This window comes from Oryctolagus cuniculus, chromosome 1 (assembly GCF_051225735.1).
Source record: "Oryctolagus cuniculus isolate XC-2025 breed Fujian yellow rabbit chromosome 1, ASM5122573v1, whole genome shotgun sequence".
NCBI classification, from domain to species: domain Eukaryota; kingdom Metazoa; phylum Chordata; class Mammalia; order Lagomorpha; family Leporidae; genus Oryctolagus; species Oryctolagus cuniculus.
In genome coordinates, this window is record NC_142867.1 from 28816534 (window position 1) to 29104891 (window position 288358).

The window sequence follows — 288358 nt, forward strand, 5'->3', positions numbered from 1 at the left end:
AGGCTAAATGCCTGTCCCAGTTGGGCCTTTTATTCTAATGAAAAGGCTGTCTCCTTGGCAGCTGAATTTATAGGCAACTCCTTTATACAAGGTTAATGGCACCTGTATTTTCAGGAGACTGATATAGTCGAAAGAAGGAAAGTTCATAAGATTTCTTTCTATGTTTTCCATTGTTCAAATGTTGTCTTTCACTTTAAAATAAATTTTATAGCAACTCTGGGGGTCTAAGTTCATCCCCACAACTCTTTTTCTGCAGATACACAGAACTAAATCTTGTCTTTGTTTTTTTTTTTTTTTTTCAGAAGGACATTTGACCATAAACATGGTCTACTGCTAGAAGGAAGATTTTTCACAAAAAGTCTTTTGCTTGGACGTTCATTTGCATTTAAAAGAGAGACCAGCTAGGCTGAGTTTGTGATCTAAAGATAATTACACAGCATGTGGCCACATTAAGTTTGCAGAATGTTTTTCTTTAAAGTCACTTTCAGAGAAAGAGGTAGAGACCTAAGGTTTTTTTTTTATTAGAATTTTTATAATCTGTATATAATTATTTGTCTAGGACAATTTGAATATATATAAATTAAATAATTGAGTATTATGCTTCCTGAAGGTCCTTCTTCTCTGAAAAAAATTCAATATTTTGGATTTCATCCATATATCTTCAAGATTGGTGATTTTGGGAGCCAGCATTGTGGTGACACTGGCATCTCATATGGGCATTGGTTCATGTCCAGCTGCTCCACTTCCAATCCAGGTCCTACTAATAGCCAGGGAAAAGCAGCAGAAGATGGGCCAAGTATTTGGGCCTCTGCCATCAGTGTTGGAGACCTGGATAAAGCCCCTGGCTCCTGGCTTCGGATGGGCACAATCCTGCTCATTGCAGCCATCTGGGAAGTGAAACAGCAGATGGAAAATTGATCTCTCCTCTCTCTCCATCTCTCCATCTCTCCATCTCTCTCTGCCTCTCCCTCTCTCTATATAGCCCTGACTTCAAATAAATGTCTTTTTTAAAAAATGAATATCAAAGAGTTTATTTTCCATTCCATTTTTCTTATTTCTAGGCTATAAATTAAGATGTTATAACATTTAATAAATATCTTATTTGTCCTTTCACTGACCACTTTACTACTGTCATGCTAATCAAATAATTAATACATGAACTCACGTCTAATCTTGTGGAATGAAGCAAGACTTGGAGAACCTATTAAATTTTCTCTCTAACTACAAGACACAACACAGAAAGCAAACTATAATGGTGAGATTATTAAATTTTAGGGTTGCAGATCTTAAACTGGCACTGTTACTTAAATTTTCTCAGACATTGAGTTAAAAGACTGATTTAAATCTCTATTTAGCTGATATCCTATACATAATCATTGAGAAGGTTTTTTTTCTTTAAAAAGATGTATTTATTATTTGAAAAAGTAGAGTGACAGAGAGAAAAGAGGAGAGTGGAGGGAGGGAGGGAGGGAGGGAGGGGGAAGGAGAGGGAGAGGGAGAGAGGGAGAGAGGGAGAGAGAGAGAGAGAGAATCTTCTATCCACTGATTCACTTCCCAAAAGGTCACAACAGCTAGGTTGGGGCTAGCCTGAAGATAGGAAATATAAACTCCATGATATTCTCCCACATGGGTGGCAGGAGCCAAAGTACTTGGATCATTCTCTGCCGCCTTTCCAAGTACATCAACAGGAAGCTGGGTGGGAAGCAGAGCAGCACCCTGACATGTAATGCCAGCACTGCAAGCAGCAGATTAATCCACTGTGTCTCATGCTGTCCTCTTTTGGGAAGTTTTGATCCTAAAGATCCCAAGGAATGTGGAATATACCAGTACTTCAAATAGTTTCTGGAACATGGAGTTAATGGAACAAAATATTTGAAATGCATGCATAGTTTTTCATGATACGTATTTTCCATAAACTTTTTCAAAGACCCACTCATACATTATTTCAAACAATGGACCATTTTCCAAGGAAATAGCAGCTTTCAACCGAGAGCAGTTTTGGGTTCCAAGGACAACTGACAGTATCTGGAGTTTTTTGGTGTATAACAAGTTGGGAAGTGAATCTGGGATATGAGTAGAGTTCAAGGATGCTTTTAATCACTGTGGGAGAACAAAATATGCTGTTCAAAACAAGAAGCACTGTTGAGCTGAAGGCAATGAAGAAGCAGCAGGTATAGTAATGCTCCTTGTCATCCCTCTTTATCCCTGAAACTGACATACATTTACAAAGGTAAAAGGTGTCCATCCTGTCCCTCTTCTACCAGAACAACAGCTGACAACTGAAGATGTCTGCAAATGTTTATCATTTGCAGATGATACCGGAGGAATAGACATTAACAACATTTATTAAGTAGCCTTCATCTGTCACTTATTTACTTTCCTATAAGTTGCCTGCCCTAGGAAATCAAAGTTCTGTGTTTTTGTCTGGTCACTTCTCCAAACACTATTTGTTGAAGATGCTATAAAAATGACTACTTTCAGCACTACTCATTCTCCAAGAGTTTAAAATATACATGATAAAAAATTTCTATTTTTTTCATTCATTGGTCTGTCTTTTGTTACTGGGATATTTTCCAAGAAAAACTCATGGGATTGAAGAAGAAATTACTTTTCTTCCCCTACAACACCCTACAATGCATAAGATAGCCCTTACAACAAAGAATTATATGGTTCAAAATAGCCTATCACAGGTTGAGAAACACTATTGTACTTTGAAGATATGTTCCTGCATCTACACATCCACCCATATTGGTACATTATTTTTATCTTTACCTGACAATAAATTCTGATAGATTACAAAGAGATTTGGTATTTCAAAAAGTAGCTTGTTTTTTAATTGAAAAATAAAAATAGAGAAACTTCTTTTGGGAGACTAGCCTTATGGCTTCTACTTATATGAGCTCACCTACACACTGGGACAAATGGCCTACTACTACTACTACTACTACTCAGAAATTTCAGTCCCGGGTTTCCTATTCATAGTAAAAAGTAACCAAACTTGAAGACTTAATCCTGAGAGGTACATTACCAGTACTATCCAACAATGAGTATGAAGCAAAAATGATTCTCCAAAAAGGAAACATAATTAACAGGACACAATTTCCATCTAAGATGCATATAAGCAATATTGGTTATGCACCTGAAGATTGTAGTTCCTTTTCTAAAATTATGTCTTGGGGAAAATAAACAAGTCATGGAAACCTCTGCCCTACCTGGCCAAAACTGTAAGTGATTCATTCATTTCACAACGAAAAGTACAAAGCATTATCTTTCTACAAGAAAAATCTAAAAACATTGCCTCTCTACTAGAAAAATCTACAACTTTGCCTCCTCAAAATATCCTTTACAAAGTAATTCCAAGTGTCTTCTCCAGACTTCTGTATTTTCCCATTATCCAATCTTTCCATGTTACAATTGGTGTATTTTTTTGCTATTCAGATCTTCACCATGCTGTATATCTTTTCAAGCTATCCTACTTTATAAATTTTTATCTGAATATCATCTTGTCTTAAGCATCTTGGACCACATGTTTTTGCTCACACATCCTTAGTTTCAGTAAGTCTTCCAAATCCCATACTTGTATTTCTCTTCAAATGCAAAGGTAAGGTTTCCTTTGAATATTTTCAATCTGCCTCACTTCATCATCATCACAAACTGGAATCTAACTATTTACAAGGGTCCTTTTGACTGATCTTATCCTTGTATCCCTAACATGGATACCATGTATATATGAAGAAACTGATTTTGTAACAAGAGGTTTTTTTTTTTTTTTTTTTTTTTTAACAGGCAGAGTGGACAGTGAGAGAGAGAGACAGAGAGAAACGTCTCCCTTTACCATTGTTTCACCCTCCAATGGCCGCTACGAAGCCAGGAGCCAGGTGCTTCCTCCTGGTTTTCCATGCGGGTGTAGAACCCAAGGAACTGGGCCATCCTCCACTGCACTCCCTGGCCACAGCAGAGAGCTGAACTGGAAGAGGGGCAACCGGGACAGAATCCGGCACCCCAACTGGGACTAGAACTCGGTGTGCCAGCACCGCAGGTGGAGGATTAGCCTATTGAGCCGCAGCACCAGCCACAAGGCTTTCAATTACCACAATTCGGTTTTCTGTAATGCATTAATATAAGCTCACTACACATAAATAAGGTTATTATTTTTGTGGTAGGAGTCATAAATATTTCAGAACAAACACCCATTACGTAAATATGCATAGGTGATCACTAAAAGCAAAAGTGATAATCAACATCCTCAGACATGATACTGTTGTCTGAATGTTTACATCTCTCCCAAAATTCATATATTGGCACCTAATTACCCAGGTGATGTTATTAGGAGGTGGGGCTTTGTGAGATTGGTCCGTGAGGACAGAGCCCTCATGATTGGGATAAGTGACCTTCTGGAAAAGTCCACAGAGAGCTCCTTTTCCCTTCTACAAAGTGAGATTATAGCAAAAAGACAGTCATCCATGAACAGAGAAATGGTCCCTCACAAAATACCAACTATTCTGACGCTTTGATTTTTGGACTTCCTAATCTCCAGAAATTGTGAGAGAATTTTTTTTTTGTTATTTATAAGGTATCTAGCTTACAATATTTTGTTCTAGCAGCCCAAACAGACTAACAGAAAATTGGTACCAGGATGTGAAGATGCTGCACTAACAAATACCTAAAAAGTAGAAGCAGCTTGGGAAAAGGATAGAGTACAGGACGAGTTTTGAGATGAATACTAGAAAAACTCTACATTGGTGTGGATGGACCATAAAGAGTGATTCTGGTGAGGACTCAGGAGAAGAGCTAAAGAGAAATTTCTAAATATTCTCTTAGTGGTTATAATCAGAATGCTGGTAGAAATGTAGACAGTAGAGTTCCTTTTAATGAAGTCTTAGATGGAAAGGAAGGACATATTACTGAATAATGGGGAAAAGTTATCCTTATTATAAAATGGCAAAGAACTTGACTGAATTGTGCTATGTTCTACTGTTTTGTGTAATGTAGTACTTGGGAACTATTAGATATTGCAAAATGAATACTTTGAGGAAATTTCTAAGTAAAACATTGGTGATATGGCTTGGTTTCTCTTGCATGCTTATAGTAAAATATGAGCAGAGAGTAATGATTTAAAATGAAATTATTAATCACAAAAGGAGAAGAAATTAAAATGTTGGAAATTCTCAGCATATCCATATTAAAAGGAACAGCAAAATGTGTTCAGGAGAGAAGCATGTGGTTGACTAATACCATTTGATAAAGATATGAAACTTTCATGTCAAGAAAATCCAAGCATTATTTATCAGGACAATGGAAGAATGATCCAGAGGGACATCGGATATTATTAGAGCTTCTCCTTCTATCACAGATGTGGAGTCCCAGAAACTGGAGGGAAGAACAATTTCCAAAGACCGTAGTGCTCACACCTTGGCATCACACCTAGACTCTGCTCCCCACAGTCCTGTTCTAGGCTCCTCAGCTGCCATAAGTATAGCACAGCCTGAGTTGTTACAGGTCAAAATACTTTGATGGAATCAACACAGTGATATACCAGTTGGCAAACAATCTATAGGGTCATGTAGATTTTGATGGATGCTCTGGAAGCCCACAGAATCCAGGCAGAGAAACACCATGGAAGTAGAGCCACCACAGAGTGTTCCTAGAAAGGCAAATTGGGACAAGATTGGCCCTAGGACAACAGATAAGTAGAGCTGTCAGAGAACAATCTTGTCCTGGGTAAACGTGAGTACACAATCCAGGTACAAATGGAATAGTAGACTAATTGGTACTCATTGTATAATTACCTACTGAATTCTAACATTGCTTTAACATGTCCAGATATTAATTTGTTTAATGACTATAACAATCATACAAAATGGGTGTTATTTCTGACCTACAGACATAGAAACACAGGGTTGTAAAATATAAAGGAAAAAACAGAGATATTCATCTAATATTTTGGAACTCCTACTATACACCATAAAGTACTAGAGTAATTGATAACTTATTTTAATTCAAACCCATTTTATTCTGCAGACCCTATACTCTTATTACCCTATATTGCCACTGCCTCTTTGGCAATCTGAAGACCACCTACGAGTAGCATAAGCATGTAGCAGAGGAAACCATGGTTGAAATTTAAAATTCACACCAAGCAGCATGTAGAGTTATTTAAAAAATGTTTTCCAGCTCTTTTTAACAAAGTCATCTCTTTTATTGCAACCTCTTAAAACAGTATTTCTGATGGGGTGAGGATTTGACCTAATGGTTAAGCTACAAGTTGGGATACTGGTATCCCACGCCCAAATGCCTGAGTTTTAGTCCCACCTGCTCTTCTGACTCCAGCTTCTTGCTAATGCACACCCTGAGAGGCAGCCGGTGAGAGCTCTACTAGTTGTCCTTGCTGCTCACATGGGGGACTTGAAGCGAATCTGTCCCACAGGTTTGGCCTGGCCATTGCAGCCAGTTACACAGTGACCAAGTGGATTGGAGTTTCCTCTCTCTCTCTACGTATACGTATCAAACCTTAAAAAGTCTTTCTCAGTCACAAAAAGTAGGTTTTAAAACTAGTTATAAATGGGGCCATGAGCTAGTGCTTTGCAATTCAAATGAAATCATTAGAAGGCAGCTCTGACATTCTATCTTAGACTGCTCATGTGGAGGGTGACTCAGACTACACAGGGTACAAATCTGAACTGAGACACATCAGAAAGAGCAACTTAGTGGTGCTATTGCAGTGACTTCAGAGGAAAAATCCACATAACATTATCTCAGAGCTATCTGTAGAAAACTGTAATGGGCTTAAGTGAGATTTAAATTAGCCAGACACATGCTTGTGGTAACAATTATAAAGATCTTCAAGTTAACAAGAAAATTAGGCCAGAGAGTAGGCTATATCTAAAGCTTCCCACCAAAACTGGTCTATCTCTCTCTCTCTCAAATTTTATATATATATAATATATAAATTATATAAATGCACATATATAAATTATACAATTCTCTATAAAATTATACATGTCATTATCTATATTTATTATAAGGTATATATTTATAAATATATTATAAGATATATTTATATATAACTTAGTATATAAATATATATGTAAATTAATATATAACTTAAATATATAAATTTTGCAAAATATACTTATACTTAAATTCCATTTTTTCCACAAGCTCTTTGAGGCACATATACATATATGTGTTGGTATACACAAACACACATAAACATATAATATACATGTACACATTAACATAGACACATGCACAGATTAAAGCCTTATAGGAAGATGATTTTTAAATGAGCACATTACCTATCTTTAGCCAAGCCAAATGCAACATAAACTCTTACTAATAAATAATAAATTATCTACACAGTTAATCAAATTTTCATGACATATTTACCTTAAAACACAGGTAAGCAACTGAATGTTGGAGAAACAGACTATAGACTGGAGTCTAAATGGGGTTGCAGAAACCACACTAGTAAGAGTGACTTTAGCAGGTTATTTACTCTCTCCCCCTAAGTTTTATCAGCTCCAAATTAAGGGAATGATCAACCATCACATGATTTTGTGAACGATTACCAAGATCAAGTAAAGTTCAGCAATCCAGTGACTCTGTAGAAGGCATTCAATAAATATTCTTCATTACCCTTACCGCTGGTTGCCTTATTTGGAATTCTGAGACCCACTCTCTGAGACAAGGATGCAAGCATAGTAGTAGCTTGGGAGGTAACTGTAGAAAAAGGGAGAAGGAAGTGAATGAGTCCAATAAAAATGTGTTATCCAGTCATAAGGCTTTGCGTAACTGGACCTAAATACTGCTGTGGGAAATCTGGCAAAAAGAGTAGACATACAATTATCCCAAATAAGAGCCAAGGAAGCAGATATTTTTCCACCTATTCCCCCCATCAGTCCTATACTAAAGGATTATTATGGAGCATTGATTCTCCAGCATTTCTAGCTTGTCATATATGCCAGCCTAGACTGTTTTCCTTCATCCCAAAATAAAAAGGTATTTTCAGGCACAGAGAGTTATATTCAGGGGGTCCAGCACAGTGGCACAGTAGGTTAAGGCTCTGCCTACGGGCGCATCCCATATGGGCGCCAGTTCCAGTTCCAGCTTCTCCACTTCTGATCCAAAAGATGGCCCAAGTGCTTGGGCTCCTGCACCTGTGTGGGAGACCTGGAAGAAGCTCCTGGTTCCTGTCTTGGGATAGGCCCAGCTATGGCCATTGCAGCCATTTGGAGAGTGAACCAGCGAATGGAAGACCTCTCTTTCTCTCCTTCTCTTTGTCTGTAACTTTGCCATTAAAATTTTAAAAAAAGCTTAAAAAATTATATTCAGAGTTAAGTCAGGTGAGGGTCAAGAGCATGTACAAGATATCAACAACAACTACTAAAGGACTATATAGAAATATAGTTTAAATGACCTCTTTTCCAAGAATTTACCAAGATTCAGTCATCACCCCTTCAGTGTGACTTTTCTAAACTTCATGTGAACGGCAAAGGTAAAGGTAGGTCTTGTTTATTGGTTTATCCCAAATTCCCATTACAAAGTAGCCCTTTTACATGTATTTTTGTGCATTTCAAAATCCATAGTATTTATAGCATTGTGGTAAATAATGTAGATACACTATAACATATTATTTCATCTGATATTTTATCTTCACTATTTTCCAGTTATTCACACATAATTGAGGAGTAAAAAGGATGAGAGAAATTACAAAGCCATAAATACCATAGATATAACTGTAAAAATCTATTCACTTTATGACTACCATACCACCTTTCATCCAACTCTTAACATTTACAGAACTTGTTCACTTCTGCTCTTTTTTGGGAGAGGGGAAGTGACATCAAAATGAAAATCTGAACCATTCTCTTTAGATATCACACCATGCTTTTCAATTATCTTCTCTAAAGTAAGGCCCTTCTCCTCCACAAATTCCTGCTGTGTCAACTGAATCAGGATCAAAATTCTCTAATGCCACGTAACACCCCAGCTCAATTTCACAAGTCTGCTACAATTTCACAAACATACACAGTATACTGTATATACCTATATTCTTTTCTTTAAAAAAGTTTTATTTATTTATTTGAAAGAGTTTTACAGGAGGGATAAACAGAAAGTGAGAGGAAGAGGTGTCTTCCATCCAATGGTTCACTCCCCAAGTGGCTGCAGCATCCAGGATTGAGCCAGGCTAAAGCCAGGAGCTTCATCTGGATCTCCCTTGTGGATAGAAGGGGCTGAAACACTTGGGATATCTTTTACTGCTTTTCCCAGTCCTCCAGCAAGGAAGTGGGTTAGAAGTGGAGTATCTGGTCGGTACCGCGGCTCAATAGGCTAATCCTCTACCTGTGGCACCAGCACCCCGGGTTCTAGTCCCGGTCGGGGCACCGGATTCTGTCCCGGTTGCCCCTCTTCCAGGCCAGCTCTCTGCTGTGGCCAAGGAGTGCAGTGGAGGATGGCCCAAGTGCTTGGGCCCTGCACTCGCATGGGAGACCAGGAGAAGCACCTGGTTCCTGGCTTCGGATCAGCGCGGTGCGCCAGCCGCAGCACGCCGGCTGCAGCGGCCAATGGAGGGTGAACCAACGGTAAAAGGGTACCTTTCTCTCTCTCTCTCACTGTCCACTCTGCCTGTAAAAAAAAAAAAAAAAAAAAAAAAAAAAAAAAAAAAATGGAGTGTCCAGGAAATGAACCTGCACCCATGTGTGATGTCTAAGTCAAACGCAGTGGTTTTATCTGATACGCCACAATGCCACCCCCACCTATCTTCTTACTATGTTACTATGGGAATCAGTAACTATGTGTTAATAAGATGAATGACTTGGATTTTATAAAGAAACCTATTACAGATATTTAAATATTTACTATGTGGGAGACAAAGAGTTAAAAGCCACAAATAGGGGGCTGCTACTGTGGCGCAGAGGGTTAAAGCTCTGGCCTAAAGCGCCAGCATCCCATATGGGCACCGGTTCTAGTCCTGGCTGCTCCACTTCCAATCCAGCTCTCTGCTGTGGCCTGGAAAAGCTGTGGAGGATGGCCCAAGTCTTTGGGCCCCTGCACCCACATCAGAGACCTGGAAGAAGCTCCTGGCTCCTGGCTCCTGGCTCCTGGCTCCTGGCTTTGGATTGACGCAGCTCCGGGTTTTGCGGCTATCTGGGGAGTGAACCAGAGGATGGAAGACCTCTTTCTCTGTCTCTACCTCCCTCTGTAACTCTGTCTTTCAAATAAATAAAATAAATCTTTTTTAAAAAGCTGTGTTCAAAAGTGAGTTGACAAGATTATAAAATTCTGAGTTATTTCTGAGAGTATCTGAGTCTCCATCAGGGAGCTAAGAAGAAACATAAGGTTTTTTTTTTTTTTCTGTAGTCTAGGAGTATTGGTACAGTAAATCATTGAGAAAGGATTGATATGATTTGTTGAACTTATACTAGATTCAAAAAGAAAAGCCTACAAAGAAAAGTTTTTTAAGCAAGATTCATTCACTGCAAAATAAAAGGGAAGGATCGGGACTGATTAGATTTTGAATTGCTTTAAATAATTAATACAATATGTACCTTTAACATTTCTTTTTCTAACCTAGATTCCCCTTTTCTTTAGAAATGTTTTATTCATTTCTGAATTGATATGTCACATTGTAAGTAATCAAGGATCTACATTAATGCCATGAGAAAAAATAGCTTTGGTTGAGGGAGGAAGCTCTGCCACTGAGAAAAGAAATGAAAACCTTTGAAATGATCAAAATTAATAGAGATAATAGAAAATAATGAGTTGTTTAATAAAGATTCAAGCATGTATAATGCAGGAAATTAACATCTACAATTTTACAGGGTGAGTTCAAACCCTAGTTTCTACTTCATGAGCATATGTGTCACCAGAGAATATGCTCAAATCTATGAGTCAACTTACTCCTCTTCAGCGACTTACGGAAAACATGCAGCCAAGAGACTGGCACATAGTATGAGAACAATACTTTTTCCTTTGTTCCTAATTCCCAAAAACTCTGGTAGTGTTAAGCTCATTTGTGAGATGGGATGTTTAAAAACATACTCAAGGTGTTTGCTATACATCCTCTCAATGGTGTTCATACCAAATCATATCAATTTGCACTAAATACAAGGTAATTTTTCAAACCCCTGCCGAGATGAATATAAAATTACACTCTTCTCATTTCTTTAGCAGTAAGTAGCATTTACAATATTACCACTTTTCTGAAAATAGCTGCTCTTCAGAGAAAACCAAAATATATCATTTAAAAATAAACAGGGACAGAAGAAGAGAAGTTAAGAGGAAAATAAGAAACTCACTAATAATATGATATCAGGTTATTATAGGAAACTTTATCAGCTTGAATTCATATCCCTAATGGGAAAAATTGAGAATAAATTAGAAGTTAAATCTTATCTCCCTCCCCTCCAAACTGCCAAGAACTTGCACAAAACTTCTCAATCAACATACAACAGCAAGGAAAAAAAAAAAAAAGTATCTTCTTCCATCCAGGGATTTAGAGTGGCTCATTACTGGGCTTCCAGTGGTCACATGCCAAGATGGTTTTCTTTTTGAGTAGCTCAACTCATTAGCCATACTAGTAGTCCTCTTTTGTTTCCAATATACTTGATATTTTCTTTATATTTGATAGTGGATATTTAGGTGAATAGGAGAAAAAATGAGAAAGTTTCATCTTTCGTATTGTCTATATCAGTCATTTTACTTATGATCTAGATTATTTCTCTAATAATATCTCTTAATGCAATCCTGGATGGCCAGCCACTCATTTTAATGAACTTCAGCCAAAACTGAAAAACAAAATGTCTTTCATGATTGATGTAATTACCAGAGATAACACTGTCTGGATTTCTCTCCTAAACTGCCTGGTATGATAACTATCATCAGTTTCAAACCTCCTCATAATATGAGAAAAAATTGCAGAGAGCCTTGAGCTATTATAATGGTTAAATTGTATTTCTCTCCTTTCAAGCCATGCATCTATATTTCTGTTATATAATAGCAAGGGAATTTGGGAAAAGGATGGCTAATAAATGAAAGAATATTATAAGATAATGAGAACAATTCTCTTTAAAGGTCATCTGTAGATGAGAAAGTATAATGCTCTATTAATACTGCTTGTCATTTTATGATGTGGCATCATCTCCTTAAAGAAATGTATCACCAGATGTCACTTTTTTCTCTCACACACACAAAAAAATCAGATTAACATCTGAGAAAGTCTTAGTTTTGAGAAATGCCTTGCCTAGTAATGGAGTTTTAAAAAGGAAAACAATATATTCTGAGTGAGGAAAATATGTTATTACACATCACCAACATTTATGCCATTTCTCTTTGATTTTTTCTCATCACCAATTTCTGAAGAATCTTTATCAGATCATTTCATCATAGAACATAACATAACATATCCTTGCCTTTAGTAATAAATGAGTCAGAGATGTAATATTTAGAATTTAATGAAATCAAGAAAAATCCATAAATTCTAACGTATTTTCATCTACCAATCAGAAAAGTGATCCCTGTTAAATATAAGAGTGGGAATAAGAGGGGGAAGAGATGTACAGTTCGGCACATGCTCTCTCAGACTTACCCCTAACGGTAGAGTTAGAAACGTGCCAGGGAATTCCAATTCAATCCCATCAAGGTGACATGTACCAATGCCATCTCAGTCAAAGTGATCAGTTTCAATTCATAATTGATCATAATGATAGGATTAAGAGTCAAAGGGATCACATAAACAAGACTAGTGTCTGCAAATACTAACTGATAGAATTAAAAAGGAGAGAGCAATACAACCTGGGAAGCAGGATACACAGCAGACTCATAGAATGGCAGATGTCCTAAACAGCACTCTGGCCTCAGAATCAGCCCTTATGGAAAGCCAAGACACTCTGGCAAAAAAAATATATATGACCTAAATGAAAGATCTCTATGAGTCAGATTCCAACTAAAAGAACGGGCCATCAAAGAAGGTGGTACCTTTCTCTGAAAGGAAGAGAGAACTTCCACTTTGACTATGGCCTTGTCTAAATAAGATTGGAGTTGGTGAACTCAAGAGGCTTCCATAGCCTTGGCAGCTCATGACAAGAGCCTGGAGTGATTACTGACATCATAAATAAGAGTGTCAATTGTTAAATCAACAACAGGAGTCACTGTGCACCCACTCCCCATGTAGGATCTCTGTTCTTAATGTGTTATACTATGTGAATTAATGATATAACTAGTACTCAAACAGTACTTTACACTTTGTGTTTCTGTGTGGGTGCAACCTGTTGAAATCTTTACTTAGTATATACTAAATTGATCTTCTGTATATAAAGATAATTGAAAAAGAATCTTGATGAAGAATGGGATGGGAGAGGGAGTGGGAGATAGGATGGTTGCAGGTGGGAGGGAGGTTATGGGGGGGGAAAAGCCACTATAATCCAAAAGTTGTACTTTGGAAATTTATATTTATTAAATAAAAGTTAAAAAATGTTTTACCTCATATAAAGTTGATACTTAATAAATATTTGAAAGGAAAAAAATAATGTTTGAGTATGTTTGGATATTTACAATAAAAGTAAAAAGAAAAAAAATGAAAAGTAAAATGTTAAAATTTTTTATGCAGCTGTTGAGTTCTTCAGCTTTGTTAAGATTTATTTATTTATTTGAAAGTCAGAGTTACATAGAAGAGAAGGAAAGGTGTGTGTGTGTGGGGAGAGAGAGAGAGAGAGAGAGAGAGAGAGAGAGAAGCCTTCCATCTGCTGGTTCACTCCCCAGTGGGCTCAATGGTCCGACCTATGCTGATCTGAAGCCAGGAGCAAGGAGCTTTTTCCAGGTCTTCCATATGGGTGTTGGGGCCCAAGGACTTGAGACATCTTTCACTGCTTTTCCAGGGCGTAGCAGAAAGTTGGATGAGAAATAGAGCAGCTGGAATTGAACTAGTGGCCATATGGGATGCCGGCACTGCAGGCAGCGGCTTTACTGGCTACGCCACAGCGCCGGCCCCAAAAGTTGAATATTTTTAATCCCATCTATTTACTGATAGTGTGGTGACTTAAGGTTTAAATAATTATAACCCAAAGTTCTCTCATTTCTAAGTCAGCATGATGCTTTACACAGCAATGCTTTAACAGACTTATCCAAACCTTTTTACTTGAAGACTACTGATAGTATTCAGAATGCCTGGCACATATTAACTAATTTGTGCATCATCTTATTTATTATACACAAGTGCAGTATCAAGTAAAATATGCTATCGTTGCTTTTTCTAGAGCAAAACCTTGAAACTCATGGAAGTTGGATATCATATTTCTCCAAGGGCACAGAGGTCATGTTTGAGTTGAACTGTAAGCTCAGACAGACCAGACACTCAAGTCTGTGTTATTAATTAGTGTTCTCCTGCTGGTCCCTACGTCTGTTGGGGTAACAACACTGGTTTAAAGATATGTGAAGTTACCTGAATAAGCAAGGAAGACAGACTGCTTTTAAGATTGATCAGAATGTGCTGAGATTGAATTTTAATCCTCATTTTAGATAACATTAAACTGATGTCAGTGTTTTTATTTTGTTTGTTGAGGTAATCTTCACTCAGTTCCAAAAATATAGGAAGGGACTTTGTTCACCGGGTAGATGACTCTGCTGGGATTTTACTTTTAAACAAATTGTACATGTGAATACTCTCAAGGCAAAAAACTATCTTTTGATCATTTAATCATAGTATATCATACCTCAGAGTGTAAATTAATGTCATCCTCCACATTGATGTAATAACTCCCTGCTGACTTACCTATATCTGGGGAAAGTCTATCTTATGAACAACAAATAGAGAAACTTTCACAAACATAACCCTCAACCAGCCCATATAAGTGGCTATATCACAAAGAGAATATCTGTATTGTTAACTGGATGTGATCATGAATAATAAAATGTACTGTTAACTTCAAATGTTATACTTCACATATTAAAAACATACAAGGGTAGACATTGTGGAAAAAGCGTTAAACTGTTGCTGGGGATGTCCATATCCCATACTGCATTTGGGTTTGAGTCCTGGCAGCTCTGCTTCTCATCTAGGTTCCTATTAACATACTCTGGGAGGCAGTAGTGATGACACATTTACTTGAGCTCTTGCCACCCATGTGGGACACTATGACAGAGTTCCAGACTTCCAGTTTTCTAAAGGCCTAGTCCTGGATGTTGCAGGCTTTTGGGAAGTACATCATTGTATGGAAGATATTTTTCTCTCTCTCTTTCTGTGCTGCTCTGCCTTTCAAGTGGATGAAAATAAACAAATAAACATTAAAAAACTAACAATATACATTTTGCGTTGTGTGATCTTTACATTCTGGTTACAAGAAGCCAGGAGTCTGTAATTCCATACGGGTCTCCCACATAGGTAGCAGAGACCCACTTGGATCCTCTTCAACTGCTTTACCAGGTACATTAGGAGGGAGCTGGAACAGAAGTGGAGCAGCAGGGAATCAAACAGGCACTCATAGTTGACATTTCAGGTAGTGACTCAACCCACTGTGCTACAACAGCCTTAGAAATTTAAGTCATTTATTTTTATTTTATTTCAAAGTCAGAGAAAGAGACAGAGTTATAAGACAGACAGAGAAATCTTTTACCTGAGAGTTCTCTTCCAAAATGATTACAACAGCTAAGCCTAGGACAGCCTAAATAGAAGATCCTGGTACTCTATCCAAATCTCTATCTAGGGACCCAATTACTTGAGCCACCATTTGCTGTCTTCCAGGGCATATATTAGCAAGAATCTGTGGGAAGAGGAGGAGCCACAACTTGAACTGGGTACTCCAACATGGGATGCAGGTTTCCCAAGCAATAACTAACTTGGTGGACCAAAGGCCTGCCCCCATGAGTGAAAATTGAAACCAAGATTGGGAGAGCTGTGTCAGACCAAAGCAAGAATATAAAGAAAGGAATAGAAGGAACAGAAAAATATCATATTTATAGATTCAAGATATTCTTTCAGGGAGTAGTAAGAGAGTATTACCTACTAAAATTAAAGTCAAAGCCTAGAGAATCATTCAAGAGCCAAAGTTTGAGACACAGGAAGGCATCAGATGATGACGTATATTCCAATGACTCTATTATTCCAATGTAATGTTTCCATATAGTTTCATTTTATGAAACATAGAAAATTAGATTTGTGCAGCACTGTGGATAAAGAGATAAGGATATATATATATATGGTTGGAAATTATTGTTTTGGCATCTCAGCTGCTCAAATCCAGCCTGAGCCATAAAAAAAGAGAATGAATAATCTCAATAAATCTGAATCCCTAGGTCAAGGGGACCCTGTGTGGAAGCTCTTGGACTACAACATGCTAAACAATTTGTGGTTGCTACTGACTTTGTGTGTTCATCTTCTCAAGGGACACATTTTAATAAAACAGAGAATCCAGGAAAAAAAAATTACAAACCTAAAAGATTTCTCTATTAGATAGGGAAAGGAGGTGAATTTTGTTTTTTTTGGTTGATATTTTAGTTATAATCAATAAAAGTCTGGTATTGCTATTTTAGTATAAAACAATAGCTTGTAAGCAACTTTTCAGATACATGGTTTGTGTGGAAGTAACCAAAAATATAAGTACGAATTGAGTGATTGGTTAAATGATCAAAAATGAGGAAGGAAACATGTGTTAATATCAGAATGATAAGATCATTAAAACTTATTTATAGAAAAAATCTATTCACCCCGTGTATCAAATTCTTGAGTTGCTAATCAGCACCATGGAGAGTTCCATAAGCACTTTAAATGGGCATTTTCTGAATTGTATCCTATTTTAAAATATTTAAATATTTCAAATTGTATCTCATTTTAAATATGTAGGAAAAGAGAATTAGTTAAGTGACATGATCTATTCAACGTGCCTTGGTGAAATTAAAATCCAAGACAGGGCTAGAACACAATCTGTACTCCAGTCACTTGACAAGATACTACATTGATTCATTGGCAATTTTATTCATTGTTTATCTGAGAGCAGAGAATAAAAGAGGGAGGGGGAAGAATAAGGAAAAGAGAGACAGATTAACAGGTAGACAGATAAATGTACAGGGCCCTCATCCACTATTTCACTCTCCAAATGTCTGCAACAGCCTGGCCTAGGCTAGGTTGTAGCTTGGAGTCAGCAATTCAATCCAAGTTTCCCTTATGGATGACAGGAAATCAACTACTTGAGCTATCACCTGCTGCTGGTCTGGGTCCACATTAGCAGAACAGAAACAGGAGTGGATCCAGAACTTAACTCTGAGATGCAGATATCTTAATTGATTTCTTTACAACTAGGACATATGCTTGCCCTCTGGAGAAATTTTATGTGTAGAATATGATTTAGTCAGATCCCAAGAATTTTGGCAGTTCATCCTATTTTAAAGGTTTAGATTATTCCACTCCCCCATCATTATCAGTCTCAATAAGAATTAAAGATGGGGCCAGCCTTATGGTGCAGCTGGTTAAGCCACCACATGCAAGGCCAGCATCCAATATCAGAATGCCAGTTCATGTCCCTGCTGCTATGCCTCTAATTCAGCTCCCTACTAATGTGCCTAGGAAAGGCAACAGAAAGTGGCCAAGTACTGGAGACCTGCTACCCATGTGGGAGATCCAGTTGGAGTTCCTGGCACCTGGCTTCAGCAATTGCAGCCATTTGTGGAGTGAACCAGTAAATAGAAGCTTTCTTTATCTCTCTGTTGTTCTCTCTGTCACTCTATTTTTAAAAGAATTTTAAAAAAAGAATGAAAGCAAAATATATGAATTAGCTATGTATTTTTAAATAAAACATCAACCTATCAATCTCTGAAGACAACAGTGTTGTCTTTAGCTCATGATCTTTTGTGCTAGTAACTTAGAAGGAACTCAGATGGTAGTTCTTCAGAGTCTCTTAGGTTTCTGTGGTCAGGTACTGCGTTGGCTGAAGGCTGCTTGGTATAAGATGGATTCAGTGGAGAAGGCTCACATGCTCTTTTTTGCTTTATCATGTTATTTTATTTTATTTTATTTTATTTTATTTTATTTTGACAGGCAGAGTTAGACAGTGAAAGAGAGACACAGACAGACAGACAGAGAGAAAGGTCTTCCTTTTTCCATTGGTTCACCCTCTAAGTGGCCGCTACGGCCGGTACGTTGCGCCGATCTGAAGCCAGGAGCCAGGTGCTTCCTCCTGGTCTCCCATGCCAGTGCAGGGCCCAAGGACCTGAGCCATCCTCCACTGCACTCCCTGGCCACAGCAGAGAGCTGAACTGGAAGAGGAGCAACCGGGACAGAATCCAGCACCCCAACCGGGACTAGAACCCGGGGTGCTGGTGCCGCAGGTGGAGGATTAGCCTGGTGAGCCGCAGCACCCGTCCAGCTTTATTAAAACTTATTTATAGAAAAAATCTATTCACCCCATGTATCAAATTCTTGAGTTGCTAATCAGCAACTCATGATTGCAAATCATGATTTGCAAGCCTTATTGTGGCCTAGGTACATAACTGGTAAAAAATTACTTTTATCTTTTCTTCAAGAGAACAAAGAGTGAGTCAAGATTCAAATGATAAATTATATATATATATATATATACACACACATATCTTGATAGGATGAGATACAAGCCAGATATTAAGAGCAAGAATTCAGGGAGGGAGGAGGACACTAGGACTCTTAGAAAGAAATCTACCACAGAGAGGAGGGAATTTCATAAATATCCTTGTTACATTTACAATATTGGAAATAACTGGATTGGAAAGTTGAGGTCAGTGTTTCCCTGTCTATAACAATCGAAGTCTTGCAATAGTGGGCTTAATCATGTTAAATGTAAACTTGAGGCAAAAAATAGACAGGAGAACTTGATGTTTCAATAAAAATAGAAATAGAAGTGACTGTGAACAGAAATTGAAGCTAACAAACTAAGTAATGGAAGTAAAAATATCTGAGATATTTTCACTCAATACTTTGCACAGCCCTTCTCAGTCAGCTTTGCTGATTTCTCTTCTTCCAGCAGCCTTACAAATAGTGAGCTGCCATTGGAGACAGTCATTGGAATTTTTCTCTTTTCTTTCAGTACTCTCAAACTAGATGTCATCAGTCCTGACATTCTAAGTGTCATTAATATGTTGATGTTTGTCAAATTTAATTTACCACCTCCGAGCTTTCATCTAAACATCACATTTCAAAATAACTGTCTATGGTCCATTACTTACACCGACTTATCTTGTCATAAAACAATTTTCACCAAAATAAAATAAAAGCTTTTCTAATATTTTTTAATAAAGATTAACAATAACACTATTCATCCAATGTTCAGGTAAAAGCTATTTTCTAAATTATTCACAGTCATCTGTTAATTTATTTAGTGTTTGCTTCTAAAATAAATTTCAAATATGACCACAGTTTACTAGTGTGCTACTTAGTACAACGAATGTTTTCTTATTATCAGTAATAGTCTTCTGCTATTTGCTCTGGTTCTTATAGCCTACCATTTATAGGGATGCCAGAATAATCTTTCAAGAAAAGAGAATACCATGTCATTCTCCTGCTCAAACCTCAGTAATAGCACCACATTGTATTTAGACTAAAAATTATATTCCTCACTGTAAACTAAATGGACATAACCTGGATCTTCCCCTCATCTTCATTTCAGCTCCGCTCTCCTTTTTGATGCTCCATCTGAGCCTTTATATCTGATCCTTCCACTTAAAATGTTCTGTGTCCAAAATTCTGCAAGGCTGTCTCCCTTATATTTGGGTTCCAATTTCAATGGGATAGTTTCAGATAGGTCAACCCTGTCCATGTTAAGAATACCTCCATCCCAGTTACTCTGCAATATTACATTTTTTGAAAGATTTTTTTTTATTTGATTAGAAAAGTAAAATGACTGAGACCACAAAAGACAGAGATCTTCCATCAGGTGGTTCACTTTGCCAAATACTTATCACAGCTGGAGACAGGCCATGTCAAAGCAAGGAGCCAGGAACTCTGTCAGGGTCTCCCAACTGGTTAGAGGGAATCAAGTATTTGGACTATCATCCACTGCTTCCTAGGAACAGTGGCTGAAAGCTGGATGGGAAGTGCAGAGTAGCTGGGACAAAAACTAGCACTCCAAGATGACATATGAGAATTGCAAATGTTGGCTTAACACACTGTGCCATAATACCAACCTTTACCATATTACATTTTAATACTTTCCTTTAGCAGTACAAAATTATGGAGATTAAATTTTAAGTTTTTATTGTCTATCTTCCTCTCCTAGATTATGATTTCTTGATGACAGGTATCCTAAATTCTACATCACTGTTCTCATAGGAGATGGTTGATAAATATTCATAAACCTCCCATCTCTTGCAATAATCTACTTACACAAATATTGAAGACAAGCTCTCTTGATTCCCTCACCCTACCTTTGCCTCAGTAGACTAAGAATGTATCCAAGGTTAACATGTTCATTTTGTTTGATTTTATAGAACAACTTAAAGCTATAGTTCCTTGGACTCTAAGTAACTTAGGGAAAAACTGGAAGAATTTATACTTAATCTGAGTAATTAGTACTTAATTCAACAAGACTTCCTGAAATACCTGTTAAACTACTTTAGAAACCATCACATCTCAAAGGATAAGAAGTAAACACTATGAGAAACGGTGACTTGATCAGCCCTCACCCTGACTGTTGATGAGCAACTTGATATGTTATCCCTCTTAGTATTTTTTTTTGTTTGTTCTACTTAATACTTTTGGTTGAATACTGTAATCAATACACAATTCTTCTTAAGTGCTGAAACTTAACTGAAAAGTGATCTCTGTTAAACATAAGAGTGGGAATAAGAGAGGGAAGAGATGTGCAATTCGGGACATGCTCAAGCTGACTTACCTCAAACGGTAGAGTTAGAAACATACCAGGGGATTCCAATTCAATCCCATCAAGGGGGCATGTACCAATGCCATCTCACTAGTCCCAGTGATCAATTTCTGTTCACAATTGATCATAATGATAGGAGTAAGAACCAAAGGGATCACATAAACAAGAATAGTGGCTGCAAATACTAGCTGATAGAATAAAAAAGGGAGAGAATGATCCAACATGGGAAGTGAGATACACAGCAGACCCATAGAATGGCAGATGTCCTAAACAGCACTCTGGCCTCTGAATCAGCCCTTAAGGCATGCGGATCCGGCTGAAATGCCCATGAGAGTATTTCAGGCATGGAAAACCAAGACACTCTGGGGAAAAAAAAAACAAACCTAAATGAAAGATCTCCACGAGTGAGATCCCAGTGGAAAGAATGGGTCATCAAAGAAGGAGGTACCTTTCTCTGAAGGGAGGAGAGAACTTCCACTTTGACCATGGCCTTGTCTAAATATGATCTGAGTCGGTGAACTCAGGGGGCTTCCATAGCCTTGGCAGCTCATGACAAGAGCCTAGGGTGATTACTGAGGCCATAAACAAGAGTGTCAATTTGTTAAGTCAACAACAGGAGTCACTGTGCACTTACTCCTCATGTAGGATCTTTGTCCTTAGTGTGTTGTACATTGAGATTTAATGCTATAACTAGTACTCAAACAGTATTTTTCACTTTATGTTTCTGTGTGGGAGCAAACTGTTGAAATCTTTACTTAATGTATGCTAAACTGATCTTCTGATTATAAAGAGAATCGAAAATGAATCTTGATGTGAATGGAAGGGGAGAGGGAGTGGGAAAGGGGAGGGTTGCGGGTGGGAGGGATGTTATGGGGGGGAAGCCATTGTAATCCATAAGCTGTATTTTGGAAATTTATATTCATTAAAAAAATAAAAGTTAAAAAAAAGAAGTAAACCTAGATGTTGAGAAAATATAGAATAAAGGTAATTCACTGAAATTGTCAAAATTATCTGCTGTGAAGTTTGTTTTTTCAAACCAGGAAAAAATCAGATCTTCAATATCTTTTGGGATCACCATTTTATGTCTTACTTCTTACTCCTTTTAAAATGATCATAAAGATACAAATTATCTTTTGAAAGGTCTTTTCAAGATGTTTACTTATTTATACACATTTGAAAGGTAGGCAAAGTGGGTGGGGGGTCAGAGAGAGAGAGATCTGCTGGTTCACTCTCCATGTCTTACATCAGCCAGGACTGGGTCAGGAGCTCCATCCCCGTCTCCTGTGTGGATAGCGGGGGCTCAAGCACCTTAACCATCACCTTCTGCCTGCATTAGCAGGAAGTTAGATCAAAAGAGGAGGAACTGTGGCTGGCATTGTGGTGTAGCAGGTAAAGCTGCTGCCTACAAGACAGGCATCCATCATACGGGTACTGGCTTGTGTCCAGGCTATTCTACTTTCAATCCAGCTCCCTGCTAAATGCCTGGGAAAGCAGCATAAGATGGTCCAAGTACTTGGGTCTCTGCCACCCACATGGAGGAGTGGGATGAAGCTCTTGGCTCCTGGCTTTGGCCCAGCCATTTGGCAAGTGAATCAGTTGATGGTCTTTGTCTCTCTCTCTCTCTCTCTCTCTCTCCCCTTCTCTCTGGCTTTCAAGTAAATAAATACTTTTTTTTAAAAAAGTGGAGAAGCTGGAACTTCAACTGGCACTCTAATGGGATGCAGACAGCCCAAGGGGCAGCTTAACTTGCTATGATACAACACCCACCCCAAAAGTCAATTTATGTGAACAAAAATGCAAATCTGGAAGAATGACAAGACAAATTTATATATACAACTAAGATAAATTCATGTGTTATATAGTTATTACAAATACCTTGCCCAAAGCAATATTATTTAATTTTTCCAGGACCCTGGGAAGCAAGCATAAATACCTAGGAAACCAAAAGGAAGGGAAAAAATAAATAATCCAATATGGTATTTTTTTCATTTGAAAATTGCCAAAAATATACAGCAGTCTGGTTTTGAGCTCAATTTTATAGTTAATAAAATTTTTAGGTGGCAATTAACTTTAGCAAAATTTTTCTGTGTACCTTAAAAGTCTTGGGCACTTGTTCTGAATATAAACTAAACTGCTATAGGTATTAACTAACTGCCTCCTGTACAGTGTAGCATAAAAAATTTAATACCACAAATATTTTCTTCCCTATAAATTACTGAATGAAATAGTTATGACTGTACTGTTTCGTTCATTTAAAAATTTACACTATACAGATAGAGACTGAGGACTGTCTCCTTTTCAAAGCAGCTAAAGAAAATGGCATGTTTATAGTTGACAGTGTCCAAATATGATTAAGTTTAAGTGCTTGTCATACTTATAAAAAAAAGACACAGGGGAATGCATTCTACCTTGTGACTTCTAGCCTGTGAGATTTACTGCAAAATCTATAAAACACCTTGTATCTCCTCAAGCAATGCTTTGTGGTCATTTCATTACCTCTGTGGTATCTTCCATTTTTTTATTTCCTTTTAGATATGAAACAAAGCTACACTATTCTGACATAATGGAAAAAAGAAATCTAGAAATAGTGAATTTAGCTTCTGGGTTCCTAAGATTAGCATGTTACATGCCCTTATCATGGTGAGCATGTTTAGAAAAAAAAAAAAAAAGGTGACTGATTCTGGAAAAAATGTGTCTATCAACATTTGGTAAGCCTTAAAATGTAATACAAAGCTAGAGCTGAAGGAAAAACCAGAAAAGAAACTACCTCTCCAAAAAAGAAGGCAATAGATATTTTCTCTATAAAAGGGAAGGAAGGGATTCAATTTAATGCCATGATGTAGTTACAAGGAATATTATTTACCTTACTGCTTTAAACAACTAAGAAACTGGACAAATAAGAAGATATTAAATCAACTGTTCTCAGACACTAGACATTGGGCATACACAACTATGATACTTAAGAGGAAGGAAATAAAATGAGGTCTACAAAAGTTTTAGATTACTCTGTGATTAAATGAATTTTCTAGAGTGTCAGGCAAGCAAAGAACCCAAATACAGCCTAGGAGTCTCTGTGTAGAAACTTAAAATTGTTGCTCATGGAAAGTGATGGAACTAAATAAAATTTGTGGGTCAGAATACTGAAGAGAGAACTCCCCAGAGAAGTCTGTAATCACACAAAGGATCTAAGCAAGTCTTCAGCTAAATAGTTATCTACACGTTACATGAGAGGAAATCAGCTGAGGCTGGGAAGGGTCACTGGAAAGGAATAGGCAGACAATTTCCAGAGCTCACAATTCCTAGAAATAACTTGTACTTCCATAGGCCAGGTGAAAAGGTTTCCTACTATATGGGACATCAGATAGAGTCCTCAGAAGACCATACCTTATTTTGGACACTTAATTTGATACAGACTAAAACACAGTCTAGAAACATCTTAAAAGAAATTTAAAAGCAAGTCTATAAAAATCAAACTAAATACAATTGAAAGCTAAAAATATAATCCCACATTCCACAGTGTAAAATACATAGCATCTAGTGTGCAATGAAAAAAAAAAAAAAAAACCCAGACATGGAAAAAAAGCAGGATAGTATGACCCATGATAGCAAAATGTACATCAACAGACACAGAAATGGCAGAATAGCATTAAACTACTATTATAAATATAACCCATGAGTTTTAGAAGGTAAAAGAAAATATAAGCATGATGAGAGAAACGGAAAACCTCAAAAATAGACCAACATCCTATATCTACAGATTAAAAATTATAACATGTGAAATGAAAAATACTCTGAGTGGGATTAACAACAGGTTAGAAACTGCAAAAGACAAAAAAAAAAATCATTGAACTCAAAGACAAAGCAATGAAAACTATCCAAAATTAAACATGGAGAGAAGGTTCATTAATTTGGAAGATTATCAGTAGCCTAAGGGGACAAAATCAATTATTTTAACAAACCTGAAATTGAAATCTCAAAAAAGAAGATCAAGAGAGCAGAGAGAGAAAAAAAATGTTTAAAGAAATAATAATCAAAATTTTCTCAAGAGCATCAGCAAAATTAACCATAAATAGAATAAATATAAAGAAGATTACCCCAAAGAACAGAATAATCAAGTTGCTGGAAATCAGTGATAAGAGAAAACCTTAAAAGCAGCTAGAAATGAGGGCCAGAGACTATGAAATGATTTTAAAAAACTGACCTGAAAGTTTCAGCTGTATCAGAATGCTGAGAATAGTAATCATCCTCATTGTTTGATTTTCAAATAAATAAATAAAAATTCTTGAAGCATATTTGGCAAAGTAGGAAAGATTATAGAGAAGAAATAGAAAATATATGTGGGAAGTGATGGGAGAGATTAGAAGGAGATAAATATTACAACAGATAATTTTATTATCTAGTTCTCAACACTATAGCATAACTATAGGGCTTTGGAGCACTAAAAGTCCTATCTAGCCCCACTAAAAGACTATCTAGCCCCACTCCCTGAATAAAAGACATGAGATAACAGAGAAGAGAAGTAACCAAAACCAAATAGCAACATAATGACAATAAAAACAGAATTCAGTTCTTTCTGAAAGACAGCAATTATTTTTAAATGTATTTATTTATTTATTTATTTGAAAACACACATACACACAGAGAGAAAAAGAGAGGTCATTCATCAGCTGGTTTATTTCCCAAATGCCCATAATAGTTGGGGCCGTGCTAGGTCAAAATTAGGAGCCCGGAACTTCATTCTGGCTTCCCACATGGGTGGCAGGAACGCAAGTACTCTATCATCTGCCGCCTTCCCAAGCACATTGGCAGGAGACTGGATCAGAAGCAAAGAAGTTGTGAGAGCATTGTGACCATGGAATTGGCAAGATTTACTGGAACAGGACACACGAAAGACTATTTATTAAATGTTGATAAATGTGTTTTAATGGAATTAAATAATTTCTGTTTACCAAAAAACACTATTAACAGCATGAAAGGGGAGTGGCATTGTGGTATAGCAGGTAAAGCTGTTGTCTGCAATCCCAGCATCCCATATGGGAGCCAGTTTGTGCACTGGCTACTCCACTTCTGATCCAGCTTCCTTCTAATGTCCTAAGAAAAGCAGCAGAAATTGGCCCAAATACTTGGACCCTTGCCACCCACACAGGAGATCTGGAAGAAGCTCTGGGTTGCTGGCTTCAGCCTGACCATTGCAGTCATCAGAGGAGTAAACAATTGACTCTCTCTCTCTCTCTCTCTCTCTCTCTCTCTCTCTCTAACTCTTTCAAATAAATACATCCTTTTTTGAAAAAAAAAAAGTATGAAAAATGAAAGCCATATACTTTTTTTTTAACTTTTATTTAATGAATATAAATTTCCAAAGTACGGCTTATGGATTACAATGGCTTCCCCCCCATAACGTCCCTCCCACCCGCAACCCTCCCCTTTCCCACTCCCTCTCCCCTTCCATTCACATCAAGATTCATTTTCGATTCTCTTTATATACAGAAGATCAGTTTAGCATGCATTAAGTAAAGATTTCAACAGTTTGTTCCCACACAGAAACATAAAGTGAAAAATAATAGATGATTTTTTAAATGATGATGAAATCAGATCAGACCTATTGTCATGTTTAATCCCAGTGAGAGTCTAGTTGGGAGTTGATAATTTCTTCTTTTTTTTTTTTAACAGAAGATCAGTTTAGTATACATTAAGTAAAGATTTCAACAGTTTGCACCCCCATAGAAACACAAAGTGAAATATACTGTTTGAGTACTCGTTATAGCATTAAGCCTCAATGTACAGCACATTAAGGACAGAGATCCTACATGAGGAGTAAGTGCACAGTGACTCCTGTTGTTGACTTTACAAATTGACACTCCTGTTTATGGCATCAGTAATCTCCCTATGCTCCAGTCATGAGTTTCCAAGGCTATGGAAGCCCTCTGAGTTCTCCGACTCATATCTTGTTTAGACAAGGTCATATTCAAAGTGGAGGTTCTCTCCTCCCTTCAGAGAAAGGTACCTCCTTCTTTGAAGACCTGTTCTTTCCACTGGGATCTCACTCACAGAGATCTTTCATTTAGGGTTTTTTTTTTTTTTTTTTTTTTTTTTTTTTTTTTTTTTTGCCAGAGTGTCTTGGCTTTCCATGCCTGAAATACTCTCATGGAATGCCTTTAGGGCTGATTCTGAGGCCAGAGTGCTGTTTAGGACATCCGACATTCTATGAGTCTGCTGAGTATCTCTCTTCCCATGTTGGATCACTCTCCCCTCTATTTATTCTATTGGTTAGTATTAGCAGGTACTAGACTTGTTTATGTGCTCTCTGACTCTTAGTCCTTTCATTATGATCAATTGTGAACAGAAATTGATCACTGGGGCTAGTGAGATGGCATTGGTACATGCCCCCTTGATGGGATTAAATTGGAGTCCCCTGGTATGTTTCTAACTCTACCATTTGGGGCAAGTCAGCTTGAGCATGTCCCAAATTGTACATCTCTTCCCTCTCTTATCCCCACTCTTATGTTTAACAGGAATCACATTTCAGTTAATTTTCAACACTTAAGAATAACTGTGTATAAATTATAGAATTAAACCAGTCATATTAAGTAGAACAGACAAAAAAAACTACTAAGAGGGATAATGTATTAAGTTGTTCATTAACAGTCAGGGCTATGCTGATCAAGTCACCGTTTCTCATAGTGTCGATTTCACTTCAACAGGTTTCCTTTTCGGTGTTCAGTCAGTTGTCACCGATCAGGGAGAACATATGGTATTTGTCCCTTTGGGACTGGAAAGCCATATACTTAAAGGCTATTTTTGGAACAATTTTCCTGATAAAGAATCTATACACAGCACAAATAAAATATCTTTAAAAATTTATTAAAAAAAAAAAACAACTAGGAGAAACATCAGAGTAGCCACTTCACAAAAAAGCATGCATTCAGCGCCTGGCATTGTGGCATAGCAGATTAAACCATAGCCTGCAACACCATCATCCTATATGGGCATCAGTTGATGTGCTGGCTGCCCCACTTCTGATCCAGCTCCCCACTAATGCACCTTGGAAAGCTGTGAAAGATGGCTCAAGGACTTATGCTCCTGTACCCATGTGGGAGACTTGGAGGAACCTCATGGCTCCTGGCTTCAGTCTACCTAGTCCTGGCAACTGTAGCCATTTGAGAAGTGAACCATCAAATGGAAAATCAATCAATCAATCTCTCCGCCACCCCCCTTTCTCTTTCTCCCTGTAACTCTGCTTTTCAAATAAATAAATCCTTTTTAAAAAGGCACTCCATTGAGGAACATACATATGAAAAGCTGCTTGATCCTCTTACTCATTTAAAAAAAGAAAACAAAGACACAATAAGAAACATCCACATACCCTGTAGAATGTCTAAAATTAAAAGAACTCACAAGGATCTAGAACAACTAGCATTCATATATTTCTTGTGAAAGTGAAAAATTGGTAAAAACTTGGGAGAATGTTTACAGTAGCCATTAAAGCTAATTGTATATTCACCTTAAGATGCAAAAATTCTATTCTTGGTTATAAAAATCAGAAGAAAGTAAAATGTATTTTTAAGAATTTTATAGCAGCGTTAACCCAAATAACACTAGTCTGCTAACAATCTAAGTATAGTCAACTTTAGAAATGATAAATGAAGTACATTTTCAAAAATAAGAATGTTATACATCAGTGAAAAGGAAAATATACTGCTGCACACAACAAAGAATAAATCTCACAGGCATAATATGGAACAACAAAAATCCAGAATTATTGAAGTGTTATCCCGAATGATTTAGACAAATTAAGTATATACATTTATTCATCCCTGCAATTCGGCCCTTGATGATTTTCATCACCCAATTTCTCGCATACCCATAAGTGATTACGTATGAGGATATTCACTGCAACATCACAAGGGATGGCAAGGAGTGCAAGGCAGATTGGGATTCCTCTGTGAGTGGCAGGTAAGATATGGTGGAGGCACTGTGCAACCACAGCATTTCATATATTACAGTACACGTAGCAAAATGAACAAATGTTAAAAACATCATGCTTCATTTAAAAAATAGGCAGCAGAATGAGACCAACACAATTTCTTTTCTGTGAATTAAATGCAATAAAACAATAATGCATTTTCCCTGGTACATACAATAAAATATGTGCTAAACATTTAAAAATGTTTGAGGGTGGGGGAAACAGAAATGATCTTGGTGTTAAATGTGAGTAATTAGAGGAAGAGGCAAGTAAGGGGCTTTGCAAGGATGAATGATAATAATGGTCCTTAAACTGAAGGTTGTGATTAATTCAATGCTCTCCACCTAATGTTCAAAAAGAAAGCAGGGTTGGGGCTGGGACTAACAAGGAGGCTGAGATCACAAAGGTGAAAAGTGTAGCAGTTATAGGAACATCAAAAGGACAAGGGAGTGGGCTTTGTTTCATTTTTTTAGCTTCCCTTTGCAAATAGGCTCAGAAATCCAGCAGTGAAAAATGAATGAGGCTCTGTGAATAAAATACCATGCTATAAAAATAAAGCTCTGTTTTACTTCTACTTTGATTTCTGGGGCAGGGTCACAATGTGAAGGGAAACATGATTCTGTCATTTGTCCAGAACAAGCCTACATAAAATCCCCCTATTTAGAACTGGAAAGAAACTCAGGGGTCATTTACCACAATCATCTCAGTTTAAAAACATGAAAACAGTGGGCCATAGTTCATAAGTGACTTGCCTAAAATATACAGTAGGGGAGTACAATAATAGAGCTTAAAACTGTATCTCCTGCCCTGCTCCATGAAGTCCCTTCTGTCTTGACCCACTGAGATCCTCAAGATGTAGAAAAGGCTGCATGGCAAAGATTCATATGAAATTACATATCTTCATCTGTAGGCTTTGGAATGAGTTTTTACAGGTAATTGGGGATTTTTTCAATACACTTTTCCTGGAGCAGGCACTTATTTTAGCACTTAAGACTCTGGTGTCTCACAGGACAGTGCCTGAGATTGATTCCTGGATCTAGCTCCTGACTCCAGCTTCCTGACAATGCAGACCTGGGGAGCTGACAGTTTAAGTAATTGGGTTTTTGCTACCCATGTGACTGGTCTGACTTGATTTACCAGTCCTGGCTTTGATCCTGGCCTAGTACCAAACAATATGGGCATTACGGGGATGAAGTAGTAGATGTGGGTTCTCACTCATCTCTCAAATAAATACAAAATAATACAAAATAAAAGCATAACTCTTCTTTCAGTATTTACTAATGATATCATGCCTTTTGTTTTTGTTTTGAGTAAATAATTTGAATAAAATCAATTACAATAGTCTCATCTTATCCATGAAGGATATGTTTCTAGATTCCCAGTAGAGACCTGAAACTGCAGAGAATAAAAACAGCTACATGGAAAAGAGCAGGGCAAAACATTTGTGGAAAAATGGAATTAAAAGTTAAGCTTATTTTGGTGTAATCCATGTAAATAAAGGATCTTCAAAAGCTCATAGAAGATGAATGCTATAAAAAAGATAGACATGGATTTCAAAATTTTCAGACCATAATATACTTATCTTTTAATGCTATTTCCCCCAGAAACTTGTTGATGTATCCTTGTATTAAGTTTTTCCTGTAAATACATAAACTGATAAGTTTCTCATTTCTAGAACTTCCCATTTAATACTATCAGACTGTAGTTGACCATGAGTAACTAAAACTTCAGAATGCAAAATCTCAAATAAAGGTGTGAAACAACAACAAAAAACTATTTTTAAACCTTTAATTTTTATTTATTTGAAGGGTAATGTGACAGAGGAAGAGACACAAATAGAAAGAAGTCTTCCATGCAACTAGTACTCAAATAGTACTTTACACTTTGCGTTTCTGTGTGGGTGCTACCTGTTGAAATCTTTACTTACTATATACTAAATTGATCTTCTGTACATCAAGATAATTGAAAATGAATCTTGATGTGAATGGGATGTGAGAGGGAGTGGGAGATGGTATGGATGCATGTAGGAGGGAGGTTATTGTGGGAAAAAATCCCTATAATCCAAAAGTTGTACTTTGGAAATTTATATTTGTTAAATAAAAGTTAAGAAAATATTTTCATGTGGGCACAGGTTCATGTCCCAGCTGCTCCTCTTCTGATCCAGCTCTCTGCTTTTAGCCAGGGAAAGCAGTAGAAGATGGCTCAAGTGGTTGAGCCCCTGCATTCGCATGGAAGACCTGGAAGAAGCTCCTGATTCCTGGCTTCAGTTGGCCCAGCTCTGGCCATTGCAACCACTTGGGGAGTGAATCAAAGGATAGAAGACCTTTCTCTCTGTCTCTCCTTCTCTCTGTCTGCAACTCTACCTCTCAAATAAATAAATAAAAATCTCAAAAACCTCAAACGGTAGAGTTAGAAACATACTAGGGGATTCCAATTCAATCCCATCAAGGGGGCATGTACCAATGCCATCTCACTAGTCCCAGTGATCAATTTCTGTTCATAATTGATCATAATGATAGGAGTAAGAACCAAAGGGATCACAGAAACAAGAATAGTGTCTGCAAATACTAGCTGATAGAATCAAAAAGGGAGAGAACAATCCAACATGGGAAGTGAGATACACAGCAGACCCATAGAATGGCAGATGTCCTAAACAGCAATCTGGGCTCAGAATCAGCCCTTAAGGCATGCAGATCTGGCTGAAAAGCCCATGAGAGTATTTCAGGCATGAAAAGCCAAAGCACTCTGGGAAAAAAAAAAAACCTAAATGAAAGATCTCTGCGAGTGAGATCCCAGTGGAAACAGAAGAAGGTACCTTTCTCTGAAGGGAGGAGAGAACTTCCACTTTGACCATGGCCTTGTCTAAAAATTATCAGAGTCGGTGAACTCAGGGGGCTTCCATAGCCTTGGCAGCTCATGACAAGAGACTACGGTGATTACTGATGCCATAAACAAGAGTGTCAATTTGTTAAGTCAACAACAGGAGTCACTGTGCACTTACTCCTCATGTAGGATCTCTGTCCTTAGTGTGTTGCACATTGAGATTTAATGCTATAACTATTACTCAAACAGTATTTTTTCTCTTTATGTTTCTGTGTGGGAGCAAACTGTTGAAATCTTTACTTAATGTATGATAAACTGATCTTCTGTATATAAAGAGAATCGAAAATGAATCTTGATGTGAATGGAAGGGGAGAGGGAATGGGAAAGGGGAGGGTTGTGGGTGGGAGGGACGTTATGGGGGGGAAGCCATTGTAATCCATAAGCTGTACTTTGGAAATTTATATTCATTAAATAAAAGTTTAAAAAAAATATCAAAAAATATATAGGTTAGGAATCAATACTACATCAGTTTTACAGGTTGTTATCTTAATAAAGATGTCATGAATATATTTGCATATTATTAAATCTCAATCAAATGATGTACAACAGCTTTTATAATTGCATTATATGTTTGGACCAAATTTTTTTTTTAAATCTAGCCTTTATATTTGAACATTCACTTTATTTCCAATTTATTATTGTCTCAACAGCAGTATAATGAACAATTATGTAGTTATACTTTCTGACATATCCATGTTTCTTACACTTGAATATCTATCAAAAATATGACAACAAAAGAGTCAAATACCATACATAAGTCTAAGGAATTTGATGTGCATCCCTAAATCTGCCTTCCAAAAAAGGCAATTCCATTCTCAAAGCATGATAGTCATACTTGAATGTATTCTCCATTATAAACTTTATATACATTATATACTTCCTTGGTAGTAAAATATTGATACACATTTTACAAGGTTATTAAAAATTTCTCACATTATGGTATATTATATGCAATATTGCTTCATTAAAATAATCAACAATGAAAATTTCTACTGTAACTTAAGCAATTTATTTTATACAAGACACTTTTAATTTTTAACTAATGTATTCCTCACAATGTTTCTAAGGGTTGGGTATTTTTAACTTTACTTTGTAAATGAAAAAAACTGATTTAGATTACAAATGAGTTTCCTGGTTTAGTATAGCTAATAAATTGCCAAACAATTCAATTTTGCTGCTGTCTAACCCAAAAGTTTCTGGAGAATAACTGAAGTCCAAAGATACTCCGTAAAAGTACAACCAGGGTAAGCAATAATGCACCAATCACATGTACAGTGAACATTTTCTCACTTTAATGTGTGGTTGAGTCTGCAAAGAGACCACAGATGAAACTTCCTTTGGTCACTAGATTTTTTCCTAAACTTAATGAGCTCATCCTTTTCTAGGAAAGCTCATGGAGCACTCACTAACAAAACAGAGCATGCTCGGGTATCAGTAGTGAGGGTCAGCTTACTCTTCATCTAAGTTGGTGGTGGGAAATGTCCCTGCCAGGGATTTGGTGAACCAGATAGCTGTTCTGCACCATTTGCTTGTGGATTCTAAGGTGCAACTCACTTCAGAGCCACATAACAGAGGGCCAAAGAGAAACAGGAGAAGTTATGGTGTAGGTGTACAGGAAACATGAGCAGGAAATACAGGCTGAGCAATCCAGCTGCAGATTGTTTTCTACACACTCTCACTACAATTGTGTCCTAGATTCAATGTTGCACATTAGCAATTTTTATTATTTGACAAGTTTTTTTTTGAATTTGTAGTAAGCTCATTCAGAAGCAATGAGCTACAAAATAAAAAATTTCTTTTTAAATGAAAATATTAAAGGCTAAGCTTTCTTTTCTCAAAATAGTTGATGCACAAAGGTTTATCAACATTTACTTTCCATCATAGGGAGAACAGTGATATCATTGATGCCATAAAACACAAAGATACAGACTGGAGAAATAACACTGGCATCTAACTAAAAAGTTAATGGAAAATTTAAGAAATATTTCTCAATCCAGAAATTTAAAATATGCAGCTACAAAAGTGCTTAATATTACGAGGGAAATTATGGGGGGGAGGAAGCCATCGTAATCCGTAAACTGTATTTTGGAAATTTATATTTACTAAATAAAAAAAACGTGAAATCAAAAAAAAATAAAAATAAAAAAATATTACTCCCTAATGCATGGCTTTTCATTTAAATTAAATAACTCTTTCAACACATTTCACTAATTTTCAATTTCAAGATTTCTTAAATGCAAATGAAAAGTGAATCAATTGTTGTTAAATACTCTGTAAACAGAGAATGTACTTTGTGAATAGTTAAATGATGTAAGTTCTATCTTGAGGTTTCAAATGCTTCAAATGAAAATCAGTCAATTCCAATAATTGTCTGACTTTTTCAAATCCATTTATGAAATCACCATAAAATGTTAGAAGCAATTCTATTGAAGGTGTAAGAGCCAAAATTATTATATATGTTTTTAATAACAGTTTAAAATTTAGCAATAAAGGTAAAACAATTTTTTATAAAATAAACACAAGTTTTTTGGAGAATTTATGACAAAAATAGCATTTTCCTAATTTAAGAGTGGAAGATTGTATTTTCTCTGGAAAACAATATCCACAACAATTCTCTCTTCCAACATGCTCTTCATGTAAGACGACCTTAGCACTCACCCTACGAAGTGGTTGGGGTCTAGCCCTGTGAATTAAATATGGCGAATATGTGGCTGTGCTCTACTATAGTAAATATATTGTAGTGCTCTACTACGGTAAATATTGTGTGTAAGATTTCCAAGTCTAGATGATCAAAATGCCATGCATTTCCGCCCCTTTCATTTGAGAAAGCTGCTCTTGTTATCTCTCATGCTGTTAAGAAATCCAAACAAGCCAGTTCAAGGAGTTTACTTGATGAAGTGAGATGGAGATGTTCTAAGCTATAGCTTAGCCAAGATCCTATTTGACAATCAGCTTCACTGGCTAGGTATGCAAGTCTCCCTAATGAAGGACTTAGACACTATGGGGCAGAGACAATCATGGTGCTGGATCCTGTGCAAATTCTTGACACTGGGAATCTTTAAGCATAAGAAAATTGTTTTAATGTCATAAGCTGTGAGGATAATCCATTCCTCAATAATAACTAATGAATACATTAAGAAACCAATGAAACTGAAATGTATTTTAAATGTATTCATAATGATTAATTTATAATTAAAAATATTCTGAGTAAGCTATGATATTGTACAGGTTAAGATAGAGGCTATCAGTGAGAAAAATGTGTGTGTGTGTGTGCGTGTGTGTATAATTTAAATGCAAATCTTTTGAGGAAGTTAAAATTTAATAAAAAAAACTGTTTAGTATGATTGTACGTACTTTCTGTCTTGACTGCTCAGCATGATTATTTTTAATTGACCCTTTGAAGAAGTACTTTTGAAATTGACCTAAATATCCTAAATAGGGCAAATATTTTATAAAAGAGTTCTCTAAATTTAGATAGTCTTTTGTCCAAAACAGTTGTAAATTTTTAATCAAAGCATTTAACAAGTAGAATACACAGGCACATTTGCACACACACACACATGAGTTTTTAAGGTTACAGTAATTTCTAAGTATTGAAAAATGAAGATTCTCAAGGAAGATATTTAAATTTATCTCAAAGTAACTACATTTGTTTTTCTTTACTATAGTAAAAATACTAGAGGAAACTAAATTGATAAATAGAATAAGATATTTAACTCACAGTTTTGGAGATTCAAGATGAACTGGTCCCATTTGTCTGACCTTTGGGTGGTGTTCAGTGGCAAGCAAACATGCTGTGCAGAGGAAAGATCACCAAAATAAGTGAAGAAGCAGAAAGAGGTTGGGTTCATCTCAGGCTTTGATAACAACCCTCTTCTGAGAAATATTTTCCCGGAAAATGTCACCCTCTGGGGTTCTAGCCCCAGTCGGGGCACTGGATTCTGTCCCGGTCATTCCTCTTCCAATCCAGCTCTCTGCTGTACCCGGGAAGGCAGTGGAAGAGGGCCCAAGTGCTTGGCCCCTGCACCCGCATGGGAGACCAGGAGGAAGCACCTGGCTCCTGGCTTTGGATCAGCGCGGTGCGCAGGGGTGAACCAACAGAAAAGGAAGACCTTTCTCTCTGTCTGTCTCTCTCACTGTCCACTCTGCCTGTCAAAAAAACAAAAACAAAAACAAAAAAACAAAAAACAAAAAACAAAAAAAAAAAAACAGCAACAACAACAAAAAGATACCAGACTAAAAATGATCTGGAGTAGGCATTGTGGCACAGTGGGTTAAGGTGCCACTTGGGATGCCCACATACTATATGGAAGAACCAGGTTCAAGTTTCAGCTACATCATTTCAGATCCTGTTTCCTGATAAAGCACCTGGAATTCAGCAGATAACGGCTCAAGTACCTGAGTCCTTTTTATTTATTTATTTATTTATTTATTTTGACAGGCAGAGTGGACAGTGAGAGAGAGAGACAGAGAGAAAGGTCTTCCTTTGCCGTTGGTTCACCCTCCAGTGGCCGCTGCGGCCAGCGCGCTGCGGCCGGTGCACCACGCTGGTCTCCCATGGGGTGCAGGGCCCAAGCACTTGGGCCATCCTCCACTGCACTCCCGGGCCACAGCAGAGAGCTGGTCTGGAAGAGGGGCAACCGGGACAGAATCCGGCGCCCCGACCGGGACTAGAACCCGGTGTGCCGGCGCCGCAAGGCAGAGGATTAGCCTGCTGAGCCGAGGCGCTGGCCAACCTGAGTCCTTGACACTCACTTGGGAAACCCAGAGGAGTTCCTAGCTCCTGGCTTTAGCTGCATCTAGCCCTGGCTGTTCCAGGTATCTGGGGAGTGAACCAGTAGATGGAGGGTCCCTCTCTGCCTCTCCATCTCTCCCTGTCACTTTGCCTTTCAAATAAATAAGTAAATAAAAATATTTTTAAAAACTGATTAAAATACATGAACACACACCAAGAATAACTACTGTATTTGCTATTTATTATTCAAGTCATTAAGAACGTTCTATTTCATTCTACTGTACTCTGACATGTTACTGTAATTTTTATAATTTTGTTTTACAAAATAATCTTACGTAAGATCTTTTATGCCCACTTATACTATAATATCAATTTCAATTAATAAATATTCACAAATATTTAAATTACAATTATTTCTAGTGGTTCCATTTAGTCAACCTTGGACCATAAGTAACATGATCACCTTAATATAAAGAGAATGTGTTAATCATTCTTCGAAACTAAGCAGTCTTCCTTTCACAGCAGATACTGGCAATAGTTAAGCTGGTAGGTGGAGACTGCTCATTCACCACACTCCTACTCTTACCCTAATGACTCATCCATCTGCTTCTTAACCATGGGCTTCCAGACAGCACTGCAAGTGTTCTAGAAACTCAATTATGCGAGTGGAATCAGATGGCAGGACCAGGCTCTCTTTGAAGTAGGCCAAACACTTTAAGTGGTGGTCAGCCCTACAAAATTGAGACAGGACTTTCATTTCTCTTCCACATACAGCACCAAATTAAAGGGGCCTCGTAATTGAAATTGTGTTCCTTACAAACTTCCTTATTTAAAACTTCAAAAGTCAGATTGCCCGTGGAGCAGTGAGACTGTAATGAGCTGGTGTCTGCCAAAGTTAGGGCAATAATGAGTTCAAGGTCATAGGCTGGCAGAATGCTGAAGGAGAAATGACTGGCAAATATCAAAGACATAGAAGCAAAAAAGTGTATTCCAAGGATTTGTTGAAACTGTGCCACTGTTAGAATTTGCTTAAGTAGGTTGGAGACAGTAACAAGAGCAGGGTTGTGAATAAATGCTGCTTTGTGGATGATTATCACGTCTAAATAAACCAGAATAATTTTGCAGCTAATCTGAAATAGGGAAGAGGGAGAAAGGGGGATGGAGGTGGGAAAGTTGGAGGAAGATAAAAGTGAAAATATTGGTCTTTCCTTGCTTCTACCTCAGTTAATCACAAAAAAAAAAAAAAAGAAAAAGAAAAAGAAAGAAAGAAAGAAAGAAAAAAAAAACCACAGTTCTAAGGAGAACATCTTGTCTTTAATTCACGGCCCAAAGGAGAATCACTTAATATTAACGTCACAATTTTAATGCCTTCATATTAGAAGATACTTCAAATGTTCACAGAAAGTGAAGTAAAAGATGAATTGATTTTAGTGCAAAAACTGTGAGATCTGTGCAGAGAGGTCTTCAAATTTTGGGTTGCATTTCAGGGCCTTTTGTCTTACTGATTTAATTTTGGATTCATCCTTCTTACTAAGTGTGCTGTCTAAAATGTATTTATTTTTTAAATTATTGTGAATTTATTTTAAAATGTCCATTTATGCTTCAATCTATACATTTGTTATTAAAATTTTTATGAATTTTCATTTGAAAGGCAGAGAAACACAAATGGAGGGAGATTTTCCACCTAGTATTGTACTCCTCAAATTCATGAAACAGCCAGGGCTGGGCCAAGCCAAACGCAGAAGCCAGGAACTCCATCCATGTGTTTCCCACATGGGTAGCAGAAACCCAAGTACTTGAGCCATCACCTGATGCCTTCCAGGATCTATATTAGCAGAAAGCTGGAAACAGAAACAGAGTTGGGACTTAAATCTAAGCACCTCAATATGGGATGTGGGCAGCCCAACCATGTCTTAACAACTGCTCCAAACACACACTCCAATTTATCCCACATCTTGAGAGGCAATGTCTTACCTAAGAACATTTCTCCTTGCTAAAACTTTCTCTTACATTGAACAGTGCCCTCCTGTGATTGTATTCAGGAGTCTGGGATAGTTTTTTAATTGATCCTAACCACTTCATTTATGATTTCAATTCAAAAATTTTTAAAAGCTCAAATAAAAAATACTACTCATGGAATTAAAAAATAATAATTTTTAATCACGTATTTGAAAGGCAAGAGAGATAGAGACAGAGAGAACTTTGTTCATTCATTCTCCCGATGCCTCCAGCAGTTGGGGCTGGGCCACGCTGAAGCCAAGGACTCAATCTGGTCTCAGACAAGCATGAGAGAGACTCATGCGCTTAAGTCATCATGTGCTGCCTCCCAGAATAGTAGGAAGCTAGAGCTGAAACTGGTGCTGGAACTTGAACCCTGGCACCATGATACAGAATGCAGGCACCCCAATGGATGTCCTAACTGCCGTGTCAAACACTTCCCCTTCAATAATTTCTTTGAATCAAAGTAAACATGTCTTTTAATTCCATTTTTCATGATCTTTGAAGTACCCTTATATTTCTGAGTGCCTACAATGAATGTGATATTTTCTGGGGTACTGGGGATTCAGTAGGAAATAAATCAAAGAATTCATCTTACAGTAGACACGAGACAAATTCTTAATGTAATAAAGGAGAAATGCTATTTTGAAGGGATGATCTGAGAAAATACTTACACAAGAGGCTCTGATGAAGTGAAGAGGCTTGTTGGGTGAATATCTGGGGAAGAAGAGCCTCAGGACAAAGAGTAGGCACTGCAGGACTCTGCTAGCACCCCACTGAGGAGCACTGAAAGTCAAGATTGCATTTTGCTTAACAGAGGCCTGGAGGATAGCAAGAGACCAAAGGAACAGAGTAGAAATTAAACAGGCAACAGACCCTAATACCTGTATTCTGGATGCTGTATTCTAGCTGTGCATACACAAAAATATGTTCACTTTGTTTTCACTCCATCCACCTCCCTCTCATCTCAGTCTTGAAAAGTTCCTTGCTTCCTCTTCTGTGTCTCCACCTATTTTCCCCTTGCCCCACACATACATACAATGATATAGACAGACATTGCATCTACTTTATCAGCATCAAGTTGCTTCAATGAAACAATGGCCGCGATTGGTTATTTAAAGTACTCCCTCACTGATGAGTCTTGGGGGCAGTCTTGTAGACAGGAACCCCAAGGACTTAAACTCTGCCTGTCAAAAAATAAAATAAAATAAAATAAAATAAAATTACTAATTGATCTTTTCTAATAACCAAGACCAACACTGGAAAACCTCTGTGAAATCAAACATTATCCGGGCACACATATCGTGTGGGTGTTTGCATTTGGAAGCTCATAATTGAAAGCGTTTTCACATGGAAACCTCATTTGTATGTTCGTTACATAAACCTAACTTCCATAACAACTAAAGCCTATTAATGAACAGTGTGTGTGTGCATGCACACACATGCAAAGATGACTGTGTGTGTTTGATTGGTGCAAAGAAATATTACAGCTCATCACTGCTCATCTCACTCAGCCCCAAAATAGAATCTGTTTACAGAGCTCATTCCAAAACCTTATCACAGGTAAGCGGTTACTAGGGAACATGTACCTGGAAGCAGACATGACATTTTTATCTGACACATGAGTCTCATTTGTGTCCAAAAGAAATGGATAGCAATCCTCTAAAATTAAATCCTCTAAAATTAAAATTCAGGCAAATAGATATAACTTAGGAACTTCTGTTTGCATGCAGAGGAAAATATGGATGAGCTGAGAAGTTTGCACAAGTAATCGTGGATTGAATGTTCAAGATCCTAGGACTTAATTCTTTGCAGGGACTTTTAGAGTCCAGCATCATCCTCTTTCACGTTAATAATACATACATCAAGCAGCCCTGCTTCCCTATCTCAACTCAAGGACATCGTCCCATTGACCTTCCCGCATTCAAGCAGAAGGCATTCCTTTCTGGAGACTTAACTGGTTTTTAATCTACAACAAGATGTTGCTCCCTTACCCACAGTTATTTATCTCATAATAACTCATTTATGGGAGACTTTATCAAAAGTTTAACACAAAAATAAGTGAGGAAGAAAATACTAAGAACAAAAGAAAAGTATGTTAAAAAATTCCCTGCCATTTCAGTAACCTTTTTTTCTACTTCCAAGTTTCCACAAGTTAGAAAAATCACAAGCTTCAGAAACAGTCACATTGTTGGGCCTTATCAGACGATGCTCACTTAGAGGATTATAATATTGGATTTTCAAATAATGCTGATCATGTTTTCTAATTAAACTTCTTAATCATCTTTTATTTAAAAGGTTTTTTTTTTTTTTTTTTTTTTTTTGAGAGGGAAAGAGAAGCTGAAGCCAGGAGTAGGTAACTCAATCCAAGTCATATATGGGTGGCAGGGATGCTATTACTTGAGCCACCACGTGCTGTTTCCCTGGATATGCATTAGCCGGAAGCTGGAATCAGGAGTGCAAGTGAAATGGAGATTCCAACACAGGCATTTTGATAGGGGATGCAGGCATCCCAACCAGCAGCTTAGCTGCCTTTGTTATTTTTAAAAGCTAAATGAAAAGCCTTGGTCAGCAAATGGATGAGAAGAAGTGACTTTATGGATAAGGCAAAATTTAATGAACAGCTAAGAAGCTATTCATATATCAACACAGTTTCTTCCCCAATTCTAAAGATTTGTAACACAGAAGAAAAAGATCTCTGAATTATATCATGTTGAAATGACTATCTTAACATTTTCTTATGTAGCTCTTATAAATTGTATTTCCTAAGAAGTACCACTGGACATATTTCCATTCAAGATTCGTTTGTTTATTTTAAGAAACTTTCCAGGGATAGTGCTGTGGTTCACCAGGGTAAGGCTCCCTTTGGGAGGCTGGCACCCCTTATCAGAGTGCCAACTCAAGTATCAGCTATTCTGCTCTCCATCCAGCTTCCTCCTAATGCAAGTGGGAAGGCAGTGGAAGAAGACTCAAATACTTGGGCCCCTGCCATCCATGTGGGAAACCCAAGTAAATTCCTGGCTTCTATTTTTGGCCTGGCCCAGACCTGGCTGTTGTGTCCATTTGGACAATGACCCAGAGAATGGAAGATCTCTTTCTGTCTCTCCTTTTCTGTCAGTCACTTTGACTTTCAAATAATTAAATCTTTACTTAATATATACTAAATTGATCTTCTGTATATAAAGATAATTGAAAATGAATCTTGATGTGAATGGAATGGGAGAGGGAGTGGGAGATGGGAGGGGTGCGAGTGGGAGAAAAGTTATGGGGTGGGAAAAGCCATTGTAATCCATAAACTGTACTTTGGAAATTTATATTTACTAAATAAAAGTTAAAAAATAAATAAATAAATTTCTTAAAAGTAAAATAAAGGGGAAGGTACTGTGGCATAGCTGGTAAAGTCGCCACCAACTGTGCCAGCATCCCATAAGGGCACCAGTGCAAATCCAGGCTGCTCCATTTCCAATCCAGTTCCCTGCCAGTGCACCAGAGAAAGCAGTAAAAAATGGCCCAAGTCTTTAGGACCCTACATCCACGTGGGACACATGGAAGAAGCTCCTGGCCCCAGGGTTCATATGGGGTCAGCTCTGACCTTTGTGATAATTTAGGTAGTGAACCAGTAGACCTCTCTCTCTCTCTGTTTCTACCTTTGCCTCTCTGTAACTCTGCCTTTCAAATAAACAAATAAATCTTTAAAAATAAAATAAACTTCCCTAAATGACATGAACTTAGATTATCAATGTCAATTAAAAAAAGAATGCCATGTCATTGGTATATTGAATGCGGTCACATTCAATCGTTAAATTGCTTTCGGTAGTATGAACATTTTGATGATATTAATTCTTCCAGTCCATTAACATGTAAGAATTGTCCATTTTTTGTGTCTTCTTCTGTTTCTTTTTTTAAAGTTCTGTAATTTTCATCATAGAGATCTTTGACATCCTTTATTCCAAAGTATTTAAATTTTTGTAATTATTATGAATGGGATTGATTTTATAAGTTCTTTCTCAGCCATGACATTATCTGTGTATACAAAAGCTATTGAGTTTTTGTGTGTTAATTTTATATTCTGCAACTTTACCAAGCTCTTCTTTGAGTTCCAATAGTCTCTCAGAGGAGTCTTTAGGATCCCCTATATATAGACTCATGCCATCTGCAAATAGAGATAGTTTGACTTCCTCTTTCCAATTTATATCCCTTTGATTTCTTTTTCTTGCCTAATGGCTCTAGCTAAAACTTCCAGGACCATACTGAGTAGTCATGGTGAGAGTGGGCATCCTTTTCTGGTTCCAGATCTTAGTGAGAATGCTTCCAACTTTTCTCATTCAATGAGATGTTGGCTATGAAGAAAAAATGCCATCAAAATGTCCATACTATTCCAAGGAATATACAGGATCAACATGATCCCAATCAAAATATGAATGACAATCTCCACAGATCTAGAAAAAAATTATGCTAAAATTCACATGGAAACACAAAAGAATTTGAATAGCTAGAACAATCCTAAACAACATAAAGAATGCTGAAGGCATCACAATATCAAAATTAATACTTACTATATGGCATTTATAATCAAAAGAGTCTGATACTGCATAAAAGCAGATATGTAGACCAATGGAATAAAATAGAAACTCCAAGAGTGAAATGGACATTTTGAGATTTGATGATTGTTTATAGCCTTCGTCTCTAATGTTGAAGAACATTGTTTTTTTTCTTCTTGATACTTGAACTCTTTACTTAGTGAGGGGTTAACCTTATAAGTATAAAGTAAACTGAAAATAGATCTTTGTAAACATTAAGAGTGGGAATAGACGAGGGAGGAGGAAGAAGTGTTGGAGCTTGGGCAGGAGGAAGGGCAGGGTGGGCAGTATCACCATATTCTTAAATCTGTATGCATGAAATACATGAAATATATATATATATATATATATATATATATATATATATATATCATCAGTTAAGACATCATTTAGGGCCTGCATCCCATGGTGGAGTAACTGGCTCTGCTCCTGATTACAGTTCTGTTGATGCACACACAACTTGGGAGGCAGCAGGCAATGGATTAAGTAATTGGGTATCTGCCACTCATATGGGACCTAGATTGGGTTCCTGGACCCCCACTTCAATCTGCCCTCACCTTTGAATCTGTGGGCATTTGGGGAATAAACCACCAGATGGTAGTGCCTCTCTCTTTCTCTCTCTCTCTCTCTCTCTCTCTCACCAGATTGGAGTCTCCCACCTTCTCATCCTTCTATTCCTCCCTGCCTCTCTCTCACAATAAAAAAATATATACTTTTTAAAAGAATATAACAAAGGAAGCTACTAGTCCCCTGCTTTCCCAAATCCTTTAAAAACTCATCCTTTCATAAATGTAATTTATTATTTTATCATCTACTGTTTTCCATTATTGCTGTATTTCTAATTAATTTTCTTCAATTTCAGCAACAAATTGTTTACTTTTGATGGTAAGAGAACATATGTGGGGCTGGTACAGTGGCACAGCAAGTTAAAGCCCCAGCCTGCAGCACTGACATCCCATATGGGCACTGGTTCAAATCCTGGCTGCTCCATTTCTAATCCAGCTCCCTACTAAAGTGCCTGGGAAAAGCACTGGAAGATGACTGAAGTCCTTGGGCCCCAGCACCCATGTGGGAGAACTGGAACAAGCTCCTGCTTCTGGCTGGAGATCAGCTCAGCTCTGACTGTCGCAGCCATTTGGGAAGTGAATTAGCATATAGAAGATCTGTCTTTCTCTCTGTCTCTACCTCTCTCTGTAACTGCATTTCTCAAATAAATAAAAAATAAAAAAGAGTACATATGTTGATGTTTGACACGCTGTATTAGTGAGGCACTATAATATTCTTGAGAAAAATAGCAGTGCATTCAAATTTAAATATCAGGATAGTATATGATAATATAATATCAATGGTCCCTTGAAATGTGATTCTTAAAATAATTTCCATAATAAAATATTTATTTATATTTACAAATCTGGGGTCTGTCCTAAACACTTAATCATTCCCAAATGTCTTCTGAATATATTGTCACATAAAAGTTCAGAGTAAAATAAATGTTTGGGGATGGGTGTTTGAAGTAGCATCCCATATTAGTGTGCCTGAATTTCAAGTCCTATATATATGTCTATGGTACATGTGTGTGTGTCCTGCACATGTATGCATACTCATGGGTAGTTCCCTTTCTTTTTTTTTTCCTTTTTATTTTTAAAGATTTTATTTAGTTATTTGAGAGGTAGAGTTACAGACAATGAGAGGGAAGACAGAGATAAAAGTCTTCCATCTGCTGTTCATTCCCCAAATGGCTTCACCAGTGCGAGCTGGGCCAATCCAAAGCCAGGAGCCAGTATTTTCTGAATCTCCCACATGGGTGCAGGGGCCCAAGGACTTGGGCTATCTTCTGCTGCTTTGCCAGGCCATAGCAGAGAGGTGGATCAAAAAAGGAGCAGCCAGAACTAGAACCAGCATGCATATGGGATGCTGGCACTGCAGGCAGAGGATTAATCCACTGGCACCACAGTGCCAGCCCCCAGATTCCTGCCAGTGTGCATCCATGGAGACAGCAAGTGATGGCTCAGGTATTTGGTTTCCTGTCACCTGTGTGAGCACAGATTGAGTTCTGGTTTTCCAGCTTCAGTTTGGCCCAGCAATGATTTTTATGGACACTTTCAGAGTGAACAAATAGATGGGAGGTGTGTGTGTGTGTGTGTGTGTGTGTGTGTGTCCCTCTTTTGCCTTCTCTATGTCTCTCTGCCTTTCAAATAAATTGACAAATTTTAAAATAAGAAGTTTCCAAAAAACCTCAGAAAATATTTCTGAAAGTGAGGGTTCAGCTAGTGACATTGCTCTTCAACACCCACCAACCAAGACAAACTAAGGAGGCAATCTGTAACCCATATTTTCATCTTATTTCATCGGATTCTCTTAAAGATAGGTATTTCAACTAAGGTAAAATTATACCTGAAGGAAAATAGAGTTATTGTCAGGACAGAATGACTATTTGTGAGATGCATTAGTTGTCCTGAAATTCACTGTGCATATAGGAATGTGGAAAAAAGAAGTTGTAAAAACATTAAACATTAATGTAAAATTACAGATACTACCATACAGCAGCCATGAAAGGCAAAAAATACAAATTATAGAGAGCATTAGCAATATAGCAGAATCTCAAAAATCTAAACACAGCTGATAAGTCAGTACTATTCAGTAGTTAATTGCTCAGAAGAATGAACACATGGAGATGTTCGTATGAGAAATTTAGGTGGTAGCCAAGTTCTCGTTTAGAAGTGAGATGAAGACATGTGAAGTCTCCTCTAAGGTATAAAACGATGAGACTGGATAACCAAATTCAATTGCATTCACCATTTCTCTCTCTCTCCCTCTTTTTTATCTTCCTGTTCTCATTTGCTCAAACACTCTCACCTCCAACTCCCTGTTCTGTGCTCCATTTCCAGCTCTCGTGCTTACAGTGATCATGACTTCTCTGGATTCCAAATGATGGTACTGCGCCTCGATCTGAGTGTTCCGTAAAATGTGTCTTAAACTCAGTACTCCTGAACTGGAACTCCTCCCCACGGCCTTCTCCTCCATCTGGGTTCTTCATTTGTTTTGGTGGAGATGAAATGTTCTTTAACACCAGAATTCAAACCTTGACTTTATATTTAACTGATTATGTTCGCACCTTGCCTCACCTGTAATCAACTGTCAAATTATTTTCAATTCTATCTTTTAGATGACTGCTTTAACTTCATCTTACCTCCCATATTGCTCATGCCTTTTTTTTTAATTCTCTTAATTGTTAAAATGACCTCTCTGAGTATCTTCTTTTCTTTCCTCATTTTGTATATGTATTATACACCAGAGCATCACTAATTATTCTTGGTATTTTAATAGACTTCCCATTTTCCTAAAGACAGAGTCCTAACTTTGATCAACATGTCCCCTATTCTATGAAGTAGGCTGAGGGAGTTATCATCATAAAATTTGCTGGAACATAGGAGAGGAAAGAAAAAGCGACATGGGTCTGCTGCATATGGGCACAATTCATGCCCGCATCTAATTCATGAGGGTAAGGATGCACAATCCAGTCATGTACCTGGAAGGAAAAGAACCAGAGTTGGAGGACCATACTTATACAGCTATCACAGACAGGGGTAATCAGGAACCTTCTCAAGAGCCACCACAGGTTAAATTGGTTTAGCGCCTTCCTTGATGGGAGAGGATTTTCCTCCTAGTGCAAAGAAGATGTCTTTTACTGTGGTGACATGGCTGTATTATAACAAACTGTGAGTGACCTTCATAAATAAGAAAATTTCCAGTAGATCTGTTATCAGAAAGAACAGCAACAGCATGCTCAGTATTTAATAGTTCATAGTTACGGGAGACAGTATGTGCAAGATATATGACTTTGCATATAATTTTTTAATGACCACCATAGGCCCTGACAAAAGTACTGCTCTTATTGATAGTTTATAGAGAAGAAAATAAAGGCAGAAAGAAAACAAATGACTTGCCTAGGCTCACACAAGTCTGTGAGAGTGAGAATCAAATCGAGGAAGGTTGGATCCAGAGATAGCCCTTTTGACCATGACGTTGTACTGCTTCAGTGGAAAAGAGACTTGACAAATACTTGAATGATTTACTGAACTAATTATATGTCCTGCTTGCAAGAAAGAAAAAAGAATAAATGACATACTGAATTAATTACATATCCTGCTTCCAAAAAAGAAAAATATGTATGCATGGTTCTATATTTGTGAATCCACACAACTGAAAAAAAATATATTTTAAAAAATACTTTAAATTTTCATCTGTACTGAGCATCTAGTCTTTATTTCTAGTTATTATTCCCTAGAGTAGAGGCTAACAACTATTGACGTGGTAACTACATTGTATTAGGTATTATAAGTAATCGAGATCATTTAATGCTTGTGGGAGGACACACAAAGGTTGTGTACAAATACTTCCCCATTTTATATAAGGGACTTGAACATCTGCAGATTTCAGCGTCTGTTGGGGGTCCTGGAACACATCTCCTGCAAATATCCAGGGACAACTGTATATAAAAAATCTAATGCTAAAGACAGTTCAGCAGTTCCTTCAAGTGCAGAAACACCAAGTCATAAAGCTAAGTTAAAAAATTGCTTCATTTATTTTATTTCTTTGAAAGGCAGAGACTGGGAGATACAGAGAAAGAAACGGACAGAGATGTGCTATGCACTGACATATTCCCCAAATATCTACAATAGCTAGGGCTAGGCAAGCTCAAAGCTAGCATCCAGGAATTCAATCAGTGTCTCCCAAGCAGGCACCAAGCAGGGGGATCCAACCCCATGAGCCATTAACTGGGTGCATGTCAGCACAAACACTGGCAGACCTCAAACCTAAGCAGTAGGATATGGGATGTGAATGTTACAAATGGCATCTTCACTGCTGAGCTAAACACCAGACCCAACACTGAGTTCTAAATATAATACCTTTTTTGCAACAAATTAATCATCCAATTTCTTAAGGCTACAATTTATAGCTAATGCATCCTGGCATAGGCACCAGGTTGAAGTCCTCATCAAAAATAGTTGTCATGTCCAGAAGCAATTAAGGTCCTTTCAGAGTCTTGGGAATAAATTTGCTAATGGTTATCTTTAATATTTTATTCGGGTTAAAACTTCTTTTTAAGCAAATGACATAGATATCTAGGATCGCAGAGTACTTAGCCAAATACTTGAGCAAATTCGAATTTTCTATTTTGAATAGCAGTTCTACCCATAGATAGATACCCTGGCAGCCCTTCCTCCAAATGGGGATTGAATGGCCCTCTGTCAAGATCAGAGCATCAGCCAGATTTCTGAGTTTCCAAATGAGAACGCCAGTCTTTCTGCCTGCATGCCGCACATAAAGCATATGGATGGCACCTTAATTGGCAACACTGAATATCTGCACTGCAGCACTCCTGAGAGGATTCAGCCAAGAATTTACAACAGTGAAGCATTTGCAAAGAGCTCATTTAATCTATCTGGTGTTTCAGAGAGCCAACCTAAAGGGCATAATAGCTGCTAATTCCTGTTGGTTTTTCAAGTTCCATCACTTTATCATATCGGCTTCTGAGAAAATCACCTTCATTGCTTTCACGATCTTGAATTTTTACTCCACTCCCGCAATTTTTAAAGACTTTGTTGAGTTAGTCTTGTTTTATGAACTTAGTTTTTACAGAAGTCTAACAGAAAATATCCACCAAATTACGTCTCTTGAGTAAGGTGTTGTGGCACAATAGGTGAAGTTACCGCTTGGGATACCTACATCCTCTATCAGAATTCCTGGTTTGAGTGCCAACTGTCTCACTTCCAATCTGGCTTCCACCTAATGCATATCCTGGGAGGCAGCAGCAGATGATGACTCAAGCATTTGAGTCCCTGACACATACGTGGCTGACCTGGATCAAGTTCTGAGCTCCTGGCTTCAGCCTAGCCCAGCCCTGGCTGTGTGTGCACTTGGGGAGTAACCAGCAGGTAGATCTCTCCCTCTACCCCTTTCAAATAAGTCAAATAAACAAACTTAAAATGATCACATATTTCTAACTTCTAATATATTGGAAAAGAGTTCATGCTGTACAGGAATCCATGAAAATTAGTATGTAAGAAGTGCTATTTCAGAAACGTGTTTAACATATATTTGTTATGTGATGCTATATAACGAATTATCCCTGTCAGTCAATTAAAATAACATACATTAGTTATGTCTTAGTATCTATAATCATCTACATCATGCTACAGCATTATTTCATGGTCCCCTTTGCTTCATTATCTCCCATGAAATGCAATCCAGATGTTGGTAAGGCTATTATAGTCTTCTCTGAAGGTTCAGCTGAGGAAGTATTCTCTTGAATACCATATGTTCCCCCAATGTGTGGTAACTAATAGAGCACCTAAAAGGTAATCTAAAGAAGTGAAATTGACACTTTGCAATGAGATGACTTTCAACAGCCCTTGTTTCGACTGTTGAGGAAGAGTTTTTTGTTGTTGTTGTTCTTTTTTTCATACTATTTGTTGAACTCTTTACTTAGAATAATTATATGCATAGAGAGTTAATTAAAAATAAATCTCAGTAAAAAATAAGAACGGGAATGGGGAGGGAGAAGAAAAAAGGATGGGAGGGTGGTTAGGGTGGGAAGAATCACTGTGTTCCTAAAGTTGTATTTATGAAATGCATGAAGATTGTATACTTTGAATAAAAGGTTTCTGGAGAAAAATGAAAGAGAAGAAAGTTTGTTTATGTCATCTTTTGGCAGGATTCACTTCCTTAATAGTTCTTAGAGGGTCTCAATTCTTTGTTGGGTATGGGCTGCCATTCACCTTAAGGAATCTGCCATGTGAACCTCTCCAAGATGACAACTTATTTCATTAAAGTCAGCAACAGAGAGAAAGCCTGCCAGTCCAGACAGTAGTCACAATTTTTTTGTAGTCTATTGAAGTGACATCCCTTCATTTGTTGTATTTTATTGGCTGGAAGCAAGTTACTAGTTCAGGCCATTCACAGTGGGAGGAAATCTTGAAATTTGTCACATTTGCTACATGAATTTTAATGTATCTTATCATTAGATCTTCCTTTTAATGCTGATAAATAAGCCTTTAGGATTGTTACTGTAATCAATTCATCCAAGTTTTTCTAATACATTTTTCTATTAACACTAAATATTTTCCATTTACTTTTCTTGTTTTTAATAGTTCATTTCTGAGAAAAGCCAAATATGTTTTGGAGCAAGGTATATAATATGTTAAGAAGATAATAATAATAGATGGCTACTTGAATACTTACATCAAAGCAGTAATTCATAAATATGCTAATACATCAAATCAGCAATGCTTTCAAGAAAATATAAACAAAAACTAAGAAGAATGAGTCCCTTTCTTACCCTCTGTCTTCAGTTGGTGATGAACAAAAAAATCTCTGAAGGCTTAATGTGGAAGAAAAAAGTACAAATTTTGAGTGCTGAATATCATGGAAAGGAAATTATGGTAATGACATTCAGGAGAAAAGGGTAACCTATTCAATGATATGTAATCATGCTACAGTACAAATCTTTCCCTAATGTCATGGCACATATTTTGAAATCATATGTGAATTTAACTTAATGATTTTATTATTTCATTGTGATTTTATTTACCACCTAATTGTAGTTGAAAAGTAATTCCACATTTACATCCTTATGCCCTATATTCATTGCTTAATTTTTTGCAATAGTGAGAGAACTCCATTTAGTAATCAAGACATTTAATTTAAAGCTTGCCTCCCTTTTGATGCTGGGTAACAATCACAGGTAATTCTAATGACATTGTCACGAATGTTTGAAATGAATTTGAAGGATCATTTGTCTTGCTTGAGCAATATCCAGAATTGAAAGAAAGAAATGTTTTACATTTTGGTAATTAGGCTTCTCTAATCCCTTTCATTCTGTAGTCAAGCTATAGGCTGATGAACTGAAAATATAAGATGTCAGTTCCTTTCAACACAATAACAAATATTTTCTGACATTTCCGTGGATTGAACAAAATGTGGTTTCCATGGATGCCAGTTATAAAGCTTCCAGTTGTTCTGCACCACAGCAACAACACAAAGGAAAAACTATTTTTATTTTATTTATTTATTTTTGTTTTGCTGCTGGCCTTTAAATATGGAACAGAAAAGGACAGCAATAAATGCACTATTGGCACATGATTGCTCTCAACAGGAACCTGATACACCCTGACTAATCACTCCAGTGTTAAGAAACATTCTTAGGTGATGATGCTACTAGGCAGAATCACACGGGAAGGACAAGAAGGTTCAAAAGGAACAAATACATTAGTGGATTTTTTAAAACAGGTTACAGCATCACCTTTGAGTGAGTAGATTCTGGTTAATTGCTGGATATCTGTTTGAAATACTCAACAGATTCACTAATGGTCATTTCAATGGAAATTTGAAGATTTTCTTGGCTGGCCTAGAATTGGCCATAAGCTGAGGAAAAAATAATTAAGTTATTTTTAATAGATCTCACAAAATACTTGTAGGCTGATCCTGATGGAACAGTACAGAACTAATTAGCTTCCTAAAGGTAACAACCAAGCATCTCACCTTTATTTTTTATCTACAACATTTGCAATATATCTGGTGTATTTTAGGTAAGTTTCAGAAAGTTTTTTAGAAGGCAATTAAATTTATTTATCTCTACAGAATATACAAAAACTTCTATTTGTTGCTGTTAAGTATGCTGGTTTTGGTATTTAAAAGATTGGTAATTAACAATGTACAAAATGGTCAGAGAAACTAAACGAAAGTAAACCGTAAAATGTATAGGGCTTCAGAGAATGACCAGAAGTCAACAAACACTTGGCATGAGCCCATTGTATTTCAGAAATGCATAGAATTCTGTGTAGAAAACTGGAGAAGGAGGCCAGCACTATGGCACAGAAGGTTAAGCTTCCGCCTACAGTGCCAGCATCCCGTCTGGGTGCTGGTTCCAGTCCCAGCTGCTCTATTTCCCATCCAGCTCCCTGCTAATGTGACTAGGAAAGCAACAGAAGATGATCCAAGTCCTTGCACCCACACTGGAGACTCAGAGAAGCTCCTGGCTGTTGGCTTCAGCCTGGCTCAGCCCAGCCCTGGCTGTTGCTACAAAGTTTACAATTTTATCTTATTAACTTTATACTCAATAGTAAAAATCTCTTCAGAGTCACGTTACAATATAGATTATATTAATTTGAATGTATCTCTAATTATGTCTATTTATCATATGGGGCAATTTTTCTCACTTTATGTACTGTATTGCACACAGTATTTTTGTTTTTGATTGATGTGTGTGTGTGTGTGTGTGTGTGTGTGTGTATTAGGATTCTCCAGAGAGTTAAAGCCAATAGGTTAGACATGGAGATGAAGACAGAGAGAGATAGAAGAGAGAGAGAGAGACACAGATATGAATGAGAGGGGATTTATTAGCAAAACTCTCATATAATTATGGAGGCTGAAAAATTTCATAATAGCACAATTAGCAGTCTGCAAGCTGGAGACCTTCAGAAGCTAGAAACAGCTCAGTATAAATACAAAAGCCTCAGAGCCAAATTAACCATGATATTCACGATCTCTTACTAGCAGGAGTGAGGAACCTTTTTTCTGCTGAGGGTCTTTTGGAAATTTATGATACCATTCGTAGGCCATACAAAATTATCAACTTAAAAATTAGCCTGGGCGCCAGTGTCTTGAGGCAGCAAGTTAAACCACTGGCTACAGTGCAGGCAACACACATGGGTGTCAGTTTGTGTCCCAGTTGCTCCATTTCTGATCCAGCTCCTTGCTAACGAGCCTGGGAAAGCAGTGGGGGATGACCCAAGTGGTTAGGCCCTAGCACCCACATGGGAGACCTGGAAAAAGCTCCTGACTCCAGACCTCAGCCTGGCCCAGCACCAGCTGATGTGGTCATCTGGGGAGTGAATCAACAGATGGAAGATCTTCCTTTCTCTAGCCCTCCATCTTGCTCTCACTGTCTCTGCCTCTCTTTCTGTAACTCGACTTTCAAATAATAAATAAATTTTAAAAAATAGTGAAATAAGCCAGTCCCAAAAAACAAATATCATGTTTTCCCTGATCTGTGGTAACTAATCGAGTACAAAAAATGTAATTATATGAGTGAAATTGACATTTTGAGATCTGATTTTTGTTTATAGCCCTTTTATCTACTGTTGAGGAACCGTGTTTTTTGTGTTTTTTTTTCTTACTATTTGTTGAATTCTTTACTTAGTGGAAAATTACGCTTATGATTATAAAATAAATTGAAAGTATGTCATTAAATCAAAAATTAAATTAAAAATTAAAAGAAAGGGTAAGAAAGGAAGGAGGAGGGAGGGTATGATTGTGGGTAGGGTGGGAAGTATCAGTATGCTCCTAAATCTGTATATATAAAATACATAAAATTTGTTTGCCTGATATCAACAAAAATCATTTAAAAATAAAATAAAAATAAGTCAGCCATAGATTTATTGAATTTTGAGTTCTGTCTTTGGTTGCCCCACCCCTGTAAGGTAAGTTTAAACCAAGGCTATTTCACAGGAAACCTAATTCACAGGAAATATATGTAGAATACAGATCAGATCCATTTTTTCCTACCTACTGTGAGTTTACTTTCAAACCTAAAGGGTACTGTTAGGCAGACATTGATATGTGTTTTAATAATGTGTTTAGGAATACAGACAGCTGGGAATTCAAAGTGATTGAGATATTTCAGGGTTCCATGTATTTCACTACCTGAAAAAGACAAAAATGGATATGTCCACCTGGGTTTCAATGAGAATAAAACAGCTAGCTCATTTGAAAAACAGATATACTATGGATTGAAATAGCATTAACAGTTAATCACAATTCATGCACAGAACCACATTTTAAAAACTCAACAAAAAAGAAGTGAGGACTCATATTCTTCAAGAAGAAAATTTCACAAAAACCTGTTTTTCAGTCACTAAATCAGCAGCATTCTCTACTCAGCATCCCGACTTAACACTGATGTAACATGCCTCTCTTTCTTGTCCATAGGCACAAAATTTTTTGACCAGTGTATAGGAGAATACAGTTGTTCCCTTCAATTTCCATTTTCCAATTTCCATTTAAAGTTTAACTAACCATTATAGAAACCTTCATTACTCTGACATGACCTCAACATCTTTTCTAGCAAATAAGTATTCTATTCTTTTCACTTTAATTCAAGTGTTATCAAATGCTAAATCTGTTAAAAATGCTATTCTCATGTCAAAAGAATGTCTATTACCATTGAATTTAAAATCAAATAAGGGGACACAGACAGAAAACTCAAGAATTATAAGAAAGGAACCAGGACAATGCCTTGGGAGTTCGGAGAAAATTTCAACATAGAGGACTCTAAAAATGATTCACAGAGAACTTAAGAGTTGTGGTTCACCTTGAAAAAATACAAGATATATTCTGACCATAAGCAGACATGGTGAATGATTTTTAAAATGTACATTTAAGGCCGGCACCGCGGCTCACTAGGCTAATCCTCCGCCTACAGCGCCAGCACACAGAGTTCTAGTCCCGGTCGGGGCTCCAGATTCTGTCCCAGTTGCTCCTCTTCCAGTCCAGCTCTCTGCTGTGGCCAGGGAGTGCAGTGGAGGATGGCCCAAGTGCTTGGGCCCTGCACCCACATGGGAGACCAGGAAAAGCACCTGGCTCCTGGCTTCGGAACTGCATGGTGTGCCGGCCGCAGGGCGCTGGCCGCAGCGGCCATTGGGGGGTGAACCAACAGAAAAAAAGGAAGACCTTCTCTCTGTCTCTCTCTCTCACTGTCCACTCTGCCTGTCAAAAAAAGAGTACATTTAAAAATGATACTTCTTATGTTCAAATATGTTGGCAAGTGTCAATATTCCTTTAAATGAGCTTTAATGACTTCCTCCAAACCTAGATTGGACAATGCAATTGGTATCTTTGGTTTACAAACCCTTGTTGACCAATGGAGAGGATGCAAAATTTCACTTATATTTTTTCCCATAGACTTGTAATTTATTGTCTATTTTCCTAACCAGAATTTCAGATGCAAGAAAATAAGGATTTGGGGCTATTCTATTTCATCACGAAAATCAACAGCCTAAAAGAATGTCTTACAAAGAATGTCTAAGGCTATTCAAGTTTTTTATATATTTGCAAATTAATTTGGTAAGAATACTTAACATGAGTTCTACCCACTTAAATTTTTAAGTGTACAATATAGTATTTTTAACCATAAGCATGTTTTACAGCAGATCTCTAGAACTATTTATACTTTATACATGAAATTATACACCTATTGAAAAGCAATTCCCCCTTTTGCCTTGTCACAATCCCAGGCAACCACCATTGTACTCTCCACTACTCTAAATTTACTTGTTTAGATACCTCATGTGAGCAGAATTATCAGTATTCATCCTTCTGTTACTGGTTTATTTCACACTTAGTACCATATTGCTACATATGGCAAGATTTCCTTTGAAAAGGCATTTAATATTCTATAGTATGCTATGCAATTCATGTTTTTATTTTCCTGAGAGGCAGAGAGACAGAAAAAGAGACACAGAAAGAATGAAAGTGAGAGCAACAGAGAGAGATCAGATCTGCTGGTTCACTCCTCAAATGCCTACAATGGCTGGAGTTGGGACAGTGCCAAAGCTGGGACTCAGGAACTCGATTCTGGGCTCCAACATATGTATAGTAGGAACTGAGTTACTTGACTGATCTTAAATGCCTCCTGGAGTCTGCATTAGCAGGAAGCTAGAGCATTGTATTTAATCAAAGGACTCCAATATGGGACAGGCAATTGCTAGCCCTGTTCTGTAGTTTTTAATAAATAGAAAGCAGTTGAATACCTCTTGAGGGAAGTCATAAAAGGTGGCTTTCTCTCTTTCTTTCAGGAAAACGACCTTGGCAGCCCTAAGCCTAACCACTCTGAAATCATCATGCTGAAGATACTACACAGACCTTGCAGTCAGAAATAACTTAGAAGGCCCAGATTATTCCATCCTTGGCCTTTGAGTTGCCACAACTGATGCCAAATGGAACAGAAAGGAGTTCACCCTGCTAAATCCTACCTAAATTTTAGAGTCCTGAGTCAAATCAGTATTGTTGGACTGAGAGACAGAGACAGAGACACAGAGAGAGAGAGAGAGAGAGAGAGAGAGAGATAGTGATTCTTAGTAGACACACAACCACAATCACGGTACAATTCTATAACAGCTCCAAAACGGTGTATCATCTTCATTTGTAGTCAGTTTCCATTCTCCTTGCCATCCAGCCGACCTCTGATCTACTTTCCATCTTTATAGACTGGTATTTTATGAACATTTCAAAGACAATATGCTGTCTTTTGCATGTGGTTTCTTTCATTGAGCAGGATGCTTTTGTGATTCAGCCATATTGTAAGATGTATCAATATTCCATCATCTGTATTGCCAAGTAGTATTTAATCATATGAACATATCATATCTTGCTTATCTATTCTCCAGTTAGTGGGGGATTTGGAAAACTTCTCATCTTTGGTACAAATAAAACATTTTTGAGCTTTCATATATATGTCATCTTATAGACATGCATTTTCACCTATCTTGGGTTGATACCTAGGAATGTCATTTCTGCATTGTTTGGTAATTGATGTTTACCATTTTAAGAAATTTCTAAACTATTTTCCAAGGTAACTGTATCACCTACTGTATCACCTATCATTCCTATTATCAATATATCAGTGTCCAAGTTTCTTTTCATCCTTACCATCACTTATTTTTTGGAACCTTTTTAAATATTTATTTATTTATTTATTGGAAACTCGGGGAGAATGGGGGAAGAGACAGAGAGAGAGAGAAAGAGAGATATTTTATCCTGTGGTTCACTCCCCAGATGACTGCAACAGCCAGTGCTTGGCCACATTTAAGCCACGAGCCAAGAGTTTCATCTGAGTCTCCCATGTGGGTGGCAGGGACCCAAACACTTCGACCATCTTCCAGTTGCTTTTCCCAGGACACTGGCATGGAATTTGATCAGAAGTTGAACAGCCAGGACATGAACTAGTGCCTTTATAGGATGCTGGCATTGCAGGCTGTGGCTTTATCCACTATACCATATTACCAGCTCAGAGATTGTCTTTTTGAATGCAATTATTTTAAGCCACAGTATTTTTTGAGGTAGCTTGGAAAATAATTTTATTGTTGTTCTGTCCCTTTTTCATGGAGTAAGTTTCAAAAGACCATGCACTTTTTTTAAAAAAAAAGATTTTATGCAGTTATTTGAGAAGTAGAGTTATAGACAGTGAGAGGAAGAGTCAGAGAGAAAGATCTTCCACCCAGTGGTTCACTCCCCAAATGGCTGCAATGGCAGGGAGCTGTGTCCATCTGAAGCCAGGAGCCAGGAGCGTCTTCAGGGTCTCCTACATAAGTGCAGGAGCCTAAGCATTTGGGATATCCTCCACTGCTTTCCCAGGCCATAGCAGAGAGCTGGGTCAGAAGAGGAACACCTAAGACTAGAACCAGTGCCCATATGGGATGCCAGTGCCACAGGCAGAGGATAAACCTACTATGCCACAGCACTGGCCCCAAAGCATGCTTCTTAATATACACTGTTTACCAATCTAACCCAAACACCTAGAAATTTTCACATTAAAATGCCCCCAAATCCTAAGATTTGAATATTCAGAACAGCTGCATGAATTAGCCACTGTTTACTCACATTGAAACTGAGGTACAAATAACTTAAACAAAATTTTATAAAAACCTGAAGTATAAGTGTCATAGTATATTGTCGCTCCCCCTCTTCGTGGAGGAACGACACAGGACCCTGCGCTGTTCTTTCGTCTGCTCGGCCCTTCCCGGGTTTGCTGCTGGTTCTTCCCGGGTTGGCTACTATCCCTTCCACGGAGGTGGAAGGGATGTTCCCCCTGGCCACATTCCCCACTTCCGCAGGGGAGCGGCACACCGCCGGCCGGCTTTCTCGGGGGCTGCACGGGTTCCCTTAGATGTTCCCCATAGATGTTCCTGGTGCATGCCGTCTCTCTCCTCCTTTATAGTCCTCCTCCACCAATCCTAACTCGGCTGCCCACACGCCGAGTGCGCTGCTCTCCTCCAATCAGGAGCAAGTCCTACAGTTTATTAGTTGAACTGGAGGCAGCTGTGCGGAAGCTGTTTACTTCTCTCCCAGCGCCATATTGTGGGAGAGCAGATGCATAGAATAAGTCCTAATTCGAGTAACTTAGTCTAGTCCGGATTGCTCCCCACAGTATATGATAAGCCCCAGCTCCATCCACCAGCAAACAGGTTGAAAAAAAAAATATTCAGGCAAAGGAGCTGGCCCAAAGTGGTGAGACCCAGTGTGGTGTCCAGATTAAGCACTACCAAACCTCAGGACTCATTATGCCCACATTACAATTTATTAGCATAGCAAAAATCAGTCCCCTCAGGCCATGACTGATTACAGTTGCCATGGCCACCTATGGGCATGACCATACAAAGAGAGGGGAGATGGATGTCCAATTCTTGAAAGTCACCATCACTTTCCAGAAATAAGATGAACATTCCACCCAGACATTAACATAGATTCTTTTGGACTGTGTAAATGTGGAGCTCTCCCCACTATGATGTTGCCCTGTCTATGAACTAGCCTGCTTTTTGATGTTTTCTTTAATAAAACTCTCTTGCTTTTACTTTTTTGGGTCACAATTTATCTCTATCTCTTGATAGATCTCAAGGACCCTCTTGAAGCTGTGGGAAGCCCAGACAAAGGTCCCCAACTGTCTTGCATCATAAGTAATTTGCCCAACTGATACTAAATAATCTCCAATTCGACTAATTTTTTTCCTTTCTCCTTCTAAAATTCAAAGTAATAATGCTTTCAGTGGTTGTATTATAACCAAGTTATGAAGCTAATCATAGGCAAATATGACTGTCTATAGGTGCATATACTATATGCACATATATACATTCAAATATACATATATTTGCAGATGCATGTGCCTGGATCTACATATATACGAAAGCAATCTATGTTTCTGGGGATCCTCAACATAAAGTACACATAACGGTAAGTGCCAGAAAGGAAGGCACAGTCAAATGTCAGCTGAAAAAACAAGTTCTCAATAGCAAACAACTACCTTTCTCTGATCTGTTAGTGCCCTGTGGAGGAAATCTGCAAGGAAAAATTGCTGTAGAGAAGCCTCCAGAAATCTTAGCCAAACAAGTGTCTGCTGATAACTCAGTGGGTACACTCAAACAGGGTGTAGGGGGGACAGGATGCATTTAAAAACATTTTAACCTGAGCCCCTGTGATACCCAAAAGGAATCTGACCTAACAGAACTCATAACAGAAGGGAAAAAGGTAAAGTCTAGAAGTACAGAGGCAAAGAAAAATAAATTATATAAAATATTTTCACAAGGAAATGTATAATCTTTGCTTGAATTACAAGTTTATATTTTAGATAAATTTATCCCATCTTTTAAAATGGAGAGGTAGAAAGGTAATTAGAAGCCATAATAAAAATATCAAAATATAAAGGGGAATTTGAAATGCCCCTATGTCAAATTACTGAAAAGGTCACTATGATAAATTTAGAATAACAGAACATGAATAAGACATAAAAATTAGTTTAGGTTAATCCTTTCCCTTTAAGTAGAACTTAATCTAGGACATTTTATAAAAAGAAGTATCTAACATGGTCTTAACATTCTCAAGAGAATATTACAATGTTTATTAGCTGTATCAACTATAATTTTACAATTTTAGTCCTTATCTGCAAAACATCAATGAAGAAAAATATCCTAGAAAACTTTTAATAAAAAATACTGAGGCACACTTTGCAAATTCTTCTTTAACTAAATTACCATTGTAATGAATTACCTACCACAGGTGAATTATTTTTCTTAATGTGTCCCTTAAGACAATCAGTTCACTAAACAAGAAGTCAAGGACTAGGAAAAGTGTTTAGGAGCCTTCCAAGCCTTCTTTTAGTGGAAGGTCACTATGCATACTGGTCAGAGAATGAATTTCCATAACAGAATAGCAACATATGTGGAAGAATGTCACAAAAATGGGAATGTAAGAACCTATTCTTGGATTGGAACTAGAAGACAACAAAAGTAAAAATAACATAAAGCTATCATTTGGGGCCAATGCTGTGGGTTAACGTCTCAACCTGCAGTGCCAACGTTCCCTGTGACTACTGATTGGAGTCCCGGCTGCTCCACTGAAGGAGCCAGCAACCCTGCTAATGCGTATGGGAAAACAGTAGAAGATGAGCCAAGTCCTTATAGTCCCACACCCACCTGTGATACCTGGAAGACCCTCCTGGCTCCAGGCTTCAGATCAGCTCAACTCTGACCATTGTGGCCAGTTGGGAAGTGAACCAGCAGATGGTACACCTGTCTCTCTAAGTCTCTACCTTTCTCTGTAATTCTCATTCAAATAAAATAAATCTTTAAAAAAAAGCTATCATTTGATCAGTATTTACTGTTTTCAGTCCCTGACTCACATCCTCACTTGACTAAAATACTATAACTGTAAACTGCATCCTCATTTTATTAGGGACTCTAAGTGTATTAATTTGTATCCAGCTCTATCTAATTTTAACAGCTATGTTCTTCACCACTGGCCACCATGAGACATGAACACTAAGCTAAGGCAGTAATTTAACATCTAGAACAGGGCTGATCTTTATTTACAATATGTTGACCAATGTGTGGCCTCAGATTACCAAATAGTCATCAACATACTCACCTCTGCTTTGTTACTGAAATCAATCTTCTAGCCTAATATATACTAGTGGGGATTTTAGAATTTGAATATCTAAAAACTGAATAGCTATAAAGATGGGCAGAATAAAAATGAAGCAGAAACAAAAATCAATCAGATTAAATAAGACAAAATAACCATTGCTATTTACTTTACCTTTTATATTTAGGCAAGTGTCTTACACACAATAGCTATAATCCTCACCACAAACTTAACTTTCAAGGTAGACATCAGATTCCCATGAGGCAGCCCTTGAGAAAAGAAATTGACTATTAATGATTTGATAAAGTATTGCTCTCAGAATCCATTGAGAGATATGAAGAAGACATGGACTTGGAAAAAAGTCAACTATGGGCAGAATCGTAGGCAAAGTTTCTCAGAGGGTTCCCTCAGCCTGACCCACAGAGGAACACACCAGTGTGTCCCCATCTGAAATAAGGGAGCTGGACTCATATTCCTGCAGCCATCAGTCATGGGTACATTGAAGCAGAGCACCTGGAAGAGAACTTGGTAGTATCTTTAGGGTCTAACCATCCTACTCTTGTTTCATAAAGGAAAGAGGAATTGGAAATCTAGGTTATTTTGTAACTCTGGCCAAAGCCCAGGAGTCTAATCCAAAGGCCACACTCTTTCCAACACTCTAACCACTCTTTCAATTATTCTTTGACCTTGATTGTCATTTCAGTTTTCTGTTACCCAAGCATTCTCTGCTAATCATGTAAATGGTTACAATGCAGACCAGATTCTGCAAATCCTCCCATCATATCCTAGCTTTTCTGTGCTCCCCTTCACCCAGATCAGCAGTTCTTGCTAACTAGGACCTTCACCAAACGATCCAAGATGCTCCAGTTAGTTCCACAAAGTGTTATATAATAGAATAGTCCCTTACCCAAAATTCCAGGGTTACAGAAGCCTGGAAGGAGTGGAGATTTAGCTAGAGGTAGAGAGGATCACATTCCACATCAGAGTGCCACGTTTTGATTTCCGGTTCAGGCTCGACTACAGCTTCCTGCCAGCACAGACATTTGGAGAGGGGGCGATGGATCAAATAACTGGGTTCCTGCCACCAACATGGTAGACCTGGAATGTGAGCCAGGATCCTAGTTTCAGCCCTAGCCCAGCTCTAGCCATTGCTATGTCTGTCTACCTCACAAATAGTTATAAAAAAAAATAAAGATCTTCAAAAGATTGCATGGGAGCAGACATTTGGTTTAGCATTTAAGATTCTTGTGTCCCATATTGGAGTATATAAGTTCAAGTCCCTCCCTGGTGTGCTCTAATTCCAGTTTCCTACTAATGTGGAACCTGAGAGGCAACAGGTGATTGCTGTAGTTAATTGGGTACTACATTCACACAAGAAACCTGTGTTGAGTTCCTGTTTCCCAGCATTGGCCCAGTTCAGCTCCAGCAACTGTGGGCAACTGAGGAGTGAACTGGAGAATGGGAATGCATTCTCTCAGACTTTTCTGCTTCTACAATAAAAACATTTTTTAAAAAGGATTATACATACAAGAGTATGCTAGAGATTGGATGTCTAAACTGCAGACACGAAAACTAACACAAAGCATTTGGGAATCTTATAGGAAAATACCCAGATAGAATTTTTTTCACTTTTAATCTTGGATTTTGGTCCCATTAAAACCAAACCAATAGCTGAGACTTGATCAAAGTTGATTGATTCTTCTACCATAACGGCTCACAGGTGTGGTCATGCTGCTCTGCTTCAATACTTCATGTGATTATATCTCCATTTACATCCTTCATCTCTAGGTGATTGGGGCACATCTCTGCTCATTTATTTATATCTTCATAAATGTAAAACCAAGGGCCCTATTTGTCTAGTTGTTGAAAGTCTATAAAATAGTAATGTGGAATGTGAAATATTCAGTGATTCTAAAGAAAAGAAAATTCTACATTTGACCTTCTTTCCATTGGTCTATTCATCAATAATGCTAAATTATTAGTTTGACAATCATACATAACCTGGGATTGAATCTCTAATGAGGAATTAAACAGAAATTACTTCAACAGCAAGCAATCCAAGTCAATGGTTTATAAAACTTTGACTTGGCTCATAATTTTACTTGTCATTTATTCATAGAAGAAGATTTACACATCCTATGATAGTACTAACCTTTTCAAAGAATGGCAAGTACACTTCATATTTTTAAGTAATTATAAATTATGACTCTTAAATTATGATAGCTAAAATCATCAGAAAAGTGTGGGGAAACAGGATAATTCAAATGAGAATAGAAAGTGACTTTATTGTATTTCAACCCTTCTTCTGCTTAACTCAGTAATATTATCTTACTTAGTATTTTAGGTTAAGAAGTCCTAATTCCATTTTACTCACTGATCATAAGTTGAATATCAAAAATTAGTTAATGCAAAATTGTTTACTGAATACCTACTGGATGTCTAGTATAGGGTGCTTTAAAGTGCTAATGTTAAGGAGGGAAGGCACACTGTTCCATACTGACTCTCATTTCCTCAGAAAGAGGAAGAGAATTAAACATAGATAATTATGATAAAGTCCAGAAAACATCATGATAGAGGTAGATATAGGTACAGTTGTGACACTGGAGAATAATGGATGATGCTCAGAGAGCCAACAGCTGGGTCTTCAAGGACAGATTGTGGCAACTGTGAGGGGTAGAGGTAGAACAGTTTCTTACACATTCAAGACAGCAGGAAAAGCATGTACAAAGATACAGAAGTGCAGAAATGTAACTGTAAGAGTTTTAATCTTGGCTACAGCTTTGTGTTAGACAGGAAGGTCAAGGAAGCACAGTCAGGTGTGCGAAGAGTTTGGATTCCATTCCACAGGGAATCAGGAGCCATTTTGCAGCTTCAAACAGGCAACATTCTATATAATTTGGTCCCCAATTTTAAAGATAATTTTGAAAGTATTATAAAGAATGGATTTGGAGAGGAGGGAAAAGATTTTGAGTTAGGAGAAATGAGTAAAGACTCTATACTAACAATAAAAATAGTGAAGAACAACAATTTCTGGTGTTCTCCCTTTCTGCCAAACTCCACACTGAGCATTTGAATGAAATATCTCAATTAACTGTTTAAAATAAGCACACAACACTCCTGCTGTTAAGGAATTTGACCAAAGTTGCACAGCTAGTGATAGAACCAATATAATTTATAGAGATTTATCAGATTCTCTGGTCTTATCTTCTAGGTACCCCATAACTGATCTCTCTTCTTTTTCCTGTTGTACCAAGAATATTGAAAGATGTAATTGAAAATGAAACTCGATGAAGGGCGGGATGGGAGAGGGAGTGGGAGAGGGGAGGGCCACGGGAGGGAGGGAGGTTTGGGGGGAGGGAAGCCACAACAATACACAAGTTGCACTTTGTAAACTCACATTTATTAAATTAAAAAAAACTATATAACGAACAAAAAAAAGAAAAAAAAAAAGAACTTAATACTTTACCCTTTTAGTATTTTTTATGCTCTACTTAAAACTATTGGTTGAACTCTGTAATTAATACACAATTACTCTTAGGTGTTTAATTAATGCTATAACTAGTACTCAAATAGTATTTTACACTTTGTGTTTCTGTGTGGGTGTAAACTGTGGAAATCTTTACTTAATATATGCTAAATTGATCTTCTGTATATAAAGATAATTGAAAATTAATCTTGATGTGAATGGAAGGGGAAAGGGAGTGGGAGAGGGGAGTGTTGTGGGTGGGAGGGAAGTTATGGGGGGGGGGAAGCTATTGTAATCCATAAGGTGTACTTTGGAAATTTATGTTCATTAAATAAAATAAAATATATATATATATATAAAGAGCCTATCTAAAAATAGGATGGGCCTTGGAATTCAATCACTGGGAAAAAAAAAAAAAGACAAAGAGAGATTTGCAATGCATTTGTTCTACATGAATCTTGAGTTTAGCTGTGTGAAACCTCTTGATATCTGGAACAGACTCTTCATGTAAAATAACACATGCACTGTAAAATGTTTTGTTTTCAATAATTACATACAATTATGTTTGTTTAACAAAAGAAAAAAGAAAAAAAAAGAAAGATGTGAAGGAGGAAAGCTATAATTATATATATAAAATGAATGATTGACCAAGAGGAACAAAACCTGTGGGAGACTTGAACCTCTCTTGGCAGTTACAGCTCCTATCCTCATTCTCCTAAATGTGTTTTCTTTTTACAACTGCTAGGAGAACACAAAACATTTTTTCCACACACACTAGAGCCATAAGCCCAAGTAAAGATCTCTATCGTTATTTTTAAAAATACCAGATGAAATTTATTCTAGTGAATATCAAAGTAAGGAAGTCAAACACTGTTGATTATATTCCACATCCTTCATATGATTTATATCCCCATACTCTACAGAATTAAAAGCTAAAGAAGGACCTCCTTCTGTAAATTAGAAAACTCCAGTGGTGTCATCACAGTGAATAAATTTAAATCCCTTAGCTAAATGTTTATATTCATATGTTTTATGTACATATATACTATATTATGTGGGGGCTTTTGTGTATTTTTTTAGAAATAATTTCTATAAGAGTTGAGAATGTACAGTAAATTGGCAAATGTTATTGAGGTAAATTTAAATCAGTCTGAAGGAAAACATGGATCATTAGAACACATTCTTAGAACACATTCTTCTATAAATCCATATCATCTACATTAAATATAATTTTACTCATAAACCTACCCTTAATTCACAAATGTTCCTGTAATGATCCCACAATAAGGAATTGCTTATTTTTCCAAATAAAATAATTTTAGACAGTCTATTTCTAAATTATCACCTAACATGTTCCTTCAGGGCAATTACTTATTTACAGAGTTACAACAATTAGTATTAAAAAGGTCCATAGGAAACATACTCCACGAATATAGAAAAGGGCTCTAAATAATAATCTAATTTCAAGATTTCAATTGTGCTCATTTATGTTAATTTTTTTTACTCTATATATTAGCTATCAGAAATCAGAAAAAAATGTGATATTTGTCTTTTTGGGACTGGCTTATTTCAATAAGAATAGTAGTCTCCAGTTGCATCCATTTTGCAAAAGACGGGACTTCATTTTTTTATGGCTGAATTGCATTCCATTGTGTAAACAAACCACATATTCTTTATCCAGTCATTAGCTGATGGCCAACTGGGTTCATTCCATATCTTACTATTGTGAATTGAGTTGCTATAAACATGGGAGTACAAGTAACTGTTTCACATGATAATTTTATTTCCTTTGGGTATATTCCCAGTTACCTGTTGAACTTTTTATTTAGTGGAGCATTAAGTCTGTGATTATAAAGTAAATTAAAAATAGGGTATCATAAAAATTTAAAAAGAAAGGAAAGAGAGGGAGGTGAAGGAGGGAACCATCACTATATTCTTAGACTTGTATCTAGAAACTACTTGGAATTTGTTCTCTTTATATTAGCAAAAAAATTAATAAACAAAAAAAAAAGAAACATACAGCATTTCCAAATTGAGTCACATGAAAGTGTTCAGTGACATAGGTTTTTCCATGGATAAAGAATATTCTTGTCAAATATTTGGGAAATTGGGTTATACCAAGTTCAATATCTTTCTTTACCAAAGCTATAGCAAGCCATATCCTTTAATATGCTAATTCACAAGTTAATTTTCCAAGAGGGGCCTAATATTTCTAACGATTTTTCCAAATTTATTTTAATATGAAGTTATTTTATTCTAGGAATGAAAAATATTCTTCATCAGTGTACAATATCAGTGTTCTCTAGAAGATGGTTCAGAGAACTAATCTCATTGCATTCTCACCATTTTACCCACAACTGTGGATAAGTGAGTTTCTTAGAGTCGTAAAAACTAATAGTGTCAGATCCAGGCAGAGAAACCTGTTTCTAAATACCCCACCCAACTTTTTTTTTTTTTTTTTGGTAATTTGGTTCTTTCCTTTCATTTGTTTAAAAATTTCCTTATTTTTTTCTAGGGGACATCATTTAAACATTCAAATGAGAGATGAGTCAGCCTCCAGTACAATGAAGGAACACTAACCATGGTTATCAGTATTGAGCACCCATTCTATGCCATATAAAATACAAAGAATCTGGCAATTTGGCTTTCCTTATCACAATGAAATTGCAACGTGTTTAAATATATATTATTCAGCTCATTTCCATATTGAGGAAAGTAACTCAGAGACAGACATCTGTCACAAAGCTTGAAGAAATGAAGAAGGTCTGGGAGACTCAAATCCTCGGCTTTTTGCACCTGATCTTCCTACCCTTCATGTCAGCAAAGTTATGCTTCTCAAAATGCTCACTGTGATTCTATTTTTTGTAGACAAAATTCAGAAGTAGAAGTTGGATGTACTTTCTGAAACAACCCTCTCTTTCACAACAGATATTTACAATCCATAAAATATTGACTTTCCTACATTATAATAGACACACCACTCCTGACCACTTTTGTCCTCTGTTAGATTTCTGGCTGTGAAAAGCAATGGTATAAGATATTTTCCTGCTTTAAAGTGTTAAAAATGATCACCAATGTATATTTAAATCATTAAATTCAATACAAAATATCCAGGAAACTCTAGATATAATTTCAGCCCCAACTACTGAAAATGATTTACTTTCTTTACGATGAAGATTAGAGGAATGAGAAAGTCTAGAAGCTTTCATTAAACATTAAAGAGAAACCATTTGCTGACTCGTCCTGTTTTGTTTCCACGTTGTAGAGCTTTATTAACAGTAAGTCTGAACCCAGCAGCAAGGGCATTGACGTGACTGACACCGGTAGTAATAAAAACATTACCCTTTGAGACTTGTCAGCTCCTCTTACCAAAGGCAGCTTGAGGAGATCCCTTGACAATGATTCATGGCTTGAAATGCAGAACCATCTGCTCTCTTGGAGAGTTCCTCAGCCAAGGTGAAGAGGGGAGCTTTTGCAGCTGTATTCTTTTTCCTCCTAAAGTCTATCGAGAAGCATCCAACAAAACACAAAAATCTGGCACTAATTTGAAGATGTAGACATTATCTGCCATATGTTCTTGTTTCAATGGACCTTTTTTACAGTAACTATCTCATTTGATGCCATTGGTTTCCACTTTCCATGATATAAAGCATCAATTTTTCTTGCTCTATAAACTTCCTAATATCCTTCCTATACAACATGCAGTTCACAGTTATTTGTCCATCTTTATTTAATGAAAAGTGTTCTTTAATATTGGTAAAATTTCAAATCATAACAGAATTTCATCAATTTTTTTTAAGATTTATTTATTTGAAAGGTAGAGTTACAGAGAGAGAGAGAGAGAGAGAGAGAGAGGTCTTCCATTCACCAGTTCACTCCCTAACTGGCTGCAATGAACAGGGCTGAGCCAGGTCGAAGCCTAGAGCCAGGAGCTTCTTCCGGGTCTCCCATGTGGATACAGGGGCCCAAAGACTTGGGCCATCCTCCACTGCTTTCCCAGGCACATTAGCAGGGAGCTGAATCGGAAGCAGGGCAGCCAGAACTCGAAAGGGTATCCACATGGGATGTTGGTGGTGCAGGCCAGGGCTTTAACTTGCTGCACCACAGCACCAACCCCTGAATTTCATCAACTTAAATTATGTATTTAATACTCAAAGGAAACAAGGCAAGATAATAGATCATCCTAAAATCACCTGGCTAATCAGTAAAATAATTAGGATGTGATTCAGCCTAGTATGCACAACCCTGAAGAGAGCTTTCAGTGTCTCTGCTTTCCTTAGGTAGTTTCATGCAGAATAGTTTTTATTTCATTTATCACTTAACAAACCTCAAAGAATATTAGGGGTCTTCAACAAGTTCATGGAAAGTAGTAGTAAAGAAAAGCTATACATAGCTTTCAAAAATTTTTACACCAAAACTTATTTTTTATTTCCACTTTCCATGAACTCTCTTAAGTTCCTTATCTATCAAATGAAGCAAATATTCTGCATTTTTATCGAACTCATTGAGAAGAAATACATGCAATTCCAAAAGACCACTTTTCTTTACTATATGAAAAACAAATGTTTAAAGCTAAAGGTAAAAATTCATTTTACATGTTTTCACATCATATTCTGAAATGTTATTTCAAATAAGTTCTAAGGAAATCCAGCATATGTAAATTATAAAATTATATTCTAAAGGCAAGACTATTGTGATCTACACAAAAATAATGAACCATTACAGTGTTCAAATACCTAGAACTAAACAGTGAGTTTTGAGATGCTATTATTAGAAATTGAGAAAATGAAGCAAATAAAATATTATTGAGTAAACCACATCTGAGTGCTAGTTCAAATTTCTCCACGTGTTTTCACCCTGGGAAAAGACTGAAGGAGCTAAAGGAGATAGGGCTACCAAAGGTATGACATCATATCTCAGGAGGGATAGTAGAAATATACTATGGCTCAAAAGTGGCACATGATCTTTTCTTCTACATGCCATTAACCAAAGTAAGTCACTTTGCCAAGACCAATTTATCAATGGGGTAGACAGAACAAAAGAGAAAGAGAATGGAAATAAGAAAGATTCATAAGCAAACTATTCTCCCTGTCATTGGCCTGGGCACAACAGCAGATTTATGGAATGATAGAGGTAAAAACCAGATTTAATGGTGTTCTGAAAAGAATAAGAAGATAACTTTTTCAAGGATTTTGTTCTAAAAGGTAGCAAAGAATGAGGGCAGTAGCAGAAAGGAGAAGGTCTTTTTGTTTTATGAAGTGGAAAATATTAGCTACTTTTGTAATGATGGAAATGACCCTAAAGAGAGTAAAAGTTAAACTTTCAGGACAGAAGATATGTAATAGGAGCTGGGATGTACTTGAGTAGGCAAGAAGAGAAAATGTCCTATATGAAAAAGAATGTGTCAGCCATGGACAATGGGATGGGAAGATAGAAATTTGCAACAAGTACTTGGTTTAATTTAAATTATTTACTTGAAAAGCAGACAAAGACAGAGATAGACAGAGATCTTTCATCTACTGGTTCACTCCCCAAATGCCTACAACAAATAGAACTGGGCCAGATTGAAGCCAAGAGTGTGGAACTCAGTCTGAGTCTTCTGCGTTTCAGAGACCTCAGTACCCGAGCCATCATCTGCTGCCTCCTGAGATAGGCAGTAGCAGAAAACTAGAATTGGAACTGGAGCTGAGCCTCAAATCCAGGTACTGCAATATGGGATGTAGGTATCTCAGGCAGTATCTCACCAATTCCTCCAAACACCCAGTTCAAGTGGTTGATTTAATGTGGTAATAAAATCTACCAAAAGCTATTTTCCAGTTGTTTCACTTTTCTCAATACAACAGAAGCAAATTTCATTCATTGAGTATAAGGATGGGGTATGAAATGCTGAAGGTCCCAGGAAAGCAGAGTCAAAATTGCCACCATAGAAAATGAGTGAATGAAAGACCAGAGAAATAGAACAGGATAGTCAATATCTTTCAAAAGTGAAAAAGTATAAACAACCTAAAGATACAACTAAGAACTATTGGTTAAGTAAAAATTCCAAGTGATTTTCAGTTTTAGTTCTAACATGTAAGCAACTTAGAAGTCATCACACCCACTTTGAGACAATTAAAAACTGAACAAACTAAAAATCCATGACTTTTCTAAGACCCATCAAAGAGTTAAAGTTCCAGGACAAACTTTCACCCTATAATCCAAAGAGAAAGGTAAACACAGAGAATCACAGCCAAAATGAGCTCACCCGGAACAGAAGCCACTAGAATGATAAACTGATAGGAACATTGTCTTTGTCCATTTTCTGCTGTTATCACAGAACACCATAGATTGAGTAATTTATTGCAGAACAGAGATTTATTTGACTCAATACTTTGGCAGCTGAGAAATCCAAGATCATGACATTGGTATCTGGCAAGGGAATTCATGCTGTGCTATAATGTGGCAGAAGGACAAGATAGGAAGCATAAGACAGAGAAAGAGAGGGCAGGAGGGTGCCAAACTGTAACTAACCCACCTTGAGATGATGACATCAATCCATTCATGACCTAAATACCTCGTATGTGTCCTCCTTCCAAAACTATTACAATAACAGAACATTTAAACATGAATTTTTGAGAGAGCATTTAATGTATATCAAATGCTTAAAAGGTATCTAGTTGCTCAAGCCTGAGCAAAGACCACCTCGAAAATGAGAACTCCTAGCGCCTACTGTTACATCAGTCTCCATGCATTCAGTTATTTTAGCCCCAGGAACCCCACAGATTCTCACAGTAAGATTGGAGAAAAGCTACCTTGACTTTTGACATAGGATGGAGAAAAGTAAGCCTTTTGAAATATGTCCAGAGCATTTACACTAGCAAAGATTGACTCTCCAAGGGAAAAAACTTAACAAAATTCTTCCATGATTTGGGGAAAGGGCAATTTTCGAACTTCAGCTCCCTCTAGCTTTGCCACCTCACCTAAGTGGAGAAAATACAAGTCAAGAAAGAACTGTGAAGAATATAGTCGTGTATAGACTGAATATGATTTGACCCCACACTTATGCAGACATTTATAACCCAAAGTCCTTTGTTAATGGCTGATGGAGTAGGGTAGAGATTTATCTAATTGTGTCATCTTGAGCTGAGCCTGATGGGTAGCTTTTAAGTCACTGGGAGCTTGAAATGTGGTTTATTATAAAAACACTAAGCATGGGGGAGGAGCCAAGGTGGTGGTATAGCAAAAAGACATTCTGAGTCTTGGGAGGACAGATAGTTAAAAAGGAAAGGGCATATGGGCTTACATCAGAGCTGTGAGAGTTTCCAATGGAGAAGCCCGGGAGTCCAGTACAAACTGAGCAGGACCACACAGAGGGAGCAAAGAGTCACTGAGACACAGCAGAGGTGCAGTGGAGAAGCCAAATGGGGCGACTGATGCCTGACCCTCCCCCTTCCCTGGGCAGACATGAACTGTACAATGGGGAAAAGTTCTAAATATCAAATCCCTAGATTATTTCCCACACTAAAGCCCAGCCCAAGTAGACAGGACTTAGCGCACCATAGCTCTCCTATCTGCCCCATCACCATCCAGAAGCAAACAGGACTTTCAGAGTCAGGGCTTTGCACAGACATATAGCAGCTCATAGCAGAAGAAAATATCACCACAAGCACCAAGACACATACTAAAGATAAAAGGATTCGGAAATGCCGAAAACAAAGGGAAACATTTTAATAAGACTAAGGAAGATAGTATTAGCCCCAGAATGGAACATTACATCAGCTCTTCAATAATAGAAGCAGAAGAAGGGATTGAAGATATGCCAGAAACAGAATTCAGAAAATTAATTATCAGATTACTTAGAAGCAATCAGAAACACATTCATGACATAAGTGAAAAGTGTTCCCAAGAAATTAATATTGAAGAAAAATCAAACGAAATTCTAGATTTGAAGAATAGAGCAAATAAAAATACAGTAGATAGTCTCAAAAATAGAATAAATGAGACATTTGAATGAATATCAGAACTAGAAGACAAATTTCTGGAACTAAAACAGACTAAACACAAGAAGAAGAAATCAGGAAATTGGAGAAATCAAGAAGTTGGAGATCTGCAAGATTCTATCAAACCATCCAATATACGGATCCTAGGAATTCCAGAAGACATCAAAACAGAGAAAGGATTACAAGGCCTTATAATGAAATAATAGCAGAGAACTTTCCCCTTCTGGAGAAAGAAAGAGACATCCAAGTTCAGGAAGTACGCAGAATTCCCAATAGACACGACCAGAAAAGATCCTCACCTGGCACATAGTGGCAAAGTTCTCCTCAGTAACGCATAAAGAAAAGATCCTAAAATGTACCCAAGAGAAATGCCAAATCACATTCAGAGGAAACCTGATTAAACTCACCCCAGACTTCTCATCACAAACCCTACAGGCAAGGAGAGAAAGGCAAGACATACACCAAGTCCTAAGAGAAAAAAACTGTAACTGTCAACCCAGATTACTGTACCCTGTAGACTCTCATTTATGAATGGAGAAATAAGAGCCTCGGGTGATCACTGACGTCATAAATAAGAGTGTCAGTTGTTAAATCAACAACAGAAGTCACTGTGCACTTGCTCCCCATGTTGGACTTCTGTCCTTAATGAGTTGTACTATGAGAATTAATGGTAAAACTTTCTCTGCTTCCTGGCTCAGCCTGTGATCATTCCTCTGCACACAACACTACCACCACTAACCTTCATCAGATGTAAGAATAACGGGGCCACCAGATCTTGAACTGTGAACCACCAAACTGTCAGCCAAAATAAACCTTTTCCTTCTTAAGGTCCTTCTTTGAAGTATTTTTGTTAAAGAATGAAAACCTGACTAACACATCCAGTAACACAGGTCAATTAAAAAGCTGAAGTTTCAGTTTATATAAAGTATATACTCCGGTACACTATTTCACCACACCAATAGACTTACATAAGGATGCTGGATTACAGATGAACTAACTACAATATGTAGACTAAATTTAAGAAGAAAAGACTTGTTTTTGCACCAAGACACTGAGGAAATCAAAAGATTTGATCTCTACAGTTATAGAAAGCATCAAATATAGCATAATTCTCTGACATATTGACATAAAACCTCACATTAAAGGCTTATTTGCCACACTTTCTACTTTTCAATACATCATGTTCAGTTTTTAATAACAAAAAATAAAACCAAGGCATGCTAAAAGTCAAGGGAAAACACATAGGAAACAAAGCAAGCATCAGAGCCAGTCTAAAATGTAACAGATTGGAATTATCAGGAATTTTTAAATCACAATGATTTAATCATTTTAGTGAGAAAATTATAATCACATTGACTAAAAGAAAATGTGGAGATATACAAGACAGATAGTTAATATATGAAAAGACTTGGAAAGTAACTAAAGGGAAGTGTTTGAAAAAAAAATAAGTAGCACAAGGGAAGCATGCCCTTGATGGGCCCCTTCATAGGCTGGACATGGCTGATGAAAGAATCAGTGAGTTTGAAAAGATGTCGATAGATATTTCCTGAACTAAAATGCAAAAAGAAAAAAAAATGAAACAGAACATCCAATAACCGAGGTTAATTAAACAATACAGTAATATGTGTTAATTCAAAGATTGGAGGCAAATAAACAGAGAATGGAGGAGAAAGGTTAGCTGAAGCAATCTAAGAATATTCCAACAGACACCAAAGACAGGGCAGGAAACTGAGAAAGCAATAAAAGAGAATTTTTTTAAATCACACTTAGGCTTATCATTATCATGAAAAATCAAATACTAAGAAAGTTTTCTTGAAGCTAGAAGAAAAAGATAATTTACCTATAGAGGAACAAACAGAAGAATTACGTTGTACCTTTTATCAGAAACCACACAAGCAAAAAGAGAGCAGAGTGAAATATTTAACACATCAAAAGAGAACAAAAACTATCAAGATATGAATCTATATCCAGCAGGATTATCCTTCAAAATGAAGGCTAAATAGACTTATTCTACAAAAATTAAGTAAACTTATTACCAGCAGACATGCCGTGCAAGAAATGTTAAAAGATGTTCTTTAGAGAAAAGGGAAATAATACAGTTTGGATGTATAAATAAAGGAATAAGTTAAAATGCTATATTTTTTATAGTCTTAGGAGACCTAATAGATACCTTTTATCAAATTAATAACAATGCTTTGTGATATTAGAACATATTTAAAAGTTAAGTGAATGACATGTTTTAGTACTTCATTTTTAATTCAATTGTTTTAATGTAATTGAAAAATAAAATTGTGATATCTGTGGTATATAACATGATGTCTTAGCTTCCTTTTCATTGACTAATATTCCATTTTGTGTATATACAAAGATTTGTTTAGCCAATCATTAATGGACATTTGATTTGTGCTGAATGGTTACTGGTACCCTTGACTGATCATTTCTGTTCCTAGCCTTTTAGCATGCAATGCTCAGAATAACTGTAGCAGGTGCTAGGGAAGCAATCTCCTGAAATAGGGAGGAACTGCTCAAAACATCCTCAGCCTTCTTCTTGCTTCTCCCTAGGGAATGCAACATCTTGAGTTAGGAAAGACGACCTGGGAAAGCCCAGGCATTCTTACATCTCCCTGGAAGCAGAATGTCCTTCCATATTGGGCATGCTGGGTCATTACATATGAGTGCTGGTTCAAGTTCAAGTTCCAACTGCTCCACTTCTGATCTAGCTCCCTACTAATTCACCTGGGGAGGCAATAGAAGGTAGCTTCAGTATTTATATTTAAAATGGCCTTCTTATACGTGACTTAGAGTTGGGTATTCTTGCATGTACTCATTCTTACTACGGTCTCTGCATTTGATAGGTGTATTTAGAGTGTTCACCTTTCAAGTGATTGTTGTATTAATATTGCTGTATTCATATCTACCATGTTTGTAACTGTTTCCTATTTGTGCATCTGTTCTCTACCTCCACCGCCACCACTTCTTCTTCCTCCTCCTGTTCTTGTTCCTACTGCATGTCTTATTTCTTTTTCCTTCCTTTATATTTCCCTGTTTTTCTGCTGTCTCTTGTTTGTACTAAACATTTTATATGATTCCATTTTCTCTCTTCTCTTACTATGTCAATCATGCCACTTTAAAAAAATTGTTTTAGTGGTTTTAGTAGTTCACTGCATATATATACAATGAATTTAAGTCCACTTAAAGTAATACCTCATTGTTTGAGTGTGGTACAGCTACATTATACCAAGTATTCTCAACTTCTCCCTTAAGTGTATGTATCCTCCCAGCTAGACTCTAAGTCAGTGGGGAACATGGATTTTTTTCCTTTTCTAGAATCTCTAGATCACCTGCATGCATGAGAGCTGTGAGCCATATGTTGCCTTCTCACTGGTTGCCAGGTGCATACACCCAAACTGCCAGTATTGCTGGCTCTCTCTGGCTATATCACCAGTGGCACGAACTGCTGCAGTCTGATCTCATCTCATCCTCCAAAGCCAAAGCTGGGGCCTTTTCTGGCTTTTGGCTGCTGGGGTCGTGTGTTGTGTCTGTGTTCAGGTTGCACATCTGCACTTTCCACACTGATCCATGGCATTCCTCTTCCTTCCACAGAAATTCCACTGTGGTTTTCTCTTTAAAACTCCCCTAAGAATGTACTTCTTATAATTTTCTTTTTTTACCATTTACCCCTAGCCAAGAGCAGTGTTATCATACCCTCACTTCTGCTAAAAAGAGGAGAACTGCCATGCCCAAATTGGGTATGACCCTGGATTTTCATATCACCCTGGAGCTGCAGGACTGACCAGAGCTCCCTGGCCACACCCATCACATACCTCTGGGTATTCAGTGAAAGAACACAAACCTTACTAAGCCAGAGAGGCATACTTCAAAGATAAAAGCCATCAGAGGAAAAAAAAAAAACAAAAGTATTACCATAAATGCCTAAAAATAAATGCAGAAATTCAAGAAACAAAAATAAGAAAAGCAACCACCCCACAAAGAAACACAACAACACTTCAATATTAAAATGTGAAGATGAAGAAATGGATGAAATGTTTGAAACAGAATTTGAAAGATTTATCAAAGGATTACTCAAAAGCATTGAGAAGCAAATTCACAAATTATAGAAATCCATACATGACATAAATGAAAAACTGCCTGTCAAATTGAGATTTTTGAAGAGAAATCAAAAGAAATACTAGAAATGAGAATTAAATAGGTCAAATAAAAAATGCAGTGGAAAGCATTAACAACAGACTTGGTGAGGCAGAAGAAAGAATATCTGAGCTAGAAGACAAATCTTTGGAAATGGTTCAGTCACACCAAAAAAGGAATAAACTAGAAAAATTCAAAGCACTGTTGGAGATTTATTGGATACTATCAAATGACCCGACATATTGGTGTCAGGAGTTTCTGAAGGTGGGGGAAGAGAGAACAGATTAGAAGGCCTATTCATTGAAATAATTACAGAAAACTTCCCTAATTTAGAGAAAGAAAAAGACATCCAAGTACACAAGGTACACAGAACTCCTAATAGACATGACCAGAAAAGACATGTCACCATGACACTTTGTAGTCAAATGTTTAACACAAAAAAATAAAGAAAAAATTCTAAGATGTGAGCAAAAGAAATGTCAGATTACTTTAGAGGATCTCCAATTATACTCACAGCTGACTTCTCTTCAGAAACCCTACGGGTTAGGAGAGAATGGAGAGACATTATCCAAGACTTAAGAGGAAAACTGTCAGCCTGAATACTGTACCATGCAAAGCTGTCATTTATGAATGAAGGTGAAATAAAGATCTTCCATAACAGACATAAATTGAAAGAATTTATCATCACTGGTCCATCCTTACAAAAGATGTTTCTTCTACACACAGAAAGACAGTCATCATTAAAGAATGTAAAATATGGAATTTCTCCAGTAATAGTACAAAGCACACAGCAGGATATTTACAGAAAAATGGCAGGCCCAAGTAGTTACTTATCAATAAAAACCTTGAATGCACATGGCCTAAACTCTCCAGTTAAATAATACTGGCTGAATGGATTAAAAAACAAGACCCATCAATTTGCTGCCTACAAAAAACACACTTTACCAACAAAGATAGAGGCAGACTGAAAGTGAAAGGATGTAAAAAAATATTCCATGCTAACAGAAAACAAAAAACAGCATGTGTTGCCATTCTAATATCAGACAAAATAGAATTTAACACACAAACTGTTAAAAGAGATGAAGAAAGCCTCTATGTAGTGATTAAGGGATCAATTCAACAGGAAGATGTGACTATAATAAATGTATATGTAACCAATTCCAGGGCCCCTGGCTATTTAAACAAATGATAACAGGTCTGAAGTGAGACATCAACTCTAATATAGTAGTAATGAAGGACTTCAACACACCACTTTCATCAATGGACAGATCAACTAGAAATAAAATCAATAAATAAAATATAAAGCTAATCTACACTATGAACCAAATGGACCTAATTGATATCTACAGAACCTTTCATCCAACAGTTGCAAAATACACATTCTTTTCATCAGTGTACAGAACTTTCTCTGTGACATATCATATGCCAGGCCTTAAAGCAAGTCTTGACAAACTCAAAAAAATCAAAATCATACCATGCATCTTATGAAGCTGGTAATTAACAACTCAAGAATCTCTAGAACATATGAAAACACATGAAGACTGAACATGACCCTGAGTGGACAGTGGTTCATAGAAGAAATCAAAGAGATCAAAAAATTTCTAGAAACGAATAAAGATGACAATATAATGTGTCAAAACTTATGAGAGGCTGGTGCCAAGGAGAACTAGGCTAATCCTCCACCTTGTGGCCCCTTCACACGGGGTTCTAGCCCCGGTCAGGGCACCAGATTCTGTCCCGGTTGCCCCTCTTCCAGGCCAGCTCTCTGCTGTGGCCAGGGAGTGCAGTAGAGGATGGCCCAAGTATTTGGGCCCTGCACCCCATGGGAGACCAGGATAAGTACCTGGCTCCTGCCATCGGATCAGCGCGGTGCGCCAGCTGCAGTGCGCCGGCCACGGCGGCCATTGGAGGGTGAACCAATGGGAGGAGGAAGACCTTTCTCTCTGTCTCTCTCACTGTCCACTCTGCCTGTCAAAAAATAAAAATAAAAAACTTATAGGATATAGCAAAAGCAGTGTTAAGAGGGAAGTTTATAGCAATTAGTGTATACATCAAGAAATTGGAAAGACATCAAATCAACGAGCTATCAATAAATCTCAAGGACCTAGAATTCTAAAACAACAATAAACCAAACCCAAAGTTAGTAGGAGGAAAAAAATAATTAAAATTAGAGAAAAAAAACTGAAATTAACATTTGGGATTGCATCAAATTGAGAAGTTAGTTGTCACCTATCAGGGAGAACACAGAAGAAACAGTCAGGAAAGTGAAGAGGCAACTGACAGAATGGGAAAATATATTTGCAAACTATGCAACTGATAAAGGATTGATAACCAGAATCTACAAAGAAATCAAGAAACTCCACAACATCAAAACAAACAACCCACTTAAGAGTTGGGCCAAGGACCTCAATAGATATTTTTTCAAAAGTGGAAATCCAAATGGCCAACAGACACATGAAAAAATGTTCAAGATCACTAGCAAACAGGGAAATGCAAATCAAAACCACAATGAGGTTTCACCTCACCCCAGTTAGAATGGTTCACATTCAGAAATCTACCAACAACAGATGCTGGTGAGGATATGGGGAAAAAGGGACACTAACCTACTGTTGGTGGGAATGCAAATTAGTTAAGCCACTATGGAAGTCAGTCTGGAGATTCCTCAGAAACCTGAATATAACCCTACCATTCAACCCAGCCATCCCACTCCTTGGAATTTACCCAAAGGAAATTAAATTGGCAAACAAACAAGCTGTCTGCACCTTAATGTTTATTGCAGCTCAATTCACAATAGCTAAGACCTGGAACCAACCCAAATGCCAATCAACAGTAGACTGGATAAAGAAATTATGGAATATGTACTCTATAGAATACTATACAGCAGTCAAAAACAACGAAACCCGGTCATTTGCAACAAGATGGAGGAATTTGGAAAACATCATGCTGAGTGAATTAAGCCAGTCCCAAAGGGACAAATATCATATGTTCTCCTGGATCGGCAACAACTAACTGAGCACCAAAGGGGAAACCTGTTGAAGTGCAATGGACACTATGAGAAACAGTGACTTGATCAGCTCTTGTCCTGACAGTTGATGAACAACTTAATACTTTATCCATTTTAGTATTTTTCTTTGTTCTAGTACCGTTGGTTGAACTCTGTAATTAACACACAATTATTCTTAGGTATTTAAATTTTAAATGAAAAGTGATCCCTGTTAGGAATTTGGAAAACATTATGCTGAGTGAAATAAGCCAATCCCAAAGGGACAAATACCATATGTTCTCCCTGATAGGTGACAACTAACTGAGCACCAAAAAGGAAACCTGTTAAAGTGAAATGAACACTATGAGAAACGGTGACTTGATCAGCCCTCACCCTGACTGTTGATGAGCAGCTTAATATGTTATTCCTCTAGTATTTTTTTTGTTTGTTCTACTTAATACTTTTGGTTGAATATTGTAATCAAAACACAATTCTTCTTAAGTGCTGAAACTTAACTGAAAAGTGATTGCTGTTAAATATAAGAGTGGGAATAAGAGAGGGAAGAGATGTGCAATTCGGGACATGCTCAAGCTGACTTACCTCAAACGGTAGAGTTAGAAACATACAAGGGGATTCGAATTCAATCCCATCGAGGTGGCATGTACCAATGCCATCTCACTAGTCCCAGTGATCAAATTCTGTTCACAATTGATCATAATGATAGGACTAAGAACCAAAGGGATCACATAAACAAGAATAGTGTCTGCAATTACTAGCTGATAGAATAAAAAAGGGAGAGAATGATCCAACATGGGAAGTGGGATATACAGCAGACCCATAGAATGGCAGATGTCCTAAACAGCACTCTGGACTCAGAATCAGCCCTTAAGGCATGCGGATCCGGCTGAAAAGCCCATGAGAGTATTTCAGGCATGGAAAGCCAAGACACTCTGGCAAAAAAAAAAAAAAAAAAAAAAAAAAAAAAAAAAAACACCACACACCTAAATGAAAGATCTCCGTGAGTGAGATCCCAGTGGAAAGAACGGGTCATCAAAGAAGGAGGTACCTTTCTCTGAAGGGAGGAGAGAACTTCCACTTTGACCATGGCCTTGTCTAAATATGATCAGAGTCGGTGAACTCAGGGGGCTTCCATAGCCTTGGCAGCTCATGACAAGAGCCTAGGGTGATTACTGAGGCCATAAACAAGAGTGTCAATTTGTTAAGTCAACAACAGGAATCACTGTGCACTTACTCCTCATGTAGGATCCTTGTCCTTAGTGTGCTGTACATTGAGATTTAATGCTATACCTAGTTCTCAAACAGTATTTTTCACTTTATGTTTCTGTGTGGGAGCAAACTGTTGAAATCTTTACTTAATGTATGCTAAACTGATCTTCTGATTATAAAGAGAATCGAAAATGAATTTTGATGTGAATGGAAGGGGAGAGGGTTGCGGGTGGGAGGGAAGTTATGGGGGGGAAGCCATTGTAATCCATAAGCTGTACTTTGGAAATTTATATTCATTAAATAAAAGTTAAAAATAAAAAAATAAAAATTAATAAAAAAACTGAAACAAAAAAATAAAAAGATTAATGAAATGAACAGCTGATTTTTGAAAAAATAAACAAAATTGATACACCATTGGCTCAACTAATAAAAAAAGAGGAAAAAGAACCAAATCAATCAAATCAGAGATGAAAAAGATAATGTAACATCAGAAACCACAGAAATAAAAAGAATTATTGGGAACTACTTCAAGGAACTGTATGCCAACCAATTGAGAGAGCTAGAAGATATGGATAGATTTCTGGACTCATACGATATACCAAAACTGAGTCATGAAGAGACAGAAAACATAAACAGACCAATAACCAAGATAGAGATTGAATCAATAACATAGACCCTCCTACCAAAGAGCATCCCGGGACCAGGACTTCACTGATGAACTCTACAAGACATTTGAAGAAGAATTAACTGCAATTCTTCTCAGTTATTCAAAACTAAATGGGAGGGAATCCACCCAAACTCTTTCCATGAGACCAACATCACCTTAATTCCTAAACCAGAAAAAGACACAACAGAGAAAGAGAACTATAGACCAATTTCTCTGATGACCATAGACACAAAAATCCTCAAGAAAATACTAGGCAATCGAATCCAACAACATATCAGAAAGATCAATCATTTGGACCACATGGGATTTATCCCTGGTATGCAGGAATGGTTCAACCTCACAAATCAATAAATGCAATACATCACATTAACAAGTTGAAGAACAAAAAACTATATGCTTGTCTTCATAGATGCAGAGAAGACACCTGATAAAATACACCATTCTTTCTTGATGAAAAACTTAAGCAAACTGGGTATAGAAGGAACACTCCTCAACACTATCAAGGCAGTTTATAACAAACCCATGACCAGTATCTTATTGAAGGGGGAAAAGTTGGAAGCATTCCCTCTAAAACAGAACCAGACAAGGATGCCCACTCTCACCATGACTATTCAATATAATCCTGGAAGTTTAGTGAGGGCCATTATGCAAGAAAAAGTAATGAAAGGGATACAAACTGTGAAGGAGGAAGTCCAGGTATACATATTTGCAAATGACATGATTCTGTGTATAGGTGGATCCAAAAGACTCCACCAAGAGACTATGGGAACTCATAAAATACTTTGGTAAAGTGGCATGATATAAAATTTACATAAAAATCAATAGCTTTTTTATACACAGGTTAGTGCCATGGTTGAGAAAGAGCTCTAAGAACAACAGAATTCACAAGAGCTACAAAAATAATAAATACCTTGCAAAATTTTAGCCAAGGATGTCAAAGATCTCTATAATGAAAACTACAAAGCATTAAATAAAGAAATACAATAAGACACAAAAAATGGAAAAGTCCTCCATGTCCAGGGATTGGAAGAAGCAATATCATCAAAATGTCCATACTGCCAAAAACAATTTACAGATTTAATGCTATTCCAATCAAAATACCAGAAACATTCTTCTCAGATCTAGAAAAAATGATGCTGAAATTTATATGTGAACACAAGAGACCCCAAATAGCTAAAGCAATCCTATGCAACAAAAAGAAAGTCTGAGGCACCTCAATACCAGATTTCAAGACATATTAAAGGGCAGTTATACTCAAAACAGCCTGGTACTGGCAACAAAATAGATGGGTAGACCAATGAACAGAATAAAAACTCCAGAATCAATCCACACATCTACACCAACCTATCTTTGCAAAGGAGCTAAAATCAATCCCTGAAGCAAGGATAGTCTCTTTGAAAAAATGTACTGGAAAAACTGTATCTCTATGTGCAAAAGAATTAAACTAGATCACTGTCTTACACTTGGGTCCCTGGCACCCACATGGGAGATCTAGATTGAGTTCCAGGCTCCTGGCTTCTGCCTGGCCCAGCCCTCTTTTTTTTAGGGAGTATTTAGGGAACGAATCAGCAGATGAAAGATATCACTTTGCCTGTTTCTGTTCCCAAATAAGTTAAATAATTTTAAAAACATGTTTAACTCATATTTGAAAAAAATTAAAAGATAATGAAATACGCACACAAGGCTAACATGAAACAAAGACTAGTATACTATATTAACTTCAAAATAATCCAAACTTCAGTGAGAGTCAAGTTGGGAATTGATAATTTCTTTTTCTTTTTTTTTTTTTTTACAGAAGATCAGTTTAGTGTACATTAAGTAAAGATTTCAATCGTTTGCACCCCCATAGAAACACAAAGTGAAATATACTGTTTGAGTACTCGTTATAGCATTAAGCCTCAGTGTACAGCACATTAAGGACAGAGATCCTACATGAGGAGTAAGTGCACAGTGACTCCTGTTGTTGACTTTACAAATTGACACTCCTGTTTATGGCATCAGTAATCTCCCTATGCACCAGTCATGAGTTTCCAAGGCTATGGAAGCCCCTTGAGTTCTCTGACTCTTATCTTGTTTAGACACGGTCATAGTCAAAGTGGAGGTTCTCTCCTCCCTTCAGAGAAAGGCACCTCCAGGTCTGATCTGATCTCATCATCATTTAAAAAAAATCATCTATTATTCCTCACTTTATGTTTCTGTGTGGGAGCAAACTGTTGAAATCCTTACTTAAGGTATACTAAGCTGATCTTCTGTATATTAAGATAATCGAAAATGAATCTTGATGTGAATGGAAGGGGAGAGGGAGTGGGAAAGGGGAGGGTTGTGGGTGGGAGGGACGGTATGGGGGGGGAAGCCATTGTAACCCATGAGTCGTACTTTGGAAATTTATATTCATTAAATAAAAGATAAAAAAAAAAAAGGTTGCTTCAGAATTTGGCATGAACCATACCACTGTATTCATGAGCACGAGTTACCTTTTCCAGAGTACTTTGCTTTTGTTAGGTTTGTCACCAGGAATCTGTGTGTTATTCTTTGCTTTGTACACTTAAGAACATCTCTTGCCCAGGTAGAATTTATTTTTGTCTCAAGAATAAACATTCTCAATTTAAAAAAAAACATAATCCAAACTTCAGAACATGGAAATGTTCCAGGGATAAAGAGGGTAATTACATAGTGATAAAGGCGTCAGTTCTCCCAAAAGACATAATAATCCTTAATGTATATACAGTGACAAAATGCATGAGACAGAACTGATAGAACTTCAAGGAGAAATAGATGAATCCATTCTTATACTTGGAGACCTCAATATTATTTTTTTCAGTAATTGATAGATTCAGTAGGCAGAAAATCAGTGAGGATATAGTTGAACTGAACAGCAACATCAATCAACTTGATCTAACAGGCATTTATAGAATACTTCATCCAACATCAGCAAATTACACATTCTTTAGAGGTTCATTTGGAACATTCACCGAGATACACCCCATTCACGTCATAAAACCTATCTTTACAAGCTTAAAAGAAATCATATAAAATTATGAAATGGCCATCACAAAGATTATGTCCAAAATCACCAACATGAAAAGTTCTTCATTATATGGGTTAAATAAATATATAGTAATGTCTATATTAACTTTTTGATAATAGAAAGCATGGAATATAATATATATTTATTATAATTAACTCTGGAATTATGATGATTTTAAGATTCATTTACATAGAACTTAAGTTTCTTATAATTTACATGTAATAATCATATGCTCTTCTAAAAGTTGTTATTAAAAATAGCATATCTTCATTTAGCAATTTCCCTTCAGAAAATGCATCAAAATATAAGTAGGAAGCTGAGGAAACAAATTTATTTTACAGTATAATTAAAAGGGAAAAGTGTGAAATAATTTGAATATAATAATGAAAAAGTTATATTTTATATATTTAGGAAAAGACAAGTAATCATAAAGTAACATTTTGGGGAAACTATGACATGAGAAAGCAATCACAATATGATTTTTTTAATTCTATTTAAGTTATACAAGTTTCATGTATTTCATATATACAGATTTAGGCACCATATGATTTAAAATAGCAGCAAAAGTTAATACAAAATATACCTTCATATACGAGGAGGTAAATTTTTCATAACAAGCTTTAATAAAGATCATTTCAAGTAGAATAAGAAGAAATGATTTGTTGCTTCTTTACTCTTCAGTGTTTTCTAGATTTGTTCTATAAGGTATGATTATACAAAAAAATTCAAAGGAAATACTCAATAAAGTTGTAAATTCAATGTCATCGAGGAATTAAATAGACAATCCATCTACTGACTACCATACAACCTTAGGAAAAAACAATGTCAGATTTATTGCAGGGTGATGAGAAAGACCGTATCACTATAATTTGCATTAAGGGCCCATATTCATCAGGTTCTGAATGTTCTGTTATCCAAGAAGATTAAGTTGTAGAGAATTTTGTTGATCATATATATTGCATTTAAAGCAAATTAAAATATGAGCATTTAAATTATCACTTTTTAAAATTAATGTAACATCAATTAATATTTCACACACAGTTTCAGAGTCACCAACGATGTTCATGTAACTGGTTAACCTTTTGTTTAGTACAGCTATACTGATTAATATGGTCCTAGTGGTTGAAATGCTCAGTAAAAATTTTTTTTTACCTTAACCAAGTTTGAATTAATACGAATAACAAATTACCAAGAAAATATGAGTTAATGAAATCCATATTTTTAGTACTTAAAGAAATAATAAAAATTCTTTATCCAGTCTACTGTTGATGGGCATTTGGGTTGGTTCCAGGTCTTAGCTATTGTGTATTGAGCTGCAATAAACATTAAGGTGCACACAGCTGTTTTGTTTGCCAATTTCATTTCCTTTGGGTAAATTCCAAGGAGTGGGATGGCTGGGTTGAATGGTAGGGTTATATTCAGGTTTCTGAGGAATCTCCAGACTGACTTCCATAGTGGCTTGACCAGTTTACATTCCCACCAACAGTGGGTTAGTGTCCCTTTTTCCCCACATCCTCGCCAGCATCTGTTGTTGGTAGATTTCTGAATGTGAGCCACTCAAACCAGGGTGAGGTGAAACCTCATTGTGATTTTGATTTGCATTTCCCTGATTGCCAGTGATGCTGAAGAAAGAAATCCGGTCATTTGCAACAAAATGGAGGAATCTGGAAAACATCATGCTGAGTGAATTAAGCCAGTCCCAAAGGGACAAATATCATATGTTCTCCCTGATCAGCGACAACCAACCACAAAAAAGGAAACCTGTTGAAGTGCAATGGACACTATGAGAAACAGTGACTTGATCAGCCCTTGTCCCGACTGTTGATGTACAATTTAATACTTTATCCCTTTTAGTATTTTTTTTGTTCTACTTAATACTATTGGTTGAACTCTGTAATTAACACACAATTATTCTTAGGTGCTTAAATTTAACTGAAAAGTGATCCCTGTTAAATATAAGAGTGGGAATAAGAGAGGGAGGAGATGTACAATTTGGGACATGTTCAATCGGACTTGCCCCAAATAGTGGAGTTAGAAATGTGCCAGGGGATTCCAATACAATCCCATCAAGGTGGCATGTACCAATGCCATCTCACTAGTCCAAGTGATCAATTTCAGGTCACAATTGATCACACTGATAGGTCTAAGAGTCAAAGGGATAACATAAACAAGACTAGAGTCTGCAAATACTAACTGATAGAATTAAGAAGGAGAAAAGGATCTAACATGGGAAGTGGGATACACAGCAGACCCATAGAATGGCAGATGTCCTAAACAGCACTCTGGACTCAGAATCAGCCCTTAAGGCATGCGGATCCGGCTGAAAAGCCCATGAGAGTATTTCAGGCATGGAAAGCCAAGACACTCTGGCAAAAAAAAAAAAAAAAAAAAAAAAAAAAAAAAAAAAAACCTAAATGAAAGATCTCTGTGAGTGAGATCCCAGTAGAAAGAACGGGTCATCAAAGAAGGAGGTACCTTTCTCTGAAGGGAGGAGAGAACTTCCACTTTGACTATGGCCTTATCAGAATAAGATCGAAGTCGGCGAACTCAAAAGGCTTCCATAGCCTTGGCAACTCATGACAAGAGCCTAGGGAGATTACTGATGCCATAAACAAGAGTGTCAATTTGTTAAGTCATCAACAGGAGTCACTGTGCACTTACTCCTCATGTAGGATCTCTATCCTTAATGTGTTGTTAAATGTGAATTAATGCTATACCTAGTTCTCAAACAGTATTTTACACTTTATGTTCTGTGTGAGTACAAACTGATGAAATCTTTACTTAATATATACTAAATTGATCTTCTGTATATAAAGATAATTGAAAATGAATCTTGATGTGCATGGAATGGGAGAGGGAGTGGGAGATGGGAGGGTTGCAAGTGGGAGGGGAGTTATTGGGGGGGGGAGCCATTGTAATCCATAAACTGTACTTTGGAAATTTATATCTACTAAATAAAAGTTTAAAAAAAAAGAAATAATAAAAATGGCAGAAAGATAAAATCTTTCCCAGTTCCTCAATTTCCACTTTTTTTAATTTTTAAAAATAAATTATTTATTTTTATTTTACTTGTGAGAGAGATGGGGGAAGAAAGAGAGAAAAAGAGAGAGAAACAGAGAGAGAGAGAGATTCCATCAGTTGCTTCATCACCCAAATCCCAACAACAGCCACTAAGCCTGGCTGAAACTAGAAGCTCAGAACTTAAGCCAGTTCTCCTGTATGAATGCCATCACCTGCTGCCTCCCAGGATATACATTAGCTGTATGCTGGATCAGAAGCAGAAACTCAAGCCAGATTCTCCGACATGGATTTCAGCCATCACACTTGATGACTTAATCCTCTGGGCCAAAAATCAGCTCCTTTGCTTACTCAAAAGTTTAAGATGCTGCCTAACTAGAAAACACAGAGATGGAGGAAGGGAGAAAAGGAGGGAGGGACTAAGGGGGAAAGAAAAACAAAGAGAGAAAGAAAACATTCCCTTTCTTTTTTTTTTTTTTAAGATTTATTTATTTATTTGAAAGACAGAGTTACAAAGAGGCAGAGGGAGAGAGAAAGAGACAGAGAGAGACACACAGGGAGAGAGAGTCTTCCATCCACTGGTTCACTCCCTAGATGGCTGCAATGGCCAGAGCTGTGCCAATCTGAATCCAGGAATCAGGAACTTCTTCTGGGTCTCCCACATGGGTGCAGGGTCCCAAGGACTTGGGCCATCTTCTACTGCTTTCCAGGACATAGTAGAGAGCTAGATTGAAAGTGGAGCAGCTGGGACTCCAACCATTGCCCATATGGGTTGCTGGCAGTGCAGGTGGCTGCTTTACCAGCTACCCACAGTGATGGCCATAACATTTTCTTTCACCAGATCGTTGTCCAAATGTCTGAACACCCAGGGCTGAGTCCAATGCCACAGCCAGAAGACCAAAACTCAATTCAAGTCTTTTACATGCATGGCAAGGACTCGTCTATTTGAATCATCACCTGTTGCCTTCCAGTCTATACATCAGCAGGAAGCTGTAATCAGAAGCAGAGCCAGGACTTGAACCCCAGCTGCTCCCTAAAGGGAATGCTGGTGTCCCAAGCAGTGGGGCTTAACTGCTGGGCAAAATGCCAGCCTCAGAAGATATTTGACAAAGATATTGGAACAAAGATATTTAACAAAGATATTGGAACAAAGACTGTAATACCTCTGTTCCAGAGCTCCCTCCACCCCGATTTTATTAATTTTAGAAGTTTATTTTCAGAAGGAAACAGTGTAACACCTGAAGACCCTTTATACTTCCTCTCCCCACCAGAGTGACTTATTGATTCCCAAACTTTGGAAAAACTTGGTTCAAAACAGTTCGTAGTCTCAGCAGTCACCTCCCTACCTTTACGATGGATGCCTTCTCCTTACACATGTACGAGTACTTATTGACCTCTTTTCTGTGCCTGGTTTGATAAATTCATTCATCGAAAGTATTTGGAAACTCAGTTGAGAAAGAGTCTCAAAATGAAGAAGCAAAGAAATACTATTTGCAAGGTTTCAGCCCACTACCAATAACAGGTGAGTTGCAAATATGAAGACTCCCTTTACCAACTCAAGCCCCATCTCAGGCTCTTTCTCTCTCAGCCTGCCTCATCTCTCTTCCTTTTTTATTTTCTTTATTCAAACCAAAGGCGTTAGAAGAGAAATGCAGACAAATATTTTAGAAGTCCAACAAGCCTCAGGATTTATTAAAACCAAAGAATTCAACTGACTTGACTTTCTCAAACCCAAGATACTGACTTGTGAACAGGAGCAGCCAACAGTGCTAGCATCAGAGAATCTGGCCTCATATCTCTGGGACAGCAGAAGGAAGCTAACCTACAAGGCTAACTGTCTGGGGCTAGTTACAAACTTAAGTGACTAAATGAGACATCTACTTACCTAATATATATTATGCAGGAATTCAAATTTTAATGACCAAGAAGATATGGGGATTTCTCCCAAATTTAAGCCCTATTGTGCCTTATTTTTACTGCTTTTTTACTGACCCTGAAAACAACCTATTTCCCCATAGGGGTCCACTTCAAAGAAAATGAAGAAATTAAAGGCAAAATAACTCTCCCTTGCATTAAAAAATTAAGATTCCTCCCCAAATTACCTACTTTTGAAAATCAATTCACTTTAAAATATAATAAAGGCATTTTATGTCCCTTGTATTATGCCAACAACTGATTTCAGTGGTGTGTTGGTAAAACAGTTGTCTGGGAAAAAAAGCAGGAGCAGAAGGGAGCTGTCTGATTTGTAGCAATCGCCAATCCATAGAAATGAAAATACTTCTCTCACGGCAATTTTGTGTGACCAATAGTTTAACATCCAACTCATGAAATTCCTAAATATTTATCAATTTGCCCTTATGAGACAGCCACTTCTAGTACATCACTGCTAACTGCCAAACTATATGTAATTAATTGGGCTAAAATGGGCCTCTCTTAATTTCTTTTAAGATATTACAAGACAAAGAATAAAGAAAAATGCTGAACTATCGAAATGCATCTTCATTTAATCTTTGGCTCAAGTTTTGCAATATAGCCAGAAAGAGAAAGAGACAAGGCATGAGAATCAGTCCCTAAATAAAACTTGAAGGTGAAAGAACAACTTTAATTATCCTAATTGGAGTAACCACTATCCAAGAACTAAATGCATCAACTATCCTAAAAAGAAATTAAATTACTAGAAGATGAAATATAAATAATTAAAAGGATGAAGTTGAGTCCAAATTCATCACAAAGACAAAAGAACACTCTTAGTGCATATGGAGAAAGAATTCAGATGTGCTATCTTGTTTAATATTTTTCACTTTTAGTACTGAGGGTTTCCAGATCATTTATTACGCAAAACCTAAAGCTACCTTGAACAGAGCAAAATGCTCATCCTCCCAGGATAGCAAATTGGGAAGAAATCTTCAGACAACAAGAGGCATCTAGAGCGTATGACCTCTATCTTTGGTGAAATCTTTACTTAGTATATACTAAGTTGATCTTCTGTATATAAAGATAATTAAAAATGAATCTTAATAAAGAATGGGATGAGAGAGGCAGTAGGAGATGGGATGGTTTGCAGGCGGGAGGGTGGTTATGGGGGGAAAAACTGCTATAATCCAAAAGTTCTACTTCAAAAATTTATATTTATTAAATAAAAGTTTAAAAACAATAAAAAATTAAAAAAACAATAACCTGAGGCCAGTGATGTGGCGTATCATATCCTTGTGCCCCCCCACACATGTGGGAGACCCAGAAGATCCTGGCTCCTGGCATCAGATAGGCCCAGCTCCAGCTGTTGCAGCCATTTGGAAAGTGAACCAGTGGATGAAGATCTTTCTTTCTCTCTCCATCTCTGTGTGTACTTCTGCCTCTCAAATAAAAAAATAAAATATTTTAAAAAAATAACCTTGTGCCTAGGACCTTTCCACATATTAACTGGTCCTTTACTTAAATACCAGTAGTGGGGCTAGAACTGTGGCATAGCAGAATTAGCCACCACCTGCAGTACTGTCATCCAATGTAGATGCTGAGTTCAAGTCCTAGCTACATCACTTCCAATCTAGCTCCCTGCTAATGTGCTTGAGAAAGCAGTGGAAGATGGCCCAAATGCTTCCGCCCCTGCATCCATGGGGAGACCTTGAAGAAGCTCCTGGCTCCTGGCTTCTGCCTGGCCCAGCCCCAGCTGTTGTAGCCATTTGGGGAGAGAACCAATTGATAGAAGATTCTATCTCTGTCTCTCCCTCTCTCTCCATAATTCTGCCTTTCAAATAAATAAATATTTTTTGAAAAAAAAATCTCTTTGTCTTTAAAAAGAAAAAAAGAAACTAAAAAGCTCAAGAACTCCAGTAGCAAACTGACAGAGAAAATATGACTATTCCAATACAGGCATCATTTTTTATGTTTTCCTGGAGGAACAGCTCACCTCATTCATATGAAACCCCCAAGAATCTCAGGAGCCATTTACAACAGTAATATGTTTACAGAATATAAAGAAAAACCTGTTTATAATATCAAAGCTACAAATATACATAGCATCACCAATTGCCAATTCATATGGAAATCCAGTCTCCACTATTGTAAAAGAAGCCCCAACTATTCATTTTTTTATCTGTGCCTGGTTGTCTCCTTGCAATATCTCAGTCAATCAAATTAAAATTAGGATGCCACCCACAGCCCAAAGTAGAACGTACAACTTTTAAATGAGTTTGGCACGGCCGGCGCCGCGGCTCACTAGGCTAATCCTCCGCCTAGCGGCGCCGGCACACCGGGTTCTAGTCCCGGTCGGGGCGCCGGATTCTGTCCCGGTTGCCCCTCTTCCAGGCCAGCCCTCTGCTGTGGCCCGGGAGTGCAGTGGAGGATGGCCCAGGTGCTTGGGCCCTGCACCCCATGGGAGACCAGGAAAAGCACCTGACTCCTGGCTCCTGCCATCGGATCAGCGCGGTGCGCCGGCCGCAGCGCGCCGGCCGCGGCGGCCATTGGAGGGTGAACCAACGGCAAAGGAAGACCTTTCTCTCTGTCTCTCTCTCTCACTGTCCACTCTGCCTGTCAAAAAAAAAAAAAAAAAAAATGAGTTTGGCACATTGCATATGGTGACATGCAATAGTTAGTAAGTTCTTTTATTTTTTTAAGGATTTATTTATGTATTTAAAAGGCAGAGTTACAGAGAGTCAGAGGCAGACAGAGAGAGGTCTTCCATCCGCTGGTTCACTCTCCAAATGGTCACAACAGCCAGAGCTGTGCCGATCCGAAGCCAGGAGGCAGGAGCTTCTTCCAGGTCTCCCACTCAAGTACAGGGGTCCAAGGACTTGGGCCATCTTCACTGCTTTCCCAGGCCATAGCAGAGAGCTGGATCAGAAATGGAGCAGCCAGGACTCAAACCTGCACCCACATGGGATGCCATCCCTGCAAGCGGTAGCTTTACCCACTATGCCACAGTGCCAGCTCTGCAAGTTCTTAGTAAGAGCTTTTCCAAGGAACTTTGTGAGAAGATCTATTTAGTTGCAATATTATTTAAAACCAACATTTTGCAGATACATAAATGCAGTGTTTTTTTTTTTTAATCATGGAAAACTCCTATCCTACTTTAAATGCATCGATCTGATATTGTGCTGACACCACCAGCATCTCTTATGCAAACTTTGGGAACGGAGGTTGAGGCTGTCTTGGAAAAATGATATGTTAAGGAAGAAATACTGAACTTAAAATAAAGTTCATTTTTAGCTAAGTTTCCTGCATGGTTATAAGGGAAAGTATCTCAGCAGAGTTGAGCAGTGATATACTTGCATTTTCTAATGGTAGTTCTAGAACATTAGGTACGTAGTCTCATCCTCATTATGAGCACAACCTTCTATAATCTTTCATCTGCTTAAGAAACCCGCATTAGCATGATGGCTCAGTACTATAACACTAAATTCTTTTGGCCAGTGAAAATCAATTCTCCCTGCTCTTAAATACTTGTTTCACACTCTATAGCTTAAAAGCCGAGTTAAGGTTTTATTTGAATGTTTTTTAACAGAAAACTCTATGGGTGTATGTGCAAGTATTTTAATGAACATATATTCAAAGAGAATATAATGTATATAGAGAAAATATATATGTATATCTATACATACAGAGAAATGTTAGATTTCAGGTACACGACAATAATTATTTATGAGAGCTGGAAGGGAGCAACCTTACAAGTTTACCCAGTAAACAGCCTCATGTTTTTGAGTTGGTTAGATATTATTAACATGATTGTTCAGAGTTGGACAACTAAAGTCTATAGAGTGTAACTATTTTCCCAAGGTAAAAAATGCTAGTAAAAATAGCAGACTAGCAACAGGAACTCACACATCTTTCATTTAAGGTCATATGGTTTAATTATGAATGTATTTCATTTTCAGTTTTTAATTTTTAAATTTTTAAATGTTAGAGAAAAGTTGCAAAAATAGTATAGAATCTTACCACAGATCCTTCACCTAACTTCCCCCACATTAACATTTGCTTACTATCATACAATTACCAAAATTAAGAAACTAACATTGGGAATAAAACTATGAAATAAACCTATGTCATCATTTTTTCCACTAGTGTCTTTTTCTTCTCCTGGCTCCATTTAATACTCTACATTGTGTTTTCACGTCTCCTGGATTTGTGTATTGCAATAACTATTAATGATTTTTAAAGAATTTTTTTCATTTGAATAGCAGAGCTACAGATAGGGAGAGAGAGAAAGAGAGAGGGAGACAGAATGAGAGATCTTCCACCCACTTGTTTATTCCCCAGACAGCTGCAATGGCTCAGGCTGTGCCAGGCTGAAGCAAAGGAGGCAGGAGCTTCAACCAGCTCTCTCAGGTGTGTACAGGGGCTCAGGAATATGGACCATCTCCTGCTGCTTTTCCAGGCACATTAGCAGGGAGCTGGGTCAGAAATTGATCAGCCAGGATTTGAACCAGCACTCATTTTGGGATGCTGGTGTCATAGGCAGTAGCTTAACCGCTAGCCACAAAGGTGTCCCAGGAAATTTGATGTCTTAAAAGGTATGATTATCAAATACAGAACCTAGAAAGGAGTTAACTATTAATTAGTAATAATTAATCTTTCAGCTTTCATATCCATTCTCATTTTATACTTCATAATCCTTTGAAGTGTGTATGTATATATGTATATATATTTATATGTACACATGTGTATATATTTTTTCTTCCTATACTCTAAGCTGGAATTACCTGAAATTTATTTATACCTCTTCTTTTTCTATAATTTTCCATTTTTATAGTATATCTGTATCAGAAGAAGTGTCAGACAACAGTAAAGAAGAAAATATTGATTATTTACCATCAATATAAAATTAGGAAAATTATTTAACTTCTCTGGATTTCCATTTCTTTTTTCTGTAAAACTAAAAGTAATAATATATACTTTTGAGGCTTGCTGTAAAGATTGAAAGTAACGCTCCAAGACCACCATTTGGAAAGGACTTGCTCCTACTAAATACAGGTTCATCAATAATTGTTCTCAATCAGTAGTTCTCAACCAGGGATGAGTTTGCTCTCCATGGGACATCTGATAATGTTTGGAGACACATTTTGGCTGTCATAACTTCAGGGAGCTACTACCAGAATCCAGGGAATTGAGGCCAGGGATGATGCTGAACATCCTACAAGGCAAAGGTCAGCTGCCCAGAACACAGAATCATCTGGCTTAAAATGTCAGCAGTGCCTAGGCTGAAAACTTTGTGTAAATCATGGGATCAGTCTATTTCTGCATTCTGGCCTTTAAACATGGGTAGACCAGTCTTCTAAGGAAGGAAAACATATTTTACGAAATCCAACCCATTCACTACTGATCAACCAAAGGTTTCCCTTTACATTTTAAAATAAGGTAAAGAACGGAAGTCAAAAGATGAAACTGTGTATGCTGTCTCATGAAACTTAGATCTTAACAGTTAATATTGCACTGCCATGCATGTCTTCCTTCCCTGAGGCCACCTGTTCTCAGACCACAACCCAAGGACAGGGAGTAAAAATGCACTGATCCACCTTTCTCTCAGTAGGTTTCGAACTGTAAGATATTTGCCTTCAGTATCACTTAACTGAGACAGGGAGTTGAGCATAAAAGTGGGAAACCCTTTTATATCTCCACCAAACTGTTCATTTAAGAAATCTTCAATATATTTCTTACTTTTTCCAGGAACATGACCTGTTTGGAGCCCAATTCCGTTTACACTGTTAGAAAGTAACATCCTTTTCAACTCCCTGAAAAGAAGTGAACAAACAGAAGATTTGCTAATCAGAACAAAAAAGCAGCTTTCTCAGATTTAACAAAAGTGAAAGATGAAATATTTTATACTATTATTTTTCAGTATAAAAGAACATCGTGGGGAATAGGATCATAAAAAGGCCTATTTACCTTATTCTCACTGTAGAATCATGTGGCAGCCCAAACACTGCACTGAATATTAAACCTGACAAACTGGGTTATAACCAGGATGCTGGGTGCCTCAAAATATCTTAAATATATAAAGATATATCTACTGAGAAGGGAAGCTTGTGGCTTTGTACATGATAAACAAATACAGAGTATAGCTTCAAAGAACTTGTAGTGCAATGATAGATAGTTTAAAAGAGAAGAGAGAATGAAAATTTCCCAGGAAATCCAAGGAAGATGTTGCCTCTTTATCCATAGTGCCTAAAACTGTGCATGATTCAAAACAAGCAAGGGGGCCGGCGCCGTGGCTCAATAGGCTAATCCTCCGCCTTGCGGCGCCAGCACACTGGGTTCTAGTCCCAGTCGGGGCGCCTGATTCTGTCTCGGTTGCCCCTCTTGCAGGCCAGCTGTCTTCTGTGGCCCGGGAGTGCAGTGGAGGATGGCCCAAGTACTTGGGCCCTGCACCCACATGGGAGACCAGGAAAAGCACCTGGCTCCTGGCTTCAGATCAGCGCGATGCGCCGGCCGCAGCGTGCCGGCCGTGGCGGCTATTGGAGGGTGAACCAAGAGCAAAGGAAAACCTTTCTCTCTGTCTTTCTCTCTCACTGTCCACTCTGCCTGTCAAAAAAAAAAATTAAATAAAAAAACAGAACAAGCAAGGAATGAGTAAGTTCATGCATAAATGAAAGTATGAACAATCAAAGGTAGCATATGAACTGGGCTTCAATACCTGGTTAGGATGCACATGCAAAAACAGAAACATGAATGCATTTTGACAGAGCTAATGAAGAAAACAAACACATTAAAAAGATGGAGTTTTTGTCTATCGTGTAACAATGAAAGAAAACACGTTTCCTTTATACAAAGATAATAGAAATTATTTGAAGATTTCAAATACTACAGTAAGACATAAAAATGAAGATTAAAAAAAAACCACAGATGGCCATCTATATGTAACAAGTAAACCAGCAATTCTGAGCTAATCAATTTTATTAATTTCATGCCCATTTATTAAAAATTATGTACTGTTCCATTACTCTGTTGTCACCATATATTTTCAAGATGACACTCATGTTTATTATACAGATGAAAATAAATATATTTGTTTTATCTTAGACAATATAATAAACTACTTATACAAATAAAAATTTAAAAAATGATCTGTGGGATCTTGGATAAAAATTAATTTGAAATTTCTTTGCTTAGGAATACAGATGTAGCCTCAGGAACAAGATGTCTAACTGCAGTTGGCCAACACTCTGCAATTTCTTTTTCTTTTTTTAAGATTTTATTTATTCATTTGAGAGGTAGAGTTACAGACAGAGAGAGGGAGAGACAGAGAAAGGTCTTCCATCCTCTGGTTTATTCCCCAAATGGCTGCAATGGTCAGAGCTGGGCCAATCAGAAGCCAGGAGCTTCATCCAGTTCTGCAGTGCAGAGGCCCAAGCACTTGGGTCTTCTACTGCTTTCCGAGGCCATAGCAGAGAGCTGGTTTGGAAGAGGAGAAGCCGGGACTAGAACCAGCACACACAGGGGATGCCAGCATGGCAGGTGGAGGCTTAGCCCACTAATCCACAGTATAGGCCCCTGCCATTTCATTTAAAAGTAAGGATTAACTAAGAAAAAAATCCCCCATCTCTTCTAGAATAGGAATGCTGAACAAAGATCACATACCTTAAGCTCTTCTTAATATATAATCTCTTCCAATTAAATATGTATGTATTTTTTATCCTGCTCATTTATAGCCAATTTCAACTTTGACAATATTTAATAAAGATTTTAGTGCTTTCACAATTTTATCACACTTTTTCAGAATCTCATCACCATGATAATTAAACTCTCATTGTTGTCTATATTTTTAAACTAAAAAAGTATAGCATAAAATATTTTTTTAAAAAATTTAAGGGAAAGTGAGACAGGTAGAAACTATGATTCCCAATTCATCAGCAGACTGACCCACTGGCAAGTGGCACTTTTTTTTGTATTATTATTTATTTATTTCAGTGAGGAGCAGATAGATACACAGGATCCCATCTGCTGATTCATTTCCCTAATGCCCATAACAGTTGAGGCTGTACAAATCTGGGAGATGGTAAATCCATCCCAGTGATGTGAAAAGGCATACAGGTTAAAATTGATTAGGTTTGTGAGTTGGAAGACCATGCCTTCACTACGGCCCTGTGTGAACTGATGCCCCTACCTGGCCACATCTGTACATCCACTGGCCAATAAGGTTAATTAACCACTCCCCTTTGAAAGTGGATTAAAAGCCTGGGGACAGGATGTGCCCACCCCTTCCTTCCTTTGGCCTTTTGCCAGTTTGGGGCTTGCTGCAGCCCTGCGCCTCCAGGGCATGTGGCCTTTGGGCCACCTGCCCCATGCTTCCTGGCCTAGATGTTCCTCCACGTGGCTGGTTCCTGGTATTCAGTATGAACCCAGATTTACCTCTCTCCTATAGATAGGGCGCACACTCTCCTATCCATCTTTCTCAGTGAATAAAAGCTTAAAAATGTACTATGCTGCCTTGTTTATCTCTGCCAGTATTCAGAATTCTACTCTGAATATTAGTCAAGAATTCACACGGGCTTATTAATATTGGGAATTTATTAATAAGCACATGGTGAAATCGTATGGCACCCAAATTCCAGTTTCACCAGGTCTCCTTCATGGGTGGCAGGAACACGACTGCTTGATCCATTTCTGCAGCCTCCCAGGATCTGCACTGGCAGGAAGTTGAAATCAGAGACTTGATATGAACCCAGGATTTCCAATGTAAGGTTTTGAACATCTTAACTGGTGTCTTAACCATTAGTCCAAACACAGGCCTTTTCTCAGGAGACATTTTGAATGTCCTGACCACAACTGTATAATTTGTTGGAGGAATTGGTTCCAGGATAAATGCTCACTATGTGCCAAATCAATAAAGTCTGCTTAGCACTGTACATTTTTTTTAGCAAGTATATGAAAGAAAATATCATTTCTTTTCTTCCTGGGGGATTCAAAGGGATTGACAATCACTCATACCATCTACAGTGTCATCACAGTCAAGTAAACAGTATTACACATGAATCTTAAATAAAGTGAAAATGCCATTAAACTCAGATTGCCCACAATTCTCACACTGAATTGGATAAAACACACTGACAATAAGATCGAGACCAGAGTGGCATGACTACTTTTACAGCCGTGCACCTAAGCCTACATGCAACAAAAACATTCACTTGCAGCATTACTTGAACTCTAAACCCTCATTGTCTGTATTTTCCTAAAGCCCTAAGGCCCTAAAAATAATTAGTGGAGTTATATATAAGCTAATCGGTAGCTACTATATAACTTTGTATTAAAATAAATAGAGTTCATTGCTAAAATTAAACAGCCCATGGCAAGGTTCTTGTGTAAATAAAAGCCTTATTCCTTTGTACATTAAAATTGTATTTGTCAAATACAAAAGCAGAATGGACACAAATTGCATGCAAAAGGCAACTCATTTAGGACAAAATGATAGTGTGTAATAAAAAAATTTGTGTGACCAAAATGAAAATTAAATTCCTGTTAAAATATTTATGTAGATGTGGCTGAAACATTCTGCTGCGAGATAAATCAGAGTGGCCTTTGGCATTTCCCAGGCATAATTCCTCTACTCTTTGGCTGCAAATTTAGAGCTTACAAGATGCTAATGGCACCGTGGATTCCAGGACAGTCTCTGCAGACTACTTTCACTCAGCAGGTGGTAAGAATTTGCATCCATATTTCAAATATACTTCTATCTCATTACTGGCTTCTTATTTCTTTGTGATTTATATCTCTATAAAATTCCAGCTAGTGCAATGGGGAATGGGATTTCAAAAAGGCAAATTCTGCATAATGTGGACATTTATCACTTTCTTCCATCATTATTTCTTTTCTTCATTTCCAGAGAGATGAGGAGAATGACAGGTAGCACTTAAATTTGGGGCTGTACTTTTCTTAAAATAATGCCATTTTAAGCTTTTAAAATTAGGAATATTACTCTAAGTGACACTTCCTAGTAAGTGGCAGTATTATTTGCGTCGTTACCTTCATTTAACTAAACTGTGATCTTTAAATAATATATGTACATTAGAAAGTAACTCACTGGATAACTATTAATTTGTAAGAGTCTTAATCATTTAAAATTCAGAAAGTGCTTTTTGTAATAAGTCTGAACATAATGAATCTATTTGGTATTCATGCAGATGTCACAAGCAATTTCAGAGTTGTTACACTATAATTCTGTGCTCCTCAATAGATATTAGGGTGGTAGCAGTTGTGTCACTGTAGATAAGACTTTTTCACAGTTCCTATGTCAAATTCACCTCTTAGTGGTGTTTAGAATTTAGCTAGGGTAAAATTACACGCTTGTGAAACCCGACAGTTTCAGGGATTTATAAGCATTTTCCAGGGGTAAGAAAAAGCAAGCTATAGTGAAACAAAAGGCAGTAGGGAGGTATGTAGGCAAGGTAGTTGAATATTACTAAGATTAAACTTAGATATGTAAAATTTTAATTTGTATGGTAAATTAAAAACTTTAAATACATGGGTTTCCTTCCTGGTCTTCTCTTTTTGAATTTTCCATTCCAGGAGAGAAATTAAAGCATTAAGTGAAATTTCACAGGCCATATGCTAGAATATCAAATACCAGGATGTCTATCATATTTTTAAAAATCATGGATCTGTTAAGCAATTCTGTAGATTAAATTGAAAACATTCTGCCATTTGTCTCAAAAATAATTGTGCTATTTAATGAACAGCTATTATGTGTTGATGTCCTGAGAGTGTTTCTATTGGAAATAACAAATAGCTGAAATCAACAGGACTAAACAACAAAGAGAATATTTTGGTTTATACAGCTGACATATTCACAGAAGACATTTACTCAGCATCCCAACACCATCACCAAAGACCAAACTGTATTCTTTCCCTCTCTGTTTCTCAGGACACCACTTTCCTTGCATAAGGACTGCCAAGCAGTACTTTCCTTCCTCATTGGCCTCCAGCGGAATAAGAAGTACCTGTTTGGGCAGTTCCTGAAGAAGAGTAAGAAAATTGCATCCAGGTTGGTGCTGTGGCTTAGTAGGCTAAGCCTCTGCATGTGGCACCAACATTCCAAATGGGTGCTAGTTCGTGTCCCTGCTGCTCCTATTCTGATCCAGCTTTCTGCTTGTGGCCTGGGAAAGCAGTGGAAGATGGTCTAAGCGCTTGGGCCCTTGCACCCATGTGGAAGACCCAGAATAAACTCCTGGCTCTTATTTCAGATCGTCCCAGTTCCCACCATTGCAGACAGTTGGGGAGTGAACTAGCAGATGGAAGACCTTTCTCTGTCTCTCCCTCTCTCTGTAACTCTACCTCTCAAATAAATAAATAAAATCATTAAAAAAAATCTTCGTCTTCAAAGCCCACCCATGGAGAATATTGCCTTGAGGGATAGGCATTTAGCTTTATGGTTAGGTCATGAGTTATGACACCCACATCCCACATCCACCACATCCAAATACCTGGGTTCCATTTCCATCTCCAGCTTCCTGCTAACAAGTACCTTGGGAAGCAGCATCGATGGCTCAGGTAATTGGGTTCCAGCCAGGCATGTAGGAGACCTGAATGAGTTCTGGCTTTGGCCAGCCCTGCTCTGGCCCTTTCAGGCATTTGGATAGTAACCCAGGGAATAGGAAGGAATGGGAGTTTCTCTCCCCCACCCACTTCCCTCTCAAATAAAAAATACAGAAAATATTCCCCTTGAATCCTACTAAACTGTGTCATATGCCATCTTCAAATCTATCTCGATGTCTACAAAACCAGGATGCACTGAGTAGCTTGAGCTTACGGGGCCAAACTTTGCCCCTGGGGGTAGATGTCAAACCTATTAAACAGAGTGACTGGGCGATCCATGGGGACTTTGTTGTGAATGGAAATCTAAGAAATGAATGCCACTGAGAATACAAATAACTTGCACCCAGGGTACCACATACTTTAAATCTATGATTTCATTTACTCAGAGCAATCTTATATGAGACATTGAATACTCCAAGTTTCTAAGAAATAAAAAGTAAAAGATGTTTTGAAACACATGAATATAAAGTAAGGAGGATGCCTGGATACAAGTTATTTGGAATCCAGATAAATAAGATTTATTCGGATTCTATGATTTTAACATCTTGTTAATTGTGAGCTTCCATGATTTGATCTGTTCCCTTCATCAAACTTCTGATTGAAATTAGAAACAATATAAAGACATGGAAATCATGTATTTATTCATTTATAACTAATTATAGTTTTAGGAGGTTAAGAGCAGGTTGTTTTTTTTTTTTCCTTCCTTGATTTCTAAACGAGAGAGGCTTTCACATAAACCTACAAGGCAAGCTTTAATGATAATTCTTTCCACCTCAGATGCAATGGAGAATAGTGTGCAATATCCCTAATTAGGGTGTAAGCTCCATTAAGGCAAGAATTTTTTACTTTCTTTTTATCTATGCATTCCAACTTTTAAGATAACACCCAGGGGCCAGCACTGCAGCTCACTTGGCTAGTCCTCTGCCTGCGGTGCCGGTACCCTGGATTCTAGTCCCAGTTGGGGCGCCGGGTTCTATCCCCAGTTGCTCCTCTTCCAGTCCAGCTCTTTGCTGTGGCCCGGGAGGGAAGTGAAGGATGGCCCAAGTGCTTGGGCCCTGCACCAGCATGGGAGACTGGGAGGTGGGGGTGGGGGGGAACACCTGACTCCTGGCTTCGGATGCGCACCAGCCGGCTGTGGCAGCCATTTGAGGGGTGAACCAATGGAAGGAAGACCTTTCTCTCTGTCTCTCTCTCTCACTGTCCACTGTGCCTGTCAAAGAAAAAAAAAAGGAAAAAAAAATTGCACCCAGGGCACCCAGGGCACCCAGGATACCGGATACACTTGTTTGGAATGGATAATTGAATGAGGGAATGAATGGATCAATTGAGAGTAGTTAAAAGTCATAATCTCTCATAAGTAGGTGGTTTTTCATGGTGGAGAAAGAAGATCATGTGACCTCAATTTTTCAATAGCCTTCAAGGTCTTCTGCTGTCCAGCTGGGGAAGAACAAGGCTCTCGTCAGTGAATCTCAGCAGGTACAACCAAAGTAAATAAACCAAATATGTGTTCTGGAGCCTTTAGCTGTTCAAGAGAGTCGACCATCTGTCCGCCAACCAGAGGCCAGCAAGAGAAGAGTCTTAGCTCCTTTTAGGGAGAGCCATAATTTACAAAATAGATTTCCTGGGCACATTAAGGAGAGTCACACAATAAGGGACAGCGCACTAAAGCGTAAGTAATACATAATTAGTTAATATGTTTTTAGTTCATAGTCAATGAAACCATTACTTTAGACAAGACCTTACTAAATAAAAATGACTGCATGAATCAACTATTAAGACATGAGATTTTATCTTCTTTAAGAAATGCTCTTTGATGATTTTGAACAGCCCTAGCCTCTATTGGTCAGGAACAGTTTTATTTTTTTTTTTTTCAAAATATTTTGTTAAACTCTTTACTTGGTGTAAAGTTAATCTTATGTGTATACAGTTAACTGAAAATAGATCTTTGTAAAAAATAAGAATGGGATTAAGAGAGGGCGGAGGAAGAATGGTGGGAGTGCGGGCAGGAGGGAGGGCAGGGTGGAAAGAATCACTATGTTCCTAAATTTGTAAATATGAAATTTGTATACCTTAAATAAAAGGTTTCTAGGTAAAAAAAAAATAGACTTATGAATAAAGAAAACTTTCTTTCAGGGTGGTTTACGCTTGAACATGGACACTCTCACCAAGGTGGATGCATTCCAGTTATCTCCTAATGGCATACAACCCAGTTGATCTAGGTTGCTAAGTACTTCTTAACAGAGTCATGTTTTTCAAGTGCATTTTGATAGTCAAGTAGGCAGAAGCAAACGTCTGTTTAAATTCACTCAATATAGAAATTAAATGGAAAAATTCCACTTCTCGGAAGTCCCATGTGTATTCTTAATTTTACATAACCCTCTTCTCTAAAAATAATCACTATCTAAATTTTTATACTAACCAATTATTTTCCTTATTGCTTTAAAAATATGTGCACATGTCTAAAACAGTATGGTTTATGTTTGACCTATGGTGAACAGAATACATATATACTACTATATATGTGGTATATTTTTTTACATTTGTATGTTTATACATATATTTATATATTTAAATATAAGCAGGGGCGGGTGCTGTGGCCCATATGGGCGCCAGTTTGAAAACCCGGACGCTCCACTTACAATCCAGCTCTCTGCTATGGCCTAGGAAAGTAGTGGAGGATGGCCCAAGTCCTTGGGCCCCTGCACCCGCATGAGAGACCCAGAAGAAGCTCCTGGCCCCTGGCTCCTGGCTTTGGATTGGTGTAGCTCCTGTTGTTGTGGCCAATTGGAGAGTGAACCAGTGGATGGAAGACCTTTCTCTCTCTCTCTGCCTCTCCTCTCTCTGTGTAACTCTGACTTTCAAATAAATAAATAAAATTTTTAAAGATTTTATTTCTTTATTTGAGAGGTAGAGTTACAGACAGCGAGAGAGAGAGAGAATGTCTTCCTTCCATTAGTTCACTCCCCAGATGGCCACAAAGCCAGAGCTACGCCAATCTGAAACCAGGAACCAGGTGCTTCTTCCTGGTCTGTCACGTGGGTGCAGGGGCCCAAGGACTTGGGCCATCTTCTACTGCTTTCCAAGGCCATAGCAGAGAGCTGGATCGGAAGAGGGGCAGCTGGGACTAGAACCGGCACCCATATGGGATGCTAGAGCTGCAGGCAGAGTATTAACCTACTGTGCCATGGAGCTGGCCCAAAAAGAAATCTTTAAAAAAAATATATATAAGCAAATATATGCAATTATAAGCACATATGAGCCAGCACCGCAGCTCAACAGGCTAATCCTCCACCTAGCAGCACCAGCACACCGGGTTCTAGTCCTGGTCAGGGGGCCAGATTCTGTCCCGGTTGCCCCTCTTCCAGGCCAGCTCTCTGCTGTGGCCAGGGAGTGCAGTGGAGGATGGCCCAAGTGCTTGGGTCCTGCACCCCATGGGAGACCAGGAGAAGCACCTGGCTCCTGCCTTCGGATCAGGGTAGTGCGCCAGCGGCAGCGCGCCAGCTGTGGCGGCCATTGGAGGGTGAACCAACGGCAAAAGGAAGACCTTTCTCTCTTTCTCTCTCTCTCACTATCCACTCTGCCTGTCAAAAAAAAAAAAATAAGCACATATAAATATAACCATATAAACATGTATTGCAGATATTAACATATAAATGTAAGCATGCATGTATATGTATATATACATACATATGTATATATAAAAACAAATATCATAAATATATAATGTATAAAATCATACATTATATAAATATATTACCTATATTATAATATATACATATGTTATATTATATGTAAGTAGAATATATAAAATAAATATAAGTGTATATAATATATATCATATATATTAGCTAATATATATTACATATAAGTATATATTATATATTATAAACATAAGCATGCATATATACATATATACATATACATATATACATATATACATGCTTATATTAAATATGTGCAGGACTTATATACAACATATGTAATCTACATGTTTATATATATCTCATCATATATATTCTTCAGTGCCTTGCTTCTTTATATGTATAAATATTAATATATTATACATTAATATGTATATGCTATTATTCATTATATAATTATGTATGCGTATGGTAATGTATTGTATGTGTGTATTAATATTTATGCATGTATTGATATACATGCTTTTTCATTTTCATTATTTGTATGGTATGTATTTGATTATCTGATTTACCATGATTTATTCATCTACTAGTGATACATGTTTAGATTTATTCATATTTTTCCTGTTCGAAAATCTTACATATTACACTTCTGTGTGCATTTTTATATTAAGGAACTTCAAAAAGTTCACAGAAAAATAGAATTAAAGACTACATTCATTTTGGTGCAAATTTTGAGATTCATGTATTTTTCCCATAATATACATTTCATGTACGTTTTGAAGACCTCTTATATATATTGATACAAAGATACATTATTTTACCTGAGGAAGTATTTGGATTGGAATTACCAGATTATAAAAATATCTCTTTCCAGGGGCTGGTGCTTTGGCGCAGCGTGTTAAAGCCCTGGCCTGAAGCGCCGGCAACCCATATAGGCACCGGTTCTAGTCCTGGCTACTCCACTTCTGATCCAGCTCTCTGCTATGGCCTGGGAAAGCAGTAGAAGATGGCCCAAGTCCTTGGGCCCCTGCACCCATGTGGGAGACCCGGAAGAAGCTCCTGGCTCCTGGCTTCGGATTGGTTCACTTCTGGCCATTGCGGCCATCTGGGGAGTGAACCAGCAGATGAAAGACCTCTCTCTCTGTCTCTACCTCTTTCTGTAACTCTTTCAAATAAATAAAAATAAATCTTAAAAAAAATTAAAAAAAAAAAAAACCTCTTTCCAACTTTAGTGTTGCCCATCAGTTTCTCCAGAAAGCAGATTCTGCAACAGAGATATCCATGTAGGAAGTTAACTAGGGAGCACCTGCAGGATCAACACCCATGGGAGAAGAGAGCAAGATTGGCAATCTAAAGCAACCACCAGCCCTATAGAACTCCCTGACATTGGGACAATGTTTTAGGGGCAAAGGGGCTAGGTCACTGCACGCACCCACTCACCAATCATTTTACACAATCCCACTTGCCCATTATTAGACAGACTTCTCTCAAGGAGAAGAAATGACCTTGTGTGAAGGACTGCTCCACACCTGTGGCAACTCCTAGAGAGAGCTGACAGCTAATGACTATGCCTCCAAGACCTCTTCCAGAAGCTTAGGAAATAAGTCCTTCATACCAGAATAGAGATCTGAGCCATATAACAGAGTGTTCATTACAGGAGGAAATACCAACAAGCTTTCCAAAGTGGCTATTCCCTCAAACCTTGACAGTGCCTCTTGAAAAACATCGAAGGGATGGAAACATCTTCAAATTTCTTCCTCCCTTGCCATTGTCACCAAAGCCATATGGAGAGGACATACTCCCCCTCCCAACCTCTTTCTTCTCCATTCTTCAATCAAAATGGGGTATTTTGTGAAACAAAAAGAGGAGTAAAGAATTTGGGAAAAGCCAAGAAGTGTTTCTGATGTGTGGAGAAATGAGTTTTCCACTAACGGAGAGCTTTGGGGAATGTTCAGGCATTTACCAGCAGAGGGGCCCAGGGGATAGAAGACTTAATATCCACTGTGAGGAACATTATTTTTGTATTTTTAATCTACCTAAACTCAGTCAGGACTTACCATATGACCCTCCCCCCACCAAACCTTTACTCAAGTGCAAACTTCCAGTCACGTAGGTCTCGAGCCCTGTTACAAACACCTCTTCGTCAGGTTTTGGCCTCTCATCTGTTGATATCCCAGCAGCAGCGTGGTCTGTTAGTACCATATTTTGTCTGATTTCCCCTTCACACCTGTCATCCCAAGAAAATTATTTGGGACCTGTACACCTTGTAGAGTAATAGCAGGAAAGTCCTGTCATTTGAGAAAAAGAACTGATTTTGACAAGTTAAAAATGACCCTTGAACCTTGAAAATAATGAATGATACTCCCCCTCTACACCATTATTTTATGTTTTGGTACCTTCTAAATTTTGTTTTCATGTCTTCCCTTAAACATTACTTTGATGTCAAAAGTAAAACTTACCACTGAAAAGGACAGAGAGAGTTACACAATTGAGTTAATGTCATGATGAAACTCAGGCATCTCTGATTTGCAGGGATTTTCAAGTTTGGCATTTTTTAAACTATGTATGGAAGTGTTTCTTGCCAAGGAATCTGTTAACTAAGGGATTACTGTACCTCTGTCACTCCCACAATTTATCCATGAAGCATGGAAGAAACTGATATTAATTTCTCCCATTTTCTTCCTGATTAGGAAAGAGCAAGGGAGCTCAGATGGCTTGTCCAGGGTCACAGAGCAGGTCAGTGGTGGGTCCTCAAGTCTATGACACCGATTTAGATAGAGTGCATTGAGCACTGCTAAGAAGCTCTGCTCACTCAGTGACCACAGAGAGGAAAGAAGTCAGATATCTGCTGCTGAGACTTTTTCACGATGAGACCCACTGACCTGCAGAGGACTGACAGAGCCTTCAACATTACCAATCCCATTGAGTACAGTTCACCAGAAAATTAAATCTTGTTTTTGTTTTCTTTCAGTTCTAAATGATGCTTTGGGATGAATCAGGGTGATACCACATTTTCATGTATAGTAAAAATGATTAGGGAACATATTTTTCTGCATATTTTGTTCAATTTCCATAACCAAGAAGTAAACTGGAAATCATGGCCATCATGTACTTCTTGACTGTTCATATGTCTATTTTCTACATTCACATAACCCTGAATGCTTTAAAAACCCATTTTAAATTGAACCACTCAAGAACTTAAGTGGAGCTGGCACTGTGGCACAGCAGGTTAAAACCCGGGCTGCAGCGCCAGTATCCCATATGGTGCCTGTTCAAGTCCCAGCTGCTCCACTTCTGACCCAGCTCATTGCTACTATAGCTGAAGCCTTTGGGCCCCAGCACCCACATGGGAGATCCAGAAAAAGCTCCTGGCTCCTGGCTTCAGATAGGCTCAGCTCCGGCTGCTATGGCCATTTGGGGAGTGAACCCGTGGATGAAAGACTCTCTCTCTGTCTCTACCTCTCTACATAATTCCTTCAAATAAATAAATCTTAGAAAAAATAAAGAACATCAGAAGTAAGTAGACTGTCCTACCAATGTAGACAAACATAAGTGTATTGTAAACATCTCTACCAAAAGGGAAGGATACAGGGTAAAAGCTCATCCTCATTTCTTTGTGACTACACCCTATAAAGCAACTACATCAATTAAGGCAATGTGCATCATTTCAGACATTTTACTATGAACTGTCACACTTACATGTGTGTGTACATTATATAAAAATAAAGCTACCCTGCAGTACTTCTTATCAGCTTCTTGCTGCAGACATTCTCAGTTCTCATTTAATGGAACTCAATCCATCCTATGCTCAGATTATATATGAATTAAGTGATTCTCTATTTCTCCCACATCTAAACTGGCTCATCAGTAAATTCACTGATCCAATCTTAAATATGAGGGGATTTCAAAAATTTCATAGAAAAATGAATAAAAAGATGCTTATTTTAGTGCAACAAAATTTGAAATCCATGCATAGATTTTTCTTGTTGTATATTTCCCAGGAATTTTTGGAGGCTCCACCAACATGCCTCCAGAAATCACTCCCATTCTATCACATGCGTGTAAGTAACCAGGGTATCTTCTCTGAATAATTATAACAGCCCTCCCCCCAAATGCTGCTTAGCAACTTCCCTATCCCCCTTCACTCAGTTCTCAAAACAGCAACCCAAAAGGTCCTGTTCTGAAATAAAACCTGCCATTCATTTCTTTTTCCAAGTTAAGTAGTTTCGCATCTCAGTTAACACAAAAGCCAAGAAGGCCTAATCAAGGCCAGCGCCGTGGCTCACTAGGCTAATCCTCCGCTGTGGCCCTGGCACACCAGTTTCTGGTCCCGGTTGGGGCACCGGATTCTGTCCCGGTTGCTCCTCTTCTAGTCCAGCTCTCTGCTGTGGCCTGGGAAGGCAGTGGAGGATGGCCCAAGTGCTTGGGCCCTGCACCCACATGGGAGACCAGGAGGAAGCACCTGGCTCCTGGCTTCAGATCGCCGCAGCGCGCCGGCCGTAGCAGCCATTTGTGGGGTGAACCAACAGAAGGAAGACCTTTCTCTCTGTCTCTCTCTCTCTCTCTCTCACTGTCTAACTCTGCCTGTCAAAAAAAAAAAAAAAGTAAGTCCTAATCAAGAGCTACAAGTTCCTCCTTACAAGACATGACCTCTGGCCCAGAGGCCCTGTGCCTCCTTCTGCTCTTCCCTCACTGACTCCATTGCAGTCTCATCAGCCTCCTTTATGTTCCTTAACCCACCAGGCACAATCCCACCTTAGAGACTTTGTCTTTGATGTTCTTTCCCCCCAAACACCTTCTGACAGTTTATCAACATGGTTAACCATACTCCAGGTCTGAATTCATCTTTCATTGAAGATTTATTTTATTTATTTGAAAGGCAGAGTTACAATGAAAAAAGAGGGAGAGATATCTTCCATTTGCTGGGTTGCTCCCCAAAAGGCCAAAATGGCCAGGGCTGGGCAAGACTGTAGCCAAGAGACAGGAGATTCTACCAGGTTTCCCATATAGGTTCAGGGGCCTAGGCACTTGGGCCATATTCTGCTGCTTCTGCAGGTGTATTCATAAGGAGCCAAATAAGAAATGGAGAACAGGGACTCAAACTGGCATCCATATGTGATTCTGGCATCACAGGCGATGGCCTAACCCGCTATACCACAACACCAGACCCCATATTTGAATTCATGACACCATCACAAAGAAGCCTTCCTTGGTATCTTGGGCCATGATATCTAAAATTTCAGTGTCCACTGTTGTGTCACAGCCAATTCCATACTGTATTTTATGTCTCCTTAGCATGCTTCATTACCTAATATATTAGAGTTTTCTTTTCAATTATTTGCTTTGTTATGTTTGCTCCAGGAGAATTAGAGTTATCTAAATCTAATAACTGAGGTTTATATTCAATTTTTGAATGAATAACTAAAATCAATAAACCAGGTTTTTTTTTTCATTTAACAAGTACTTCACATGTATCTTTCCATGATATTTTATATATAGAACTTTTTATGGCTACATAATATCTGATTTTTTTATTTAACCATTTCTCTCTTTATGAATGTATATTTGCAATTTTTTTTACTAGAAGAATCATAGACATATTTACCTATATTATTATATTGTGTAAAATTGTATATCCTTTCCCTTGTATTTCAGAGAAATAGTTAAATATCAAATCTTCTGTTTTTTGTTTGTTTTTTGCTTTTCGTTTTTTCAATTAAAATAGGTAATGGCAGAGTTTACATCCTGTTTTGAGACTCAGGCCTCCCATTTTTTTCCAATTTGGTGACCTTCCAACATCACTCATTTGTCAATTTCATTTTAAAAAAGTGAGACACTGTAGTCTTTATTGATTAGTATTGGCAAAGAATAGTATGAGAGTAGCTGGGAAAGAAAGAAGACTGACAATCAAACCAACAATGACAATCAGAAAGAAGGGAGAGTGATAAGAAATAAATCTTCTGATTCACTCCTGAAAATGTGAAAATTCATAGATAATTTATAAAAATATGCAAAATCAATGGATGTGTAAAGGGAAGAATGGAGTGAACATGATCATAAAACATTACAATATAAAGCAAGCAGCTGAAAACATAATTGTTATTCTGAGAAAAGGAAAGTAGCTGGACAGTATGATAGCTTGAATTATGAGTTTATGTGCCTGATAAGAATATCTTCATGAAAATGCAAGTATTTCCATACTTAACTGTTGCCTAATGATATTGTTGGTTGTACCTGAAAATATACATTATGGTTCACAGAACAGCAAAAAAGATTTTAATGCCCTGAATTTTCACTCTCATTTGCCATAAATATGAAATATATAAAGAGTACAGCTCCTCCCTCATGTCATTTGCAATTGGGAAATACTGCCTGTGGTAGATAAGATCATGATTTTCAATTATTCATGTCCTTTCGGTTTTAGCATTGAAAAGCCATAATTTTTTACCACTCATCTTTTCAGTTTCTCCCACTAAAAGCATGACTTTGATGCCCTATGCTGTGTCCCAATATTGGGGCTTGGCTACATAAGTCTTATTTGTCACTGTAAAGCGTATGAGGATGTGGCAGTGTTCCAGTTCTGGGTCTAGGCTTTAGGAGAATTTATGTTCATGTCTTTACATTCCTATGAGCATCATGAGAAAAGCAGACCCCACAAAGTTGCTAACCTTTCAATGTGGGGCCCAGAAAGATGTATGTGGAATATACCCAAAGTTGACTGAAGCCTAGAGCCAACCCTCACCCACCTGCTGCACTGCAGACCAATTAACAAGAAAACTAAAGGTGAAGTGTTGTGAACTACCAGTTTGGGGATGGTTGTTATATACTATTATTTCTGCAATAGCTGACTAACAGTATCCAAAGGATTTTCTAGCTCTCACTGCCTGTATCTATATATAATTATAGCCAGGTGCTATCTCACAGATGACTTCAAGTCTCAGTTTCATCACTCTTGGTCTGTATGACTGTAGGAAAATAACCTAACCTATCTGAGATTCAGCCTCTTCATTTGTTAACTTGAAGTCAAAAAGGCAATGAAGGGGTAGAGATTAAAGGAGATAATGTATGAAAATCTCTTGTCACATAGTATGCTTCAACAAATATCAACATTTTTGTTGCTGGTAAGGTTACTGTTATTACTATTTCTGCCACTATCAGACTTCCACCAAGCAAAAAAGGCTTCCCCCTGAGTCATGCTCCTGTTGTAGTACAGGACTTTTGGGAAGCCTCTCTCACACCAAGTCCCTCTTCCCTGATCTGCCTGTATCTCAAAAGTATCAAAAGAGAGAAAGACTAGCTCTAACTCAGCTTTGATATACAAATACTATGCCTTTTCAGATAAACAACTTGCCTGTACTCAGATCTCATGTTGTCATCGGCCATTGAAACCCTGGCACATGCAATTACTTTGGGAGTAATTATTTTGGGAGTCTCCAGGATGTCCATGGAATCATTTATCAGTCAATGTAAATTGGTTCACATTAACAAGTAGGTGAAATTTTTTTAAAAGATTTATTTATGTATTTGAAAAACAGTTACATAGAGAGGGGATGAGAGGCAGAGAGAGAGAGGTCTTCCATCCGCTGGTTCACTCCCCAGATGGCCGCAATGGCCAGAGCTGTGTCTATCCAAAACCAGGAACTTCTTCCAGGTATCTCATGCGGGCGTAGGGGCCCAAGGACTTGGGCCATCTTCTACTGCTTTTCCAAGCCATAGCAGAGAGCTGGGTCAGAAGTGGAGCAGCCAGGTTTCGAACTGGCACCTATATGGGATGCCGGCACTTTAGGCAGCGGCTTTACCCCGCTACTCAACACTGCTGGCCCCACAAGTAGGTGAAATTTAATCCAAGATGAAGACCTTTCATTGAGTAAAAGTAATTTCTGAGGGAATTTCTTTATTTAAAATAGTAGACTTTTAAATGAAGGCATGGTCATACACAACATTGAGGGAAAGCCCCACATGATGCAGTAAAATCCAGGGTCTTGGGAGGCCAGATTACTAAACAGTGTTGCATGTTGCACTAACTCTGATTCAGAGTAATTTTTCCTACCAAAGTGTCTTGCTCATAGGGAGTCATTTGTAGCACTCCTTTTTCTCAGACTGGAGGTCAAGCTCCGTGGGAGAAAGGAGAAAATCCACTGGAAGATGTTTGGAGGGACCCTGAAACCCAGGATCAGATAGCTCCACGAATTCCCAGGCACACACATAGAGAGAAGCCTCTTACATGTTTGACTTCTCCAACTATAAAGAAAATGTCAAGGAAAACCTAATTCACATAACTGCTTTAAGGTACACAGATTGCCTATATAGAAACGTCAAGCCCACAGAGACTCCTTGAACACAATAATGAAGAGCACAGCATTGGGGCTTTGGCTGCATTATTTTGCACTTTGAGTTCTGACACTGCTTGCAGTCATTTTTTGATGATTTGCCCCTTAAGGGGCATTTGTTTAATTTTAAAAAATTTTCCCTAACTGCCTTGCCTCCCGTGAAATGATAACATCACAGATGTATTGCTGATGTCCTAGCTATATGGGCTTTACTTACAGAAATATGGTGAGTTGTTTCTCCTCTTCTCCTAAGAAAACATCTTTGTCTCCTGGGTGATATGGCCCCCATTGCAACTGCATGCTCTAAACAAAGCATAATGTGTAATGCACATACTTAAATCAACTTGGGTAGCACACGTGATCCAGTCTGGAATATACTCCTGTCTCAGAAGCCCACTGTGGAACTTGAGACAAATATCAGGAGCTAGAAACAGGTAATAAGATCATGCCTGATGGTCTGATGGTATACTGAGAAAAGCAAGGGCAAGACTGACTGGACTGACAGTCACCACCTTTGGCCCCAACAAAACGAGGAGAGGGGGCAACAGGCATTACAGCCACCTTGTATTATTCTGGAGTTCAGTGAGGAAAATTTTTGAGTTTTAATGTTCATTTATTTATGGAGTAACTATCTGTAACATTTTCCTAACTTACCAATCACTTATTTGGAAGACTCCAAATATAAGGACTAAAATCTCATTTCTCAAATAAGGTCAACATCCTAAAATCATAGGTGTTGATTTTTGTCAATTTACCATAATTCGGTAATGCACATGTGAAGGAATATTAAATGGCTGCGTCATGCTATTATTCATAGTAACTCACAGGGTCCAGAGGCATTTGTTGGGTTTAGAGTTTCCCGTATTTATACATCTAACATCATCATTTCCCTGTGAGAAACTGTCCTTGCGTCATTGCAAACAGGCTAGGTAGAATGGTGAATGCAGATGCCTGATGCAGGTGCCATGTTCTCAACACAGAAGCAAGAAAAGCTGGAATCTTATCATTCCACCAAAGGAAGGGCACACGACAGCACTTCACCAATTCAAGCCCTCTCTTCTGGGACTTTCAAACTCAAGCAAATGAAACCAAGACAAAAAAGAACATATGGTGATTTTCACTCCAGAGAGGCGTCCAGAGCAGAGGATTACAGCTATGAGACTGCTGCTAAAGGAACTACTTTCTAGCATTCAGATTTATCCCCATCTTTCTGCATTTCACAAGCCTCTTTAATTCCATTATCCCACTCTTTCTTTCCAATACCTTTTTAAAACTTAAATCATCAACAATTAGTTTCTCCTTCTTAAAAGTGATAAATTCAAAAAGTATCAGAAATTTGATCAAATGTAAGTACCTTGGTTACCTGGTCATCTCCAAAGGTTCAAATGCTAAACTGTAAACCATAAACTTCTAATCACATATGGCTATTTAAATTTATTTTAATTCAAGTTAAATAAAAACAAAAATTTCTTCAGTCACATTGGCTACAACTCATGCACATACTACCCCCTTGAACAGCACAGGCACAGGACATTTCCATCATTGCATAACATTCCATGGGTCCACAGTATCATAAAGCATCCAGAGTGCATGATGCAAATGAATCTTCAGAGAACATTAAAAGTTGGCTGATGAGAATGTCTATCATCTTTCAGGATTTGCTAACCATGATGAAATCTGTGGCAAATGTGGATATGAATGTCACACAGTACCCGGTATATGGTAATAATCAATATGCATTGAATTAATGGTTGTTGTGTCAGAGGCTTCCCAAGCTGTGAAGATTAATAAACCCTCCATCTGTGCTGTGTCTGGACTGTTTCGTTATTTACCTTCTACAGGTCCCTTGAAAGAAATTAAAGAAACAGATAATACCTCTTAGGTTTCTATTACAGGAAAAGTCCCAAAATGAGATTATAAATATTAGTGGTCTGAAAGCATAATGGTCTAGGGTAGCAAAGCTTGGGAGGTATGCCACAGATGTTCTAAGGTGTTCATTTATTTTTAACAGGTTAAGGGTCCTGGCAAAATTAATTAGGGAAACAAAATCTGTGCTAAACAAATGTAGGCATAAAATATTTGTAAGGTAGAAACCAATATCTTTTTCTCCAAACAGCTTTCTTCTCCAAACTCCTGTACTGCCCCAATTAAAGCAGCTACTCTTGTCTGTGGGCAGTGCCTTAGGGAGGGATGTGATACAATGGAAAGCAGAGAAAATAGCTTCCACCCTACTGCTGGTTTCCAAAAGTGTAAGCCCTTAGGGTAAAAGACAGTTGTGGAGGCAGAGACAAATGATTTGGGAGAAATATTAGTAGTGAGAGCTGAAGTTTTTTCTCCTCCCACTTCCAAAAAAAATTGGATTTTTTTCCTAGTCTGGGGGAAAGAAAAGGAAAAAAGCAAAGTACATCAAGGAGAGAACAGTGACTGGTGCTTTCTAGAAAGAGGGCCTCTGAGCCTCACTATGGAAGGTGCAGTCCCCACAGAGGAAATGACTGTGTAGCAAGATGGACTCAACAGAGAGCTCTCTGACCCTAAACAAAAATAATAATAATAATAATAATAATAATAATAATAATTGCATCAGAATGGTTTCTGTGAAGCCATCTGCAGCCCAGATATGGAAAAAGAGCAAGGACTTCAAAAAGGCCACCTAGAAAGGGATAAACATTGTTCAACTTTTATTCAGCAGTGACCTATCTAGATTGAACATGCAGCCAGGCAGGATGAAGGGCATGTCAAAGGACATGTTGCATGCACAGATTTCTAATGGAACAGATATCCCTGCCCCTGGGGCAACAGAACTCTAAAGAGAGTAGAGCCCCAGGCCTTGATCACTTGCTGCAAATAGGAACTCACAAATATTTTGCATCCACTGGAGACAGGTGATTACCCCATTTTCTTGGCATTACATGGAGACTTGTACCCAGACACAGCTGGACGTGTCATGGATCACACTGCAGAGGAGAATCTTGCTTTTGCTGCTGACCTCTTACTTCAGAATCCCACGTGGGCAGTCTTGCAGTTTGGGTGTTAGTTGTTTAAGGGAAGAATCATGATAGTTTCAAGAACCCTGTTTCCTTGGAGCATCTAGTAACGTACTCACAAAAATGCTTCTTCAGTCACATGGTTATCTTGGAAGATTAATAGTCATCTCATGAGGGCAGGTAAGACTAGTGTTTCAATCTTTCTGCTCCTCTAAATTTTCCATAATAATTATGCATTACTTCTATAATACAAAATGAGTTTTACTTGAAACACTTTGTGCACCCTTAATGATTTTTAAATTAAGACATTAATTAAGCAAAACTTAACTAGGCCTGACATGATTAAAGTTTAATTTTTGAATAATGATCCATTTACTACCCAGGTCACATAATATTAATTACATATAATTCCTTCACCTGTTTATTCAGCCGTCCATTTTTCACTTATTCTTCTTTTCATTCAACTATTTACATTTGAAGATTGTTTCATAGCAGAAATCAGCCAACTGTATACCCCAAGGACCAAACAGCACACCACATGGTTTTGTATGGCTTACTAACAAGCAGTACTGTCTAAAATTTTCAAGTGACTGGGAAACAAATTTAAAAAATGACATTTCATAACATGAAAACTACATGAAATTAAAATCATTTCTTGCATCACAGTTTCTTTATTTTTAAAGATAGGGTTAGTTCAAAAATACATTTTGTTTTCCTTTTTGGATTCATATTTCAGCGAATATGAAGGCAGAAAATGCAAACTAAAGACAGCAAGTGGGAACTATAGGATTTGCTGTACCACCTAAAATTCTGATGGCTCCCATATCATTGATTTTAAACTTCACCCCTGAAATCATCTACCTTGGATCTGATATAACTAAGACCTCCATGATTCCCTATACCAGAAAAATTAAGCCAAAGGCAAAATTGAAGCTACATTTAAAATTCCAGGCATGATGCTCCCAATTTTAATGAACTAAACTTGGAACAGCTTTCTGTCATAATGCTATAGATATTCATTTCAGAACCTTAAATATCCAGGAATAGAATAGGCCAGTGATCTTTCAAGCAGATCTCCAAATCATGGACATTTAGAATAAGGATGAAAATTGCCTAATCCCTCCAGCAACCTAACATATTCAAAGGTTTTTGGTGTGTTTTAATGACTCAAATAGAGGCCTTAAGTACAAGCGTTTAGGATAGTTTTTGTAGGGTTTTTTTCTCTTGATTGTTTTATCTACGATAGTTTTTTTGAGACAATGAGAAAAAGTCTTGGATGACAAAATTAGATGTTAAGAGATATTTGGTAGACTGGTGGTAGAAACAAGCTGACAGCATTAAGTTAATCAAATATATGACTGGAAATACGCTTTTAGATCAAAATATTCAACTACATGGGTCTGGTAGAAAATACTTTAATAGTGGTTCCTAGTGATCAAAAGGCCATAGGTTTAAAGGGCATCAGATGTATATGTGTCAACTTTTACAGTTCCTTGCATTATATCAGAAGGGAGGAAATAGTGTAGTCCCCACACTGGCCAGTTTCAAGTGCATGTAACCAGTGCAGTCACAAAGGCACGAAGCTTAGAATCTTAGAAGAGTCTGATACTTGGTTCAATGCCATATTACCATTCTCCTGAAATACTGGGTCTCACCAATAAAATAACTGTTCCCGGTTCTATCCTCATGAAGCATATGAAATAAGACTGTATTAAAAGAAGCTTAATGTCTGGAATTCAGAAGTTTATCAGTCCACATGTTGGCTATTTACTATGTGCTGACTCCTCCACCAGCTACTTTTCTTTCTTTTTAAAAATGTATTATTCTTATCTGTTTGAAATACAGAGACAGAAAGAAGAGAGGTCTTTCATGTGCTGCTTCATTCCCCAAACACCTGAAACAGCCTAGCCAGGACTAGGTCAGACCAAGGCTGGAGTCTAGCACTCAATCTTGGTCTAGCACATTGGTGTTAGGGACTCAAGGGAGCCATCATCTGCTGTCTAGAATCAGAGCCAGGATTTAAACACAAGTAATTAGCTACGGGATGTGGGCATTCCAAGCAGCGACTTCACCATTGCACCAAAGACTGTCTGACCCCTCCACTCAGCCTTTCTTATCCATACTAACCTGTATCCTTAGGAGGTATTTAGATGGGGTAGGGGGAACAAACATAAAAATAAAAATTCAGAAAATAATGGTAAAGCTTTGCATCACCATTTAGCATTATATGATGAACATATCCGCACATATTTAAATGTTCTGAAACATGATTCATCAATGAGCATATAAATTTTTTTTTGACAGGCAGAGTGGACAGTGAGAGAGAGACAGAGAGAAAGGTCTTCCTTTTTGCCGTTGGTTCACCCTCCAATGGCCGCCACGGCTGATACGCTGTGGCCAGCGCACCGCGCTGATCTGAAGGCAGGAGCCAGGTGCTTATCCTGGTCTCCCATGGGGTGCAGGGCCCAAGCACTTGGGCCATCCTCCACTGCCTTCCTGGGCCACAGCAGAGAGCTGGCCTGGAAGTGGGGCAACCGGGAAAGAATCCGGGGCTCTGACCGGGACTAGAACCTGTGTGCCGGTGCCGCTAGGTGGAGGATTAGCCCATTGAGCCGCGGCGCCAGCCGAGCATATAAAATTTTAAATGTGGAAACAGTATAATTTGTATACCAATGTCCTTATAGCTGGATACTTAAATTGCTTCCAAATTTTCATCTTTTAAATATACATTTACTTAATTATGTTTATCTTTACTATTTTAAAATTCCTTCAAGTAAAAGTGAAAGGTCAAACAACATGTAATATTAAAGGTCATTGATATACATTGCTAAACCCAAAAGATCTGTAGCATTTTATATTTTCTTCATTCGGGGGATTACTTTTATCAATGAAATCTTATAAATGGTTGTCAACTGATGAGTCAAAACGATATTTTTAACGCTGAATTTATTTGAATGTTAAATATTTTATATGCATAATGGTCATAGGGGCTTCATTGACTTTGAACCATTAGTTCACATAATTTGTCTATTTTTCTATGGAGCAACTACATTTCTTTTTGCTTTAATCAATATTTTATATATGAAAAATGACTTATCTATCATACCTGTTTCAGATTATCACTTGAGGTAATCACCTTAGGGAATATGATGGAGAATATCATCTAACAGGTAGTGATTTATTTCCAGTGGAAACACAGAACTATTTGAATCCATTCCTTTTTAAACGTCCTCCCCAGCACAGTATCTTACTGATATCATGAGAAACCAACATAGGGAAAACACTAAACGTCATGAACATGGCCCTGGAACAAAGACACACTCATTCAAATGGAAGGAGTTGCTTGAGGACAGTTAGGTGAAGTTCTCTGTTCTCGGGCCACTTACTATAGCACATAAATAGCTCACTGAAGAACACAGTGGTGTCCTGATCACCTTTCTCTTAACCTTGAATTTATGCTTTTTCAAAAACTCTTAACTCTACTTAAAAATCCAGGTCACAGGAATTGTACTTAAATCTAGATAATTTCCTACAGCCTTTACCTCAAGCTGCCAATTTTTTCCTGTGTGTGTCCCAGGATTGGGAGAGGAGGTGTAAGCCAGTAGAGAAAAGGCTCAGCAGGTTTCCATCTGCCCATCATGCAGCATCACATTTTATGGACAAACTTTGGGAGATATTTGGAAAATATCACAAAACAGGATATTAACGATTGATCCCAAAGGACAATTAATTTAATTAAAGATCCAAACTGAGTAACAGGAAGATCATAAGCATGTGAAAAAAGTAATTTTCTTTATTCAATGACTTAAAGAAGAACGGTGGTTTAAAGCACAATCGACTCTGGGCCAGCACTGTGGCATAGTAGGCTAAGCTTCTGCCTGAGGTACCAGCATCCCATATGGGCTCATGGTTCATGTCCTGGCTGCTCCTCTTCTGATCCAGCTCTCTGCTATGGCCTGAGAAAGCAATACAAGACGGTCCAACTGCTTGGGCACCTGCACCTGTGTGGGAGATGCAGAAGCTCCTGGCTCCTGGCTTCAGATCAACCCAACTCCAGCCATTGCAGCCATTGAGTGGGTTAACCAGCCGATGGAAGATGTTTCTGCATCTCTCCCTCTCTCTGTCTGTAACTCTACCTCTCAAATCAATAAATAAATACATATTTCTTTTTAAAAAAGCACAATCAACTCAAAAAACAAAATTTCTTGCTGACATGGGCTCTTTAATGGCAAATAAAATCAATTCATTTTGTGGGGCCAGGGGGAAGTCCTGCGGAAGGACATGACACAGATAGCAGTTTCATATTTTTTCTAAATGCTAGTCTAGTAATTTGACAAGTAAGACCAGACAACAGCTTAAATGATGTATCGGACTTTTAGCAGAAAATACTGAAATATAAATTATTTAAAATACATTTACATCTTACACATTTTCATAAATAATTCATATCTCCAATCAATTCACCACTATATTAAGAGCACAGATAATTTAATTAGTAGGAAAATTTAATTCTTTTGAGAGTTAAGATTCCTTATGCTGAAGCCATAAAATGACATTATGCAGTTACTCTAAAATATAACTGTTTTTCAATTTAGCATGGAAATGAAAAAATAAAAAGGCAACAATATTTTTTAAATTAAAATTGATGAGTGATTATGAGTTATCATCTATGGTGAAGCCATGTTACTACAAAGTGTTCACAGAAAGCTAACTAACTCCCTAACACCAAGTGCTTCAGACAACTTTGAAGTCTAATACCACGTGGGGATTTCATAAGATATAGTATTTGAGTATAAAGTCACAGCTGCTTATAACTTTAGCAATCAACTGATGAAACATAAGGTAACAAAAAAGAAAAAAAATAACCCAAATATGTAAAATGACAAGGTCATGGTTATGCAGTTAATTAGCAGCAAAGATTGAAAGTGAATTTGGCTATCCTAATAATATGAGCAGTCTCATCTCTATTGCACCTGCTGAAAATTCTCCAAAGGCCACAGTAAGTCAAAATTCATCTATACATTCAAGATTTATTTTGTTGGAATACAGTAATTTTAATGTTAATTGAAAAAGGAATAGAATAAAATATGTATGTATAGTATAACCTCAATAACAAAAAATATATAAAATTATAATATTAACTATCCTCAATGGGTTGAATAGAGATCATTTTACCATTTTTAATGATGCACCATAATTTCTGCAATTTATAATAAAAATATTAAATACTCATACACAGTGTCTAACTACTGTTACACATTTGAAGGGTTATATTATTATATATTATAAAAAGATAACAGGTAAAATTATGTATGAGTTATACATTACTATGATATAAATAGTAAATATAGTAACAATAACATACTTAGATTCTTTTAAGATCTTTTTAAGATTTGTTTATTTATTTGAAAGGCAGCAGTACCTAGGGCTGAGCCAGGCTGAAGCAAGGAGCCAGGATCTTCATCCAGGTCTCCCATACGTGTGCAGCAGCCCAAGTATCTGGTCCATCTTCATCTACTTTCTCAGGCACATTAGCAGGGACTGGACTGGAAGTAGAGCAACCAGAGCCTGAACCAGTACCCAGATGGGATGCCAGCGCTACAGAGAGCAGCTTTAAACCCACTAAGCTACAACATTGACCTCCTTTTAAGAAATTTATACTAGCATTTCCCAAAACATTCTCTATTTAACAGAAGTCTCTTATGATGACTCATAAAAAGAGTTAGGTAGAGACATTAAATTTGGAAATAATGCATACTCTATTTTCAACTTACTAGTTCATCATATTCAGGAGCATATTAATAGTTTCAAGATATGCTACAGAAAACAAAATTATGTAAATTGGCTTAACGCAGCACTTGCCTAAATTTGTAATGAGGTTCATGGTAAAACATATAAAGTTTCATAGAACATACTTTGAGGATTCTCAACTATGTAAAATTCAAACTCACCCACACGCAAGAAGGAAGTCAATATTTTAGGACTCTTAACTGACATTGCTTATGAATATTTTATGGTATAATGTTAAGACAAATTGTATGCTTGAACTGTATAAACAATTGAACCTATATTTAAGAGGTACCTTTTTGTTTCTTTTTTTTTTAATATTTTTATTTTTTATTTATTTATTTTTTTGACAGGCAGAGTGGACAGTGAGAGAGAGAGACAGAGAGAAAGGTCTTCCTTTGCCGTTGGTTCACCCTCCAATGGCCGCCGCGGCCGGGCGCTGCGGCCGGCGCACCGCGCTGATCCGATGGCAGGAGCCAGGAGCCAGGTGCTTCTCCTGGTCTCCCATGGGGTGCAGGGCCCAAGCACCTGGGCCATCCTCCACTGCACTCCCTGGCCACAGCAGAGAGCTGGCCTGGAAGAGGGGCAACCGGGACAGAATCCGGCATCCCGACCAGGACTAGAACCCGGTGTGCTGGCGCCGCTAGGCAGAGGATTAGCCTAGTGAGCCGCGGCGCCGGCCAAGAGGTACCTTTTTAAAAATCTGAGTATGTGGGCCGGCGCCGCGGCTCACTAGGCTAATCCTCCGCCTAGCGGCGCCGGCACACCGGGTTCTAGTCCCGGTCGGGGCGCTGGATTCTGTCCCGGTTGCCCCTCTTCCAGGCCAGCTCTCTGCTGTGGCCAGGGAGTGCAGTGGAGGATGGCCCAGGTGCTTGGGCCCTGCACCCCATGGGAGACCAGGAAAAAGCACCTGGCTCCTGGCTCCTGCCATCGGATCAGCGCGGTGCGCCGGCCGCAGCGCGCCGGCCGCGGCGGCCATTGGAGGGTGAACCAACGGCAAAGGAAGACCTTTCTCTCTGTCTCTCTCTCTCACTGTCCACTCTGCCTGTCAAAAAAAAAAATAAAAAAAAAATAAAAAAAAAAAAAGATCTGAGTATGTGGCCTGCACCGCAGCTCAATAGGCTAATCCTCTGCCTGCAGCGCCAGCACCCTGGGGTTCTAGTCCCATTCAGGGCACCAGATTCTGTCCCGGTCGCCCCTCTTCCAGTCCAGCTCTCTGCTGTGGCCCAGGAGTCCAGTGGAGGATGGCCCAAGTCCTTGGGTCCTGCATCTGCATGCGAGACCAGGAGAAGTACCTGGCTCCTGGCTTCGGATCAGCGCGGTGCGCCCGCCACAGCGCGCTGGCCGCAGTGGCCATTGTGGGGTGAAACAACGGAAAAGGAAGACCTTTCTCTCTGTCTCTCTCTCTCACTGTTCACTCTGCCTGTCAAAAAAAAAAAAAAAAATCTGAGTATGTAGTAAAATAGATCATGAAAAAGTGATTTCTGTGAGTTAACATTGCAAATCTTCACATTTCTTCTTATTGATTTTTTATGTTCAAGATGATTAATTTTGTGTCTTCCCTAAGGCTTCCTTAATGAAGATCAATATTATTAAGAATATCGATTGAAGTAAGACTGGATCCATGTCACTTTATCTTGGTGTGGGCTCTACTGCTTAAAATGGGATTAGTTTAACGACTTTATTTTCATACCCAGGGCACCAAATCAGCATACTGACTTCAGAATCCATAGAAATAACTTGAAATGTAACTTGTTTTTTTTTTTTTTTAAGATTTATTTATTTGAAAGTCAGAGTTACAGGGAGAGAGGAGAGGCAGAGAGAGAGAGAGGTCTTCCATCCACTGGTTCACTCCCCAGATGGCCGCAACAGCTGGAGCTTTGCTGATCTGAAGCCAGGAGCCGGGAGCTTCTTCCAGGTCTCCCACGCGGGTGCAGGGGCCCAACGACTTTGGCCATCTTCCACTGCTTTCCCAGGCTTCAGCAGAGAGTTGGATCGGAAGAGAAGCAGACAGGACTAGAACTGGCGCCCATAAGGGATGCTGGTGCTTCAGGCCAGGGAGTTAACCCATTGAGCCACAGCACCAGCCCCTGAAATGTAACTTGAACATGTATATCCTCTCCATCTCTCTTTCTTCTAAAAGTTATTTAACAGTTTAAACTATTTCCACTCATAAATGTTTCCATTTACCTCACCTGAATGTTTCTTTGCTTCTTTGTGTTTCAGATTTTATCTTTCAGCTATAAAACAGGAAGAAGAAATGCTACCTACCTCAGATTTATATATTAAATAATGGACTACACAAAATATGCTTAGAATGGTATGCATAAGTTCTTCTCAATGAATGTAAGATATGAATTGAATATAGGACAAACTTTTTATCTCCCTTTGATTATATTATTGGCAACAACACTGTCTCCTCTCAGGTAGGCAACATGAAATTACAGTTCCATCTTTGTTTTTTCTTTTATTTTTCTCTTGCTAACCTTACATACTACAGACACATTATACAAAATTTACCTTCATTATTTCTACCCTAGACATAAAATCACCCCATAAAATATGCATGCTATGTGATGCATTTCAAAGTTCATTCAGTTCTTCCTTGAAATCTCTTAAATCTGATAACTTCCATCTTGTATTTTCACCACCACATCAGGGATCATTGTCTCACCATTGACAAGCATAATAGCAAAGTACTTTGTCTCTATTCTTGAAAACAATTTCTTCTCCAATCTATCCTGCAAATGATATGCTCTAACATTTTCCTTTGGTCCAGTTTTTAATTCACAAAATATCAATATTCCCTATTTCTTACCAGAAAAAATCTAAACTGCAAAGATCATTCCAGGAACTCTAAAAGTAGGACATAAGTCCCACTCCACAATCTCTGAATGAAGTCTTCATTCTAGCTTTCAGTTATGCTGAGCCACTGGTATAAAATAATAATCAGATCTCTCTCTCTCTTTTCATTCAAAGTGGCATTCCCTGACCTTAAAGACTCACTTCAAATCACATTTCACTATAATCCTCCATGGATACTTTAATTTTGATATAAACCTTTTAATGTCCTGTGATTCTCAAGCAAATCCCCCAAATGACTTAATTAACATATCATGTGTCCCTGGGGAGAGGTTTACTCTATTTTTATGTGGTGAACCTCCCTATGTGTAAGTTTTGCCAGAAATGTGTCAAAAGGACGGATCCATACCTGGGAGTCTCTATTCTAATAAGAATGAAACACTGCCCTTTGCACGATGGTAGGGGTCTAATGTAATCAGCCAGTTAGCTGGCCCATCTACCTGGAAAATAGTGTCATACTGGGAACACAAGTTAGTACCTGCTGCTGGTACCTGGTATCTGCTGAGTACTCAGCAACGGCCATAGTCACTCTCCTTAATAAATGAAGCCTATGGTGCTGAGTTCATGTAGAACCTCCATCTTTGACATGGCCGCTTTATTCATGAGCCTGCTGAACAATAACAAAAGTAACTAGGGAAAGGCTGACTAGTATCCACAGTAAGGTCATCTAACCCACTTGATTCATAGCGTTGTTCTGTAATGAGGTCAACCATTGGGGCACAGGTACTTCAATTATTCTTACATTCTTTATCCAATCTCGGAGGTCTATGATATACCTCCCCCTCATTTCTCCTTATCACCAATCTTCCAATCCTGTACCTTCAAATTCCCAATCCTTCAGCCAAATGAATGGGTATAGACTCTTATTTCTGACTATTTATCCTTCCAGAAAAGGTTAGCAACCTGGTGAGCTGCCTGAAGGTAGAAAGTCCATCAGGAAATCATTTCTACCACCATACTCCAGGGATGTCCCAGAAAGAGGTTGTGGTCTTACACCTGTCCATTTTCAGGGGATGGCCTTATGTCATGCAAAATCATCTATAAACCAGGCCTGAATGCCCCTCTCATTCCTTTGGCAACAGGGAATTCCTCATCAGATTAAAGGTATGGGCTGGCAGAGAGACGGTAATATAGCAAGGGTAGAAACAATGGACACTTGAGTCACTCTTCACATAACTTATTTGTATTTTTAGAATCTTCTCAAGTCCTATTTCACTTATATCACTTCTGTTTGATAATAGAATACTGTTGTGCACACCAAATTTCATGGCTTGATGAGTCAAACAACACCCAGTATATCATGGGCAGCTTAACTCACATTAACTTGACAGGTGAGCAGATCTTACACAATAACTTCACTCTAACTTAAGACTTTAGATTCCTTCTCTACATCTAAAAATTCTTTCCTTCAGCCTTTTCCCCAGTCTGCTCAAAAAGGACCTACAGTGGGAACTGCCACTATCAAAGTGGGACTTTTTTTAATTTGTGGGAATATGGGATCGCAGTGTGTCAGGGAAGAGGTGACAACACACCTCCAAAGACAAAGTGGGTGTGGTTACCATATGGAACAGTGGAGTTAAAGCAGTCATCAAAGTAGTCAGACCAAAGGGATCTGTGGTGTTGGCTCATTGACAAAGATGTTCCTAGAAGAGGAAAAGATGGGCAGTCTTCTAAACTCTTGGTTGATCTATGAAGGTACTTCAAAAAGTTTGTAGGAAGTGAAATTAAAGGGTAAGTTTGTTTTGCAAAAACAAAAAATTGAAATCCAGGAATAGTTTTTTTTCATAACACACAATTCCATAAACCTTTTGAATACCTCTAATATGCAGTTTTCAAAAACTTTTGCACCAAAATAAATTGATCTTCTGATTCCACTTTTCATGAACTTTTTGAAGTATCCTCTCTATCAGGAAAAGCATTCTTGGTCTACAAAAATAGAAAACGAACTTGAACCATCAAGACAGCGCAGTCAACCCCCTGTTCAGACCAAGTTTATGACCCTTTGTTCCTGGAATGAAGGATAAACTGAGTCCCCCTGAAGAAGTACCCTGTTATACTGCCAAATTGAAGTGTGGACACCAAGAAAATCCAAGGTTCCTATTGGATATCTTCTAAAGTGCTAACTAGCCTGTATGTATTCCTAATATGAATATAGCATTCACCTGGTTTAAAAAATACATTCAGCCATATTAAATCAATTGCAGAAATTCTTAAGTACTACTACATCAGGTATCAATTATCATGTTTTTTGCAAAATACCTCTAAAATAATTTTCTTCCAAACAGTAACCCTGTAACAGAAATTCTGTATTTATTCCCTATTTATTCATAAGTGAAAATAGTGCTGTAAACTTTGTTATCACCTTGCTTAATTCAATGTTTCAAGATAAACTCTTTCAGAGCCTGCAGCACAGAACTGAATAGAAGTACAAGATAAAGATAAATTGTGCGTGTGTGCAGGCACACTGTTTATACACTTGTTTTTATTCTTTTTTCTTCTTCAGAATCAGGTGTTAATTCAAGCAAAGGTGATTTATACTCTGAAAGGCCTTGGAATAATTTGGAGAAAAGATAAGATGTCTTGACTTTTCTCTAAGGCATTAGAGTTTAATACCTTGTAAGAATTTTATATTCTTTCTCCTTTTTTGAAAGCAAAGTTCATGTAATAGAAAACTGCCTATTTAACATATTACAAAGAAGAAACATATGATATATGATTTGAGGAAACCGGTATTGAGCAGAAAGGATGATTTATACTCACTCTGACTGGTATGCGGTTATCAGTTGAGCCAGCTAAACTTTCATTGTCCACATTTCCCAAAGGAGGCAGGGGCTGCTTACTCCCTGCCTACAATTACATGGAAGGGCATATCTGCATTACTAAGAAGTAATGCCTGCATAGGCTCCAAAATACTAGTTGTCAAAAGACAAAGATTGGCTTGAGGTTACTGGACACAGAGTGAAAAAGTCTCTTGCTTTTTCACTCTCTCATCCATTCCCACAGGGGGACCTTTGAGGCCTATCACATTCATATATGCAAAGATGCAAAGGAAGACCTGTCAGTCTTCCACCCTAGCCTGGGAGGTAACATGAACCGACAGGTTGATTTCTTCTCACTCCTCCCTGTCTGGTTTACATCCCATGATTAATCATCATTATCACTGCCTTTCATGTATGTTCAATTCCATTGCCCTGAGGCTGGTGCTGTGGCATAGTATGTTAAGCCTCCGGCTGCGGTGTGGGCATCCCATTTGGGCACAGTTCCAGTCCCTGCTGCTCCACTTCCTATCCAGCCCCCTGCTGATATGCCTCAGAAAGCAGTGAAGATGGTCCAAATACTTGGCCCTTGCACCCATGTGAAAGACCCCAAGAAGCTCCTGGCTCCTGGCTTCAGATCAGCCCAGCTCTAGCTTTTGTGGCCCTTTGGGGAGTGAACCAGCAGATGGAAGCCCTCTCTTTCTCTCTGTCTCTCCCTCTCTCGGTCTGTAACTCTGCCTCTCAAATAAATATATATATATTTTTAAAAATAATTCCATTACCCTTTTTAATCACCTTGAATTCTTTGCAAAGGCACAACCTAAGTGGGTCCCTGTCTTCTCCCTAATTGTACTCATGCAACTCAGTTAGGTTGAAGAAAATCACTCCACCAGGGAGAACAGTTTTATGTAACTTCATGACAATGAACCTCAGCAAGGCATTTCACTCATTTTCTTAGGCATTGACTCTCACCATCTTATCGAATACATTTGCCTATCTCCTCAACACATTCTCACCTCATTCTCCATAAATGACCTTGCTTCTGATTTGACTAGAAAAAAAGTGGTAACCTTTCCACATACTTTCTCCACCACATTTATCCTCCCCTCAACACACACATACAACTACTATCTGGACTCCTATAGGGCAGGTTCTCACAGTCTGACCTCCCTCTCTTCTCCACAGATAATCATCCATGTTATTCCCAAACCTGATACGTCCAGCAGTTCTCCTGCTTTCTCCTTAAAAACCAAACTTTTTTATCTACTAGCTAGCAACTATTATCACAAAACATGCTATTTGTTCTTTTTTTTATTTTATTTATTTATTTTTTTTGACAGGCAGAGTGGACAGTGAGAGACAGACAGAGAGAAAGGTCTTCCATTTGCTGTTAGTTCACCCTCCAATGGCCACCGCAGTTGGTGCGCTGTGGCCGGCGCACCGCGCTGATCCAAAGCCAGGAGCCAGGTGCTTATCCTGGTCTCCCATGGGGTGCAGGGCCCAAGCACTTGGGCCATCCTCCACTGCACTCCCGGGCCACAGCAGAGAGCTGGCCTGGAAGAGGGGCAACTGGGACAGAATCCGGCACCCTGACCGGGACTAGAACCCGGTGTGCCGGCGCCGCAAGGCGGAGGATTAGCCTAGTGAGCCGCAGCACCGGCCGCTATTTGTTCTTCTAAAAATTACTTTATTCATTTGAAAGTGAGAGAGAAGAAAGATGGAGAGATCACTCATCTACTCTTCACTCCTCAAATGCCCACAACAGCCAGATCTGGGTCAGTCCTAAACCAGAAGCCCAAACCTCAGTGCACATCTCCCATGTGGTGGCAAGGACTCAACCACTAGAGTCATCACCTGCTGCCTCCTAGGATGTGTATTAGCAGGAAGCTGGAATGGAAAGCAGAGCTGGAACTTGAACTTGGGCAGGCCTATATGTGATACTGGCAACCCAAGCACAGCTCAACCACTATGCAGAACGCCTACCCCATTTCTTCCATTGTAAAACATGTCTCCATATATTGTGCAGTGTTTTTTTAAAGAAATTCTATTAGGAAAACTTGAAATAAACCTGCACATTTGCTTTTGAAATTGTTATTCTCTCATTCACTCGTAAGCCTCATTGTACAGGAGTTTTCTCTTTACCCACTGCAGGAAGCTGCAGGTCAAGCTGCCAGACAGCTTCCACACTGCCACACTGACAGTCACGCACATCCTCTTACTGGGTGTACATTCTCTTCTGGCTTCCAGAATGCTCACCCACACTCTTCTGGATTTCCCCCCTCACTGATTTTTCACTATTACTCTCTTTTCTATCATCTTCTCTTGTCCTTGGCTTTTAATTTTTCAAGTGCCCAAGGTTATTTCTTTGCTCTTCTATTCTCTATATTCCCTTTCTTGCTAACCCTGGCTTAAAATTATCTGGGTCATTCCTGATGCCTCAGCTTATCTTCATTGTATGTGTCAGACTTTTCTCGGCTCTAATTTTTAAATACATGCACAATCCAACTGCCCTTTACTCTTTCACTAATAGCTATCATTGAGCATTCATTGTGTCATATATTGAGGATGGTTACAGACTTCAAACTTGCCTTCCTACTTATGTCTTTGTCCCAGAGTCCATTCTTAACACAGCAGCCCTAGGATTCTATGAAATAGATGACAGATAGGGTCTTTGAGGGAAACCATCTGATGACTCACATTCTCAGGGCAAAACAAGGTCCACACAGTGGCCTAAAAATCTATCTATAGCTTTAGCTCCATGCACTCATCTTTTCCCTTCACTGTCCCCACTCCTGTCTAGTCTTCCTGAACTACACACACACACACACACACACACACACACCAAATGCTCTCCTAAACCAGTTATCTCCAAATATCTACCTTGTTATATTTCTCAGCACCTTCCAATCTTTGCCCAAATTGATCTTTCTCAATGCAGATTTCCCTTATCTCCACCTTTAAATTGCAACTTATCTTTTCACTGCCTCCATTGTCAGCCCACATCCCTAACCTTCCTTACCCTGCCTTAATGGTTGTTGCCATGCCACTTATCACATACTTCTATTTGTATATTTATGTTATTGCTTATTTTCTATGATCTCCAGTAGAGTTCAAGGTCTTTGTAGACAGGGAATTTTGTCTGTTTCATTCACAGTTGCTTCTCTAGCCCTCAATATATGTTGCTCAATTATTATATGAATACAACAGCAAGGAAACAACTTTCCCAGTCTCTTCCTCTCTACCAGTAGACCTCTACTTTTTTGGACTATCTCTGTACTTGCAGGTGTTCCATTAACACATTTCATACATAGTGGTTTTATTATTTGTTTATCTGACTTCTCTTCCATACTGGCATCCCACACTGGGCAAGATTTATATTCTTTTGCTCTCTGTACCTCAGCCCAGGGCTTGCCAATTATATGTATTTGTCAAGCTCAGTTTTGAAAGAAGGGATATTTTTTCTTTTAAAAATTTTATAGTATATACTAGAAATTTGGCCACTGTCAGAAGAGTACAAGAAAGAATTTAAAAAGAGCACATCCTCAGGATGATAAAACCAACATTTTGGTATACATCCTTATATTTGTTTTCCCATGTGCTTTTTGGCATATTTGCTTGAAAGACTTTTTTACTTAGCTAAATTCATACTTACACATATTTCTATCCCATGCTCCTTAGCCTCATCATAATGAACACAAATATGGAAATTGAATATATTTTAAGTGGTTGCCTTGCATTTCATCCAGTGACTGAAACAGAATGTCTTCCTACTGTACTGTGGTTGACTATTTAGTTTACTTGCATCTTCTTAAACAGAATTTTTAAAGGGCTCCAATCAAGTTATTCCATAGAGATGGGCAACTCTCTTGACTACAATGTGCTAAACTATGGAGTTGCCAAATTGTTCCAGTTAATTTAATAGATGGCACCATCCCAGCCTCACAGCATGAGGATGTAGATTTAATTTGATGCCAAATGAACCAAGGGAGAAGGTGCCCCCTTGTCCCAAACAAACAGAAGTTTTAATTTAAGGCTATAAAGGCTAATTTTAAAATGTCCACGTTTCTTTTAGTAAATTTCCACTTGCTATCCAAAAAGACCTCAAATATTTGCAAGGGCATAGGTTGCTTTACATGTTAAGAAAATATGCTTCCAAGGGCCTTTTTGTCACTTCTCCGAGGTCTTTCAATGCCAGGAGGAGTAAGTGACTTGTAACCTTTACTTTCTGACACCAGGGTCAGATTCATAACAGATTCGGACTCATGGGGTAGCTGTTAACTGAAGTTACTGCAGAAATAACTGCTGACATCCTTCAGTGCCCGAGGCTGTTGCATCTACAAGCCTGGGCAAGGAGGAGTGAGCTCAGTGGCATTTCTATTTTCTTTGTTGTCCTTGGGTTTCATCCTACTAATTCTAGATCAGGAAGTTCAAATGAAACTGCAAATCTATAATTATATTATTATACTTTTATCTATTTTAGCTGTCCCATAGAAATATGTAAAAACTAAATATACAGTTTCACACCAGACTGTCAAAATCAATTGTTCAAATCAACTACTACACTATACTACAAAGTTTAATTATTGAATTGAAAACATGCAGATTGGCCTTTTCCATGAAATAATGTAGGAAAGTTGCTCTGATTTCCCAGAAATTAAATATTTAAGACCTTTTATCAGAGGAACTGTTAAGAGCTGATATTGTAATTTATGCCTACATGACAAGAAATGTTATCGGGTTTTTAATCTTTGTATACAGTATCTAAACAGCTACAAAATGGAAGATGCTAGATGATTAATATTTAGCTCTATTTGCAAGTGACTTATCTTTACTTTCCTTTCAATGTATAATAGTATAATAGTAATAGCTACTACTTATTTAAAGATTTGTCTGTACCTAATACATCAGTACTTCAAAAATTAGGTGACTTTTTATTTTACAATTTTTGTTTGTTCTTATTTTCATTTTCTTTGTTTATAAGGAATTTATTAATACATTAAATCATCAGGTCACAGCAAATGCATAATAGTTACCACAACATAATTCTAATTTTCATATTAATGTGATATTAATATAAATAGAACATATTCCATGCATTTCTAAGAATACAATCATACTTTTCTCTCTCTCTCCTTTTCCTTTTTAATTTTTGAGCATCCTGTGAGCTATGTATTATCTTACCCATGTCACAGATCAAAATATTAAGACACAGATTTAACCCACCCCAAGTCACAATGATTTTAAGAAAAGCCAAAGTTTTTCATCAAACTTAGAAGAATGTCACAATCCACAATACTCTCCCCCATTTCTATTTGTATGTTATACTGGTTATCAGTTTTGATGGACTGTATAACTCCTGGTGTTTAGTTACATTCTTACCAGGGACATAGCACATAAGATAATTAATTCCAATTAATTAAAATAGTTGCTAAACCTTATTGAAAATGTATATGTGCCTAACCTGGTTAGGCCTTTTATATACATTATCTGAGTTGATCCTCACACAATCATATAAGTCTTACCACTGAAGTCAAAGAAATAAAGAGTAATTTGTACAATATTACAAAATTAAGTGTGAGAGTAAGAATTCTAATTCAGACAATAAGACATTAAAAACTGTGGTCTTAGAGGACCGGCGCTGTGGCACAGTAGGTTAATCCTCTGCCTGCAGTGCTGGCATCCCATATGGGTGCCGGTTCTAGTCCTGGCTGCTCCTCTTCCAATCCAGCTCTCTGCTGTGGCCTTGGAAAGCAGTAGAAGATGGCCCAAGTCCTTGGCCTGTGCACCCGCATGGGAGACCAGGAAGAAGCACCTGGCTCCTGGCTTCGGATCAGCGCAGCTCCGGCCCTTGCGGCCATTTGGGGAGTGAACCAACGGATGGAAGACCTCTCTCTCTGTCTCTCCCTCTCACTGTTGTAACTCTACCTCTCAAATAAACAAATAAAATCTTTAAAAAATATTTTAAAAATTGTGGTCTTAAACACTATATTATCTTAAGCTACTGTGACAATCTCTGCTGTATATCCCATCAAAGAATCAGTGTTTAACAGGAACACTAATCTCCACATCTCACCATAGAACCAGTATAATCACTTCACATGTAATGGGTAGAAAATGGTCATCTCAATAATAATGTCACTGTCTGGCTCTATTACCTGAAACTTTACCTTTGACCATCTTTCGCCAGCTTTTCAAAACATGGATCAGACCACAAATACTATACACAAAGTAATTCCCAAGTTCAATCCACCTAGTTCATTTAGATACTAGAGGGTAGACCGTTAGCTCTGCTGGGTCTTATATCCAACTCCAGAGAATGCAAGTAGTGTCACTGCCATATTAACATATCTGATATAGAAAAAGTCAACAAAGTGGCATGGAAAAAAATCAAGGCTTTCTAATAACTTCTTGACAATCATGAGTTCCTGTTTTTTTCCTTTGCACCTGAACTAAAGAAATCCTTCTAAAATTAAAATCCTAGAAAGAGAATGTTGTAGGTACTTCTCTAATAAAAAGAGTATTAGCACAAGCTGGGTCCACCTGAAAGTGCATCCCCTTTCCCACAAAATATTTATTGGTAATGGCCTTGCCAAAGGTCACTGAAAAAGCACACGACCTGACAAAAAACGATAAAGTTATGTGCTAAAATATTGGTGTCTGTTATTTTTGGCCTGCGATGTTGTGAACAATTACTCCTTTCTTTTATTAGTCCTATATATGGTTTAAATCTGTCAAGGAGTCTGTATTACTCTTATAGTTAAGCATATAAATGTTATTAAGAGAAAAATAGAAAACATCCACTGAGAAAGAGAGTTTTCTTTAAGGTAGAAATTTTACAACAAAATACATACTGAGTGGATTGAAGTTATGTCTTTGCAAAAAATTAAAGGGAAAAAAAAGAAATGAAGAAAGGAGGCAGACTGAGGAAGGGACAAGCAGAAGAAGGGAAGTATGGTTATCTTCTTATAACTGTACCCATGCAATACATGAAATCTTTTCTCTTTATACTAACAAAAACTTTTTTAAAAAATTGAGAGCATAGCATGGATTAGTTATTGCTAAGATCTACAGATAAAACCACAAAAACATAAATGCTACCCTCAAAAATAACCTAGTCTAACAATCTTTTTCTAATTCTCCCTGTAGTTTCTTCTATTTCCATTAACATATACCAGTCACTCATTTGCCAAACTTCTAAACTATGATCATTTCTGATATTTCTCTAAGCTCCTACCATGAATCCATTCAGGGATCATCAAAGAATTTTTTAAATTCCTCCTCTCTACGGCATTCCTAACACCACATTAATTATTGCTATATGTTTATAATTATAGAATACTTAACTGTAAATATCAAAGAAAAACTTAAATATCCATACCAATATCATTATGGGAAAATTTAACTTATCAATTTTAACTTCTAACCCCAACCAGTAAGTGGTAAAACTAGGTATTAAACTGTTCTCATGACTCCAGATTTAAGGACATTTCCATCACAATATAATGTAAATATATAAAATCATTATGCAGAGTTTTTTTTCTCTAGGTTAAACTAAGATGATACTACTTTTCAAAGCATATCCTGATTTCCTGCTTTTATAACTTGTTTAGACTGTTCTATCTAACTGGAATATCAATAGAAACAAACTGTTATCTTCAACTGGGCAGACAACCATTCAATCTCAAGGATTAAAATAAAGTACCATCTCATTCAAAAAGATTTTCTATATTCTCCCAGCTGAAAAAAGTAATTTTCTGAACCTCCATATGAATTCTCCTTATCTATCTTATGACATATTTAAGACCTCTTTGTGTCATAATTTTTTATTATCTTCTATCTATCAATTTTTGTTGATGACTAGGACTTCGTATCACTAACCTTGTAACTTTCAAGGTCTCTCATAATTGAAGAAGTATTAAGTTAAGTAATTCTGTTTTAAGATTAAAACATTTTGAATCAACTTCACTAAGGTTTAAAACAATTACCAGGTATCTTTACCCTGATTACTTTAAGTTGGGTAAAGTTAGAAAAACAAGATGAAACCTATGACAAAGAAGGATAAATTAAAGAGAGAAAAAGTACCCAAGGTGACAAAGACAGGTTTTTTTTGTGTTTTTTTTTTTTTTTTTTTTTTTTTGACAGGCAGAGTGGACAGTGAGAGAGAGAGAGAGAGAGAAAGGTCTTCCTTTTCCATTGGTTTACTCCCCAGATGGCCACTGCGGCCGGCACACCACGCTGATCCGAAGCCAGGAGCCAGGTGCTTCTCCTGGTCTCCCATGTGGGTGCAGGGCCCAAGGACTTGGGCCATCCTCCACTGCCTTCCCGGGACACAGCAGAGAGCTGGCCTGGAAGAGGGGCAACTGGGACAGAATCCGGTGCCCCGACTGGGACTAGAACCCGGGGTGCCAGCGCCGCAGGCGGAGGATTAGCCTATTGAGCCATGGCACCAGCTAAAAAAAACAGCTTCTTAACACTGTCTGTCACTCAAAAATGCCTGGGCCACCACTGTTCTGTCTACAATGTACGATGTTATTAAGCAAAACACCTGCCTTTCTTCTCCCCTGCTGTTAATTGGCATTTTGTCTTCCACACCATCCAACCATAGGGATCCAAAAATGTTTGATATAGTTGATTCTTGTCCTAGGGTTTAAGCAGTTGATGCTTATTACTGGTCATAACTTAGGGTGACATGGGTACTACTGCAGTGTCTTTTGTTGACAAATTCCATGATTACAAATGCTGGTCATAGTTTATACCCTGCAGTGATATAAATACAGGGCAACCTCAAAAAGTTAATGGAAAATGGAACAAGAAGGTCAATTTATTCTGCTCAAACATCTTTTGAAGTAATAAATATAAAAGATACATAAAAAGTCATGGAAAATGCAATTTGAAAAAATATGCATACATTTAAACACTTTTTTTGCACCCAAATAAACTTCTCTGTTAATCCATGAAGTTTTTCAAGTACCCTCATAGACATGTGGCGCCACTGCAGCAGCAATACATGCACAAATTCTATAACTTGGCTTGTTTCATACGTTGAAATAACTAAATCTGAAAAACAGCAATATTTTCCATTGCTCATAGAAAAGTTTATGCAATACAATGAATTTAATCCATGTTATATTTTAAAGCCTTAAAATAGAATCTACCCAAAACACAAGGTGCTGAGTATACACTGAAAACACTGGGAACTACAATGTGCAGAACTCTTCAAATGCATTGTTTTAATAGAGAGTCTCTGTGGAAATAAAAATTCTGAATATTTTTATCATTCTAGGTATACAGACTATAGTATATATTACCTTTTACTCTCTATACATTTGTGTGAGAAGAAAGGGGGTGAGATTTAGACACCTGAAAATATATATAGAAAGAAGGTCAGGATAATAATAGGGGCACAGAATGACATATGATGCATAAATCTGTCATTTTTCAGATAAGAGAAGCAGTGACAGTGCTATGACTTGCTTATTTCCAAGGGATTATACTCAAAATCTAACACTAAACCTATATATAAATTTATTGCTTGCAAAATTTATCCAAGGGTCTAGCAGGTGCCTTTTTTATCAACATTTCTTCCTTAGTTTCTCAATCAAAAAAATTAATGAAATCCTAGTTTGTAGCATTTACCTACTTTTGTGATATAAATACTTTCACCACTGCTAATATCGAGCTAGTAGTACGTTCTTACTGAATGCAAATTTTCAAACAGATGTAACATACCCTAACACCAGAAAGTATTTCCACTAAACAGATAAAATAGATGAAATAACCTCGAGTAAACTGTGGAAAAAGGGATTAATGAATTAGGAAGTGGTGTAGCCATTTAGCTTAATGGTCAAGGCATCCACTTCTCACATTAGGGTTCATGGATTTGATACTTAGCTCTGGCTCTGGTAGGTGCCTTTCAAGCCTCTTTAAGAAGCCAGGAAGAACAAGACAGTTTAGTTTCTCTCTCTGTGTCTGCTCATTATGATTTGTTCAGAGACATATTGAAGATATCACAATACAAAACTATTTTGCATGAGATGTCTTTCAGCTGAACTTTGTTGCACAAATCTGGGAATAAAATAATAATGTTTTGCTTGTACTGAAGAGAATTGTAAAGTCTAAGACAGACTCTTGATTTGAAATACATATGAAAAAACAACCTTGAAACCCAAAGTTACTTTCATTTCCCATGCTGTGATTAATGTAGTCTTTGACAAGGAGTTGCAAATTCGAGTTTGCATTATATTTGTCTCTGTTAACTCAGGTTGAGTTGACTTATATATCTGCTAATGCATGTCCCATTCGACTCCTTGGTTTACATCCCTATTAACAACTCCTGTATTTGAAGTTTCTATGGATAGAAATAGGGACTGTGAGGGGTGGGGGAGAGACAACAGAAAATTTAAGTGAGAAAACATTTATTGTGTCACACAATTTAGGTGCAGTTATGGGAAATAGAGCAGTTATGATACTAGAAGACTTAGAAATTTGTAGCATAATTTGATACAAAAACAAAATAATATCAGAATTAAAGAGAAAAAGTAGATTACATATCGGAGGGAAGAAAGCTTTTTATCTGTTTAGAAAGTCATTCATTAGATGTCGCTCCCCCTCTTCGTGGAGGAGCAACACAGGACCCTGCGCTGTTCTTTCATCTGCTCGGCCCTCCCCGGGTTTGCTGCTGGTTCTTCCCGGGTTGGCTACTATCCCTTCCACCTCCGTGGAAGGGCAGTTCCCCCTGGCCGCATTCCCCACTTCCGCAGGGGAGCGGCACACCGCCGGCCGGCTCTTCTCGGGGGCTGCACAGGTGTTCCCCTTAGATGTTCCCCTTAGATGTTCCTCATAGATGTTCCCGGTGCATGCCGTTTCTCTCCTCCTTTATAGTCCTCCTCCGCCAATCCCAACTCGGCTGCCCACACGCCGAGCACGCCGCTCTCCTCCAATCAGGAGCAAGTCCTACAGTTTATTAGCTGAACTGGAGGCAGCTGTGCGGAAGCTGTTTACTTCTCTCCCAGCGCCATGTTGTGGGAGAGCAGATGCATAGAATAAATCTTAATTCCAGTAACAGTATAGTCCGAATTGCTCCCCACAATTAGATAATCAATTTGGTTAAATCCAGACTACAGATTTGCCTGAAGAACACAGAGTAATGCCTTTGAGGCTATAATAAACCATTTGATAGGTTTTGATGCATAAATGTGACTTAAAAGCAGAATAAAAATATTCTACCTTTGAGAAGTGTCCCATCAGATGAAAAAAAACTCTTTCAAAGATTTAAATTCACTAGTGGGGAGTTCATACAAACTCACCCAAAGCACTACTTTAATCCTGAATTTTTTTCTTTTTTTTTGGCTACTAAAATAAAATAAAAGTCCTCAAAGGCACAGATCAAATCACAAGTATTAACATTTAAATGAGGGAGCAAAAAAACTGTAAAATGGTGAAGGAGTTAGACATATCAGCACTCAGCAAAACAGAATTTAAAATTTAAAATAGTAATTCTTGATTTTCTTATAAAACAATGCCCCTGAACTATTTTTAAAAACTTTTATTTAATAAATATAAATTTCAAAAGCACAACTTTTGGATTATAGAGGTTTTCCCTCCATTGCCACCCTTTCACCTGCAAACCATCCCATCGCCTCCCTCTCCCAACACATTCTTCATTAAGATTCATTTTTAACTACCTTTATTTACAGAAGATCAATTTAGTATACATTAAGTAAAGATTTCAACAGTTTGCATCCATACAGAAACACAAAGTACTGTTTGAATATGAGTTATACCGTTAATTCACATAGTACAACACAGTAAGGACAGAGATCCTACATGGGGAGTAAGTGCACAGTGACTCCCGTTGTTGATTTAACAATTGACACTCTTATTTATGACATCAGTAATCACCGGAGGCTCTTGTAATGAGTTGACAAGGCTATGGAAGCCTCTTGAGTTCACAAACTCCGACCTTATTTAGATAAGGCCATAGTTAAAGTGGAAGTTTTCTGCTCCCTTCACAGAAAGGTACCTCCTTCTTTGATGGCCTGTTCTTTCCACTGTCATCTCACAGAGATCTATCATTTAGGTCATTTTTTTTTTGCCAGAGTGTCTTGGCTTTCCATGCCTGAGAAACTCTCATGGGCTTTTCAGCCAGATCCAAATATCTTAAGGGCTGATTCTGAGGCCAGAGTGCTGTTTATGGCATTTGCCAATCTATGAGTCTGCTGTGTATCTCGCTTCCCATGTTGGATTGTTCTTTCCTTTTTAATTGTTATCAGTTAGTATTACAGACACTAGTCTTGTTTATGTGATCCCTTTGACTCTTAATCCTATTATGATCAATTATGAACTTAAACTGATCACTTTATTTTTTTTACTGCTGTATAGTATTCTTTTTTCCCTTTATTTTTTTAACTTTTATTTAATGCATATAAATTTCCAAAGTACAGCTTATGGATTACAATGGCTTTCCCCCACCATAACTTCCCTCCCACCCCCAACCCTCCCCTTTCCTGCTCCCTCTCCCCTTCCATTCATATCAAGATTCATTTTCTTTTTTTTTTTTTTTTTTTTTGACAGGCAGAGTGGACAGTGAGAGAGAGAGACAGAGAGAAAGGTCTTCCTTTGCCATTGGTTCACACTCCAATGGCCACCTTGGCTGGCGCGCTGCGGCCGGTGCACTGCGCTGATCCGATGGCAGGAGCCAGGAGCCAGGTGCTTTTCCTGGTCTCCCATGGGGTGCAGGGCCCAAGCACTTGGGCCATCCTCCACTGCACTCCCTGGCCACAGCAGAGAGCTGGCCTGGGAAAGGGGCAACTGGGACAGAATCCGGCGCCCCAACTGGGACTAGAACCAGGTGTGCCAGTGCTGCAGGCGGAGGATTAGCCTAGTGAGCCGCGGCGCCGGCCAAGATTCATTTTCAATTCTCTTTATATACAGAAGATCAGTTTAGTATATATTAAGTAAAGATTTCAACAGTTAAACTGATCACTTTAACTAGTAAGATGGCATTGGTACATGCCAACTTAATGCGATCTGGAGTCCCATGGCACGTTTCTAGCTCTTACATTAGGGGTAAGTCCGAGTGAACATGTGCTGAACTGTACATCTCCTCCCTCTCTTATTCCCACTCTTATATTTCACAGGGATCACTTTTCAGTTAAATTTAAACACCTAAGAATAATTGTGTGTTAGTTCAACCAATGGTATTAAGTAGAACAAGAAAATACTAAAAAGAATAAAATAGTTGTCGCTCCCCCTCTTCGTGGAGGAACGACACAGGACCCTGCGCTGTTCTTTGGTCTGCTCGGCCCTCCCCGGGTTTGCTGCTGGTTCTTCCCGGGTTGGCTACTGTCCCTTCCACCTCCGTGGAAGGGCGGTTCCCCCTGGCCACATTCCCCACTTCCGCAGGGGAGCGGCACACCGCCGGCCGGCTCTCTCGGGGGCTGCACAGGTGTTCCCCTTAGGTGTTCCCCTTAGATGTTCCCCTTAGATGTTCCTGGTGCATGCCGTCTCTCTCCTTCTTTATAGTCCTCCTCCGCCAATCCTAACTCGGCTGCCCACACGCCGAGTACGCTGCTCTCCTCCAATCAGGAGCAGGTCCTGCTGTTTATTGGTTGAACTGGAGGCAGCTGTGTAGAAGCTGTTTTCTTCTCTCCCAGCGCCATATTGTGGGAGAGCAGATGCATAGAATAAGTCTTAATTCCAGTAACTTAGTCCAGTCCGGATTGCTCCCCACAATAGTCTGGAAAAAAAAAAAAAAAAAACCTACATGAAAGATCTCTGTGAGTGAGATCCCAGTGCAAAGAACAGGTCATCAAAGAAGGAGGTACCTTTCTCTGAAGGGAGGAGAGAACTTCCACTTTGACTATGGCCTTGTCTACATATGATCAGAGTTGGTGAACTCAAAAGGCTTCCATAGCCTTGGCAGCTCATGACTAGAGCCTAGGGTGATTACTGACGCCATAAACAAGGGTGCCAATTGTTAAGTCAACAACAGGAGTCACTGTGCACTTACTCTTCATGTGGGATCTCTGTTCTTAATGTGCTGTACATTGTGATTTAATGCTATAACTAGTACTCAAACAGTATTTTTCACTTTGTGTTTCTGTTTGGGTGCAAACTGTTGAAATCTTTACTTAATGTATGCTAAACTGATCTTCTGTATATAAAGAGAATTGAAAATGAATCTTGATGTGAATGGAAGCGGGGAGGGAGAGGGAAAGGGGAGGGTTGCGGGTAGGAGGGAAGTTAATGGGGGGGGGAAGCCATTGTCATCCATAAGCTGTACTTTGGAAATTTATATTCATTAAATAAAATAAAAAAAAAAAAGAATGAAATAGTAAGTTGCTCCTCGACAGTGAGGACAAGAGCTGATCAAGTCATCGTTTCTCATAGTGTCAGTTTCACTTCTACAGTTTTCCTTTTAGGTGCTCAGTTAGTTGTCATAGATCAGGGAGAACATATGATACTTGTCCCTTTGGGACTGGCTTCTGTCACTCGGCATGATGTTTTCCAGATTCCTCCATTTTGTTGCAAATGACTGGATTTCAATTTTTTTTTTTACCACTGTGTAGTATTTTATAGAGCAGTACATGTCCCATAATTTTTTTATCCAGTCTACTGTTGATGGGCATTTAGGTTGATTCCATGTCTTAGCTATTGTGAATTGAATTGCAATAAACACTGAGGTGCAGATAGCTCTTTTATTTGCCAATTTAATTTCCTTTGGGTAAAATACAAGGAATGGGATGGCTGGGTCATGTGGTGGGTCTATATTAAGGTTTCTGAGCAATCTCCAAACTGTCTTCCATAGTGGCTTTACCAGTTTGCATTCCCACCAACAGTGGATTAGTGTGCCTTTTTCCCCACTTCCTCCCCAGCATCTGTTGTTAGTTGATTTCTGTATCTAAGCCATTCTAACCAGGATGAGGTGAAACCTCATTGTGGTTTTTATTTGCATTTACCTGATGGCTAGTGATGGCTCTGAACGTTTAAAGCTATAAAAATCTATATAAGAAAAGAAATCACTGGGACACCTAAAAATCACTTTTTATGCTGGAAATGTATTTGGACATATAAAATATAAAATATTGACTTTTTCTCAATTTTTACCTATAGCATTCCTCCAGGAATCTTTTGTAAACTAAATTTCTTATATCAGTTTATTTTCGTATTTTTGTTTTTTTTTATTACTGATAGAATTTAATAAGTGAAAGTTCTCATCATTTAAAAAATCATCTATTATTTTTCACTTTATGTTTGTGTGGGAGCAAACTGTTGAAATCTTTACTTAATGTATGCTAAACTGATCTTCTGTATATAAAGAGAATCGAAAATGAATCTTGATGTGAATGGAAGGGGAGAGGGAGTGGGAAAGGGGAGGGATGCGGGTGGGAGAGACGATATGGGGGGGAAGCCATTGTAATCCATAAGCCGTACTTTGGAAATTTATATTCATTAAATAAAAGTTTAAAAAAAAAGTGAAAGTTCTGTATACTTGACTTCCAATATTCAAACTCTATAATCTCCTGAAATTGATAAATATACAATACAATCAGTGGCATAAACAAGGAAATTAGAAACTTTATCAGAAAGTGATTTCAAATTACCTTGAAGTGATCCCTGCTACTATGATTAGGCATGAATTTAGATCAGGTACAAAATAGTTCTTGAAAGTTTTATTACATTGTTACCAGGTTTTTAAAAATGAGAGGGGAGTATGAAATAAAAATTAAATATTTGCTATCTTCTATCTTGAAGAATGATGTGCATAAAAGTCAATATAGTAAAACTAAGTTTTGTACTTGTAATAACACAATCCTAGAATATATAAGACAATATAAATCTAAAATTTATCTTATATTGTCAGTGATGTCACATTTGAGACAGAACAGATAGAGGTAGAACTCTGATGTTCTACATAGTTTCCTGACAGAAGCAACACAGTGGACTTGACACAAATTTATCAGTCAGGATAGGGGCAAAGGGTTCTGAAAATGCAGCATCTGAGGTCAACTACTATTTACTCTTATTCTGGATGGTTCTCTGGGTTTTCTTCAGAGGAAATCTTTTACCTTGTGCCTCCAGGGATGAAGGTATGAATGAGCTGTGCCAACCACAACACCATTGGTCTAAAAGCAATGAATGATGCCATGCAGAGTAGCTGTCTACCACAAGTTTATGTTTACTGCAGGACTTTCAGGTGCCAGACTTCCACTGACTTTCATGGAACAAGAATTCAGTTATACATCATAAATATCCATCTGATTTATCTAGTCTTATACAACTATTTCTCATAAAGAATTCCTGAAATTGAGAATCCAGGCTTGGAAAAAGATGCTCTTATCTGGTATTCTGAGTCAGGGTTCAGAGGCATCTAGCAGATTTGGTGTTCGCCCTGAGTGATTTGAGTCAAAAAGAAGAGAGAAAACAAGTAGTCAAATAGAACAGCAAAACACTTTTCAAAAAACCTGATGACATATTTAGAAGTCCACACGTTATATCAGGAATGAAGAGCAATTCCGACACAGTGCTTCTATTTAATATCAGACCTGAGATGTTGATCAATATAGCACGACAATAAAAAATAAAGATGTATTTAGAAAGGCAGAAACAAAACTGTAACTTATCTTGGGATAAAATTATCCCCATAGAAAACCAATACATACAAATTATTAAAGTAGTAAGAGAGGAATTATTAATAATTATAAGTTCATTGCATAAAAATCAATGGCATTTATAAATCACAACTACACATGTATAATTTTAAAATGTTATCTGCAATAGCAAGGAAAGCTATAAAACATATGGCATCTAACAAAAGATATGTAAGACCTTTGCAAATATGCTTATATATTTAGTCATTTATCAGTATCTATGGAGAATTGATTCCATGAATTCCATGGATACAAAATCTACAAGTACTCAATGTTCTTCTATAAAATGGCATAGTATTTTCATACAACTGGGGTACATCCTCTCCTATACATTAAGTGATCTCTAGATTGTAGTATAATGCAAACACTATATAAATAGTTGCTATAGTTGTTCTGTGTTGGTTAGGGAATAATGGCAAGAAAAAAATTTGTACAGGTTCAGTACATACCCATCTTTCCAGTATATTTACAAGGCCTGGTTGGTTGGTTGATTGGTTGAATTCATTTAATGAAACCAATGGATATGAATTCCTCCTCCAATAGATAGTAGATAGATAAATATATATATATATAAAAACATACAAATCATTAAATACTAAGATATATAACCATATGTATTTATGTAAATATAAATGTATATATTTATATACATATATATGGTTAAAATTCACTCTTTTCTGCCTTTAGTTAGTGTTCAATTCCTAAAAACTTTTGATATAGGAATTCTTTTTGATACAGGAATTCCAGAACTACTCTGTAGCTGAAAAGGCAGAAGAAGAAGATGGGGCAATGGCAAGGAGAACATGCAAAGGGAAACATCACATAACATGACTCTGAGAATTATGACTGATGACAATAGCAACAACAAAAAGCAGTCTGAGTAGTGGGCAGAAGAGCATAGGCTGATTCCCAGTTGACAGAGAAGATGACTCCAAATCTAGTTCCTTCCTCTATCTCATTATCTATTCCTTAGCAATTGTAACTTGACAGTCATAATACTTATGCTCTCTGATGGCTCTCTGCTTCTTAGACTTAGAATGACATACTGGTACTGCAAAACTACTTAAGTTTTAAATAGAAGAGAAAATTTTGTTTTGTTTTTTCAAAAATAACATAAGTATTAGAACTTAGATCTTTGTTAGGGACTAGGATCTTTTAAATCATTCTGGTGAGAAAAAAATTTGTGTGCAGAATAGTTACTAGGGATCGACCCCAGCAGCAGCAGGGAGGAGGGAGAGAAAACTGGATAGAGGGAGAACTTGAACAGGGGTGCAGAGCCCACTAAGTGTCCTCAGATTCAGTAGGGAGTTCCAGAGGTACACGAGTCATCAGTGTTGACTCGCCAAGAGTGGAGAATGGCCTCTTTTCTCCCATAGTCAGTCCCCATCCAGTCACTGGATATGGGCTGCCTGGGAGAGACATGCCTTGGGGTAAGGGAACTCTCTGAGCTGAAACAATCCTGGAAGGAGCTGAGAGCTAGAGAATCTCTGCTGCCTGTACTTTGAGAAGCTACAGAAATGCATCTTCCTTGAATGCAAATATGGGTCATAAGCTCTTACATAAGCCACTTGGTAACTTGCATCTCAATTTCCTCACTTATTAAATAATGCATCTGGGCTAGGTGATTTATCAGATCTATCAAACTTTAAAATTATTTTGTTCTTTTTCAAAGCAGGAAGGCCTTCTTTTATTTTTCTTTTCCTCCCTTCCTCCCTTCCTTCCTTCCTTCTTTCCTTTCCTTCTTTTCCTTCCTTTCCTTCCTATCACTGCAATTGTCAAAGGCAACTAGAATGAATTCTAACTTGCATTAGTGGACTCACCATTCTACATTTTCAAAAGAATAGATTTTGGAAAAACTTGTTTAAGAATATTAAATGAAGCCTCTTCAACTACATTTGCAGGATTGTGCTAATCACTCTAATTACATTATCTCATGTAATCACAATGCTGCTACACAGTGCTATCAACTCATGTTGAAGTAGGCAGGCATACAGGTTAAAATCCATTAGGTTTGTGAGCTGGAAGACCACACCTTCGCCATGCCCCTGTGTGACTTCATGCCCCTACCTGGCCACACCTGGGTGCTAACCAGCCAATCAGGGTAATTAACCACTCTCCTTTGGAAGTGGGTTAAAAGCCTAGGACATAATGTGTCCAGGCCACTCTTCTTCTCTGGCCTCTTGTCAGAAGGGGACTTGCTGTAGCCCTGTGCCTCCAGGGCGCATGGCCCTCAGGCCATATGCTCTAGGCTTCCTGGCCCAGATATAGCCCTAGATGCTCTTCCACGTGGCTCGTTCCTGGTGCTTGGTATGAACTCCTATTCACCTCTCTCTCTTAAATAAAGCTCTCACTCTCCCAGTGGAAAGAACGGGCCATCAAAGAAGGAGGTACCTTTCTCTGAAGGGAGGAGAAAACTTCCACTTTGACTATGGCCTTGTCGAAATAAGATCAAAGACGGTGAGCTCAGGGGGCTTCCATGGCCTTGGCAACTCATGACTAGAGCCTGGGAAGATTGCTGTCGCCTTAAACAAGAGTGTCAATTTGTTAAGTCAACAACAGGAGTCACTGTGCACTTACTCCCCATGTAGGATCTCAGTACTTAACGTGTAGTTTGAGGTGAATTAATGATATGATTAGTGCTCAAACAGGATTTGGCACTTTGTGTTCTGTGTGGGGGCAACTGATGAAATCTTTACTTAATATATACTAAATGAAATCTTTACTTAATATATACTAAATTGATCTTCTGTATATAAAGATAATTGAAAATGAACCTTGATGTGAATGGAATGGGAGAGGGAGCGGAAGATGGGAGGGTTGCAGGTGGGAGGGAGGTTATGGGGGGGGGGGGCATTGTAATCCACAAACTGTACTTTAGAAATTTACATCTACTAAATAAAAGTTAAAAAAATAAAAAAAAAAATAAAGCTCTCACTCTCCTATGCATCTTTCTCACTAAATAAAAGCTTAAAACGTACCATGCTGCCTCATTTATCTGTGCTGGTATTTAGAATTCTTCTCTAAATATTAGGCAAGAACCCTCTTGGGCTTATTAATATTGGGGATTTAGTAATAAGCCCGTGGTGAAATCATACAGCACCCCAAATTCTGGTAGTACATGTGGCATCTGGATAGCAATTCTATGGAACTTTAAGGGGCCACATTTCAGTGTAAATTTTAGGGGGGTCTTCTCTGATTTCAAAGTCACCAATGACAATATGAGATTTGCAGTGATGAGATATTTTGACAAAAGTTATACGTCTAATACATTAAAAAGACAAAACTTAGCTGCAGCCCCGTCTAATCTCAAAACCTGTACTGCTAGATGCTATACTGCCCCAGCAGTACATTTCCCTTCTTAATAGCAGAATATTTTCAAGTAACTATCTAGGTTATTTTTAAAGACTTACAGGAAACTGTAATCTCAAAAGATAAACCAAAATCCATATTTTAACACCATCATGATGTTTATGCTGTGACAATTCATTAACTCCCTTTTCCAAGTTATTCTTCTGAGCATATCTGAGATAATTTGCTATGCTGAGTTGGCAACTTCTGTATTCCTCTTTTTATAACACCACTGGCAATATGAGCTTATTTGGAGTAGTTTGAGTAAAAATTTCCTCTGTACTATCAACATGAGTTTATCTGGAGAAGTTTGAGTAAAAATTCCCTCTGTATGCTGATCATTAATTCTGTAGATTGCATGTTAAAGATCTCTGCTGGAAAACCAAAAACTTTCCAGGGTCTCTGAGCACCAGAAATGAATCTTTTTGACAGTGGGTTTGTCTTCTTATCTTGGCTCCTTTCCTGAAGCTTCTGCCCTAACCTCTATTTCTTGCTTTCTGTTACAGCGAATGTTCTTGGGATTGTGCCTGCTTTAAAATGATTCCCACTATTTCAAGATGTGAGCTCCCTGTAGCCACCTTGAACTCTACCAGCCTGCAACTCTGGCTATCATGCATTCATCCAGGTTGAATTCAGATGCAAATTGTAGTAATCAGACCCTGTCTCCACTAAGTCTAGAATTTAAAATAGTCACAGAGACAGGTAGGTGTCTGTAGTAGAATCCTTGTAATTTAAACACTCTGGAAGAAGTCTCACAAATTCATGCAACCAAGGCCATAAACTCAGTTTGATTTCCATCCTTTCTGAGGCTTCCACTCAACTTTTCTCTCTACTTTTTCTAAATGAAACAACCATTAACTCTCTCTCTCTTTTTTTTTTTTTTTTTTTTTTGACAGGCAGAGTGGACAGTGAGAGAGAGAGAGAAAAAGGTCTTCCTTTTGCCGTTCGTTCACCCTCCAATGGCCGCCGCGGCCGGCGCACTGCGCTGATCCAAAGGCAGGAGCCAGGTGCTTCTCCTGGTCTCCCATGGGGTGCAGGGCCCAAGCACTTGGGCCATCCTCCACTGCACTCCCTGGCCACAGCAGAGAGCTGGCCTGGAAGAGGGGCAACCGGGACAGAATCCGGCACCCCAACCGGGACTAGAACCCGGTGTGCCAGCGCCGCTAGGTGGAGGATTAGCCTATTGAGCCGCAGCGCCGGCCCAACCATTAACTCTTGTCTTCTATCCCTCACCTTTCTACAAAGCCATGTGTCAATATTAAAAATACTTTGTATGCAGATCTTTTTAATTGATCCTTATAGTAAGTCAAGTATGAACACCTGGTGGTATTTACCCCCATTACATTAGTACAGATGCAGAAACTGATGTTGGAGAGGCCTGCTCTTCACATGCAAGAGGCAATAATCGGGGTAAAAATTCACTATGGCCAATCTACAGCCTATCATTCTTGCAGCTAATAAAGCTTTATTTTTCCTAGATTAATTGCTGATATCTGGCAATGCCTCAGCAAGAGTTGCATTTTGGTCCCTTTTCATTGTGGGTCCATTGAACATTTTTCTAAATGTCAAACCACTTTAACAACAGTATTTTATTGTCGGGATAAAACTTGCTCCTCTCCGTTCTTCAGGAAGGAGAACTGAATACCCAAGACTACCTGCCACCACCAAGATTTCTACAACTCTGCTCATGAAGAGATATGAGTCAACAAGGATGGGTGTTTAAGTAGAAGTTTCCAAATACCTAGTAGAATTGAGATGCCAAAAAAGCAGAAAGTTTCCCTTTTCTCCAAAACTGTCTTCTGAAACAGCAAAATACTACCTCACACATAATAGATGTCAAAAGACATTGAATGACTGAATAAGTAAGTTCTAAATATTACCATTACTACCCTCAAAAAGAAGCAATCTTACAAATGGTCCAATTAGAAAACTGATTTAGTTACTACATATTTCCACTGTCTAAAACAAGTATCTAAATCTCTTTAAGTTTCAATATAAAAAGAATAAAATTCTACCTTACTTATCAAGGACATTATAAATATCAAACAGAATATAGGAATAAGCCTAATATGTAGAATATGTTCAATAAGTGAGTCAAATGGGTAAATAAATGTATATATACATAAATAAATGCATAACTTGTTATTTCTATTTAATCACTCAGAATGCAATGTTTATGCCATAAAAATAGATGCAAAAGTAAAATCAAACTTTAATTGCACTTTTCTATAAACTAAAGCCAACCACATTTTCATCTCTTCATTAGATCCCAGTGCATTTTGTAAACTTAGACTTTCATCATCTGGTTCTTGCATTCTCTGATACCCCACACTAAGCTATTCTGCACTACCCTCAGACACTCAAGTACATACTCTGCTGGCTCACGTTTCTCTGCTTAAATACCCTCTCCATTTCTCTTCTAGGGGTATCTGCTTTTGAAAGATGGAAGCTTTTATGTTATTTCCTCTAGGACGTCCTTTTCAGATGTCCGCCTAAAGGCTGGATTTTGTCTTCTACTCTTTCTTGTACATATAAAGCCCTTACCTTGACATTATACTTGCAAATTCTGGGTAGATGACGGACAGAAAAAGAAAAATATATAGATAATAACTACTTTCTCTATAATACTATAAGAGAAGTCATATATTTTCTGGTCTATTTCCCTTATGAATCTGTGAGTTCTATGAACCAACAGACCACATATTTTTGTGACTTGTATTCTAAGGATTTACCATGTGCTTATAAAGGATGGGTACCTCATAATTATTGAAAAATTAAAACCCAAAAGTTTTATATTTAATTAAGCCAAATTACATGTTTGTCAATAGGCTATTTGCTAGAGACACAGAAATGCAAAATATGTCCCTTAACCTCACATAGTTCATAAGTTAATGGGGGACACAAATGATAACTAATTTTTACCCTAAAGGTGAGAGCTATTCTGAAAGGGGGAGGGGTTGGATACCGGTACTGTGAAAACAGCCAAGAAAATTAACTTAGCCTATTGCCATGAGTCTCTAATTTTATAGTTCATAAGAATCAACGGAGATGTTAGTTCAAAAGGAAGATGGCTGAGTGCTACACTCTAGTTCTAAATGCTTAGATAAGGTCCTTGAAAAGCAATTTTAAATACATATTCCCAAATGACAGCAATGCCTGAAATGACCTGAAAAACACAGGACAGCACATTAACATGGGACCCAGAATGTCCTTTCTGAGGAAGGCCATTTTAATTTGAGATTTTAGTGATGTATACATTTTAGCTAAGCTGGTGTTGATAAGAAATGAACTAGGAATTTTGGGTGGAAAAAATCCAAAAGAAAGAAAAAGAAAATGCCTCTAGTAAGAGGGGTGAATAACAAGTTAGGAGTTAAAGGAGAAAGAACTCACTCAAGAGGTCTGAGTGAACATCTTGAAAGCAGAGAACATTGAGTTAAGGGCAACAGAAAATCAGAGAGAGGTGTTAGGCCTGATCACTTTTCTATATTTTAGCCACTTCATTTGATATTATGCCAATGCCACATTATCTTGATAAAGAGATTACACATGGTAAGCATTTAACATGTGTTATCTTTCATGATGATGATGATGTTTATATTTCAATTTTTTTAAAATCTCAGAGCTGAGGGTAGGGTTCAAAATAAAATGACAAGCTGAATAAATTATACAACAAGCAATAAAAGCCTCATGGTCAGTCTTAGAAGTAACCGTATAGCAGTTGTGCAAACTCCAAGAAAATAGGCATCATTTAAAGAAACAGAAGCTTTCATGAGATGAGCAGAAGTTACTCAGATAAATGAGAGCGAGAAATAGGAGCAGAAATGACTTACTACTGATACTATCATTGTAGGCACTTTGTTTAGAGATTTATTTGTGGGGCTGGCACTGTGGCGTAGCAGGTAAAGCCACCACCTACAGTTCCAGCATCCCAATGGCGCTGGTTAGAGTCACCGCTGCTCCACTTCTGATCCAGCTCTCTGGTATGGCCTGGAAAAGCAGTAGAAGATAGCCCAAGTCCTTGGGCCCCTGCACCCACGTTGGAGAGCCAGAAGAAGCTCCTGACTTCGGATCGGCACAGCTCCAGCTGTTGCGGCCGTCTGGGGGAAACAGCACATGGAAGACCTCTCTTTTGCCTCGCCTCTCTCTCTGTGTAACTCTTTTAAGTAAATAAATAAATCTTAAAAAAAAAAAAAAGATTTATTTGTTTATTTGAAAGAGTTACAGGCCAGAGTGGGGGTGGAGACAGAGACAGAAAGAGAGAGAGAGAGAGAGAGAGAGTCAATCTTCCATTCACTGTTTCACTCCCCAAAAGGCCACAATGATCAGGGCCAGGCAAGGCCAAAACCAGGATCCAGGAGCTTCTTCCAGGTTTCCCATGTGGGCAGCAAGTGTCCAAGCACTTGGACCATCTTCCACTGCTTTTCCTGGGCCATTAGCAGGGAGCTGTATTGAAAGTTGAGTAGCCGGGACATGAACTGGAGGCCATAGGGGATGCTGGCACCACAGGTAGCAGCTTTACCTGTTACACCACAACACTGGCCCTGGTAGGTACTTTTTTAATTACTAGAATCAGAAGGGTACTTAAAACTGGCTTTGTAAGAAGAGTTAAATTACTTTCTTTGAAACTATACTGATAAGTCAGGAATAGAAAGCTCAGTAAGAATGTGGCTTTAAATCTGGGCTTAATTTTGTTGGGTTGAGTTCAGCCATTACAATGCCAGCTAATGCTTGGATGTGTTCTAAGATTTCTCCCCAAGTAAATTCTAATAGAATGCCCCTTAGGCTTGCTGGCCACCTGCGTCATTTCACTTGTTAGTGGATCTTCTTTCTTCCAACTACTCAGCTTACAGACCAAGGAAGCACAACCGGGGCCAAATGGCAGCATCCAGCCTTTGGCAGCTCTTACCTGAAAGCATCTTAAACGTTTCCAGGTGGCAGCCAGAAATGCTTAGTTTGGAGAAAGCCGACCCACTTGCATGAATTTTATGCATCAGAAGGAAGTAGGTGATACATTCTAAGCTTTCCATCATCAATTATGTATTTTTAAAATATGACTATTCATATTCACAGAGTTCTAAGTGTGTTACTTTTGGTTTTTTAAAGACAACAATGTACCAGCCATATGGGGGCCCAGAGATTGTAGATGAAAGTGGTATCCAGAGATTCTCATTTAATAATGGTAGAGACTGTTCCAAGAATCTATTTTGGAAAGTTTGCAGATGATTCTAATATCCAGCCAGCATTTATCACCACTGAATTATGTATAGTTTGCTTAAGGCCCTCTTGGTTGCAAGTACAAAAATGCGATCATAGCAGGACAGCTATGTACATTTCAGTTGTCAAAATGCTAAAATGGTGACATTAATGACTAAAGCATATATGGGTGAGGGGTTCTACAGAAAACTGGGGTGTACAAGACACTTGCAAAGGGAGCAGGGCATACCCAGCTATGGCCAACAGTGGAGATGTAGAAATGCTAGCCCAGTGTTGTCAGATCATCTCATTTTTCAAGAGCACCTAACATTCTGCACATTGTTGTTATGTAAAACTAAGGAAGACCAAAATCCAAAGAGCCTCAAATAGCCTTTCTAGGATTAAGACCAGATGTCCAGCCCTGATCCTACTGGCTATGAGCAAAGGGTGATATCTCATAATAGCTGGCTGCCATTTCTCTTGGAGACAGCATTGAAAAGCAATTTTCAGACAAGTGGGAGAGGTTTTCAACTACCCAAGAATAGCCATTACAGAAAGTCAGGAAAACAGTGGAGATATTGGTCTCTTGCCTTTCTCAAACCAGAAAACTAGGGTTCAGGGAATGAAAATTATAGAAAGATTTTGACTCATTGGGGTTCTCCACAAATAGAGTAGCCTTCTTTGAAATGGTGGGTTTTCAATCCTCACATGTAGACATCCTATGACCAATTCAATCTAATATTCCATTAATATATGTCTGCCGTGCTGTGTTAAAATTAAATATTCCTGACCCTAGTTTGTTGTACAGATCACATTTGTAATCAGAAGATTATTACAGTAGAGGTAGTCATGAATAAAGACAACCATAGGAACACACGCAGATGTATGCAGAACAAAACTTGTTTTTGTTGTAACAGACTTCACATTTTATCATGTAGCAACTTTTCCTTAACATTTCTTTTTAAATCCTGGGAATTTCCCTCACCAAAGGGGATTACTAATCTTTTTAACAGGGAATCCGTGTCTCAGTATCAAGTCATCCTGCAGCATACACCAGAAAAAAGAAGAACCACTCCTGATCAGTCAGCCAGGTTTCAGCTCAGGATGAAAGGGGACTTTCCCTGCAAATAAAAAGATGACCAAAAGCTCTTTGTAATGAAATGAGTGATTCCCTGATTCTACGAGTATTACAGCAGCTGCAAATGTTCCAGAGAGAGGATTCAGCCAGCCAGGACTTCTGGACTTCTGAGGATAAAATCACAATTAAACTTATAATAGTACTAATGATGGAGTGCCTCCATGCATGATCTTATTTAATCTTTGCTCCAACCTTTGAAAGTAAGTGTTATCATTCTCATTTTATACATGAGTAAAATGAAGCCTACAGAGACTTTAGTGAAAGAATGGCTTAGATACAGACTGGGATCTGTGTGCTGCTCCTCCCGGTTCCTAGCTACATGATAAAAGGAATTTTTTCTTCTCTACAGAGAAGGTATTGAATTCAATATGATTCTCTTGGCACATAAAGAACCCTTGATGCATACTAGCTGCAATTGCAGCTGCCAATAAATGGCAAACTCAAGACTCTAACTGGGACTAAACCAGCTGTCATGCCCTTAGTCTTCCTCACTCTAGTTTCAGACTCTGTCCAAATAACTTCTCTACAGGGAAATATGCAACTCACTGTATTGACTCCATCAGAATCTCTCTGACATGTCCAGTAAACAAGATACCTCTAGCAGTGGATCTAACTCATTTGTTTCTATTTACCTATAGGGTTGTAGCACAAGTCTTGGCTCCTGACCTATAAATGGTTTCACCTCTGCATCTCTTTCCTATACATACCACCTGGCTACATCAGGTGGTGAGCATCATAATGGTGTGCCACACACAGCACAGAATCTCATCTCAGTGGCATAGAACCAGAAACATTTTTGAATGCTTATAAACTGAGTATTCTGCTATTCTGAGCCAAAGTTGTCTTGCTCATGAGTCTGTGGTCAGCAGGCCAAGTTTGCTGGTGTCTGGCTTAGAATGGATTTATCAGGGATCATTTTTCTCTGCTCAAGTATACTCTGATCATTAGCAGGATACCGTGGGCTTGAAGTCACGGTAAACCCAGGGTCCAAGACAGAACAAAAGCACAACAAATCTGCCGAGAATCAGGCCCAGAACTGGTATATCATCATTTTGTTTGCATTCAATTGACCAAATAGATCATAAGACCAAGTCAGTGCTTAGAGGTGGGAAAATAGCCTCTACTTTTGATGAGCAAAACTGCTAAATTACATTGCAAAAGACATTATGGGGCCAAGTGCTGTGATATAGCAAGTGCCTGCATCTCATATGGACTCCAGTTCGAGTCCCTGCGCTCCACTTCCAATCCAGCTCTCTGCCATGGCCTGGGAAAACACTGGAAGATGGCCCAAGTCCTTGGGCCCCTGCACCCCAATGGGAGACCCAGAAGAAGCTCCTGGCTCCTGGCTTCGGATTGGCCCAGCTCTGGCCATTGCAGCCATCTGGGGAGTGAACCAGCAGATGGAAGACTTTTCTCTCTCTGCTTCTGCCTCTGCCTTTCTGTAATTCTACCTTTCAAATAAATAAATAAATAAATCTTTTTTTAAAAAAAGACATTACAGTGTGGTGCATCACTTATGAAATCTGCCCCATCATTGCTTGATATTGCAAAGTTCGCTGGCATGATTACCAAAACGAAAAAGAAGTTCTATTATGGATTGGCAGAATACATTAAGATCTTTTTGGGGGTGGGTATTTGGCACATCAGTTAACTCCTCACTTGGGATGCCCACATCTCATATCAGAACTCCTGGGTTCAAGTTTGAGTTCTGCCCTCCCTTCCAGTTTCCTGCTCATGTGCACTCTGGGAGGCAGCAGATAATGGCACAATAGTTGGGTTCTTATTGCCACGTTGGGTGAATAACCAATTCCTGGCTTCTGCTGGCCCAGCCCTGATTGTTGCAGGCATTTGGGAAGTGAACCAGCAGATAGAAGATCTCACTGTCTCTATTTCCCCCTGTCTCTCTGACTTTCAAATAAATAAGAATAATGAAATAAAGATTTTAAAAATCTATTTTCAAACACAATTTTTGTAAAACAACACATACAATAGACTCTTCCATTATGTTTGCCTCAAGGCTATGTGCTCTTTCATAAAGATTATCAAGGTATGCTTTGATATCTAGTAGGTTCTAAAGTCCTTAACACCAAAATCATTTTAAGGATCATCTTTATTTTGGGTATGGGAAGAATAGGAAGAAATCATCCTGGCTCTCTTACGAATATCTCCCTGAGATGGAGGGATCAATGTGCCTATTATCAGGGAGTTTCATTCTCATTCAATGATTTTTGTCACCTAGCTAGGAAAAATCAGAATGCTATTGGTCTGTGATTTCAAGGAACAAATAATACAAGGTTTTCGGTTTAAGATTCATTTTGAGTAAAATATCATTCTTATACCAATATATTTATTGTGAAATAATACTGTCATATGTCAATCCAGAACTTGAAATAAATTTCAGTGATGAAAATCTAATCATGAAGTATTTGAATCTTGAATAGGGCTTCTACATGAAAATTCTGTTTTTCAATTTTCCAAGAAAAAAGTATGTAAGACCTATAATCAGTTGCAGAACAAAATCTACCTTTCATTTACTGGGAAACATGAGAAATCATATAATGCTCTTGAAGGCTTTCCTCATATCAGTATAAAGTTCAATTCTATTTAGGAAGTATTAACAACACATCCTGATAAGTGCTCAAGGCTGCGCAGCATAGCTAGAAAAACTGCCATATCTTCCCTCAAGAAGTCAAAAGTTCTGCAGATTCTATTTTATCATAAATTATGATGGTGTGTTCATATCTACATCCCTATTAGGTTCATGTATTAGCCATATATCACTTGCATGATTGCAAAAGTCTTGTAAATATCTTTTCTGCTTCAGATCTTTTCACTCTACCATCCAACCTACACATAACTGCCTGGTGGATCACAGGAAACACAAATATGACCAAGTTTTTCTAGTACATAGAAAAGTACAATGGGCTTCTGTGGGGAGCAACCCGGACTGGACTGAGTTACTGGAATTAAGACTTATTCTATGCATCTGCTCTCCCACAATATGGCGCTGGGAGAGGAGAAAACAGCTTCTACGCAGCTGCCTCTTGCCAACTTGAGTGATGACCTCCAGGAGCTGATCCTGCTCCTGATTGGAGGAGAGCAGCGTACTCGGCGTGTGGGCAGCCAAGTTGGGATTGGCGGAGGAGGACTATAAAGGAGGAGAGAGACGGCATGCACCAGGAACATCTAAGGGGAACATCTAAGGGGAACACCTGTGCAGCCCCCGAAAGAGCCGGCCGGCGGTGTGCCGCTCCCCCGTGGAAGTGGGGAATGTGGCAGGGGGAACCGCCCTTCCACGGAGGTGGAAGGGTCGGTAGCCAACCCGGGAAGAACCAGCAGCAAACCCGGGGAGGGCCGAGCAGACGAAAGAACAGCGCAGGGTCCTGTGTCGTTCCTCCACGAAGAGGGGGAGCGACAGGCTTCAGTGCCCACAGAATATGGCCATGGTTCTACAAGGCTTCTACAAAGCCTTCCAAGATCTTCCTCCATCCAATCATAATCTCAGTTCACCTGACTGCTGTCACATTTCACAATCAATGCTTTTTCTCTACTCAAAATGTCCTGTCCTTCCATGAACATATATGTGAACCACAACCCTTATTTATGTTGAACTCTCTTCCTAAAATGAATTTTCCTATCATCACCCTGTTTTCTCCTCAGCCCACCCCATTCCTAATCACCTAATAAAGCTCTCCTTGGGCTCCATAAATGTCCTCTGTTTAGGTCTCTTCTCCATGTTATCAATCACTGGCTCCTTTGTGCACAAAAAGTGAACTTGCTTACATTCCCATCATAGCAACTATGTCTGACTGTGCTTTTCTCCATGCCCTACTCAGTTGGAAATATAATTTAATTCATTCCTGTGTCTCTGGCATCTGTCACATTGCCTTATATGTATCCTAGAAATGTTTCTTCAATCAATGAATGGATAAGTGAGTGAATAAATGAATATATGTTGGGATAATAATGCATATAAGGATATCCATTTTGTCAATATGCTAGATACAAATAAGCAATATGGCCAGTAAGATGGGGAAGATTTCAGATGAAGGGCTACAGATTACTGTAATAAAGGAAATAAAACTTAAACTATATTTTTGAAAAGTAGGATTTCATGTATGTACAGAGAACTAGGTAGGGCATTTAAGTAGAAGAGGAAGATTAAAGGTGGGGAAGCAGAGATGTAGAAAGTGTTCTGAGGATACAAAGTTGGCATTCTCCCTGAGAGTTTCCTGCAGGACACTAGTGACATACAATGGAAATATAAGTTAGAGCAAAGTTTTGTACTGAGCTTTTACAAACTGGAAATCACACATACATTTGCATGAATCAGCCACCCCATATTCTATTTTAATTTAATTTTTCTATTTTGTTCCTTTTCATATGCTGCATTTCTTTCATAGTAGCTGTGCATAAAAACCAAGAAGGTCTCTAGATTACAGCCTCTGGAATTTAATGAGAACAGAAGAAATTGATAACATTATTCCTTTCTCGTTAAGATCCTTTACATCTAAGGGATTAATGTGTGGGGAGGCCATTTGGTATTCCTCTCGGATTGTTAGCCACCAAATGAGATATCAGGCTGCTAATGGTTTTTACACTCTCCCTCAGATAGCCTGTACATTTCTGACCTTTCAAAGTTTGGTAACATAATTGGTTGGCAATGTTTTCTCTTTCCCCCAGGGTTAGTGAAACTCTCAAAGACAAGTAAGAGAAAGAGAAAGTTAAATATTTGTCAAAAAAGAAGTCCATCAAAAGAGATCAGGAATAGATCAGGACACAACAAATCTATCACTACTGCTAGAAAAGCAGTATTTTTTTCTGCTACCTACAAATCCATCATGTGATTTGCGAAGCTTTGGAAGTATATTCCATGTATCACATGACATCCATGCATTAGTGAATAATGTATTTCTGTGAAACATTAATCTAAATACTGAAGAATGGAAGATTTTAGGGTAAAAAATTTTCTTATTACTGTTTCACTCAAAGTAATCATAATCTCTTTTCAACAATTTTGAAAAGTATTATAAACTTCATTACAATATATAACACTAAACCCATTTGCTGAATTAGTGCTATTTTTATAATAATGCCTAAGTCAAACAGATTAATTTTTTTAAGCTGGTGAGCCAGAGTTTCATTAATATATTATGAGATAATGTTCTGAAGAATAAATACAATTCTCCATTATTATACATACAGAAAATAGAAAAAACGTTACAGTCAGCCTTGATTCTGGAGAAAGGGAAGGAAAGCAACAACTATGAGCTTAAAACCACTGTGGACTTAGGAGTAGAACAGGGACTGCAGAGGCCTAGGGCATCCAGGATACTACATATGCTCTGAAGATGCCCTGCAGTCAGGCCCCCAGGTAATGACTTTTCAACCAATGTTGTGAACTAGGAAACATGCTCTGTACCTTAGGAAGGGTGGAGCTTTATGTTTTAAGACCTTTATAGGTCAAACGATTAACAACCACATTATCAGAATTATTAACCACAACTGTTTGCCTCTCCCTGCATATAGACAACAGCAGAGTGCTTGAAAGTATTATACTCCCTTAATCAATCATCAAGACTATAACAGTTACCAGGTACTCTTCTAGATTTTTAATGTGATTGACATAAATCTTTCTTGTTTAACCTTGGTTCAATGCATATACTCACCATGCAAGACAAGTATAAAACTTATAACCAAACTCAGGCTTTCAGAACAGCCAACTCAGACAACTGACTGCTTATTTCTAGGTTCAAAATTCCAGATTGATTAGCTAACTAAACCCTAATTTTGATTCTCCAACCAGACTCTAATTATTTCACTGAGAACTTCAAAAAAAACAAGTAACCCCACCATACCACTGGAATTAAGCACATACACTGAATGTTTAAATTAGATAATTTTCACTTAGTTGAGCTAGAACTTCACCAAGGGAAAGGAAGGAGAACATGCTGGGGTCATGCAACTCCATGAAGCAAACACCAGCGTCTAACCCAGCGCAGGTCCTACAAAACACAACTGAAGGTAAAAGGGAGATCAACAAAGCCTTCTTTCAAAAGGAAATATGATTTCTCCTAGATAGTAATGTTTCCAAATATTTAAAAGAAATAAGAATATTTAATATTTGACTTGATTTTAACACCATCTTTTTAACCCATGCAGAAATGTAGGCAGCTACAACACTATAGAGCAATTCATTCTGCAATTTTTATAGTGAAAGCATATAATATTCTCCCTTATTTGAGACATTTCTAAAATATATGTATGACATTGAGGTTCACAGGATATTTGAACAGAAATAAGGACTTTCTCTAATTCAGGCTTTCTCTTCCTGCACACTCATAAAAGCTTAGAAATTAAAATCTGGCACAATTATATCAAATTCCATATGTATCTGTGGAAGTGTAATACTACATTTTCTAAAGATGGCACCAATAACACCTCACATCTTACAGTCTCCTCTTACAAAGCGACTTTGAGTCTCCTGTCAAATGGGAAGATCTATATTCTGTCCTCTTGAACCTAAGAAAATGTTTGTAGTTACTCTACCAAGACACTACAACAGAAGTGAAGCTAAATGACTTTTGAGGTTTCATGAAAAAATCTTTAATCTTAATCTATTTGATTTATTCTTTCTTGAAATATTTATTAAATAACTATGACGAGTCAGGTACTGTGCTAGACATAGGAGAAGGAGGAGAAAAAAGAGGCAGATGTGATCCCTGTTCTTGTCAAGATTACAAAGTGATTAGAGAGAGGGGGACACAGGAAAAAGAGGACTAAGACTGGATGAGTACAATAACTAAATAAAAGTAAAGTGTTAGATGAGAACTTCATGGTACTTCAGTATTTAGGGTATTTAAAGATCTTGGAGGAGATTTAAGCTGAGGTCTTGTATATACTTGATGCCACCCTTTGATAACAGATATAGAAGATGCAGCCCACACTGTAGAGGGCAGAGATAAGGACCTGAGCCTCCTGACTCCTATTTTAATATTCTCTGATAGTCCAGGCTATTCTATAGAATGGAATATTAACATATAAAGATACTGTTTTCCATGCAAGAAAACACAGTATTATAAAGTCTGTTTAAATTACCTTCTTTGTGGATTCCAAGATTATAGAATATGGAAAAGAAATGCTGGTTTTGAACAGGGGAAAATAGCAAAAGAAAAGTGGAGGAAGTGTATTCTCAATGGAGAGTTGAGAGAAGACTGTGGTAGAAATTCTACACAAAGAAAAGGCATACCGTGGAGCAGCATGGAAGGTGCGGACACACAGCAACGAGAGTAGACACCACACGCGTCCCCCATGGCTGGGACCAGGAGGACACACTGGCTCTGAAGAGGGAGGTGTGAGCAGACTGCAGTAGCCTGTGCCACTGGTGATACTGCCTGAGGAAGAGCCTTTCAGACCACACTGAGTCTGGCCTGGAGCCTTAACAGGGGCAGACTACCTACCTAATCCAGAGAAAAGAATGCACATTTCTTTTTCCCTATCCCATCCAACAAGGGTGCATGACAACTGGTGAGTAGAAGATGCCATTTTGACACCAATAGAGGCTGCAGCAGCTCTTGAGCGCCTGTAATGAGGGCATTTTAAAAGAAGGAAAAAGCCGCATTCCCCAGTGATTTTGAGTCTGGCTGGGAGGGTTGACATAGGGCTGAGCACTCACATAGAACTGTGAGGTTCCCCATTCTCTCAACATATCACAAGCTCCAGGCCTCAAACTGCCAAGGTAGAGTGTACCCACAGGCAGCTGGCTCTATGATCATCTCTGCTACCTCTGGATAAGGTAGGTTGGCAAGGCGTAATAGATCCTCTATACCCCATGATTGTGGGAGCCCTGCTTACTGGGTCTGTGGGAACTGTTTGTACGATAGGGCAGGGGTATAGCTAGGTCTCAGGGCAATCACTATGTCTGGATCAGAGATTCAGAGTTCCCTGACATCCTGGGGTGGGTCATTTCTTACACTGAGGACCTTGCTTACACTGAGGATCACTCATATCTTTGTGTGCTTCCACCAATGTGGATGGGGGTTCCATTATCCATTGTGGGCTAACCCCAGTCCTTGATCCTAGGAAGAGGAGATGAGGTTGTGATTATGCCAATAGGTTTTATCATACCCTCTCCCCTGATGACAGCAGGGCAGATCAATCACACCCAAATTGGGTGTCTCCCTACCCTGGAGCACTGACCAGAGTGAGAGAACCAACAAGTATTTCCACAAATGCCTAAAAATAAACACAGAAATTCAAGAAACAAAAATAAGGAAGACAACATGACTACCCCAAAGGAACACAACAACAGGTCAATATTAGAAAGTGAAAATGAACATATTGATGAGATGCCTGAAAAGGAAGTCAAAAGATTGATCATAGAAAAATTCAGAAGCACTGAGAAGCAAATTCATGAGTTAAAGAAATCCATACATGACATACAGGAACATTTTTCCCATCAGATTGAGATTTTGAAGAAAATCAAACGGAAATTTAAGAAATGAAGAATTCAATGTGTTGAACAAAAGATACAGGGGAAAACCTTAACAACAGACTTGGTGAGGCAGAACAAAGAACATCTGAGCTACAATCGGACTTGCCCCAAATGGTAGAGTTAGAAACCTGCCAGGGGATTCCAATTCAATCCCATCAAGGTGGCATGTACCAATGCCATCTCACTAGTCCAAGTGATCAGTTTCAGTTCACAACTGATCATAATGATAGCATTAAGAGTCAAAGGGATCGGCCGGCGCCGCGGCTCACTAGGCTAATCCTCCGCCTTGCGGAGCCGGCACACCAGGTTCTAGTCCCGATCAGGGTGCCGAATTCTGTCCCGGTTGCCCCTCTTCCAGGCCAGCTCTCTGCTGTGGCCAGTGAGGGCAGTGGAGGATGGCCCAAGTCCTTGGGCCCTGCACCCCATGAGAGACCAGGATAAGTACCTGGCTCCTGCCATCAGATCAGCGCGGTGCACTGGCCACAGCGCGCTGGCCGCAGCGGCCATTAGAGGGTAAACCAGCGGCAAAAGAAGACCTTTCTCTCTGTCTCTCTCTCTCACTGTCCACTCTGCCTGTCAAAAAATAAAAAAAAAATTAAAAAAATGAAAGAAAAGGGTCAAAGGGATCACATAAACAAGACTAGTGTCTGTAATACTAACTTATAACAATTAAAAAGGAGAGAATGATCCAACATGGGAAGCGGGATACACAGCAGACTCATAGAATGGCAGATGTCCTAAACAGCACTCTGGCCTCAGAATCAGCCCTTAAGGCATTCGGATATGACTGAAGAGCCCATGAGAGTATTTCAGGCATGGAAAGCCAAGACACTCTGGCAAAAAGATCTCTGTGAGTGAGATCCCAGTGGAAAGAACAGGCCATCAAAGAAGGAGGTACCTTTCTCTGAAGGGAGGAAATAACTTCCACTTTGACTATGACCTTGTCTAAATAAGATCAGAGTTGGTGAACTCAAGAGGCTTCCATAGCCTTGGCAACTCATGACAAGAGCCTAGGGTGATTACTGACGCCATAAACAAGGTGTCAATTGTTAAGTCAACAACAAGAGTCACTGTGCACTTACTCCCCATGTAGGATCTCTGTCCTTAATGTGCTGTACAATGTGAATTAATGCTATAACTAGTACTCAAACTAGTACATTACACTTTGTGTTTCCGTGTGGGTGCAAACTGTTGAAATCTTTACTTAACATATACTAAATTGATTTTCTGTATATAAAGATAATCGAAAATGAATCTTGATGTGAATGGAATGGCAGAGGGAGCGGGAGATGGCATAGTGGGTAAAGTTCTGCTTATAATGCAGGCATCCAATATGTGCATGAGTTCAAGATCTGGCTGCTGCACATCCAATGTAGCTTCCTGATAATGTGTCTGGGAAAGCATTTTAAGATGGCCCAAGTACTTGGGCAACTGCACTCACATGGAAGATCCAGAAGAAGCTCCTGACTCCTGGCTTTGTCCTGGACAGCCCTGGCTGTTGCAGCAATCTGGGGAGTGAAGAAGCTGAAAGATTCATATCCTCTCTCTCTCCCTCTCCGTTCCCCTTTCCCTCTCTCTGTGTGATTCTGACATTTAAATTAATACATAAACCAATTAAAAATCTGTAGAAAACATGCAAACACAAGGAGACTGAACAAGATACTCCTGAATGAACAGTGGGTCTTGCAATCAAAATAGAAATAAAAAAATTTCAGGAAATTAATGAAGATGACATTACAACATATCAAAACTTAAGGGATAAAGCAAAAGCAATGTTAAAAGAGAGGTTTATAGCAACTGGTGCCTACATCAAGAAATTGGAAAGTCATCAACTAAATGAGCTATCAAGGCATCTCAAGACCCTAGAAACACAACAAACCAAACCCAAAACTAGTAGGAGAAAAGAAATAATTAAAATTAGAAAATAAACAAATTGAAATAAATAAACAAAAAAGATCAGTGACATGAAGATCTTGTTTTTGGAAAAAGTAAACAAAATTGGGGCACACACTGTGGCATAGTGGGTAAAAGCCACCACCTGCAGTGCCGGCATCTCATATGGGCACCAGTTTGAGTCCCAGCTCCTCCACTTCCAATCCAGCTCTCTGATATGGCATGGGAAAGTAGTAAAAGATGGCCCAAGTGCTTGGGCCCCTGCACCCACATGGGAGACTTGGAAGAAGCTCCTGGCTCCTGGCTTCAGATCAGCACAGCTCTGGCCATTGCAGCCAACTGGGGGTGAACCAGCAGATGGAAGACCTTTCTCTCTCTCTCTGCTTCTCCTTCTCTGTTTTACTCTTTCAAATAAATAAATAGATACTAAAAAAATAAAATAAATTGATAAACCATGTGCCCAAATAACCATAAAGAATGAGGGGGAATACCCAAATTAATAAAATCAGAGATGAAAAAGGAGACGCAACAACAGATACCACAGAAATAAGAATAATCATCATAGATCACTAAAAAGAGCTGTATGCCAACAAATTGGGAATCCTAGGGGACATGGACAGACTCCTGGACACATACAATCTACCAAAATTGAATAATGAAGACACAGAGAACTTCAATAGACCAATAATCAAGGTGGAAATTGAATTAGTAATAAAGACTCTCCCACCAAAGAAAAGCCCATGAACAGATGGCTTCACTGCTGAATTCTATTAGACATTTAAAGAAGAACTAATTCTAATTCTTCTCAAACCATTCAAAACAATTCAAAGGGAGGTAGTCCTTCCAAAATCCTTCTATGAAGTCAACATCACCTTTATCCGAAAACCAGAAAAAGATTCAACAAAGAAAGAGAACTGCAGCTCAATATCCCTGATGAACATAGATGCAAAAATACTAAAAAAAAAAAAAAAAAAAAAAAAAAAATACTAGCTAACTGAATCCAACAACACATCAGAAAGATCATTCACTTGGACCAAGTCAGATTTAGCCCTGCTATGCATGGATGTTTCAACACATGCAAATCAAAAAATGTGATATATCAAATTAAATTGGAGAATAAAAACCATATGATTATCTCAATAAATGAAAAAATGATAAAAACCTTAAATAAATTGGGTTTAGAAGGAACATTCAACACAATCAAGGCAATTTTTGACAAATCCACAGCAGCAGCATATTGAAAGAGGAAAATTGGTGAACATTTCCACTACGATCTGGAACCAGAAAGGATAACCACTTTCACCACTGCTATTTAATATAGCCCTGGAGGTTTTAGCCAGAGCCATTAGACAAGTTGTATCAAAGGGATACAACTTGGAAAGGAGGAAGTCAAATTATCTCTGTTTGAAGATTATATGATTTTATACACACACACACACACACACACACGTATGAGAACCAAATATCAGAAAAAGACTTTGGTAAAATTTCAGTATATAAAATCAAGACACAAAAATTAATAGCCTTTGAATATCTAGATATTGCCATGGCTGAGAAACAGTTTCTAAGATCAGAACCATTCTCAACAGCTACAAAAAATTAAATATCTTAGAACAAACTTAAGCAAGGAGGTTAAAGATCTCAATGATGAAAATTTCAAAATATTAAAGAAAGAAATAAAAGACCAAAATTTTGAAAAATCTTCCATGTTCATGGATTAGAAGAATATCACTAAAATGTCCATACTACTAAAATCAATTTCTAGATTCAATGAAGATCCTATCAAAATACCAATGACATTCTTCTCAGTTCTAGGGAAAAAATGATGTTAAAATTAATACAGAAGCACAAGAGACCCTGAACAGAATAGAAACTCCAGAAATCAATCCACATACCTAAAACCAACAAATTTTTTACAAAGGAGCTGAAATAAATTGATGGAGAAAGAACCGTCTCTTCAACAAATGGTGCTGAGAAAATTGGATCTCAGAGTGCAGAAGTATGAAACAAAACCCTTACCTTACACCTTATACAAAAAATAACATGAAATAGATAAAGGATCTAAATCTACAATCTGGTACCATCAAATTATTAGAGGAGAATATCAGGGAAATTCTGCAAGATGCTGGCATAGGCAAAAACTTCTTTGAAAAGAGCCTAGAAGCCCAAGCAATCAGATCAAAAATAGATGAATGGGATTACATCAAGCTAAAGAAGCCTGCACTGCAAAGTAAACACTCAGCATAGGAGAAATTGACAGAATGGGATAAAATATTTGCAAAGAAAAGATGAATCTCCAGAATCTATAAAGAGCTCAAGAAACTCAGCAACAATCAATCCAGTTCAGAAGTGTGCCAAGGACTTGAACAGGCATTTTTTTTAATATATTTGACAGGCAGAGTTACAGTGAGTGAGAGAGAGAGACAGAGAGAAAGGTCTTCTTTCCACTGGTTCACTCCCCAAACGGCCGCTATGGCCAGCGCCGCACCAATCCGAAGCCAGGAGTCAGGTGCTTCCTCCTGGTCTCCCTTGCAGGGGCAGGGGCCCAAGCACTTGGGCCATCCTCCACTGCCCTCCAGGGCCACAGCAGAGAGCTGGACTGAAAGGGGAGCAACTGGGACTAGAACCGGCACCCATATGGAATGCCAGCACCGCAAGGTGGAGGATTAACCAAGTGAGCCATGGCGCCGGCTCCCTGAACAGATATTTTTCAAAAGAGGAAATTCAAATGGCCAACAGATGACACTGGGCATGTTTAGGATATGGAATCAACTCTGATGTTCATCAACTGATGAAATTATGGTATATAATATGGAATAACTACTCAGCCATAAAAAATGAAATTCTGTCTTTTGCAACAAAATGAATGCAACTGGAAACCATTAAACTTAGTGAAATAAACAAGTCACAAAAAGAAAAATACCATGTTTTCCCTGATCTGTGGTAATTAATGAGTTTCAAAAATGTAATGTAGAGGAGTGAAATTTACACTTCAAGATTTGATGATTGATTACAGCCCTGTACTTTTTTTTATTCTATATGTTGAACTCTTTACTTAGTGTAGGGTTAATATTATGAGTTTAAAGTAACCTGAAAATAGATCATTTTAACAATCAAGAGAGGAATTAGAAGAGGAAGCAGGAGGAAGGGCAGGAGTATAGGTAAGAGGGAGGTTAGGGTGGGAAGTAGCATTATGTTCCTAAATCTGTATACATGAAATGTGCATACTTTAAATAAAATTTTAAATAAATGACCCAACAGATAACAAAAAAATTGCTCAGGATCACTAGCCATCAGGGAAAGGCAAATAAAAAGCACCATGAAGTTTCACCTCATCCCAGTTAGAATGACTTTCATACAGAAATCAACTAACAATAAATGCTGATGAAGATGTGGGGAAAAGGTACTCTAATATGCTGTTGGTGGGGATGTAAACTTGTACAGCATTGTGGAAGACAGTATGGATATTCCTCAGAAAACTGAAAATAGATATACCATATGACCTGGCAATCCCACTCCCAGGAATTTACTCAAATGTAAAGAAATCAGCATATGAAAATTATCAAGACCACCATGCTTAATGAAGCTCAATATACAATAATTAAGATATGGAATCAACACAGATGTCCATCAACTGATGACTGGAAAAAGAAATTGTGATATGATTATATATATATATAAAATAAATACTACTCAGCCATAAAAAAATGAATTCCTATCTTCTGCAACAAAATAGATGCAATTGGAAACCCTTATATTTACTGAAATAAGCCAGTACCCAAAATGCAAATATCATACAATATGTTTTCTCCCTGATCTGTGGTAACTAATAAAGCATCACAAATATAACATTTATAAATGAAATTGACATTTTGAGATTCCATGATTATTTAAAGCCCTTGTCAGTATATAAAATCAAGACAGAAAAATTAATAGCCTTTGAATATCTAGATAATGCCATGGCTGAGAAACAATTTCTAAGATCAGAACAATAGTGTTTTTTTTTCTTCATGCTATTTGTTGAACTCTTTACTTAATGTAGGGTGAATCTTATCAGCATAAAATAGACTGAAAGTAGACTATGGTAAAAATTAAAGGAAGGGATGGGAAAGGAAAAAGGAGGGAAGGTGGGAGCATGGGTGAAAGGGAAGGTAGGTTGGGAAGCAGCACTATGCTCCTAAATCTGCATATATGAAATACATGAAATTTGTTCAACTTAAGAAATGAAAAAAAAAAATACCTTCTTTGTGATTATATTTCATCAACTATTTAGGGAGATGGCGTTATGGCCTGGTGGGTTAAAAAGGCACCCTGGCAGCTCTGCTTCTGATCCAGCTCTGATAATGCTAGGAAATCAATGGAAATGAACCAAATATTTAGGCTCCTGCCATCCACTGAGAGTCGCAGATGGAGATCCTGTCTCCTGGCTTCAGCCTGACCCATCCCTGACACTTGCAGTATTTGGGGGGTAAACCAGTGTATGGAAGACCTCTTCTCGCCGTCTTTCCTTATCTCACTCTACTTTTTAAATAAATAAAATAGATATAAAACTACTTGGGAAGAAGAGTAGTGATAAATATAATGTTAAAAATATTTTTTTCTGGTCTAGGATTCTTGACAGGCGATATGACCAACTTTCAGCCCTGAGTGGTCAGTGCCCCTAGTTACAATGCATATATCTGAAAGTGGCTGTGGTAAGAACATATTAAAGTTAAAAAGTTAAAATTGAGCTAGGAGAATGGGGACTAAAATAATACATCAGTTCAGTGTTTTAAAAATTTTATTTTCATGATAGTACTACACTCCTAGCAGTGAAATGAAGATGGAAAAAAAGAAATACAGAAGTGTTCCTCTTGCCTCTAATGACTTTTATTATTAAGCTTCTATAACGTTGCTCATTTCTACACATTATCATATGTAAGAGGTTTTAAAGTGTTTGCTGTTCTAGGGGCAGAAACTAAACCACAATGTTGAAAATATTGGAAGTAGATTCCAAACAAAATTTTATAAAACTTGAAGGAAAGTGACCCCAGAAGATGTGAGTTTTCCATCCCTTTATAGCTCAGGAAGAAAGAAAACCCCTCAAGCACTTCTACCTCATGAGATTTTAAGAATTACTACTTCATTCAACTTCATGCACAAAGCCAGGAAAAGCCAAGTAGATAGAAGCAAAATGAGTGTGATGTTTATAGCCTGTATGTAGTTTCTTGAAACCAGAAAAATGTAAGAGGAACTGAGAAACTTAGTACATTTCTGATACATGTCTTTCAATCAACCACCCAGAAATTCATTCCACTCAAGACAAATGAGTAAGTTTAAGATATAGAAAACAAATAAATGAATAAATTTATAAGATATATGATAAATAAATAAACCATTAAAGAACCAGTAAATGTCAGTCTTAAAAAAGCAGTGTCTGTGGATCTTTTTAAGACACCAGATGCATCCCCTGGGCATTCTGCACAGGGATTTACTGATCAGATAGAAAGCAAACACTTCTCATTGGATGGAGTAAAGCAAGGGCTTGGGAAATGGGAATGACACTGAGGTATATAATAAAAATAGACTAGAAGTCAAGAAATGAAATCCAGAGACTGTCATTGTATAGTTATTTGAACTTATATCAACATCTGACCTCTCATGGTTCAAAAAGTATGATTTCTAGCTATTTATAGCTTCTCTGCGTCCTTTAGTACTCTGTGAATCTAAGCTCTTCATATGAGTTCTGAGATATAATCTGGCTCTAGAAATCTACATCTAGGCTGTCAGTTCTTAAAAAGAAAACACAGAATTATGAGCAATGCTGTTTCTAAGTTACCTCATTCTGTAAAATTCTGTTCTAGTTTTGGAATTGGAAGACAAAAAATGCTTCCAATAGTTCTCATTTATTTCACAAGAATTCATCAGCTTTAAAATTGTCACACTTCTGCATCATAACAAGCATTCTTTTCTTCATGCCTATAAAATCATCACGTATTTGGACATCTGAAGAAATCCTAATTGTTTTAATTGTTGTGGAATCTACTACTTATATTGCCTTCCTCAATTCTTGAAACTCTTCTTACACTAAGTAAAAAAGATTTTATTTACGAAATTTTCTATATCACCTTAGACTCAAGTGGATCTATCCCTCTGAAAAACAAGGTTGTTCCTATTTAGTACAAAAGGCCTACATAAAGTTTCAAATGCAGCACAGAAGTTTAATGACCATTCAGATTCATGAGATGTCAGATGCAAAGGGAAATCAAGATAATTCCTAGTATTTTGACTTTGGTGATTTTGCCTGTGGGATTCCTGTACACATGAATGTTAAACAGAGTTGTGGGAAAAGAGACTTGAGCTTGTTAAATTTCTGATTCATATGTTTTTCCTTCACTAACCCAGAAACCTTTCCATTTCAGCATATGTAAATAAAATAAAATGCTATATAAGTAAATAAATAAACTTATAAAGTAGATAAATAAACTATTGAAGGACCAGTGATGATTAACCTTAAAAATAACTATCATACTAGATTTTTTAACCTTTTTGATTAGATAACTGTTATTCATCAAGCAAGTCTCAGCAAAGACATCCTTATTGGGAAGGCATCTTCATTTAACCCAATAATGCCCAATTGGTGCCATTTTGTTCCTTCCCTCAGGTGACATTTCAAAATGTTTTTGTTCTTCCTATGTGAAATGAAGATGCCTAGTGAGTAGAGGCAAGGGATTATGGCAAATATCACAGTGCACAAGGTAATCCTCCCAAGAAAGACTCGTCTGTGTCAATCTAACCCAAAATAGCACCTATCAAACTGTATAGTCTTTGCAGAGGTCATGCTCCCACACAACAAAAGCATGACTTGTCTTCCAATGCATGCTTCCAGTGTAGCTGGTACTCATTAAGTAGATGAAAAAAATGACATGACTGGCTGACAAAATAAATAAATAAATGAAACTATAAATTAGGACTATATTTTGAAAGTTTATGGAAAAATAATTATAATTTTAAAAATTATGCATGGACTTTTAATAAAATTGCAACAAAGTACACTCATCTTTTAATTTTATTTTTGATGAATTTTTGAGGTACTATCATACATATAAATGAAGGAATCAGGAACAAGACCATAGCCTGTTTATTGTTAATAACATATTTTTAGTCTAGTTAAAATGCTTACAATTTACACTTTAAAACCATTACCATGCATGATCCAACAATGTAGCTAAGTAGAGCATGAATTATTAGTACCATTTTTAGAAAGAAGGCATCAATTGTCAGAGGAGTTGAGAGGCTTGGCAAATGCAAATGAAAAAAAGATCAAGGAATAGGGGCCCACACCATGGCGCAGGTTAATCCTCCGCCTGTGGTGCTGGCATCCCAATATGGGCGCTGGTTCTAGTCCCAGCTGCCCCTCTTCCAATCCAGCTCTCTGCTCCGGCCTGGGATAGCAGTAGAAGGTGGCCCAAGTCTTTGGGCCCCTACACCCGCATGGGAGACCAGGGAGAAGCACCTAGCTCCTGGCTTTGGATCGGCGCAGATCCAGTCGTTGCAGCCATTAGGGGAGTGAACCAATGAAAGGAAGACCTCTTTCTCTGTCTCTCCCTCTCACTATCTGTAACTCTACCTCTCAAATAAATAAAATCTTTTTTTTTTTTGTTACATTTTCTTTTTTAACTTTTATTTAACAAATATAAATTTCCAAAGTATAGCTTTTGGATTACAGTGGCTTTTTCCCCCCCTCATGACTTCCCTCCCACCTGCAATCCTCCCATTTCCTGCTCCCTCTCCCATTCCATTCACATCAAGATTCATTTTCAATTATCTTTATATACAGAAGATCAATTTAGTATATATTAAGTAAAGATTTCAACAGTTTGCACCCACACAGAATAAATAAAATCTTAAAATAAAAAGATCAAAGATTAGAGGCTTCTTACAAAGCCTTTACTGATTATTAAAAAAAACTGTAGACTCTGGGGTCAGTGCTGTGGCATAGTGGGTGAAGCGTGCCAGCATTCTATGTGGGTGCCGGTTTGAGTCCCAGCTGCTCCATTTCCAATCCAGCTCACTGCTATGGCCTGGGAAGGCAGTGCAGGATGGTCCCTGCACTCACATGGTAGACCTGGGGGAACTTCCTGGCTACTGGCTTCAGATCAGCACAGCTCCAGCCATTGCAGCCATTTGGGGAGTGAACCAGTGGATGAAAGATCTACCTCTCTCTCTCTCTCCCTCTGCCTTTCTGTGGCTCTGCCTTTCAAATAAATCTTAAAAAAAAAAAAAAAAAAAAAAAGTAGGCTCTTAGAAATAATCAGGTAGTGGCCAGCGCCGTGGCTCACTTGGTTAATCCTCTGCCTTTGGTAACGGCATCCCATATGGGCACCGGGATCTAGTCCCAGTTGCTCCTCTTCCAGTCCAGCTCTCTGCTGTGGCCCAGGAGTGCAGTGGAGGATGGCCCAAGTACTTGGGCTCCTGGGAGCCCACATGGGAGACCAGGAGGTAGCACCTGGCCCCTGGCTTCAGATCAGCGCAGCACTGGCAGTGGCAGCCATTAGGGGAGTGAACCAATGGAAGGAAGACCCTTCTCTCTGTCTCTCTCTCACTGTCTGTAACTCTACCTGTCAAATAAATAAATAAATAAATAGGAAGGAAGGAAGGAAGGAAGGAAGGAAGGGAGGGAGGGAGGGAGGGAGGGACCAGGTAGCTCTAAGGTAGATGTTACACTCACTCTTTCTCGCTCCCCAAAAAGGGAAGCTTTATGATGACTTGACCCAAAAAATACAATACAATTATGGGATAATTTGTCACTGTGTAATTCTCTTACAGGTAACTCAGAGGCACCAGAGATATGTCTTAGGTATTGACTAAAATAAACTAATCCTTGTAAAATCCCAAACCACCCAGATTCCTAGCACATTTAGAAAAGAACATATATAAGGTGAATTTCCTGGATTTGAAATTCAATTTGCAACTATATTTCCCTAAGAAAATGTCTTAATTTATATATATATATATATATATATATATATATATACCTCTACTTACTGAACTGTAAAGTGAAGGTTGTAATAACAGTCAGCTCCTAAGATTGTCAACAGGGTGAAATTTGTTCATACACACGAAGCTCTTTGAATAATGCTTGACATGGAGCACACCCATAGTTCCTTCCTTCCTTCCTTATTTCTTCCTTCTTTCCTCTCTCCCTTCCTCCTCTCTCTTTCTCTTTTCCTATCTCTCTCACATCTCCCCATTCCCCTCTTTCCTTCCCTCTCCCTCAGCCTACTCTTTCTTTATCATTACAATAATCATCATCTTGATCAACATCATTGTCATTTCTGCACATTTTTCAATGTAAAGAATTTTTCCTAGGGGCCGGCGCTGTGGGTTAACACCCTGGCCTGAAGTGCCAGCATCCCATATGGTCACCAGTTCAAGACCCAGTTGCTCCATTTCCCTTCCAGCTCTCTGCTATGGCCTGGGAAAGCAGTACAAGATGGCCCAAGTCCTTGGGCCCCTGCACCCACGTGGGAGACCCAGAAGAAGCTCCTGGCTCCTGGCTTTGGATCATCACAGCTCCGGCCATTGCAGCCAACTGGAGAGTGAACCATCGGATGGAAGACCTCTCTTTTTCTCTATGCCTCTCCTCTCTCTGTGTAACTCTGACTCTCAAATAAATAAATAAATCTTAAAAATCTTCCTAAAGATAAATAAGCCATATCAATATGACATACAGCCCTCATATATTCCAAATGTCCACTTTAAAATCTAGCCAACTACTTGGCTAGTGAACATTTGTCATTCCTGGCTACCCAGCATCCTACTCAACTAACTTCTCTGATAACAAACCAAATTCTCATGAGGGGATTGCCTCAACCACACAGAGTACAGCTTTGATGAGTTTCTAGATCAAGTGGCTCTGGTTCATTTAACCATGGGGTAGGTATTAAGTTCCCAAATTTCACCAATGAACCTGGAACTTTGAAAGTTGAAAAGAAAGACATAAAGACCAAAAAACAAATGAAAGACCAAATTCTGAAAACTGTGACATTGACAACTACATGATAAGACTGTCTGATAAATAATCTCTGCTCCCTAAACTTTGGAAACCATCCTGGAACCTGGCTGTATTTAGCTGTTTGGGATGTCATATAAACTATAACAGGAACAAAACAAAATGAATGCCATTTTCATATCTCAGATTTTTTAAGAAATTGAAAGTAATGTTTATATGTAATTAAGACTATAATGTTGAGAAACTGATTGTCTTGTGAATTGTTGATAGGCATTCAACTTAGTAAAAGAAATTTGGAGGAATAATGTAACAATAACTCTCACAGTCCTTGAAGTGCATGCCTTCCACTTTCCCAAATACATCTCTTAGAATCTATCCTACAGTAACACTCATGGACCTCTGCAAAGATATTTGTAAAGAATGTTCTTTGCAGCTTGGCTAATAATGTTAAAATATTGGAAATACATAAACAATCATTATGGATTAAAAAGGTAAAAATCATGTAAATAAAAAGATAAAAATGATATCTTCAATGGGTTTCTATTATTTGAAAATTTTAAAAATCTATAGGTATATGTACTCAGGTATATGTATATTTATGTATGTATTTAGAAAGAGATATGCAATAATAGGCAAAAACTGTTAATAGTGCTTTCATGGGGAAGCACAATTGGCTCTAAGAATGGTCAGAGGTCTTTTTGTATTTCAGTAACCCTTTTGACAAAGCACATATATCACATTGGCAATAAAAAATAAATCACTGTTTCCCATGCTTGAAAAATGTAAAGAGCTCTTTTTTTTTTTATCTTTTATTTAATGAATATAAATTTCCAAAGTACGACTCATGTGTTACAATGGCTTCCCCCCCCATACCGTCACTCCCACCCACAACCCTCCCCTTTCCCACTCCCTCTCCCCTTCCATTCACATCAAGATTCATTTTTGATTATCTTAATATACAGAAGATCAGCTTAGTATACCTTAAGTAAGTATTTCAACAGTTTGCTCCCACACAGAAATATAAAGTGAAAAATAATAGATGATTTTTTTAAATGATGATGAAATCAGATCAGACCTATTGTCATGTTTAATCCCAGTGAGAGTCAAGTTGGGAATTGATAATTTCTTTCTTTTTTTTTTTTTTTTTTTTACAGAAGATCAGTTTAGTGTACATTAAGTAAAGATTTCAGTCGTTTGCACCCCCATAGAAACACAAAGTGAAATATACTGTTTGAGTACTCGTTATAGCATTAAGCCTCAGTGTACAGCACGTTAAGGACAGAGATCCTACATGAGGAGTAAGTGCACAGTGACTCCTGTTGTTGACTTTACCAATTGACACTCCTGTTTATGGCATCAGTAATCTCCCTATGCACCAGTTATGAGTTTCCAAGGCTATGGAAGCCCCTTGAGTTCTCCATCCCACTCCTTGGAATTTACCCAAAGGAGTTTAAATTGATAAACAAAAAAGCGGTCTGCACCCTAATGTTTATTGCAGCACAATTCACAATAGCCAAGACCTGGAACCAACCTAAATGCCCATCAACGGTAGACTGGATAAAGAAATTATGGGATATGTATTCTTTAGAGTACTATACCGCAGTAAGAAACAACGAAATCCAGTCATTTGCAACAAAATGGAGGGATCTGGAACACATCATGCTGAGTGAAGTAAGCCAGTCCCAAAGGGACAAATACCATATGTTCTCCCTGATCGGTGACAACTGACTCAACACCAAAAAGGAAACCTCCTGAAGTGAAATGGACACTATGAGAAATGGTGACTTGATCAGCATAGCCCTGACTGCTAATGGACAACTTAATACATTATCCCTCATAGTATTTTTTTTTGTCTGTTCTACTTAATATGACTGGTTTAATTCTGTAATTATCACACAGTTATTCTTAAGTGTTGAAAATTAACTGAAATGTGATCCCTGTTAAACATAAGAGTGGGAATAAGAGAGGGAAGAGATGTATAATTTGGGGCATGCTCGGGCTGACTTGCCCCAAATGGTAGAGTTGGAAACATACCAGGGGATTCCAACTCAATCCCATCAAGGTGGCATGTGCCAATGCCATCTCACTACTCCAAGTGATCAATTTCAGTTCACAATTGATCATAATGAAAGGACTAAGAGTCAAAGGGAGCACATAAACAAGTCTAGTATCTGCTAACACCAACCGATAGAATAAATAAAGGGGAGAGTGATCCAACATGGGAAGTGAGATACTCAGCAGACTCATAGAATGGCGGATGTCCTAAATAGCACTCTGGCCTCAGAATCAGCCCTAAAGGCACTCGGATCTGGCTGAAAAGCCCATGAGAGTATTTCAGGCATGGAAAGCCAAGACACTCTGGCAAAAAGATCTCTGTGAGTGAGATCCCAGTGGAAAGAACAGGTCTTCAAAGAGGGAGGTGCCTTTCTCTGAAGGGAGGAGAGAACCTCCACTTTGACTATGACCGTGTCTAAACAAGATAAGAGTTGTAAAGAGCTCTTTTAAAAGAAATTCTCCTTGAATAACTCCCCAGTGTTGACCTACACAAATGTTAATTATAATATTATGTATGTGTTTACAAATATAAAATAAAACTAGACATTATCTCATTATTAAACGAAAGGTAAAACTAAAAACAAAATTGTGTTTTAAGTACAGTGAAAAATTGACAGCAGGTCGTCAATGCTGGGTTTAACAGCATGTGGTTAACACCGAGCCACACCACCCTGGTCACCCTCAAAGGAAGACATTGCATGCCAGCTTTAGGGAATGCAAGCAGCAGGCAGGCTCCAGTATCACCTTCTTCGAGTACACCTCAGCTGCAGCCTCCTGGCCTCAGGTTGTCTCTTCCCTGGAGCATCTGCAACTGGAGACGAAGAAAGGCCAGGCACAAGGGCCCACCAGTTTAACTTAAAGTTGGGCAGCTCAGACAACAGCGGTGGCCCCAGTGCTCCCAGCCAGGCTGGCTGATGTATTTTGGTCCATATACCATTCATCTCTTTTTCTGACTCCTCCTGTCCCCCTTTCTTCCATAGCTACTGATCTCAAAGAAACTTCTTGTGTCCCATTCTCTGTGTTTCCAGAGAATTTAATCTGCAACACAATATAAAAATAGAATCTATGCTTTTATATTTTTTACTTTGATAACCATTCCAGAAATAGACATGTACTTAACAACACAAAATATTACTAATAACATGAAGCCTCTATGGCCATCTTCAACTGCAGCCATACAATAAAACTAAGGGCTATTTGTGTGCTTAAGAATACATTTTTTCCATTACTTAATAAGCTATGCAACTGTAGCCAGTAATTGAAAGTTCCAACAGCTCATTTCCCCATTATGCAGAACAGAAAATCTTCTATGAAATATTATACTAAAGATGATCCAGGACAAATGATAGCTCTGCTAAGTATAAACAATTGCTAGGTGAAGATATGGTGCTAAACAGGCAGTTATTTCAGTGAGGCATTGTACCAGATACCAATTATTTCATAAAATATTGCATACAACATGGATGACAATTCAAAAACACATCTCACAGTATAATTACTCAAGGCTGCTTAATAAATGTTTGCTCCAAACTGGCAATTATTACTTCAACAATGATAATACAGTCAGAAGGAGTTTGCAAAATCTGCCATGAATAGATATACAGAAGGAAATCCATGTGTATATCAGAGTCTACAGTATATCAGAGTCTATAATTCAAAGATATTGAAGAGAGTGAACACAAGTGGAGAAAAATTCTCTTGTGCTAACCAAGCCATTTCCCCTGTATTTACTCATCTCAATTCATCAAATACGTTGTAATGTTTCCTACAAGAAAGATAGCAAAAGTTACCCTGTGTCTCTCTTTAAACTATCACTCACCACTCTTCCCCTTTTGGATCATTTTTATTTTCTCAGCTCTCCAAATCTGTCCGTGGGTTAGGCTGTTTTTCTCTTGCTGTCTTCTGTGTCTATTTGTGTCTGTATTTGTGCTGTCCAATATAGTAGCCACTAATAACGTGACTACTGAGCACTTTAAACATAATTACTATGAATTAAAATCACTAGATTTTAAAGACTTTCTACAAAAGTTAATATAAAATAGGCCATTAATAATTTATTAAATTATTACATGTTGAAATAATATTTTGGAAATATTGGGCTTTCTAAAATATACTATTAAAATTAATATTACCTGCTTTTTAAGAGATAGTTACTAGAAAATTAAAATGGCATATATGATTTATATTTCTACAAGAGAGCTCTGGTCTAGAACATTCTGATTCATTCATACATGTATCATCACAGACTGGTGTCAGCTCAATGTGTTTTCAGCAAAGCTTTTCCTCACCCCCATTCTAAAGAAATGCACCACCCTTACAAATGCAACAGGAAATCCAATCTCTTAACAAAATGTTAGGTGTACATTATGGTGTGGTTGTTAACTATGTGCACAGTATTGTATATAAGTTCTCTAGAATTTTTCCATATTCTATAACTGAAGCTTTACACTCACTGAAAAGCAACTCCCATTTCCCCTTTCCCAAACCCTGGGCAACCATTATTCTACTGCTTTCCAGTTCTATGAGTTTGACTACTTTACATAACTCATATAAGTGGAATCAGGTAAGACTTTTTTTCCTGTGACTTGTTTATTCCACTTAAGACAATGTTCTCAGTGTTCATCCATGTGGCCTCACAGAAAGGGATGTCCCTTTTTAATGATGAATAATATTCCCATGTATGTGTATGCAACCATTTTGTTTACCCATTAATTAATTAATGGGCATTGAGGTGATTTCTACCTTTTGGGTATTTTGAATAATGCTGTAATGAATAGCCACGATGGAGAACACTATGGAGGTTCTTCCAAAAATTAGACATGGAACTACCATCTGACCTAGTAATCCTACATTTTGGTGTTTATCTGAAATAATTAAAATAAGGATCTTAAAGAGATATTTGCACACCCATTTTTCTTCAGTTTTCTTTTTGACACTCATTATTATCTAAAATTATATCTCTTTTTTTAAATGATCCCTACCAAAACAGAAGCTCCTTGAAAACAGAGACTTTATCCATTTTCTTTACCACAACTATTAATACTGTGCTTGCTACTTAGTAGTATTCAATAAATAATGGTTGAAAGATGATACAGTGCAAGCCTAAATAAAGAATGGAGTTTAAGTCTGCCTGGGAAGGCAGAGTTGGGAGCACCTGAGATTGAGGATACTTGTTAAGGTTCATAATTCATAATAGATGTGATCCAGCCCTCTTTCTAGTCAACTACCTTTCCATCTATCTTCCCCCCATTTACACATTTACTCAGAGGATATTTTTTAAAGAGTACTACATTTTTAGGTATTGTGCTTGTTGCCAAAGGTATACAGTAGTGAATGAAATTAACTGAGGCCCCGGTATTGTGTAGTTATCCCATTATATAATTAGTGGTAAGGAGGGCACAATGGAGTCAAAAAATGTTTCCATGGGTAAGCAACATTTATGCTAAGTTCTGAAAGATGAAAAGGAGTAAGCCTCAGCAATGCCTTGAGACAAGGGGGAAGGCAAATCAGAGAAATCCAAATAATCCTATTCTTCTGAGGCACAAGGTATGCTAATGAGCAGACTGACTAGCCAGCAGAAATGTATGTATTTTTATAGATAGTATGTATTTTTATAGATATAGAAAGAATAATATAGCAATAACCTTAAACTTGAAATCATTATCACATGACGCTGGGTCAGTCATAGAAGTCAGAAGTATTAGACTGAAATACTCATTGACTAGCCATATATAAAATCTTAATCATCTTTTAAGTCTGATCAAATAATTTAACAGAAGGTTTAGAGTTTTGAAAGAAAGTTAAAATTATCCCTAATCCTACTCTCCAAAGTTAAGTACAATTGAGTTTTTGGTTCACCTACCTCAGGAATGTTTTCTATACATAGATACACATATAACTTAATAAAAAAGGATGTTCTTATGGGCATTTCTGAAAGAATAGCATGACCAAAGTCACTAGAAGAACTGTAACTTACTCCCATTTTTCTATGAACATAAATAAACCTTAGAATCAGATTTTTTTAAGCTCTAAACTGTCCCCTTAAAATTTAGAAATTGAGACCGGCACAGTGGCATAGCAGGTAAAGCCGCTGCCTGCAGTGCTGGCATTTCATATAGGTACCAGTTTGAGTCCTGGCTGTTCCACTTTCAATCCAGCTCTCTGCCATGGCCTGAAAAAGCAGAAGATGGCCCACGTCCTTGGGCCCCTGCACCCACATGGAGACCAAGAAGAAAGTCCTGGCTCCTGGCTTGGGATTGGTACAGCTCCAGCAGTTGCGGCCAACTGGGGAAGGATACAGCAGATGAAGACTTCTCTCTGTGTGTAATTCTGACTTTCAAATAAATAACTAAATCTTTAAAAAAATAGAAATTAAAATCAGAACTTCTCACCACATCCCCACAAAACCAGTTAGTATCACAGGAGGCTCTGATTTAAGACCAAGGAAAAATGCTAATCCTCCTTCTAAATATATGGCTAGACACTTATTAGAATATTATAAAGTCTTAGTGTAAATAATTAAACATAAGCTGCAATGCCCCTGGTAAAATGCAGGAAGCAAATATATTTATGGGATTCAGGACCTACACTGATTATCATGTGCTTTTTCCCTTAACTAATCAAGACTAGTTTGTAATTCAAAACAAATGTCACAATCTTTAGAGCAAAGGAAAATTAATGAACGTGAATACTCTATAACTCTAAACTTAAAAAAAAAAAACTTAAATCAGACTAATCAAACCATTATCAGTCAAATCATAATCCCCAAAATTAATGATTTCAGAAACTAAAACAATAGAGCTCTTATTCCTCCACATGAGCAAAATACAGAATCTGTGACCCAAAACTTTACTTTTCTTGTAGACCATAACATTTCTCATTCCAGCAACTACAGCAGATTAATGGTCATCAGTTTTCATCATCCATGTAGCCACAGACTTTGCCATAAAAGTTTACACTACACTCTGACTCTAGACAAATTCTCTGTCCTGACCCTCTGCTCCAGTTCAGATACATCAAGCAGCAGATTTGAGCAAGCAAAGGCTTGAGAAAGTATTTGCATATTTTATTTCATTCTCTGTGATTTTCATGAACAAATGATTGAGCTAGCACACTGGAGCAGAGCTCAAAAGCTCTAACTAAGCATCCCAGCCAAGAGTACCCCAGATAAGCCAATAGCCACATGATGCCCAGGTGGACAAGGGAGCCCAGCCCAGACTCAGAGAACTGCCAAATCAGTCCCAGCCTAAATTACCAACATGGAGACATGTGAGCAAAATAAATGATTTTAAACCACTAACTTTTTGGCTACACAGCATTACTATGGCCATATATGATGGATACAATATACTTTAAAATAACAAATATCTTTACTATTAGCACTATTTTCACTTTTGCAAAGAGAAAATGCATTAGAAAATATAACAAATAAGAAGATATTTTCTTGGCCAACGCTGTAGCTCACTTGGCTAATCCTCCACCTGTGGCGCTGGTACCTCGGGTTCCAGTCCCAGTTGGGGTGCCAGATTATGTCCTGGCTGCTCCTCTTCCAGTCCAGTTCTCTGCTGTGGCCCTGGAAGGCAGTGGAGGATGGCCCAGGTCCTTGGGCCCTGCACCCACATGGGAGACCGGAGAAAGCACCTGGCTCCTGGCTTCGGATTGGTGCAGTGCGTCGGCCGCAGCAGCCTTTTGCGGGGTGAACCAACAGAAAAGGAAAACCTTTCTTTCTGTCTCTCTCTCTCTCACTGTCTAAATCTGCCTGTCAAAAAAAAAAATTAAAAAAGAAGATATTTTCTCTCTTTCTGTATGTAAATCTGTAGCACTCGGAAAAAATAGCACAAGTAGGAAGATCACTTTGAGTGTCTCCCTTCCCTTGTCTCTTTAAGCAGATCATAAAGCAAAAAGAGTTTCTGACATTCCCATGAAGCAGGTGGTAAGATCCTCATGTGACAGCCATCTTCCCGACATCCAAAGGAACGAAAGACTCTTATCTCTGAAGACAGGATGAGGATCGTGGGGGAAAATCTGAACAAATATGCCTTGCTAAATTTCCCCAAGTTTATTAGCCATTAGATTATATCCTTTGTCTTATTTCTCTATGACTTGCTATTCTTCACTAAGCCTAACATAAACCACATATTTAATCATTTCTCAAATTTCTAGGCTTTTCTGTCATTACTCTTTCTCTAATTATAGGGGTCTCAGCCATGACCTAGGAAGAGAGAAGGAAATATATTTCCCTTTCAAGCATATATTAAAAAGAAAGCAATATGGTATAAAATTTCTTTTCTTATTTACTTATGGCTTATATACTTGCCTTTATATATATTATATTTCAACAAAAAATTTACTTCCAAAACACAAGAACATTTAATTTACTATGGTGCCCAAGCAGTACATTTCTTTCCTACTAAACTTTTAAGCTCTCAAAGACAGATATTACTATTTTTTACTTGCTAGCTACAATGAGGTAGGAAAAAATCTATCCCTACGAAAAACTCTATCCTGATGATGACTAGACCCTGTCTTTTCCAGACAGGCATAGCATGAATGGACATATAATACTAGTTCAATAAATGCTTAAGAGGGGCCAACGCTGTGGCATAGTGAGTAAAGCCACTGCCTGTAGTGTCGACATCTCATATGGGCACTGGTTCAAGACCTGGCTGCTCCACTTCCAATCCAGCTCTCTGCTAGGGCTTTGGAAAGCAGTAGAAGATGGCCCAAGTCCTTGGGCCCCTGTACCTGCATAGGAGACCCAAAAAATGCTCCTGGCTACTGGCTTTGGAATGGCCCAGATCCAGCCACTGCGACCATTTGGGGAGTGAACCAGCGGATGGAAGATCTCTCTCTCTCTCTCTGCCTCTGCCTCTCTGTAACTCTGCCTTCCAAATAAAAAATAGAATCCTTAAAAAAATGCTTATGGACAGAGACTCCAATTCACATGCAGAATTTCAATAAACTACGTATTATGTATCAGGAAATAATGACTTGATAGTTTGGTGGCTAGAAAAACTGAACTGGAAAGGAAAACATCAAAACCCAAAATACATAATGTCACAAATATATTATACCAGTTGAATAATTTCTTACTCCTGATATATATTTAATAAATACTTATGGAGGATAAGAATACTGTGTGCCCTTGATTATTCATGTGTCATATGCATTAGCTTCAGAGCTGAGGCTGACTCATAATTGTGTCCCCATCATCCAACATGGTCCATTAGGAGTCAACAAATATTTGTTCAATCAATAACTGTACTGCTTTGTATGTCTACACATTCATGTTAATTTCTAATATTGGACATCACTACATTCTAGATAATGAACTAATTTGTAAATTGCACAATGAAATATTTTAAGACTCACATCTGTATTTTTCGTATTTGCATGTATAATAATAAATATCGGTTCATCTAATGGTACTTCAAAAATCCCTAAATTCATGAAATGATTAAATTACCTGGGAGCAAACTGAGACCATATCTTGGGATGATGTCCAATGTCAGGGTTCAGTTGTTTTGTCAATACAGCCATATCAATATGTTGGATTCATCAATATAGTGAGACTTCCAAACAAAACTTGAAATCAATTTTGTAACTTTTTTTAAAGATTACATGGCTAATGCGTATTTTTAGTGAGACATTCTGCCATTGCTGTGAGAGGTAATACAGTGACTGAATTAATTTGAAATGAACACATGAGCTCAACATTTGTTCCTAGAAAAAGCATAGCACAATTCTAAGAAAAAAACTACGGTAAGATATGATTCAATATATTACACATTTTATAAAGATATATGTATACAAATATACAAATATATTTTCCATAAAAAGTCACTTATTAAAAATTATAACAATAATTGCTTATATATTTTTAATTTTTTATTATTTATTTCATTTCTTTGAAAGAGAGAAACGGAGATCTCCCATCAGCTGGTTCACTTCCCAAATGGCCGCTACAGAAGCAGCTACACGAGGCCAAAGCCAGAATTTAATCTGTGTCTCTCTCCTGGCTGGCAGGGACGCACCTAGCTGAGCCACCATCTATTGTCTTCTAGTGTGTTCATTAGCTGGAAGCTGGAGTGGAGAGGAGGAGCCAGGCCTGGTGGAACCTAGATGACCCAATACCAGATGTGGGTGTCCCAAGCACTGGCTTAACCATTCTGCCAAAAGCCCATCCCAATAGTTTATTATATTTCCAAGATTTACTATGAAATCTATTTGCATAAAAGGGACTCTCATATCATTGAACTATGACTTTTATCTGCTTTCCAAAAACATTCCTGCATCAACATTAGTGTGTAAGAATAAGGTTATTAGGAATAAGATTCCTGTTGTGAGACTTAAAACAATAACAACTTCCTTGGGATTTGGGGATTCTATTATCAGTACATACTCTGAAAAGCTAAATCCATGTCTCTTTAACTTAGGAGCCTTTCACATGCTCGACACACGGTAGAACTTTAAACATTGCCTGCTGTATTTTCTAACCATGTACTTGATAAGGAGTTAATGTTAAAATATATAATAAATTCACACAATGAAGCATAAACATTACAAATAGAGCTGATGTGGACAAAAATATAGTAACTTTTTAATCCAGGTTCTTGCCTCCTCCAGACAGAATTACTAAGCAAGACTCGTATCTCGGCAAATAAGGACAGAGATTACTTGGCAGTGAGGGACTAAACACACATTCACCTGCGAGTATGTGCCGCCCCACACAGAGAAATACCTCAGAGTGCTTCCCATAAACGAGAAAGAAAGAAAAGAAAGAAAAAAAAAAAAAACAAGAACAAGAGCATTACCTTAGTGGGAGAGGGCCCCTGGAGAGTGCAAGAGCTCTGGAGAGTTCTGTGGGAGATGTCCCAGTGGGTTCCGCAGGGGGATGAGGGCGAACCACAGCATGAACCATGGCGAACGCAGAGCTCTCTCCTGCCACCTTCCTCGTTTTATAAGGAAGGGGTGGTACCCCAATTGAATATACAAATGAGATTGGGCGTTAGCAAGAGCCGTGGTCCTGGATAGGACAGATGCATCCTGGGAAGGTGGGCGTATCAAATCCACAGTTAAAGAGATAGCCAGCAGTTTGCTGGAATACAAGAATTGTACCTCACCTAAATTTTTTTAAAGAATTATTTTATTTATTTAAAAGAGGAGTTATAGAGAGAAGTAGAGCCAGAGAGAGAGAGAGAGAGAGGTCTTCCATTCTGCTGGTTCACTCTCCAAATGACCGCAACTGCCAGAGCTGAGCTGATCTGAAGTCAGGAGCCAGGAGCTTCCTCTGGGTCTCCGACGCAGGTGCAGGGGCCCAAGGACTTGGGTCATCTTCTACTGCCTTCTCAGGCCACAGCAGAGAGCTGGATCAGAAGAGGAGCCGGTGCCGCGCCTCAATAGGCTAATCCTCCACCTGCGGTGCCGGCACACCGGTTTCTAGTTCCGGTTGCCCCTCTTCCAGGCCAGCTCTCTGCTGTGGCCCGGGAGTGCAGTGGAGGATGGCCCAAGTACTTGGGCCCTGCACCCCATGGGAGACCAGGAGAAGCACCTGGCTCCTGCCTCCGGATCAGCCGCGGTGGCCACTGGAGGGTGAACCAACAGCAAAGGAAGACCTTTCTCTCTCTCTCTCTCTCACTGTCCACTCTGCCTGTCAAAAAAAAAAAAAAAAAAAAAAAAAAAAAAGAAGAAGAAGAAGAAGAAGAAGAAGAGGAGGAGCAGCCAGGACAAGAACCAGCACCCATATGGGATCCAGCACTGCAGGCTGGGGCTTTATCCCGCTGCGCCACAGCACCAGTCCACTCACCTAAATTTCAACTGCCTAATTCTACAAAATCATAACTACCATACAATCCAATAAATCCTTTTGCTGGATATATTTTCAATGAAAATGAAATCAACACTTCATAGAAATACTTATACTTCATATTTATCGCAGTGCCATTCACAACTGTCAAGGTACCTGACATACATGCATAAAAAAGAAAGGAGATAAGTTAATCTGCTTAATTATAGTAATCACTTTCAAAAATAGCATTTTGCATGCCATACATATGTAAATGCTATTTTGAAAATTATATATATATGATAAAAAAGGAAAAAAAAACTGTCAAAATCAGTGATTTGTAGGTCTGTGTGAGTAGCCTTGTAGTGCTGTTGAGGGGAAATACTTTAAAATCTGTCCCTGTGCTTTTTGTTTTCTGCACTATGTGCTATTCAGCAGAGACATCCATTGCCTCTGGAAGAATGAGAATTGTTAGAGGTGGAAAGCATAGAAAGAGAAGTGTCGTTATTCAGTATTTGACTTCCAAAATAGACACTTGAAGCCTGTTTCAAAGACAATACTCTTGAAAGCAGAAGCGTTTAAGTGAGAAATGAAATGTTAAAGAGGTTAAAAAAAATGAAGAAAGGGAAAACCTTAAAAGAACAGGGCATAAAATTCATTCACAAGGAACAGATCAGAAGTAACATAGATAAAAAGCTAATTGACCCCATCCAAAAGGAAAATGCAGGTTGTTCTGTCCATGAGGGTAGAGAAGGAAGGTAACTGAGGACAATGGGAGGTAGATCCAAGAGAAGAGCCATATGGAGGGACCAAGTGCAGGATTTCCCTCTCTAAGGGAACCCCGGCAACCCCAGCAGGCCACCCTCTTAGTTCAGTGAGTGCCTATGTACCCTGGAGACATGTTAGTTTACCTCTCTCCACCAAAGAACCAAGACTTCCCATCAACATCTGCCTGCATCTTGTATATCAGTTAACCCAGTAGAAGTGCTGGTCGATGATGATGCAAAATTTTGCTCAGCCTGTACAATATTCCTTATGCCTAAAATGATGTTTCTGTGGTCCAAGCTACATAAAGTCCCTAAAAAAAACCCAGGAACTTGAATCCTCTGAAGAAGCAGTGGGAAAAAGAAAGCACCAAGCACATACACTTGGTTGAAATTGTCCAGAACAAGTCTGAGATTGTTTCTTACTCCAAACTAGGAGAGGACAGGGTGAAACCCACCGAAACCACACTGCTTTTTAGGCACAAATATCTGAAGTCTAGAAACCTATAATTCCTGAATATCTACAACGGTAGCATTTTTTTAAAAAAGATTAATTTCTAGCCTATTTTTAACAGATTCAATGTTTCATAGATTGTATTGTAGATAAAATTCTAAGAACATGCTATTCCCTTCCTCCCTCTCTCCCACTCTCTAAGAGCATTAAATAAATTAAAATAATTTGTGTCAGAGCTGGTCAGATTATGAGAGATTGTCTCATGGACCAACCACCTCACTTTGCAAATTAGGAAATGGAATCTTGGATCAATATACCTAAGATCTAATGTAAAAAACCAGACAAGCCTAAGGATCTACTCCTCTCTGTCATTTATTAACTAGATTTCTAAAATTCCAATTGTTTCTCTGTATCTTTATTCTTGCTACATAAACTGTCCCACTATTCTTTGCATATCTTGTAAACCCTAATTTTCTAAAGATAACACTTACTAACAGGTCCTTTTGAGTTAGTGGGACTTTTCTTTTAAATACTCTGCATTCTCATTTATGCGGTGAATTTCCTCTGCTTTCCCATAAGCAACCTCCCTTTAATGCCAATTCCCATTTGCTTTTCATAATGGTTCTATATGAGGTCACTCCATTACTCCATCTGTCTCTAATTAACCTCCGGGCAGCTTCCCTGAAAATTATTTATAGTGATTTAACAGCTTTCATTTCTAACCATATCATGCTAGTATTTAACTGATACATCACAAACATAATCAACTTGCAGCATAATGTACAAATATGTATATGCCATTTTACAATGGATAAAATGATTTCTTGTGCATTATTTTTGCAAAAATGTATAGACATATATATTACCTTATTTGAAAATACACATCTAGTGGTGAGAAAGTTAGATGTGATGTGACTTCAAAAAGTTTGCAGTTAATAAAATTTAAAAATAAGTTTATTTTGTGCAAAAAATTTTTAAAACCGGCCGGCGCCGCGGCTCACTAGGCTAATCCTCCGCCTAGCGGCGCCGGCACACCGGGTTCTAGTCCCAGTCGGGGCGTCGGATTCTGTCCCGGTTGCCCCTCTTCCAGGCCAGCTCTCTGCTGTGGCCAGGGAGTGCAGTGGAGGATGGCCCAGGTGCTTGGGCCCTGCACCCCATAGGAGACCAGGAGAAGCACCTGGCTCCTGGCTCCTGCCATCGGATCAGCGCGATGCGCCAGCCGCGGCGGCCATTGGAGGGTGAACCAACAGCAAAGGAAGACCTTTCTCTCTGTCTCTCTCTCTCACTGTCCACTCTGCCTGTCAAAAATAAAAAAATAAAATAAATAAATAAAATAAAATAAAAAAATAAAAAATTTTTAAAACCATACATAGTTTTCTCACAGCACACATTTTCTATGAATTTTTTGAAGATCTGCCTTTTCTGGTGAACAATTAAGTTGGACAGCAGTGTTTAGAATCCAGGCTTCTTATCCAAAAGAAAAGAAGAACCTGTGCTCTTCCCACTATGTTAAAGTTTCCTCAGAAAAATTGCTAGGCTTGGTTCTGCTGGAAAATCAGAATTCACAGAAGCTGAGTAAATTCATGTGTGAACTTCTGGTTTGGGAAACTAACAACCCAATCATAATGCAGACCTACTGCTTCTGACTAGAAATAGCATAGACAGCAATATCTGGCAGTTAACACTAAGTAATCTCTTGTGGTTGACAGAGACAGAACCAGAAGTCCCTTAAGACTTCTTTGAGGTCAGACAGGAAAGAGATGAACAGGTGTCACACACGGGCAGACAATAATTGGAGAGAAGGTGTCAAGGCCAGTCCTTCATGGAGATGAAGTTTGTAGAGGAGAACTGAAGCAGGCCATTCCACACCTGGGGATTGCCCTGGGAGAGACATTTGCCCGTTAAGCCTGGAATCTTCTAATTGCCTCCTCAATTGGCTCAGAATGGATCTGAATATAAAATGTGCCTAGCTCTTTAAGACAAGAAATGATCCTCAGAATCTGAAAGAATTATATTTCATGGTCTAATGACTGCAGTAAGTTGAGGAGGAAGGCACTCGGGGCAAGGAGTAGGGGTGCTCAGACACTGCACGCACTTCCCCTGACATCCGACAATGTGTGAACTTACCTGATTTGTGACCACACACGATAGAAGTCAGTACACTGATTCTGAAAGAGTAAGAGAGCACTTTTTCTCTCCTACATCCCAAAATGTCTGTCTGCTTCATTCTAAAAATCTTAACTTCTGAGGTTCTGGTACCAGGAAACACAACCTGAAGGTTACGAACACTTTTAAATGGGTATACCCTCATTAAATACTGTCTTCCATCAATAAGGTGGATGGACTTGTGTTTTCCATTGGAACAGCTATGGTAAAGGGAAATATAGTACATTTGCTCTGCTTACAACTAAAATCAGAATTCTCATTCCTGAACTTAATTGGTCTCAAACTGTAAGATCAAAGTGGCATTTGTATACATCCTTAATGTGTAATACATATAAACACATCAAAAAGAGAAAAGATTTTCTATTCCCCTCAAGATCTTTTTAAGAAATTTATGGTTAAATCTTTAGAAACACTGACTCACAGTCTTTGAATTAGTGACTGGGCTCCCCCAACTGGAGGTTTAAGGTGTTGTAAGCCACCCTTGATGGCTGTCATCATTTAAATCAGTGCTTGTAAATAAAGTGTTTGATTTTTTCTTAATCTCCATAAGTAAAAGGATCTCATTAGGGAATTTTAACGCTATTCATTTTTCTCTTCTACTTCTGTTTGAGTTTGCATACTATTGATAATTTAGCCCTTCCTAAATGCTTTCTGAGCACAATTTATGTACTAAGCCCTGTGTTAAACTCAGTAACAACACCTATTGGAAATTTTGCAAGTTTGAATGTGTAATCATGAACAGGACTTTGATAAATTAAAGAGTATCCCAAAGAGGGACTCTGGGGACTGCACCTTGAAAACAACAGTTGAACTAATTGTAAATGTAATTCCAAACTAATTGCCTCATTTAATCCAATTACAAATATTTAGCCTGAACAAGGAAAAGCTAAGAGATTCTAACTTCACACATCAGATGGTCTCGTGCAGAAGAGATGTGGGTTTATTTTGCATTGCTCTAAAGCAGGGTTTCTCAGTCTTGGTTACGAACCAAGATAGGTTAGATAATTCCTAAGAATTCCTAATTCTTTATAGCTTAGATAATTCCTTGTTATAAAGGGCTACCCTGTATGTGATAGGAAATTCAGCACCATCCTAGGCTTCTACTTACTAGATATCAGTGGCATTAAGTTTTGAAATTCAAAAGTATCTATAGACAGAGTGAAATGTCCCATATGAGATAGATCATCCTGACTGAAGACTCACTCTCTGGAATCTAGAATGATGATTTCCAAAGGAAATTTCAAAGTAGATATTAAATTAGCAGGATATTAAATATTCCATTACCAAACTGGCTCCATTCTTAGATGTTTTTATAAGAGATGGAAAATACTGTACAGATATTATACTTGGGACAATTTAAGGGGGAAAAGTATTCAAAACTAAAGTTTGAACACAAATGGAATTGTGAGGCTACTGTTTTAATAAGCTTTCCTTGCCTAGAGGAATTCGACACAAGCATGGTTAGCATCAGCAGGAATAGCTGTAGAGAGTCTATGCAACAAGCTGGTGTTAAGGGGTGTCACTGCAGAAGCCAGTGCTGTACAGTGGGTTTATACCGGCATCTCATTTCAGCACTTGTTCAAGCCTCAGCAGCTCCACTTCCAACCCAACTCCCTGATAATGCACCTGGGACAGCAGCAGGAGATGCCCGAAGCACATGGGGCCTTGCACTTAAGTGGGAGAACTCCAGACGGAGCTCCAGGTTCCTGGCCTCGGCCTTGCCCAGCCAGAACCTCTGTGGACATTTGGGGAGTTAATCAGCACGTAGAGACTCTCTGTGTTTCCCTCTCTCATCTCTCTGTGTGTCTGTCTCTCTCATCTCTCCCTCCCTCTCTCTGTAACTCTGCCTTTCAAATAAATAAATTACTTTTTTTAAAAAAATAAGAGGTATAACTTCTAACATCTTCATAATTGCGATTCCTTTTCGTGGTTATATATGGTTTATTTGTTATTTATAACCCAAACACAGACACTGTTACCACACAGAATATCATTAATTAATTAGCTACAAATTATATCAGCTGTTGCCTTGAAGAATTGGGAGGCATCTATGGCCGTAATTTAATGTGTACCATTTGTTTTATGTACTGATCATCCAAAATGCCTAATCCTTTTTAGAATCTATGATTAAAGTCCATCTGCCTACTCTTCACATCACCTAAAAGAGTGGAAATTTTATGTCTTTCTTTTTTTCTGGCTCTGTCAGAATATAATGGAATTACAGAAAGTAAGGACAAAATCGTGTTCACTGACCACTGAGAGTGGATGTTTGGGGTCATTTTTGTGTGTCCAGGTTACAGTGTGTTTAATGTCTTATTTCACTGCTAATTATAAAACTATTCCAGAACGTTGTTAAATATGTTCACATACCTTCCAATACATAAATACATTTATTGGCAATGAGCCTGCTTTTTAATGCAGAGAATGAATCTGCTTTTTTTTTTTTTTAAAGATGTACTTATTTATTTGAAAGTCAGAGTTACACAGAGAGAGGAGAGGTAGAGAGAGAGAGAGAGAGAGGTCTTCCATCCACTGTTTCACTCCCCAGATGGCCTCAATGGCCGGAGCTGTGCCGATCCGAAGCCAGGAACCAGGAATTTCTTCTGGGTATCCCACGTGGGTACAGGGACCCAAGGACATGGGCCATCTTCTACTGCTTTCCCAGGCCACAGCAGAGAGCTGGATTGGAAGTGGAGGAGTCAGGGCTCAAAGTGGCGCCCATATGGGATGCCGGCGCTTCAGGCCAGGGTGTTAACCTGCTGTGCCACAGCACCGGTCCCAAATCTGCTTTTTTAAACTACCTAATCCCCAAGTTATTTCCAGGAGGTGAGAAGTTTCCCAGACTTTTCCTCTATACCTGTCCCCTCACCCCAACTCAGAGGTCACAAAGAAGCAAAAGCATTCAGGGATGCTTCTGGGTAATGTGTTGCTTAAGTCTTGATCATAGTTTAAATGGTTTTTCAGAATGGCCTAAAAATGAGCCACTTTTAAGTGAAAATTAGATTGTCTACACATCAGATTTTTTAAAAAAATAATTTAACCCCCAGAGAACTTTTGAATGGCTGAACAACTATATTATTGAGTTTTATAATGCCTTGGTTATTATGTCATCTTTAAAATTTAAAAACACTGGAGAGTTTCACTGACCAGATCTATCTCTCAAGTCAGAAGTGGTCATTCTTACAAAGTGTGGATGAAATCTATGTGATGCATTTTAAGTCTGATTGTTTGTTCTCATCCCTGAACCACAAGGTGTCTGTGGAAGTCACTACCAAAACCACTAAATGGTTCATTTAATAAGGCTTCAGTTATTTTCAAAATACTTAAAACACTGGGATTTGAATCATACTTAATGTCTTACAAAATGATGTTAAAATACATTTTAAAAACACTGGATTGAAACTAACATACCACCTTGGTGTACATTCCCTTTCTCCCATCACTAAGTCATGTGATTTGAACAAGTCATGTCCTCCTAGGATTCAGGTGGTTTTTTTTTTTTTTTTTTTTTTTTGGACAGGCAGAGTGGATAGTGAGAGAGAGAGACAGAGAGAAAGGTCTTCCTTTGCCGTTGGTTCACCCTCCAATGGCTGCCACCGCTGGTGCGCTGCGGCCGGCACACCACGCTGATCCAAAGGCAGGAGCCAGGTGCTTCCTCCTTGTCTCCCATGGGGTGCAGGGCCCAAGCACTTGGGCCATCCTCCACTGCCTTCCCGGGCCATAGCAGAGAGCTGGCCTGGAAGAGGGGCAACCGGGACAGAATCCGGCGCCCCGACCGGGACTAGAACCTGGTGTGCCGGTGCTGCTAGGTGGAGGATTAGCCTATTGAGCCACGGCGCCGGCCCAGGTTCTTAATATTACCCGAGAGTTCTTATTTTTCTAATAAAGTTATAGGGCTCCATATTCTTCAGGAAAATTCTAAAATGGAATAACTGTGTTCTTTTTATATATATATATTTTTTTTTGACAGGCAGAGTGGACAGTGAGAGAGAGAGAGAGAGACAGAGAGAAAGGTCTTCCTTTTGCTGTTAGTTCACCCTCTAATGGCTGCCGTGGTCGGCGCTCTGCGGCCGTTGCATAGCGCTGATCCAAAGGCAGGAGCCAGGTGCTTCTCCTGGTCTCCCATGTGGGTGCAGGGCCCAAGGACTTGGGCCATCCTCCACTGCACTCCCGGGCCATAGCAGAGAGCTAGCCTGGAAGAGGGGCAACCGGGACAGAATCCGGCACCCCGACCGGGACTAGAACCCGGTGTGCAGGCACCGCTAGGCGGAGGATTAGCCTAGTGAGCCACGGCGCCAGCCTCTTTTTTTATATTTTAAGATTTATTTATTTATTTATTTATTTGAAAGGCAGAGTTACAGGGAGACAGAGTTAGAGAAATCTTCCATCAACTGATTCACTCAGTCCCTAATGGACACAATGGCCGGAGCTGTGCCGATCCCAAGCAAGGAGCCAGGAGCTTCTTCCAGGTCTCCCACATGGGTGCCGGGGCCCAAGTACTTGGGCCATTTTCAATGGTTTCTCCAGGCCTTAGCAGAGAGCAGGATTGGAAGTGGTGCAGCCGCAAGCAGAGGTTTAGCCCCAAGGCTGTGTTCTTTAAAAGTAAGAATAGGCTTTTGACTCAGCAGTTAAGTCACTGCTTGAAACTTCTGTATCACATATTGCCTGGTTCAAGTTCCAACAGCACTTCCAATCCACCTTCTTACTAATGTGCATCCTGGGAGGTAGCAGGTAATGGCTCAAGTACTTGTGTCCTATCACTCACCTGGGAGACCCACATGGAATTCCAGGCTCCAGGCTTGGCCTGAACCAGCCTTAAATGTTGTAGGCTTTGGGGGAATAAATCAGTGAATGGAAGATATCTCTCTATTCTGCTTCTGTCTCTGTTTCTTTGCATTTAAAAAAAAAAAGCAAATATTTAAAAAAATAAAAGTGTAATTACTTCTCCATTTTCAAAATGTTTGCAATTGGCTTAATTTGCTGGATCCCAAATTTTCAATAAAGAAGGCTCTATCTATTTCATAGGTGCTTCCCATTCTGGGCTCTCCTCAATGAATTTAATTTCCTAGGACAGAGCAGACTATCCCGCCTTCATTTCCAAAGATTTATTAAGGGAGAGTACTTGGCTATATGAATTTCTATCTGTGACCATCATTACAGTGAAAACAAATTTCTCTTAAAGCACAAGCTATGAATTTAGCAGAATATAGAGGAATAAAAAAGACGACGTCACACTGACACACACACACCCACACACTCAAACACACATCCTTCTCCAGCACTGTTTCTATTTCCTTATGCTTCTGAATGCCTAAGGTAAGAATAAACTCATCTTTTGCTAAAAGCAAATAGAAGTTTGAGTAAAATGAACTGACAGCAAATTCATCAAAATAGATGTTGCGGCTGCTATATAACTGCTCAGCTTGACAAAACGCTCACTTTTTTTTGTCTTTTTCCTAAACTCAGTGTTGCTTCTTCACAGGTGTAAGTAAAAGCTTCTGACTTAGCAAGATTCAAGTGAAAAAGGCATGCGACAGGGGGCAAGTGGGGGAAGGGGGAAGCTAACACCTGTGTAGGATAGTTTCTTTTTTTTTAAGATTTATTTTATTTATTTGAAAGACAGAGTTACAGAAAGAGGTAGAGACAGAGAGAGAAGTCTTCCATCCGCTGGTTCACTCCCGAGATGGCCAATCCGAAGCCAGGAGCCAGGAGCTTCTTCTGGGTCTCCCACTTGGGTGCAGGGGCCCAAGGACTTGGCCCATCTCCTACTGCTTTCCCAGACCATAGCAGAGAGCTGGATCAGAAGAGGAGCAGCCAGGACTATAACTGGTGCCCATATGGGATGCTGGGCAGGCCAGGGTATTAACCCGCCACGCCACAGTGGCGGCCCCTTGGATAGTCTCTTGAATCTGTAAAAGAGCCTCTGATTTCTCCCCTCAAACCAAAGCTAAAGGTCAGTTTTAAAAATGATGCATTGACAATTAGTACTGGGCATTTACTGTGTGACAGGCAGAGTTAGACAGTGAGAGAGAGAGACAGAGAGAAAGGTCTCTCTCAAATGGCTGCTACTGCCGGTGCTGCGCCGATCTGAAGCCAAGAGCAAAGTGCTTCTCCTGGTCTCCCATTAGGGTGCAGGGCCCAAGCACTTGGGCCATCCTCCACTGCACTCCCTGGCCACAGCAGAGAGCTGGACAGGAAGAGGGGCAACTGGGACAGAATCCGGTGCCTCGACCGGGATTAGAACCCAGGGGTGCCGGCGCCACAGGCAGAGGATTAGCCAAGTGAGCCATCGTGCCGGCCCTCCTTATTTAATCTTAACAACAGCCTTATGACGGTCAATTGTCAACTCCAATTTATAAAGTAAGGCACCTGTAGCCACACAGATTTGCCACAGATCACACAAAAAGCCTGGCTTCAGTTTAGGCAGTCTTTCTCCGTAGTCCTCATTCTTGGTCACTAAGAATAATAAAATAATAATAGTAACAGTTGGTACCACTATTAGTCACTATTAATATTACTCAGTAGGCATTGTGTTACAATCTTTTTTCATTTGGTCCTCACTTTGTCCTTTCGAATTAAGGGTTAGTATTCCCATTATACAGATCTGAGGGGTTAACCAAACAGCCTGTAAATGGGAAAGAGTCAGTATAAACCTCTGCCTTTAAACCAACGCCCTGCAGTTTTATGTGAGTATGAAGACTGCCATGTTTTGTAGTCAATTTAAAGTTAAAACCAAAGGATGCTAGGAGAAAGTTCCAGTTAGCTAAAAACTAATCAACCTGCAAAATATGGGCTGCCTCACTGCAAAAAAGAAAAGAAAAGCTGAATAAGATTCACCCATTAAGGAACTTTATGACTGAGACAAAATCAGTGCCACACAAACGCAAACAAGACCTTGTCCCAGCCATGCTCCACTCTGTGTGCCGGAGACCTGAGCACCAAGAGCCAGTGACCTTTCTTCTAGATGATGTTTTTGTTATCCAGGATTTCACAAATTTCTCCCTAAATGACCTTGAGCCCTAGATCCACCCTCCCAAGGATCAGCCACCCCAATAATGCAGATATCCAAAGGGCCAGTGGCGTGGGTGTGAGGTGGTAAATGGAGCTTGGATATGTATGCTTCAGTGCCTGTCCTTGTGTGGAAAAGAATTAGAAGTGGAAAAAGTGAAAGATGGCTGGCCATTGGCTGGGAGCCAGAGCTCAAAGGGTGGTTAATATACCTTCATGTTTCAGCAAAGAATTATGATAAATTCAACAAGATTAAATTTGAATGTGGCCTTCCAGGATAATATGGAATTATATTTGTCAAGGGAGGAGGATGGATCATATTTTATGTAAGCATTCATGAACATAACTGGTAACTTCTAAATACCTCTGTCCTTTCAACCTACATTCGTGCTGTTGCCCTAAATCCCACAGAAAGTAATGGCAAGCCTAGGCCAACTCAGTTCTCATCCTTTTTTCTCCCACCAGAGGCAAAGATGCTGCTTTACACATTTCCAGTCAATTTTGATAACCTACATACTGTGTATACTCATTAAGTATACTCACAATAGTCTCAGCAAATCCCAGGTAATGATGATTTCCTGTTAGCCCACTCCTCACTGCTGCTGAGCACAAGGAAACAAAAATCACCTGACATTGTGTAGAAGTTGCTATTTACATGGCACTCTAGTGTTTACTTCATTGGAAACAGCTGTTTCTTTGAATCATTTCCATGTTCATTAGCTTGACACATAAGATTACGGTGTCTGTCTACATGATGCCAGAACAACCATACGATTTAAGTAAATTCAGTCTGACAGGCAACTTACTTTGAACAAGAAAAGAGTCTACTTTGTTTATTTTTAAATTGTTTATATGTATATGTATATACATAATATATACAAAAATATAGTGTATATATATATATATAAGAGAACTTCCATCCACTGATTCACTCCCCAAATGAATGCAATGGCTGGAGTCGTGTCAAGCTGAAGCTAAGAGCAAGGAGCTTCTTCTGGCCTCTCACATGAGTACAGGGGCTCAGGGACTTGGGCCATCTTCTGCTGCTTTTCCCAGGCATGTTAGCAGGGAGCTGGATTGTAGGTGAAGCAGACAGGACTCAAATTGGTGTTCATAAGGAATGGCAGCATTGCGGGCTTAACCCACTGCACCACAATGCCATCCCTAAATTCTTTACTTTTAAGCTGTCAATTTCATTAAATTAACAGGGAAATCAATGATTCCTACCCCTATCATCCTTACTCCAGCCAACACAAATGATATAGTAATTTAAAAAAAAAATCCAGGTACAAATTTAAGCTATTAATTAACATTGGTCACAGTACTTAATCTTCATTAAGTATCTAAGTGAATGTTCCATATTGATAAGAACTGCATGACAATGCTACAGAGCATAGGTCAGAATGGCAAAGCCAGTGGACATACAAAATGTGTTGAAATAGACACGCACTCTAAGAAGCAGTTCTTGAAATAGGACTGACCGAGGTGGGATGATTCACTCCTCTCTCATTTGACATGTGTGCTCTCACTAAATTCTACATGCCTCTGTATCACATTCCTACGAACTTTCAGCATTCCAGAATTCTCCCACTGGTAAAACATAGGGAGAGGTTAATAACAATTATCTGCACCCTCATTTGGTGCCCAGGGATCTCGTGCCAACACCCATTTCCTCCTTGGGGGGATGGGCAGGAGGTCATATAGTAGGATATATATAAACATTCTCTGAGACTGGAGACCAGTTGCTTAGATACCGTATGAGATACCCAGCCTTGACAACCACACCACAGCATATAATAAATTGAGCATCTAATTGAAACCCATCTGAGAATCTACCTGATTCATTTTCCGTCGGTGGCTGCCAGAAGCAATATAGACCAACAGGAAATCATTAAGGAGGCAGCTATAGCAGAAAGTACTTGCTGATTTGGGGAAGGCACCTTTGAGAAGTGAGGCTCCTTCATTTCAAGACAGAAACTCCTGCTCTTACCACTGAGAGCGAGTTATTTTCCAACGCAGCCTATGAGCCACTTGGGTCATAGTACAAATTTGCAAGGCCGAATGCAAGGAGTGAATTTTACCAAGCAGTTCCCTTTCCCCGGCAGCAGCATCTCCCAGGGCTGCTTTGTGAGAGCACTGTAGATCACAGCTTGTGGTAGGTAAGGCCGCAGCCCAAGCTAAACGATTTCATTAAGCACATGCTGACTTAGCCCAGATTGTTCCCTTCGGGTCCTGGATCCTACATGGAATTGAATCATCTTCCATCATAATTACCGGAAGCATCGGAAGCAGCTGTTGCTTCCTCCCCATCGCTCACACCGGACAGCAGACAGCCTGAGGGTCCCATCATCTGACAATGATATGCTTCATTTCAATGTGCATGTCTGTGCATTCTGCTGTCTGAGCCAGGAGCCATTACCTGCCCACTTGCTATACAGCAAAGTCAGGAATGGCACTCCTACTAAACAGCACAGATTTAAAAATATTAACCTTCAATGAGATACGCATGATGGAATACTACTGTTGATATTAGCCATCATTTACCCATCTTCACTATATGCCAGGCACCAAGCTAAGAACTCTACAAACATAATTCCTCTCTATCTTCCAAAAAAGATGCCAAGATTAAAAAGTTATATCTTAATCCTCCAGGGCAAAGATAAGATAAAGCAGACCCTTCTCTCTTGGAAAGTCTATGAAATTAAGATAGAGAATACAGGTACAACAGATCCAGATATTCTAGTATAGAGGAAGATGGTTTTAGGCAATCTACGAATATTTGTTATAACCTACTGTGGTAGGTCCTATGCTAGTTTCCGGGGACACGATGCAAAACATGGGATTTTCACCAGAGGATTGCAAAGGAGGTGATTTTTAAGTAACATTTGAGGAAGAGAGGGATAATGGTAGGAAGAATTGAGGAGGGTGAAAGAGCCAGCTAGACACTGCCACAGTCCCATGGGAGAGTTTCATTATAGCAATGAAAATTTGCTTTGGGGCCGACCCTGTGGCATAGCGGGTAAAGCCGCTGCATCCCGCGCTGGTTCGAGTCCCGACTGCTCCATTTCCAATTTAGCTCTCTGCCATGGGCTGGGAAAGCAATAGACGATGGCCCAAGTCTTTGGGCCCCTGCACCCACATGGGAGACCCAGAAAAGCTCCTGGCTCCTGGCTTTGGATCGGCACAGCTCTGGCTGTTGTGGCCAATTGGGGAGTGAATCAGTGGATCGAAGACACACACACACACACACACACACACGCCTCTCCTTCTCTCTCTGTGTAACTCTGACTTTCAAATAAATAAATGAACCTTTAAAAAAGAAGAAAATTTTCTTTAAGGGACTAAAAAGAGAAATGGATAAGAAAAGACAAGTGAGAGAACTAAGGTTTTATAAAGATGTGCTTTTTCCTAGCCCACATTAGAAGAGAATCAAGAACCTTAGCCCTCAAAGACCTGCTCCCACATGGTTTCTGTGGAACCCCAGACACCAACTACTATGACGAATGACACTCAGTGTTTTGGAAGGCAAATACCAACTGAAGAATCTGATAACCAGTAAGTTGCTTTTCCTAAAAAATTGCACATACAGATACACAACTCTATCTAAGTTCTCTGATGTCTATCCATGTGCTGAGATTCTCAAGAGTAGGAGTCGGTCAGGGACAAAAATATTCTTTGAAAGAATTTAAGAAAAACCAATTTACCAGAAGATATGAAGAAACAGAAGCCCCAAATAGTTTAGAATTTGGAGGCACCTGTGGTGTATAGGGTGGATGTTTCAAAGAATATTGGCCAGCACCCTTCAGGGATAAAGAAGGGATTCAAACATGATTGACTGACCAAAGAGGAAGAAGCAGCTTTGGAACATCCTGTAAGATGGGCAGCTTCAAAAATTAAAAGGGGGAAAAAAAGGAAGTAAGGAGGGGGATTGAGAGAGGAAGTGGGGGGGGGGGGAAGTATGGTTATCTTCTTAGAACTGTACCTATGAAATACATGAAAGCTGTCCTGTTAATATTAGTAAAAACAGATGGGAAGCCTCAACAATTTTGAGAAAATAGTGCTTATTCGGTGAAGGAAGCCACATCCTATAAACTACCAATCACAGCTCAACTCAATTCACTATGGAGGCAAACGAGGATGTTGGTCTTTATTTACAAATACCTGGGAAGATTGCTAACTTGCAAAACTCATTTATTTTATTCTCCATTCCCTCTTGCAAAAGGAATATAGGAAGATGGGAAAGAACTGGAGTCCTGGAGCCCTACAGGCTAAATTCTACCCCTGATTCCCATTGGAATGGGTTGTCCAGGCATCAACAATAGCAAAACAATATAACTCTTAGAGTGGAATGAGGCTATTACCCTAATTTTAGTGATGAGGTGCTATTTGCCCAATGCTATGTAGCTAGAAAATGACAGAGCTGGGCAAACCCAGGTCTGCATGTCTCCAAAAACTATTTTATAGTCACACTTTACTGTCTCCCAGGCAAAGATGATTTCAGGCAGGTGCAACATTACATTGAAAAGGTGGGACAAGCAGAGAGTAACTTGTACACCCCATGTCAGTAGGAAGTAGCTCTAAGGACAGATCATCGTCCCCCTACCCCTCTTGAACTTTTGGGGCTAATGTAATCCCATACAACTCTTACTTTATAAAAACAAAAAGGGGGAATGTTAGTAAAATGGCACAATCTTATCTATGGCACCATCCTAGGCTCTAGCCTCTGCTCCATGGCTAGAAGTCAGGTGACCCCATGGCCCAACCACTGGTGTCAACTCGACCCCCATCCTAATGGGATTCGTTGTTCCTATTTCCCTGCCCACCCTCCAGCAAAAGTTTAACAGGACCTGTGTCGCACCCCGTCTTCGTGGAGGAATGACACTAAACCCTGCCTAGGCTTCATATCCGAGTCACGGCACCATTATGTCACTCCCCGTCTTCGTGGAGGAACGACACAGGACCCTGCGCTGTTTTTTCGTCTGCTCGGCCCTCCCCGGGTTTGCTGCTGGTTCTTCCCGGGTTGGCTGTCGTCCCTCCACCTCCGTGGAAGGGCGGTTCCCCCTGGCCACTTTCCCCACTTCCGCAGGGGAGCGGCACACCGCCGGCCGGCTCTCTCGGGGGCTGCACAGGTGTTCCTTCAGATAGATGTTCCCGGTGCATGTTGTCTCTCTCCTCCTTTATAGTCCTCTTCCGCCAATCCCAACTCGGCTGCCCACATGCTGAGTACGCTGCTCTCCTCCAATTAGGAGCAGGTCCTGCTGTTTATTGGTTGAACTGGAGGCAGCTGTATAGAAGCTGTTTCCTCCTCTCCCAGCGCCATATTGTGGGAGAGCAGATGCATAGAATAAGTCTTAATTCCAGTAACTTAGTCTAGTCCGAGTTGCTCCCCACAGACCTGTTCCTGAACATGTGGCTCATTCTCTCTCTTGCTCTCACTCTCTCTCTTGATTTCTCTCTTACACTCTCCTTCTCTTCTCCCTCTTTTCCTTTTTTGCCCCTTCTCTCCAGTCTGTCAGGTTTCCCCCAATAAACCCTTTCCCTTAAGAAGAGAGGAGAGGAGAGGAGAGGAGAGGAGAGGAGAGGAGAGGAGAGGAGAGGAGAGGAGAGGAGAGGAGAGGAGAGGAGAGGTAGGACAAGAATCTTACTCAGAAAACATCTGCTCTCCTCCATACTTACTTTCTCCATGGAGTAGACTTGCCAGGGACACTTTCTCACTCTTTTACATTGCCACCAGGTAATCCTCTGGTGATACAAATCAAACTAGAATATTACCTTCCAGATATTGGTTGTCCTTGCTGAATGTTCTTTCTTTGTCTTTACAAGGATTGCTTATCATTAATGCAGAAATTCAACTACTATTTGTATTTATTTATTTATTAGCTTGATGCATGACACACACCATGCATCACACACAATGCTGTACTTGCAATGAAATCATCACTTCCGACAGAGGCAGGCAGTTCACATGCTCAGGCTAGACATAAACTAAGTGGACAAAAGCCCAACAATCTTGCATTAGTACCTCCAGCACTCTGTGCTAATCATATGTCCTGTCCTTTATGTGTATGCAGTAATCAATGTTGACAACAAATAAATGTGGCTGTAAAAGCAGAGGCTGAAGCAGGAGATGCCCTTCCTGGGGCTGCCTTTCACATTTGGCAAATGAAAATGACACAGAAATGGCCTTGTCCACTACTTGACCAGGAGGACCTCAGGAAAAGGCTAGCCTCTGCACAATGAAGCTTGTAAAAAGCAAATTGCTTTGTTTCCAAATATCATGTTGACATAGTCATATTATTATAAATTAAGATGAAAAGAAAGAAGAATTATGATTTCATCTAAATTCTCTTCATATTTATTCAGGGATCTTTATATGTTCAACTTCCTTTGCAGTTCTAGGAGCATACGGTACATTTCTGCATCAGAGAACCTGGCACACTCTCAGGGATATACCGAGTCATCAACGACAGTGCGTGATTAGGCATCAGACACAGCAGCCTGGGGCAGATAGAGCAGCATCAATACTTACTTATGTAGAAGTAATACCAAGGGGCATACATTTTAGAGTCCTGTGTACCTGGATTCAAATATTAGCTCTGCCATTAACTTGTTGGGAGATTTTGAGGAAGTCAATTTACTTCTTTGCCTTATAAACTGGTGATAATATTGACATGGATGCAGTATGTGAAGATTAGAGATGAGCATGGAATAAGCCCTCAGATGTTCAATAATGGTGATGATTCCCCCAGGAAACTCTCAAGAGCCATTACAGAAAGGGGCATAAATCTAAAGTCTGGCAGATAGACCATAAATGTGATCCAAAGACCATAAATAAATTACTAACATGATAAACCAACAATTCACAGAAAGGAAGGGAATTGCAGATTGTTTTATTGACTACTCAAAGGGTAGGTCATTTTAAAGGAGACTGGTTGCCTATCAGATCTTGTTCCCATGATGTTTCTGATGAATTTTCATCACTCTGATTCCTGAGAGCTCATCATGCCCCTAGTTCTAACAATGTAGTCCTTCCCTTGAAGACAATAAGCCCTTAATTATGGAGAAATTCGGAAGGCAAAGAGATACAGTGTCTCCACACTTACAGAGTTTTCTATGGAATTTCTGAGGATTTAGCCGGGTTCTAGACCCAGTCGGGGCGCCAGATTCTGTCCTGGTTGCCCTTCTTCCAGGCCAGCTCTCTGCTATGGCCCAGGAGTGCAGTGGAGGGTGGCCCAAGTGCTTGGGTCCTGCACCCCATGGGAGACCAGGAGGAAGCACCTGGCTCCTGCCTTCGGATCAGCGCAGTGCGCTGGCCGCTGCGCGCCGGCCGCGGTGGCCATGGGAGGGTGAACCAACGGCAAAGGAAGACCTTTCTCTCTGTCTCTCTCTCTCTCTCACTGTCCACTCTGTCAAAAAATAAAATAAAATAAAATAAAAAAGATATTTGTTATATAGTTGGATAGATATTTTCTAAAATACTACTGGGTCTAAATTCTATAATTTTGTATTCTATAGCATAATATGTATTAGTCAAGAGTGTTCCTACTTCCTGTTAATATCTCGTATAAGACTTGATCATAATATATCTCCTGTTACATGAAGAACTTTATTTGTACCTCTGTCTAAACAAAAGACTGAAATTCTTTGAGGGCAAAGATAGGATTTTTATTTTCTTAGAACCTAATCTGCTTCTATGGTAAAACAGGTGTTCAACAATCTGCTTATTAGTATGCTATTGGATTGCATGAACCAAAACACAGTGATATTGTGAATGTGATCATTTATGTCCAAATTTCCTTTTCAAGCTAAATATCATCTTGAGGGAAAGACTCGCTCCAGATTAAAACTATTAGAATGGGAATGTTACAAACTTAGCCATTACTACTAAATCAAGCTCAGAAATTTAAAATTGTGCTGCAAGGAGAAAAAAAACTGCAGTTTTTATAAATAAATTTCTGTGATTTTTATAGTGGAACAGACTATATAGATCACTCATAAATAACCAAACAATACAGCATTTCCTTCTAAAATTTTATTTATTTTGCAGCTTCTCTCACTAGTCCACTGGTGAATAATAACTCAATCTACCAGCTGAACTGCATAATTCCACATTGCTTCAAGGCTTCACATTGCATCCCTCACCAAAACCAATCACCATGCAAGTATACATCACTCAACTACAATATGATTAATAACTAGTAATAATAGCTAGTAGTATTGGTAATTATTAACTGAATATCCATAGCTCGACGTGGGTTATCTCATTTGCTCTTCAAAACTACCCTCTGATAGAACACTACTGATAGCCTCATTTTATAGATGAAGAAACTGAAACTCTAAGTGGGTCTGTCAGCCATCCAATACGCATGGGTACATAGATGTCTCAGCCCAACTTATCCACAGGAGATGGATGTAAGAACATGCCTGAATGACAACGAGCTGGTGACCACCTTCGTTTATTTTGTAGAAATTCTCTTAGCTGATATTGTTTCATTATTATGATATTTCTCAGGATCTGTATATCTTTTATGATATATCTTAGGATTTGTATATCCTAACAAAAACAACTCTCTGCTAGAAGCAAAGAGATGATGCATTTTAATGTAAAGTAGTTGTATTTGTTTAGTTATCATTTCATTTATCCATGAGCACCATAAGGAACAAAAATTTCATAATTTCTATAATTCCCAGAAAGGCTACAAGAGAAATACACCAGAAAGGAACACAGTGTAAAAACTGCATAAATCCCAAGTCATTATAGCAGAAGTACTACTGTCAGACAGAGAATGACTATTTTAATGTAAAGAAAACTATACTTTTATATCTAGTCCACCTGGTTTAATATTTATGAGCTTCATGTATTTGAGTTTGTGCCACCATAGTTCCAAAATCCTAAAGTGATAGTTGTTGACATTGAACAAAGTTTGTTGTTCTCTAACAATGATGATGGATGGACTTGGTTGTAGAAATCCTATCTTTTCATAGTAAGGTGACATATTTGGCTCAGTGACTCTTACCCATACGTTGTTTTTCTGATTATGAAAGTATTCATTATTGGTCTTTTAGCACTCTTATACACTCCCTGGACTTCCTGTACCCTACAACTAAATGAAGACAATTAGATCTAGTGTGATTGAACCTGAAAACATGATATAATTCACACAAACTCTGTTTCAAAAGTGCTGAATGTAGAAGAGTGGCAGACAGGAAGGATAAAAGGCAAATCAGCCTAAAAAATGTGGTTCTTAAAATTATCATCCTATGAAAAACTCTGCATCCTAACTTGTCCCTTTTTTGCCAAGTTTTTTAATCAACTTGGAAAAGTAGTAGGGGGAATGACTCAGGAAATCCTTAAATATGAAATAATCCTGGATTCTGTCTCTATATTAAAAACCCATGTCTGACAACCTAGTTCACAGAATAGAACACTGAGAACAAATGTTTTTATTCAATTTAGATAAGAATTCATATGACATTACCACTTATGACCTCATTTTATGCCTCCCTGTGCTTGTAGATTTTCTCCTCTGCCTTCCTGACACTGTCTCCCAGTCTTATATGATTTCTTAGGTCACATTTGATTTCTTTGGTTTCTTGTTCACTGACATGGATGAGACATAATGAAATTAAAACCTTGAACAAGCAAATGGGAATGATGCAGATATTCAATGTCAAAGTCAGCCCAAGAGGCAATCAATGAGTTTTGTATGATGTCAAAGTCATTAGTTAGAAATCTAAAGGGCAGGTGTCAAAAGTTCTTTAGAGTGGGTAGGAGGATTCAAAGGCTAAATCAGAGCAAATGAGGCAGTGGAAAATGGCAATTCAGGGAAGATATTCTGATAATACAAAAATTTTGGCAGATGGTGCTTAATTAATGACAATAATAACAGTAACACCTCCTATTTATTAACAGCTTATTAGGTGTCAGACATGGGTAAGCACTTTCCCCAGTTATGTGATTTAATCCCTTCATTAGCTCTGTGTGAGAGAGGAATTACTGTTGTTTTACAAGTGAGGAAAATGAAACTCAGAGATATGAAGAAACTGTCCAAGGTCACACAGCTCTTAAATAAGAAAGACAGAAATCAAGCCTACTTCTGTCAGACTAGAAAGCCCATTATTCTTAACACCATACAGAATCCTTTCCTTACTTTCACCTTATTTTCCTTGCCATCAGATTTGAATTGCTTCCTTTCAAAAACCTGTCAGTGGATGTTTCAGAGAGTTTTACTGTCCACTTTAAAGATTCAAAACTCTTCAGCCAAGTTAGATTCTGGATTTTGCTCCCTCCAAACCTGCCTACTCTTGTTGGCAACATTTATTTTTTTCTTTCATTGTCCAAAGTCTAAACCCAAATCCACATCCACATTAACCAGTACAATTTGCTCAGTGCAATGCAACGTTCTCATTTCCTGGCTCCCTTCATAATCTTTTTAGTGTATTACTTCTGGACCAGTTGTTCAGTATAACAGTATATAGAGACTCCAAGCATCTGCCAACTGCCTACCAGATGGCTAAACTCTAATGAATAGCCACTGTCTTATGGGCGACTGAGGATGAGCTGAATACTTCCCTGCTTAATTCAGAAGCTTTTCCAGAATTTCACATGATGTAAGCCTAAAATTCAATTAATCTGTAGGAGAGGTTAAAATCTTAATACAAATAAAGAGAATAAATAACAATTACCAAGTGTGTCTGAGTGCTTCCTATGTACTAAGCACTGCTCCAAACATTTCAGACATGCCTCATTTAATTTGCCAACAACTGAAGGAGGTAAGGGTAATTATGAACCTATTTGACAAAGAAGAATCTAAAGCATAAGCAACTCCAGTTACCCAAGTCCACACAACTGGAGCACAGTAGAACAGGGGTTTGAAGTCCGAGAAACTGATTCAGAGTTCCTGACTATTAACTGCAACACGTTCTGGTGAGGCAGAAACTTAGGCTTTATTTATTATTATTTTTCTGTATCACAAAATAAAATAAAAAAAAAAACAAGAACTAAAACATCAGGACATCACGAAAAACTGGAGGCCTCTTAGAGAAACCTGACTTGTATGGTTTTGTATGGTTCATTCATTGTGAGAAAGACAATAATAGTAACAACCAATTACTATGAAACTCTTCCTCTGGTCTGTGTATATATATATATATATATATATCTTTGTGTGTGTGTGTACATACATGTGTATATATATGTACATATGTGTATATATATATATATAGATATGTATAGATATATGCATATATTCTTACTAGGACTATAACAGCACATTCAGTAGGAAATCAGAGAAGCCGAAATGCCTTTAGTCCTGAAGAAAGCAGCAGCAAAAATCATATGACATTTCTTGTTTCTTTCCCCTCTCTCAGCCCCTGTGGGCGCCAGCCACTGGGGTAAGTGCTTCATAGTTGCATTCATACTTTCAAGTTAAATTTCATCTTCAGAAGAGTCATAGTGAGATAAGAGACACTCCCCAAGCCCGCCCAGAGACCAGCGCTGTAGCTTAGTAGGCTATACATCTGCCTGCTGCGCGGGCATCCCCTATGGGCAAGAGTTTGTGTCCCAGCTGCTCCTCTTCTGACCCAGCTCTCTGCTTATGGCCTGGAAGAAGCTCCTGGTTCCTTGCTTCAGATTGGCTCAGCTCTGGCCATTGCAGCCATTTGAGGAGTAAACCAGCGGATAGAGGATTCCTGTCTGTCTCTCCCTCCTTCGGTCTATAACTCCACCTCTCAAAAAAATAAAAATTATTAAAAAAAAAGAGCCCCCACATCCAGGATACCAACTAATATTTAGATAACAACGTGGTTAAATCTTCTAATCACTCTCTGGTTTTAAATGCCTCAACTTGGACCATCCATTGATTGCACATCACTCAGAACAGTTTTTCCTCCTTGATTAAAATTAGAGGTAGGGTCAGATTATTGGCTTAGCAGTTAAGATGCCAATGGGATGCCTGTATCACAAATCAGAGTACCCAAGTTCGAGTCCCAGCTATAACTCTGATTCCAGCTTCCTGCTCACATACATGCTAGGAGGCAGAAGGTGATGGCTCTAAGAGTTGGGTTCCTGCCACTCACATGGGACACCTGGATTGAATTCCCAGGTCCATCTTCAGCATGGCCTAGCGCTTGTCACTGTGGGCACTTGCAGAGTAAATCAGCAGATGGCAGTTCTCTCTCTCAGTATCTAAAAAATTTCTTAATTTTTAATGAGAAAGCAGTAAGCTAATTTTCATTAATTTCTATTTTTTATTATTATAATCATTTGTATCTTCAAAAGAGAAGTCAAATTATGATAAAAATATCTTAGAACTCAAATAATAAAAACACAACCAGTGAAGGAGATGTAAAAATCAGCTCTCCAATGAAATAGCTTATTTTATATCCAAGTCTGCTTTTCTTTTAAGTTTGTGCTAAGTCTACAGTAGCTGACAAATATCTTCATTCCAGTAAAGGAACATTTGTTTTAGGTAATATTCTTATTCCTGGAGGAAATGGAAAGGTAAATTCTGAAGTGAAGGATATCCTGGGGAAATAATTTGGCAAATGATATGACATTTTCCTGTTCTTGTTTAATATCATAAAGGAATAAATATGGATGACATGTAACCAAGCAAAAGAAAGATTCTTTGAATAATAGAATGTGAAATCAGAATAGTTCCTCAGAGATCAGCTGGTCTAACTTTTTTTTTTATTTGCTGGGTGAGATCTGAAACTTGATAAGTAAATTTCATTACCAAAGTAACTCAGATGATTAGTAGCAGAATTGAACTTACAGTGAAAACTTTAAAATACTTAGTGTCCTTTCTAATCAATATTATAAGATTCAAAGAATATTCTATCAAAATCTGACTATATATGCTCATGAAGTTATATCTCTTCTAACAAGCTACCATATAAAGGCCAAATTCTATCCTCTCCCAAAAAGATGATAGATATATGAGCCTTTAGTACATGAGGATTGTATAAGGAGGTCCATGATAGCATCCAGGTATAGTAAAATACAATGGAAAAATATCTCCACCTTATCTTAATTAATGTATAAGTGAAGTTGACCATTTCTTTCCTTTACAAATGTGGTCAACAAATCTGAGTAGTGTTAATAAGTCCTATGATTTTCTCACTATGAAAGTCAGATGTTTTATGTCACCTAAATTAAATTTATCAGACATGTTCCTAGATGATATTTAATTTGTTCATTTTAAGAAGCTTCTAGGAAGCACAGAAAGATAGCAATTGAGTAAGAAACTTCAATGATTGTTTTCTCACACAGACACCAATTTGGATAGCAGTTTATTCACCATACCACCTTCACAAGAGCTAATGAAGCGAGGTGAAAGACCACAGTGTTTGGCTTTATTATAATAAGAAAAGATGAACTGAGAAAAGAAGGAAAAAGAGAGTTCCCCATATCACTGCTTCTCCAGTGCAAGCAGTGTAGCATGGAGAAAAACACCTCCCACTTGGGAGGAAGAAAGAGAATTAAGTCCAGAGCTTAGACTTGAAACCCAGTACTAGGATCACCACAGTAAAACAAGTGCTGAACTGGGCACCATGGCCACTGCCCCCAGAATAGTTCCTACGGATGGAGCCTCTGGCCGCTCTGTAGCCATTTGGCCAAGGAATTGCCTCCACCACCTCTCCACCAACCGGGGGTAGAGAGCAAAGAGAAAGATCCCAGCTGCTAAGAATTAAGGCAAGAAAATGAGCACAGGAGTTTGTCTTGGAGCTCAGTGCCAGTTCCACGGTGGTGAGACATGGCACCCAATAGAGACCAATGACCCATATAATCAGGCAAGTACTCACAACTAGGACCTCTAGACACAACCCAGCATCAGGTGGAGATCTTTTACATAGTAGTGAGATGGATTCATATTGGCCTCATCACCACCAGTCACATATGAGCCTGGTAAACAGCCTTGAGACTGTGCAGATCTCTGTGGCCGTGTGACTCAGGTATGACCCAGCTTAGTAGTAGTGTGGGTTGCAACTGCCTCCATCATCCCTCCCTCAAACTTCAACAGACAGTGAGGAGCAAGACTCCAGCTGCTGTGGAGTAAATAAGGAAAATTAGAACAGGGCTATATTGGAACCCAACAGTAAACTGGTAAAATCTAATGCTGGAAGATGTTAATGTTTCCTGCCCTCAGGCCAGCATCTACAGATAGAATCTCTGGACCTGTCCCAGTGCCAGGTGGAAACTTGTGGCCCTAGTTGATCACTTATATCCAAGACAGAATCATCTATGGCTGATTGTGGTCGTGTATGGTTGGGCCACAAGTCCAATTAAGTACCAAGCAATCCAGAGCAACATGGACCTTGGTCTAACCCTACTGTGATAGACTTAGTGGACGAGAGGCTCAAGATATGGTCTAGTATTGTGGGCTTTGATGCTATAGGACTGCTCACGTCATTCCTCTCTAAACACCAGGCAACATAAAACAGACTACTCACTTGGTTGAGGGAAGAACAAGGCAGTAGATATCAATAATTGCATGAGAGTCCTGGGGCTGGTTCCTTCAAGGCAAGGCTCAAAGCCAGAGAGAATCCTGTGGTGCCAGGACAATGACTATAGATGAGGTATCTGGGTCTACAGGGACCTGCATTGACAGACTATACTTTTAAGACAGTTATTTAGAACGGCACACCAACTTTGGATTTGGGAAAAAACATGGACTTAAGGAGTTCTCTACTGCTAAAATAGTGACAAAGCACCAACCAAGAACTCATAGAGAACTTGGACTTACAGCCGCATATAGTATTGAAATAGCAGACATGTCTGCAGGCTTACAGAAGAGAAGAAAACTGCTCATTACTTCTGGAAGAAGACACACAGGGAAAAATCCAGGTTATTAGGCTGCACAGATGATAGTGTATGCCAGCAATCATGGAGAACTTTCAGGAAACTATGACCTGGCCTTTAGATAAGCAAAATAAAACACCAGAACAGGCATCCTATATGGACACCCACTTGAGTATTGCCTGTTCCATTTCCAATCTAGCTCTCTAATATGGCCTGGGAAAGCAGTGGAAGATGGCCCAGGTACTTGGGTGCGTGCACCCACAGTGGAGACCTGGAAGAATCTCCTGGTTCCAGGCCTTGGAATCAGTTCAGCTCTGGCCGTTGCAGCCATCTGGGGAGTGGACAAGCAGATGGAAGACCTCTCTCTCTCTCTGCCTCTACTTCTATCTGTAACTCTGTCTTTCAAATAAATAAAATATTTTTTAAAAAAAGCAATACCTACATTAAAATATTAAGAGAGAGACAGTATAAGAAAACAAAATAAGACATCAAAAATTCAAAATGTGGGAAGGGCTGGATTGTAAGTGTAGAGTACTTTTATCCCTTTCTTTAAAAATGTCTTATATTTATAATCAATGTTAAGTTGCTATCATTACAAAAATCTCTTTATAACCAAAAATTGTGTTTTATAAGGTTGATAGTCACTACAAAACAAAAACATATAATAGAATCACCAAAAATAATAAGCAAGGAATAAGAACACTGTACTGGTGTAAATACACTTAACCACAAAGCAAGAATGGAAGACATGGGGAAAGAAAGGAAAAGAAACTGCAATAAAACTAAAAAACAGTATCAAAATGTCAGCAGTAAGACCTTAACTATCAATAATTATCTCAAACATAATTGAACTAAAACTTCCAAATAAAAGATACAAAGTGACTAAGTGGATTTAAAAAAGACATTATTCAACTATATGTTGCTTACAAGAAACTCACTTCACCTCTACGGATACAAAGAGACTTGAAAGTGAAGGTTGAAAGCAGATATCTTGCAAATGGAACCCAAAGAAAATGAAGAGTAGCCATATTTATATGAGATAAAGTATACTTTAAATCAAAAGCAGAAAAAGAGATAGAGAAGGTAATTATATAATGATAAAATGTTCAAGCTAGCAAGAGGAGATAATAATAAATATGCACATACCAAATATCAGAGAACTCAATAGACTTATTGAGAGAAATTGATACCAATACAATAATAGTAGAAGACTTTAACACTCTACTTTCAGAAATGAACAGATAGTCCAGGTAGAAAATCAACAAAGAAATGTTAAGAGTTAAACTGTACACTAAACTAACTGGACTTATTAGACATCTAAAGATCATTCTATCCAACAGCTACAGTATACATATTCTTCTCAACAACACATGGAACATTCTCCAGGATAGATCATATGGTAGTTCACAAAAAAATTCTCCACAAGTTTAAAAAGGTTAAAATCATATCAAGGGGGTCAGCACTGTGTTGTAGCAGGTAAAGCCACTGCCGGCAGTGCTGTGCTGGCATCCCATATTGACATCAGTTTGAGTCCTGGCTGCTCCACTTCTGATCCAGCTCTCTGCTATGGCCTGGGCAAGCAGTAGAAGATGGCCCAAGTCCTTGAGCCCTGCACCCACGTAGGAGACCCAGAAGAAGCTCCTGGCTCCTGGCTTGGGATTGGTGCAGCTCCAGCCATTGTGGCCAACTGGGATGTGAACCAGCGGATGGAAGACCTCTCTCTCTCTCTCTCTCTTTCTCTGCCTCTTGTCTCTCTGTAACTCTGACATTTGAATAAATAAATAAATCTTAAAAAAGTCATATCAAGTACCTTTTCTGTCCATGAAGCAGCAGGACTATTAATCAGTAACAAGAAAAGCATTCAAAACTATAAATATACATGCAAATTAAACAATTGTCTTTCAAATAATCAGTGAATCACAAAAGAAAAGAAGCAATTTAAAAAAAAATTCTTAAAATGAATTAAATGTAAACACAACATACCAAAACTTATGGGATATAGCAAATGCAGTAGTAAGAGGAAAGTTTATAGCAATCAACAACATCATAAACAATAAATATCTCAAACAACTTATTATTACACCTCAAGGAATTAGAAAAACAAAACAAACAAACTCAAAGTTAAATGAAAGGAACAAATAACAAAGATTAAATCAGAAATAAATGGAGACTCCCTGATCGGCGAGAACTAACTGAGCACCAAAGGGGAAACTTGTGAAGTGAAATGGACACTATGAGAAACAGTGACTTGATCAGCTCTTATCCTGACAGTTAATGTACAATGTAATACTTTATCCATTTTAGTATTTTTTTTTGTTCTAGTACCGTTGGTTGAACTCTGTAATTAACACACAATTATTCTTAGGTGTTTATATTTTAACTGAAAAGTGATCCCTGTTAGGAATTTGGAAAACATTATGCTGAGTGAAATAAGCCAATCCCAAAGGGACAAATACCACTTGTTCTCCTTGATAGGTGACAACTAACTGAGCACCAAAAAGGAAACCTGTTAAAGTGAAAGGAACACTATGAGAAATGGTGACTTGATCAGCCCTCACCCTGACTGTTGATGAGCAACTTGATATGTTATCCCTCTTAGTATTTTTTTTTGTTTGTTCTACTTAATACTTTTGGTTGAATACTGTAATCAATACACAATTCTTCTTAAGTGCTGAAACTTAACTGAAAAGTGATCGCTGTTAAATATAAGAGTGGGAATAAGAGAGGGAAGAGATGTGCAATTCGGGACATGCTCAAGCTGACTTACCTCAAACGGTAGAGTTAGAAACATACCAGGGGATTCCAATTCAATCCCATCAAGGGGGCATGTACCAATGCCATCTCACTAGTCCCAGTGATCAATTTCTGTTCACAATTGATCATAATGATAGGACTAAGAACCAAAGGGATCACATAAACAAGAATAGTGTCTGCAAATACTAGCTGATAGAATAAAAAAGGGAGAGAATGATCCAACATGGGAAGTGAGATACACAGCAGACCCATAGAATGGCAGATGTCCTAAACAGCACTCTGGCCTCAGAATCAGCCCTTAAGGCATTTGGATATGGCTGAAGAGCCCATGAGAGTATTTTAGGCATGGAAAGCCAAGACACTCTGGGGAAAAAAAAAAAAACAACCCTAAATGAAAGATCTCCGCAAGTGAGATCCCAGTGGAAAGAACGGGTCATCAAAGAAGGAGGTACCTTTCTCTGAAGGGAGGAGAGAACTTCCACTTTGACCATGGCCTTGTCTAAAAATTATCAGAGTCAGTGAACTCAGGGGGCTTCCATAGCCTTGGCAGCTCATGACAAGAGCCTAGGGGGATTACTGATGCCATAAACAAAGCTTTCCTTTCTAAGATCTAGAATAATACAAGGATGTCCCTTTTCACTACTTTTATTCCAGGGATCCTATACAGAGAAATTAGATATGAGAAAGAAATAAAAGGCATCCAAATTGGAAAGAAGGAAACCCAGTTTTTACTGTTTGCAGAAGACAACATATTAAAAATAAAAAAAATTCCAACAACTCAACCAAAAAAATCTATTAGACTTGATTCGTTCATGAAGTTAAATACAATCTTTGCTTTCTCCTTCTCTGGGGGGCAGTACATGAGTGAAACTGCTGAAGCCCTGGGACACAAGTCATTCTGCTATGTGAAAGAGCTAGATCCAATGGATCAAAAGTGTTCCCTCTAGTAAAAAAAAAAAAGGTGGCAGCAGAGTGAGCTGAAGTCTTGAGCAACTCAGAAACAGGTAAATCAAATGAGAATAGAAGCAGTAGGGACCATGGATCACAATTAACTCAATATCAATGAACAAAAGAGCAGAAAGAAAGCAAAAGCACAAAATACTGTACCAGACAGCATATGTCACACTGTAGAGTACACATATAGGAACACAATCCCTGGTCTCAGACTCTCTATGTTTGAATTGATTCACTCTGTTCCAAGGTATATGTTCTTTTTTGTTTTGTTTTGTTTTGGATTTTTTGTGTGTTTTTTTTTGTAGTTTAATTTTTCTTTTTTTAAATTTTTATTTAATAAATATAAATTTCCAAAGTAAACTTTTGGATTATAGCATCTTTTCCCCGCCATAACCTCCCTCCCACCCGCAACCATCCCATCTCCCACTCCCTCTCCCATCCCATTCATATCAAGATTCATTTTCAATTATCTTTATATACAGAAGATCAATTTAGTATATACTAAGTAAAGATTTCGACAGTTTGCACCCACACAGAAACACAAAGTACTGTTTGAATATGAGTTATACCATTAATTCACATAGTACAACACATTAAGGACAGAGATCCTACATGGGGAGTGGGTGCACAGTGACTCCTGTTGTTGATTTAACAATTGACACTCTTATTTATGACATCAGTAATCACTCCAGGCTCTTGTCATGAGCAGCCAAGGCTATGGAAGCCTCTTGAGTTTGCCAACTCCTATCTTATTTAGACAAGATCATAGTCAAAGTGGAAGTTCTTTCCTCCCTTCAGAGAAAGGTGTCTCCTTCTTTGATGGCCCATTCTTTCCACTGGGATCTCACTAGAAGAGATCCTTCATTTAGGATTTTTTTTTTCCGGAGTGTCTTGGCTTTCCATGCCTAAAATACTCTCATGGGCTCTTCAGTCATATCCAAATGCCTTAAGGGCTGATTCTGAGGCCAGAGTGCTGTTTAGGACATCTGCCATTCTATGAGGCTGCTGTGTATCTCACTTCCCATGTTGGATCATTCTCTCCTTTTCAATTCTATCAGTTAGTATTAGAGACACTAGTCTTGTTTATTTATCCCTTTGACTCTTAATCCTATCATTATGATCAATTATGAACTGAAACTGATCACTTTGAGTAGTGAGATGGCATTGGTACATGCCACCTTGATGGGATTGAATTGGAATCCTCTGGCACATTTCTAACTCTACCATTAGGGTCAAGTCTGATTGAGCATGTGCTGAATTGTACATCTCCTCCCTCTCTTATTCCCACTCTTATATTTAACAGGGATCACTTTTCAGTTAAATTTAAACACCTAAGAATAATTGTGTGTAATTAAAAGAGTTCAGCCAATGGTATTAAGTAGAATAAAAAAATACTAAAAGGAATAAAGTAATAAGTTGTTCCTTGACAGTCAGGAAAAGGGCTGATCAAGTCATTGTTTCTCATAGTGTCCATTTCACTTCAACAGGTTTCCTTTTAGGTGCTCAGTTATTTGTCACTGATCAGGGAGAATATGTGATATTTGTCCCTTTGAGACTGGCTTATTTCACTCAGCATATTGTTTTCCAGATTCTTCCATTTTGTTGCAAATGACCAGATTTCATTTTTTTCTGCTGTATAGTATTCTATAGAGTATGGGGTATATGATCTTTAACAAGTTAGTTCATCATCCCATTCCTCAATCTCCCTTGTCTATAAAATATTTTTTAAATATTTATTTATTCACTTGAGAGGTAGAGTTATAGACAGAGAGAGGGAGAGTTCTTCCATCTGCTGGTTCACTCCCCAAATGGCCACATGGCTGATCTGAAGCCAGGAGCCAGGAGCTTCTTCTAGGTCTGCTATGCGGGTGTAGAGGCCCAAGAACTTGAGTTATCTTCTACAGCTTTCCCAGGCCATCAGCAGGGAGCTGGAGTGGAAGTGGAACACCATATGGGATGTTGGCGCTGCAAGCAGATGCTTAACCTACCATGCCACAGCACTAGCCCCATCTATAAAATATTAATAATAATTCCACCTACCTTTTAGGATTTTGTGAAGACAAAATGAACTAATTTGTGGAAATTGTGTATAACAGTGCCTGGTACAATGTAAACACTCAACTATTATTAATATTAGTAGCAGCAATCATTCTGCATATATGGATATGTATGTATACATTATATGTAATATATAATTATGCTTTCCAACTAATTTATGTAACTTTTCCCATGTTGAAATACAAACTGTTTTTGGCCTTAAGAGCATGAAATATGGCCCTTACAGTTCTTAAATATATTTGAGGGATGCATTTCCTGGAAAAAACTTGACTCCCTATTAGTCAATTTGAGGAGGCCTCAAAGTTTCAAACTGGAGGTAATTATTAGAAAGATGAAACCTGAAACATAGTAGTAAATCATTCAGAATGTTTTTATTTTACTTTTGGAATTGTTAACCATTGAGAAAAACATTTATTATTTGATACTTAAAAGTAATATTAGTTTAAAAGTTAGTAGATAAAAATGTCGGTTATGTGTCAAATAACACCATTTAACAATTTTCTAAATTACTTTGTATTTTAATGACTAAATTTTAATATTCTAAGTTATGTATCCTAGCCACTCATCCCATCCACAATGTATCTATAACTGATCCAATGTACGTACCCAATAAGTGGTGTTGACTAAGTCGAAGAATGAGTTTATGAGAGTACTCTGCTAAAAAAAGCATATTATATGGAATTTACAAATACTTTAAGTCCATAATATTTTCCATTTCTAGTAGTTGCTGATGGCTTGGCATAATATCATTTCTAATAATTACATAAACATTTTGTGCATTTGAGAGGTAAGTGAAATTGTCATTTATGAATGTGCTAATCTTTTTATGTGCAAATATTATCTATGTAACAGTGATCTGGGTTGGGTTATTATCTGTGAATTTTTTTTTCTAATCTCACACTATCACAATATTTTGGTCACAACAGCTTTTTATTGTGACAGTAACTTTGATCACAATATTTGATGAGTTGGTTTCCCTAGAAATGAGCCACCTACAATATACAAGAGGGACAGGAACATTCACACTCCTTTAATCCCCAGATCCCATCTTCCATCCCTCATCCACCCAAGAGTGACAGCAGCAAGTCTAAACCAATTGTCATCCATTTCTCTATTAGCTGTCCAGAGAAACCACAGTGCTTACAAATGCCAAGAATTCTAAGTGGGATGCTTAATCTCCTTTGTTGCTGGAATGCCTGGTTGAGTGGAAGATTAGTGGCTTTTATTTCTAAAACATTTAAGAGGTCAAGGCAAAGTTGCTGTGTTCCTGGGAGGTTTCCTGTTCATAATGGTTCTCTAATCTGTTCTAAGGCACTGTTTCCCCACAGCTCCTCCCTCCTGGAACCCTCAGGCTGCTTAAGACCCCACACAACGATGCTAATAGGCTGAAGAATCCAATCACTCACACACCCAGTCTGAACACTTGGCTTGTCCATTTCTCCCTGGAGTTTCTACTGTATCTTCTTTCAAGATCTGAAACAAAAAATTCTAATCCCTAGTAAACAACAATATTTGGACAATATTGTTTGATATTCCCAGTGCCAAAAGGTACCCACTGTCTTTCCACTAAAAGCATATAGAAAGGTACTTGGATTTGATAATATATTTCACTACAAATAATATGGAATGCAATATACTAATGTTAATCTAAGAAAATATTTATTGAGGCCCATTTCTGTGATGAATGAGAGGCTATGATAAAAGTGACATCTACAAGAGCTTTAGTTAGAGTGATAAAATGAAGACAAATTAAACACAAATTTATATTTAAGAGAAATTATATATACAGTGGTACAAAGCAAAGTCATCAGTTAAACTAGAGGTGAATCACTGAGGATTGGGGACATGAATTTATGTTGGAACTTAAATGTATCATCAAAAGTTTATACAATGTGTCTAAATAATGAATATTAATTTCTCAGTCACATTACACACACACATTATTGGGTCCTAATAAATTTTACATTTCCTTAATTGTATTTCCAATCTTTGATAATCTAATCTACTAAGATTCTTTAATGTTCTTAATATGTCTGGCAGTCTAGGGATCTTACAGTAAGTGTTGTTTATTCAGGTAAATTTCTAGATGGAGATGTATACCTATACAAATTCAGCATTTTTCCTTCACACTCATCATTCCTGGAAGATATCCTTGACTACATTGTGAACCCATCTTTTTATATTGAAAACATGCTATCAAGAATGCAAATAAATAATGATCTATTTGGTAGCTTTGGGATCTGCATGGAGGGAAGGCCTATACTTCCAGGAATGGAAAGTCCCTACCTGTACTTGTCTGGAAAAAAAAGTCCTTGTCAAGGTCCCTGGGGGTGCCTAAAGGTCAACCAATGAGGATCAGACCAGCCTCAACCTTTAATCCCCATGCCCTGAATCTATAAAAGGAGCCCTCCTGATCTCTGACTTCCCCAGCCCCCGCTCTGTTGCTCTGTTGAGACCCGGGAACCTCGCCCTGGAGTGGAACCCCAATAAAAGCTTGTGAATTAATTGATTCATCTGCCTGGGAAGATTTGTTATGCACCTGCACTATTGGCTGTGTCTATAGCATTTTACTTTCAACTTTCATTTCAGGGTTCCACATACCTAATATTTTAAGTAGCAGTGTCTTTATTAGCTTTCTTTAAATAGCAAACAGTTAAAACACTCTTCTGAGTCCTTACTATGTTATAGAACCAGTAAATTAGGTGCTGTTATTATCCTGATTTTACAGACAAGGAAACTGAGGCACAGAGAAATTAATTGACTTGTAGAAGGACATATTTACAGTAAGTTATGGAGCTAGGTTTTGTAGTAAATTCTGTCTGAATCCAATACCTGCTCTTATTTATTTACTTATTGTTTGTGTTTTTTTTTTTTTTTTTTTTAGTTCCAAAATCAGAAACTCTACATGACCAAGAAGAGGTAGAAAATGTGAAGAAGTCACAAGATCACCTGGAACACTATAATTAAAGCTATCATGCAAAATAACTTGAGTCTAAAGCACAGAAGCCATGGACAATGAGAACTAGATCATCTATTTATCCTCATAAATACATCTATGTGAAGCCAGGGAAAATATCATCTTAAGCTGCTTTGAAATGTATAGGTCTTGTGCATAGTCCCTAAATGTTCATTAAACATTATCCACAAAAACACACAAAGAACATGATACAATTGCCAAATAATTTATTTTTGATATTTTTAAGAATTTTTCTAATTATACCTTCTGCTGTTTATTCAGAAATTATGTGTAGGGTTAGATTGATGTGTGAGAATATTTTTCAATGTACATTTTAGGCTTAAGTCTGAAATTTCAGAATTACAATGTACCATCAAAAGGCAAGCAAATAGGATTGAAGAACACCAGAAATATTTGATAGGACAAAATTCGGTAAGTCAATCTCTTGATTTCCATCACACTAAAAAGGAGATTTTTATTTCTCTATTAGAAGATTGTAGCAATGTTTTAGCTAACATGAAAAATCTCATTGTAAGTATATTAATCTACTCATACAGATATTCTCTGCCATTACCAGTGCGTGTCCACTTTGGATTTTTAAAAGGAAATTGAGAGAAATGACTACTCCAGTATAGCCTTACAAAGTTAGTATTCTGAGCACTGCAGGTTCAGAAACAAACTTTTCCCTTCGGTCTGTGTTCATAAACCTTTACAAAGACTTAGTTCAACCTCACAAAACATTGAAATATAATCCAGGATATCAATTAATTATTGAATAGTGAACACTGTATAACTATTTATCAAAAAAAAAAACCCACAGGATATCCTCTCATTCATGGCCTTCTTTGATAAATATTACAATCATGAGATTGTATGTAAACACTGATAATGGAGCAATGAGGTCACTAATTTTACTAATTAACTTCTTTAAGTGACAATGGATAAATTGCAAATACATTATATAGATAACAGATACACATATCTGGAGATCAAGAGTAAATGAAGAGTTTTTGTATTGACCAGTCATTTTCAAGAAGTAGGAAATGTTGAAAGATTATTTTTTTAGACCTCAGGACGGTAGTTCCATATATGTGACATGACAGTATGTTGATAATGAGTCTTTTGTGGGTGAAAATACCAGGAGATGTCCCTTTACCTGATTTTCATACAGAGGTATGTTAAGGAATTCAACATTCAAAACTTTGTTGCAGTATCCAATAATTATTGAGTTTGTTCAAATAATGAAGGATTTCCTGTAAATTCCTGGAGAAATTAGTTAGAAGTATGTCATAGAAGTATTCAGCCACTCTGAAGTCTACTCTAGAAATCAAATGTGTAATAGAATCAGTTTCCTACCCACTTAATCAGTAATCCCTAAAGCTTTCCAGAATGTTCTCATTTCATGATTTCTGCACTGGAGAATTAGGATCTTATTTCATGGACACAATTTGTAGTACAAGTGAGAATTAGGAAGTATCCATAGCTCTGCCTGAGTCCAGCTGATCTAGTTGAGTGTACATCTGAAAGTACTTCAGAAGACTTCCTTAGGACCATACAGTGTTGAATTGTACACAGTAAGCAAATTACTTATAAAAGTGGTCAAAATAAACAAAAATACCTCTGAGGAACTTAAAATAATAGAATGTTGATAAAATTCCTCCAAATATTCACAATCATAATTAATACAGAAAAGGAGGGATCACTAAACAGTTGCTGAGAGGATATAAAAACACTTCAGTTAAGAGTGAGATAACTTTAGGTTGAAGACAAATTGACATGAATAAAAACAAAATTATACTAATATAGATTAAAATTACACAGGAAAAGTATTATGAAATACAGCATCTATACTCTAGTTCATCTGGAAATCTGGCATGAACCATCAAGGCAACTCAGTTAATTGAAGTTAATTTCAAAACAGTCCTTTTAGGTCTGAGTATTTCTTTTGAGTTCATTGTGGTCTTAAATTTGGCAAGATAAAGACATTAAAATGATTATTTTAGAAGTATAGAATTCACTATTAATATTAGTGTCTATGTATCAGTAATTAACAATTTTAAACTTAATTTGAAAATCCCAGAGGTGACACAGTGCCTTAAGTAAAATATTTCTCAGGTCCAAGTTTATTTCATGGCGATAAGGTATATTTTTAAACAGAGAAGCAAATGCATTTGTGGTCTATATCATTTTATATTCACGTAGATTCATTTAGCTGTAGTCAAGTGTTTTCTTTCAGGGAGTTTAAAATTATTTCATTTCCCCTGATACTTACTTCTGTTTTGGCTTTATAGTTTTCATATTCACTTCATTTTTAAATGCAACAGCCTATGAATTTGTCTCACTCTCTTCTATGCCTTACAAAATTTTCTCAGTCTCTCAACTCCCAAGTCTTCAGATGAGATTGCCTATCTATTTTGAGCCCTGTCCTCTTTACTGAATTCATTTTAACTGTAGTCTCTTCTTTCTTCCTTACTTTACACAGATTATATCCTTATCCACATGCTCATAAATACTTATTTGACGTGGATTACTTTTGTAGACAGCTAACCCTCCACAATTTATGCTGATTCTTATGATGTGTCTTTGAAGGTAGTGTTGCTTCTAATCTTGGGGATACTCTGATTGTCAGGAAGTTGACCAGCATGTATTGTCTTCTTTTACTTTTTCTACTGCAAAGCTTTCAGATCATGGTTTCCCTCAACTTTCTTTTCAATACTTCTCTTTTCCTTAGAGATATGGTACTCTTATTTATTACTCTGTGTGAGAAGGAAAATGGCTTTAACACACTTCTCCAGTTTTTGTTAAAGGGATTGTTGCCAACACTACCAAAGTTTTAGAACATGCCTTATCAGGCCCGGCATAGCAGGTAAAGCCACCACCTACAGTGTTGGCATCCTATATAGGTGCTGGTTTGAGTCCCAGCTGCTCCACTTCCAATCCAGCTCTCTGCTATGGCCTGGAAAGGCAGTAAAAGATGGCCCAAGTCCTTGGGTCCCTTCACTCATGTGGGAGAGCTGGAATAAGCTCCTGGCTCCTGGCTCCTGGCTCCTGGCTCCTGGCTCCTGGCTCCTGACTTCGGATCTGCACAGCTCCACCTTGAGGCCAATTGGGGGAGTGAACCAGCGAATGGAAGACTCTCTCTTTCTCTTCCTGTCTCTGTCTGTAACTGTGCCTTTCAAATAAGTAAATAAATATTTAAAAAAAGAAAAAAGAACATGCCTTATTTCACTGTACAAATGAGAAGTGAATTATCTGATTAGTGGTGATAGCTGTTCAGCTATGCTTCTCTAATGAGAGAATGTGATTTAGTAAAAAACTTACACATGGTGGATTTAGTCTCTTTCTCCCCACAATTCAAACTTGCTGCAGTTGGACAAATTCAGGATAGGTCTCAGCAAACTAGGTTTGGCTCCCAACCTAACACAAACTTCCATTCTAACTGCTAATGAAAATCAGAATTTTGTCTTGACTTTCTATTCTTCTGACCTCTTTGTCTTATTTTTATATTGATTCAGAAATCAGGACAGGAGATGCCCGCAATTTTGTAATCCATTGCTGTCTAATAAATCACCACCAGAATTTGGTGTATTAAAATAAAAGCAATCATATTTTTGTTTCACAAATTTGTAATTTGGGCAGAGTTCAATGGCATGGTTCACTGTAGTCCCTTGAGACATTAGCAGCCCAGCAGGTCTGCAGCATAAATAACCAAGGAGCTCACTTCCATGGCTGTCAAGTTGGTGAAAGTTGTCATCTGGAAGTTCATTTGGGACTGTTGGCCAGTCAGTCAGGCTGTCTGAGGTTTCTCATAGCATGGTCACTGAGTTTTAAGACCTAGTATTCTAAGAGACCAGAAAGGAGCTACAAGGGTTCCTATGAACCAGCCTTCAAAATCACACAATATTCTTCAGTGGCATTCTATAGTCAAGCAAGTCTCTCAGAAGAATCAAGATTCAAGGACAATGGTATTGCCTTGCCTCAATAGTAGGAGATGCAAAAAGTTTGCACTCGATGTTAATCTGCCATAGATGTTATCATGTTTCTGCCAAAGGTCCAATGTCTTAAAAGGTAAATCTATATAAAGAGTAAAACATGAAATACATAAAAATTAGATATCACTATCCAACTTGCTTGTTTTCTTTTTCTGGTAAATTTAAGAACAGTATAAAATATAAAACTACTTGTAAATTCAAATAATTTTCAGGTTTATGGATAATGCTAATTTTTAAATAATCTAATATCTAAGATGAATTAAAAGTTCCAAGTACTCATCAGACATCAATATACAATAGCTTTGCTGTCAGCAAACCAAAGTATTTATTACTTGATTAATAATTTCTAAATTTTTCTCAGGGAGAACTGTAACTAGAGTGATTTTTAAGAAATTGTTTCTCTTATGTATAATATTTTTCCATTTGTTTACCACAATTTTCAAAATATATTAAGACAGAAAAATAGAATACCTCAAAATTGAAGATGTCATTTTATTAACTAAATTCAAATGGCCAAATCAAGCAATGAAAAGGATTCACTGACCCCCTGTTTTATTTTAATTTTAATTAACTCTAGCATTTTTACCAAAAATGTTAACCAAGCACAAGCAAAATTACAAAAGATCTGAAATGGCTTCACAACGTGTGTAGTTCGGTGTTCTGGGATACTACAAACATCTATATATTTTGTTATTAGAGACATTACTACCACTGAGTATAAAACTTAGAGGTTAATCTTTGTGGTTTATAAACTTTATAAATTGTTGAAGACCTATTGAGTCTTATTTTAATAAATAAGTGAAAGAGTCAAAACAAGACCGTCATCTCAGAAATCATTCCTGGAAAGAAAATATTATGGAATTTATATACCCAATAGAGGAAGAATCTTGTTTGCTTACTTTTTTGATTTTCTTTTTTAATTTATTTGGAGTTGGAGGAACATAGAGAAGGAACTCCTATCTCCTATCAATCAAAATGTCCAGAAAAATTGGAGCTGGGAGAGGTTCAAAGTCAGGAGCCAGGAACTCAATACGAGTCTCCTAAAGAGGGTATTAAGAACCTTTTATTAGAGCCATCACTGTTGTCTCCTAGGGAAACTGGAATTGGGAGCCAAAGCTAGAAACCAAGCCCTCTCATTCTGATGTGGGATGCAGATGTTTTAACCAGTAGACTAAATGACTGTCCCAGAAGATTATGTTCAACATCAGGTTTTTTTTTTTTTAAGATTTATTTTATTTATTTGAAAGACAGAGTTAGAGAGAGGTAGAGACAGAGAGAGAGAGAGAGAGATCTTCCATCTGCTGGTTCACTCCCCAATTAGCCACAATGGCTGGAGCTGTGCCAATCTGAAGCCAGGAGCCAGAAGCTTCTTCCAGGTATCCCACGTGGGTGCAGGGACCCAAGGACTTGGGCCATCTTCTACTGCTATCCCAGGCCATTGCAGAGAGCTGGATAGGAAGTGGAGCAGCCAGGACTAAAACCGGTGCCCATATGGGATGCTGGCGCCTCAGGCCAGGGAGTTAACCTGCTTCATCACAGCAACAGCCCCTAACATCAGCTTTTTAATGAGAGATGGGAAATATTTTTCCAAGAGAAAATCATCAAGATGTATGTGGAGATCTAAAGCCATCTGGGAGATACCTCACATGCACTTTACTTTTTTTTTTTTTCTTTTGACAGGCAGAGTGGATAGTGAGAGAGAAAGATGGAGAGAAAGGTCTTCCTTTTGCCATTGGTTCACCCTCCAATGGCCGCCACGGCTGGCACGCTGCGGCCGGCGCACCACGCTGATCCGATGGCAGGAGCCAGGTGCTTCTCCTGGTCTCCCATGGGGTGAAGGGCCCAAGCACTTGGGCCATCCTCCACTGCACTCCCTGGCCACAGCAGAGAGCTGGCCTGGAAGAGGGGCAACCGGGAAAGAATCCGGTGCCCCGACTGGGACTAGAACCCGGTGTGCCGGCGCCGCAAGGCGGAGGATTAGCCTAGTGAGCTGCAGCGCTGGCCACATGCACTTTACTTTCTAACCTTATTAAAAGTCAAAGGTCTCAGTCCTTTTCCAATGTTTATTATTGATACAAATTTTTTTGCACAAAAAAGTTTAAAATTTGTCAACTGCCAATTATACCAACAAACAAGAGGAAGAAAATGAAATTGTAACATTTTACTGTTATTTCATTAAGCAAGCAGAATTAGCAATTCATAGAAAAATGAGGATATCTAAGAGATATCTAGTAATCTAAGACCTCACTTTAAGAAAATATGTTATAATGGGATTCCAGCTATAAATACAGATGAAATGTTATTTACTTGGTCACACAATTTTATCTAACTGTATATTTGCAGGAAATGCAGAAACAGAGAAACATGAATGTACATTTGACACATTGCACCAAGAATATACATTAGGAAAATGCTGACTGTAATAAATGAGTTAAAGGCCTGCAACTGATCAACTGTAAAAAAAAAAAAAGGAAATATGAAAAAGCTATTGATTAAATGATAATTAAAAGACATATCAAATAAAAATAATAAAGCAGGCAAAATTAAAGTCTAATAATGAAAATTGTGTTGGTTAAAATCTAAAGAAATGTAGAGGGGCCAGTACTGTGGCATAGCGGGTAAAGCCACTGCCTGCAGTGCCAGGATCCCATATGGGCGCTGGCTCAGTTCCTGGCTGCTTCACTTCCGATCCAGCTCTCTGCTATAGCTTGGAAAAGCAGTAGAAGATGGCCCAAGTCCTTGGGCCCCTGCACCCACATGGGAGACCCAGAAGAATCTCCTGGCTCCTGGCTTCGGATCGGCGCAGCTCAGGTCATTGCACCATCTGGGGAGTGAACTAGTAGATGCAGGAGTTCACTCTCTCTCTCTTCCTCTGCCTCTCTCTAACTCTGTCTTTCAAATAAATAAATAAATAAATCTTAAAAAAAGAAATGTAGAAAATACCTACTATCAAAATGTGGAAAATTATCATTTAGGAAAGCAGGAGGGATTTAAAAAGAACAACAAATTACTATTTCTTGATCTAGATGATGATTTCAAGTACGTTTGACTTACAGTGATTTATGAAGTTACATGCTGCTTTTATGCCCTTTTGGGTTTTTGTCACTCATAATAAAAGGATAAAAAAGAATAATTAAAGAATTACTTATTTGCATTTTTTAGAAAATTCATGTACAGGGGCCAGAGCTGTGGCACAGTGGGTTAAAGCTAAAGTTTCCAGTGCTGGCATCCCATATGGGTGCTGGTTCATGTCCCAGCTGCTCCTCTTCCTATCCAGCTCCCTGCTAATGTTCCTTGAAAAGCAGTGGAAGATGGGCCAAGTGCTTGGACCCCTGCACCCACATGGGAGACCCGGAAGAAGCTCCTGACTCCTGGGTTCAGATCAGCTCAGCTCCTGCCATTCTGGCCATTTGGGGAGTGAACCAGGGGATGAAAGATTCTCTCTCTCTCTCTTTCTCTCTGTCTCTACCTCTCTCTCTGACTCTGTCTTTCAAATAAATAAAATAAATGTTTAAAAAAATAAATGTATAAGAAATGCAGATCTTAAAATCAGTAAGTAAAACTTAGAACTAAATGACTAAATAATAACAAAAGTGCCTTATGTAGTGGGCATTTGGCACAGCCATTAAAATGCCCCTTTGAACATTTGTATCCCATCCAAGAGTGCCAGGGTTCAACGTCCCAGCTCTACTTCTGATTCCAGCCACATGCTAATGCTCACTCTGGGAGGCAGCAGGTGATGGCTGAACTACTTCGGTTCCTGTCACCCACATGGAAGACCTAGATTAAGTTCCCAGCTCCTGATTTTGGTCAGGTTCAGTCCTGGCTGCAGTGGACATTTGGGATTGAATCAATAGAAGAAGATTTCTCTGTGTCTTTTGGTCTCTCTCTGACTTTCAAAAAAACTAAAATAAGTAAGTAAAATTTTAAATGCCTCATATTAAAATTCCAAGATGCCATTAATGGGAAAAACTTAAAGGAAATGTATAATCTCTCATAATTATTCTAGAAAGGAGGAGTAGAAGAATTTCCATGAGTTAAATATCTGATTAAAAGTTAAAAAAAGAAAATGTCATGAATAAAGGAGAGAAAGAGTAATAAAAACAGAATTTAGGGGCTGGCGCTATGGCATAGCGGATGAGGCAGCCGCCTGCAGTGCAGACATCCCTTATGCGCGCCGGTTTGAGTTCCAGCTGCTCCATCCACTTCCAATCCAGCTCTGCTATGACCTGGGAAAGCAATGGAGGATGGCCCAAGTCCTTGGGCCCCTGTGCCCACATGGGAGACCCAGGGGAGGCTCTTGTTCCTGGTTTCAGATCGGCACAGCTCCAGCTGTTGCAGCCATCTGGGGAGTGAACCAGAAGATGGAAGACCTCTCTTTATCTCTCTCTCTCTCCCTCTCCTTCTCTCTCTGTGTGTAACTCTGACTTTCAAATAAATAAATAAATCTTTAAAAGATCAGAATTTATTTAAATAGAAAGAAAATCGCGCATCACACAGAAATAGAAAATTGGCAAGACTAATCCAGAATAAAAGAAAATCAAGAAATACTGAAAACTAATAGGAAAGCTAATTATACATGCAGGAGATATTGAATAAATAAAATAATACTACATATAATTTTATGCAATAGCCTTAAAATATAAACAAAATACCAAATGCTTAAAAATTTGATACTAAAATTAAGGCAAAAGTAGATAGAATACTTTAATAATTTTACAAGTCTGAAAAATATCAAGTTAGTAATATAATAAAAATAATTTTTTCACAAAAAATACAGAGTCCAAAGATTTTGACATGAGAGCTCTATAAATCATTCAAAGATGATTCTAATTGCAGGTAAAACTCCAGAAAAAAAGAGAGAAGTAATGATGCCTGAATCATTTTGTAAAGTATAAATATTCCAGATATCAAACTCCTATAATAAATTAGAAGCAATCAAAAATTTAGCCAATCTCTAAATAAATGTATATGTAAAAGCCAATCTCTAAATAACTGTATATGTAAAAGCTCTAAAATATTAGCAAAAGTTATGTAATGAAAAGGCAAAGAATCACAACCAACCAGATTTGATCATGTGTATAGAACATTGACAAAACATGGAAATGTTTCCATATACTTGAGCCCAGTAAATAATTAAGAAAGACAATGCATGTAATCCTCTTAATATATGCATAGAAAAATCATTAGATAAAAGTGGGAATCTATACATTCATAAAAAGAAAAAAAGAAAAAAATTGCTAAGGAATAGAAATTAATTATATCAAAAGCAACACACCTAATGGTCATATATAATAAAGCATCCTCAGTGGCAAGAAGACAAGAATATCTACTGTCATCTGCCCTGTATACACTTGTAAGGAGGTCTGAAATGCACGGATTTCATACATATCGGCCAATAAAATTACAGAAAGTGGACATTTTAGAAATATATAATGATACCTAGAAGAAAGGGGGGAAAACCGCTATTTTGTAGACAAAGTAGACCAGAGAGACTGGGGCGGGGGGGGCAGGAAGCTGAGGTAGCAGCTAGTAGCATGGAGGAGAATGGAAGCAATGAAAATGAGCACAACCAGAAAAAAAGTGGGTGTAACCCAATGGAAAAGAACTAGTTGAAAAATTTATCTGAGAGTTAGGAATATACAAAACAATAAGAGGTAAAATAAGCCAACTTAATGAGTTTGTCCTCCAGCAAAGAGGAGATGAAATAAAAAAAAAAAAAAATCAAGGAGGAGAAAGGAAGGAAGAAAGAAAATTTGGTGACCAAATAGCTCAGTGAAGGTGAGCCAGATTAATGATGGATTCAAATTCTTTGATATTCTTTATTGAGACAGGGTCCACGTCCATTCGTTTGGATCAAGGCTGACTTGCAAATGCTTTGAACAAGTGAGTATGTGGGAAGTGATGCTCTCCTGGTTCTGTGCCTATTTTTTTTAAAAATACTGGCATTTTCCCTTTCTTCCTCTTGGAAGCCTGATGCAGCATTTGAAAAGAGTTGAGGCTACTCTGCTGGAGACAGAGGCCATGCAGAAGAGGACAAAAGCATCTGATATGTGAGTGAAGATACCACTTTGGTTGTCTTGTCTAGTCAAGCCTGCAGAAGATTCTAGTCCTGGCTGTTTGCTGCCTGTAATCCCATGAGCAATCATATCCAAGAAGCATCCAGCTTAGCCCGTTCAATCCACAGAACCATGAAAGAGAAGAATAAATCATTGTGTAAACCACTGAACTTTAAGAACAGTCTGTTACATAGCAAAAGATAAGCAGAACAAGGTTGATCCTGGGGAGAAAGAGGACAGTGTGCTGAGAGGAAATAAGTGAAGAAAAGTCTTGCTTTGTCTAAGGGTAGCATCAAGGCCATTGGATTCCTTAGCTGTTGGGGCTTCTTTCTAATTGTAGGATTCCAGTCTTAGAGTAGATTTTCTTTATTGCAAAAAGCAGAGAGAGGACCCATCCAACCAAATGGCCAAAAGAGACTGACCACCAACAGTGAATCTATTTTCCTGGTCTCATTAAAAGCCAGGCTAAAATGATTTTGAGATTTTTTTCCTGATATTTCCCCTATAAAAGTCTATTGTGCTCTTACAAATACTCTCATTAAAGTCTCGGGATTTGATTTACATAATTGAGGCAGTCCAGCTAATTTTAGGAAAATTACAACTTTGTGAAAAATAACTGTTATACAGTAATTATGGCAAAGATGTTCTGCTTTGTGTCAGGCACAATGAAATCAGTAGGTTTAAAAATTAAGGACAAGCGCCTCTAAGCTCTCAATGTCATTTTAAAAGAGAGAGAACTGCTAAGAAACAGCTTTGCATGTTAATCACAGAGCTCAGGAACATTCTGTGTCAAGATATATGGTTTTCAACCTTGTTAAAAGAAATATTGAAAGAGGGAAATTGATTTTTTCCCAGAAAATTTGCCTGTCACACTCCAAGATAAGTTACTGTTATGTGTGTCCATTAAATAAGTATATTATATGAAAAGTCACACTCTGGGAAAAAAAAGTTCTGTCAGCATTGACTTCTGCTAGGATTTATACAATCTCTTAATTCAAAGAATCAAGGTTAACTGAGTTGGTTCTTTTTAATGTGCAACTGAACTAGTTATGGAATGGATAGCATATGGAATGGGAGCAAGTTACAAATGCTTTGAGGAAACTGTGCTTGTCACCTAAGAGAGGTATTCTTGGAAATACTGTATCCATGTAAAGAGTAAATAAATGCAACAACATCGTATATGCTACATGTCTTCTAAGTGACCACATAATATTTGGTAGAGGAAATCAGTGCAAGAATGAGATTATTTTAAATGAGAGAAAGCATTAAGTCAAGAAGCTTTCAAGGTGTTTGCAAGAAGACCCATGCTCCACTGAGGTATTTGAAGATGGGGAAGAGAGAAAGGAAAGTTCTGGGTAAGTTCTACTCCTCCCTTCTAGTTCCACTCCAATCTTCCACCCCTATTGACTATGACAGCTCTGCTCTTTAAAAAATATTTATCTTATTTATTTTAAAAGCAGAGTGACCAAGAGAAAGAGAGTGACAGAAAGCAAGTGATTTTTCTATCTGCTGGTTCACTCCCCCAAATGGCTGCAATGGCAGGGACAGGACCAGCCTGAAGCTAGGAGCCTAGAACTCCATCCTGGTCTCCCATGTGGGTGGTGGAGGTCTAAGTACTCGGCCATCTTCTGCTGCCTTCCCAGATGCATTAGCGGGAAGTTGAACAGAAGCAGAGCAGCCAAGACTCAGATGCCAGATGGCAGGTGATGGCTTAATTGGCTGTGCCACAATGCTGGCCCTGGGACAGCTCTACTTAAATGTGTTTTCCTTACTGAGGTGATCATAAGAGACTAAATAAAACGTCTTAGGTTGTGGCTGGAACCGTGGCTCAACAGGCTAATCCTCCGCCTTTTGGCGCTGGCACACTGGGTTCTAGTCCCGGTCGGGGTGCAGGATTCTGTCCCAGTTGCCCCTCTTCCAGGCCAGCTCTCTGCTGTGGCCAGGGAGTGCAGTGGAGGATGGCCCAAGTGCTTGGGCCCTGCACCCCATGGGAGACCAGGATAAGTACCTGGCTCCTGCCATCGGATCAGTGCAGTGCGCCGGCCGCAGCACACTGGCCGCGGCGGCCATTGGAGGGTGAATGAACGACAAAAGGAAGACCTTTCTCTCTGTCTCTCTCTCTCTCACTGTCCACTCTGTCTGTCAAAAAAAATGTCATAAGAAATTGACCCAGAAATTTTTCTTAAAAATACCAGCAAGGGTAAGATGGTGAAGGGAAGAAAGCCAAGACAAGATGTGAAATGAACAGGTTAACACTTTGTGCAACTGGGACTCACTGGGGGCACTGGGAGATGATGTAGAACTCATCTCCAAGTAATTAACTTCACAAGTAAAGAACCCAGAGTATGTATTCATTAAAGGTTGCTCCCAGGGACATTAATTTCCTGAAAATTCTGACTTACAACATTCATAGGCCAACATTTTACCTTTCTACTACTTTCTCCTACTTCCTTTACCACATCCAAATGAGAATCCACACACACAGCTTCATTTTTGAAAGGAAAAAGATGCCATTATCTACAACACATGCTTAATGAACTCAAAGAAAAAACATTCCTGAAAGAAAGGACTTTAAGTTAAAATATACCAATATTTACATTATGGCCAAAGGCTTAATGCTCTACATCCCAAAAACTCACTGCCTGCAACACTGGCATCCCATATGAGTCCCCAGCTCCCTATTAATAGTCTGATAGAAATAGCAGAAGATAGTCCAAGTACTTGGGCCCATGCATCCACGTGGGAGACCTGGATGAATCTCCTGGCACCTGACCCAGCCTCAGCTATTGCTGCCATTTGGGGAGAGAATGAGCAGATGGAAGATCTCTCTCTCTCTCTCTGTGTCTCTCTTTTCCTCTCTGTAATGCTGACTTTCAAATAAATAAATAAATCGTTTTAAAAAAGAACTGTATCTATGAACCAGATTGGATCTGTTCTCTTTGTATTAATATGACATTAATATGAGAATTGATGGGAATTTTTCTGTAACAATTATGAATTTGCATTGACCCTGAGAATCTAATGTATTATAAATTCCTTTTTAAAAAGGTACCAATTATTTTTGTGGACTCTTGCTTAAAAAACAAATAAGAGTAAGAAAGAAAAGAAGAAACAGAGCCAGCACCGTGGCTCACTTGGTTAATCCTCTGCCTGTGGCTCCAGCATCCCATATCAGTGCCGGGTTCTAGTCCCAGTTGCCCCTCTTCCAGTCCAGCTCTCTGCTGTGGCCCAGGAGGGCAGTGGAGGATGGCCCAAGTGCTTGGGCCCTGCACCCACATGGGAGACCAGGAGGAAGCACCTGGCTCCTGGCTTCAGATTGGTGTAGCTCCGGCCATAGCGGCCATTTGGGAGGTGAACCAACAGAAGGAAGACCTTTCTCTCTGTCTCTCTCTCTCTCGCCGTCTGTCAAGTAAAAAAAAAAATGTAAAAAAAAAAAAAAAAGAAAGAAAGAAAAGAAGAAACAGAAAGAATATATTTAGTAGTGTCCTCTTCCACAATTTGGAATTCCAATATATTTTCAGAAAATATTCAATCATTGCCCAAGTTTACTGATACACATAACCAATTAGAAGCTACTTAGGTTTCTACATTGTGAACATTTGGATATTTGGGAATATATGACTGAAAAGTTGTATCATGTTATAATTGGGATGCTTAATTTTAATGTAGGCAATTGCTCAGTCTGATAAATATCAGATGGTTATTATTATACTTTTGATTCATTTCTCTTTGACAGAGAAATATTTGGTTAATATTAAGATCATGAACATGAATGGTGTATATCTATACTGAAATGCAGGGTATTTTCAGTTAGATTCATCAATAAAGGTGGGATAGAGGAAGCTACTAACCTACCAAGAGAATTGCTTTTTATTTCATTTTTCAATGTGCATAAACAGGGATAAACTTGGTGTTAATAATCATATGGAGACAGATAAAATTACCAATTTTCTTCCCAATGAAAACTCTGTGGGAATGTAATTCACTGGAATGACAGGTCTTGGGCTAATTTTTTTAAACATATTATTTATTTGTTTATTTTATTTGAAGCAGAGAGAGAGAGAGAGAGAGAGATTTCATCCACTGGTTCATTTCCCAAATGGCCACAACAGTCAGGGCTGGGTCAGCCGAAGCCAGGAGCCAGGAATTCCATCCAGGACTCCTACCTGGGTGATAGGGACCCAAGTACTTTGGATATCTTCTGCTTCCTTACCAGGCCTGTTAGCAGGAAGCTGATCAGAAGCAGAGCAGCTGGGAACCAGTACTCTTATATGGGATGATGTTGTTGCAAGTGGTAGCTATGCCACAATGCTAGCACCAGTTTCTAAGTTTGAAATTCACCAAAAACAAGGACATTTAAATCTTTTTTGTAAGTGTACTTTCATAGTGAGGTATATTCAGCTCCATGTTCAACTAGGAGAATTAATCATTAAATAGAACACAATATCCAAGTGGGACACATGCAACAGAGTTGGAGGACAAGGATGCAACTTCTTAATATATGATACCTACCATTACAATTGAACTGAATGGTTCATTTCAAAGTTTCTAAAACAGAAATTCTCAGATTTTTAATTTGACAAATAAAGAAGTGACTAACAAAAGTGGCTAATTCATGATGCCAAGTAAGGACATACACTCACAAAGTATAAAAGAAAGATTTGAACAACAACAAAGTAATAAGGACAATCTTTTCTTAAGATATAATTTTTTATTTGAAAGGTAGAGTTGCAGAGGGAGAGGGGTGGGAGAGAGAAAGAGAGTGAGAGTGAGAGTGAGAGAGAGAGAGAGAGAGAGAGAGTTAATTCAATCTTCTATCTACTAGTTTACTCCCCAAATGGCTGCAGTGATTGGAGATGGGCCAGTCTGAAGCTAGGAGCCAGGAGATTCTTTCAGGTCTCCCATGTGGGTGCAGAGGTTCAAGCACTTGAGCCATCCTCCACTGCTTTCTCAGGCACATTAGCAGGGAGCTGGATTGTAAGTGGAGCAGCTGGGATAGGACAATCTTAAAAAGGCATATTTGATATTTCACAAAATAATAATTGGAATAATTCAGCCAGAACTGAAAAAGTAACAAATCTAAAAGTGGGTATAGGAGAAACACTTGATTTAGTTCTTTGTTTTTTAAAGATTTATTTATTTATCTGAAAATCAGAGTTATACAGAGAGAGAAGGAAAGGCAGAGAGAGAGAGAGAGAGAGAGAGAGAGAGAGGGAGGTCTTCCATCCACTGGTTCACTCCCTAATTGGCCACAACATCTGGAGCTGTACCGATCTGAAGCCAGGAGCCAGGAGTTTCTTTTGGGTCTCCATGTGGGTGCAGGGGCCCAAGGACTTGGGCCATCTTCCACTGCATTCCAAGGCCACAGCAGAGAGCTGGATCGGAAGTGGAGCAGCTGGGACTCGAACCAGTGCCCATATGGGATGCCGGTACTGTAGGCAGTGGTTTTACCTGCTACACCACAGCGCTGGCCCCTTAATTCTAGTTCTTACGTAGTTAAGATAGCATTTGAGGGGTCAGTGTTGTGGCATAGTGGGTTAAACCACCGCCTGTGAAACGAGCATCCCATATGGGCACCATTTGAGTCCAAGATGCTCCATTTCAGATCCTGATCCCTGCTAATGTGCCTAGGCAAGCAGGGAAATTTGGCCCAAGTACTTGAGTGCTTGCCACCCACATGGGAGACCTGGATGAAGCTCCTGGCTCCATTGTAGCCATTTGGGGTAGTGAACCAGAGGATGGAAGATCTCTGTCTCCCTCTCCCTCTCCTTCTCCCTTTCTCTCCTTCTCTCTGAAATTCTATCTTTCAAATAAACTGTATAAATTTTTAAAAATAGCATTTGGCATTCCCATGCAGTTCTTGCAAGTCATCCAGGAGCACCAGGCTCGTTTGATAACTGTTTGGTCACACTATTCTAAATTGGGTTTAACTGTGAACTAAAGCCAAACATAATTCCAAGTTATATATAATGTATTTTTCTCTAAAAACAATGAATTTTGATTCTATGCTGCACTTATTTAGAAATATAACAGAAGCCAAACTGCAAAAGAAAATGAAGAGACATATTTTTAAATAAATATGGGCTTCTGTTCTTTAAATTACTGATAATAATGATAGCACTTACACTATCTTTAGAAATTTCAGATAAGATAATACTTATAAAATATTTAGCACACTGCTTAATGTAAGTGTCCCATATGATGGCTTCTAATATTATTATTATTATTATTATTAATATCATTCTTACAAAAAAATAGAGTTAGTGGAGAAAACTGAGCCGTACATGATAATGAATTTTACCTATTTCTAAGTCTTCACCAATGATAATTAATACTATTCTTGATAAAATAGTTAATAAAATACTATCTTACAGAAACATAGATACTCATTATCGATTTAATCACATTAGTTTTACACTTTCCCTATTCTTTGATAGTTGACTTAACCTGTGAATACTACCACTTCTTGTTCTTTCCCCCCCCAAAAAACCCAAGATAGTGAAAACCTAAAAGAGCAGTTCTCATCACAGAATAACATATAATATAGATATAAGAACTAGTTATACCCAGGGTTTAGTGAGGATTAAATGAGATAAAATCATCAGAAAATGCATGGTAAATTAGAAATAGAAATTATTAATATGATTGTTTTACCCTATCCTCCTGTATGATAACATCCCATTAGTGACAGTTAGTCCAGTTTCTCCATATTCTTTATATTCTTTCATCCTTTTAACATCTAATTTGGGATTATAATTTAGTAAGGGTTTGTATAATAACATTTAAATAGCTCCTAACTTCTCCTTAAAAACATCCTTTTAACCCGTATGAAAAGCTCCAAGATACAGCCTGAAGGTAGTAAGGAAACTTTAGCCTCAGAAACAAGAGAGAAATTAACTTCTTTATTTTGCAATGCAGGAGAGGAACTCCAGAAACCACACTTGTTGATGGGCATCTCCCACAGCCTGTTATGTCACTGTGTTCCCGGCGACAAGGGAAAAAGAGCAGAGTATCCCTGACCAAAGAGCCATTTCCTGGAGTCCCTCAGGAAACCAAGAGGCATTTAAGCCAGGCTGATGAAATCTCTGCACCAACAGATGTGATTCACATTTGAAATCCTCCTTAACCTAAATAATTCATTACGGCAGGAAAACAGCAATGCACTCAATCCATACCTATATCACAGCTATTTCCTCATTGGAACATGTCACCATGTCAAAGAAATAGCAGACAAAGCATCCTCCATAGGCCCGGCATCCCTGTCTTGTTTGCCTGCAAACTGAGGCAGTTGCTGGTTTTGGAATTCCAACCATATTTATTTTAACCTTGTTTGAGTATTTTTGCTTCTAATTTCTGTTGTATTGAAACAAAACCTGAAAAGCTCATTTATCCCCTACCTGGGTTCAATGTGTATCTGATGTTCAGATATTCTTTGCTCAGTCAATGAACAGCATGCAAAATCTACAGGAATTCTACAGGAGTTCCTAAAAACTAGTCAGCAGCAAATCACCGACTTCTTTTTACAAAATATCTTATCATGTATGCAGTATGTTCTTACTGACATTAATCCTTCTCAATTCATGGGGCACAAGTTGGTACAAACTTGTATCATGTGGTTTTAGTCCTGTTTACATGGCTTACCTCTTATGGATGATTTTTTTTGAAATAACTACAGCCAAGAGATAAGGGTGGCAGAAGGAAATGGAATTTGCTGAGAATTCATCTGAATAACCCAGGAACACAACCAAAATGTTGTAGTTGGACACAAATCTTAGTGTTTACCCCTGGAGCACTACTGTTTGATTCCCTGCCTGTCCAAGGTTGATTAGTGTTGGAAGACTTACTAAGGGATAATCCAATTGCGAGCTTCAAAGGCCTGAGTTATCTGTACTATACTGTACTAAGTTATCTGCGCTAGTATCCATGCTAGCATTGTACCAAGACTGTTCCACAGCTGCAAACAAAAATAATAATAAGTCTTACCTCCTCCTCAGGGTAGAAAAGTTCAAGAAGTGCCAGGAAGAGAGAGACTCAGAATTGGGATTACCCAGTGTGTTTTCTACATTTAAAAAGAGATCATGGATTGCATTGCTAATGGTATCTTTTAAATGAATATGTGCTGCTTATCATTTTTAATGACCCAAATATATTGGATATTTTCATGACAGGCATCTTTGTATAGTGCTCCATCAGCTAGATAATATACATGCAAACTAATTTTTTTTTATTAAAGAACTATCACAAGAAAAGCATGATCTACTAGAATAGGCACAAATGCCCTATTCTCTGGCAATCTCTTAAACAGGTATTACAAGGGATGTGCATAGCTCATAACTCCTAGACACGGCAAGATACTAATGCCTTTTAAAGTTCAAAGGGTAGCCACCAATGTTACAAGGTTTAGCCAATAAAATAAAATACACATCGTGGGTATTCATTGAACTTCTCTGCCCTTGACTTCAGTCATCTACAGATCTCTTGCAGAGGAATAGGCATCCTTAACCCATCTGTTCCATATGCCCCTCAAGTGCTCCTGGATCACCATTTTCTATCATCAACTGCTTCTGCCCTACTCATTCCTACATCCCAACATGCATGAAGTCTTCAAATCTCCCTTGACGCTTGACTACAACCCTTTACCCTTTTCTTCCTCCTATTCATTGCCCCATTTCAGTGATTTTCTTCTAAATCCAAGTGGTTGTGTTCTTTTCTTCCTTAGAGCCCAGCCCACACACATGTTTCTCTGGTCCCCTAATGCCTCTCCTGGAGAAAATCCACCTACATTTCTAAGGCTCCAGCTGACATATTACCATCCTGTGACGTCAACACACTTGTGCTCTCAGCTAAACCACAGCTTTTCTTCCTGTTTTTCCCCACAGTGTGTGGAGCTGTGTTTTCATTTTGAAATCACTTTACACATAATAAGTCTTGGGACAGAAACTACTAACTGCCCTCTTATACTTCTCTTTCCTTTTCGTCTGCAAATATATAACTGTTTCAAATATATTAATAAATATTGAGGGTATATACGTATAAACTAAAATATTCAGAATTTTTAAATTCCCTTAGTATTTCAGTAATTGCTCCTGCTTATGCTCAGTGATGGATATTTTCATTTTCTCCTTCTTTTTATCTCTTTTTCACCCTGGCCACAATTATAATCTTTTAGTGCTGGCTGTTACTCTGCTGGGGTCAGCCTGCTAGTGGGGCAGCCTATGGGCTGAATACATCACAAAGGCCTAAAGACTGGGGCTGGAGGATCCACCCTGCAGGCTGGGACTGTGGAGGTCTAACTGGCACTGGATTTTACTGAAGCAGACCCAGTGTAGGGGTCTGAGACAAAGTCTGGTGTAATTCCATTTTCCTCCCTCAAATGGAAGGCATCTCTCTCCACAGTGCTGCCTGGGTGTGAGGCAGGTTGGTAGACATGATTACTGTGAAACTGTCCTCCCTACCCTTTTCAATGAATCTCATTTCTTAGCCCCACTCAGGTGGTAGAATCTCTCATCTAGTTTCCTTGTCTCTTGTGAAGATGTTTTCATGAGTGGATAGTGGCTTGAATTAACATTTCTGCAGGGAGGAGATTGGGGGAAAAGTGCTGGAGAGGTTTCTTCTTCAGTCTTTCTCCCCTGAACCCTAAAAGGTTTTGTTAAACTGCAGTTACTAGATTTTTATTTTTGCTGTTATGACTAGCATATTTTCTTACTGTTATAGTTAAAGTTGCACATGGCACTATCCTACAGATAAGTCTCTCCACATCTATCATTTATTTTCATTGCAAAAAGTGAATCACGTTCAACATAGAAGCCTTGAAAATATAGCAAATCTAAATGAAAAATTTTCAAAGTTCACTCATTGACACTCTTCTAAAGATAATTATATTATTAATATTTCTTGTAAGCCTTTTTGGTATTCTTCTTTCTGCTTTCATATATATGTGACTGTAATTATTCTTAAAAACAGAAGCAATTACCATTTTCATTTTCAAAAAATCCCTGTGTTCTGTGTAAGATTTCAAAGTCTGTCTTTGACCGGTAACCTACAGGTTGTGACAATGGGAGAGAAAATTTAAAAACTTTTTTTGGGTATTTCTTTCTCCTTGAGTTCAAAATTGAATATATGTCCTAAACCATGGTGCTAATGTACAGCTGCCCCCTAACCCTATAACCTATCCTGGTTCCAAATGTGGATAATTTAGCAGATAAATTTGAGCTCCAAAGTCAAAATTCTGTGTTATATGCTGGACCCACCACTGTGTGGCTTTGGCAAATTTCCTAGCATTTCTATTTTTTCATCTCCTCTTCTATAAATTGGGATGATGGCCATATGTATTTCACTGGGTTATAATGGAAATTCAATGTGTTAACTTAGAAGAGTTCCTGGCACCTGCTCAGCATACAGTAAAATAAAAAAATACAATAAAAATAAAAATAAAATTTTAATCACTACAGGCCCAATGTTACATTGATTACCTGTATAACAATCGACTTAAACTGTGTGATCTTGTACTTCCTTCTAGATTGTGAAAGACTTCAGGAGGATAAATGAGAGAAAAAGAATTGAGACTAATTCAGTACCTAAGATGTTCCAAACACCCTGCTATTACAGCTTCTTTCTAAGCCTGTTAATTTTGGATGCACCACGTATCATATCATTTCATATCACACTTTTTAAAATGTATCCCACATCCCACATTATATAATTTTCAGCATTTAAAAGATTGAAGGGATTTTTTATCATTACGGTGTTAAAATCACCATTTCAATTTTCCAGTTTTTTGATTTAGAACCTGAAGAGAAAAAATACCTTATATCTGAAACATTTTTAAAAGCCCTTGAAAATCTTACCAGGCTGTAAGCACTCTGCCTATGGTATCTAGTGGGTAATCCAGTCCTCTTCAGACATCACATCGTTATCCCTAAAGTTGAAATTTCTGTTCTGTTAATAAGGAAACTGAGGCTGTGGTAGCCTGAGAATCCTGACCAATGTCATGTTGTGAAAGCATTAACCCAGGGCTGGCCCATGGCAGAAGCACTTTTTATTCTGTAAATCACTGGCCTCCGGAGTTCCCATGTTTCTAAAAGTGAGGCCAAGGGCCTCGCACGGCCCCTTGAAGTAGACCCGTGGACCCCGGTGCTCTCCCCTCCGGAGAAGGCAGCACTAAGTCAGAGCTCTCCAGCGCTATATCCTTTCTGGCACAAAGCCTAGATCCCTGGGACTTCATTTGCTCTCTTGTCAGAGTGCCTGTCAAGAATTAAAGCTCCATGACTTCATGTGGCTGAAGCCCAAAACTGTTAACATTTCATTTTATCTGTAGTTTAAACACCCTTTTGTTTCTGTTCTTATCAGTTAGATGTGTGTTTTATGCCTTGCCCTTTAAGCTTTAAATCCTTTTTCCTTCTTGGTATCTTTTCCAGCTTTCAGTCGGTCTGGCAGTGAGAAATAGCCACTCTGAGTGGTCTGAAACAATTTCTGAAATCAGTGTCCACAGCTTGGAAATTGAACAGGTTACAGTCATAGGTTATCAGCAACCAAATACATGCAGCACCTACATTTTGGTTCTTTGACAACTTTCTCTGATGTATTCACACTACTTACCATAGCTCCATAAAATGTTCAGTCTGGAAAAATGTTTATCTTGTATTCTACAGAGAGGCTATAGGGTGATCCACAAATTCCTCATAGTGGCCTGATCTTTACCCTCAGAAAAAGCAGATAGGCCTAGGCATGTAACAGCAGGTAATATTTATCATGGGCTTTATAATGCCAGACATAGTTCACAGCACTCTGTATCTCTTAACTCATTTGGGCCTCGCCGCAAGCCTAGAAAATCTCACACTCACATTGGAGAGGAAACAAAGGCACAGAAGAACGAAGTAAATCACTTAAAGCCACAAAGGCAGTAAGTGGTAGAGGAGGAACTGGAACCCTGGAAGTGAAGTTCAACGCTGGCTGTATACAGTTTTAACCGCTAAGCAGTAAGGCATGCCCCATCCAAGAAAAGGGAGCTTTAAGGGAAAAAAAGATGACTTATGTGAAGAGATGCTGATATGATGATGGAGCAGAAAATGAAGAACAAAGTGGTTTTTTTTCTGCTTTCGTTGCTCTTCATGGATGCGTGTTACATTCTAAAACACAAACCACAGGAGACTTTTCTGGGAGGTGCAGTGTGAATACAGGAAGCTTTTTGTGGATATTTAGTGTGAGCTACAAAACATATTATGTTTGAAGGCAGAGGAAGAGACAGGGAGGAAAAAACTCCTCTACTTATGGCAGAAAAGAATAAGGTTTGGTGGAGCAGTAGAATCCGTTCTAGAAATGTTGATATTTTCGCAGTTGGTACTATGCAAAATAATAGCATTAGGTGTGCCCACATGACTTCCCTGGGAAAGCATCAAATGCTGAGATCAGAGCAAGAGAAGAAGTACTCTATGTCACCTGGAGATCAGCACTGTCAGGCTGATGTGAACACATTGTAAAGCAGCATTTAGAGAGGAAATGCCATGTGGGCAGGTATAGGATTTGGTTTGGTAAAATACAGATATTTATCCCCATCTCTAGGCTTAAGAAAACTCAGAATCTTAATAAATAGATGTACTTCTATCACACAACTAATTCTATCAGCACAAAAATTTAAAAAAATTACAACAATGGGCAAAAAAATTTAAAAATCAAGATTTAGAAATGACCATAACCAGCATTGTGGCACAGTGGCTAAAGCCAATACCTTTGAAGCCAGCATCCCATATGGGCGCAGGTTTGAGTTCTAGCTGCACCACTTCTGATAGAGCTCCCTGAGAATGCACCTGGGAAAGCAGCGGAAGATGGCCCAAGTACTTGGGATCCTGCACCTACATGGAAGACCTGGAAGGAACAACTGGCTCCTGGCTTCAGACTGGCCCAGCTCCAGCTATTGTGGCCATTTGGGGAGTGAACCAGTGGATGGAAAATTGAACTAATTCTGTGTGTGTGTGTGTGTGTGTGTCTATAATTCTGCCTTTCAAATAAATCAATAAATCTTTCAAGCAAAAGAAAGAAAGAAGCACAATAAAAGATTTTAATGTGTTTTCATATTTTTGTTGTTTCTTTGCCTCTCATTAGCTAGGTCTTAGAAAAAACTAAGGATTTAGAATATTTATGAGAATTAAAACATTAAAAGGAAGCACATGGACCAAGTCATGGAAAACTAGATATACTCATTATGTTAACTGAAAACCAGCACTTTAGACAGTAAAAGCAAAATAGAAAGATCAAAGAAGATAGTAGATTAATGTATTAATGCATCTTTCCTTTTATAAAATGTTTTGTAATTGGAATTTTGTTAAATATGTCTGAATATCACTTACAAATCTGGGGGTTTATTATGTCTAGATGTCCCTTTGCTAACAGCAAAAGACTCTTCTCCAACCCCTTCCACCTAAACCATAATTCAATTATGACAACCCACTTTTGTCATTTTATATACTACAGCTCCTTATAGAGATTATTTTGGTGAAATAATTGAATGTATTTAGAAAATCATCCATATATACATATGCAATCATATAAAAGGGATGAATTAAATCTAAAGATGAAAATATATGTCAGTTTAATTAATAGAAGCATAAGCTGAGTTAGAAGCCAACGAATCTAGCATGCCTACAGAAATCTTTAAGAGCATGACAATATTTGTGTTATATGAACTATTCTCTGGAGAATTAATGTGATGGAAACTCTATTAGTTTAGTTTCGTATTGCTACATGACAAATTACCATACACTTTGCAGCTGAAAACAACATAAATTTATGATCTCACAATCACCCTGGGTCAAAAGTCTGGGCACAGAGTAGGGAGCTCTGCTCAAGCCCTCACCAAGCTAAACCAAAGTGTCACCTGGGCTGAAATCTTACCTGAAGCTCGTGTTCTCCGACGAGCTCACTGGTTGTTGGCAGAATTAAAGTCTTTGTCACTGTAAGATTGAAGTTCCCATTTCCTTGCTGGCTCTCAGCCAGGCAGGGATCAGAACCTAGAGGCCACCTGCCTGTCTCTGCCTCTCTGCCATGACTGCCTACTGCACAACATAGCACTGTGCTAGTCAAGGCCAAGAAAAGAAACTCTCTTACTTGAATCTTCCCCTTCAAGGAAGACCTTGACGCTCTTTGAAAGTGTTCATCAGATTAAGTCATTGACTTAATCTCATCCAGAACATTCTCCCTTTTGATTAACTCAAAGTCGTGATGAAGGACTGTAATTACATCTGTAAAGTTACCTTCACCACATAATGGTATAACGTAATCACAGAATTGACATCCGTCATATCCATAGACCCGTCCACCCTCTGAGGGAGAACATTATACCAGCAATGAACACAGAGTGTGTGAAATAGGAATTATACCTGCCACACTCTCTCAATTTATGCTACAAAACTAGAGTAATACTGGCAGCAAGAGTAAATTAGGATAGTGTACACACACACACATACATGCAGGCACAGTAAGCATGAGCCCCTCTCACTGGTGAATAATAATGATAAATATAAATAAAATGTTAGTCAATAAAATCTACTGAAATGGTAATACATTTTGACCAATTAATAATTATCACACTAGGGCTGGGGCTATGGTGCTGTGGGTTAAACTGTTGCTTTCAGTGCCGGCATCCCATACCAGTGCAGGTTCAAGTCCTGGTTGTTCCACTTCTGATCCAATCCCTGCTAATGTGCCTGGGAAGGCAGCAAGGAATGGCCCAAGTGCTTGGACCTGGTACACATGTAGGAGACCCAGAGGAAGTTTATGGCTTCTGGCTTCAACCTGGTCCAACCCTGGCTGTTGCAGCCATCTGAGGAATGAATCAGCAGATGGAAAATATCTATCTGTCTCCCTTTCTCTCTGTGTAACTCTTCATTTCAAATAAATAAATAAATCTTGAGACAGAGAGAAAGGGATGCAGAGAGGGAAGGGTGGAGAGAGGGAGGAGGAAAGAGAGGAAAAAAAGTATTTCCCTGGCCTGATTCCATCCTGCACAGCTGTTCTTTGTAGCCTTGGGTATCTTATCTGCATCTGCCATCTCGCCTCAGTTCATCTCACTACCCCATGGAAGATTCGATGGACATGGACATGAGCCCTCTGAGACCCCAGAAGTATCTTCTCAGTTGTGAACTAAGGGCTGACAAAGATTATCACTTCGAAGTGGACAATGATGAAATTCAGCATCAGTTACCTTTAAGAATGGTCAGTTTAGGTGCTGATGCAAAGGATGAACTGCACATCGTCGAAGCAGAGGCAGTGAATTATGAAGGCCATCCAATTACAGTAACACTGGCAACTCTGAAAATGTCTGTATAGCCAACAGTTTCCCTTGAGAGCTTAGAAATAACATTATCTATAATCTTCAGGTTGAAGTGTGGTTCAGGGCTTGTACATACAAATGGCCAGCACTTAGTAGGAAGACGCAGAGTCAGAATATGAAGAGGAGGAGGGCATAAAACTATTAAGTATACCAGGAAAGTGATCTGCCCCTGGAGGTGGCAGCAGGGTACCGCAAGAAAAGAAAGCTTGCTGTTGATGAAGATGAATAATAATAATGATGATAATAATAAGAAGAAGATGACAATGGTGATATTGATGCTGAGGAAACTGAAGAAAATGCTTCAATGAAGAAATCTATACAAGATATCACCTATAAAATGCATAAAAATCAAATCAGAATGGAAAAGATTCAAAACCATCACACCAAGATCAAAAGGTCAAGACTCCCTCAAAAAAAAAAAAAAAAAAAAAAAAAAAAAAAAAAAAAACCACAGGAAAGAAAGAAAAAAAAAAAAAAAACTCCTAAAACACCAAAAGGACCAGGATCTGTAGGACATGAAAGCAAAAATGCAAGCAAGCGTAGGAAAAGGGGTTATCTCACCAAAGTGGAAGCCAAGTTCATTCATTATATGAAGCATTCTTCTGGATGTCTAACCAGGATGCTATACAACATCTCTGACAGTAGAGGAAGTTGCTTTAAGAAAACAGTTTCTATAATTTGTTAAAATTTTCCATCTTATTTCATTTCTGTAACAGTTGATATCTGGTTGTCCTTTTTACAACACATAGTGAGAACTTTCTCTACCATTTTTACCACATGGAGTTCAAGTTTCACTGCCAAGAATGAGTTGTCCAAAATACCTGATCAGTTTTTAAAGATGGAACTCCAGGGGCTGGCGCTGTGGCTCAGTGGGTTTAAGTCCTGGCCTGAAACACTGGCATCCCATATGGGCGCTGGTTCTAGTCCCGGCTGCTCCTCTTCCAATCCAGGTCTCTGTTATGGCCTGGGAAAGCAGTGGAAGATGGGCTAAGTCCTTCGGCCCCTGTACCCACATGGGAGACCTGGAGGAAGCTCCTGGTTCCTGGCTTCGGAACGGCACAGCTCTGGCCGTTGCGACCATCTGGGGAGTGAACCAGCAGACAGAAGACCTTTCTCTCTGTCTCTCTCTCAATCTGTAACTCTGTCTTTCAAGTAAAATAAATAAATCTTTTTAAAAAAAGATGGAACTCCACCCTTTGCTTTGTTTTAAATATGTATGGAATATTATAATAGGCCGCACACACTAGTAGCAGTGGTCAAACATGGAAATGGTGGGGAGACAAAATATGCATGTGAAATAAACTCAGTATTTTAATAAAGTAGAAGTGTTGCTCATTCTATTCACTTACAAAACAAAAATTATCACTAGACTGGGGTGGCCAGCGTGGTGGTGCAGCAGAACAAGCCACCTCTTTGGGCTTATCTATATTACAGTGCCAGTTCAAGTCCCAGCTACTCTGCTTCTGATACAGCTTTTGGTTGATACACCGAGGAAAGTAATTTGGACAATGGTCAAGTACTTGAGTTGCTGTCACCCACATGAAAGGCCCATATGCAGTTCCTGGCTGCTGGCTTAGCCCTGTCTGTTGTGGGCATTTGGGGTATGAACCAGCAGATGGATGGAAGATAGCTTGTGCGCTCTCTCTCTCTCTTTCTTTCTCATACACACACACACACACTCATACTCTCACTTGGTCTCTTTCTGTCTCTCTCTCTTTCGCTTTCTCCTTCTCTCCTCCCTTTTCAAAAAATAAATAAACTTTACAAAAACACAAGGATAAAAGGATTTAACAGTAGCTGTATTTATCAGTGTAATTTACTGTACTAATGACTTACAGAGGAAAAATTAAATGATTTTCCTGATGGAAAGTCTAGAGGAATTTTGAGCAACTAAAGAAATGGAGTGAAATTTCTTTGTCTTCTTATCAGGAATATAGCAAAATAAAGGTCTGGGGGCTGTTGCTATAGCATAGTAGGCTAAGCCTCTGCCTGGGACACCAGCATCTCATATGGGTGCCGGTTCATATCCTGGCTGTTCCTCTTCTGATCCAGCTCTCCACTAATGGCCTGGAAAAGCAGTGGAAGACGGCCCAAGTGCATGGGCCCCTACACTCATGTGGGTGACCAGAAAGAAGCTCCCAGTTCCTGGCTTCTGATCAGCCTGGCTCTGGCTGTTGTGATCATTTGGGGAGTGAAGCAGTGGATGGTTCTGTCTGTCTGTAACTCTACCTCTCAAATAAATAAATAAATAAATAAGAAAGAGAGAGAGAGAGAGAGAGAAAGAAAGAAAGAAGGAAGGAAGGAAGGAGGGAGGATGGGAGGGAGGGAGGATCCCAAGGTGCAGGTGTCATGGTATAGTGGGAAAAGCCACTGCTTGCTGCGCCAGCATCCCTTATGGACATGCATTCATGTCCCAGCTGCTCCACTTCCCATATAGCTCTCTGCTAATGTGCCTAGAAAGCAGGAGATGGCCTGGGTGCTTGGGACACTGCACCAACATGGAAGACCCAGAAGAAATTCCTGGCTCCTGGCTTTGGCCCTGTCCAGCTCTGGCCACTGTGGCCATTTGGAGATTGGACTAACAGACACAAGATATTCTCTCTTTCTCTCTCTTTCTCTCTTTCTCCATCCCCCAACTCTGCCTTTAAAATTACTAAAAAAAAATTTTAAAAGGCTTGAGAAAGAAGGAAAATAAACCCAGAAGCAATATCTGAATTCAGTGAGGAATAGAAATTAAAGAAGATAATTATGTGTATAAATAAAGGCAAGCTTTGACTGAATAAATGAATAGTAACAATGTCTAATCTGCAAAGGTAAAAGTAAAACTAAAATAAAAGGTAATTAAAATATCAGGAAACAATTGGATAGAAGTTAATGGGTAGTAATTAGAGATGGCATATTCTAAAATCTTCGCATTATTTAGAGGAAGGTTAAGATTTTCATTCATCTTCAATATTAACTATGATTTTTAAACTTTAAGAGTAAATAATGTAAATGGAAGTCCTTCCCTTTTGTAGAAGTAGGTGATGAGAAGTCTAAGAAAGTGAGTCTTGATTACTTCAAAAGAAAACAAGCATGAAAAAGACCACAGAAAGGACAGGTGCAGCAAATTGTGTTTTCCAGGAATGACTAAAGCATCCCCTTTCTGAAAGTGTGGTTTTGCTCCTTCTCTTTGTATATCTGAGCCAGCCTGTGGATTGCTTACCATGAGGAAAGTGTTGTTCAATGCCAGAGCTAAGTCAGAAAGATATGTGTCATCGTACATGTTCTCACGCAATATTAATATTAATTAGATGTTATTAATATTAATCAGATAGCCTGATACCATCTAAGAATGTTGACCACCATAAAACCTCCAGGTTTGACAGGGCACATGTAACCTCTCTTCCTCTCTGCCAGCCACCCAGCTGTCACCATCCACGTCCAGACACAGGAGTGGAGCCGTCTTACATCCTTCAGATCAGCCCATGTTCTAACTGAGGGCTGTTGAGTGACCTCAGGTGACACCAGAAGGAGTCTAAGGCTCCAGCTGAATTTCTTATCCACAGAATAGATGTGATATAATAAAATTGTTTTGTGCCAGGAAGTTTGGGCATAAGCTGCCTCTAAATTGCAAAAGAAGGTAACGGATAGCAGGACACATCAAAAACAAAAAATAAGATTGTAGGAAAGAATACAAATACAAATATATGCAGAGTGACTGAAATGAGCTGAATTTTTCAATAAAAAAATATGGTATTGTGGTATAACTGGCTCCACCACCACTTAGGTTGCTGGTGTCCCATTTTAGAGTACCAGCTTGAGTTCAGGTTGCTCCGCTTCCAATCCAGCTTCTTGCTAGTGTGCCTGTGTAAACAGCAGAAGATGGCTCAAGTATTACCATTCCTACCATCCTTGTGGGAAAATATGATGGAGTTCATGGCTCCTGGCTCAAAACTGACCCAACCTGGCTGTTATGGCCATTTTAGAATGAATCAGCAGACCAAAGGCCTTTCTCTCCCTCTACCTCCCTATCTCTGTCTCTGTCTCTGTCTCTCTCTCATTCTCTCTCTTTCTTCTCTCTCTCTCATTCTCTCTCTCCCTTTCAAATAAATGATATATTAATACTTAATAATAAAACAAAAAAAACAAAATAAAATTTCATATTTTAATGAGACAAACAAAAATAAGGCTACAGAATAAGAAGAATGCAAAAATGCTAAAAGTAGAAAAACAGGACAAGTAATTTCAGGTGAATCCTAACCATATTTACCTCCCTCCTACCTACCCAAAAAGTTACTATTCCTATTTTAATAACATAAAACATAGAATCTAAAGTTGAAAGCATTAACAATATAATAAAATGATTCCAAGAAAAATGGTAAGAATATCAATTTATTACATAATAATATTACATTTTATGTATCCACATATGTATATATTCAAAATATATAAACCAAAATTTAAAAAAAAAACTATAAGGAGAAAACAACTAGTCTTTTCTCAAAGTAGTATATTTTATCAGACCTCTCAGTAATTCTTTGTCAAAGTGATCCATAAATCATTAAAAATGCAAAATATTTGAGTATAAATCATATTAATCCAGTAACTACATATAGTACACTTATAAGACACTGCCTAAATTGCATAATATCTGTATAACCTTTTGAAACATACCTAGAAGGAACATTTATAAAAAATTATCAAGCACATATAGATTAATGCATTTAAATCAGAATAGCAAAAACATAACAAAGGCATCTGATATCTTTTGCAATTTAAAGAGTAAACTTCTAAATAATACAAGCATGTACAGGAAGTTAGAAAACATGTTAAATTTTAAAATTGCTACTTGTGTTGTGCATTCAGCTAAAGACACATGAGTAGGGAAGCTTAAAGCCTTGTGCCAAGTGCCCACATTCCAATAGATAAAATTATATTTTTTAAAAAATTCAAATAAAGTAGAAAGAAGGAAATAAAAATTTAAGCAAATTAAATACATAGGAGAAAAAGATAAAAAAATTAAAGGGTCAATAAAGCAAATAACAGTATTTTTAAAAGGCTAATAAAATGGATAGGGAAAGCATTTAGCCTGGTGGTTAAGAACTCCAATTCCCACATCAGAGTGCCTGGGTTCCATTCCTGGCTCTAGCTTCTGATTCCATCTTCCTGCTAATGCAGATCTTGGGAGACAGAAGGTGGCTGCTCAAGTATTTGTGTTCCTGCTACCCACATGAAGACATCAGTTGAGCTTCCAGCTCCTGATTCTAGGCCTTGTCCAGCCTTAGCCATTATGGGCATTTGAAGAGTGGCCTAACAGAAAGCAGCCCTTTATCTATCTATTTCTCTCTCTCTCTCTCTCTCTCTCTCTCTCTCTCTCTTTCTCCCCTCCTCCTCTCAAATAAACAAAAATAATAATAAATTTAAATGGATAAATCTCAAGCAAGCTATGTAAAAATGAAATTTGATTAGGTACAAATAATAGAAATTCTAAAGTATATAGAAATGTATATAGATTACTAGAACAAGAGAATAATTTAAATGGTTATATAGTCATACTAACATACTTCAGATATTTCAAAAACAAAATTCTTAAAATGTAATTTTGAAAGTTGATTAACACAAAAAATAGTAGCTCTGTTGTTGCTGTGGATTCATTCTGAGAGGATGAGCGTGGTGGAGGCAAGAGGTGCAGAGTCACCACACAGACCCCGGGGAGTCAGGTGAAAGCAGGCCAGAGGCGAGCAGCCTGCAGACTCATTTATTTCAGTTGGTACAGCAGCTTAAATAGCCAAGGCAGCCAATCTGGTCAAGGGGCAGTTTATGCCCTAACCTGTTGCCAGGCAGGCTCCGTTGCCAGGTGAGTTTCGAAGCTGTTCCTAAGTAACTGACAATCACTTCCCAGTGGCTATCTTGGCATGGCCTTCTCATTCCACCACACTCTATAACCATTAAAGAAATTAAATCAGAAATAACACATCTAGATGGTATAATAGGGAAATTTTACCATGTACAGTACAGATAACTCTTTTTTACTTTTATTCATTTGACACTTACAAAGTGTTCATCATTATCTTGGTGCTCTTATAAGTCTGATTGATTTTTTTCTTTTCTTTCTTTCTCTTTGAGAAGCAGAGAAACATATAGAGCTCCCACGTATGGATTCATTCCCCAAATGCTTATGATGGCTTCTACTGGTCCAGGTCAAAACTGGGAATTGGAAACACAACTGGATAGGAATCCAATGTGTTGATCCATCACGGCTGTCTCCCAGGGTCTGCACTCGCTGGAGTTAGAAGCTAGAGCCTAGCATCAAACCCACGCACTCCCATCTGGCAAGCAGGCATCTTAACCAACATCTCAGCCACTGGGTTAAATGCTTGCCCTCCTAAGTGCTATTCATATACCACTTTATATAGCTTTTTACAAGGCAGATGTCATAATTAACCACAATTCATTGATGAAAATATTTGGATATAGAGAAGGTAAGCTATTTTTTAAAGGTCATACAGGTAACAAATGATACAGACATATACAAAACCAGGTAATCTCACTCCAAAGACTTAGTTCTTTCTTTATAATTTTTTTATTTGACAAGTAGAGTTATAGATAGTGAGAGAGAGAGAGACAAAGGTCTTCCTTCCATTGGTTCACCCCCCAAATGGCCACTACAGCCGGCACTGCATCGATCCGAAGCCAGGAGCCAGGTGCTTTTTTCTGGTCTTCCATGTGGATACAGGGGCCCAAGCACTTGGGCCATCCTCCACTGCCCTCCCGGGCCACAGCAGAGAGCTGGACTGGAAGAGGAACAACCGGGACTAGAATCCAGTGCCCATATGGTATGCTGGCACCACAGGCGGAGGATTAACCAAGTGAGCCACGGCACCGGCCCCAAGACTGAGTTTTTAACCACAACTTTGCTGTCTCCACACTACCAAAAAAAAAAAAATTCTGTGTCAGAATACACATCAATAATACTGCAGTACAGAATTTCTGTTGCAAATAGCAGATACAAACTAAATTAGCTATCATAGGAGAACTGTTAAACAAATTATGAAACATGATGAATTACTATGCAACTGTTTCAAATCCTGTTTAAGGTTATTTAATGAAAAGGAAAAAAGATGATATTATATTAAGGAAAGAATCAAACTATAAAATTTTAAATCAGTTATTAAGCATTTATTTATAGTTATAACATCATATGTGTAAATATTTACAAATACATAAATTTAGCTAAAATATTATGACAATTATCTTGATAATCTGAAAATATAATTTTAAAATATTTTCTATTTTTTTAAGTTTTCCAACTCTTATGCATATTTTTAAATTAATGGTAGTTTCTGGAAATATTCTGATTGCACTGGACAGCCTAAGAATTTTATCTGTCTAAAATCTCCTGTCTAATATTCATTCTGCAGGAAATATAAAATTAAAAATATTCTTTTATTAACTGCTCTCCAGGATCTGAGAAATCATTCATTTTATTCCTTCTAGCTTTAAATAATAAATTGACTCAAAACAAAGTCAAGATAAATGAACTGCATGTATTTTTAAAATTATATTTCCTCTGAAGCAACCTCAAATACATTGAATAACAGAATATATACAACATTATGTTAGCAGACACTACTCTTCATTAAAGAATCTCTTAGTGTTGTCAACAAAATAAAGTAAGTAAATGAGGCTAGCTGGCTGAACAAATATGGATCTGTGACATTTAAAAACCATCATTACAAAATTATAGATGTAGAAAGAATTAAGGAAATAGACAGTTACCAATTGAATACTACAGTGGTAATTGCTATAGGCAAAATGAGTGAGGAACCATCTCCCAAAACAACCTTTGAATTGTGGTAGTGGTTTTGATGTATTTCCACAAATTATTTGGTAATCTTCTCTCTAGTAGGTGTTTATTTTCCCTTTCCTTTAGTATAAAGTTACTGTGAACTTAGTTACATGATTATAATTATTTGAATATGAAAACAGAAAATAAATAGCATTATTTATTTTTGATGGGAACTTAATCTTTTAAAAAATTTGCTTATTTTTATTCATTTGGAAGTTTGAGAGAGAGAGAGACAGAGAGAGAGAGAGAGAGAGAGCGCGAGCGAGCATCACTTCTGGTTCACTCTCAGAATGCCTGCAACAGCCAGGGCTTGGTCAGGCCAAAGCCAGGAGCTAGACACTCTATCACACTTCCACATGGGTGGCAGGGGCCCAAGTACTTGATCTACAATCTGCTGCATCACAGGGTTTGCATCAGGAAGCTGGGTCAGAGCAATTCAAGGACTGAAACCCAAAGTGGGATGTGGGCACCCCAAGCAGTCATTTAACCCTCTATACCACAACAGCTGCCCCCAAAATAGTAACTTTAAAACACAGATATTTGGCATAACCTTATTCCACCTGGACCCGGTGTCATAATAGGCCAGGTTCATATCATAATAGTACCTGATACGTTCAAAAGGATATGCACTAGGTAGGTGTGTTGAACAGTCACTGCTTGAAATGCCTGCATACTGTATCAGAGTGCCTGGCTTGAGTCAAATCTACTCCAATTATAAGCCAATTTCCTGCTAATGGATATGAGAGGCAGAAGATAATGTTTCAAGGACTTGGATCCCTGCCACTCATATGGGAACCCTGGGTCGAGTTCCAGGCTCCTGACTTCAGCCTGGCCCAGCCCCAGCTGTTGCAGGCATTTGGGGAGTGAACCAATAGATGAGAGAATACTGTCTCTGGGTGCCTCTTTCTGTCTTTATATCTTTAAAATAAAATGAAAATAACAAAAATAATTTTATATATAATTATAAAAATTATTTTATATATAAAAATTGAAAAGAGCACATATTTTCTATAGTATACTTGCCAGATTCTATAACCACAGCCTAGTCATGACAAAATTTCAGAAGAACTTTTATTGAGAAGCATTCTACTGAATACCTGATGAATATTATCCAATAGTGCCAAATATGTGGATAGTCAGGGAAAATGAAGGAAGTGTCGCAGATTGAAAGAGACCAAGGAGGCCGGCGCCGTGGCTCAATAGGCTAATCCTCCACCTTGCGGCGCCGGCACACCGGGTTCTAGTCCCGGTCGGGGCGCCGGATTCTGTCCCGGTTGCCCCTCTTCCAGGCCAGCTCTCTGCTATGGCCAGGGAGTGCAGTGGAGGATGGCCCAGGTGCTTGGGCCCTGCACCCCATGGGAGACCAGGAAAAGCACCTGGCTCCTGGCTCCTGCCATCGGATCAGCGCGGTGCGCCGGCTGCAGCGGCGGCCATTGGAGGGTGAACCAACGGCAAAGGAAGACCTTTCTCTCTGTCTCTCTCTCTCACTGTCCACTCTGCCTGTCAAAAAAAAAAAAAAAAGAAAGAGACCAAGGAGACAAAAGGGTTAAATGCAACATGGTGTCCAAAATTGGTTCCTAGAATAGAAATAACACTTTTGTGCAAAAGCTGGTAAAATTTGAATAGAGTCTGCAAAACAAAATTGTGAGGTGGAATCACAATGAGTTCCTATATACTCCTCACCTCATTTCCCCATTAATATCTCAATATCTTTGTCACAATTAATGAACCACATCCAGCTTCCTCTGTTTTTAATGCAAAACCTTTTTATCCTTCTGACCCCTATTAGCTACTAGTAATCAATATTCTATACTCAGATTGAGGGTTTTTCTTTTTCTATTTCAGCTCACACATATAAAGGAGAACATGCTGTATTTGTCTTTCTGTGTCTGGCATATTTCACTGAACACGATTCCTCCAGTTCCATTCATTTTGCTGCAAATGACAGGATTTTATTTTTATAGCTGGATAATATTCATTCCATATTTAAACCACATTTTCTTTATCAATATTGATGTGTTGGTGGATGCCTTAGTTGATTCCATATTTTGGCATTGTTAACAGTGCAGCTATAAACATCATGGAGCAGGTTTCTCACATGGCAATTCCTGTCTTTTGGGTATATACCCAGTAGCGGGATTGCTGGGTCACATGTCAGCTCCATGTCTAGTTTTCTAAGATATATCCATACTATTTTCCACTGTGGCTGCACTAATTTACATTACCACCAATTATGTATATGAATTCACTTTTCATCACATCCTCACCAACACTTTTTACTCTGTCTTTGGATAATAGGCATTCTAACAAGGGTGAGATCTTATTGTGGTTTTAATTTAGATTTCCCTAATGGCCAGTGATACTGAGCACTTTTTCAAATATTTTGGCTATTTATGTCTTGTTTTGAGAACTGTCTGATCAGGTCCTTTCCTCATTTCCTTACTGAACTGGTTATTTTTTGTTGCTGAGTTTTTTCAGTTCCTGGTATATTTTAGATATTAATCCTATGTCAAATAACAAGCTTATAAATATTTTCTCTATTTCAGATGCTCCTTCACTCTATGACTGTTGGCTTTGCAGAAGCTTCTGAGTTTGACATGTCCCGTTTGTCTAGTTTTGCTTTTGTTGCCTGTGCTTTTGGAATTTTATCCAAGAAATCATCACCTATACCAACATTTCTATATTTTCTTCTAGCAATTTCATAGTTTCTGTTCTTACACTTGTATTTTTGATCCACCTTGAGTAGATTTTTGTATAGGAGAGGTAGGGATCTAATTCATTCTTCTATAGAGATGCGTCCAATTTCACTAGTACCCTTTATTGACAAGAGTATACTTTCTCCAATATATTCATGGCACCTTTGTCAAAAATCAGTTGGCTATATGGACACGGATTAAAATGAATGCCAATTTTATGCCAGTACTAGGCTGTTTTAATTACTATAGCTTTATAGTATGTCTTGAAATCAGGTATTGTGATGCTTCCAGTTTGATTGTTTTGCTCAGGATGTATGTCTTTGGCTATCCTGGGTCATTTGTGATCCCATATGAATTTTAGGATCATATTTCTAATTCTGTAAAGAATGTCATTGGTATTTTGATAGGGCCTACATTGAATCTGTAGATTGCTTTTTTTTTTTTTTTTTTTTTTTTTTTTTTGACAGGCAGAGTGGACAGAGAGAGATAGAGACAGAGAGAAAGGTCTTCCTTCTGCCATTGGTTCACCCTCCAATGGCCTCCGCGGCTGGCGCGCTGCGGCCGGCGCACCACGCTGATCCGATGGCAAGAGCCAGGTACTTCTCCTGGTCTCCCATGGGGTGCAGGGCCCAAGCACTTGGGCCATCCTCCACTGCACTCCCTGGCCACAGCAGAGAGCTGGCCTGGAAGAGGGGCAACCGGGACAGAATCCGGCACCCCAACCGGGACTAGAACCTGGTGTACCCATGCCACAAGGCGGAGGATTAGCCTAGTGAGCCACGGCAGCAGCCCTGTAGATTGCTTTAGGTTTTTCATCATTATACTTGAAAATCTAAGACTAAAGTTCCTTTACCATATTGTTTAGGAAACAAAGCCTAAAGTACATGCTAACATTTTATTAGTGAAACCATCCAAAAGCAGCAAGATTGAGGAAAAGAGAAGTGAGGTAATAGGAAATAAGTTACTGGGTGGCACATTGCTGAACTGTCCTCGGATTGGGACAAACTGTGGGCATGAAGAGTACAGAATTTATCTGTCAGCTCATTTGTCTCCCATCTCTCACTGGTCAAAGTTTGCCACTTATTTTCAGAATGTTTTAGTTGACTACTACAGGCAGTCCCTGGAAGAATCACTTCTCATGGCCTATGCTTGGTAAGGTGGTTAACCCAGTATCAAAAGTGGTGGGAGCTCCTTATTCTCTGTGGGTTTGGAGTTCTACTGAGGCAGCAAAGCCCATGTGGTTCCTGCCATAAAAGATATTGAATTGGAGCCTGGTTCTCATCCTGACAGTAGATGAGATACACAGTGATCCTGGGAGATGGGAAAGCACAGCAACAGTGGCCAAGGATCTCCACCTAACAAACAGTCCAGGCACAGAAGACAGATGAATGGAACTAAACAAATCTGGATGGGAATCAGGACTGGATCTGTGCAAATGGCTTAACTCTTTAGCCTCAACTAAGGTGCCAATACTTTCTCAACCATTTATTCATGTGTAGATTTATAGGTCGATAAAACCTTCAAAGGACACAGGATCTGTCATATGAGAATCTCTGCTTCTTCACAGTGGCAAAAACTTTGCTGTATGCAAAAATCCAAATACCAATTGACAGAAAGATCAAATTGAAAAATTGCAAATGGCCAGTGCAAACAAAGTGCCACTATGAAATGAAACTCCCTTAAAATGTCTTTATTCCAGATGCCCAATCATCCTTTCCAAGAACAAAACACAAGAGCAGCAAAGCCAGCTGGAAAGGCTCTTCTCAAAATATATATCCTCAATAACAGGCAGTTCAGCAGTCTTTTGCATAAATACAAAATCTCCAATGCAAATACAGAATTATTTCAATTACCTCCTAGAGCTGGCTAACAGTTATTTTCAACATAGATATGAGATTTCCTTCAAATGTATTGTGGGCCATGAGTGTAAAGGAGCAGGAAAGAACCAGTCAGAAATGTAGGGAGCTCCAAACACTAGGAACCCCTAGAGACTCAAAAAACTGAACATTATGCCAACCACTCCAGCCTTGCAACTAAAACACTCCTAATGACAATGTATTTTTAAACCCTCTCTACCCATGAGGCAGAGACAGAGAAAAGGATAATCAATCCGAGTAATTCATTCAGCTGCCCCTATTGTCCACATCATGTGCTTCTCTGTGACCAGTGCTGTGAGTTGATGGATACATGGAGTTTACTGCTCAAAATCCTGATTTAGAAATAGAAGGAAAGGGGGCCAGTGCTGTGGTGCAGTGGGTAAAGCTCTTGCCTGCAGTGCCAGCATCCCATATGGGTACTGGTTTGAGTCCCTGTTGCTCTGCTTCCAATTCAGCCCTCTGCTATGGCCTGGGAAAGCAGAAGATAGCCCAAGTCCTTGGGCCCCTACACCTGTGTGGGAGACCCAGAATAAGCTCCTGGTTCCTAACTTTGGATCAGCTCAGCTCCTGCTATTGCAGCCATTGGTCCATCCTCTGCAGTGAACCAAAGAATGGAAGACCTCTATCTCTTTCTCTCTGCTTCTGCCCCTCTGCAACTCTACCTTTCAAATAAAATACAATAAATCTTAAAAAATAATGCTGACTCAAAAAATCAGCTATATTAAACCAGAAAGCCATCACCACTACCTACTTCATGTTGAGTTTGTCAGAAATATATATATTCAATATCTCTGCAATTCAGTTTCCTTATCTATAGGATGTGTATAATAAATTCTGTCTCCTAAGATTATCTTTTAGATAAATGAGTACTTATTTATAAAAGGCTAGTATATAGAAAGTCCCAAGTAAAGGTTCAATAAATGAAGGGAATAGAGGGTCTACTCTTCCTCCTCCCCATTCCAACCAGAAAAAAATAAAAACCTACTTAGCGAAAGCATTGTCTTTGCTCCAGGGTTGCCAGTATTTACCCAGTGTCATGACTTGGGTCTGCAGTGATCTACTAGATACTCTATTCTCCCACACACTTGTCTCCTATTTAAAGAGGGGCTCACATGATTCTATTCCACAAGTTCAAGACCAAAGAGTTTCTGGAAGCAACTATGTCTTTAACAAGTACACATTTAGATAGAACCAAGTTCAAGGAAAACTATAGGCTGGCATAACATTTGCTGTCAATAAATAGCAAATGGTTGAGTGAAAGTACTTCTGTGTTTCTTTTTTTTTTTTTTTTTTTGATATTAAGTCCAATGATCATGACTGGAATTCTGCTTCTCTTGAAATCTAAATACCCACCCTAAACGACCTTATGATAACAAATCATTCCCTCATAATTCTCACCATCATCTTCCACTTCCACTCCCATCCTAGTTTTTGTGAACTGTGTGTGCTTCAAAATCTATCAAAAACCATTCTATGTCAAGTGAGTCCAGTACAAGACCTCCTGCTCTCCCTAACCGACTCCTCACATCATCTGAAAGCTCTCATTAATACTTTCACCTGTGGGTAGATGACAAGTAACTGAGGGAAGATGCTATGGTTTTTGGATATGACTTGTCCCCCATGGTGTTCTATGTTTGCCCCTTAAACTGTCTATATGATGAGGTAGGACTTCTTTGTTTAAAGATTCCTTCCTTCCTTCCTTCCTTCCTTCCTTCCTTCCTTCCTTCCTTCCTTCCTCCCTCCCTCCCTCCCTCCCTCCCTGCCTCCCTCCCTCCCTGCCTTCCTGCCTTCCTGCCTTCCTGCCTTCCTGTCTTCCACAGAATTTTGGACAGAGAGACAAGAAAGAGAGGTCTTCCATCCACTGGCTCACTCCCCAAATGGCCACAAAGGCTGGGGCTGGGGCCGATCCAAAGCCAGGAGCTTCTTCTAGGTTTCCCACGTGGGTACAAGGCCCCAAGGACTTGGGCCATCTTCTACTGCTTTCTCAGGCCATAGCAGAGAGCTGGATGGGAAGTGGAACAGCTGGGACTCAAACAACCACCCATATGGGATGTCAGCACTTCAAGCGAAGGCTTAACCTGTTATGCCACAGCACTGGCCCCAGTGGTAGGACTTCTAGTAGGTGGGTTTGGTGGTAGCTCCAGTGTCATTGTGAACATACTGTTGGAAGGAATCATGGGACCTCTGTCTCTCCCTGGCTTCCTGTTCCAATATGTGACCCTTCCTCCCACACGCTTTCCTGCCATTGACATCTGCTATGATGTGATGCAGCCAAAAGTGCCCTTACCAGCATCAAATCAACATCCATGCTTTGCCCTTGGACCTCCAGATCTGTGAGACAAATAAACCACTCTCACAAACATCCAGCCTCAGGAATTCCGTGACAGTAATGAAAATGGGCTAATAGAGAAAACCTTTTCTTTCTTAAAAAAGTGGTTTTGGATAATTCTGTAGTTTATTGCAGGAAGTTCTTTCTTTGTGAAACAAAATAAGTAATTGTGTCCTTCCTGGTCTCCATAGTACTTTCTTTACACATTTATCACATTTAAATTTTCTACAAGAACTGTGATTGTGTCTTATTTGTATCCAATGCACCTACCACATTGCCTTACACTCACTCACATGCTTGTTTTATGTAGTTTTATAGCAAGAGAAAATTACCTACCAGGTTTTCAAATTTGGGGTTTCTTTTCTCCTTAGGTTTGATCTTGCTAGAAACAATAAATATATTAGTTTCTGGCTTTAAAATCATTTTGCTCAATTACAACAATGTATTAATTTAAGAATCCTATTCCCTGGCCAAACTCAAAAGGATCATTTTATTGACAGACAGTAGAGCAGGGGTTTACAGTGAGAAATGTCTGTATTCTCATACCAACTCCACTATTTGCTACTGAGTGAAAGTTAGAGAAGCCATTTCAACCTTCCGCTCTTCTCTTTCTTTGTATCTCATATGGAAGTAAAGCTGAGATCTGTTGCCTGAGTGTGGAGAAGATAAAAATAGACAACAACAATTACATAGTCAGAGATTGTCAGGCACATGGTTAACAACAAATAGTAGCTGCTGGTATTTTACATTAATAATAGCATTGTTTTTACAAAAAATCAGAATTATTAAATATTTTCAGGGCTAAGTGTTAGGAACTGCAGAGACCTGAGAATTGTTGATCAACATACAGGGAGCTAACAGTGTGGCATAGCAGGTTAAGCTACCACCTGTGACACCAGCATCACATATGAGCACTGGCTCATCTCCCAGCTGCTCCTCTTCTGATCCAGCTCCCTGATTTTGCATTGGGGAAAGCAGCAGAAAACATGGCTCAAGTGTTTGGGCCCCTGCAACTACTTGGGAGACCCAGATGAAGCTCCCAGCCCTGGCTTCCCCAGGCCAAATCCTGGCATTTGGAGAGTGAACCATTGAATGGAAGATCGATAGATCCCTCTCTTTCACTCTCTCTGTAACTCAGCCTTTGAAATAAATACATAAATCTTTTTTAAAAAAAGAACAACATACAGACACTCATCTCTGTTTTGCTAATGTGACACGGTACCACGGAGCTGAATACTAATGTTACATATCAGAAACAAAAACTTAATTGACATGCAAAAGACCCTGAAAGAATTAATAAATATGATCAAAAATCTGTGAACAACTGATTTTAATGATCAGATAGGGAACTTATTTCCAGCCACCACAGTGAGAAGCTAATCTTCCTCCACGTCCTAATCTACTGACACACAGACTCAGGACTGAAATAAGCTCTTAATAATAAATAATCTAGCTATGAGTATAATTCTGCTGAGCAGAAAATGGAGGATTATAGAACATCTCGGAGAGAATTGGTTTTCTCTCCCTCCCATGTCCCCACCTTTCAGGCATTTTTCTGTAAATACTGTTTAGATTGTTGCTGCCACCTTAAGGATATCAGAGGCTATGTGGACAAGTGTAGAAAGAGTATTTAATACTGCCCAAGGAAACCTATAGGAAAGGGTCTTGGCGTCTAACAAATGAACAGAAGGTGTGTTGAAACTTGGATGAATAACCCCTATGGAAAATAAGCTGCTGATGCTGAATTCAGGTATTCTGGAGGCTTAGCACAAAGTGCTAAATATAGATCATTTATTTATAACTTTCACAAATGGACTTGCTCTCTCTCACTCTCTCACTCCCCCTACCTCCTTCACACACCACATGCAAACACACACACACACACATACACACACAGGCACACACACAGCATCCTTTACACCAGGTTCAGCCATGAATGTTTCTGGATTTCCCACACCATAATGTCAAAACTAAAAGCACAGTTTTTTTTGTTTTGTTTTGTTTTGTTTTTGTAGTGCTAGAGGATGCTTCAGCTACATGTAGCAGCTTGATCTGAAACTTTAAGAAGCAATTTAGGAAAGCATGATAATGGGCCCACAGAGATGCCCGTGAACTAACTGCTATACTGAGATGGGACATGATGTGTTCTATAAGAGAGTAGCTGAAAACAAAGTGTTTGCCCAGTTTCATGGAAGGAGTGAAAGGAGAAAAAGGTGGGAGGGGCCAGAGGGACCCAGAAAAAGGTGGGAGGTGCAGAAGGATCAGGTGCTCCTTTCTGCAGACCTTCATGTGTTCTGAGGAGGATAATAGACAGGGAAAGGTTTAGAAAGGGAAGAGAAGAAATGGAAAGGAAACAGAAGGGAAGGAAAAAGAAAAGATACGGCATGGAGTTATTCATTCATTTTTTTCATTTAGCTAACATATTATTGAGTACTTACTGTGTTCCAGGTACTGTGCTAGATACGAGTGATCATCTCTGCCTTTGAGAAGTTCAGTATCTCCTGAGATTGACAGCCAAGCCAAGAAGGAATTTCTCCCAGCCAAACTCAAGGAAAGCTCTGTGTCTCCCTCCCCTGGTTCTTTAGCCTCATATTTAAAATTTCCTGCTGGAAAGAACTGAAACTGGTTATTTGGAAAAACCTGGGTCAAAAATATACTCTTAATCCTTATTTTTTTCAATTTTGGAAGTATTTCAGCCTACCAGAGCTGTAGTTTCAACTTCTTAGCATAAGAATAATTAAAAACCACTTGTCATTGTCCCGGGGATCAGAAATGTTAGAGAAGCACCTGGAAGACTTCTAGGACAAGTTCACTGGCCTTTGCTACCTCCATGTACATGTGTTCTAAGCAGCCTGGGGGGAAATTCTCCTTCTGGAATAATGGATTCACAAACAACTCCCTGGAATTCATACACCAGGGAGAGAATCTTGAGTCCCATAGTCAGTCCAAACGCTGAACCTTGTCCAAAGAGAGCACAAGAGAAACCCATCAGGCATTATCCCTTGTTTACTTCAATCTCTTCCAGACTTTCCTCTCATTTACTATTTTATACTCTTTCTGGCTCAATTCAATCTGCTACTCTTCTCTTGTCTCCCATGCCCACTGTGTCCTCTGACTGCTCCCCTGTGATTAGTAAACAGCCCTATGCCTATCAGCTCTTCTCTGTGTTGCTCCTTTTATCTATTTGCATGACTCAGATGCCACCCATAAACTTCCCTTGCATCCCTCTCATTTTTTTTTTCTCTCATCCCCCTGGTTCTTCGGGGTTAGAAGAAAAGGGTTGCATCCTCCTATTTCCCCATAGATTCTCCTAAATTATTGTTCTTGGCTTTCTCTCCATCCTACAAGATCCTTTTAGGCATCCTATCCAGTTATTTAAGACTCTCCTACCTAAATCTTGCAGAAGTTATCTGAATGCATTCCACTGTTGATGAAGAAGTATCCCTATTTACACTTACTCCACGAACTCCACAACTTCAACAAGTGGAGTGTCCATCCAACATCAGTCTCAATTCCTTTACTTTCCTGTCCACGATGGGTCCTCCCCATCCCACTGTCATCCCTGGCCCATCATTGCCAGAAATAGCACTGCCTCTCACAACCTGATTTCAGACTTTCATTGTCCCTAATGTCCTACCCTGTTCATCTTACTTACTCAAATGCCTACACAACAAATTCTCAAATCTTATTGATTCTAGTGCAGTCTGATAAGCAATCAACCTCTTGCTATAACTTCCTCCTTTATCCAATTTTGAATGCAGGTTGTACAAAAATCAGTCTGCTGCAATTGTGCAAGTATGCTAATGGACGTTACTATCCAAAAACTGTTTGACTGCTTCTAGGAATGACTTTTGTTGGAGAGAAACAAGCATTGAACTGGTTGCGTTTCACTCTGTAGACAGTGGATTCTGTTTTTCAATAAACCTTTTTCCATTTTCTGTGTAGAACTACCTTTTCTTACCATCATCAACATGCCTTCCAACTGAATTCCCAGCTTCTCTTCTTTCTTTTTTACAAATCTTTCTTACATTTTACTAGAATGAATTTTTTTTTTTGTGCTTGAACAGCAAGTATTTATTTCTCACAGTTCTGGAGGCTGAGATGTCCAAGACTAAGGTATCTCCAGATTGAGTTCTTGGAGACAGATCTCTTTTTGGCTTGCAGATGGTCATCTTCTTGCTGTTTCATGTAGCACAGTGAAAGAGTGAGGGGGGGGAAGGAGATTCAGAATGATCTGTGAAACACATAAAGCAACTAAATAATTGCCTTATTTAAAATCCTTTAATGACAATTACCCATTACAGGTGGGATAAAAACAAGACCAATTGCTTCTAATTCTCATCTCCCTCTTCATCCTCGTAATTTACGACTTTCACACAAGTCCCATTACATTGCCTTTCTGTTCTTCAACCACGCCAGGGTCTTCCTTGCTTCAGGCAAGCACACACTGTTTCATTTGTCTGAAGGGATCCCACATGATTTTTCTCATAGCTAAATCCACCACTCCCTTCAAGTCACCTTCTTGGGGCCTTTTCTATGCCATCCTCTCTGATCGTACTACTCTGACCACTGATGTTTCCTGTCCCTGCAGTCTGATTCCTTCATAGAACTCTCCTTCTTCAGTCATGCATAATTTAGTTCCTTATTAACATGATTTTTTTTTTCCATCTCCCTTACCTCTTAGTAAAGTGCATAATGGCAAGGCCACCTGATCTTCCACTAAGTACAGATAGTAGTTAATCAAAACATAGCACATTAATGAATGTTAAATGAGTAAGAAGAGTACTTCAAAGGACTACTTAAACAGTTTCAACTCCAGGGAACTGAGACTGACAGAAAACATCAGGATGAACCATAATGTCAAGCAAGGTGGTCAAGGACTGGAGTCTGGTTTCTTATAGAAAAGAGGACATCAAAATCAAGTAAGCCAAAAGGAGCCAGGCGCAGCAGAAGCCAGCAAAGAGAAAGGTCATGAGTCACAAATGTGTGATAAGATCCCAAAACGTGTTTCAACATGGTTAAAATGGCTATGAAGCCATCTACACCACTCTCCTCCATCTCTGACCACTCCAAGTCCTGTTTCTTAGCCACCTTTTCTGTATCCAAACTATTTGTTACTTGTACAAGGAAACCAAGGCATTATTCCCTTGTCCAACAGCTACAACTCCCAGGACCTTCTTTCAGGCTCAAAGGCAGATCCAGGAAACCAGAAGTTTGAATCAGCCAAAGGCAGAGCAGGAGAAAACCAAGCATAAGCAGCACAGTGAGGAAGAGCCAAAATAGCAGGAACCAGGCCTCTATAACCCAGTGCTCCAGCCCCACTGACAATCCTTTCTGTGTCAACCAGCATTAAAGTCAATCAGTGTAGGAAACCGTCAGCCCAGCATGACATTTTAACTTTATTCCCTAGCGCCTTTTTGTGCTTATGTGTGGGGAAAACAGTAGAAATATGGTTAACTTGTGGTTCTTTATGATTTGGAGTTTGAGAGATTTTTCAAGTAATGAAAAAGCCTGGCCACCTGGGGCAAAGATATTCACTCACTGAGCAGAAAAAAATATTGTTCAGAGAAAAATGAATTGAGAGCTCCCTGAGAAAGGACCTACTACCGAAGACAGTTTCACTCTTGGAACTACACAAAGCCCGGAGGATAAAGCCCCAGAGGAGCAACAGACCTGGGAGCCCTGTGACAGAGACACTGGCTCAGTCATCTGAGGATGATGTGAACAAATTTCCCTAAGCCTACAAGGTTTCCCCCAACTTTTAAGTCCAGATAGGTGATGCCCACCCTTTAATAAAAGACATGCTAGAGTCCTAAATGTCTGTATGCCTGAATGTGACCTTATTTTGAAATAAGATCATTGTAGATGTAATTAGTTAAGATGAAATTATGTAGAGACTGCTGACCCTATTAGGAGATGGCCACTGGGAGAGACAAAGAGGGAGAACACTATGTGATGACAAGGGCAGAAGTTGAAGTTAGGCAGATGTCCATGTTCCTCATGTTCAGCCTCCAAGTCCAATTTGTGTCACTTTGTTATAGCACGCCTAGGAAAGGAATGCTTGTATATTATTGTGTAAGCCTAAGTGTCCTGGGTCACATGAAGGAATTAGGAAGCAGAACGTATTGCAGGAAGAATGTTCCGTATTTGATCTATATTTGGGATGAAGGGAAGAAGTATCCTATCTAAGGATGTGTGTGTAATGTATATCCATTTTAAAGAAGAGAGGCTAAAGCCAATTGCACTAAATTCAAAGCATTTTTTCCTATCACAACAACTACCTAAATAATTATACAGCAATAGTCAATTTCAGAGGACTGTAAGTTAAATTAAATACTCACAAAAGAACAGTTAACTCTTCTAAAGTTCAATTTTCATTTCTCTTCCTCATTTTAAAATGTCTCAAGATCATATAGTATGCTAAGATCATGACTGAACAGAATTATCAGATAGTATATTATCAGTAAGGTAATGTACTGGTGAAGAATACAGTATACATCCCTTCACAACAGGGATATGGCCTGAGAAATGTGTCATTCACCTACCTCCGATGGTGGAACTGGAAATGTGCCAGGGGATTTCAACTCAAGCTTACCAAGGAGGCAGGTACCAATGCCAGCACACTTGGTAAAGTGACAAATATAATTACACAATTGATCAAAAAGATAGGGTAAGTGTCGAAGAGATTACACAAATAAGACCAGTGTAAGCAAATAATGAAAGATAGAATCAAAAGGGAGAGAATGATCCTGCGGGGGAAGCAGGACACACAGCAGACTCATAGAATGGCAAATGCCCAAAACAGCACTCCTGCCTCAGAATCAACCCTTGGGACATTCGGATCTGACTAAAAGGTCCATGAGAGTCTCGCAGGCATGGAAAGCCATGACACGGTGGCAAAAAACAATCTAAATGAAGGATCCTGGTGAACAACACCCCAGCAGAAGGATCAGGCCATCAAGGAGAGAGGCGCCTTTCTCTGAAGGGAGGAAGGAACCTCCACTGTGATATGGCCTGGACTAAACAAATTCAGAGTTGGTGAACTCAAGGGGCTTCCATAGCCTAGACAGCTCATAGCAAGAGTCTCGGGTGATTGCTGACATCATAAATAAGAGTGCCAATTGTTAAATCAACAATGGGAGTCACTGGGTTCATGCTCCCCATGCAGGATCTCTGTCCTTAATATGTTTATCTATGAAACTCAAAAACAACACTACTAGTCGAACAATACCCTATACCTGGTTCGGTTGTGTGAGTGCAACCTGTTGAAATCCCTGCTTAGTATATACTAAATTGATCTTCGGTATATGAAGGTAACCGAAAATGAAACGTGATGAAGGGCGGGATGGGAGAGGAAGTGGGTGAGGGGAGGGCCACGGGAGGGAGGGAGGTCGGGGGGAAGCCACAACAATACAAAAGATGCATTTTATATTCTACTTAAAACTATTGGTTGAACTCTGTAATTAATACACAATTACTCTTAGGTGTTTAATCAATGCTATAACTAGTACTCAAATAGTATTTTACACTTTGTGTTTCTGTGTGGGAGCAAAATGTGGAAATCTTTACTTAACATACACTAAATTGATCTTCTGTATATAAAGATAATTGAAAATTAATCGTGATGTGAAAGGAAAGAGGAGAGGGAGTGGGAGAGGGGAGCGTTGTGGATGGGAGGGAAGATACGGGGGGGAGGAGGCTATTGTGGTCCATAAGCTGTACTTTGGAAATTTATGCTCATTAAATAAAAACAAATAAAAATAATAATAAATAAAAAAAATCTTAGAAGATATGTGTCTATTTCTGCCTATGTCAATAAAACAGTATTTTTGCTTTAAAGTCTAAAAAAAAAAGAAATGCGTCATTCAGTGATTTTGTTGTTATGCTAACATCATAGTGTCCACTTACACAAACCTAGTTTTTCTTTTTCTTTCTTTCTTTTTTTTTTTTTTTTTGACAGGCAGAGTGGACAGTGAGAGAGAGAGAGACAGAGAGAAAGGTCTTCCTTTGCCGTTGGTTCACCCTCCAATGGCCACCGTGGCTGGCACACTGTGGCCAGCGCATCGTGCCATTTCGAAGCCAGGAGCCAGGTGCTTCTCCTGGTCTCCCATGCGGGTGCAAGGCCCAAGAACTTGGGCCATCCTCCACTGCCTTCCCAGGCCACAGCAGAGAGCTGGCCTGGAAGAGGGGAAACCGGCACAGAATTTGGTGCCCCAACAGGGACTAGAACCCGGTGTGCCAGTGCCGCAGGTGGAGGATTTAGCGTATTGAGCCACGGCACTGGCCACTTACACAAACCTAGATTGTACAGGTCAATGACTTGACGTGACCTCTTCATGAGAGCAAGAAACACAGTAAACATGAGATATATGAGCCTGCTATTGGCAGATCACAACATTCTGTTTTACCTGAAAAATTTTTTATAAGTAGAAAGAGTGGACTCTCAAACATAAAAGTATAAAAGAGTAGATACATAAAATAGCAACAAAGTCATTTATCATCATTATTGGGTGTTATGTACTATACATAATTTTGTGCTGTACACTTATACAACTGGCAGTAAGTTTGTTGACACCAATATTACCACAGTCATGTGAATACCATGTTGTGCTCTGATGTCATGATGGCTGTGACATCATTAGGTGATAGAAACTTTTCAGTTTCAAGATAATCTTATGGAGCCACCTCACATGTCTGGTCTATTACTGACCAAAATATCATTATGTGGCACATGATTGAAGTAATAATTATGGGCTTTAGATTTAGGTTCAAATCCTTACCAAACCAACAACTGTTGTTGTGTAACCTTAGGCAAGTTGTAAACACCCTACATCAATTACGTTAGCTATAGTTAAAATAGGCAGTGATGTGTAAAGTTGTCATTTTTTCTTACTCATGCATCACAGGGCCCCTAGATTTTGGGTGAATCAGGTCAAGTTAGGCCAGGCTAAGATTCAAGTTGCAGGTGGAGGTTGTGCTGTATTCTTGTGTATTGCCTTCTCTTTGGACCAACAGGCCAGGAAGAAAGTCAGAAGTGGGGATATGCAGGATCTTTCAGCTTTTGCTTATAACTGGTGTGCTATCACATCTGCTCACATTCCACGAGGTTCCGCAAGTCCCATGGCCAAGAGTAACTGGTGGGCCAGGAAAATGGATAGTGTCTCTAGTGAATGGAGGGGAGAGATTAAAACTGAATATTTGCGGAATTATTCAAAATTGTCACATTCTCTGAATAGGCTTCTCTATCTGCCGTGAGATAATAATACTCACAAAGAACTCAAATTATTTGTGTCCATTTGAAAACTGGAAGATTGCACATACACCTAAATCTTATTTTTAAAATGTAAAAAAAAAAAAAAAAAAATGGAGTACCAGGCCCACAGTTCTACCCGGTAATAATTGACTGGATACTGATTGAGTTTTGCTCACTTTTGGTAGAATTTCCCAGATTTCCCATGCAGTTCAAGAATTCAAAAATTGAGATGCCTCCTTAGCACCTACAAGCCTCCAAGCTGTGGTGTCTGGTGCTACACACACCTTGTGTGTGTGAAGTGTTGCTGTGTTAAAGTCCCCTCTACCATGATTCTCCCAAAGAACCTACTTAATGAACTTAACACCGAGAGTAGAGAGTGAAAAAGAAGAACAGAGTTCAAAAGCAACATCTCCAGGAGAACTTCTTCTTCCCACCGGGCTGCCCACTTGCGAGACTGGGAAGGATATTTTATAACAAAGATGAAAGGAAGCCTTTGGATTCAATACATCTTTAGTGCTCAATTCTCAAAATTCTTTTAAATGTTTCAAAACGCACAGCTCCTCAGGAATCTGCCATTGACCACTGTGTACTTTGACTCCCTTTTCCCAATCAGGATTTCCGGTTCTGCGGCCTAAAAGGCAGACACATCTAAAGGCGGAATTCTGCTTGTGAAACTTAGCTGCACAACATAAAAATAAACAAAGGGATTTTTTTAGGCCCTCACCCCTACTGGATCTCTTAAGATGGTATGCTAAATATTTAACTTTTGTTTGTCCTGATGATTCTGACAATCAGGTAAAGTTAATAACTACAGGTAAAAACCATTGATCATCTCAGAAAATGTTGTGTTGCAGGAAAAGGTTCAGGAAAAAAAAACACAAAGATTTTTCTTCTCGACTGCAAATGTAAACAGGCAGGCACTCTTTGGTCTGCTTTTCAGTAGAGGTCACTTTATCAAATTTTTGAACTGGGAAAGAATATGTGAGCAGAACATTCCCCCTTTCAGATAGGACTCTTGGTCAAAGGTACTTGTTTGTGATAGTCTGAATGTGATCTCTCAAACAGTAAAGGATAAGTGATTAATTTTCAGGCTGTTTTTCCTGCCCGTATTATCCAAAGAAAGCTATGTTGTAAAGATCTCTTCTACTACATAAATAGTGAATTATACAAGATAGTCTAACAGGCCAGACCACAGCGTCCCCTTATGTATTCAGGGAGGCTTTCTGTCTGGAGGGTCATCATCTGATAGTCATGAATCCATGAAACTGGGATTCACTGGATTCTGTGTTTCTTACTGGTAACCCAGCATTCAAATCTTATTTCCATAAAATAATACTATTGCCTAGTTACATGGCAATGACTTAAACTCCAAAGTCAATATTATTTTTAAAAGTAATATCAATACTCTGGTTTCTCTTTAGATCTTATAAATCTTTTGTCTTTTACTAAAAGTAATGTCAAAAAATTGTTTAATAATAGAGACCCTTGGGGCCAGCACCATGGCTCACTTGGTTAATCCTCCACCTGCGGCACCAGCATTCCATGTGGGCGCCAGTTCTAATGCTGGTTGCTCCTCTTCCAGTCCAGCTCTCTGCTGTGGCCCAGGAAGGCAGTGGAGGATGGCCCAGATGCTTGAGCCCCTGCACCCGCATGGGAGACCAGGAAGAAACACCTGGCTCCTGGCTTCGGATCAGCATAGCTCCAGCCATAGCGGCCATTTGTGGGGTGAACCAACAGAAGGAAGACCTTTCTCTCTGTCTCTCTCTCTGTCTAACTCTGTCAAGTAAATAAAGAAAATAGAGACCCTCGATCCCTTATATGCAATTCTAAAACTTCAAAAAGTTTCAAGAATTAATTTTTTTCACAATTCAATTTTCTGCAAAACCTGACCTCAATAGAACATTTTTATGAAAGACCTGACCTAAAACAATGGGAGACAAGATGGGAAGGTATTTATATTCTTTGTACATTCCACTTAGTGTAAATATTTACATATGTTACTAAAGAATTATTTATGTATCTGATTTTGGAGTTCTTCGGGCTTCACTAGGAGTGTTACATACAATATAAGTACTAAGTCACTTTTGTAACACCTTAAAATTATTATATTATTATATTCCTATATACATCTTGCTCCAAGAGTTTCAAAGAGGCTGAAGAGCCAGTCTATTAAAAGAACTTGTAATTTTACTTTTATAAAATGATCCAAACTTTCAGAATTGAAAGTCAAGCATGTCAGTCCTACTGCTTACAGAAGTATAATCACAAATATTACCCGGCACTTGCTCTTCAGTGATGAAATGAGAAATAAATTCATTTTCAGGATCAATAATCCTTAATTGAATGCATACTATGTGTCAGGAGTTTTGTTGTGTGCTTATACATCCATTGATTTATCCAATCTATAATCAAGCAATCAAGCTCTGATTTGGTCATTCTATTTTTTAAGATTTATTTATTTATTTATTTGAAAGGCAGAGTTACAAAGAGGCAGAAGCAGAGAGAGAGAGAAAGAGAGAGAGAGAGGGAAAGAGAGAGATGGCTGCAACGGCCAGCTGGAGCTTTGCCGATTGGAAACCAGCAGCCAGGAGTTTCTTCCAGGTCTCCCACATTGGTGCTGGTGCCCAAGCACTGAGGCCATCTTCTATTGCTTTCCCAGGCCATAGCAGAGAGCCGGATTGGAAGTGGAGCAGTGGGGACTGGAACTGGTGCCTGTATGGGATGCCAGCACTGCAGGTGGCGGCTTTTACCTGCTATGCCATGGCACCAGTCCCTGATTTGGTCATTCTTAAACTACATTATTAGAAATGAGAGACTGAGGCATGGTCAGGTTTGACACTTGTCTGGGGTCATGCAATTTACAAGAGACACAGCTTGTTTCAAAACTAGGTCAGGGGGTTGGCATTGTGCCCCACCCCCCTTGTGTTAATATATGTGGTCAGACTCCATCTAAATATCACCAACCTTCAATCCTCCATTGTCCAAATTTCTGGTCAAATATCTTAGAGCAACATAATAATAATGCCTTGACTTTAATAATAACCAAAAATACCTCTCTCTTTCAAATAAATAAATATTTTAAAATAAAATTTTGGATGACCGAAATAAATATTTGTCTCATGATAGATTTAGATACCTGCAAATACTAGGAAATATTTCCTGAGTACTGTATTTGGCTTTCTAAAATAAAAAAACAATTATTGAAACAGTAATCATCTGTGTTTTATTCTTGTCATACTTGGAGCCCAGATGCTTGCAGCATCCGTACAGAAGTGAGAACCAAGTCGGTGACAGGGTGGGGAATCAAACCCAGCTAAGTTTGAATTCAAAGCCTACTTTCACTACTTCTGTCAATTCTGTCTTTCCATGAAAAGAAGAAGGGTACATAACAGGTTTAACAGAAGTCAGAGGCAGCTTTGCTCTTGGCACAAAGGAAGTTGTCCACTTGGCCTAATAAAGGATTTTACTCAGCCCTGAATATCTCCAATACGCATGTCTGGGATTCCACCATCATAAATTCCTTCATTTATATTGAACGTCGGCTGTTCCTAACATCTCTTTTAACTTGCAGAAACACATGTAGGAATAACAAATGAAGCTCTAAATACTTTGGGTTCAATGTGTTTGTTCTGTTCAACTACCAAACACTAAACACCTGTTCTATACAAGGGATTGGCCCCAAACCTACCAGGACTGCACAGGTACACAGACAGCCCAGCACAGTCCCTCCCAGTAGAGAACAGTAAGTGCTCAGAGGAGGAAACTAATAATAACAAGTGGCTAAGAATATATCCCCAGCCCTGAGTAATCTATACAATTGTGACTACATACAAGTTACTTTTCATTATTTGAATTTGCTGCAATGTGGAAGTTCTAATTTTAAAAAAAAAAGAATTAAAAAACTTAATTGTTTCTGAATTGAATCTGAATGTTTCTCAGTTTGTTGCAGATTTCAATACAAAATCTTTTTCATTTTCTTTTACTTTGATGAATATCTACAAAGAAGGCAGAGCTTTCCATGTTCCCATCACTATGCACAGACCCACTTCATTCATCCTGTATTCTACAGGTTTGTATGAACACCTGGTATATGTAAAGCCTGTTGCAGGAACATAGCAGCATTCAAGGATGATTCAATATACTATCAGATATTTACAAACAACCTGCTATGGAGATCTAGTAAGGGCCAGATCTAGTTAGAGGAGGAGCAGCGTGTACTTCCTGCCTGCTGTGGTGGAACCCAGTTCTGCATTGGCATCCATGATCCCACCCACACACAGCATGTCAACACACAGCCAAAATACTAGCAAGGATCCATGCAGTATCAGACACTCTCAACTCTCCCTCTACAGTCATCCAGGGAAAACGGGCCTAGGCATGCAGTGATTCAAGTTGCCAGGGAAGAGATGTCCTGGGCCCACTGTTAAGACAATATTTCCTGTGGGAGCGGAAGGAGGTAGAGATGGTTATAGGCTGCTGCAGACAGAGCAGAGCTTTTTCCATTAATAGGCAGATACTTGAGTTTACTCAGACATTTGCTTCCCAACAGGAGCAGGACTGCTAAGGTTTGCTTTTCATCTTTCCCCAGAGCTACTCTCCCGACACTTATTACAAGTCAAGTAGCAATAGAGCACTGTCCTCGGGGAGAATATTCTCTCATTTCAACTGTCATGTGAGCAAGAAGCAGAGGAAGAAGGTTATTTGTTCTTTGTGTAAATTTCTTTGCAGTTCCTCCATGGCCAAATCAGAAAAGAGCATAACCATGGAACTTGCAAGTGGGCACAGCTGGGGAGAAGACTTCATATTTTCTGCACAAGCAGTCCACCATCCAGCAATTAATTTCTAAATCCATCATTTAATTATTAGCCCAAAGGACACTGAAAATGAACACCACTGCACCATTTACATATTTAATCGGATTAGACTGCTGACTTTCAGATCCTGGCAATTAACTTATCCCCATGTCCCTTTTTCAATACTTAAATGATTCCTCTCTTATATTTGGGTGCCTGTATTCACTCCCTGGTAATTTATGTTAGAAAATTAACTGTCCTATTTCAGTATCATTATATTAGCAGGTTATTGCAAACAAACTTTTCTCTTACTATCCTGAATAATAACAACTTCATGAGGAAACTGTATAAGGTTCTAGCTAATAAGGTATATGTTTATAACTACAAATGCCCTATTTTTTCTTTAAATATGAAATCAATTAAGTGAAATCAAATGAACCTGCTCCCTTTCCAGTTATGTAAGGTCAATAAAGAAGGCATTCTTCCAGCTGAATATAATTTTGCTTATCTGTTGGCTAATTAAAAAAGCATGTCACACAACTCCCAGATGTAGTTCTTATTTCCAGATGCCATCCAAAAATAGCTTTAACTCACACAAGTTAAATTTGAAACTCAAAACAACATTGACAATAAAACAAGGCAGGTCTATTGTGAGATACCCTCTGCTGCCAGTAAAGACCTTGCATAGTCTCTAAACCTTTCAGAATGATCCCAAGTGGGAATCAGAAGAGACCAGGTATATACATTGAGCAGGCAATAGCAGGAAAAACTGTAAAATGTAAATAGATCACAGCATAAGAAGACAATTTCTGGAATGGGTAAGAGCTGGTTGTGTGTCCTAGGTATGTCATTTAATGTCCACAGGTGTGACCTCAACCAGGTTATTAACCTTTCCTAAATCACAGGTATATCATCCTCTAAAATGGGGATAATAGTGGCATCTACCTTAGGAGGTAACCAAGATTAAATGAGATAATGCCAGTAAGGAATTTAGCCCAGTGCCTGATACACAGGAATAATCACAGTGTTGTTGGTAGTTATTTAAATACTTATTGTCAAGGTAATTATTTAAATAATATTAAACTATGTATGTATTCTATTGGTCTGAGTCCTGAAATGATTGTAGCACTTGTTAAATTTTAAAACATCTGAAACTTATTAAATATCATAAGGCAAAGCCTGAAGCCATGGTTTTTATTGCCAGCTTAACCCCCAAAAACTATGTGATCAGGACCTCCACACTAATTCTATGATGAAATACATGTGCTGGTTCTCACATCCAAAAGAATCAATTTCGAGGACCATAGCAGAGAGCTGGATCGGAAGTGGAGCAGCAGGGATTTGAACAGGTGCCCATATGGGATGCCGGCACCATAGGCAGTGGCTTTTCATGCTATACCACAGCACCAGCCTCAAAGATTTCTTTTAATTTAAAAATAAGTGGATGCAGTTTCTGGAGAATATTGTCTTGTGGATTCACAATGGTCATGTGTCTTAGAGGTAGATTCCTGTTTTTCTTCTGTTTCAGATGTAAGAGGGTGAACAGGTGTTATATGGCCAAAATGTCTTTTGTACTCTCAGGATATCAAGTTGAGCACTGAAGAAGAAAAGAAAGGAGATGATCACAGGGTACAAAATTTCAGTTAGAAAGGATGAATAAGTTCTGGAGTTCTATTTTACAGGCTTGGTAACTATAGGTAATAATAATACAATGTATACTTGAAAATGTAAAGGGAATAGATTTTTAAATGTTCTCATAAACACAAAATTTTGTTGTGCTCTGAATCTTACCACAAATCAGGTAAAACACATGATATTTGTCTTTCGGAAACTGGCTTATTTCACTAAGCATAATGGTCTCCAATTGCATGCATTTTGTTTCAAAAGTCAGGAATTCATTCTTTTTTATGGTTTTGTAGTACTCTATCATGTATATATACCACAATTGCTTTATACAGTCATCAGCTTATGAGAATTTGTATTGATTCTATATCTTAACTATTATGAATTGAGCTGCTATAAACATGGGGATACAGATAACTCTTCCATATGCTGATTTCATTTCCTTTGGAGTGGAATGGCTGAGTCATATGGTATAGCTATTTTCAGGTTTCTGAGAAATAGCCATACTGTCTTCCATAATGGTTGTTCTATTTACATTCCCACCAACAGCAAAGTAGAGTACATTTTGCCCCATGTCGTTGCCAACATTTGCTATTTGATTTTGAATAATAGACATTCTAACTGGGTGAGGCCAAACCTCATTGTGGTTTTTATTTGCATTTCTTTGATGACTAATGATCCTGAGCATTTTTCCTGTGTCTGTTGACCATTTTATTTTCCCTCTGAAAAATTCCTGTTTACATTCTTAGCATCCTTCACATCCTTAGTTTGCAAATATTTTCTCCCATTTTGTCAGTTGCCTCTTTATTCTTCGTTGAGTGTTTCCTTTACCATGCAGAAGCTTCTTAGCTTGATGTAATCCCATTTGTCTATGTTTGCCTTTTATTGCCTGTATTTCTGGGGCCTTATCCAAGCAGGCCTTGCCTATGCTGATGTCTTGTAGTGTTTCCCCTATACATTCCTCTAGTAATCTGGCAGTTTCAAGGTATTAAGTTTAGATCACTCTTGAGATATTTCAGTTGTCTTCTTTTCCTACGTATTTATTGTTTAGATATTTATTCATTTATTTGAAAGGCAGAGTTATAGAGATGGACACACACACATGACAGAGAGAGAGAGAGAGAGAGAGAGAGAGAGAAAGAGAGAGAGAGAGAGAGAGAGAGAGAAAGAGATCTTCTATCCACTGGTTTACTCCCCAACCAGCTGCAATGACTGGGGCTAGGCTAGGCAATAGCCAGGAGCTGGAACTCCATCTAATCTCCCAAGTGGGTTCCGAGGGTTCAAATACTTAACCATCTTCTGATGATTTTCCAGGTGCATTAGCAACTAGTTGGCTCAGAAGTGGAGCAGCAAGAGCTTGAACTGCTGCTCACATGGAATGCTGACATCACAGGCAGCAGCTTAACCCACTGTGCCAAAAATGTTGGACCCTGTTCATTTGTGTATTGATTCAATAACTAAGTATCGAGAAGCTGAAATGTGCCTGGAATGGTTTCAGTTTCAGGGGATACAGCAATGAACAATAAAGGCAAAATTCCTCTCCTTGCCTCCTTATACTCCAGATGGGAGGAGAATTAATAAAATAAAACAGGAGGAGAGGCTAAAGAAGTACAAGAGATGACCATGTTTGCTAGGAGGTGATATGCGCATATTTTATATATGCCTCCTTGTGCATTTTTCCACAGGAATTTGAAGGTTGTGATTTGTATTATTAAATGATACTAATTTCTTATTATTTTTTAAAATTATTTATCTTATCTATTTGAAAGGTAGAGTTACAGTAGGACAGAGAGAAATCTTCCATCCACTGGTTTGCTCTCCAAATGGCCATGCAGCCAGGATTGGGCCAGGCTGAAAACAGCAGCCAGGAACTCCATCCAGGCCTCCTGCACAGGTGGCAGGAGCCCAAGTACTTGGGCTATCTTTCACTGTTTTCCCAAGTGCAATAGCAGGGAGCTGAATTCAAAGTGGAGCAGCCAGGACTCATATGTTTATATGGGATACCAGCATCAAAGGCACCGTCTTAACTTGGGTTAAAATGCTGTCTCTGAATTTCCTGTTGTATAATTGATCATCTGAATGAGATAATCCTGACATTTTTATATAATGCAAGTAGACTTTTTTTTTTGTCCATGTCCTAAAATTCTCTCTAGATAAGGCAGCAACGGGTGGGGTAAGTTTTCCTCAACCATGGCTCCTTGCCACCCACGCTGAATGTTTGGTTTTTAATAATCATCCATTCTAGATGGAAGCTCAGTGTTTTCACAGGCATTTTTCACTGTTCAGAATAAAAGATTACATCAGCAGCTAATGTATGGCTTCTTATCTGAACACATGCCACTATTAATGAGTTGTAGTGGTGGTGATGGTGGTGGTTAATATTTGATAGCCACCTACCTACTGTCCTGATAAAATATTTGTTTTTCTTTTCCAGCTAGTGAAGCACACTGGAGTGTAGCCTCTATTTCTCATCAGCCCAGGCAGGTATAGAAAAACCAAGCAGCCCAGGATTCTGTGCGCTGTCACAATCTACAGTGAATTTGTAGATGAGTAGTAATGTCAGAGATGAGCAAGGACATGAAGAAGAAAAATCTTCTCTGTTAGCCAGGATCTAACAGTTCTATAATGAACTGTCACTGCCTGCTGCTTCCAGAGGACCACTGATGTGCAGAAAGGACAGAGACATGTAAATATCATCTGAACACCCAAGTAGAAACCTTGCAGCTAAACTATAGCTGGTACTTACTGAGTCTCATCAACATTTAGCCTTGTTTCAAGTGCCTCACATGTGTTAACTCACAACCTCCCTTGGAGGTAGCCACTATTTCTATCATGTTATGTTATGTTATGTTATGTTATGTTATGTTATGTTATGTTATGTTATTTTTTTGACAGGCAGAGTGGACAGTGAGAGAGAGACAGAGAGAAAGGTCTTCCTTTGCCGTTGGTTCACCCTCCAATGGCCGCCGCAGCTGGCATGCTGCGGCCGGCGCACCGCGCTGATCCGATGGCAGGAGCCAGGTACTTCTCCTGGTCTCCCATGGGGTGCAGGGCCCAAGCACTTGGGCCATCCTCCACTGCACTCCCTGGCCACAGCAGAGAGCTAGCCTGGAAGAGGGGCAACCGGGATAGAATCCGGCGCCCCGACCGGGACTAGAACCCTGTGTGCCGGCGCCACAAGTCGGAGGATTAGCCTAGTGAGCTGCGGCGCCGGCCTATTTCTATCATTTTTAAAATGTCCTATTTCTTATCTTGTTTTCATTTTATTTGAAAGGCAGAAAGACAATGATAGAGACAGACAGAAATCCTCCATCTTCTGGTTCATTGACCAAAGGCCTACAACAGACACAGCTGGGTCAGGTCAAAGCCAGGAGCCTGGAACTCCACCCAGGTCTCCCACATGGATGGCAGGGACTCGAGTATTTAATCCATCACCTGCTGATTCCTGGGATGTGCATCAGCAGGAAGCTGGATTGGGAGCAGAGGAGCCAGGACTGGAACCAGGTGCTCCAACCTGGAGTGCATGCATCTAAAGTAGCAACTTGACCCCTGTGCCAAATGCCTGCCCCTATCAACCATGTTTTACAGAAAAAGAAAGTAAGGTACAAAAAAGTTAACTAATTTTTTCACATGGTGGATCCATACATCAGTTCAAGAGTCTGGCTCCAGAGCTGTCACTCTTGAATACTACAATACAGACTTTCTTTTACAGACATACATATACACCCACATGTCATTCCTGCATAGACCACAAGCAGGACACAACACATACATGTACATCCTATATACACATGTAACACACACAAACATATCATATACAATGCCCCCACCCACATACCACACATATCACATACATATATATGTGCCACCTTATGTGTACAAAGATACCACACACATATAATGGTACTTCAAAAGTCTGGGGGACCAGTGTTTGGCACAGAGGTTAAGATGCTACTTGAAATGCCCACATCCTGTATGAGAGTCTCTTGGTTCAAGTCCTGTCTCTACTTCCAATCCAGCTTCCTGCTAATGCACACTCTGGGAGGAAGCCCTGTTGGTAAAAGTGCTTGGGTCTTTACCACCAGTGTGGGAGACCCAAATTGAGTTCCAGACCACTGGTTCTGACTTAGCCACAGGCTCTTGCTGGCATTTAAGGAGTGAACCAGCAGATAGAAGATCTTTCTGTCCCTCACTCCCCTCCCCTCTCTGATGTTCAAATAAATAAATAATTTCAAAATCTGTGGGAAAAGAATTAAAATGTAATGTTATTTTTGTACAAAAGAATGACATCTGTCCATATCTTTTTCATAATTTATATTTTCCCATAATCATTTTTAAGAATGTGTGCAGATTTCAAAATTACTGCCATCAAAGTAAAATAACTTATCTTTTAATTTGAATTTCCATAAACATTTTAAAGTATACTCATACATCTTTCTCACACACATGCACATCCACACACCTATAGATACATTCTCCATCAATTTCCAAACTGAGTTAATCGCTAAATAGTAATCACCCAAAATAAACTACTTATAAGAAAACTTCAAGATGTGATATTTCAGAAAGTTTTGGAGAAATGAGATTAGAAGATAAATCTATTTTGGTGCAAAAATAAATGAAATCTTGGGCCAGTGCTGTGGCACAGTGGTTTAAGCCATGGCCTGCAGCACTAGCACCCTATATAGGCTCTGCTGCTCCAGCACTAGCACCCCAAGTCTCTGCTACTCCACTCCAATCTAGCTCCCTACTAATGTACCTGGGAAAGCAGCAAAGGATGTCCTATGTCCTTTGGCCCCTTCACCATGTGGGAGACCCAAAAGAAGCTCCTGGCTCCTGGCATCAGCCTGGCCCAGCCCAGGTCATTGCAGCCATTTAGGGAGTGAACCAACGGATGGAAGATCTTTCTCTCTCTCTCTCTCTCTCTCTCTCTCTCTCTCTGTGTGTGTGTGTGTGTTTCTTCTCTCTCTGTAACACTGCCTTTCTAATAAATAAATCTTTAAAAAATGAAAATACATGTGTAATTTATTCATGAGACACATCTTCTATTACCTTTTTGTAGACCCTATGTAAGCTAAAATTCATTTCTTCTCTCACAAGGTAGAGGTGAGAAGCTGGTTTGAGAACTGTGACATATGGGCAAAGGTTTGGCAGCAGGCCAAAGGTCATTAGCAAATGTGCTGTTCTGGAGCTTATAGGTCTCTGATGAGCTTTGGGTTCAGGTTGCCATCACACCTGTCCATTCAGGTGCCTAGCAGCTCACAGCATAACCACAGAGCAAGTCCCTGGATGGGAAATATTCTCTTTTTTAAGATGTATTTATTTATTTATTTGGAAGGCAATAATATAGATATTGGGGAAAATGAGAGAGAGAGAGAGAGAGAGAGAGAGAGAGAGAGACAGATTGATTTTCTACCTTGCTGGTTCACTCCCAAATGGCCACAACAGCCAGGGTTGTACCAGTCCAAAGTCAGGCGTTTGTTATGGGTCTCCCATGTGGGTGGCAGGGACCCAAAGACTTGGGCCATCCTCCACTGCTTTCCCAGGCATATTATCAGGAAGCTGGACCAGAAGTTAAGTAGCTGGGACTGAAACTGATGCCCATATGGGATGATTGCATTACAGGTGACAGCTTTACCTGTTAAGCCACACTACTGACCTCTGGAAATTTTTTCTTATCTCTTCTGCCTGCCTTTCAGAGCTTTTAACTATTACACCTGTTTGGCACTGTCTGACATTAATGTTCCTCTTTGGATTGCTGTAGTCCTGCCTGTGCCAACATGACCCCATTGTTATTTTTTTCCTCCCTGAACCCAAACCACCCACCCTGGCTTCTCCATCTTCTTAAATCCAAAAACATGTCTTGTCTGTAACACCTGCTTGGCATTTTTGATACATGTGCTACCACATTGCTAGCTGTGTCAAAAGATAAAAATGCTGTTATTATACCTGAGTTGCCCAGAGACCCTCTACTCATTTGTTATTCAGTGGCTGTCACAGCTTAAGAAGGATAGCAAAACAGCAATTATTGACTTTGAGGTTCAAAATAGGATTTTGAAACTTGGAAATAAATGGAATCTTAAAAGTCAGGTGCTTTGATTTGTGAGATACTAGCTTTCTGAGAGGGAGAAGTTTTGTTGAGTCCTAAAATCTTGCCTTCAGCTTTTAAGAACTAAGTCCTAGAAGATACAGAAAGTTTCTTTGATAAGCACAGTTTTAGGATGAATTCATAATGACACAAAATCAAGTTTTCCCATCAAAAATAAAGTAATTTGCAATTGCAGGGAAAGGAAGAAACACCAGAAAGGGAAAATGATAACTTAAAAAGTAGGGTAGTATTACTACTCCCAGTGATATTCAGTCTAAGTCTTAATAGAAACCCTAGAGAGTCTTGGTGACTGGACAGTGGTAACGCCTCCCTTCCAGGAGCAGAAATGTTGTAGGTGTGCTATACACAGAAGGCTTGGGAGTACCAACAACAAAATAGTCATGTGACACATCTACCATGAGGATTAGGGTATTCCTCCCAAATCAACCATGGTGTCTCAGGATACTGAGGAGTTGTGCTGCTTAGTAGCTAATAACTAGGTGTCTTAAAAATAAATCTATGAAATTTAGGTTTTGATGGCAAAATAATACCCCCAAATGATGCTCATGTCTTAATCTCCAGAACTCAAAATAATGATACTTTACCAAGCAAAAGGACCCTCGAAAGTTTGATTAAATTAAGGGCCTTGAAATTATCCTGGAGTTTCCAGATGGGCTCCCTGAATCACAAAGTCTTTATAGGTTGGAGAAGAATTGCAATCAGAGAAAGTGATGCAAAGACAAAGAACTGTAACAGTGGAAGCTTAGACCAGAGAGAGCAAGAGCTACTTAAAGATAATGTGTTGGTAACTTTGATTAGCAAGGCAGGAAACAGGTTAGGCCACCACCTGAGACACAGCAACTGCATATAAGATTTCCAGTTTAAGTCCTGGCTGCTCCCCCTTCCGATTCAGCTTTCTGCTCACATCCCTAAGAAGGCAGAGGGAAGTGTACCTCAGTTTCCTCATCCATAAATGCCCTAATACTATTTAAGTACAATATGTTAAGAAAATAACGTGCACATAGAGCCTTGTACGTGATGTGCATTCATGTTTCCTGGTTAATGGATTTAGTTTTATGATATTATGTTAGAGACTTCCTGTGGTTCACCTTTCTCCAGTCACTGGATAACTCTGCTTGTAAGGAATCAATAGAGGCTTGCCATGCTCCTAGAATGAAAATACCAAAGCACAAATCTTTCTTCTAATATAATTATCCATCCCATTTGGAAAATAAAAATTACAAATGTAACTCCATGCCTTGCTAATGCATCAAAGACAAAAGCACCTTGTGCATAGAAAACCTTGTCAAAAACCCCAAGTCTCACTCTCATTATGGACCAGATGAGATTTTTTTCCAAGGTAGAGGTGATAATGTGTTCTCAGGTTTCTGAATATCAAACATATGAAGGCACTCAGGGAACTCCCAAACATATATTTCAAGGATAAAAATCTTTTCAGCTTCAAAGAATCCACTTACTATTCAACAAAGATGATTACAAAATAAGACAAATGGAATTATTATGCTTCAGAGATGCTGTATAAAAATATATACATGATATATGCCAAAGTAGCTGAGATAGACTGGAAGTTTGTGTAACTGAAAGAAGATACAGTACAGAAATACAAATGAAGTATCTAGAGATGTTTTTGCTACTGCTTCTTATCAGAATGAACATAGTAGGTGTTGGGAGGGTGAATTAGCTTAAAGGGACATGTCTGCAAAAGAGAGTGCAATGTTTAAAAACAAACTCTAGACTCACATGTTCTAGGTTCTACTCTAATTCTGTCTCTTACTTAATTCTGTGTGCTTTGATTTTCATCGATGAAATCAAGGTAATAATGGTGCCTATATCCAGTAAATGTTAGGAGGGTCAAAAAGCTAATGAAAGATAATGTGATAATATTTGGTATGTTGTACATTGGTAATAAGCATAAGCTGCCTATATTATAGTTAAAATATTCATAAAGAATAGACAATAGCTGAGCTGTCCAATTAAATATCCCATTGCCAAGAGTGACCATTTACAATTAAAAACAGATCAATAAAAACAAAATAGAAAAAAAATAGAATTGCAAATTCAGTTCCTTAGTTGCATTAGCCATGTTGCAAGTGCTCAGTAGTCACACATGGTTGTAGTGGCAACCATAATGCAGAGGAATAGTTCCATCCTCACAGATAACTAAAGCCTGCAAGTGACAAATACCATGATCTGTAGCTTGGTTGCAAATAGAAGAAATAGGTCTCAGGGAAATGTTATCAAGCAATGAGATCCTTCTCCCAAGAAATCCTGTCTCAAAGTTATTCTCTCATCAACTTTTAGGTGCACTCCAAATGGAAGTGCAATTACCCAGTGAGTCCTGCAAGCTGGTTTTCCACTTGTATTAGGATAAAGAAGCATTTAGTAACAACAGCCTCTGGAAAAGGCTTTATTTTGCAACATTAGAATTCCCATTTTATTAGCTGTCCCTTCCTTCTCCATCAATGTGTGTCCTTCTTCTACTTTGGCTTCTAACTTACCTGTCCTGGTTTTGTGTAAACTAGAAAATCAGAAACCACTTTTATGAGTAGAATCTAGAATGGGGGATAGGCATTTTGCCTAGTGGTCAAACCACCACCAAGGATGCTCAAATCCCATATCAGAGTGCCTGGGTTTGGTTCAGTCTTTCTCCCGATTCCAGCTTCCTACCACTGCATACTATAGGAGGCAGCAGATGGTGGCTCACATATTTGGATGCCTACCACCGATGTGGGAGACTTGGATTAAGTTTCTGTTTCCTGGCTTTGGGTGAGGCAACTATGGCTTTTGGAGAGATTTGGAGGAATAAACAAATAAGAAATTCCCTCTCTATCTCTCTTTAAAATAAAATAGAAATGGCTTTTAAAAATAATTTTTAAAATATATTTTAAATGTTTTAAAATATAGGAAGGGCTTTTGTCCTTTTGCAACAATGTCAATGCAGAAACACTTACACATCTTTATTTATTTCCTACCTGCTTTCTGCCTGTATTCTGGAGAGCTGAGACTGCTACCTATTCAGCCTGTGGAAAAGGCTTTATTTTGCAACATCAAAGAGCAATAAGGATATATGAAGTGATTCTTTGGAAAAGAATATAAGAAATAGAAAAATAATAGAAATGGTCAAAGAAATACCTTCAACTAGTGAATCTGTGAAGTGTGCAAATTTAGACAAATGGCCAATTCTATTCAGTCATGAGCAAATGATACCAAATCATTCATGGGTCGGCAAACTCCATTCTTCAACTCTAAACCACAAAGAATTCATTTTATATACCAAGTTCAGTATATTTAATCACATATGAATTGTAACATATAACCAAATGCTCTTTAGGTTGTGTCTATACATATATGTCAGCTTGAAGAAGAGATAAAATCACCCAAATAGGCATTATTCATGTGAACTTGGTAGGCTAATTTATCTATATGAGTGCATAAGGAATGAATTAGTTCAGGTCACATAGAATGAATCAGTAATTTTGGTTGATGAGTAAATATATCACTCACCACACAGATCTCAGGAGCACAAGGAACCATGATTCCATTATAGCAACAATACAGCCCATGATTGCCCATAAAGCAACAATAAAGCTATGTTTAAGATGGAGGCCCTAGAATAAGATTACCTGAATTCAAGTCCTAGCTTCACTATTCAATATAATTGTGACTTTGAGGCAAACGTTCAAATGTTCAAAATTAGACAAATACCTACACTTTCTTTTTTTTTGCATTTTTTAACTTTTATTTAATGAATATAAATTTCCAAAGTACAGAATATGGATTACAATGGCTTCCCCCCCATAACGTCCCTCCAACCCGCAACCCTCCCCTTTCCCACTCCCTCTCCCCTTCCATTCACATCAAGATTCATTTTCATTTCTCTTTATATACAGAAGATCAGTTTAGTATACATTAAGTAAAGATTTCAACAGTTTGCTCCCACACAGAAACATAAAGTGAAAAATACTGTTTGAGTACTAGTTATAGCATTAAATCTCAATGTACAGCACACTAAGGACAAAGATCCTACATGAGGAGTAAGTGCACAGTGACTCCTGTTGTTGACTTAACAAATTGACACTCTTGTTTATGGCATCAGTAATCACCCTAGGCTCTTGTCATGAGCTGCAAAGGCTATGGAAGCCCCCTCAGTTCACTGACTCTGATCATATTTAGAAAAGGCCATGGTCAAAGTGGAAGTTCTCTCCTCCCTTCAGAGAAAGGTACCTCCTTCTTTGATGACCCATTCTTTCCACTGGGATCTCACTCGTGGAGATCTTTCATTTAGTTTTTTTTTTTTTTTTTTTTTTTTTTTTTTTTTTTTTTTTTTTCCCCAGAGTGTCTTGGCTTTCCATGCCTGAAATACTCTCATGGGCATTTCAGCCGGATCCGCATGCCTTAAGGGCTGATTATGAGGCAAGAGTGCTGTTAGGACATTTGCCATTCTATGGGTCTGCTGTGTATCTCACTTCCCATGTTGGATCATTCTCTCCCTTTTTTATTCTATCAGCTAGTATTTGCAGACACTAGTCTTGTTTTTGTGATCCCTTTGGTTCTTAGTCCTATCATTGTGATCAATTGTGAACAGAAATTGATCACTGGGACTAATGAGATGGCATTGGTACATGCTACCTCGATTGGATTGAATTCTAATCCCCTGGTATGTTTGTAACTCTACCATTTGAGGTAAGTCAGCTTGAGCATGTCCTGAATTGCACATCTCTTCCCTCTCTTATTCCCACTCTTATATTTTACAGCGATCACTTTTCACTTTCTAATCTATAGAATGGAGTTATTAGTAGTCCTTCTCCTACAAAGATTTACTTTATAATAGCTTATTGAGATTTGATTTACATATAACTTAGTCTTTGAGAGTATAAAATTCATTGATTTTAGTATGTTCTCAGTTTTACAACAATCACTACTATATAACTTTAGAACATTTTAATCATTTCTGCAAAACATGTCTTCCTTATTTTCCACTCACCCTGCCGCTAGTAACTAATAGTCTACCTTTTGTTTGTATTGTTCTGCTTTTTCTGGACATTTCATATCAATGGAATCATACAACATGCAGTATTTTATAACTGACATCTTCCATCTAGTGTCATATTTTCAAGATTCACCTACATTGTAATATTTATCACCAACTAGCATTCCACTGTATTGATAATATTACATTTTCTTCACCCATTTGGATTTTTCCACATTTTGATTATTACAAATAATGCTACATTACACATTTAGGTGCAGGGTTTTATTTTACCACAGCTGCTCATTTCTTTTTATCAGTGAGTAGAATGTATGAGGTATATTGTTTTTATTTGTATTTCCCTAAAATTAATCATGTTGAATATTTTTTGATATGCTTACTATATGTTAGTATATATTCTTTGGAAAAATGTTTATGTTTTTTTCTGTTATATCTGAGGAATCATTGCCTAACTCAAGATCACAGAGATTTATTTTTATGATTATATTTTTTCTTCTAAGAGATTTAGTTCTTATGTTTAGCTCTTAGTTCTTATGTCTTTAGTTTAGATTTAGTTCTTATGTTTGGGTCCATGATTTATTTTGAAGTTTTATTCTGAAGAGAGGCAGTGATTCAATTTTTTTGTGTGTATATAACTATCCAGTTGCCCAGCACAAACAGTTAGAAAGACTATTGTTTCCCCATTGAATTATGCTTGTAGTCTTGTTAAAAATTAATTAATGATGAATGTAAAGAGTTGATTCCCGGGTTCTCAGGCTATTGCACTGATATCTATGTCTATCCTCATGTCATTACCACACTCTTTTTTTTTTTTTTTTTGACAGGCAGAGTGGACAGTGAGAGAGAGAGACAGAGAGAAAGGTCTTCCTTTGCCGTTGGTTCACCCTCCAATGGCCGCCGCGGCCGGCGCGCTGCGGCTGGTGCACTGTGCTGATCCGATGGCAGGAGCCAGGTACTTCTCCTGGTCTCCCATGGGGTGCAGGGCCCAAGCACTTGGGCCATCCTCCACTGCACTCCCGGGCCACAGCAGAGAGCTGGCCTGGAAGAGGGACAACCGGGACAGAATCCGGCGCCCCGACCAGGACTAGAACCTGGTGTGCCGGCGCCGCTAGGCAGAAGATTAGCCTAGTGAGCCGCAGTGCCGGCCCACCACACTCTTTTAATGACAGTAGACTTGTACTGTAGCTTTGAGATTGGGAAGTGTGAGTCCTCTGACTGTTATTTTTAAAGATTGTTCTGGTTATTCTGAGTCCCTTATATTTTCATGTGGATTTTAAGATTAACTTTTCAATGTTTACAAGACAGTTGCAATTTTTATAGAGATTATGTTGAATCTCTTGTTAAAAACTTTCTAAGAAGATGAATGATATTAGAAAAAGAGTGCTGGGTTAGAACTGAAGAAATGTAGATTCTTGTCCTTTGAGAATTCACTTCCATTCCTAAGACTACATATTCTTCATCTATAAAATATGGAAGTCAGGCTATGTTTATTTGAGAGATCCCTTCAAATTCAAGATTCTAAGGTATTCTGACTATCTGAGGCTCAGGAATAATTTCAGGAGTTTGGTAAAAATAACCAATACTTTCCTTAAAAACCACTTTCTATTTTATCATTGTATTATATATTTTTTAGATCTCATTTTATAAGCCAAAATACCTTCTTTTTTAAAAAAATTATTTATTTATTTCAGAGAGAGAGAGAGAGGGATCTTCTATCCATGGGTTCACTCCCCAAATGGCCACAACAGCCAGAGTTGGGCCAATGCAAAGCCAGGAGCCTCAAGCTTTCTCCGGGTTTCCCATGTGGATGCAGGGGCCCAAGGACTTGTGTCATCTTCCACTGCTTTCCCAGGCCATTGTAGCGAGCTGCACCACAGCATCAGCCCCCAAAATAGTTTCTAAATACTTCATCAGTAATG

General features: G+C 38.5%; 1 long non-coding RNA gene and 1 pseudogene across 1 annotated transcript; one reads left to right on the forward strand and one right to left on the reverse strand.

Moving 5' to 3' along the window:
* Positions 1 to 7643: 7643 nt before the first annotated feature.
* Positions 7644 to 184811, reverse strand: LOC149128328 (uncharacterized). The gene is made up of 3 exons (XR_016217621.1): positions 184672 to 184811; positions 35408 to 35480; positions 7644 to 7722 (listed from the first exon to the last, which is right to left on the reverse strand). It is a non-coding gene; the product is annotated as an uncharacterized LOC149128328 (long non-coding RNA).
* Positions 184812 to 244682: 59871 nt separating this feature from the next.
* Positions 244683 to 245598, forward strand: LOC100351813 (nucleophosmin-like; annotated as a pseudogene).
* Positions 245599 to 288358: the final 42760 nt, after the last annotated feature.